The sequence below is a fragment of the Canis lupus genome, chromosome 11 (genome assembly GCF_011100685.1).
Source record: "Canis lupus familiaris isolate Mischka breed German Shepherd chromosome 11, alternate assembly UU_Cfam_GSD_1.0, whole genome shotgun sequence".
Lineage (NCBI taxonomy): Eukaryota > Metazoa > Chordata > Mammalia > Carnivora > Canidae > Canis > Canis lupus.
Genome location: NC_049232.1, coordinates 69,907,225 through 70,195,582, shown reverse-complemented (window position 1 = coordinate 70,195,582; position 288,358 = coordinate 69,907,225). Strand labels below are relative to the sequence as shown.

Sequence of the window (288,358 nt, the reverse complement as noted above, 5' to 3'; positions counted from 1 at the left end):
GTAAAGGCAGATATAAATGGCTTGTCCAGCTCTAATTAAGCTTTTTGAGAAGAACCATGAACTGTTCATCTCTTCGCTGTCACAGAGCCTATCATAGTATTTGACATGTAATGGTTTCTCTGTAAATGTATATAGATTAATTAAAACATTATCTCTCCCCAGTAGAGTATATGTCTCTACCACAGGATTTACACTCAGAGTAGATCAAGCAATGCATGTTTTATATCACCTATTGGATTTGATTTTCTCCATAAGTGGTTCATGGACCACTCATATTAGAGTATAAAAATTAAGTAGGAATAATTCCTAGATGCCATTCCAAGACCAATCATGGATGTTTTCATCAAGCTCCATGGGTGGTGCCCATGCATACAAGTTAGAAAACCACCTTCTAAACCCAGAGCTATTTGAGGGCAAGAACTAAATTCATGCATCTTTGTCTTTGAATGTCATGCACTAATATCCAGCACATAATTGGTCTTACTTATTGAATGGAAGAGTTTTCAGGGGTAGTTTTATGCATCTTTGGTTTGTTCAAGTAAAACGAACATAATACCCTGCACACAGTGGGCCTCACTTATTGAATGGAGGAGTTTTCAGGGGCAGTTTCTTACTGGCTGTGATGACTATTAAGTCACTCTGATATCTCAGACTAAGCTAATGGAGGAAATAGATGACCCTACGAGGGTAAAGCCGTATATCACAGTCATTTTTTCAATCTGCTTCTGGAAGTTAAGAGAGAGTGCTGCAACATTGGTGGAATTGCGGGTTCTAAAGACTCCCTTCAATGTGAGATTGGATTTTAGGAGTATGCTACTGCTGCCACTATTGCAATTCTTTAAAACTCAATGATATCACCTAATAAACTGATTCTGAGCAGGTTCCCTGGAAATCAACTCTGGGGCAGAGATTTGTGTGTCACAACTTTACTATGAGGCACTTTTGGGAGATATACCCATGGCGGAGTGTAGACACTAAGGGGCAGAAGAAGGAATTGAGTGGTGATGCAGTTACAACAGAGGCCCCAGCTGATCCCACAGGCAGCCCTGGAACTGGGTGGTCCTGCTGAGTTGTTCCAATGAGCCAAAAGGCCAGGCCTTTGAACCCCACAATGAAGAGTCATCGGATATGGCCTGACCTTGCAGTCTTGGCTGAGGAGACTCCTTTGTGGTGGAAGAAGACTGGTATCTAGAGGGCTGACATGATCAGCAGTCTTAACGTTGGGGCAGATAAGTCCTTTGGTGCTAATGGTGGTTATCTGGGTGGCATACCAGCATCTAACACACAAGACGTCTATAACTATTATCTCTACAGAATTTATAGTTTGAAGATAGTGCATGTTGTCGTTAACCATCGGTTTTGTGGTCAGGAATAACCAATTGGAATCATGCCTCTTCTTTTCACTATCTGTGTAGACTGTATAAGGCACTTAGTTTTTCTGAACCTCAGGCTGTCCTTTGTAAAATGGTTATTGACAAAGCCTGGCTCCCAGGAGATAATGTAGGCAAAACCTTTGCTTCCTCTCCCTTTCCCCTTGAAGGTCCTGTAACATCAGTTTAATACTCATTTACTTGTAAAACAGGTTTTGGTTGGTTTGACAAATAATATTATCTGTAAAACTAAAATGACTTGGGGGTGCCTGGAGGCTCAGTCAGGTGAGTGTCCAACTCTTAGTTTCAGCTCAGGTGTTGATCTTTGGGTTTGGGGATTGAGCCCCACATCGGGCTCCATGTTCAGTGTGGAGTCTGCTTGAGATTCTCTCTCAGTCTCCCTTTACCCCTGCACTTGTGCTCGCACTCACTCTCTAAATAAAATATATATAAAAAGAACTAAAATGCCTTGGACATACACCTATTTATTTATTTATTTATTTATTTATTTATTTATTTATTATTTCACCCTTATATTTATAGCAGCATTATCTACAAGAACCAAATTATAGAAAAATCCCAAGTGTTCATCATTAAATCAATGGATAAAGATGTGATGTGTGTGTGTGTATATATATATATACACACACACATGCATACACACATACATATATACACATATGTGTGTGTATGTGTGTGTGTATATATATACATACATATAATTCAGCCATCAAAAAGGTTGAAATCTCGTCATTTGCAACAACATGGATGGAACAAGAAAGTATAATGCTGAGTGAAAATAAGTCTGAGAAAGACAAATATATGATTTCACTCATGTGGAATTTAAGAAACCAAGGACAAAGGAAAAAGAGAGAGAGACAAAGAAACCAAGAAACAGGCTCTTAACTACAGAGAACAAACTTATGGTCACCAGAGGGGAGGGTGGTGGGGGGATTGGGGAAATAGATGATGAGGATTAAGGAGGGCACTTGTGATGAGCACCGGGTGATGTATGGAAGTGTTGAATCACTGTACTATACATCTGAAACTAATATTACACTGTATGTTAGCTGGAATTTAAGTAATAATAATAATAATAAGAAAAGAAAATGAAAATGACTTGGGTCAGGTAGAGTTACATCTCCTGAGCATGTTTTCAAAATTGGTGTCTTTTAAACCAATACTATTTTAAAGCAATATATTGACAGGTTTTGCAAACAGAATGAAAAGTCATTGAAGGAGGCAATGTGAAATAAACAATTATTTCTTTAACAAATATTTGAGTTCTTATTCCCAGTGTCAAACCCGTTCTGTGCACCTCAGTTCACCATTGAACCAAGTAGATGGAGCACATGTTTCTTTCAGCACACATCTTCTAAAAGGTATTTATATATGTTTTTAAGTTGTTTCTAATTGTATTTAAATAATTTAAATAAATACACAGATGTGTTTTATTTATTTACTTAAATAATTCACATTAATAAATACTTTGGAAAGTTATAAGTGCAATGGGAGAAAACAAGGCAATTTTTGAGGAAGGATGCAAGCTGCACTTCAAAATAGGATGGTCAGAGTGAATTTCATCAAGACAATGAAAAATGACCTTTGAATGAGAGCTGAAGAAAGTGTGGGAGCCGTCTTGGAAGAACAGAATTTCAAGTGTAGGTAACAGCCAGTGCAAAGGTCCTGAGGCAGAATCATGCCTGCCATATTTGAAGAGCAGCAAGGAGTCAGGCTGTGAGACAGAGAAGGTAACCAGGGTGTGGCACCTTGACTGTCCTAGCCTCTGTACCAACCCACAATGTAGGGCCTCAGCTACCCCTTCCCTGAGCCTCTGCTTGGATGGAGTAGCCTCATGCTATTTTAAGGCCCTCTTCACTTTCCAACTCTCCACATAAAATAGCAAACTACACATACCATAGCATTTTATCCCAGCTATCCTCTTTTTTTTTTTTTTTTTTTTTTTTTTTTTTTACCGAAACCACAATAGTAGATTCAGTCTGGAAAAAATCACCAGGATAGAATAAAAAACATATACGCACACAAAATCTAAGTTACAAACCAGTCTAGAACTGACATCTCAAACAAGCTTCCATGAGAAAGCCCAGGGCTCTCTGTCTTCCTCTTGTTTCAGCCTACCAATGGACATCACTAAGAAACCCATCTCTTACACTTCTACAACTTGAAAGGTTTGATCTAAAGTGAAATGTACAAAATGGGAAAAAACATAATATTATATTTAAAAATAATAATTAGTGATGTAAATAATGCTGCATCTCAGCCTTCTTCCCCCATGATCTAGATTCCATTTGGAATGAACATTTTGGTAGACATCTTCATACAGAGTAGATGCCACTACTTTGAATCCATACTTGCAATGCAGCTTCATCATCCTGACAGGATTCAGGGATAGATCTCAGAGTTTTGCAGAGAAAACTGGGCCAGGTTAAATCTTGACTTTCATATCTTCTAGGATCTCATTTCTGAGATCTTCCCGCGCAAGAACAGCGTAGAGAGTAGTGAGGAAAGAAAATTCTGGATCCTTTCCCTATGTCTAGGAGGATCCTATCAGTCCTGGAAAGCCCATTTCATCATCTGGATCTTTCCAGTTCTTGGAAGGACTTAATGGTGTTATAATATTTCTGGTCACGTACCCAAAGCACAGTTTTGCTCTCGTTTTTACTTGGTGTCTCTAGCAGTAGTGTTGACTCTGCTACCAAATGACTGATTTTGGCCAAGACACTTAAAAATCCCTCAAACTTGGGATGCCTGAGTGGCTCAGTTGGTTAAGCTTCCAACTCTTGATTTCAGCTCAGGTCATGATATCAAGGTCATGAGACTGGGAGCCCACATCGAGCTCCCAGGTCCAGGCTCTATGCTGGGTACTGAGCCTGCGTGTGATTTTCTCTCTCTTTCTGCCCCTCCCCTTCTTGCCCTCCATCTCTCTCTCTATAAATCAATCATCAATCAATCAATCAATCCTTCAAACTCTTTTCCTTATCTGAAAAAAAAAAAGAAAAAAAAAGGAGCCCTGTACCTAGAACATAAAGACAAAGATCTGGTTCTTGGCTCTTCTACTTTTAACTCTATGGCCCGAGGCAAAACATTTAATCTTCTGTGCATTCATCTGAATAAGCTACCTCACAAAACATTATGGCACCTGTGAACTTTGCAGACTAACTATGAAGTGATATTGAAGTGGAAGAGGCATTAATAACTGCTGTTGGTAGTCACTGAGGTCTGTTCTCTGCTGTAAAGCTCTTTGACATTTAGAAAAGTTCCTTAAATTCTCTTAACCATAAAAAAAAAAAATCAAAGTCACTCACATACACACTTCCCATTCAGCTAAAAGGATGGGTGTCTCCCCTTGTGGGGTAGCCCTTCTGAGGCCAATCTGTGGCTCTGGAACCAGCATCCCTTTCTTGACTAAGAGAATCAGTTTATGTTAATAATTAAAAACACAGCCTCCAGGGCCAGAAAGTTTCCAGACTCTTTCACTCACAGCTAAATGACCTTGGGCAAATTCCTTAGCTTCTCTAAACCCCAGTTCCGCAAAATAGAAGTAGTAATAGTACTTTCTTAATAAAATGTTGATTAGATTTAATGAAATAATGCATATATTTGTTTTAACATAGTATCTGGCACAGAACAGATGCCAGAAGATGATTATTGCCATTATTGTTGTTAATATTATTATATAACTATAAATATTATATAACTGTATCTTTAAAGTTTGCCTTTGAAAATCAGCCTGTCAAGGGAAATGGCTCTGTGGGCCATTAAGGTTGTAATTTCAATATGACTGTGATATATTTTGCTTGAGGGTCATTTTTAATTTTTTTTTTTAAAGAAAGCCATTTCAACATATTATTCTGATGTGTAAGTTAAAAAGAGGATGGGGGTAGAGGATGGCAGAGAAATGAACCATCAGGCTTAACTAAGCCTGTACATTGTAATTAAAGTGCTGAGCTAAGAATAGAACTGAGGTATTTGGCCTCTAATCAATATGTATTTAAAAGAGAGAGGACTTTCAAGTGGAAGCTAAATGAATTCTATGCCAGCAACAACTTTACCACCTTGCACCCCACTCCCTCCAATCTTGCTTAGCAAAACACAAGCAGAGAAGCCACCAGAACCCTCTGGATCCAGGTTGCTTTCACTTGCTACTCCCATATCGTCATGCCCTCAGTACAACCTGATGCTTTTTTCCCAAAAGGTTAAAAAGAGGAAAAAAAAAAAGCTTGACATTTGTACGGGCACGCTGTGACAATCCAGAACCTCATGCAATTTATAGTCTTGTAGGTTTCTGCTTGAATCTCAGCTCTGCCATTTACATTAGGTGTGTGACCTTGAGAAGATTCTTACCCTCTCTTAACATCTTTTCCTCCAATCGGATGTGATTAAATGAGACCAAGAATCCACTATCTCTTGGGTACCTGCCATGTACCTGGCAAGCTGAGAGATATAGAGAGATCTATCCATGGATTTGGACCTTAGGAGATCTGGAGGGCAAGATCCATCTCCAAGAGTAAACTGCAACACAAGAGATGCTAGCTTCAGAGCAGGGCAGGTAATTCAGACACGTCAGACTCTAAGTTGGTTCTCAGCCACTGAAAGTTACATGATCACTTTGCCTCCGTCTCAGTCTCCATATCAATAGAGTGGAGGAAATAAAACCTATCCACAGGGGAGTTGTGAGAAATAAATGAGATAGGTGTGTAAATCACACAGCATTATTTTGCCTGTAATGATTACTGAATAAGTGATAACTGTTTTTTTTTATTATTATTGTTGTAGTAGTAGTAATAGTATGATCATGGTTACCTGTTATTGAAGGGAATGTGTCAGGAACAGGTGCACAGGTTTTCTAGATAACGGGTGCAATCTGAGCGAACGTGTTTGGGCTGGAATCCAGAATGTAACTGGGGTTGAGGGTGGAGAACACAAAATACACATGGGACCTGAGAGCACTTTATAAATAGAAAGATCAGAACATAAATGTGGGGTCTGGAACCCACCCCCAGCCCCTACTCTCCACCCCACACTCCTACACCAGTAGGAACAAAAGTAAATATAGGAGAAGGTGCAGGTTTTGATTAAACTCAGGGCAGCCCTATGTCCTCCATCTGTGAGATAATCCTCTCTCTGGAGTAGAAGTTCTAGTAACAAGAAAAGGAAGCATCTGTGAATGCCTGGTGGAAGTTTCCACAGGTTTCTTTCTACTTTGGTGTGGGATCCATGGGATATAGGCTACAGCCTTCCGGTGCAACAACAGGGTAGAGAGTAATGGGATGCCAGGACATCCAAAAGGAGCTCAGCAGGTTTGCGTACTCCCTTCCTCATTTTACATTTGGGGAAGCCAAGGCTCAGGAGGGGGAAAGCTTGGGTAAAATCATGCAGCGAGAAGGCAGCAAAGACTACAGCAGAAGTGAACCATGGTGTTTGGCTCCAGACTGGTTTCCCCATATCACACGGCGTTCCCCTGCAAAGAGCATAATGATGGGGTATCACGGGAGGGTAGAACCAGAAGGGCTTAGAGATTCAAGGCTTCTCCGTTTATGGATGGGAATTCTGAGCCCCACACACGACTTCGCTTCCGAAGCAGTGAATGGATGGCCAAATTAGAATGAAAATTCAGGTCCCGGTACTTGACGTGCTTTCTAGTCCCGCTCCTGTACCCCTGCAGAAAGCCTGTGGGTGGGAGAGGTCTCTCCTTTTCAGGTTTTCCTGTGTGTAGACCAGGAGTCAGCCTGTAAAGACAGCTCACTGCTTGTGGTTGTCCATGCTCCACTTTGGCTCCATGGGTCTCTCAACTGGCAATTCCCATGAAGTATCTCACAAAATAACATAGTGGAAAGGAATGAGGTCTTTTATTAAATCTGTTTTGGGTGTGTTGCCTGTCTCAACATCTTCCTCAGTTCCTTGGCTCTCACACATAAGGTACAGATGCTGAGCTGCAGGATCTAAGGGCTCCAGAACACCAAGCCCAGGGCAAATAATCACCCAAAGGCTCTTTTCTTTTCTTTTCTTTTCTTTTCTTTGAGTGGTAGGGGAGGTAGGGGGGGGGGAGGGGGTGGTGAGGGGGGGGGGGAGGGTGCGGGGGGGGGAGGGGGGAGTGAGGGGGAGTGTTTTGTTCCTTCCTTTCATTCCTTCCTTCGAATGCCGTCCTTCCTTCCTTCCTTCCTTCCTTCCTTCCTTCCTTCCTTCCTTTTCTTTTCTTTTTTCACCACTTACAGCATATAACAGCTGAGGGTTCCTGGCCAGAGCTGCTGGGACAGACAAGCCATTCATCCCCTTGGCCAGGTAGTAGTCAAAGAACCACAACAAACAGCAGCTTCTGGAAATGTGTAATCAAAATTGGCACAATTGCAGGGGAAATGTGATGCAGTATATTAAATTATTTCTGTGACCGTGGCTCTGTCTTTGAAAGGGAAAAAAAATAATCACACACAATGTTTCATATTTCAATTTTAAATGAGAGAGGCTCTGTTTTTAACGTCAAACACATAGTTCAGAGCAAGGCACGCAGTTGGGTTTGTAATTTATTTTCATGAATTTATTTATTTATTTATGGTTAGCTGAATTCCAAAAAGAATCTGAAGCAAAGGATTTGTAACTTTTTTTCTTTTCCAAGTTTGGTCAGGCTCAACATTCTCATTAAGTGGCTTATCACTGTGCTGGAAATATGGGGGACGGGGACAGATAAAAGAAGTGTGATCCTTGGTCTTGTGTTCTCAATTGCACAGAACAAAGATGGAGGAATGATGATGATGGACGCAATGCTATGGTGTGTCAAAATGTCCCATGCTTTAACCCAATTAAATCTTTTCAGGTGACACAGTAGACACATAGAATATTCTCCAGCTTAGTCATGATTGAATTGGTACTGACAGGAAAGATGGTCCTAATCAGATTCACCTGGGTAGTAGCTCTTAGAACCAAGCCTGGAACCTCAAGATGTTTGACTCTGAAATCAAGTCCTTGACCAATCAGTGTGGGCACTAAAAAAAGAGGAGAAGAAGAAAGGCTGAGATGGTTTCAGAAGGCATTATGAATGAGCTGTTATATGGACTGGGTGTGAAACATGAATAAGGGTTTGGTTTTGGTAGAATTGAGAAAGTCACAACAGTGCAAAGGCAGACTTCCTACTCCTTCACAACCTGTACAAACCCAGTTTATACATATTCCATATCCACGTGGTGCTGAACACCACTTTCATTACTTCTTGGCTAGAAATACCCTGTTGATGGCTCAGAATAACCTTACGGTTTCAAAGCCTAGCTCTCATCTCTCCCAGGTAAGGGTCTAGCTTTGGCCATGGCCTCCATTGGGCCCACCATTGTTAGAGACACAGGAGTTTCAGGTATGGCAGGATGCATGGAGCCTTGGGCTTCCGAGATGAGCTGAGGGTTACAGCCCAGAAGTAATGCCCGGGGCGGCGGGGGGGTGGGGGGGTGGGGACTTCTGTCGATGGAAAACAGAAGCCTGCAAGGGTGCCAGGACATAAATTCCTTTCTTCATTTTCCATCCTCCCTCTGACAGGCTATTGTGGGATGCAGTGTTTTCACGTGGCACCTCCCTAAATGACCAAGGAACCAGCTGTGTTTTTCTGGAAGCTGTGGTCTGCACGTTAATGCATTATCCGGTAATGACTTTCCTTTAGAATATCTGTTTCACTTGTTTCTAGGATATCCAGTCTCCTGTTCTTGCTTTCTCTGCTTGCATTTTCCCAGTGTCCTATGACAGCTTCTCCGTATCAGACTCTCAACATTGACATGTCCAGGTTTCAGTCTTTGGGCCTTTTCTCACCTAGGCTCAGTTTTGAGGGTGAGGGTCGACATTCCTATTGCTCATGAATCTCAAATGTATTTCTCCAGCCCAGACCAGTTTCCTAGACTTCAAACTTGTATGGTCAGCCAATGCCTGATCAGTGTCTGCACATGGATGTCCAATCAGCGCCTCAAACTTACCGTGGCTAAAACCGAAATATTCCTTTCTTCCCCATGTACATATCACAAATAAATCTCTCCTGCACATTACCCATATCAGGAGATGACCATCCCAAACTGCTCGTGTGGGGCTCCCTTGGACATTCCCCAACCCCACCCCCCACTACAGCCCTATTTCTAATCCATCAGCAAACAGAGAGTCAATTTCACTTCTTTCCCTTTTGCAGCTCTCACTCTGGTCCAAGATGCCATTTCCCCGTGCTGGATTGCTGTAGGAGTTTCCTAACCAGTCTCTTTGCTGCCAATCCATCCCCCTACTTTCAGCTGAGCAGACTGAACTATTCTTTTAGAACATAAATCAGATGACATCTCTCCTTAGCTTAAAAAACATCTTAAATTTTCCATCTTACGCAGAGCAGAAGCCCGTCCTCCAAATGACCTACAAAGCTCTCTTTGATCAGCGTCCCCAAGACTTCAATAATCCTTTCTTTTCTCTCTCTACAGCAGTGTTTCTGGCCTTCTTGCCTGTCCTCAAACACGCCACGCTTGCTTTCATCTCAGGGCCTTTGCACTTGCTGTTCCTCGGCCCGGAGGGAACATTCTCTAGATATATGCCTGACTCACTTCCTCACCTCCTCAGGTCTTTGCTCAAAATACATCTTCTCAACCAGGCCTGTCCTGACCATCCTATTTAACCTTACCACCAAATCCATTGCCCTGCTTTATTTTTATGTATAACACTCTTAATTCAACATGCTAGGTATTTTACTCATTTATTTAATTATCTATATCCATGTTCCAGTAGTAAGCATCATAAGACAGGGGCCCTCCCTCACTTTCATATTCCAGCCCTTGTGACAGTGTCTGGCATATATAAGGTACTCCATAGACATTTATTAAATCAATGAGTGCTCTATTGACCCTGGATGCTCTATGATTGTCTTTCCTTTGATATCAGTGTTTCCCCACTGCTGAGGTGATGAGAAAGGTACAGCAAAATGCCTTTGTGGTCATCACTTGTGGCTTAGAGCTTGAGCAGAAACTGCATCTCTCCTGTGCAGGAAACTATAGCACATGCTTTGCAACATGACCATGACTCTCACCATTACCAAGAAGGGAGCAAGTGCATTAACATAAGCACAGCTCAGACTTACAAAAGGCTCTCAGCCCGTTCCTTCAAGAATCCTGCAGACTCACAGGGTAGGTAAGACATTCCCAACTAGCTGCTATAGTGTGCTGGCTACAATTAATTATAGAGTGCCATTTGTACACACAAAGGGAAAGGGCTAATAGTTGGAAAAAGACTTTAATATTTCATTTTATCCAAGTCTTGATGTGGTATTCAATAAGCAAGATGAGATGGAAGGGTGGCATTAGAAAGAGAGTGAGAAAGAAAGCAAGCAAGCAAGAAAGAAATTAAATGGAAGGATGGATGGATGGATGGATGGATGGATGGATGGATTTTTACCATGGAAAGATGGGACCTGGCAGGAATGGATTCTGGAAACTGTGACTGAGCACTGGGCTTTATTCAGTGTCTGAGGGGCAATGTTATAGGTGGGTCCAGGGTCAGCAGAGACCTCAGACAGCTGAGCATTGGGCAACAGGATTACAATCCAAAATTCAGCATCTATTGGCCCTGCCAGTATACCAGAAGTCTCCTTACTCTGAGCAAAAAATATAGATGTCAAAATGTGTATTTGAGGGAAGTGAACAGCTTTGTATGGCTCACATACAGGTGCCAGTTAGTGATGAAGGGAGAGAAAAAACTAATTATTATTATTATTATTATTAAAATGACAATTCATGGGTGTTTATGTTGAGCAAGGGATTCTTGTGTGATTAATAATTATCGATACACATCTGGGTATCAGATTAGTTCATAGAGAATTTCACTTATAATTTACTGATCTTGCTCCTCATTCCCTCACCCTTTAATGGTTGGGAAAGTTAATATAGTTTCAATAGGACAAGCAATTTATACTATAAAATACATTTTGTGGCCTTGTTAGTAAGTTGACGATCACTAGCAGAAGCAGTGTATACAATTCATCAAAACAGAGCCTTGACCTCAAATAGTAGATAGAAGGAGCTAGAACTAGAAGATCAGAATTTTCAATCCCAGCCCTAATTTTTAGCTATGTGAACTTGGATACCCTTCTCAAACTCAATTTCTCTTTCTGTGAAATGGAGATTGTGCTAAGATTATTACTACTAAGAGCCAAAGAGATAAGATCCAATGACGAAGAGTACTTTGCCAATTATACATTTCCTTATGCATGAGTTTTTCCCTCAGCATTCCTATAAGAGACACTGAATTTTATGTAGGCTCTGGTCTGAGCAACCTTTGTCTTCCTCCCAAGAGCTCAATGCTAGAGTGGCCACAAGCAACCTGCAGTCCCCCAAAGAAAGATGAGAGAGGTGTCTAGAACCACAAACGGGTAACTTCCTTCAGTGAAAAGATTGGGTATATGCAGGCTCATTCATTCATGGAGATTGCAAGGATATGACTCTATGCAATCAAAATGCTATTTATCATCCCTCATCATCTTCAAGGACAAAAAGTAATAACAATCTAACATGACTTTTGGAGAAAACCATATTTCCCGGGCTTGCTGCAGCTGTCTTAAAAATATTGTAAGATACTCCATAAATAAATAAAGATTTCATATCCATAATATATAAAGAATCTAAAATATCAATAAAAATAAGTCAATTAAAATGAGGAAAGGTTGTGAATAGCCAATCTCATCATTTCAGAAGAGAAAAACTTAATGCCCATAATGGCCTAAAACTTATGCAAATATGCTCCATCTCACCAGTAGTCAGGAAAAAGTTAAAAAAACAAAACAAAAAACAAAAAAAAAACCCAGAAACAAACAGCTATAATAACATCAAAGTGGGCCACTTTATATTCATCAGCTCATCAAAAATCAAAATTCTTCCATATTCCTTTGATAATTCAGTAGATTCTAATCATCCTGTATCCTGTGTATTTTAGGCACTTTAAGGAACCTCAGAATCTTTTGTGGTGAAAAGGGATCAAGGGGTCACTATGATTTTGTTTACATAAAGTTTTCCATTTGCTTGCAAAGTATTGCACATTACTTTGTAAATTATTCACTCAACAGCCAGCACGAAGCTCAAATTAAAAACTGCTATTCGCATCCTTGTTTACCAAAGGTTCTCTTTCCTCATCCTCAACCTCCTTGATCCCTCTGTATGCCAGTAGGTTGAGAAAACCAGGGTCCTCCCAGTTTCTGAGCACTCCGAGGTGCCCCTATTCTAGTCACTGAGATAAAAACCAAGCATTTCACTAATAAACAAGTGATTTTGTTCATATCACTTCAACTTTCCAGGTTCTAAGATGTTTTTTAAAGGATCATTTCCCCTGAATTCAGTGGGACATTGGGTTCAATTACTTTTTAGATTCTTCATGATTTTATGACCCTATGACTCCATAGTACTCCAAATGCTCTTTTATTTATTATTTCAAACATGATATTTCATGAAAAATCAGAGGACTGGTGGGGAGAATTGGCAGAGGGAGAAGGGCGGGGACAAAAAGGAGGTCAAGTGGTCCCAATTGTGCGTTGGAATCCTGTAAAAGGAGCTTTGGATCCCAGATGAAACCTATAGAGAGTTTAAATAGTAGCATGTGCACAAAGTTAAAGTGGGGAAGCATGTGCTTTGCCAGAGCACACAGCTGAGTCTCCACATCAGGCCAGCAGCCCTGGGAGATGGGGTCTTGTAGCCACCCTTAGATGCACACATAGCCTTTCTTCCAGAGTCCCCTGGGAATCTGCCCCCATAGGAACATCCTGTCCCAACATGGCACATCCCCTCAATGTCCTGTCTCCCCAGTGTTAGGATGGGTACCACCTGCATATCTACGCCATGGGATCCCAGCATTCCCTCCTCTTAGAAGAGGCTGCTGGGACACACATTTGGCTCCATGCACATCTGGGGATTGTGTCAGAGCCTTGGGAAAAAAGATCAAGCTCTTTGAAAATGGGATTATATTTGTGGCTGTTTCCCCAGTTTCCCAGAAAATGGGGTGGATGAGAATGTGAATAGAGAAGACATGTCCAAAGCCAAGATCATTGGATTGGAAGTCATGAGAATTTCTTATCTTAATGGAAAAAAGAAAAGAACGAAAGGACCAATTAATAAAATGATTTATTTTACTCAAATGTTTATTGAGCTCCTTCTATACGCTAGAGACAATTCTAGGCTCTGGAAACACCTCAACAAAATAAGGTAGACAGGTTATCCACTCTTAGAGATTCAGATTCTAGAGGGAATCAGGGGATGAGAGGTATTAAGGAGATAGCTTAAATCACTCATCACCATTTCCAGTACATAGTAATAGCTCAATAAATGGTAGTTATTTAAAAATAGCTAGTGGTAAATTTGAAAAGATACATGTACCCCTATGTTTATTGCAGAATTATTTGCAATAGCCAAGATAAGGAAGCACTCCAAGTGTCCATTGATGGATAAATGGATAAAGATACTGTATATATATACAATGGAATATTACTCAACCATAAAAAGGAATGAAATCTTTCCATTTGCAACAACATGGATGGGCCTAAAGGGTAGAATACTAAGTGAAATAAGAGTGTGAGAGAAAAACAAGTACCATGGATTTTCACTCATATGTGGAATTTAAGAAACAAAACAAAACAAAAAAAAGAGATTTAAAAAAAAAAAAAACAACACTCTTAAATACAGAGAATAAACTGGTAGTTAATTGCCAGAGAGGAGATGGGTAGGAGAATGGGTGAAACTGATTGTGGAGATGAAGAGTATACTTTTCTTGATGAGCCCTGAGAAATGTCTAGAATTATTGGATCACTATATTGTACACCTGTAACTAATGTAACATTAGATATTAATTATACTTTAATTTGAAAAAAAACCACCTAGGGATAGGTAAACCCATAAGGGTGGGGCTCTGTCTCACATTAGCCTCACAGTTATAGGTGTTTTATTACCAAATGGCTGAATGAATAAATGAAAGAATCTGAATTCTGGCCTTGGCTCTGACAATTAAGCAGATGCAGCACTTGGAGAAAGTCACTTTCTCTTTCTGGAGTCAGCTTCCTCCTCGATACAATAGAAAAAGGGGAAGTCATTGATCACATGGCTCCTAATTATAGTCTCATCACAATGCTCCAACCCCACCCAGTCCAGAGAATTCACTGCTGTTCCTCAGCCTCCTTTAGAGGACCTTCTACAGGGAAAATACCTACTTATATTTTCAACCTTCTCTCACTAGCCGCCTACAAGACATCTATGCTTGAGATAAATCAATATAAGCACAACCCTCTAAATTTCCCATGGGTTACTTGACCCTGGGCCTTTAGCTCACAGTACTTCCTCTAAGGGTTTTCTTCTTTCCACTTAGCTGACTTTTTCTGTTATTCAAACTTCAGAATCAATTATCATCTCCAGGGAATATTCCTTACTGTTCTCTCCACCCTATACATTCAGGGCAGGGAAGGGACCCCTCTGTTGTGCTGGCTAGACTCTCTGGGCTCGTTCCTAATTTGGCATGGGACCCAATTAATCATGATTCTCTATTTTTGTGTATTTCCTCCTTTTGAGACCAGAGACAATTTTAGTCTCCAATGTGTCTCCAAAGACTTTCTCATAATAGCTGCTCAGTAAATGTTTCTTGGACTGAACTTACATGCTGTCCTCTGTATACCACTGAGAAGAAATTGCCAACCATTATTTTATAATGGGCTCACATGAATACTCACAAGAACTTGTTATTTTTATAAAGTCTAAGTTCTCAGAAGACACTTATCTAATATACCATGCTTTATATATTATCCAGCTGAAGAAACACATAGGGGAAATTTCAAAGTCTGAATGTTAAAAATAATACATCATTCTGTGGTAAGCTGAAATAATTTTACAAAGAAAAAAATCAATGCATTACAGTGGAAAGTCAGTTATGCTCAACATAAACGGGTCTTAAACCTAAGCTCTGCCACTTAATTTAGCTCCCTGCCTTCTCTCAGAGGCAATACAAAAGAGTAGAAATAGTACTGGTTTGGGTATGACATGAATCCAGATTTAGTTGCTATCTCCATCTTTTTGTAACTCTCTGAAGAGGTAAAATTTATATTCTCTAACGCTCAGTTTGCTCATCTGTATCTTAGATTATATGTATTACAAGGGCAGGGCTGGGGGCACCTGTTTGGCTTGGTTGGTTATGTATCTACCTTTGGCTTAGTCATGATGTGGGAATCCTTGGATTGAGACCACATCAGCCTCCCTGCTCACTGGGGAGTCTGCTTCTCTCTCTCTCTCTTTCTGCTTCCACCCCCCAATCATGCTCTCTCTCACTCACTCTCTCAAATAATCTTTAAAAAAAAAAAGATTTAGAGGTATCACATGGGGTGTTTGTAATATTTTATGAAATCTAAGAATTTAGCATAGTATCTATCCATTTTGAGAGGTATAAGCAATTAGTACCTCCACTCCATTTATAAAATGAGTATCTTGGGATAGAATTCATCCAAGGCCTTAGCCATGTCTATGAAAACGGCAAAACCAATTACTGGCAATAACTGACAATAAAAACATGGGTCTGTTAAAATAATGGAAAGGATGGCATCATAACTGCCCCATGATTGACAATCAGTTCTACTTCTTGAAATGCATTTCACTCAGTTAGCACTTAAGTTTTCTGATAATGATGAAGAAAGGAGAAAAAAATTCTGTTCGTGTCTTTTGCCCATTTCATGATTGGATTGTTTGTTTCTTGGCTGTTGAGCTTATTAACTTCTTTATAGATATTGGAAACTAGCCCTTTATCTGATAGGTCATTTGCAAACATCTTCTCCCATTCTGTAGGTTGTATTTTAGTTTTGTTGACTGTTTCTTTTGCTGTGCAGCAGCTTTTTATCTTGATGAAGTCCCAGTAGTTCATTTTTTGCTTTTGTTTCCCTTGCCTTCATAGATGTATCTTGCAAGAAGTTGCTGTGGCCAAGTTCAAAAAGGGTGTTGCCTGTGTTCTCCTCTAGGATTTTGATGGATTGTTGTTTCATCTTTAGATCTTTCATCCATTTTGAGTTTATTTTTGTGTTTGGTGTAAGAGAATGGTCTAGTTTCATTCTTCTGCACGTGGCTGTCCAATTTTCCCAGCACCATTTATTGAAGAGACTGTCCTTTTTCCAGTAGATAGTTTTTCCTGCTTTGTCAAATATTAGTTGACCACAGAGTTGAGGGCCCATTTCTCAGTTCTCTATTCTGTTCCATTGATCTATGGGTCTGTTTTTGTGCCAGTACCACACTGTCTTGATAACCACAGCTTTGTAGTACAACTTGAAATCCAGCATTGTGATGCCCCCGGCTCTGGTTTTCTTTTTCAATATTCCCCTGGCTATTTAGGGTCTTTTCTGATTCCACACAAATCTTAAGATGATTTTTTCCAACTCTCTGAAGAAAGTCCATGGTATTTTGATAGGGATTGCATTGAATGTGTAAATTGCTCTGGGTAGCATAGAGATTTTCACAATATTAATTCTTCCAATTCATGACCATGGAATGTTTTTCCATCTCTTTGTGTCTTCCTCAATTTCTTTCAGAAGCATTCTGTAGTTTTTAGGGTATAGATTCTTTACCTCTTTGGTTAGGTTTATTCCTAGGTATCTTATGCTTTTCGGTGCAATTGTAAATGGGATTGACTCCTTAATTTCTCTTTTTTTCAGTCTCATTGTTAGTGTTTAGAAATGCCACTGACTTCTGGGCATTGATTTTGTATCCCGCTGCACTGCCAAATTGCTGTATGAGTTCTAGCAATCTTGGGGTGGAGTCTTTTGAGTTTTCTATGTACAGTATTATGTCATCTGCAAAGAGGGAGAGTTTGACTTCTTCGTTGCTAATATGAATGCCTTTTATTTCTTTTTGTTGTCTGATTACTGAGGCTAGGACTTCTAGTACTATGTTGAATAGAAGTGGTGAGAGTGGACATCCCTGTCAAAAAGACATGAATAGAGATTTCACCAAAGACGACATACACATGGCCAACAAGCACCTCACACCAGTGAGAATGGTTGAAAATAACAAGACAGGAAACAACAAATGTTGGAGAGGATGTGGAGAAAGGGGAACCCTCTTGAACTGTGGGTGGGAATGTGAACCGGTGCAGCCACTCTGGAAAATTGTGTGGAGGTTCCTCAAAGAGTTAAAAATAGAGCTGCCCTATGACTTAGCAATTGCACTTTTGGGGTTTTACCCCAAAGATACAGATGCAGTGAAAGACCAAGACACCTGCACCCCGATGTTTATAGCAGGCAATGTCCACAATAGCCAAACTGTTGAAGGAGCCTGGGTGTCTATCAACAAATGAATGGATAAAGAAGATGTGGTCTATATATAAAGTGGAATATTAGCCATTAGAAATGACAAATGCCCACCGTTTGCTTCAACGTGGATGGAACTGGAGGGTATCATGCTGAGTGAAGTAAGTCAATCAGAGAAGGGCAAACTCATTCAGGAACTATAAAAAAATAGTGAAAGGGATTAAAGGGGAAAGGACAGAAAATGAGTGGGAAATATCAGATTGGGAGACAGAACATGAGAGACTCCTAACTCTGGGAAACGAACAAGGGGTAGTGGAAGGAGAGGTGGGCGGGGGTTTGGGGTGACTGGGTGATGGACACTGAGCGGGGCACTTGGCGGGATGAGTACTGGGCATTATACTATATGTTGGCAAATCGAACTTCAATAAAAAAAAATATACCCCCCCCCAAAAAAAAGGAGAAAAAGGAAGAAGAAGAAAGATAAAGGAGGATGAAGAAATTAAAAACAAATTAAGAAGAAAGGAGGAGGAGGAGAATTAAATTACTATAGAGGAGAAACATTTAAATTTTCTGAAAGTAACAAACTGTGATACCTCTGTTATTGAGATGAAAGAAATTCTATCACTGGGGAAGAGTTTTTAGAGGTTTCAGCCCAGAACAGTCCTTCCTAGTGGATTTTGTCTGTACCAAAGGATACCATAAGAGGAAATGGGATGAACTGCTTTCATCCTGATTTTAAGAAAGCCCACTGCCATCTCTTAGGATACAGTGCTCTAAACTTGTGAATTTCTTGGAATTCCAAGATGGCCATGGCCTATCTTTCTGTGACCTAAGGCAGCATAATTGTGAGGGTCTGAACTGGATTTCCTGATTTAGGTTCAAAAGTCTGATTTTTTTTTTTAAATAGCTCATGGAAGTTAAAAATACCCAAGACTCGACTTCGGGGAATTATCCTTTAAAAAAATTATTATTTCTTTAGAAAGTGCCACATGTCTGTTTTTTTCCATCTCATCATTGGCATGACCATTTTTGCAGGCTTAGTAATGATACTCCTTTTAAACTTTAGTCTCAACGATGAGGCCCTTTTAGGAGAGAGCCAAAGCCTCCTTATTTAACTCGTCAACAAAACAGCAGAGAAAGAACTTGAGCTTCCCATATGCTCCAGGAACAGCTAAACTAGGCTTGAGATGCAGTCAGGTCTGTCTGTGCACTAGTTTTAGGATGGGGGTGAGGGGGAGGGAGGGAGCATGTCAACAATTGAGAACTTTGCTTTTCCTTCACTATTCGTTTTAATAATTTCATCAGCCATTTTCTTTGTTTGTTTGATCTTTTTTAATTCATTTTGTGTTTCTTTCATATGTTATGACATTAAAAACCAAAATGCCAGAATGGACTATAGATGCCTTAGGCACAAGTTTTTCTGTGTCATTTTTTTTTCCCTTGTTCCTGATTATGAAAGGAATAGAGGCTCAATGGAGGAAATGTGAAAAATAAAGAAAATGCTAGAAACCATATAAAACATCCATATGCAACCAACTAGTAGTGTGTGTGCTGGTTGTCTACACACACACATGCACACACAACAACAACTACTACTACTATAAATATGTCGGCCTATTTCTTCCTAGCTTTTAGTCTGTGCCTCTTGCTTTTGTCTTTACATACTACTTACATAATTTTATTTTCATCTTTTTTGTTGGATTGCATCGCATTGTTTTTATTTTCAACTTCAGATGAGGCATTTAATTGAGTCAATATTACTCTTTATTTCATGGTAATTATCATTGATTCTTTCAAGGCCCCACACTTGTTTTATTTTATTTTATATTTTATGTTCCATTCACTGCCTCTCCCTTCCCTCTCTTCTCTTTCTTTCCTAAAGCATCCACCCTAATGTATTTGATGTTTCCTTAGATGTATCATCAAACTTGAAAAATATTTTATATATGTATATTTTTCAATTACATAAATAAAATTATAAGTTTCCTGTTTATTTTATTTCTTTATTGATTCAATAAATACTCTGTTTTCAATGTCTAACCTTATTTTTCAAAGTACATCTATTTCTTCTGTGACTCTACTCCATCATAAATACCCTCCCCTTTTTAATTTTCCAATATTTTGGTAGTAGGCATTTCAGTTGGCTCTATTTCCCCACTACCACATATATTTTATGAATCAGTGTGTCATGCATGTGCGTTAACTGACCTGTGTATGGCTTTTTCTGGAGTAGGTACCTAAAGCAGCATTCCTGGGTTCCTGGACATTGACATATGCAATTTCACTTGGAACCATCAGATTTGCTTTGCAGGATGGCTGTACTCGTTCAGGCACTCACCTGCAGTACAGAAGGGTAGTTTCTCATATCACCATCCCCTTTATACGCAGTAACGTGCAATGCTTTCAGACTTTTAAAAATCTGCCAACCAGCTGGGTATAAAAGAGTCTATGTTCTCTCTGTCCGCAATATTCTTTCTCCAGACCGTCACGGACCTCAATCTCTCTCCTTCAGTCTTCATTTAAATGTGTTTTTTACTGAGGCCCTTTTAAGAATTGCACATTTTGTTCCCTCTTTATTATTCAGTATCACGTTGTGACCTCTCATGTTTAATTTTTTGAGAATGTTTCAAATGCCCTTGACAAAAATCTATATTCTCTGTTGGGTCTAGGATTATGTATCTATTATTGGTTTGTGCCTATTAATTGTATTTTTGCAGTATTTAAAATACTTTTGCTTATTTTTAGAAGTCCACTTGATTAGAAGAAAGTGTTAAAATCTTAACCTACAAAGTACTTGCACATTTATCTTTCCCTGTAGTTCTATGGATGTTGCTTTATTCATTTTGAGCTAAGTGCATGTATATTTATGAACATTGTACATTTTTTATCTATTGTCCATCCAATTATACTGTTCTTTTAGTCTTATGCTCACTTTTATCTCAAATCATACTTATGTCATGAAAATTGCTATATCAGCCTCCCATGGTAAACAGTGTCATAGGCATGTTTCTATATATTTTGTGTATATTATTTATATCCCTTTTATTTTTATTTGTTTTAATAAAAGAAGACAAATTAGTAGATCTTGGCATTAAAAATACAATCTGAAAACCTCTGGCTTTTGAGCAATGAATTTAAGCCATATACACTAAATGTATCACTGTACTGGTATGACGACACTGGTTTCTACAAATTTATTTTGTACTCTTTGCCATGCTTTCTCTTTCTATTTCACCTTTTCTACCATCCACTGGGTCAATTTTATTCTGCTGTGTTGAAAGTCATATGTATTTCTTTCAAATGTTCTTGAAAATTTAGAACCAATTTATTACATTTTTGTTATTAATTTTCTCATCAATTCTTTCACTGTGTATTTTTTTTTCCTCTGATTAAGACAAACGTTTGGGCCTTTTTACTTGATCTTCTCCCCTCTATTCATTCCCTCATTGTATCATATGGACTTTTAGTCTGAATTCCCATATATTTGCCTTCTCTTTCCTCTACTGTTTATGGGAGAGTTATCACTGAATGAGATAAAAACCTCTACTAACCTACTTAACTTCATTCCCTGGTTTCCTCCGGAAAAGAGATTATCTACTTGCTCTATGACTGTCTATTAAAGCATCTTCAAACACAGTATTTTTGTATTGAAACTTCAGACACTTTGTATGCCTTAGCTTATTTTACATTTGCATTGGAACTTAATATACACGTGCTTTAATAAAAAGAAAAAACACTTTGAAAGGATTTTTCCACTCACCTCTTGAATCCAGTGCTGCATACAGAATGTTGATTTTGACCTAACATCCCAGTCCTTTGTAAATCATGTGGGTTTTTTTTTTTTTTTTTTTGGTTTTTTTTTTCCCCTCCAGAATTGTATCAGGTTTTTTTCTGGCCTTTAATTTTATGCCCTATGATTGGTTGTTTATTTCTTTGTTTCTTGTTTGTTTTGATTTCTTTATCCACATTATTTAACACTTTGAGAATTTTCTACCTGAAATGCTACTTTTATTTACTTATTTTTAATTTGGGGAGATTTGCAATTGTTATTTCTTCAAATATGAGTTCCTCTCCATTGTTTTTTACTCTGTTCCAGTACGTATATTACAAGGATACTGACATTCTGCTTTTTTCCCTCCATATTTTTAATCTTTCTGACACCATCTAGGAATCTTCTTTGATCTCATTTTCTAGTCTACTACTTTACTCCTTACTGTATCCAAGCTGTCATTCACTCATGAGAACTTTATTTCAATTATCTCATTTTGTCTACTGACAACTCAATTTTTCAATTTTTTTTCTTGCTTTATATTCCTAATAGACTCTCTTAAGACTCTGGGTTTGACTTTTTATGCTTCTATCCTCCCAAGCAGATCCAAGCTTCATGGAGCCAGAAGCCCAGCCTTATTCGCCTACTTCTCCATCTTAATGCCTGATAAATATGAAGAATTTAAACAATATTTTCTAAATTGGCTGAATTACTGAATGAAAGCATAGATAAACGTATTCAGGGTGTATGTATTTTCAAATGTGTTAATGACTTCTTAGCATTTTTAAAGCACACTTTATTGATTAGAGGTGGAGGTTTGTTTTTTGTTTTTTTTTTTAAGTTTATTCTGACAGAGTTTTATGTGTTGCTGAATTGCTAGGGCCTAGAACCATGCCTCACACATAGTAGTCATGTAGCTCAAAACTACTTGCTGAGTGATACATAATGGGCAAAAGAGAACCATGTTCCTATGGTATTATAGGCTGAGTATGGGATATGCCCACCTCCTAACCCCTAGAATCTGTGAACATTACTGATATTGCAAAAGTTGTGACTAAACTAAGGATTTGGGGAGGGGGAACTTGTCCTGGATTATCTACATGGTCCCTAAATTCAGGGACAAATATCCTTCAAGAGTGAATCAGAGGAAGATTCAACATACATACATAGGAGAAGAGGCAATGTGGTCATGAGGGACCAAGTCAGAGCAACACATCCGCACATCAAGGAATGCCAGCAGCCACTAGAGGCTGGAAGAAGCAAAGAACAGGTTCTTTCCAAGATTCCATAGGAAAGGTGGCCCTGTGATAATACATTTCATTGGACTTTTACCTACCGGAATTGGAAGAGAACAATTTTCTGTGTCGTTTTAAGCCACTGAGTTTGCAGTAATTTGTTACATCAGCTACAGGACACTAAGCATGGGGAAATGCTTTGGAAGTCCTTTATACAATGATCCATCTCCCCACCATTTTGATATTTATAATACACATAAAGATATTAAAAGATCTCTAAAGTCCTGTGAACTTATTATGGTCATTGCTTCCAACACTTTTTTGAAACTGGCATTCTCCCCTTCTCTCTTTCCTTACAGCATTTACAGCCTGTGTGACTATGGTTTTACAGATTACCCTTTGAAGAATATGGAATTATATATTTTTCACCCTGAGATTAGGTGAAAAACAGTTGCAAAATCATGATATATATACATATATATATATATAAAATCATCATATATATGTATATATGACCATATATATGATTATTCTTAAAGTGATCAGTACCTTGTGATACTTTATATTATGGAATTCATGTTTCCAACAGCAAAATAGATTTTGTAAGATACCATAAATGGATTGGAACAAAATCAATGCATAATGTGAAATTTTTACATGAATGCATTATTGCTAGTTCACATTTCACTGACATTAATAACATTCTGAATAACATATAAATCAGCATATTTTTATATACTGCTCTAACAAACAAATGCTTATATTATTGTCATTTACCTAAAGACAGCAGATAATTGAGAATTGTCCTTTTAACCACACATCCATTAGAGTTCACAATGAATTAAGTAGGGGTAAGTATTTCAGTAAGAACATGGGATTCTAACCCTCTGATCTCTTGCATTTTTGCAAAGAAGACACATTGAAAGCCAGGAACATAAGGGAGGAAATGCAGCAGTGTGCTGTCCAGCATCTCTTACATCAGGACAATTGCTTATTAATTCATTTAACATGTTTTGGACAAATAACTGTTGCAATGCCCTTGTATAGAATAGGCACTGTGATAGGCACTGGTTTTATAAATAACAGTGGAAAAGAACTTAGGGAAACATTGTCTAGTTAATACTAGACATTTATGTTTGGATAAACTGAGGTCAAGAGATACAAAGAAACTTGCCAACAGTCACACAATGAGTTAATAGAATAATAGGCTTAAACTGTAATACTATTAACTGAATAAATCTATTGACGATGACTATGTAATCAGTTTATGTTAAGGATGAGAACATATCTAAAACCCTTGTTTTTCTATCCAATAATTTAAAATTTATTGATACTTTATTGTCCAGTAAATTGTTGATTTTGGTGAATGGTTTACGCACACATGAAAAGAATGTGTTTTCTGCTGTTGCTGGGTGGAGTGTTCTATAAATGCCAATTAGAATAGCTTTGTTAACAGTGCTGTTTTGGGGTCCTGCATTTGAACTCAGTTTCTGTCTACACGTTCTATCAATTACTAGCAGAGGAATGTTGAAGCCTGTAGCATGGATATGCAGGTTTCACTCTTCATTCCTATCAGGTGTTGCTCGCGCCTTTTTAACTCCACTGTTGTGTGTGTGTGCGCACATTTAGGATAGTCTTCTAGGTGAATTGACTCAACTGCTTTTATTATTACAAAATGTCCCTCTTTATTTCTAGAAATATTCATTTTTCTGATGCCTATTTGGACTGATATTAACATAGCCACCTTAGTTTCCTTACGGTTGCGGTGTCCATATTTTATCCTTTCATACCTTTTACTCTTTATATTTTTGTTTTTTGTACTCTTGTACTTTTTAGCCTGTGTTTTTAAACTTAAAGTGCGCTGCTTATAGTCAGCAACCACTTAGATCTACTTTGTTTACAGTAGGATGATTCTCTGATACTTTTTTCTAGAGTGTTTTCAACTTTCACATTCCCATTTAGTGTAACTACTGACATGGTTGCGTTTGAGTCTGCCATGTTAAAATTTGTCTAATTAGCCCTTTGTTCCTCTTCCCTCCTCTTTGCTGCCTTTCTTGGAGGAAATGACTACTTTTTTTTTTTTAATATTACTTTTTACCTCCAGTATGGCTACATCATATCACTCTATTTTCTTTACTTCTTGTGTTTCTTTACCTTAATGGAATCTACCACCCACTACTATTCTATTCAATCACAGTCTCATATCCCTTCCCCCTTTACCTGGCTAGTCCTAGTTTTCCTTAAAAATCCAGTTCAGTAACCACTGCTTCCTGTCTCCTAGGATAATGTAGGCATTTCTCTTTGCCTGATCCCCCTAAAGCTTCTGTTGTACTCATCACCCTAGTTCCTTTACTTATTGGATATAACCTTGGGTAAATACTTAACCTCTACATTCCTGATTCCTTTCACATCTTTAAAACGAGGACATATCCACTGCTTGGGGTCATTACAGTGTTAGGTTTTCCACTCAATAGACATCAGCTATTATTATTCTTTATTATTATAACCTTTTTTGGGCATAATAAAATTGTAATAAATTGTAATTCTGTTTACTACTGCTTCCTACTTGGCCTGGATGGCAGGTCCATGACTGACCTTTATTGCATCCGTCGTGCCAGATAGCTATTGAGGATTTAGTAAATTTTCACTGAATAATGCAAGGAAAGAATCTTCCTTAGGGATCAGACCCAGCTTTGTAACTGACTTGCTGTGGGATCTTAGGCAGATCACTTCCCTTTCTAGGAACCCACTGGATGGGAAAGTGGCTAAGGCCCTTTCTAATTCTGTGTTCTTAAATCTATCGAACTCTAGGGTGCTCTTAAATCTATCCAACTATAGGGTGAAATGTGTTGGTGATTTTCATCTTTTCCTTCAAATTATTTATTCCAGCTCGGGTCTGGTGCCAACCAAGTACAGGCACTCAGAAGTTCCTTGGCAAATCCATGCATCCCAACCAGTGAGTGGAGTGAAGGTTACTTGAGCTGGGAGCTCTGACCACTCAGCAGGGCAGCAGGTGGACATACACCGTCCTGCTGTTTCACCAAGATCTGAGATGCATGTTTATGATTTGGCGTCAAACAAACAGAGAAGCTGGCATCTGTGTTTCCACATAGGAAGGTGACCCTAAATTGAGATGACAGAATGAGTAAGGCCTCCTTTCTCACCTATTTTGTGTCGCATCTCCAGCAACCTTTTTTTCTTTTTTAAAGTAAGACCTTTCTTAAACTAATGCCATTAAGACCTTCACAATAGCTGGCAGGAGTGTTTTCTAGAGGCAGAGGAGAAAAGATAGGATTGTCCCGTATGGAAAATCCCAAGAACTTGCACATGGTATTTTGCATCACTGAGCTCTAACAGTAAGCGACTGGGAAATTTATGGTCGTCTCTATGCCTCTGTTTCCACATCTGTAGGTGGAGATAATATCTATCTTGTATGATTACTGGAAGAATTAGATAGATATATACAAAAGCTCTTGGTCAATTGTAAATTTTCAATAAACATAAGTTATAGTTAACTGAGAGAGTCGAACTTTGATTTCCATAGTTAGCATCTTTACAAACCACATAATTCTAGTTTTTTACTCATGGGATATAAATTATATTAAAATTAATGAAAATTTTGTTTCAAAGTTTTAGATCTTACAGGGCTTTAGGAATATTTTTGTGAAGGGAAACTTTCACTGTCCGGGAAGAAAGAGAAGCAGAGGAAATCGGGCTTATTCTGATTTTGCTCCACCATGTTTTCTAGAACGTGAAGAGGGGAGGGGGGTATTCCGTTGATTACATACACACAGAGAGAGTCCCATCCTTCCACCTTGGTTATACAGCGGGGACACTTATACCAATCCCAGATGGTTGCTGTGAGGAGTAAATGAGCTAGGCTTGTGTGACTAGGGCTTTGCAAACAGTCCCAGGACATGTGAAGGGGTGTGTCTTGGAGGCAGCTGTGGGGCATGAAGGCTCGTCAAGGGTTCTGAGGTCAAAGGCCCTGAGTTTAAGTTCAGCTTCTGTTTCTTTGCCTTGTGTTTCCTGCGCTATCTAGGACCTGGTTCTCACAATCTCACAGCCTCCATGTCCTCAGCTATAAACTGATAGCTGCACACTTGCCTCGCAGGGCTGTCAGGATGAGGAAGCGAGACCTTGACTCTGACCTGTACCTGGCAGCATGTTCTATGGATGTAAGGGAGTCCCTGGAATTTCAGAGACTACTGGAATTTCAGAAAAGCAGAGGGGCCCTTGAATTAGCTGGACAATTACTCCACCACCCTTCCCTGCTTCCATTGAAATGGTGAAGAGCCCACAGCAAGGCTCAGCCACAGGTCACAGACACAGCGCGGCCCCCACATCTCCAGAGTGCTGTTCACCTTGACCTGACCACCTCACAAGTGCAATCAGCCACGAGGAAGAAACCAGCCTTTGCTGCAGGGATGAGTTCCTTTGCAAGAGGAACCCACCACCACCATCTAGTCCAGCCTGGCTTGGGCAGGGAACACCATTCTCTCCATGAATCTCAGCTGTGTCAATTCACACCAAAGAAAGGGATTAATGATACAAAATGCCTGCTCTGGGTATTCAAACATCTCTGACTTAAGGGAGGCAAACAAAAGGAAGGATGTGACTAGCCTGGCCGCCGGGAAGGCATTTGCCTTTAATATTCACTTCGGTGACATTCATTGGCAATAAGTGAAGACACCCATTTTAATTAAGTATTGGGAACAGAATAAGAACATCCAGAAACTTGACAATACGAATGATGTGCTAAGAACTCTGTTATATGTGCTGTTTTCTGTTCCACCCATGGAAAACTACTTTAAACCTCTTGCCTTTTGTTTCCGTTCCCTGTGTTTACCAATACTTGATACCTTGGTTTTGATACCTTGGCTTTGCTCTTGGAAGACCCAGGCCATGTCTTCATCTCCTTATCGCCCTGCCGAGCACAGGAACGAGCATGAAGACATTGCATGAGGGAGCTTACGTGGGGGACCAGATGGTTCTGGCCACCACCCTTCTGTAAAGGACACCGGATAGTGGGGTGGAAGAAGGGTCTAGAAATGGTCCGGGAAGGAATCAGACAAAGAAAGAAGAGGGCTCTAAGCTAGCAGAATGGAAGGTGGGGTGGGGATGATGAGGCGGCTGGAGACTCAGTCAACAAAACTTCTTGTGGCTAGAGAGACCAAACCTAGAGCACAGTTTCAGGAGGGAAGGATTCTGAACCCAACCCTGGAAACGGATGGTGGAGTTTGGTACCCCTCTCCAACACTGGTGGTTTCCATACCATAGGGATTTTTACCTGCAGAGATTTGTAAATTGTGAGTCAGAGAGTCTGATCTACTCTTGATCATCACTCCAAGGAATTCAGGATCTCGAGTGAGGTCATTCAGCTTATATGAACAACAACAACAAAAAACTCCCCACAAAACAGTACTGAAACTTCATCTGGGTTGATGATTGTTTTTTTGTCATTCCTTCTGAGAATCACTGATTTTTCCTCTGATGGGAGAGAATTTTTCTAAAGCAGTGCGATGGCATCTCGTTTTCCCTCAAGTCCAACCTCAGAGCTTTCCAAAGAATACACATTCCAGACTCAGTCATCAGGGACCCCTCAGTGGACGGCCAATGTTTTGGTACAAAGGAACCCAAACAGAAGCAGTGGGGGAGAAGGTTCAGTCGCCACCAAGCTTCAGAAGAGGAGGGTGTTAGATGATCTAGAACTATAGGGTGTTCAGCTTCGAGGGAGTGAATTTTAGACACGAGCAACCAACCCAAAGCAAAGTGATTTTCCTCAGTTGACTCGGAGAGGGACCAACCTGAGCAGCAAGGGTGATTTCACCAGGCCCATCCACGGACTGGACTCTGCCACTGGACATCGGAGGCCATGTGGCTTCCCCAGGAGTCGGAAGCAAAGCTGGACCCTGAGTTCTGGGGAGGAGCCAAGGAGGAGGAAAAGGCTAAGGGGACAGGCATTCTGGACGTCCCTGCTCAATCTCCGTGGCCTCCTCAGGTCAAGGAGGGGGTGAGCAGTAAACCTCAGAGAGAAGGAGAGCGCCCTCAGTGACCCTCTGTCTGCCATCATCTCCACGGTACCAAACACAAGGCCAGGCTCCCAGGAGGTGCACAGCCCGGCCCCTGCACCTGGAAGGGTCTCACCTCGCACCCAATAACCATTGACCGAGTAAACATGACGTAAAGGGGGAAGGGACCTTGCCCCACGCAGTTCTAGAAATCTAGTCTGAGGTGGAACAATTCCAAAGGCACAGGGTCCCTAACACGAGTTAGGAACCATAGATCAGTAACCGTCTGTAACCCAACCTTGGGATCTTCCAGGTGGCAAGCCCAGTAGGTACAACCCCTGTCCTCCGGCATTTACGTTTCTAATCTCTCCTACCCCCTGGAATAAAGGAAACTATTCTTTAAATAAACACGTTGGCAAATGTCACATTTGCCACCCCCCCCCCCCCAGCCCACATCCCATGATGCAGGTGCCTAACAACAGGTAATGCATTTCCCTGCCCAACCCCTGGGAATTTGTGTGCAGCCCCGGGAGCTCCCGCATCAGGCTAGCCTCGTCTTTGAGCCTCGCTGTCACCAGGTGTAGAATGAGCGGCGGGGATGAGAGGCCCTGGGCGCCCAGGTAGGACTGGCCCGCCTCACCTGGGAGCGGGCAGGAGGCCTGCGGTGGTTCGCTTTAATCTGCAGCGCCACCTTGTGGCCGCGGGCGGGGAGCGCACGAGGGCCCGCGGAGGCCGAGCTGGGTCGCAGCAGCCACCAGGCCAGGGGGCCCGCGGGGGGCCGCCTCTCCCCCAGGGATCCAGGAGCTCTTTCTCCACCCACTGTCCGGAGCCCCTGGAAGCCTCCTCCCGCTCAGGAATATCAGCGACCGTGGGGGCTGCCTGGAGAGGCTTGGAGAAGGTGCCCCCGGCCCCCCCTCTGTGCTCACGGGCCCCTCCCCAAGTCTGCAGGATGCCCACCCATGCATCCATGCATCGAGGCCCTGCAGCCGGGCACACTAAGCCGAACCCCCCTGGCTCGGGCTATGGGAAGACTATGTCATTGCTTCATTGCTTCCGGGGTCCGGGAGGTCTGAACATTTACAAGCTTCTGATTCTAGTTATTTCCTTTTCCTCTTAGACCATATATATATATATTTTTTTTCCTTTTGCTCATGGATACACTGTTAACAGGAGTTGTCCTGTCCCAGAGAGGCCAGATACCAGGTCCCCGGCTGCAGGTACATACCTATCGGCCTTAAGGCTGCGCTATCCTAGTTGCCAGCACCAAGCTTGCAGCTTAGAATTCACCATATAGGGAGCCCGCCACAGAGTGACCTCAAGTGTAATTTAAGGTCTGATGCTGAAGAGAGGAGGCTTGCAGGAGGAGACAGGGCCGGTCTGAAAATACCCAGTCCGTGAAAGCATCAAGAACTCCCAACGGTCGTTACTTGGGACCGGAAGCGATGCAGCACAACAGAAGGACAACGTGACAAAGGGAGCAGCTACCACAAGCATCCCTCTGGACCAAGCAGGGAGCAACACCTTCCACATGCACTGTTGCACTTACTCCCTGTAACAACGTCACGAAGTAACTAGTTTTGTTATTCTAATTGTGATAGTAGGAAAACAACAACAGCAGCAGCAGCAACAAGCCTTAGTAAAGAGAGAGTAACTCACCCACAGTTTCCCAGCATGGAAGTGGTGTCACCAGGGTCTGAACCTGTGTGTAGCTCCAGGCCTCAAGGCAGCATCCTGAAGAGCCTGAGGCGAGGAGTCTGTGCCGACTCTCACTCAGTCACCTGGAAAGCTTGGACCAGGACTTGACATCTCCAGCTTCTGGTTCCCCCGGGTCCAGAGATGATGATCCAGCAATATAGGACTAAGAGCAGGACTCTGGCTCCAGTCGTGCTGCCAAGTTCTTCCTAAAATCTCAGAACATGTTTTCTGATACCTTGGTGGGGACTGAAGCAGAGGCCTGTAAACCAGCACCCTGTAAGGGAATTCAGGTCACCCGTTCATTCTGGTTGCTTTGAAATCTGTCAAAAATTTGAATTTAAAAGATTGACCTTGTGTATCATCCTGGCTCCCATCTTCTCTCTGGCTCCCATCTCCTCTCTGTGCTGCCTTGTGCCTGGTCGGTTGCCTGCCTGAACTTGGTGACATGGGGTCTGGGACTCTTGGTTCAAAATAAATGCAAGCCAAATCTGACACAAATCAGAGTGCAGGCCACTGTGGAGGCCAGCCTCACTGCCAAGCTGCCTCCAGGAACATTTATTATTATTATTATTATTATTATTATTATTATTTATTGTTAAAACATGAGTATCTCAAACTCTGTTTTCTGCTCTGGATAGCTTATGAGACACTCAGGTTAAGGCTATAATATTGTAGAAAATATGCTGACCTGGATTTCAAAAGACCTGAATTCTGCTCTTAGTTGTGTGATTCTGGGCAAACTTAGAAATCTCCTGAGCTTCCACTTCCCCATCCGCGAGAGGTTTAGAGTAAACCCTGCCATTTTCTGGGTCCCTGAACAACTAACCCTTCCAATTGTGATTGGTTAAGCAGTTTTTGATCCTAGCTGCACATTCGAGTTGCATTTTTACATACCTAGGTTCCACCTATAGGCATTTAATGGACTTACACATCCATATTTAAAAAAAAAAAACAACAAACAAACAAACACCTCCCCAGGAAATCCTAATGTGAAGCCAAGATCGAGAATCACTGCACTACAGGGTGAGTTTTGAAACGTTACCTTTCCCATAAAGGACACAGAAAGGTTAAAAATAAAACTGCCCTTGACGGGATGAGCAAGCACTGGGTGTTAATTCTATGTTGGCAAATTGAACACCAATAAAAAATAAATTCATAAAAAAATAAAAAATAAAAACAAATAAAACTGCCCACACTTTAAACAAAATAAATAAATGATACGTTCAAAAATCAAACCTAGGATCCTCTCACTCTGATCCCAGGCTCTTTTCCCATAGTACTCACCATGGCAGGGTACTTAACCCAGTCCCTCTTTCCTTAGGATACTCAAAATGTTTTCTAAAGTGCTCAGCAAAATAAACAGTGCATGGCTTGCACAGGTAGGCATGCTTTGGCTTTTCCCGGGTTCTCCAGTTCCCAGCAGAAAGCAGAGACGATACCCACCCCGGTGAGTGTTCCTAATCCTTAGATTAGGGCTCGTGACCCTATTTCCAACGTGCTAGTCCTCAGAGTGAAGAGAGAAGCCAGAACAAGATGGGGGGAGTGAAGGAAGAGCTCCCTGAGGTCCGCCAGCTACTTGGTCCTCGGATACCAACACTGAAGTCCAAGCGGCACTTGGTAGATTTTCAGTCAGTTAAAAAGCCCAGATCAGCACCATCCGGGAAAGAGCAATGTCCGGGAAGCTTTCCCCCGCCTCGGCTCCCAGGCCATCCCAGGTCACAGCCCCCACCTGCAAGCGCACCTGGCCTGTTCACCACGGTCCTTAAGTAAGAGACAATGAGTGATCGCCCGAGACAGTATGACAGTCATTTTCACCCGGGTGTCCCCCTGAGTCTCTTCGGCTAGAACGAGAGCCAGGAAGGGGGCCGGAGCTCTCTCTGTGCCCACAGCCGCCCTGGGAGGGAGACAGCAGCGCGGGGCGGCCCCTTCTGGAAGGTGAGCGCAGCCGCTTCAGCCAACGAAGCTTCACTGCTCCAGACTGACTTGCTGGGCGTCAGCGAGGGGTCTGGCCCCGGGCTGGGATGATGGGACTTTGGATCGATCCGGTAGGGATAGTTAAAGCAATGGGTTTGGGCCTCTTTTCCCCTGACCTGTGACATGGGCAGAAGAGCGGCAGCGCCAGCATGCCCTAAGCGACATGAGAAATACTGACGTTTTGTCAAATGTAAAACAATATTATGAGGTGTCTTTTTTTTTTTTTTTTAAATTACTCATCTTCCTCCAGAACTTTATGGTGTCATCATTTTTAGGAAGTGGACGATTTCCTATCTGCTGTCATGTCAGGTTCCTAACTCACTTGCCAGGGGACCTCAGATTTCCCCCTGCCATTCTGAGTGGTGTTTTGTTCCGTGTGGCCCTGATGGAGACAATGACATGTCTGCTCCTTGACCCAGTCCCTTGGAGGCCCTGGGCCCTGCCTCCCCTCTTCGTCTCTCTACGTGAAGTCTCAATGCAGCATCAGTGAACCTTAGGGAAGTGGTTTGTGTTCCCACGGAATTACACACTTACTCCCGGGGGACCCCTTAGAGGAACCTGGACTGATAATGGCCCCCCCACTTGGGAAGGATTTTGAGTGTTTATCGGGGAAGAGGAGCTCCAGAGAGTCCATTGCAACTATCTGCACATAATTCCAACTTTGACACGGAAGAGAGATCACGTCTATTATCCGCGATGAATGGACTGAAGACCCAGCAGCAGATTGCAGTAGTGACAATTATGACGCATTGGCGGGGGCTGTCTGGGAAATCAGAGTCCTCTGCCTCTGCAAATACTCAAGTAATAACCACATTAAATAAAGTTGGGTATGGTACACGCTGGGCTGCATTGATTCGACAGCAACTCGTAGCATTCAAAATACAGGTGTGCTGGATTTCTTCCTTCCAAAATACATGGCCTATATCCTTCTCCATCCTTCTCTGTGCCCTGAGTGTCTCATCCCTCTGGGCTTGCTTGCCCTCTAGCCCAGGTTAGATTCATCCCGTGGCAAACACTTTTAAAAGTTTAAAGGGAAGAAGCAGCATGAGGTCGGGGACCTCCGTCCACTAGCTCCATGCCTACAGGTTTGTCATGAGCTGGATGCACTTGGACGATGGCCACAGGTCCTTTCTGGAAGCCTCCCCGCTGTCTGGATATGTGTGTTCCAAGGACCCCTTAAGCGTGCCTTCCTCTCTCCCCTTCAGATCCAGGTGTGATGCAGGTGCTCTGCTGCCCTTGACCTAATGGGCTGCACTAGAGCTCAGGGTTTCCCTTATACCATATCCACGTTCACCTTTGTCAGTAGTTCCTTTATCATATTTTCCCCACATTACTCATCTTTCTCTCTACTGGGACTCTGACTGATAAAGTGGGATAAAAATAAGATGTGAGAACACAGAATTCAAGACATGAGAAGACCTCACTCAGAAGGTTTCCCCCTTGTCCAAAATTTTAAACCTTGTAGATTTCAGGTGAGACCACAAGAAGTGAAATGACACAGGAAATGAGTGGCAGGCCTTGAGAATTCATAGTTCCTGACTCGAGATCAGACACTTCAAACCTCTTCCCTGTTGCCTCTCTGAATACTACAGAAGAGCTGGTTGAAATAGAATTCTTTTCTAAACAGACAAACACTACACAGGCCGGGTCATCGAAGTTAACATCCTCTGTGATCCATCACGCTGACAGCAGGTACCCTTGATGTGATGAGGTGAGAATGGCCCTTCATCTCTGAGGTCTTCCTCCCCCAAACCCCAAGCCCCAGTTTAAACCATGAGAAAAACATCATACAAACCCACACTGAGAGAATTTTATAGAACGCCTGACTTGTATTCCTCAAAACTGTCAAGGTCATCAAAAACAAGGAAAGTCTGAGAAACTGTCACAGGATGGAGTCATCTAAAGAATCTTGCCAACTAAATGTGATGTGGCATGCTGGCTGGGAATTCTGAAACAGGAAAGGATGAAATCCAAACAAAGAGTGGGATTTAATTAGTAGTAATGTACCAATCTTAATTCCTTATTTGTGACAAATATGATAATGAAAGATGTTCATAACAAGAGAAAATGGGTAAGGAATACAGAGGAGCACTCTGTACCATCTTTGAAATTCTTAATGTAAATCTAAAATTATTCTAAAATAAAAACACTTTATTAAAAAAAAAAATCACTTGCCACTGTCCTCTGAAATAGGACCTAAGTGTGAGGCCCATGGAATACTTCCTTCCCTGCCCAATAGGTAAAAGACTATGCAGGGGACGGGGGGGAGACGGGGGAGGCAATTTCAAGGTTATAGGAAGAAAAGAAAATGCTGTAGAGCATAAATTCTGAGACAAACAAAAAAATCTGTTCCAGAAACTTTGGTGAAACACAAACTATAAAAAGACTTTCTAAAACATAGATCTTCACAAACTATGGATCTTAAAAAAATGTCACAAGTAATCAATTTCACTCTTTGGTAGTAGTTTTATCCTATTTTTTAAAATTTGAGATAAAGAGTTGGAAGGCTGGGGGGCATGGGAGAAAAATAAAATGCATTTAAATCCAGATAACAAATATGGCTGCACCTCTACTTACGAAGCCCAAATATACGTATCCATATTTAGAATTCTCAGGTTTTTGCATTTACATTTTTTTTTTTGCATTTACATTTTCTTAAACCCAAATCTATCAACTCTAACCTCCTGCTGTTTGAAAGACAGCTTTTAATGTATATATTTAAAAGAAGATCTCATATATCTGATAGAAAATGACAATTTTGTGAATTCAGTGTAAGGATTAAGTATTCCTTAAACTGTACCCAGGACTTAAAAAAATAAAGGGGAAGAGAGTTTGGCCAAATGCATTTGGGATTTTGTGGAATCTGAAATGAAATAATCCAAATTCTTCATGAGGTAGACACCGCTCTGAAACCAGTCTCATTTTTCTCCTTGCCTCTGGGCATGGGAAGGTCTGAGAAGCCCACAGTTTACCTGCTTGTCTGGGCAAGGAGGGAGGTTTCTATAAACCTGAAAGCATAGAAGAACTGGAAGAGGCAAGGGGGAAAAAATGAGGGAGGGGCGCACTAGAAAGAAGAGGAGCAGAGAGGAGATGCTTCACTGGGCAGCACATCACGCAGGTATTTTGTGAGTACCTGATTACGGTTTTGATTCTGGCTAGAGGCCCGTTAGGTAGGATGGCCACATAACCTATCACTGAAGTGAGACACTTCTGAATATGAAAGGGAGCCCAACGAACAATTACTCTTGGACCAAGATGTAAAACAAAGCAAGACCTACAGGTCCTCAAGTTATAAGAGACGACACACCAGGATCCCTCAAAACGTGAAATAAAGGAACAACATTAAGTTTAAAATCACCCTTGTGCCATGCCCATCATAGCAGTAACCTAGGGGTTTTCAGAAAATCTTTTTTGTTTTTTTTTTAATGATGAAATGCTTTTGAGAGCTCATTCGTGCTCCTAATATAAAAACTCTGATGGTTGTGCCATGATGTGTGTACCTCATCCACGGTGCCAGCATCTGCACAAGGCACTTTGCCTCAGTGGGTCTCTGTTTTCTAGTCCATAAAATGGGACTATAAATGGCTCCCTCTTCAGGTGTCTCCGAGGACTAGAAGCGTTGTTTGTAAAGCTCTCGGGAGGGCAGTAAGACACATGTAATAATTGAGAGCTCCCAAGACACATGACGTTGTCACCCAAAAGAGTCTGTCCTTTCTATCCATCCATTCAATGAGCATTTATTTAACACATGCTGTGCTTCAGGCACTGTGAAGCTGGTGACAAAAGAGTGAGTGGCACTGCCACAGTCTCCCCATTGGAACTCAGTGTGGACTTTGATAAAAGAAAAAAAATGGGTTAGTTCCTCACTTATTAGGGCTATGAAGGAAAACTTGAGCTATGAGGACTTACATCAAGGAGCCTGCCTTAGGCTTTGAGAGGCCTCGTCCAGGAGGAAGGGAAGATGAGCCAGAGATCTGAAAGGTAAGAACTTACCTAGATGAAAAGGGTGCAAAGCAAGAGGGATTTCCCTGTCTACAGAATGACCTGGATGAAGACATGGTATCCCTGTTTCCCACCTTTCAGGAGCTTGGTGTTCATCCTGTTATCTGGTCCTTTCCTTCTCTGAACCAGCTACCTGGTTATCAACCAATTTCACCTTAATGAAAAGAGGTGATTTCTGCATTCTTAGAAATTAGGAATCTTGGATTTTGGAAAGAGCATAAACTAAGTGGCCTCTAAGGTTCTGCTTAATCTTGATCGACCTAAAATGCAATAGGCAAGAAAATGCCACATGGCCATGACATTTGGGGGGATATCTGTCTAGCAGCAAAGTCTGGAATAAAGGTAAGGCAAAGACTGCAGTGGCAAGAATGGTTTGAAAGCAACTGTGAGACTGTAGGTATGAAGGGACAAAGATTTAGTTTTATGACATGGGAAAGAAGGGAACCACAATTAGAAATATCTAAGATGAAGACTCAATAAGGCTTTGGGGTTAGTTATAGAGATGAATCCAAATCTCTGGACTTGGGATCCTGAAAGTACAGTGAGGAATGATGGGGAAGAGAGTTTAAAAGAGTGGGTTTGGGGGATGCCTAGCTGGCTTAGTCAGTAGAGTATGGGACTCTTGATCTCAGGGTTGTGAGTTCAAGCCCCATATGAGGTGCAGAGAGGACGTAAAATCTTAAAAAAAAATAAAAGAGGGGGCTTGGGAAGACAAGGAGGAGCTCTAGAGGAGTGTTATGTGCTGGTGGGATAATGGTGTGTCAGTGCCCAGGTAAGTGGGCACCTGAAGCACTTCCTGCTATGGACATTTCCAACCTAAATCGGGATTTCTCAAGTGACCAATGCATTAGTTTTTAAAGATTTTATTTATTGATTTGAGAGAGACAGAGAGAGTGAGAGTATGAGCAGAGGAGAGCAGCCGAGGGAGAGGGAAAAGCAAGCTCCCCACTGAGCAGGGACCCCAATGCAGAGCTCCATCCCAGGACCCCAGGACCATGATCTGAGCTGAAGGCAGATGCTTAACCAGCTGAGCCACCCAGGGACCCCAACCAATGCATTCTTTATAAGCTTCCACATAGGAACACTTCTGTACTACTGGCAGGAGTGTAAAGTGGTGCAGCCACTGTGAAGACAGTATGGAGGGTCCTCAAAAAATTAAAAACAGAACCACTCTATGGTCCAGTAACTCCACTACTGGATATTAACCCAAATAATACAAAAACACTAATTTGAAAGGATATATGAATCTCTATGCTTATTGTAGCATTATTTTCAATAGCTCAATTGTGGAAACAGCCCAAGTATCTATTGATAGATGAATGGATAAAGAAGATGTGGTGTAGGGGCATCTGGGTGGCTCGGTTGGTTAAGTCTGTGTATGGCTCAGGTTATGATCCCGGGGTCATGGGATCAAGCCCCACATCAGGCTCCCTGCTCAGCAGAAAGTCTGTTTCTCCCTCTCCCTCTGCCTCTTCCCCTTCTCATGCTGTCTCTCTCAAATAAATAAGATTTTTTTTAAAAAGAGGATGCGGTGTATATGTGTATACATAGTGTATGTATACTCAATGGACTATTACTCAGTTGTTTTTTTTTCCTTTTTTTTAATTTATTTTTTATTGGTGTTCAATTTACTAACATACAGAATAACCCCTAGTGCCCGTCACCCATTCACTCCCACCCCCCGCCCTTCTCCCCTTCTACCACCCCTAGTTCGTTTCCCAGAGTTAGCAGTCTTTACGTTCTGTCTCCCTTTCTGATATTTCCCACACATTTCTTCTCCCTTCCCTTATATTCCCTTTCACTATTATTTATATTCCCCAAATGAATGAGAACATATAATGTTTGTCCTTCACCGACTGACTTACTTCACTCAGCATAATACCCTCCAGTTCCATCCACGTTGAAGCAAATGGTGGGTATTTGTCATTTCTAATGGCTGAGGAATATTCCATTGTATACATAAACTACAAACAGTATATTCCATTGTATACAGAAACCACATCTTCTTTATCCACTCATCTTTCGTTGGACACCGAGGCTCCTTCCACAGTTTGGCTATCGTGGCCATTGCTGCTATATACATCGGGGTGCAGGTGTCCCGGCGTTTCACTGCATCTGTATCTTTGGGGTAAATCCCCAACAGTGCAATTGCTGGGTCGTAGGGCAGGTCTATTTTTAACTCTTTGAGGAACCTCCACACAGTTTTCCAGAGTGGCTGCACCAGTTCACATTCCCACCAACAGTGTAAGAGGGTTCCCTTTTCTCCACATCCTCTCCAACATTTGTTGTTTCCTGCCTTGTTAATTTTCCCCATTCTCACTGGTGTGAGGTGGGATCTCATTGTGGTTTTGATTTGTATTTCCCTGATGGCAAGTGATGCAGAGCATTTTCTCATATGCATGTTGGCCATGTCTATGTCTTCCTCTGTGAGATTTCTGTTCATGTCTTTTGCCCATTTCATGATTGGATTGTTTGTTTCTTTGGTGTTGAGTTTAATAAGTTCTTTATAGATCTTGGAAACTAGCCCTTTATCTGATATGTCATTTGCAAATATCTTCTCCCATCCTGTAGGTTGTCTTTGAGTTTTGTTGACTGTATCCTTTGCTGTGCAAAAGCTTCTTATCTTGTTGAAGTCCCAATAGTTCATTTTTGCTTTTGTTTCTTTTGCCTTCATGGATGTATCTTGCAAGAAGTTACTATGGCCGAGTTCAAAAAGGGTGTTGCCTGTGTTCTCCTCTAGGATTTTGATTTTGAGTAAACTCAAAATGGACGAAAGATCTAAATGTGAGACAAGATTCCATCAAAATCCTATTACTCAGTTGTAAGAGAGAATGAAACGTTGCCATTTGCAACAACACAGAGGGAGCTAGAGGGTATTATGCCAAGTGAAATAAGCCACCGGGGGGTCCTTGGGTGGCTCAGTCAATTAAGTGTCTGCCTTCAGCTCAGGTCATGATCCCAGGGTCTGGGGTGGAGCCCCCCATGTCAGGTTCTCTGCTCAGTGGGGAGTCTGCTTCTCCCTCTCCCTCGGCCTGCCACTCCCCCTGCTTGTGCAATCTCAATCTCTCTCTCTCTGCCAAATAAATACAATCTTTTTAAAAAGAGAAAGACAACTACTATATGATTTCACTCACACATGGAATTTAAGAAATGAAACAAGTGAACAAAGGGGGGAGGAGATAAACCAAAAGCCATATGGTTAACTGTAGAGAATAAACAGATGGTTATCAGAGAGAAAGTAGGTGGTGGGATGGGGTAAAGGGGATTGAGAGTACACTCCTCTTGGTGGGCACTGAGCAATATATGGAATTATTGAATCACTATATTGTACATCTGAAAGTAATATAACACTTAACTGTACTGGAATTAAAGTAAATATAATTACAAAAAATAATGCTGTTAGGAACATTCATATCAAGCTGTGTGACAAATGGTTGTATTTCTTTTTGGGTATGTACCTCAGAATAGAATTGGTGGTTCATATGGTAAGATTATGTTTAAGTTTTAAAGCAAGTGCCTTATTGATTTTGCCAAAGAGACTACACTACTTTATATTCCCAAAATATAAGATTGCCATTTCTCTACATTCTCGTCAACACTTATTACTGTCTGTCTTTGATTATGGATGTCATAGTGGATGCATAATGGCGTCTCCTTAAGGTTTTCACTTGTATTCCCCTAGTCACTAACAATATTGAGCATCTCTTCATGTGCTGACTGACCAGTTATTTATCTTACTTGATAAAAAGTCTATTCAAATATTTTGCCCATTTTAATTGGATTCCCTACTGAGTTACATAAATTGTTTATATATTTTAAATAAAAGTCCTTTATCAGATATAGGATTGCTAATATCTTCTCCAACAGCGTAATTTGCATTTTCATAATCTTGATGTTTTGATATGCATATATATTGTGAAATAATCACCACAATCAAACTAATGAACATATCCATCAGTATACCTGGGTACCATGTTCTTCCTCCACCACGTGAGAACACTTAAGAACCACCTCTTCACAAATGTCAACTATACAATACAGTATTATTAATCATAGTTATCACAGCATACATTAGACCCCCAGAACTTGTCCATTTTGTAACTCAAATTTTGTAGCTCTTGACTAAAATCTCCCCATTTTCCCCACTTCCTAGCCCCTGGCAACCACCACTCCATTCTGTGCTTCTATGAGTTTAACCATTTTAGATGCCATATATGAGTGAGATCATGCAGGATTTGTCCGTCTGTATCTGGCTCGTTTCACTTTGCATGACGTTCTCAAGTTTCTTCCATGTTGTCATAAGTGTCAGGGGTTCCTGCTCCCATTTATTTTTAATATTCTTTTCTTAATGAAGGCCATAAATTTCCCCCAATCACTGCTTTAACCGTATCACGAGATTTAATAATTCATGTTGTCACTGCGGTTCAGATCTAAATATCTTAGTCTCCATTGTGTGTTAACTGATAATTTAATTAATATTCATCTCCCAAATTCATGAGAAGAATTTTGGTTATCTTTTCGTTACTGATTTTTAGTTTGCTCATAGTGTTGTCATGTAATGTGGTCTTTTGATATCAGCCTTTTGCAATTTTCTGAGAACTGTTATGAAATACTCTTTAAGGATATTTCATATGCTTATTTATCCTTTTAACTCTTTCCCCATGAGTTTCTGAGAGAAGTAAATTAAAATATCTCGCACTATAATTATATCATTTTGTCCTGATTAGGTTAACTATTACATCATATGGTTTAAAGTTATGATACTAAGGGCATAACACATTCAGGAATCTTATCCTGGGAGATTATCATTTTATTGTTAATTAAAGCACCTTTTAACCCTTAAATATACTTTTTGCCTGGAAGCTCTGTGTAAAATATAATTTTCTTATTCCAGTTGTCTTTGGGTCTGTGTCTTATGTACCTCCTTTTATCTTATCATTATTGACATTTCTTTGCTTTTTGTTTTACTTGAATCTCTTGTGTACAACCTTTAACCATTATTTTTAAATCCAAACGGAGGGTTTCTGTCTTTAATTGGGTGAGATAGAAGTTTGTCACATTAATGATGATTATTAACTTTTGGAGTTTGTCTATCATTCTACTGTGGGTTCTCTATTTAAAATGCTCTTTATTTCTTTTCCTGCCTTCATTTGGATTAACAAAATTTTGTTTATTTCCTCTACTAATCTTGAAGGTATATTTTTATATGTATATGTAGGCATATATGCACACATATACACACAGCATTTCTGTCTTTGGGTGTTCACTTTTAAAATGTTCAGATGCATGTAGAACAACAAAGTCTAAGGTTTATCAATATCTTCAAATTCCCACCAAACATTCAAACAGCCTAGAATATTCCACCTTGCTCACATTGCCACCCCAATCTTTCATGTTATTGTTTTGGAATATTTTCTTTCCACCTTATTTCTAATTACCTCAATTTGGTTATGTTCTTGTTTCTGTTTTGAGAGTTCCTAACATGTCTACTAATTTACTTACCATTATTCTTTGTGCATCTCCAATACCTTCTTGACATCATTTTCTACTCTCTCAAATACATTCTTTAGCAACACTTTGTGTGACGATCCATCAGTCTTCTTTGCTGAAAGTTAATTTGTTATCAATCTTGAATAACATTAATGTCTTATGGAATCATCAGCTCACATTTGCTATCCTTCGGCATGTTGGATATATTATTCCATTCTAGTCTCTATTGTTGTTTATAGGAAGTCTACTGAACATCTAACTTCATTTTTTATATTTTCCTTTTTTTTTTTAACTTTTTAAGATTTCTGAGTAAAATAAGTCAATCGGAGAAGGACCAACATTATATGGTCTCACTCATTTGGGGAATATAAAAAATAGTGAAAGGGAATAAAGGGGAAAAGAGAAAAAATGAGTGGGAAATATCAGAAAGGGAGACAGACTATGAAAGACTCCTAACTCTGGGAAACGAACTAGGGGTGGTGGAAGGGGAGGTGGGCGGGGAGTGGGGGTAACTGGGTGGCGGGTACTGAGGTGGGCTCTTCACGGGATGAGCACTGGGTGTTATTCTGTATGTTGGCAAATTGAACACCAATAAAAAATAAATTTATAAAAAAAGATTTTTTTTACTATGTCTATAGTTTCACTATGTTGTGTCTAAGTGCACACTTATTTTGATTTTTCCTCCTTAGGGTTTGCTATATTTCTTTAAACTGATGTTTCCTATCTCTCCAATTCTGAAAAAATCTCAGCTATTATCTCTTTAATTTTCTTTTTTTTAAGATTTTATTTATTTATTCATGAGAGACACAGAGAGGCAGAGACAAGGCAGAGGGAGAAGCAGGCTCCACGCAGGGAGCCTGATGCGGGACTCGATCCCAGGACTCCAGGATCAAGCCCTGAGCTGAAAGCAGACGCTCAACCACTGAGCCACTCAGGTGTCCCTATCTCTTTGATTTTTGCATCTTTGTCATTTCATTATCTGTTTTCTTCTTCTGGGACTTCTGTCTTCTCTTTCTTTCTCTCTCTCTCTTTCCTTCCATTGACAGATATTTTTGAGTACTGTCTATGCACCACATATTGCTGTCAGCAGTTAATAAATTCCCAACATAAAATATTGAAACTTGTAATTATCTGCTCCATGACTCTTAACCTCTTTTTTTTAAAAATTTACATCTATTTATATTTCTGTTTTGTAATCTAGAAAATGTCACTGTATCTTCCAATTCTGTACTTCTCTCTTCAGCTATAACAAGTCTACTATCTCGCCCAATTTTCTAAAAAAAAAAATTAAGAATAATATGCATTATCTCCTTTACAGTATGTGTTTTTTCCTAATTCTGATTATTCTCTTTTTTTCTTTTTGGTTAATTTCTTGTTCTTCCATTTTAATTTGTTTACTTCTCTGTTGCTTTAATCATTTAAAATATATTTATTTGATAGCCTCTTTCTTATATTCTGTAATTTCAGTTTCTTGGGGTATTAATTTTCTGCTTTCTTGTTTCTATTGATCTCCCATGTGGTAGATCATTTCCTCAAGTAATTTGTATTTTTGGATTATGTATTTATTTTCAGTGGTGGTCCTCTCCCCCACACTCTATCCTTTCTGTCAATGAGAGGACATATCCCTTGGATTTTGGAAGTGTCTCCATGGTGTGGTTTCTTACATTTGTTTCTGCCAAAACAGTGAGGTTCACAATGGCCTTACAGTGTTTTTTGCATTATTCTCCTGACTTGTGACTCTGCTCCATGTGAATATCAAATTCTGACCCAACATGCATGCATGGCACATGCTACATGTTTAATTTCTCTCTGTAAATTTGTGTATGTGTGTGTGTGGGTGCGCTTTTCTCTATGAGCAGGGGCAAAAGACAAGCTCTCTTGCTACTTTATCAGATTTATAGGAAGTTATTTTTTTCCTTATTGCCTGGATCTTGCAGGCCTGCAGGGCCTTGGATTTCTAGCACTGAAAATTCCTAGTTCTCTACAACCATAAATGGATATTTCCTGTCCCCACAGAGAGTTCAATTTTTATCTTGTCCACTACCTTTTTAAACTACTATTGCATTAATTTCAAGGCATAGGCATTTGGCTTCCATGGATCTCTTAATTCTTATCCATCAGAATTTGTTTCAATCTTAACTATGTGTTATTCTATTATTGTTGTTATAATTAATATAGCATTCAGAATAAGTGGGGGGTTCTGAAGGCTTAGCCCATGATGCCCCTAGAGGTGTGAAGACAAGCCAGAAAAAAATAAGAAGACTAATTTTTGGTCTTTAGCATGGTCTTTGGGTCTCCTGGCTTCATCCTTTTAATTCTACCATAGAGTGGTGGTTGGGTGTCCACATACCTTATTTACTTCAAACTTCTTTCCCATTGTTTCCCTTCACTGCTGTTTTCCAGCTATCCTGCCTTTGTCACCGCATTCCTTCCAAAGCTTTTTTTTTTTTTTTTTTTCCAAATAAACATTTCTTAAGCCAACCCTTTATAAAGTTGCAGTGCATGATGTTACATCTTTAAAGCAGTGGTCACACTGCTGCAGGGTGCTTGGTAATAATGCAATATTCAATAATATACACAGTACAATAACAAATCCCCTAGCTCAGTTCTGGGATGGCACTTGAATAAATCAGAAGTAACTTCCAGAAGGCATAGACTATTTGGTATATAATTTTATAACAATAAAATGGCATTGCCACTTGTAGTAGCCACTATTTGTACATTTGAAATGTAGTTACTAATGGGCTTCCTGGCAGATTGTCCCCAAACATACCACTTTGACACATTGATTATTTTGTATTAAAATAACTTAAACAGCTAGAGTAAGTAGGACTCTCTGACCCTCCTTTGTCCCCCTGAAAGCAGGAAATAAATTCCCCGTGTGAAGGGTTACCTCCCTATACCTGGAGGGTGGAAGGCATCCCTATTGTCAGAAATAGGCAATTCAGGACCCATAAACCTATATAAACAAACTATTTTTTCACTAATTTGATAGCTCAAGCCAAAACACCATTATTGAATCTTCACAAATAATTGTTTCTTTGTTTAAAAGGTATAAAAGCTGCCTGCTTTGGTCACTTCTTTGAGTCTTATATTTCTATAAGCTCCCATACATTTGTGATATTTTTCTCCTATTAACCTGTCTTATGTCAATTTAATTATAAGTCCAGCCAAAGGATCTAGGACTACTAAACTAACAAGCTACATTTACAAATTTTTAATTAATTTTAATTTATTTAAAGTTAAAATGGATGCTCAATTATTGAAAATCTTTAAGTACACTTGGAAAAATTTTAATATGTGAATCTCCTTTTCCAATTTTTGAGTTTGTTGGAATCTAAATAGATCAGCTATTTCTGATGGCAATTTACTGTTCAAATTAAGATGTGCTGTATAACTGAGCTAATCAATTGCTCCAGTTTGCCCAGTACTAAGGGGTTTTCTAGTATGAGCGTCCTCCAGGGGCTAAAAACATGGACAGCCCCAGGGACACCAGATGGGTTGGTTGATTTAAGGACAAATACACACTAGATTTCAAAGACTTTTAAAAAAGAATCCAAAATATTTAACTCATATTTTTATGTTAAAAACATTTGAAATAATACTATTTTAGATATATTGGGTAAACAATATGCATTATTAAAATTATTTCACCCATGCCTTTTTGCTTTCTTTTAATGTGGCTACTAGAAAAGTTAAGATGATATATGTAGTACACGTTATATTTCTATTGACCAGGGCTGATACAGAACAGCAGTGGCTTAGAGTGATTTTTATCTATTTATCTCCCTATTTGTAGTTTATTTATATACCTATTATACATATATATGTATATATATCATATATATGTATATATGATATATATACAAATATATAATAATATGTTCCTGCTATATAATACGTGCCAAAAAGTAGGCTAAGTCTTGAGCATACATTATTCTATCTTATCTTGACCTAAACCTTGTAAGTAAAGCTATTATTACTAGCTCCCTCTTATAGATAAGAGCATTGAGGCCCAGAGAAATTAAGCAATGTACTGAAGATTGTTCCATTTTGGGTGGAGTGAGGATATTAATCTGTTTTCATCTGCTTCCTGAGCAGATATTTTCGGCCCTCTGATACACTGAAGGTGTAGCAGACACTCTAAGGATTCTGGGTCCATTGAGACTGAATCTTCTTGAGCAGAGTTTAGTCCAACATTGTTTTCATAAATTTCATTTCCTGTGAAGATGTTGCCAATAGTTCAAGGTTCACACTGTCTTAATTTCTTTTTGATGCTGTTACAAACTACCACAAGCTCGGTGGCTTAAAACAACACACATTTATTCTTTATAGTTCTTGGGGTCAGAAGTCTGAACAGTTTCACTGGGCCAAAAGCAGGGGGTCAGAGTGATTATACTCCCTCAGGAAACTCTTGGGAGAGAATCCATTTCTTTGGTTATTCCAACTACCAGAGCTGTGTTCCTTCTTCTAAATGCAGAGCCAATAGCCTAGCATCTTCAAATGTCTCTCTTCATCACCACATCAGCTTCTCCTCTTGTATCCCTGTGGTCAAATCTTCTTCTGCCTCCCTCTTAGAAGGTTCATTATGGTTACATTTACAACTTGCCCTTGGTAATATAGATAAGCTCTCCATCTTCATCTTAATATCATCACATCTGTAAGATCCTCGTTACTGTATCACATTCATAGATTCTGAGGATTAGGACATGGAGATTTTGGGGTAGCCATTATTCAGTGCACAACACACACCTAATAACACTTCCTATTTGTGCATGTCCATGATTTCCACAGTAGTCATAAAAGTTAGCATAGATGAGTTTTTTAGAAAAGGCTGGATTCTAAGCAGCTGTACAGAAGTTCACTTATTAACATGTATAAAATATTGCTAAGCACCTATATAAAGCTAAGTTTTACAGGAGAACTAGATGTGTAGACAGAATTAATTCTCAATGTTAGTATTTTGCTTTTGTCAACTCTCCTAAAATACCTATTCAAAGATTTTGGCTTTTTCATCATAAAATATTTATAAAAATATGCTACTTCAAACAGCGCATATGATACAAACTAATAAAAATAAGAATGGATGAGACTAACATGATTTCATGTGACTGTTTCATCTGCCTGTGGTAGACACAATTACTGTGCTTTTGTTCTGGTCGCATTTCATATCTATGAACACATATAATTTAAAAGTTCTTTAATAGACAGGCTTCTATACTTACAATAGTAAACTTATAAGACACTGAAAAGATGCAGCCTCATTATAATATGTGAGATCTTGTGAGGCAAATAAAATATTATTTATGTTTATAATCTATAGAGGAAATGCACCATTTATCTTAAAACATCTTGTTTCCGTATAAGACTTGTACATGTTTCAGAGTGCAATTATGCTATACCCAAACAATCTGCATAAATACCTTTGAGATAGGTAGACTAGGTATTTTCCTGGTTTTGGAGGAAAAATAAAAAGATCATGGAGAGAAGCTCAGATTCACCCAAGGTTCCTGAGCTAATTACATCCAGAGACCATAACACAGAGATCTTGCAGCCCCTGGTCCTATCTACTCTCCTTTAAATTCTCTTTCTACTTAAGCCTTACTGATTATGACTTTTTTTTTTATTTTTATTTATTTATGATAGTCACAGAGAGAGAGAGAGAGAGAGAGAGAGAGAGAGAGAGGCAGAGACATAGGCAGAGGGAGAAGCAGGCTCCAGGCACCGGGAGCCCAATGTGGGATTAGATCCCGGGTCTCCAGGATCGCGCCCTGGGCCAAAGGCAGGCGCCAAACCGCTGCGCCACCCAGGGATCCCTAATTATGACTTTATTTATTATATATTTTTCCTGCATGCTTTGAACATTGTTTCCTTATCTTAAAGGAATGGAGAGGTGCTATTATTAAACAGATGGAGAAACAAAAGACACGAAGAATTCAATGTGTTCAACATAGCTATTCACTTGGGCTTTTAGTCCACATCTTACTATATTCAAGAAATTCAACTCAAGTCTTGGCTCAAATACTACTTTCTTAGTAAATCTTACTTTGTTCAATATTTTCTCATCAAACCTACAGTATGTACTGGGATGTGGTTTATGTGTGTATGTGTATATATAAATTATATATACAATATGTATATATACAAAGTACATGTATATACTATGCATATATACATATATTGTTTAAATACACACACTTTATTTCTTGCCTGTGCCCCTACGCAAGAATGTGAACTTCATGAAAGCAGTGATTTTTGTATCTTTCATTCAATAATTTCTGCCAAGTGCCCAGAAATGTACTCGATACATAAGAAGTACCCAGTAAAAATTTGTTGGAAAAATGAATGAACAAATTCAAATTCTTATCCAAATAAATGAGCATGCCTCTGATAGTAACAGTTATGCAAATAGTCTCTTAAATTTTAGAGCATTTTACCTTTAAATGGCAACTTTCATATAATTTATTCCCCTTGTACAAATGAGAGAAATGGCTCTTCCATGGCCACTCAATAATTTGGAGATCATACAGAATATATATATGTATGATATTCATATGATACCTACGGTATGTATCTAGATATAACATACATAACATATGTTTACATATAAATATAAATGGTCTCTCCTTCTCCAACCCTACTTGGTAGATGAATAAAAAATTCAGTTGCAAGAGAGTCTTCTACTCTTCTGCGTACAGAGCAGTAGTCATGCTTTCATTGAAATCTGACAAATTTAATTGTAGCCCAGGGGGCTGATTTTGACAGGCAGTACAGAATGCTTGTTTCTATTAATATTTACCATGGAATAATATGTACTCACAAACTTTCCCTGGACCTCCCTCACCTCTGTCACCTCATAACATTTTTGTTCTATCCTTAGCAGTCACACTCTTTTTGAGATAATTATTTGAAAAAGAACAGAGATAATTCAGCTGGCCCTCATCTCCATCCAGCTCGTACAGCTGAAATGAAGCCCAATCTTAGACACAAATTCTTATTTCTCAGGAAAAACAGAATAAAATGCTCCATTTGCCAACAGTGTCCACATTGATTCATCTGCACTCATGTTGCGGTTGGGTCTAAAGAAAAGCATGTGGCCATATTTGCATAATTGTTCGCAAACTCATTCTGCTCCCTCAGTGGGTACATATTTCTATCACAGGCTTCATTCAGCTTAGATTAATACTCTGTGGAGTCACTGCAGGATTGGACAATGGTGTTCTTCAAGGGGCAACAGTAAGACCAGCAGCTCCTGCACTGCCATGCATTCCAAGTAAAGACCATTATTGTGGCACCTTGTGGTTGAAGAGAACTGACATTTATTGAATGACCAAGGATTTAATACTCACTTAAATCCTCTGATAACTGGACAAAAATGCAAAGCAGGTATGTCTCTTATTGTACTGCCAAGAAAATTGTGGCTCAAAGAGGTAAAATAATTTGTCAGTGTCTAAGAGCTATTATGTGTTGAACCAGTACTTGAGTTCAGGTCAAACTCCCAAATATTTATACTAGGTCACAACGCCGATCTGTTTTTTGTTTTTAACACTTTTTTTTTTAATTTTTATTTTATTTTATTTATTTATGATAGTCACATAGAGAGAGAGAGAGAGAGAGGCAGAGACATAGGCAGAGGGAGAAGCAGGCTCCATGCACCGGGAGCCTGACGTGGGATTCGATCCGGGGTCTTCAGGATCGCTCCCTGGGCCAAAGGCAGGCGCCAAACCGCTGCGCCACCCAGGGATCCCTGTTTTTTGTTTTTGTTTTTGTTTGTTTTACCTATGCTTACTTTTAAAGGAAGGAAAGAGTGTCTGGAGGAATTATCAGAAGCAGTCTCTGTCTAGGAGCATGTTTGCACAATAAATATTCAGTAAACATAGCACCGAAAAGTGTTTTTAAAATGTTCAAATTTGGGGGATGGATACGTTTATTAGGGACTTGGTGCCTCTATGCGTTTGCTTTAATGCATAGCAGCGAATTGTCATCTCTCAATGTTGGGAGACTTGGGTTATTTGGGACTAGAATACAAATAAACAAAGTCAAATGAATAAGAAAAATACTCCCCCAAAAAGGTGTTTTTATTCTATCCAAGATATACCATGCAAGGGCGAGAAATTAATCAGCTGGAACTCAGCTGTTCATGCTCATGTTAATATTCTAGAAGCCTGCTAGGAATATTATTCCTTTTCAGAGAATTCTTTGTTTGGATCATACTAAAGCCAACAAAAGAGGAGGAAGAAGCTTATAAAGTTCTCATTCTCAAATCAAATCCGAAAAATGGCTTGACCCAAGTGAGCAGAAGCCAGTGAATGTGATCATGTCAGAATCAAAGATGAAAAGAGGAAGATGTCTGAGTCTGCATTCCTTTTTTAGTAATATCAATTCTTCTGATGGATCATGGAGTTACTGAATTGGCCATGAGTAGGAGCAACGAAAAACCCAGACCACAGAAAGACCACTATTGAATAACTACCTCCTGCATCACCAATCCACTGGCATCACCTATAAACCACATCAACACCTTCACCCCAAAATTCACACCAATAAGCATGGAAACACAACCAAAAAATGTAAGGTAGATTGACGTTAGTGAAACTCACTATAAAGAAAATATAATAAGGTGATAAGATAGTAACTTGAGGTGAGGTTAGGTTACTTGAGGCTGGTCTTGGGAAAAACTTCTCTCTTCTCTATATAGGTAATACGTGGACTTGAATGATTACAAGGCGCTATCCAGGAAATCTTGGAGAAGAATTCTTATCATAAAGGGTTTGGCATATGCAGGATCTTTGAGTTACGTATAAGTGTAATGTATGTGAGAAACAGAAATAAGGCCATTACAACAAAAAGGGAGAATGAGAGGAGGTCATAGTGAGGAGTTATGATTTATCCCAATCCCAATTCCACTGAGGTGTTATTGGTGAGGTTTCAAAAAGACATAGGACATTATTTACACTTTAAAAAAAAATGCTGAATGGAAAAATGGAAAATGGAAAACACCCATGACCAGTGGGTAAAACAACTCTTATTTAGGAGATTTGGACTACCGTGGTGGGAGAGTGGTAGAGATAGCAGGTTGACTGAGGGAAGAAAGGTTTACAGTGAGTGCCTCACCCCACAAGTAGAATGTGTCAAACGAGCCTTAGGATTGATGCCATTACCTTTCCTTACATGCCATGAAAGATTTGTGCCTTGACACATCTATCCCTTGAGCCGAGGAATCAATCCACATGGAATTATAATATGTACACGGTAATGTGCTTGCGGTTTCAGGATTATGCATGTGGAAAACAGGACAGTGATAGATTGAGATTGAGAGAGAGACAGAGAGAGAGAGAGAGACAGAGAGACTGTCAGCCACTTTCTTTGTTCTTGGGAGAGCTTTGGAGGAATTATATCAGGAAGGAGGGGCATAGAGAGCCACAGAAAGATCAAAAGCAACCAGGATAGAAACGTTGGGATGAAGGCATAAAAAGGAGACAAAATGAGTGGCCAGGAGGATGAGAAGAGGGATAGAAGAAAGAAAACCCAAAATGTGTGTGGTAAGGGACATGATAGAGACCCACAGCAGCAGATTTGGGAAACTTGGGAATTCCTTTTTAAATCTAGAACAACGCACTGATAACAACTACTATTTTCCATGTGCTTTATATATATATATATATATATATATATATATATATATATAACACCTTGTGTTAAGTGTTTTATGTGCCAGGTGGGGAATCTGAGACTTGGAGAGGTTATATAACTTCTCAAAGCCCCACAGCCATTAATTTGCAAATTCAAGATGCTAATCCAGACCTAATTCTGACCTATTTCTCTCACTGTAAATTAATTTTGCCTATTTTTGAACTGTATAGAAGTGGCATCATACAGCACAATATCTGTAGTGCTTGGAACATATACTCAACATTATGAAATTGTCTAGTGGTTTTGCAAGTTCCTTTTCATTGATGTGTAATATTCTATCCTATGACTACAACACATTTTAGAGTTAATGGAACTTGGGGCATCCCAAATTTTTATTATCACAAGTCATGCTGCTATGAACTCTCTTGAGTGCATCTTTTGGTGCACACTTTCAATTATTTCTGTTTGTATATACTTAGAAGAATTGCTGGATCACAGGGTACACATATAATCAACTGTAGGAGAATGTTCCAAAGAATGTTCCAAAGTGGTTGTACAAAATCCCTTCAGTTTTACAGATGGAAAAAGTGAAGTCCTTGGAAAGGAAGTAGTTACTAAAAAAAAATAAGCTCAGCCTAGACTAGAACTCATGTTGTTAACTTTCCAAAGCTTAGTGCTCTTTTCAGAACAACAGCCCACTCCTATACCCTGTTCTGAACCATTCAAATAAAAACTTATCCATTCATTTCTATCATTGGTCTTCTACCTAAAATATTTTCCTTCCTCTTCTCTAAAAATCCAGGATAAAATTCTCTAAGCAGAATTAATTTAAAATACAACAGGACAAAATAGTGTAACCATTTGTGGAGAGGCTATCTGATGGGAAAACCAGACGGTTACTGCCATAGGTCTCTGGTGTACCTTTGAGTCAGCTGAGATTCTTTAGGGAGTTTTGTTATAAAGATGAGTCATTGGCCAGGGTCCTGGGATCGAGCCCCACGTCAGTCTCCCTGCTCAGTGGGGAGTCTGCTTCTCCCTCTCCTTCTGCTCCCCCCTCAACTCATGCTCTCTAATAAATAAATAAAATCTTTAAAAATAAAAAGATGATGAGTCACTGGCTTTTGACCACACTTGAGAATAAGTATCATTGTATTAAAGAAAGAGTAGCAACATTTTCCACAAATCCTATTTCTCTCCACACTCCTTTTTGGGACACCATGATTTCTGTATTCACCCCAATGTGAGAAAAGCAGCCAATTCTACTAACCACCATAACAAGCTAAAACTTTTCTTTAAGCACGTTTTAATATAATAAGCATATATGTTTCAAAGGCTTACAAAAAGGAACAAAACATAGGAGACAATTTCTTTTCCCAGTGTTTTATTAATTATGGAGAAAACAGATGTGCAAGATTCAAAATGTGTGTGTGCTCACATGCTCACCCATTTTGGAGACTGTTCTAGGGGCTTTTCATTATTACAAATCCACATAAAGCATGATGAGCTTATGGGCCAGTAGGTAGAGAAAAAGCTTTGTAGGATTCCCACCCTACTCAATGTCTGATGTTTTCATTTTCCTTCTACTGAAAAGTCCATGCATTATTCAGCTTTTTGCTATAATCACCAAACAAAAACTTTGCTCAGTTGTTCCCTTTCTCTCTGAATTGCTGATGTTCTATCTGGTCAGTAACGTCCCTTTTATATTTGGGAAATTCTAGAAGAGCAATTGTCATTTGATAAAACTCATCTAACACTCACCACATTCATTCACTTGTGTTTGTCTTTCGTTCGGCAAACAATGGACTATCTACTACACGCCAAAGCCCTAGAAATACTGTTACACTAACACTGTACGTGAGTTTGCTTTGAAAGAGAACACTGTCTAAGAGAAGCGCATCTCTCTTTGTGATGGCACAGTGAGTAGCTCTGGAAATGTTTCCCACATGTGTCAGCTTCTGAGAGGACTGTATTAAGACGATATTTTAGATAACTTCCTGACTCCGTGAGAACAAGGGCCGCAACTGATCAGCAATATCTGTTAGGAATAAGTGAGTGGATGGAAGTATGTATTTGCATCTTTGTCTAACTAAAATCTTGCAGAGAAGAATTCAAAAGATCAGAGAGATGGAGACAGGAAAGCCACAAGTGGTTGGTTTAGCAATCAGACATCAGACTGTATGTGTACAAGAATCCAGAACAATTCTCAGCATGTGAGGATACTGGGTGGGTCTTGGAGGGATCTGGGACATGCTTACCATCTCTTTCATTCCATTCCTGTCCTATAACGCCCAAGAAGAAAACACTTCAGCAAATGCCTTACTGAGCAGCACACTGCAAAGTAGAAACATGTCAGATTAAAGAGAAAGAGGTCTGATGTTTATTTGTGAGACTTTGGGAAAATCGTTCCTCTCCTTCCTGGAATCAATTTTTACTTTTGCGAAAAGAGAAATTAAGAGCTTGATGAGCTCTAAAGATGCATCAAGAAACTCGCCTGCTTCTTTCACGGCCTACTCAATAAGTGGAACAAGGGCTTTGCCTAACACACCTTACAAGTACACACAGTTCTCTCTTTCCAAGCAATGATCTGTAGAAGTCCTTGTGGGCCTCTTTTGGGTGGGGTGGCTGGCCCTTCTCAGCAGATGGACCCAGATTGCAGTCGGGGGCTGGTGAGTCATCTGCAGCACACGTTACTCATTCAGGTGCATTTGCACTGGACTCCACAGCTGGGAACGGGCCCCAGACTCAGTTTGTTTATTTCCATGGACGATGGATGTCCCAGAGCTTGTTGTGAAATAAGAAATTTATAAATTGTTATGTTCTACTGCTGACAGCCTTCTCTCTTCTCTTGATGATCAGCAGCCTCTCAGACAGTCCCTTGTTCCATTCTAGAGGAAGGGAATTCGTTAGGTTGAACACTGACCAGGTTGTCCTGCATGGGGTTGGAGTTCTCAGTATCGATTATCTCATTTTACCTTCATAACAACCCCATGAGATTTGTTTAATTGTCCTCATCTTAGTGATGTAAGAGTAGAAGCCAAGAGAGGATAGGAGGATTGGCAAAGTTTCACAGTTAGGAAGTGTAGAGCTAAGATTGAAACCTAGAATTGTCATCTCCGAAGCCACTTTCTCTATCCTGCACCACACAGCTTTCATCCCGAAAAAGAGCATGCATTCATACATCATTTCATTGCAGTTCTCACAATTACCTTCTGAAATTGAAGGCAACATGAAGATACATCAATGAAAACTAACATTCACATTTTCTTGTCATTCTGTTCCTTTTTTTGTAGAGAAAGACCGTGGCTATTTATGTTTGTAACTTAGGGCCAAAACTAGAGTAGGGCTTAAAAAATATTTATGGAACTGAACAAAATTAATCTTGTGTCCAAAAACATTATTTTAGAGTTTCTGTTGGTGTCCATTATTGAGCTAAATTTTGAATTGTGGTAATTTACAGAAGCAAGGAGGTTCTAGATGATAATTCAAGGGGAAAGGAAATAAAGAAATACAAATAATCATATCATTGTAACATAAATGCTTTTAAAAATCAACAATCTCACATTTCCAATTATTCACAGGAAATAATTAATGAAATTCTGAGTTACAATGTGAAAATTAATTTTCTTTTTTAGAGGCAAATTTTCCTCTGGTATTACTTTCTGTTTCAAGGATATTTTTTTTTAAACCATTCCTTCTAGGGACAGTTGGGTAGCAATGAGTTCTTCTAGCCCTTTGTCTGTAAAATTCTTTATTTTGCTTTAATTTTTAAAACAGGTTTTTGAAAAAAAACAAAAACAACACAGGGTTTTGCTGGTTATACAGTTCCAGATTGAAGACTGGTCCTTTTATCACCCAATATTTTAATAATGTTGCTTTGTTAGGCTCTGAGTTCCAATTTTCCTGCTGACTCATCAGCATTATTCTTATCTTTGACCTTATGTACATAATGTGTTTTTTCTTTTCTATCAGCTCTTAAGATTTTTTTTTTTTAAGTAGGCTTTATGCCCAGTCTGGAGCTCAATGCTGGATTTGAACTTAGACACTGAGATCAAGACCTGAGCTGAGCTCAAGCAGGACACCCAACCAACCGAGCCACCCAGGTACCCCAGCTCTTAAGATTATTTTTAACATGAGATTAAGAAATGTGATTACGATATGTCTGGTGTCGCTTTCTTCATGTGTCTTCTGCTACAGGTTTGTTGTGCTTTTCAAATATGAAGGTTTATAGTTTTCATCAAATACAGTTTTTAGTCATTATTTCTTCAAATACTTTCTTCTGTTATCTTTTGTCTCTTTGGGGATTCCAATTACACATATTTAGTTTTTCTAGTTGTCTCATAGCTCACTAATTATTTGATTATGATGGCGTATGTCATGTTTATGCATGAAAAGTTACTCCATTTGTAATTAGTAAGTATTGTGCATAGATAGTTCGAAGGTATGCAAATATTCTGTTTCTCATCATCCCTAACTAAAGTATCAATTAATGCAGGAGATAGTTATTACAATGGTATATGCCAAATAGTAATATTCTATTTATATCATTCATTTTACATTGATTAAGTATAATTCTATGCAATAGGAAGAATAATGGCTTCCCCCCAAAGATGTTTCATACTAAATCCCAGAGGAGCCTGTGAATATATAATGTTTCATGGCAAGGAAGAAATAAGATTGCAGATAGAAATATGGTTGCTAATGCAACTGACTGTGAAACAAGAAGACTGTCCTGAGTTATCTAGGTGGCCCAGTGTGATCACAAAGGTGCTTTAAATTGGGAAAAAGATGGAAAACAGTCCATGTCAGAGTGCTGTGGCATGAGAAAGATCCTACTGGCCATCGGTGACTTTAATGATGGCAGTACAGTGGGCAATGAGCCTAGGAATATAGAAAGTCTCCAGAATCTGGAAAAGTAAGAAATGGATTCTCCTATAGAGCCTCTAGAAAGGGATGAACTCCTGTCAACACCTTGACTTTAGCACACTGACACTTATTTCAGGATTCTGACTTCTGGTTTTGTAAATTTTTAAATTTTGAAACAAATTTGTATCCTTTGAATCCACTAAATTGGTACCACTTTTTGGTACCACTTTTGGTAACTTGTTATAGTAACAATAGAACTATTATGTTGTACCATAAGGGCCACTCTGTCTCTCCTTTTATTTGTTTACTCATTCATTGACTTGTTCATTTATTATATCAATATGGACTTGTGGATATTTTATTTTGTGGTTTTTAATTCAATACTATCATTTTCTAATTTGTTGTTTTACTCATCCTAGATCATTCCTAGATTTGGAATTTCTTCCAATGGACTCCTACATCCTTCTAACAAGTCTCCATCATTGATGGAATGCTTTCTCCCCCTCCAGTTTTTGCATTCTTAACCCAATGTTATACGGACATTCATGAATCAGATTTTATATCTTTAATTGCTTCTCAGGTATGCTGGTGAAATTGATAATGCCAAAAACTAGCATAGTTCACAAAAAAAAAGATATTAAAAGCCATATAAATTCTCACATCTTTAAAAGCCTGATTAAAAATGTTCACAGTCTTTCATCCATCATTCTCAGAACTGACATAAAGGCAACCATATGAGTTCTTTAAAAAAAAGTTTTTATTCATGAATGGATAAAGAAGATGTGGTTTATGTATACAATCGAATATTACTCAGCCATTAGAAATGACAAATACCCACCATTTGCTTCGACATGGATGGAACTGGAAGGTATTATGCTGAGTGAAATAAGTCAATTGGAGAAGGACAAACATTATATGGTCTCATTCATTTGGGGAATATAAAAGATAGTGAAAGGGAATAAAGGGGAAAGGAGAAAAAATGGGAAATATCAGAAAGGGAGACAGAACATGAGAGACTCCTAACTCTGGGAAACGAACTAGGGGTGGGGGATGGGGAGGTGGGCGGGAAGTGGGGGTGACTGGGTGATGGGCACTGAGGGGGGCACTTGACGGGATGACCACTGGGTGTTATTCTGTATGTTGGCAAATTGAACACCAATAAAAAATAAATTTATATAAAAAGTATTTATTTATTTATATATTTATTTTTCATTTATTTACTTATATGAGAGAGAGAGAGAGCACACGTGCACATTACGTTAGCATCGAGGAGCAGAGGGAAGGACACAGAGAGAGGGAGAGGGACAAGCAGACTCTGATCTGAGCTCAGAGCCCAACATGGGGCTCAGTCCCACCACCCTGAGATTATGACCTGAGCTGAAATCAAAAGTCAGACGCTTAATTGACTGAACCACCTGAGTGCCCTACAACTGTATAAGTTCTTGAAAGGTCTTTACTTCACCATTATAGCTGACATTTTGCACCAAAATTTTCTTATAACGCCTTCATAACGTCTACTTATGCTTTTACTCTAAAAGGAAACCAGAATCCAAGTGTGCAACAGTGATTAAAACCCATCATAGCCAAAACTTGAACTTGCAAAAAGTTATAATAATTAGTATTCATAAACCTAAAGTATTTTCACTTCATTAAAAGATACCGTTAAAAAGTATAGTTAAGTATGTAATTACAGTTTATTAATGACTTGGCAAGGATCTGAAATATCAGAGGCCACTAAAACTTGAAAAAATTCATACAATTTATCTCTATGATTAAAATGTACAAAAATGAGTATATGACATTTGATTTACAAGTGAGGTCTCAGAAATAAAAGTGTTCTGCAAAATGGAGACTTATTTGCAAGTGAGAGAAAAATATATACTGATACTTCAGGGCCAGGACTTCAGCAAATGGTGACTTTTACAGGCTGTCTTCATTTGTTTTTATTCACTTCAATAATAATTTCTGGTTATTAGACTGTAATTCTTTGAATATTCCTTTAACAAAATAAGTAGCCCTCCAGGTTTTCCAAAATCCCGGCTCAAAAATTTAACTCTTGGGCACCTGGGTGCAGTCAGGCATCTGGCTCCTGGTTTCATCTCAGGTCATGATCTCAGGGTCCTGAGACTGAGCTCCATGTTGGACTCTGCACTCAGCAGGGAATTTGCTTGAGATTCTTTCTCTCCTTTTGCCTCTGCAAGCCCCCCCCCCAACATGCACACATGCTCTCTCCCACTCTCTTTCAAATGAATAAATCTTTAAAAAGATCTAACTCAGAAGTGTTTTAGGTATTTAAATAAGAGATGACATCATTGACACAGAAAAATTACAGGGCAAAGCTGGTACTTTTTCATTGATAAAAAAATGAAACGCAGAGAAAGCAGGTCCTTGGAAGGTGAGAAAGAGACAAAGCAAGCAGGGCAGTCTTAGCTATAAGTAAAGGATAGCTCTAGGAGGCAAACCCAAATTGGATGATTGCAGCTTCAGTGTTTTTTCCTTACCTACAGGTGAAGAAACAGGTGGGAAAATATAGGATTCATGAGGAGGTAGCATTTGAGGTGGGTCTTAGAGAACAGAATGGGTGTTCTATGACTGAGAAGGGCAGAATGGAAGAGAGTGCAGAGGCAGGAGCATGGCATTCTGTGCAGAAAATCATGCTGGAGCAAAAGCATAGAAATGGGAAGTTTGGGCAGTTAATTCAGTTTGGCAGGAGTAATCTAAAAAGAGGAAGGATGGGAAATTGGAGTCATAGGTTGGAGCATGACCATGACAAGCCTTGGATGATATCCTCAGGTGGGGGGTATGGTTGCCTGCTTCCCAGCATCTGCTGCAGCCCTCTACAAGGGCTCGTGTTGTCTGGCTAGAAAGATCCCTTTCACTGAGACCACTGGGGTTTTCCTAAACCAACAAACTATATACCTTCTCATAGTGTTCAACTCAGAAGTAATATCAACTCTAAGGCAATCATCTCATGACATCTCTATCAGTCCAGGGATTGCTCCAGAGGTGGGTCCGTAGCTCAGGATGAAGCCATTTAAGAAGTCTTTGATTTCCTTGTATCCCTGTATCTAGATGGTACAACATCAGAGGAATATTCAAACAATTACAATCTAATAATCCAGAAATTATTATTTAAGTGAATGAAAACAAATGCAGTAGGAGACCTCTGACTGCTTGTTCAACAGTTTCCCAGCATGAAAGAAGCCAGCTAGAAAGTAAGACTGACATTTGGAAGGAAGTCGAGAGAGTAACAGAGAGACAAAGCTGAAGTCCTAATCAAAGTGGAACCAAAGCCCAAATCAAGGATGCCTGGGTGGCTCAGTGACTGAGCATCTGCCTTCAGCTCAGGGCATGATCCTGGGGTCCTGGGATCGAGTCCCACATCAGGCTCCCCATTGGGAAAGTACTTCTTCCTCTGCCTGTGTCTCTGCCTCTCTGTGTGTCTGTCATGAATAAATAAATAAAATCTTAAAAAAAGAAAAAGCCCAAATCACCTCTGGACTTTTCAGATAGGTAAAGCAATATATTCTCACTACCTTTCATGTGATAGGAGTTTATTGTTCCTCCTTGAAATGAAAAGTGTCCTGACAGTCTTATTATTCAAAATACAGGGCATCTTGGAAGGCTTTCAAACACAGATATTATGTGATCTGTGCAGTCTCAGAGGAAAAATATTCTGATATCTCAGTGGAAGCTGGATTTGGAAGCAGAGAAAGAATATTGGTGATGATATCACACGAGTTTGGATGGGAGATGAATCCTAATTTCAAGTATGGCGGTATAAATATGTAAGTGTGGAGAAACAGAAACATTACCATAGTTGAAGAGTCTCTTCAATGTTGATGGCTAGGTAAGAGATATTATTTTACCCACAATTTATGCTCTAATCAATCCCCACCCCCATAAGTGGTGGAGCATGCTAACATGAATTCCAAGCAAGCTGTGCATAGGCATTGTTCCTAATACAGTCCTGGCATGGAAGTAATAATACCCAGGACTCCATGATCTTAGGCTATCCCTCATCCAGTTCTGGGGGTCCAGTTGTAGTGGAGTGTGAGCCACAGGAGTGAAGGTAAGGGAAAGGAGAAGAAAGATGGAGAGAGGAGAGGAGATGGGTAAAGAGAGGACCCAGGGTTAGGTGGTTTCCAGAAAGATGCTGATCTCAAATCACCTGACTTAAGGAGGCAACAAAATAAAGCAGAAAATATAAGGGCAGAGTGAGGATGAGATAAAAGATATGTAATAATAACAATGGTGATGGTAATCGTGGTACCAATAAAGGGAATAACGTGACCTAATGTTTATCAAGAGGTCACTGTGTGTCAACCAGTGTGTGAATGACTGACAAGTCCTACCTTAGTCAACCCTTGCATCCACCCTATGGACTAGATGATGGCAATCAGCCATGGAAAGGGGAAGTAACTTGCTCAAGACCAAACAGCTCTGAGGAGATGGAGCTGGTGTTGAACACAAACACGTCTGACCCTATTGTCATAGAAACCAGATTTTTAGGAAATACCACCTCGGTCCTTATCTCCCTAGATGAGGCTCTTAACCAAATGACACTCCAATGCCAGCTTAGAACATCTTTCCTTCCTGGCACTAGCCTCCTCCAGCTTTCCATCTCTTCCCTCAGCTTGAGTAGCACTTCTCCTGGCATAACATGCATGAGATCAGAACCACACAGCTCCCCATCTTGTCATATCCCTTCTGCCACCCCCATGGTGGTATTCACCGCTGAGATATCTGCTTCCTATGTCCGACTATGGCCCCTAAAAGGGCAGGCTTACCTGCTTTACTCACTGCTTGGCCCAACAGAAACATTCAATACTGTGTTGAATGAATGAATGAATGAATGAGATCAGCAGGCAGCGAGTTGAGAACAGAAGGCCATGTAATAAGGAATATGGGTGAGGTGGGGGAGGGGCTGTTTTCAGAAATAAGATCTGAAGAAGGACAAGAATGTACTTGGGCCTTTCTTTCCGGTGTCCTGGAACCTGGCTGGCAAAAGGGGAAATCTGTACTGGGCAGCAGATATGTTTATTGAGCCTTATGATCCCCCCCATACCTCTTTTCTAAAGGCTAGATTTAGCTGGGATCTCCCAGCTTCAAATGGTCTCCAAGAACATTGTGGATGATGAGGGCAAGAACTTTGTGGGTGAAAGGGAAAGAAGAAACGACCCGGGAGAGAACGGGCCAGACAACCCCAATCTCCTTCCACAGGCATTCAAGTAATTAAAATAAAAACAATTACTCATCTACATAGAACAGGTCAGCACATTTTTTTTCGGTGCAGAACAAAGGAAATGCTCCACTCCTAAGAGGCAGGGATATAAATATTTCAGCGCGTAGCACGTCCAGGACCAAAAGGTAAAATAAACTAGATTTAAACAAACAGTGTGACACAGAACTGCAACGAGGCATTGTGAAATTCTGCAAAATTGCAGATCCGATTTCCCTGGAATATACTTCGGCCGAGCAAAACCCTGACAATTATTCATGTTGGAGGGAGAGGCAGACTTGCAGACAATGGGAAAACAAACACTCAATCATCAGGTTTCAGAATGCCACAGTGCCCAGAAAATGCCGATGTTTGCCTCTTTTCCCCCTGAAGCCTGGAGCTGGCCTCCTGATCCCTCATCCCCGGGATGCATTTTGCCCTCAACAATACTTGGCGTTCACAGGAGAGAGCACCGTCTGGTTGCACGAAGCTCTTTGCCCTCCTCTGGGTAAGAACAGGGTCTGTGCATGTCAGACCTCATACTGGGTTTGCCTTCTGGTTTTCCTTGCTGAGAAATTCCTATGTGCCAGGTCCACAGCCACTCAAAGTTTGTTGCTGCTGTTGTTACTGTTAATTAAATTTTTTAAAGATTTTTTTTCGACGACACCCCGAGTTATGAAGTTGTGTCCTTCTTCACCTGCTGGCCGAACATTCAGATCATCATTCTGAAATCATAGATCGGACTCACACCACTGCTTGCCGCCCTTCTGCAACCACCTATTGTCTTCAGGACAAAGGCCAAATTTCTAAGGCTGGCACATGAGGTTCTCATGCTCCATCTCTGCTGACGTCTTCCAACTCATTTCCCAGAATTATGCGGAGATCCTCGGCTGGCTGGATTGCTGTGCACCTGCAGCATTGTTAGGGTCGACTGTTCACCGATCACACCAGCAATAATGCCTCTCTATTCCATCAGCCTTGTCCATCTGGATATTTCTATTGAACCCTTCAGTTTGGACTCAAGAGTTACCTTCTTTGGGGGACACCTCGGTGGCCCAGTTAGTTAAGTGTCTGAATCTAGATTTGGGCTCAGGTCATGATCTTCAGGGTTGTGAGATCGAGTCCCATGTCAGGCCCTGCACTCAGTGGGGAGTCTCCTTGAGATTGTCTCTCTCCCTCTGCCCCTCCCACCTCCCTCTCTAAATAAATAAATAAATAAATAAATAAATAAATAAATAAATAAATAAATAAATAAATAACCTTCCTTGTGAAACCTTTTCTCATTGTCATAAACAGACCTTGGAAATTTTTCTTCTGTATATTCCCGGCTTCAAGCTTTTCAGAGGCCACTTGATCACTTAGAAAGAATGTTCTATCACTACTTTCTACCTTCAAATTGATTTCTTCCCCAAGGCTACACCTCTTTGGGCAAAGGCTGTATAGTATTCTTCATTGTGGCCCCCGGTCCCATACTGCTTAATTCAAAAGCAACCCTTAGCAAATAATGTTAGGCTATAAATCTAATTCCACTTTTCTGATAATTGTGATTTTTTTTGTTCAGTTTTCATTTATGCACTAAGTGTTTGCTGAGTTTCTATGACGTGCCAGCGTTTATGCCAGGTACTGAGGACAAAATGGGAAGTAAAAACAAACAAGGTCCCTGTTCTTATGAAGTACACTGGCTGGAGGAAGAGTAAGACATTATTCCAAACATCCCAGTGATGAACATAAAGCTACAAATGAAGCCCTCAAAGAAATGCTGTTATTGCTGCAATGTGATCAGTGGAGCACTGTAGGCTCCATGAAGAAAATGATACAAGCAATGATTAGACATTAATGATTTGGAGGTGGGAAGATAGAGATTATTTCAGAGAAACGAGGTGGAGATTCTGAAGTTTCATGAGGAAAGGAATCATGGCTCATTTGAATAAACATGGCACCCAGAGAAGAGAGCTCCAGGGGACATTCGGCAATCTGGAGAAATTTCCGGTTGCATTAACTGGTAAGAAAGTTCTTTCTAGTGACTAGAGACCAGGGATGCTACTGAATATCCTAGGATGCCCCCAAAGAATTATCCAGCCCAAGATATCAACAGTACCTGCGCTGAGATATTGTAACATAAAGGACTCTGGTATCAAATGAGACTGGTGGACTGACACAGGTAGACCATAAAAGTAGTTGTAGCCCATGGAAAATAGTTTGTAAGAATAATGGGAAGCTATTAGAAGATGGAGGGTAGAGAGATGGCATCACCTGGTTGTCTCTTTATTAAAACCACTCAGACCATTATGGAGACATATTAGATATCGGTCTGATGTTGGATCAGAAGGGAACAAGAATGGAGAAGAGAACAGTTGGTATATTTTTGAATATCCAGGAAGGATAACATGCTTTGGATTATGTTCGCCTCCCCTACTACTCTTACCATCCACTGCAGTATCTTCCACTGTCCCTATTTCTTTTATTTATTGCTATTTCTCCTTTTTCATTAACATCTTACCCACAAGAGCGATGCCCATTCTTAAAGGTTGATGTCTAAGTGGATACTGGAGGATACCTCACACATGGAAAGAGATCTTTTACACCACATAGTCTAAATTCTATGTCCGTACGCAAATACTCTGAATGCTGACAACCATGCAGAGCTCACTATTCCCCAAGGTAGCTCTACTTCTTGGAGGAACACAACATACACTACATTCTTGCCAGCCAGTGGTGTCCAGGACGCAGAGGGAACGGCTTCATGGCATTTGCACTGTCTCATGAGCCCTCACCTAGCTGCTTCTCCATCTTTCAACAGTTATGTTTGCGTTTCAACTTCAAGCACAAGCACTGGCTTGCAGCTCTCCTAACATGTCATCCTGTTCCACTGCTCTGGTGCCTGCACATGCTTTTCCCCTGCCAAGAATGCCCTCACTCTGCTAGCCATGTCTGTGTGGTAAACCACAAAATATCCTCCACCATGATATTTCAGGCATGGCCTACCTTGAATAACTTCACCAGAAACCTCCTGTGAATTAACTCCTAACTCTGTTCCTTGCACATACTTATCAAAGTAGAATGTGATTCCTTGAAAGTAGATTTTTTTTAGTTTTTTTTTGTTTGTTTGTTTTTGTTTTATTTTGTTTTTTTCTTATTTATCTCTGGTTCTCAGTGCTGCTCACATAGGCTTGATTACCTCATAGCAACTTTCAGGGCTGGCAAGGACTAAGAAAGATATTCTCCTTTGTTCCTCCAAACTAGCAAATTTTTCTTAATGCTGCCTCTTAATCATACTTGCTTCCTTGTTTCTGACCATGAGGACCCACCTCCCACAGCTAGTGTGGCAGGATGCCTCTGCTTGTCCCATGGAACCTCATGCTCTGGATGGTCACTCTCTTCTGGAGGCCATGTCATTCAGTTCTCAGGCTTCTGCTCCCCTTTGGCTTATTACCTGCTCCCAGCTTGCACCTGCCCCTGAGCCCCCTTCAGAGCCCCAGTGCTACCCTTAGCTTGCCAGGGTTGATCCTTAGGACAAAGTATGGAGGGGGCTCTATATTATCAGTAGACACATGCAACAATCTCATTTACACTTTTTGGGAACACATAGGATTCTGTGTGTTCTCTATATCTTTAAATGCTGTGAACAACCAGAACATCAAGGGTCATGTGATAATTATAGTTCACATTCTGGAGCTCCTTGAGCAACAGACTAAGTAAATTCTGAATTTTGGAAATCTTCTTTGCCAGTCTCCCTTTCACTATTTGCCTTTCACTTTGCTACTTTCAAAGTGGAAGAGGGTGGGGTGTTTCTACATTGATTCTCAGTCAGATCTGTTCAAAAAGTTTATTTGGTGAGAGTTTCTAAGGACGTACACTTAAGCGTATCCAGATCTAGTGAACTAGAATCTTCATGGATGGGACTTAAGCATTTGTATTTGGAGAAATATCTCCAAACCATACTGGTGGTCAGTCCTGGCAGGAAGCCACCAAACAAGGATACAAGGATATCTCCAAAGTGTCTTTGATGGACACCTAAGCATAAAGTCCAAAAAGCTCTAGAGCTGATGGATGAAGCCCGGTCTCGCAGTCTCACGTTGGTTCTCTCTCTCAGAATAAAGCTTATCTGAGGCTGATTGTCAAAATCCCTACTTCTTCAAGTGCCAGATACACACCTACTCTATTCACATGGTGGGCCACTGCTGTAAAATTCTCACTGAACCTTGTCCATCCAGAGTATGCAGAAGTGTAAATGCCTTAGTCAAATACTCTGGCAGATGCTTAGATTTTTACATACGGCTTAGATTACCTGTTAAAATTTCTATAATTAATTATCATTTCTTATTTGTTTCTTGATAACCTAAATGTAGTGTTGGTTCCTGTAATATTCCCAGAGGATGAAAACATGCTAAAAAAAAAAAAAAAAGTAAAATGCTATAGCTAAGAAAATGGGCTAAGTGCCACTGAAAAATTATTGCACTCACACTCACTTCAAATTCTGAATCCTGTGGTTATTTGCTAAGTGTTTCATGGAAAATAGTTCATATCTGCAGGCTTCAATTTCCAATCTGTGAACTGGATGGATGCACATATAGTTCTTAGCTAATGATGAGGCTCATATATCCATGACTGCATGGATAATTATCCATTATCCATGATAATTTTTTTTTTTTTACATAATTTTACAAGTAGTGATGTGTGTGCTTGCCTCATTTCTATCCTCACTTAAGGAGAAGGTCCATTGGTAAAACTAATTAAAATTAGGGTCTCAATTGGAGAGATGGTGACTAATGATAAATCAAACAGCAATAAATGAGTTACAAGGTTCTGTTATTCTGTTATATTCTATAGTGACATTGACCTTCCTGACTGCTAATTCAGAAAAACCTAGTACTTTAGATTTGGTACCCATTACAGCTATGCAGTGCACAGTGATAGGAAGATTTCAAAACTGCATGAGCATAGTCATTTTGAGATATTACGTCATACAACTCAGCACAAACGTCATCTTTCACGTCTAAAATATTCTGTATTTTTGTTCCTATTAATTTGTGTCACACCAACTACACTCCTGTCAAGTTCCAATAGCATTTAGTAATGTGATGATCATAGACCAGTGTCATCTCAATAACAGAATAGAGAATTAAAAAAAAAAAAAGAAAAAAAAACCCTTCCTTTTGAAGATCATGCCACGTTAAGAAAGGAACAGTCTAAATTCTTAGAACCACCTTAAAGATAGAGAGGTTTATAAAGTATTACCTCTTTGTAGAATGAAGGAATGCCACTCTCAGCATCCTTCCCCATCAGGACTAGTAACGTCACTCAGAGAGGAAAAATGTAACCTGTCTCTCCAGAGATGAGCAAGCCCCTCATTTCTGGTCTGCTCCTATCATCGGACTCTTGGAAAATCTAGTTCTCTCTTGTCTATATGAATGCCTCTCTTCCTAAATGAAGGATATTGAACCTCTCTGAAGTTCAGTTTTTCTACTTATACATGGGGAATTCGCCATAGCTACCTCATACGGTGTCAGAAAGTTCATTTAGGGCAAAATCAAGTCCTTCTGCAGATCTATCTCCAGCAGTGAGTGGGACACCTCACACAGAGCACACGGTGAATAAATGTTCTTTTCTGACTACTTCCTTTGCCCATCCTCACCGACCAGTTACCTGCGGGAGTCAATATTACCTCCAAAATGCCATAGGGCATCAAAAGAGAGAACATGTACTCACACAATTTGAAAATTCCATCCCCAAGTTGCTTTTCTCTCCCAATTCTCTCAATTATGTTATTCTCCTAGACAACTGCCTCTCCCCACAGCCATTTCAACCCCTCGGTCTCACGTTCTCTTAGTACTTCCAGCTGTGTTTCCTCATTTCCTATCTGGCTTTCACGTTCTCCACTGGACCTGAAGGAGTCTCCAATTCACTGGTCATAGAATCTATCAGATCATTAGTCTCAGTCTGTGAAGGATTTCCCACCTAATCTGGCTTTTGAGAACCTGCAGTTACCTGGGATGAGCCCAAGTAGCTCCCATTAGACTCAGAAAGCTAGTGGGGGATAGAGGGGAAACACTTGGATTTCTTGGCTCTCCCAGGCCTGACCCCGGTGACTATCCAAAGCACTTTCTAACCACATCATTGGAAACACTGTGAGTCACTCTCTCCCTAGGTATCGATAGATGCATGCTTGGAGTTGATCAATATTAAAACCATCATAGCATATTTATACTTTTAATAGAGGGAATCATAATGGAGGAGTAACAGTGAGCAAAAGGTCTCCTGTACCTTTCCAAGAAGCTGAAAAAAAATTCCTCTGCTCCAGAATACCAGAAACACTTGCTTTTTCTTTTTCTACCTTAGTTGAACTTGACCCATTTTAAAAATTTTAATCCATTCTTTTTATGTTTTAAAAAATTACTGTTCATTTGTTTGTCCATTAAAAAAAAAATGAGGGAAAAGGAGCCATCCATTTAAGCACACAGTACACCAGGCTACAGGCTCTTGTAAATAAATAAGTTTCTGCCCCCAAGGAAGACAGTGAATAAAAACAGATATACACTCAAATAAATATCAGCACAATGAAATAAGTGTAACGAGGATGTGTGTGCCTTATATGAAGATGGCATTGTGGAGTGAATGCCTATTTCTTACAGAAGACTATAAGGAGGGGATTCTTGGGGATTCCTGGGTGGCTCAGCAGTTTAGCGCCTGCCTTTGGCCCAGGGCGCGATCCTGAAGCCCCGGGATCGAGTCCCACGGCGGGCTCTCAGCATGGAGCCTGCTTCTCCCTCTGCCTGTGTCTCTGCCTCTCTCTCTCTCTCTCTATCATAAATAAATAAATATTTTTTTTAAAAAGGAGGGGATTCTTATTTGGGGGATTTGATCTGGTTTTCAAAAATGCAATAATCAACAGAAAAATTGTCCTGGAGAAGCCACCATGAAATTGGGTACATTATAGGAATTTAGACTTGATCTTCTAGTGAATGGGGAGCTACTAGAAAAATTTGTTTTTTTGAAAGATTTTATTTAGTTATTCATGATTGACACATAGAGGCAGAGACATAGGCAGAGACTGAAGCAGGCTCCCTGAGGGAAGCCCGATGCAGGACTCGATCCCGGGACCCCGGGGATCACTTCCTGGGCCGAAGGCAGATGCTCAACCACTGAGCCACCTAGGTGCCCCTATTGGAAAAATTTAATCAGGAAAAAAAGCCACTTACAATGTTCACTCTGCTAACCAGTGGTGGACAGATTGGTGGGAAGGATCCTTCACTATTTTTGTCACTTCCTCAGTGACAAAAATAGTGAAGGAGTGGTAACAATAGTTCGGGTCAGAGATGACAAGTGTCTGAACCAGGGGAGCGACAATAGAAATGAAGAGAAGAAGGTGATGCACTTTCAAAGCATTTAGAGGCTGAAACTGATAGGATATGTGGACTAAAATACACAAGAGATGACGAAAGGGAAAAAAAGAATCTGGTCCTATACCCATGAGTGAAAGATGGTTCTTAGGGACAAGCCTGGCTCAGAAGGTCAGATTAAGCCGTTTTTGATTCTCTGACGACATTCCCCAGTGAACAAGGAAGCCTCGTTCCTGCACCATCGCTTGCATCTCGACCTGCTTTGGCCATAAGTGATCTTCCCAAAATTAAAACAAAATCCCCGCAGGCCGGTTTCCTCCCACGTGTAAATCATTCACTTGCCATGCCTTCCCGAGAAGGAAGGCCACGCTTCTTAACACGATCACACGTGGCATGATCTGGTCTCCGCCTGACTTCCCGGACTCCAATCCTTCCCACCGATCTGTCTACCACTGGTTTATGGACTATTTCCCCTTTCCCAGTCCCCTGTACTGTAAGATCACAAGGAACTTCCCTTTCCTGGTCCTGCTGCGTCACTGAAAATGCAGTTTCCAGGCGTCCCGGGGGGCTCAGCTGGTGAGCGCAGCCTTGAGCCCAGGGTGTGACCCTGGGGTCCCAGGATTGAGGCCCACATCAGGCTCCCTGCATGGGGCCAGCTTCCTCCCTCTGCCTGTGTCTCTGCCTCTCTCTCTCTCTCTCTGTGTCTCTCATGAAAAAATAAATACAATTTTTAAAAAAGAACCGTTAAAATCCTTGTAAGCCCTCATGCCCAAGTATGCTTTATTTCATGTCAAGGAGGTGGCTCTGGGAAAGGCCTCAGGTGGCCTGCGGCTGGGAGCTGGCTGCAGGAGAGCCCGGTGATGCGGGTTGGAGCTTGCAGCCCCTGACGCCGGAGCAGAGAGAGCCTGGAGTTCGAATCAATCTCCCACCACGACCAATGATTTAATCAACACGCTTATGTCATGAAGCCTCTATTAAAAAAAAAAAAAAAAAAGGCACGTTCCAAGAGTTTCCAGATTGGCGAACGCATCTATCTACACTGGGAGGGTGACATGCCCCAATGTCACTGGGGCAGGGGCACCTGCGTTCAGGACCCTCTCAGACCTCACCTACGGTTCTCCATCTGGCTATTCATCTCTATCCTTTATCCTCGTCTTTAATAAGCTTGGAAACAAGTTTATTAAACAAATAAGTAAGAGTTTACCTGAGAGGCGCCTGGGTGGCCCAGTCGGTGAAGCGTCTGCCTCCTGCTCAGGTCGTGATCCCAGGGTCCTGGGATCGAGTCCCTCATGGGATTCCTGCTCAGCGGGGAGCCTGCTTCTCCCTCTGCTTCCCCCACTGCTTGTGGGTCAGTGCTCAGTCTCTCTCTCCCGTTCTCTCCAATAAATAAATAAAATCTTAAAAAAAAAAAAACATAAAAGTTTCCCTGAGTTCTACGAGTCACTCGAGCAAATTATTCAAACCCAAGGAGGGGTTCGCTGCAACTTCTGATCTATGGCCAGTTGGTCAGAGGCACAGGTGGAAATAACCTAGGCTCACCACTGGCACCTGAGGAGTATAAAGGTGTGTGTGGAGGGGGGGCAGTCTTGCGGGACTGTGCCCCTAACCTGTAGCATCTGATACCATCTCCAGGTGTGAAGGGTCAGAATTGAATTGGTGTCACAGACAATTGCTTGGTGTGGGGAAAAGCCTCCACATACTTGGTGACTAGAAGTGTCAGAAGTGTTTTATCTGTATAATAAGGGAGGACCCCCCCCCCACCTCCCCCACCCCCGGGAAGAAAGAAGTGGGGTTTTAGCTTGCATAGAAGAAAAATTCTGAGATTTCCCTTTAGAGAGCCTGAAAAGCTAGGTCAAAATTTCTGGGCTGATTGACGTTTGACTCAAGGAAACAGAATTTTCCTCCAAGCCTGGCCTGACTGGCATCTAGAAGCTGCTGTAAATTTGGTTTCTAGGTATGTACTTAGGATCTGAGTCGCATGTGTAGTGCATTCACAGGTGGGGGGCTGGGAAAGGGAAAGCCAAAGTGACTGAAACTTTGAGAAGGAATCATGGATGTATTGCCAATCTCTGCGTGTGGCTCTAGCAAAGGAGAAGCTTGCATGAAGATCATGTGTATGTGTGCGTGTATATTTTAAATGAATACACAAATGATCAAGTAATCGAGAGTCATAAATGAGTTAATAACTGATGTAATAAAATATGAGGAAGTTGATATGTGAATACTGGAATGCATATGGGTGATGAAGGGGAAGAGAATAGAAGGTAACTGAATATGCAATTGATTCAATGAATATATATATAAGAAACTTACTAAAATCTATTTCTCCAGAAAGAAAAAAAAAAAAGCAAATGCTGTGATTTGTAGGAATGAGTGTAAGGGTTAGACTTTTCTGTCTCTATCAAAGTCATAAATTCTCAAGTGTGCTCCCGCCTGGGGAAGAATTTAGTTTGGTGAATGTCCGAGGTTTGATTGTCCTATAGATGTCGAGACAGGCATTTTGGGGGCTTCAACAAGAAGGCCTCAATTTACTGGAAAGATTTCTTCACCAGCTTTACCAAAATGAGAAAAGTGGCAGGAACGGTGGGCTGGGGTGTCAGCAGGACAGATCAGATGGGCTGCCTCCCATGAGGTATTGGTTTAGGGACATTACATTACAAATGTACCAAGGTTGTTTTTTGTTTTGTTTTGTTTTAGCCTAGGAACCTGTATTTTGCAATGTGAAGCAGAATATCTTATTTAAATGAATGATTTTAACTCAAACTCTCCTCAAACTCTCCCAGAGATCGAGATATAAACTGCCTTGGTATTTCTCTGTGTTTAAAGATAGAAGGCCAAGGGCACTATGATATTCTCATGCAGGATTAGCACCTCTCAAACCAGGGGTCTTCAGGCCAGCCACTTCCCTACCTTTGGGATATGCCCTTCGGGGGTGCCGGGGCGGCACAGTCGGTGAAGCATCCAACACTTGGTTTCAGCCCAGGTCATGACCTCGGAATCCTGGGATAAAGCCACGTGTTAGGCTCCGTGCTAAGCATGGAATCTGCTTAAGACTCTCTCCTCTGCCCCTCCACCCTGTCTCTCTCTGTCTCTGTCTCTCAAATAGATCAATCTTTAAAAAAAAAAAAATGCCCTTACTGAGTCAATGTATTTGGAAATGGAATCTGGAGTCCTACCTTTGAGAACTACGGATGCAGGCCAATCTCTAAGGCTAGCTAAATTTTCACTGGAAGATTGACACTGACTGTATATTCTCAAGAATGAGTCTTCAGCAAAGAGAGCTTGGGGGCCTCCTTGTACTGAATCCTTTCAAGGGGGGTCTGACGGCCCAACGTGTGATCTCCCTTGAACGGCTCTCCAGCGGATACATTCCTCTCTCCGGGATTTGCTGGATAACCTGACTCGCTTTTTGCCTGACCCACCTTTGCTCTGGCCTGAGAACTTCACTCTCCCGTTCTGGTAGACTTCGTTGTTTGCTTGTTTGCTTTGTTTTGGGGGGATTTAAACATATGTGCTCTAATTTAATCTCCTCTTTTTAGTGTTTTTAGTGGTTATGCTAAAAATTACAGACAGAATTAACAATGTCCTCAGTTAACAGATATTTTTATTCCCATGCTGAACAATACAAGGACTTTATTCTTCTCACTCTTCTCCAGCGCATGTGTTATTGTCCTCTAGTATGTAAGTTGCAGCTTGAGCGGCTTTTATTTTTTAACCTCAAATTAAACACTATTATTGTTTTTCAGATGGTGTTTGTTTGGATTTGCCCAAATGTTTGCTGTTTCTTTGCATCATAGATCTCATTACTGGGATTATTTCTTTTTCCACGAGTACATCCTCTATAAATTTATTTCATGAGAATCTATTCATAATCTATTCATTGTTTATGTATACAAACATGTCTTTATTTCAGCCTTATTCTTAAAAGATAGTTTTGTTGGCAGTACAGTCCAACCATTTTTTTTTTTTCAGTACTTTGAAAATATTTTGCCGTCTTCTTCAATTACTCTTGCCCTACTTGCTTCCCAGGCCTTTGGAGGTTCCTCAAAAATATCATATTTACTAGTAACAGAGAATCTTGCATATTTCACTGTGATCATTTCATGGTGTCTCCGAGAGGGATAAGCTTGTACAAGGTGTTCAATAAATGCTCAATGATTTAATATGCAAGTGATCCCAAGGTAGTACAAAAATATAAGCGATTTCAACTCTGAAGTGGCTGGACATTCCAGATGCGCTGATACAGAGCAAGAGGACAGGCAAGCATGATCCATGTGATGCTCATAGCGCTGTAGAACCTGGCCTTTATGAGTAAGGACATCTGTCAGCTGCTGGCTAACCTCTGGCATGGAAAATTACCCAGGAGTCCTCTTAGAAACACGACACGAATACATTAGGTTGTGTTACAAATATTAGATAAAATAAACAAGCTGGTATTTTTCGGAGGCCTTTTATTTTTTTGGACTTTCATAAATCACAACATGCCTCTATTGTTTTTGAATTTAACAAGTGTAACTCCCCTTGGCTTTGGAGGACAGTGATGCAATGGTAGTGATTAATACTATAATTATAGCTTAAATTTCTACAATTTCTTATCCCCTAAAGGTTTCCAAAATCTTGGCTTGCTATCGTCTACAGATATTCTGACTGCAACATACTTGAAAGGACTGTAACGGTAGAAACCAGCTGCTAATAACTGTGCTTTACTGGGGGCCAGAAACGGAAGAGTCAACTTGACTCAAATGGAACTAGAGGCCAGAATTTTGGAGACAATATATAATCACCTATGGACTTCTGGTCCAGCACTCATGTTTCAGGAAAGATAATTCTCTGTGCTTGTAAAACATAGAGCCGTGCATATTTAAGACTTGGAAAGGGCCCACGGAGGTAATGCCATTGTAATTCCTCCTCTGACAAATGGAGGAACCAAGACTTAGGGGAGAAGATGGGCTTTTCAAAGCTTTACAGTAAATTAGTGGGACAGCTAGGAGGTGACGTCTTAGATAGTCCTACTGTCCTCCTGTTTAGAGTCCTTGATTACTCTGGACTCCACAGAGAGAACGCTTCTTACTGAGCCATGTTCTTTGAAGGTTGGTGCAGAAGGTTAGCAAAGTCATTTATTCAGCTCATAGTACCTGGTGTTTGTAAAATGCATCAGAAACAGCACATATACTGGGATCAGAGATGATCCGAATACACATCTGCCCTGTAGGATTGGAGTAATAATAGCTAAAATGTGCTGAGTGTTTATGGTAGGCTAAACAGCATTTCGAGTGCTTTATACACACACAAGAGTATACGTCTATGTGCCCAATGGATTATTACAACTACCCTGAAAAGGTGATGCACGTAAAGAGACTTCAATGCACGTTTCCAGAATTAAGAACCAATTCTGGGACGCCTGGGTGACTCAGTGGTTGAGTGTCTGCCTTTGGCTCAGGTCATGATCCTGGGCTCCTGGAATCGAGTCCCGCATCGGGCTTCCTGCATGGAGCCTGCTTCTCCCTCTGCCTGTGTCTCTACCTCTCTCTCTCTCTCTCTGTGTCTCTCATGAATAAATAAAAAATCTTTAAAAAAATAAATAATACACCATTTCAATTCAAGTTTTTATCTGGAGACAACTGTAGACTCACATGCACTTGTAAGAAATAGTGCAGACAGATCTCATGTGCTATTGACCTAATCTCGATGAGAGCATCTTGCAATATCACAGTCAGGAACCTATTACAGTCCATCTAGATCTAGTTTAGATTTCCAAAATTATATACGTTCTCATTTGTGTGTGTGTGATTCTCTGTAATGTTAGTACATATATTGGTTTGTGTGTCCACCACCATGATCAAGAAACAACAAGGTCCTCACAAGGGTCCTCACCAGAGTCCCTCATATTGTCCCTCAGTAAACACATCCACCTCCCTTCCTCCACCACGATCTCCAACCCGAGGCCCTAGAAATCAGCAATCAGTTCTCCATCTCTTTAGCTTGGGCATTATAGAATATTATATAAATGGAATCATACAGCATACAGCCTTTTGGGATTGTTTTTTTTTTTTTTTTCCCACTTGGAGAGTCCTCCAAGTATCACAGTTGATTTTTTTTCTATTGCTGAGTAATATTCCATGGTATGGATGTACCATAGTTTGTTTAACCGTTCCCCATGAAAGGACATCTGGATTGTTTTGAGTTTGGGGTGATTACAAATAAAGCTGTTATGAATATTCGTGCACGGTTTTTTAAGAGAACATAAGTTTTCATTCTCAGGGATAAATGCCCCAAGCTACAACTGCTGGGTCACATGGTAATTGCATGTGTAGTTTAATGAGAAACTGCCAAACTGTTCTCCAGAGTGGCTGTGTCATTTCAGATTTTCACCAGCCACGCAGAGTGATCATTTTCTTCACATACTCACCAGCATTTGATTTTTATTATACCACGTCTGATAATGTTACTGAGACACAGGAACTCCAATTATTCATTCAGTAAATATGTGCTGAGACACCTACCACTCTGTGTGCGAAGGATACGGCAGCAAATAAAACAAAAATCTCTGGTCTTGTGGAGCAGATATCCCAGTGAGAAGAACGATTTGTTTTTTACAAGCAATGCAAAGAGGCAAAAACCACAGTACATTACATAGTGAGGAACTCAAAAGGCAACAAGCAAGTAGGGCAAGGGGAGTGGGATGTTTGGGGATAGGATTTAAATTTCAGAAAGGCTTGGCTATGAAGGTTGGTTTTTTAGTAAAAACCAGAAGAGGTGAGGGAACGAGCCTTCTGGACATCTGAAGAGAGCAGGTGTGAGGCAGAGGTCCACACGTACACGGCCCTGATGCTGGAGTACCCCTTGGAGCCTAGAGTGAGGCGATGGGGTATGGGAGGCGACAGGCGGATAGATCCCCGACGGCCATGCGGGAATGACTTTGGGTGTGACTCTGATTGGGACAGACCCACTCACAGGTTTTGGGCACAGAAATGACTTCATATAATTGTGTTTTTCCAGGATCGTGGTGCGGTCTTTACTCCAGATTCCATAACTAAGCAGAAGCACCTGGAAGGCCTCAGGCTTTAGCAGAGAAGAGACAAGTAGCTATAAACAACAATACCACTTGGTGAGCGACACTGTGGAAATTTTATGACCAAGCTTAAGGAGAGAGGAGGAGGATGGGACCATCTCAGCCTGGAAGGCCAGGAGGCTTCCTTCTGCCTCCCATCTGCCTGCCCATCAGCTGTTGGGTGGGGACCCAAAGCAGCCAGAGGTCCTCACTCCTCCTCTCTCCTCCATCCTCCATCTGCATTCCACCTCTCTCTGCCTCTCCTCATCTCTTCTCTTCTTCCTCAGGTCTTCTTTAAGGAAACAAGGTGAAGGGCAACCTGTAAATCTATAAAGGAGCTTCACTCCTGCTTTTCTCCTTCTGCTAACATTTAGTTAACGTGAACACAGCGATAAGGTATGAGCCCTTGACTTCGCTCACTGCCTACGCTGGAGGCTTGGACTACACTTCCTTCAGCTCCAATTTTCTCATTAGTGGTTCACTCCAAAGACCCCTTTGCAACCTACTGAAACAGAGACTGCTGGATGGTGAAACGAATCAATTAATGCACACCTCACCTACCTCTCTGGAGTGTGGTCAAGATTATAGGAGACAACATGGGTGAAAATGTTACTAGATGATCACATGTGAAATGATAATTGATCGCTACTTTAAAATAACTTATTTTGCAGGGTGCTGGGGTGGCTCAGTTGGTTAAATATCCAACCTTGATTTGTTCATGATCTCAGGGGTCATGAGATCGAGGCTCGCATCGAGCTCCGTGCTGGGCATACAGCCTGCTTAGGACTCTCTCTCTCCTTCTCCCTCTGCCCCTCCTCTGCTCACATGTACATGACCTCTCTCTCTGATAATAAGAATTCTTTTTGCAGGGGATCCCTGGGTGGCTCAGCGGTTCAGCGCCTGCCTTTGGCCCAGGGTGTGATCCTGGAGTCCCGGGATCGAGTCCCACATCGGGCTCCCGGGATGGAGCCTGCTTCTTCCTCTGCCTGGGTCTCTGCCTCCTCTCTCTCTCTCTATGTCTATCATGAATGAATAAATAAATAAAATATTTTTTAAAAAAGAATTCTTTTTGCAATTATTTCAAATGTACAGAATTCTTGCAAAAGTAATATGAAGAACTTCTGCATCCTTTTCAATGGAGTAGGAAATTCGCTAGGGATGGTGTAACAAAGCGCCACAGCCTGGGCGTCTTAAACAACAGAAATGTATTGTTTCACAGTCCTGGGAAGATGGAAATAAAATCTGAAATCAGAGGCCAAGGTGAATGCAGGGTTGATTCCTTGGGAGGGCTCTGAGTGAGGGATGTGCCCCAGGCCTCCGTCTGACTTCTAGATGGCAGTCTTTTCCCTGTGCCTCTTCACGTTGCCTTCTCTCTATGTGTGTCTCTGTGGCAACATCTCTTCTTGTGAGGATGCCAGTTTTATTGGATTGGGTCCACACTAATGACCTCACTTTACCTTGATTACTTCTGGAAAGACCAAGTATGGTTTCACCTTGAGTTACTGGGATTTATGATTTCAACATATGAATCTGGAGAGGGAGAACCTAATTCAACTCATAACATGTGGATTCCCCTCATTTACTCTCTCTCTTCACTCCTCTCTTGTTCCCCTCATGCATTGTCATTACTCTTTTTTTTTTCTGAACCATTCGGAAGCCTCAGCAGATAGGATGCCTGCATGACGCCTTGATTCTCCAGGGTATATTTCCAACAGGCAGACACTCTCACATGTGCATCAAGCAAACCTCCCAATCAGAAAATCAACATTGATAGAGCACTACCCCCAATCTACGTGCCCCGTGCACATTTCTCTAGTGGTCTCACCAGTGTTCAGTTTGATTACCTGGATGAGGAACAAGTTCAGGATTCAGGAATATGTTGTTCAGCTCATAGATCTCCTTACTCTCCTTCAGTCTGGAACAGTTGCCTGGCCTTTGTCGGTCCTTCGTTTTCCTTATAGTATTTAGGAGTACAGTCCCTTCATTTTGTAGGACAACCTTCAACTAGAGTCGGCCTAATGTTCCCTGAAGACTGAGGCAGTCCACGCCATCTCGACAGGAACGCCATAGGCATTACCCTCTCTTACTCTCAATGACCCACGTCGGGAGACACGATGCTGATTAGTCTAACCGCTGGTCATGTCAACCTCGATCGCCCGGTCTTGATGCTAACTGCCAGATTTCCCCACACTGAAGTCACCACTTTTCCTTTGTAGCTGACGAATATTTTGGGGACAAAGATTCAGAGATTATGCTGACATCTGGTTTTTCCCAGAATCCTACCCACCGCCGTAACATCCATTGATAACATCTGCCTAAATCAATCCCGACTATGATCATTGCCATGTGGTGACTTCTATTTCCCTCATTCCTTCTACATTTATTAGTTGGCATATTGCTACAAGGAAGAAATATCCTTTCACCCCACTGATTTATATGCTTGTTTGCTTTTTAGTTTATATCAGTGTGGACTCATGGAGTATAATTAATTTAATGGGTTTTTCCATATGACTACCACTATCTTATTTTGATGTTTAAATTGTCCATATCTGGTTATTGGGGAGCACCTCCTCATGGGCTTGCGTCTTTTTGACATATTTCATTTTCTTCTGAAGTTTTCCTTATTTTACGACAAAACAACATAGCCCATGCTCATCTCATAATTCCTATTTTTTGGACCTGGAATCAGCTATTTCTCCAAGGACTCTATTCCTTTTGGTGGAGGAAGATATTTAGAAAGTCAAGACTGTCTGGGTGTTCAGTGTTCCCACTGCTATTGTTCTAGAGCAACTATTCATTGTTCTAGAGCAACTATTCATTGTTCTAGAAACTCTCAAGGGACAGAGGAAAAACATACATGGATGTATGTATTTGCACATGTATGTATACACGTACACACATATATGCTTATATATGTATATTTACATATACGAATGTTCATGACAATCTCTCCATTTTTAAATGTCCACAAATTTATTGCCACTCCTCCCAATGGATAAGTTTATGTCCCGTTCCCTTAAATGTAAACTTGTGCCTCGTGTGTCACCAGATGAATAGGGTAGAAATGATGTTACATGATTTCTGAGGCTGGGTCAGAAAACGCTTTACAGACTTCACCTTTATTCACCAGAACACTTCCACAGGAGTCCTGAGATAGCACATAGGCTTTGCCTACCCTGGGGATTCCAGATGATTCCAGCCCCTGTGGTCAGGTCATCCCCAACAATCAAGTCATCTTAGCTGAGTCCACAGACATCACGGAGCAGAGTCTGTGTGTTGCCATCTGGTGTTTGCCTGGACTCCTGACCCACAGTATATATGCAAACAGAAAAAGTGATTGTTTTACGCAACAGTTTTGGGATGGTTTGTCACACAGCACTAAATAACTGGAACAACTTCCAATTCCAAAATTCAGGGCTTTTTCTAGACGTGTCCCTTTTTATTTTTATAAATCACGTTTCCAACGTTGAGAAAACTGGCTTTCATTATTCTCAAAATATTTACTCGTTTGCTCAATCGTTGGACTTATTTGCTTAATATAAGCAATCTCCTAACCACACAGCATATGTCATCTGCCTCCTTCTCTCCCCAGGTCTCTGAGCACACCACTGCCCTCGTGTACTCCTCTCTGCACACTCCTCAGCACCTCTGGGCAGCCAGGTACACGGATCCCCTTGACCCCGCACCTCCAGCCCCACTCCACTTCCTTGGCTGTAGGACATGCTGATGCTTCTGAAGGAAAGGGAAGGGAAGGAGGGACAGGGAAGGGAAATTCTGTTGTTATTTATTTTATTTTGTTTTATTTTATTTTATTTATTTTATTTTTTTTATATTATATTATTTTATTATAGCTGCAAGGAATCTCCAGGTCCAGATTTTGACCACAGTGGGCAAATGACTGCTACACTAACACGGATATGGTGTCTGCTCTGATCCACTTTTGATAAAAGGACATTTCACCATAAACCTTATCACACGTGGGTTTCACTGTGCATCTCTCTAGCTGGGCCTCCACCCCGTGACCTTTAGTTCCTTGCTTATCCATGAGTCTGCTTCTCATTTCACTTACATGCAGCCCTCTCTGCCTCCCCGGGGTTTTCAGTTTGCTCAGTTGGTTTCGAACTGAGGCAGAGAAGGCTGATCTGGCGATCTGCTTGGTTCACCCCTTGAGTACCTGGACTGGGCTCTGGAGGGATTGCAATTGCATAACAGTGGGTGGGTGAGAGCCAGAGGAATTCTCTTCATTACGCACAAAATGACCCTGTTTTTACAACCTTGTAAGTGCCCATGTAATGCATACGCACTTTGGAAAGGAGAGTTTTGTTGATCAGAGGTGTGGTCTTTCTTTTTCACGTCATAGAACTGCATTTGAATCCTGGTTTGCATTTTACTAGCTCTGCAGTCTCAGTGGAATCATTTTCCTCTCTTGATCTCAGGGATTATTTCTGACAAAATAAGGATTCTCATTCTTACCTTAGGGAGTTGGCACCTAGGAAATTACGGAAGCATTCATAGGCTTTCCAGTGAGTTTCTTTTACTAAGAAAGGATCTTCATTAAACCAGGTTTTCTCATTTGATCCCTGTAAGCTCCATGTTGTGTAGACACTTGTTTGTGGTCATGAGTATTTCCCACAGGTTGTTGAGACTAGAAGTATAGGTTCTATCCTTGATTCGAGCATAAAGCCAAAAACTCAGTGTTTGTGTATAAGACTCTTCCCAACTGAGGCCCTCAGCTTCCCACATTTATACAAAGAGACTGGATTATCCTAGGCTCCTAAATCTAAATACCCACTAGAAACATCTGGGGAAACTTTCAAAAGGACAGATTTCCTTGGTGTCATCTAGACTTAATAAACCAGAGTATACACAGTTGGGGCCTGCTTATCTGTTTTGACCAAAAGCTCTGATGTGAATTCTGATTTAGCCAGCCCAGCTGATCCCACTGGATATTCTGGGAAATAGTCTGGGTGAGAAAACAAGGCATGGTAACCAAAGGCTTTGTTTCTGGGGACATATGGACATAGCTGCAAATATTGGTCTCTCCCCCACCCCATACTTAGCTGGGTGACCTTGGACAAGTCATTTTAAACATCTTCTAGCTTTGTCTGGAAAATGGTGATAATAATACACCATTTCATGTATAACCTCTGAATAGTTCAGTGTCCCCACCACACACACACACATACATGCAGACAATTCATCAAATTGCTTCACATCCTAGATTGGCCTGGGGATGTCCGAAGTCCCACCCCAGGTCTATGGGAATCCCTGGAAGATTTTTAGTTTCCCTTATGATCTGATACTCTACCTACCACCCCTCACACCCTCACTGCATTGACTTAGGCACTATATTCTCCAGTTTACGTAGCGGCAGCAACAGGTTTGGTAGATTTTACTGGAGAATTTTGAGGGCTTTCCTGAAAGGCTAGCCATAAACCTCCCTGCTTCTGTCTTTCTCTTTTCTTTTTCTTCCATGCACCCTCTCCATCCTGGAAAGTCGTGGGTACCCGAAAAGCAGGGCGTTGCCCCTTTGCTCAGGTTTTATTTATTTTTTATTTATTTTTTTAATAATAAATTTATTTTTTATTGGTGTTCAATTTTTGCTCAGGTTTTAATATCAAACATATCCAAAGCCGTTCGAGTTTTCAAAAGGACAAAGCTCGTTCTAGCTGACAGGCTTCCCCTCCTTTGACGGCAGTTGTGCTTTAGGGGTAGCAAGCAGACACTCTGGTTTGCTGTCTCTCTTTGTTTTCGTTCTCCATCCACACGTACAGCACTCAGCCCTGCCCTGGCACCTGTGGCTTTCTGATCGTGTGTGACACAGCTCCACAGATGCAGCCCAGCCTTGCTGTCCTCCCCAGGATGCTACGCCTCCTGTACCCACTCGGGCAGCTCACGTGTCTTCTTAGGGGAAACCAGCTTGTAGCAAACACCTGCCTCAAATCCAATTTAGTACGTAAACACCGCATAGACAGAAGATGGTATCCGAGCGCCAGAGCTTCCAAGGCCTGAAGTCTGACTCCAGAGCAACAACGATTGCTAGCATCCAGTGCCAACCACGGACTTCGGGCGCAATTTCTTTTGACCTTACTAGCATCTCGGTGCTTGTTTGTTTGTTCTCCACAGAAGGAAACTGAGGTTCGGCAGATTAAGTGATTGACTTGGGATTTGAATTCAGGGCATGTCTCTACAAAACCTTGGCCTGTTAGACCACATCACATTCTTTTATATATAATTACAGGAGGTCTAGCCTTTGTTTCATTGCGAAGGCATTAACTGATCCGTTAAGAGGCGTCCATACACAGAGACCTAATAATGAAATAACTAATTTTAAAAATAGTTTCTTTGCGAGGCACCTGTGCTCAGTGGTTGAGTGTCTGCCTTTGGCTCGTCATGATCCTGGGGTCCTGGGATCGAGTCCTGCATCAGGCTACCCACAGGGAGCCTGCTTCTCCCATTGCCTGTGTCTCTGCCTCTTTCTGTGCCTCTCATGAATAAATAAATAATATCTTTTAAAAAAACAAAAGATAAATAAAAATAGTTTCCTTATTCTTCAATAAAACCTAACTGATCTTTATAAGTTCTTGTCAAAAACTCAGGCTACTTAGAAAAAAAAAAAAAGATGATTCAATGTTTCCCTGTATCTTAATGATTATATAATAGAACTGATCAACTCTGCGTAGATTTATCAGAAAATTGATGAGGAATATAGTATCTTGGGTGAAAGCATCACATAATTGATGCTTTGTAACTTAAGGAGATAGACATAAATATTTGTGGCAATTTCTATTTTAATAATTCATAATATACACACAGGAAGATTCCTATTTTACTTAAATTTCTCACTTATTAATTCAATTTGGTAAAAGGACTGGTATAGAGGGGAATCAAGTGGATGCAATACATGGAAATATCTGTCAGAAAGACTCTGGTCATAGACACAACTGACATTTACATACTCTATAATCTACAAAATACACATATATTGACTCATTCCCTCCTCATAACATGAGGAAAGTCTTACTATCATTTCATCGGTGATAGAACTTAGGCTCAGAGAGCTATGCAAGGTTGCTCAAAATGATAGGGAAGGACAGAACCAAGAATTGAACTGGAGTCTGTTGCTGAATTTCATGTTCTTACCAATCTATCCTAGAAGGAAGCAGATCAATAAAGTAAGTATAAAGGCTGCCTATAACCTATATAATTTTTAGAAACTCAAACCCCAGGTTAATCAATAGCAAAAAAAAAAAAAAAAAAAAAAAAAAAAAAGGCAAAGGAAAGGAAAGAACAGAAATCAGTAGGAATCATAGTTTAATCATTAGTTCAATAACTATTTATTAGGTCCCATAATGTGCCAGGAAAATGGCAGTGGGGATCCAAGAATGAATAAGATACAAGCTTGTGGACAAACAGGGAAGGTAGCAATTAAGTAAATATAATTTTGCCCAGCTTGAGATCCATTAGGAAGAGTAGGCAACAATGTTTAGATCTATGTTGATGTGAGTTTCCCACTGTTTTTATCAACAAATTCCAGGGTGAGAGGCAAGTACAACCAGGGGCTGCTCTGTGCAAGAGCCTGTAGCAATAGAATCCGTGAAATGCAGCGTTCTCTCAACCAGTGGCTTCTACGGTCCTTGCTTCTGACAACGGCACCTTCTCTTCAAACCCAGCAAACATGATTTACCTGGGAGGGTCAACCAGAGACTTGGGTACTATAGACCCTTGTCATTTAGCTATTTTATTTATTTATTTTCCAGTCAAAGAGAAAGCAGCTTACTGCAGAGTCTGTAGCCAGTGGTCTCTAGAGACTTGGGGAAATCTATTTTCCCATTTCCCAAAACTTCAACATTTAACACATTTAACAGGGTGAGGTCTCCTGTTTTGAAGTCTTTCCCCTAGTCTGTCTTTCGTTTTCCTTAACACGTGTTTCTGCATACATGTGGTATATGTAAGCTTTATGTGTGTACAAAGTATAAGAATATAATCAGCACTTTTGAATTCAGCTCTCAATTCAAGGGCAAGAACATGGTCTTGGAGTCACAACTACCAGCGTTTCCTCCTCATTCGGTCCCCCTGCTTCGTTGTTTTATGGAGCTATTTTAAAAAGTCAAACAATAGTATGAGACTTTTAGCAAAATAGCAATCCTTCACCACTCCTCACCACTGAGTCCTACTTCCCTGAGGCTCACAGTTTCAACACATTCAAAATATTTATCTGGGTACCTGCTTCCATTTTTCTAAATTATGCAATATATATTTTTAGTCTTAATTCTGGACATTATCCAATGACCGTTAACCGTGTATGATGAAGATTTGGCTGCTGTCTTATAATGTGCCCCGCGGCCTAGTCCTCGTACCAACACATAAGCACACACATTTTCTTTTCCTTAACTTCTCAAGATAGTTCTATCACATTTTAAATTAAATCAAGGTTTAGTGTTTATATTATTAGACTATGTAAATATTTTCAGAGCTGAGCCATGAAATACAGCATAATTATTTCCTTTCTTTGTATAAATTTCCTTTCCCTTGGGTTTAGAATTGCCTCAACAATCCATTTGTTCAGGGATATTTTTAAATCTCTAAATATCCACTAGAACAATACAACTTTTGTTATTTTGGTTAAAAACAAAAGAAATACAACTGCATATATGTACATATCATCTATTTTTTACCCTTAGAGACCCTGTCCTGGAAGCCACCATCCTTGGGCTCCAGCTCACTACTAACTATTCTCCAGATTTTGCAGCAAGCTCTTAACTTGGATTTCCCTTCATCATCATCCTTTTTGTCTGCTCTCCAGTAGACAAACTTCTATTTCCTAATACCATCCTTCTCTTATTTACATTTTCGTTCCTTATTTTATTGGAACAAATGAGCTTCCTGGGTAAACTTAATTTTTTGAGTTCTTGCATATCTCAACCTGTCTTTTGCTTTTGTGTTTTGCTTTTATATTTGACTAAGAATCTAGATACTAAATGTTAGGAATTCTTTACAATTTTAAGGCCTTGCTCCATTTTCTTCTAGTGTCTGGTATTGTGTTGAGAACTGTGATGGCATTCTGATTTCCAATATTTTTTGTACATGAACGGTTTTCATATGCTTTCTGAAAATTCTTATCACCTTCCCAACATCATCAATGTTCAGAATTTTCACTATGGTGAGCCTTGATTTCTACTTGTATATAATTATTTCACATATGCTCACACATGGATGTTCAGACACACACACACACATTCCCTCTCTTCTATTATCTCTGGTCTTTTTAAAAAATATTTTATTTATTTATTCATGAAAGACACACAGAGAGAGGCAGAGACACAGGCAGAGGGAGAAGCAGGCTCCCTGTGGGGAGCTTAATGCAGGACTGGATCCCAAGAGCCCGGGATCATGACCTGAGCCAAAGGCAGATGCTCAACTGCTGAGCCACCCAGGCACCCTCTCTGGTCTTTCTTTATGGAGCCTCTATTAGTTATTTCCTGGACTTTCTGGTCCATTCCTCAAATGTTGCAACAGTTTCTTCCCCTATTTTCTCTGTTTTCTGGGATATTTTCTCAATATTATTTTCAAATCAATTTGAAACTATTTTTGAGGGGAAATCATGGTTTTAATTTCTAATAACTTCTTTCTTTGTTCTCAGATCCTTCCTTTTCACAGCATTGCATTCTTGGTTGGAGGATGTAACAATTTATTTTATAATTATTATAAACTTGTGAGTGTAGTTTTACATTTTGAGTTTTGTCTTTAATGTTAGGGCCTATCCTCAGCTGTTGATATTTAGGAATAAAGAATAAAAACTTGCCACATCATTGGGGTTTGTGGATTATGGAGTTATCCTCTCTGCATGTTGATCTAATAGTACCCAGTTGTTTCACTGGGATCCTCAAAAGTCATTTCTGTTTCTTCTTCTGGGCCAACCAGCATCTCCCCCCTCCCCCATTTCTTGTCTGTATGGTAGTTGGACAGAGAGAGTAGGGAATATGTGGTCACCCTTCAGAATATTTATTTAATTTCCTTCTTTTCAAAATGGTATCTCAGGGCAGCCCTGGTGGCCCAACGGTTTGGCACCACCTTCGGCCCAGGGTGTGATCCTGGAGTCCCGGGATCGAGCCCCATGTCGGGCTCCCTGCATGGAGCCTGCTTCTCCCTCTGCCTGTGTCTCTGCCTCTCTCTCTCTCTCTCTCTCTCTGTGTTTCTCATTAATAAATAAAAGCTTTTTTTAAAATGGTATCTCATCCTCTGCTTGACTAGTCTTTCTAACTTAAAGCACCCCTCATTCTACATCCCCATATAACAAAATGCTTGCTTGCCTTTTGCTACGATCATGAAGTAACAGTTACCTGGCAGCACAGGGCATAGAAGAATTTATGAGGGTCTAACTCCTTGTTCAGATTCTTGATCAGTCTGCTTTCAGCCTTATACCTTTCAAGATATCTAGCTACTCTACTTTTTGAGATTTTCTGGGGTTCTATAATGCAAATAAACTTTTTTTTTTTTTGAAAGACACTTGGATTTCAGGACTTTCCTGCTAGGTCAGTTACAACTTACTCATCTGCTTTCCATCTTACAAAAATTTGGTAATGCCCCCTTTCCAGGTCTTTTTTTCTCTGGTTCTCTTCATCCTCATGAATTTATACATTTTAGTTTCATTACCATCATTTTCATGGTGATTCAAAAGGAAACATAGAAAAATACATACGCTAGATTACCATTTTAACTGAAATTCTTCTTTCCTGTATTCACATAATATGAATTTGTATAATGCAAATTATATGAATACAGGCAATTTGCATAATATGATTATACACTAAGGTAATATAAACGTGCTATCTCCAAGATTGCAAAATGTAATAGAAATCCTGGAACCCATTCTTTTGCTATTATTTCTCATGGGAACTGTTCTATATAGGAATTTTTAGGTCTTGTGCATTTTTTCAAAAACACGTAACTCAAACATACTGAAGAAGTAGCCTGTGATTTTACAAAAATCCTTGTGAATACCATGCCAGTGGAAGTTCAGGGATATATGAGAATCCATGGAAAGGAAACCTTAGGAATTGGAGGAGGGGAGGCTTCCTGAGGAAATGACTTTTAGATGAGACATGGAGGATGAGTAAGAATTGGTCACGACAACTGAAGTGTGCATGAGTGTGTGTGCGCATGTGTTTACTAGAGGTGTAGTGCACAGAGGATTGGGGAATAAAAATGCTCCAGGCAAAAGCTTACATACTTTGAATAACTTTAGATGTTAAGAATGAATGGAGAGCAAAGAGACACCATGGGAGGATCTTTAAAATGAAGACTGAAAAAAATCAGACATTAACTCTATTTAGAAATGTATTTCTTGATTTAGAATAAAGAATGGCCTACAGGGACAAGAGTAGAAGTTGGCAGTTCAGATAGGAGGATGCTGTTGATACCCAAGCAGGAAAAGATTGGATCATAGCATGCTTACAGTGTGTTAGAGAGAAATCAGTGTATCATAAAAACATTATGTAGATGAAATCTAGCGACTTGATGATGGATTAAGTTTGAGGTAAGACAGAGTGAGGAAAGTTGAAGATTACTATTCATTCATCCATCCATCCACTCATTTGGCTTAGGAATCTGAGTGAAATTTACTCTCAAGGGGAAACATGGCTGGTCAAGTATATTGAGAGTAGGAGATTGTTAGCAATTCTTTTGAGCTACAACAGGTCATTCAAGGTGAAATTTCATATAGAAAATTGACTATGCTTTGAAGTCAAGGATTCTTCTCGGCTGCATGTAGATGTGGAATAATGAGCATAAAGGTTTTAAGTGAATCCAAGAGAGTAGAAGAGATCTCTCAAGAAAAGCATGCCCACTGAGAAGAAATATGAGCCTGGAATTTATTTTAGAGGACAGGCTGAAGAAAAGAAGCCTCCATAGGAATTTGAGACAAAGTCACTAAAGAAGTGGAGGGAAAAGAAGTCAAATGAGTTATCAATGAAGCAAAGGGAACAGCATGTCTCAGGATAAAAGGCATGCTTAATTAAATTAAGAATTGAAAAATGCTCCAACATGCAGCTAAAAGGAGGTCACTGATGATCTGGCTGAAAGACCTTTGGTGGCAGCATAGGAGAAGCCTACTTGGAGAGGTCTGAAAGGTGGCTAAGAAGTGAAAATATGTAGACAGCTAGTGTAGACAAGATTTTCAAAATATTTGGCTAAAAAAGAGAGGGAAGAGAGAATTGGAAGAGAAATGGGGAGGAAAAGGGAAGAGGAAGGATTATTATAGATTGCTAGTTTAAAGGGTGAGAAATAAAGATGCTAAAAATGGAGTAATCCAGTGGGAGGGAAGAAGCAGGGAAGGAAACAGGAGTATGGATAAAGGAGGAATGTGACAAGTCAAGAAGGGACTTGGGTATGTAGCACAGATGTAGAGACGTTTTTCTTTTCGTTCTTTTTTTTAAAGATTTATTTATTTATTTATTTATTTATTTATTTATTTATTTATTTATTTATTTATTTATTTATTTATTTGAGAGAATATGGTGGGGTGCAAAGGAAGAAGGGGAGAGAAACTCAAGCAGACTCCACACTGAGTACTGAGCCTGAGAGTCCCAATACCCCAACTTTGAGATCATGATCTGAACCAAAACCAAGAGTCGGATGCTTACCTATTGAACCACCCAGGTGCCTCCCACCCCTTGCCCCATCCCCTGTTTGAGATAAACAGGGAAGATGTGAGGATGGGTCACAAAAAAACTAAATTTATAGGTCAGGTTGTAGGCAGTTGAGAATGTTGATTTCTAGTGTTTTTATACAGTTGGTTAAAAGGAAGTGAAATAATTATCTGTGAGTGGGATGACAGAGAAAATGTAGAAATTTGAAATAGTTGTTGAAATAGTGGAAAAAGATAAAGTGAAATAATATAACTGGGATGCCTGGCTCATTCAGTGGAGCATGTGACTCTCAATCTGAAGGTCATGCTGATCCCCCACACTGGGTGTAGAGATTACCTAAAAATCATATATATAAAATATACATGTTATATATATATATATATATATATATATATATATATATATATCATAAATTGCTTTGAAGGGTAAAGAGGGTTTTTTTTTTAGATTTTATTAATTTTTTTGGAGAAAGAGAAAGAATGAGCAGTGGGGAAGGGCAGAGGGAGAGCAGGAAGAGCTGAGCAGGAAGCCTTTTGCAGGGCTCAATTCCAGAACTTGGAGAGCCAAAGGCTCAACACACTGAGCCACCCAGGTGCCCCTGAAGAGTGAAGGGTTAAGACTGATGATCATCATTTTATAATGACATCACATGTCTATTGTTGTAGAAGAATACTAGGCTGGGGACAGAAAGATCTGGATTTGCATTCTGCTCAACAGTGTTAGAGGAAGGAAATGAATTCAAATTTTCTGAATCTCCATTTTGTCATCTGTACAATGGGGTAATCTTATCTACTTTGCAGAATGGGGCACTGGCAGCCCTTGACACATGGTAGCTATTGTTTTTATTAATACATTTTTTTTGTTTTGATGAATATCCAAGATATATTGTAAAATTGTTCCCAGTTAAATATATATATATATATATATATATATATATATATATATATATATATATTCTCCAAAAATACCAAAGACAATTAATCCTTTCTTTAAAAAAATAATATTTACTTGAGAGAGAGAGAGAATGAAGCAGGGGGAAGAGGGAGAAGGAGAAGCAGACTCCCTGCTGAGCAGGGAGCCCAATGAGAATGATTGTAATGATGACAACTCAGGGCTCAATCTGATCCCAAGACCCTGGGATCATGACCTGAGCCGAAGGCAGACACTTAACTGACTGAGCACCCAGGCCCCCATGCTCCTTTATATATAGTTAAAAAAATATATTTCTGTCAGTTTATTTCATTGTGTGTTCTTCAGAGACATTAATTCTTCATGATGTTGCTAGTTGCCCAGTCAAACCGGTTTTAGTAGTCAAATATATTTAAGAAATATTTCTTTAAAGAATTGTGTTTCTTTACCGTAAGACTTATCAGGGTCTTTAATATACCCATGTGCATTTTGAATTTTCACAAAAAAATCATGTAACATGTGACAGTACCCCAGATTTTCTTTTTCTTGGGATAACCAAGGGACCAATATTCTGTAGAAATCGTCAATAAATATTCCTACTGATCCAGAGACCTCTTTCAGGAGTATAACAAAGATTACTGCCAAACGCAATAAACTAGAGACAAGATATCTATACCCCATGTTCATTGCAGCATTATTTACCATGGCCAAGCTACAGAAACATCTAAAGTGTCTGTGGATAAATGAATGGATAAAGTAAATGTAGTATATGTACAATGGAACATAATGCAGCCATAAAAAGAAGGAACACCTAATATTTATGACAATATGTATGAAGCTAGAGGACATTAAATTAAGTTAAATAAGCCAGACACAGAAAGACAAATACTTTATGATCTCACTTATATGTAGAATCTAAAAAAAAAGGAACTCCTAGAAACAGAGAGTAGAACGGTAGCTGCCAGGGGTTCAGTGTTGTGAGAAAGGAGAGATACTGGTCAAAAGGTATAGACTTTCACTTATATAATCGATCCATTCTGGGGATCTAATTTACAGCATGGTGACTATGGTTGATAACACTGAGTTATGTACTTGAAATTTGCCAAGACGGTAGATCTTAAATGTTCTTGCCATACCAATAAACAAACAAATAAATAAAACTAACTACATGAGGAGATGGATATGTTAGTTAGCTTGATTGTGATAATCATTTCAGAATGTACAGGTATATCAAAACATTATATTCTCCTTAAATATATGTAGTTTTTATTTGTTAATTATATCTCAATACAGCTGGGAAAAAATAAATAGTAGCATGCTATGGCTCTCTAACCATTGAGAATCCCTGGTGTGAATCATTAATTCTCCATTTGTTTATACACATGCTTATTCTTTCACATTTCTTTAGTACATACATTCAGTGGTGTACCAAAGGTGGCTTGTATTGCCCCACAAGAGACCATTGTTAAGTTTTCAGGAATTTTGCGAGTCAGTTGACGTCATGTTAATAGCTTGAAAACGACCATGGTGGGAGCATTCACGCCACAAAAATTGGCAAACATTACAAATCTGAGCTTCCTTTTTTGGGGGAGCCAGTTGTTGAACATTTACCAGCACACCACTGAAACGGAGTTGAAACAGTACGATATTAAGGTGACTCTGATCAGTTTTCTGCACTCGAGGGGCTTGCTTTCTGTTGAGGAAGAAATAAGAAATGGACCCAAATAAATATCAAACACAATGGAAAGGAATTCTTAATAATTATAGCAAATATTACGTAATGAAGACTTGCTGTGTGTTGGGCATCATTCTTGGTGTCCTTTACGTGCTACCTACCAATGCTTAAAAACAACGCTGTAGAGCAGATGATCCCCTTGTGTATGTAACAAAGAAGGAGAAAGAGCGTAGATATTTATTATACAAGTTATGTGGTTAGTAGGTGGCAGTGTCAGAATTGTAACTCAGGGTGTCAGACTGGCAGCCAAGCTGTGGGCATATGTTTTGTCACATCCCCCATGCATTAAGAGATGGTCTTCGGGGGGCTGGGGGGCTCAGTGGTTGAGCATCTGCCTTTGGCTCAGGGCATAATCCTGGGGTCCTGGGATCAATTCCCGCATCTGGGTCCCGACAGGGAGCCTGCTTCTCCCTCTGCCTGTGTCTCTGCATCTCTCTGTGTCTCTTAATGAAAATTAAATAGTCTTTAAAAAAAGATAGAGCTGGTCAGCTACGGTTGTATGGGTGTTCTGATACGGGAAAAAGAGAGGATAGGGCTGAAGAAAATGGTAGACTTTTGCACATATTTCATTTATGCTTCCAATGAGTAGACACGGCCCTTTCTCCCCACCTGCACACCCCACGCAAGCACAAAGGAGTGAGCTGGGGTGAGCCATGTCATTAGAGACCTCAACTCCAATTGTCCTTCTCTCTGGCATGGAGCCAGATCCCCTGCTTTAGTCCGTGTCGTTTTTCTCTGAGGTATGCACAAAGTAGAGGTTACTCATGTCACATCTGTTCCTGCTTTGTGGGTCCATTGGAAAAAAAAAAAAATCACTGACTTTATTTTCCAAGAGAGACCCTTTAAGAAAGGCCGGATGCAGAGTGGCCAGGAAGGAAACCTGTGTACGTCCTTAAAAGTGATTCTTTCAGCTTTAGCATTCATAAAGCATACCTTGGCATATGTGTTCAGCCTCTAATGACTCCCTCCGACCCCTGTTCAGGTTTAGGATTTCAGAGACGTCACAATGCTACATTCCTTCTCTGCAAAGGAAATCGGACCTCTATGTCTATATTACACACCCATATGCAAAATCTTCACAGATAGGATTGGCTTTTCTATGGTTTTTTCACCAGAACAGCTTCCAGCTTCAAAGCAGCCCTCTATTTTGAGTCCTGGTTTTTCTAACCCAAAGGCTTTCTTCTGCCAAGAGCCTTTGTTTGAAATGAATAGTGTTTTTAGGGAGCCTGATTTCTATGATCCTTCCATATCTTATGTATTCTCTATTTAAAATATGGTACACAGCTGGATATGGTTATAGGCAAACTCTAGATCTATTGCCACTCTACATGGCAATTCATATTTGAAAGTAAACTGAAGAAATGTGGACAATTTTCAGGGCAACGAGCACGTGACATCTTGAAATGGGACACACACTGTCTGGCTATAGGGTTGATTCTAGAAAGCCTGGATATTCTTTTACTCTTCTCTTAGAGCAATTAGTAATTTGGCTAGTGAGTAGATATGCAAAAACCTCATAGTTAAAAAAAAAAAAATTCGTAGTTGTGTAGAGCCAGGTCCTTTATCCTCAGGGGACAGAGAGCCACTGCATGGCTAAGCTACAGCGGGTCATGCTGGGGACTGTTTTCAGGAGGCTCCCTCTGGTAATTGTAGAGAATACATTAGATGGGGAGACCCTGGAAGGAGAGACCAGAGAAAGGCTGAGAAAACAGGACTTTATTGACATTCATCACCAGATTAGTTAGGAGTGAGAAGAGGTTTTCCTTCCAGTCAATTTTGACTACTCTATTTGAAACAAGCTCTTGACTCTGAATATATGGTGCAGGGCTTGTAATATTCCTGCCCACTGCCCTGGGTAGCTAATTCTTTTTTTGTCTTGTGTCCCCAACCAATTGTATACCTGAAGTTCTTTGTGGGTTAGGAAATATACTTTACAATTATACATGTCACCCAGTTTAGGCCAATGCTTTCTACTCAATAAGTAGTTTTTAAAAATTCTTGTGTATTTTTGACTAATAGAAATTATATATATTTCAGATGGACAGTGTGATGTTTTAATATATGTATACATGATGAAATGATAACTACAATCAAATGAACATAACTGGTCACTCCCCAAAGTTACCATTTTATTTTTGGGGTGAGAACATTTGAGATTTACTATCTCCAGCAAATTTCAAGTATATGTTGTTATTAACTACTGTCCCCATGCTATTCATTAGGTCTAGAGAATTGAATCATTCATCTTATGGCTGGAAATTCATACCCTGTTCAATATCTCCCCTTTCTTTTACCTCTCAGCCTCTGGTTGCCACCATTCTACTCTCTGTTATTATGATTCAACTTTTTTTTTTCCTATTTTTGATTTTTAGATTGAACATATAAGTGAGATAGGTATTATTTGATTACACTATTAGAGGTAATTCTCTCTCTCTTTCTCCCTCACTCCCCCTACCCTTCTTGCCCTTTGACCAATCTACACATGCCATTCTTGACGCTTTGATATGCTGGATACATCACAGTTCTACATGTCCACTTATTTGTTTAGACAGATCAGCACATTGGAGACAAAATACCTGAGTTTCTATTTCTACCTCTGCAAACACTCTTGTAGGACTCATGGCAAATCACAGACCAACCTGTGCCTCCGCTTTCTTGTCTGTTAAATATAATTATTAAATTAAATATATGGTAAGGGCTTAGGATAGTGCCTGACAGGTATTAGGCATTTAATACATATAACTTCATTTTCCTTCCCAATTTTTCTACCATCTTTTGGTCTGTCTAGCTACCCCATTGCCCTTTGTCTTTTGGCAGATCTCATCTTGCTTTCCTATAAGGAAACAAAATAAATTAATACAAAGCAACTCTAATTTCATTTTAAAAAAAGACATGCTTGGTTGGAAAAGAATGATGTTTTGTTGCTTTGTACCACCTGACTATGACAGGTGATTAAAATGCAGTGCCTGTCTTCATTTAATGGGCCAGTTACTTGGACATGTTTATGTCCTGCAGCAATTCATTTGAAAACAAATGGATCTTCACTAAGTGGGATACAGTTTACCAAAAGAAGAGGACAATAGAAAAGAGGGTTATGGAGTGCCATTCATTATGTATTCCTCACTCAAAGGGACCCGGAGAGTGTCTGTATGGCTTTATTTATTGAACACCCATTTATCGAATACCTTCAAGGCTCCAGACCCAGCAGGAGGTGCTGTAGGTGACTTTAAATGAGAGACAGTGTCTTTGATCCAAAGGCATCCATCAAGTAGGGAAAACAGACATGCTAAAGCTAAATGACATTGCACTTGGAAGGGTTTTCTGCGGTGAATGCAGGATGCTTTGGGAACATGGAGAAGGAAACAAGATGCGGAGGTGGCTTCCTAGTGGGTGTGATGAGAAGAATATGAATGGAAGCAATGAAAACTTGTGCAGAGTCAGCACTGCAAGAACCAATAGAGGTTGCCTAGCCCAAGACTCCCACTATAAGCCAGTACACTGAAGGCTAGAGAAACACCTGAGCTTAGGTAGTACACTCCAAGAAGCTGACATGAGAATCTTTCAATTTACTTATGGGTTTGTGGGATATGGGCCGATGTTGCAGGATGGATTCTCTGGGAGCAGACACTGAGATGCAGTTAAGAATGCAAGATGTTTATTAGGGATCAATATACATGAGAGGAAGAGAGAAGGTGTGGGATTGATAGAGGGAGAAGCACAGCCACGCAGGACTGACCAAGGCTCAGTCCGTCTGGAGAAGGGCTTGTCGGAGTGTCCCTCATTAGATCCAAATGGCTGAGGGTTTATACCTCTCTCAGTCTCTGGACGTAGACTTTCCCAGCAGAGTATGAGCTCCAGGAGCCAGTTCTCAGCAGCTGGGTTGGGACCTGAGTTACTGGAGTTGGAGGCTCTCTGGTGACTGCATTCCCAGTACCTGGGTAGCATCCTCTTCCTTATAGGGGATCTGAGTGGCATTTGTCTGTGCCTATCAGAACAGAAATAGATTCAACTAATATTTATTGAAAACTTACTATATGTCAGACAATTTTATATACATTATCTCATTTGATTCCCCCAGCCAATGTTTGAAGGAAGTGCTCCTATGCCAGAAGTTAACAAACAAACTACCTTTCAGGTGCGCCTCCCAAGGGCGCTGAGAGCATTTACTAGCATCGTTTGTATCTGAGATCAGTAGCAGACACTGCAACAACTATTTATCTCAGGAGGGTGCACAGACAGAACCAGGCTATGCATCAGGTTTCTTTAAGGCAAACTGTGAAATCCCAGTCAAAAGGGCCACTTCCTCCAGAGGATTTTACAGAGATCACTTTTTATCATGCAAATGCAGGCTCCAACTTTGGGAAGAGACTCCTTAACTTGGGCACCCCAATACCTCCATCCGAATCCGGAATCTCATCCATAATCCCCTAGACAGATTCCTTGAATATTTCTAATGATGAGACACTCTCAACCTCACAAGGAAGCGCTCCCTGATTGTGGTCCCCCTCCCTTCTGGAGTCTCATGGGAAAAAAAAGCAACCTCCCTTCCCTTTGGCTGTCTTTTCAGGGAAGTGAGAGCAGCTTTCATGCAAATTGCTCTTCTTTCCCACAATTGCTAACCCTGGCTATGGCACTGTGAGCTTGGTTGGCTCACCCACCCTCTCAGGTTTCCTTCCTCATTCATGCAGTGGAGGTAAGTACACCCAACTAGTGCGACTGTGAAGCTTAAGTGAAACACAGCGTTTACGTGGTAAGCACTCAGTAAACAGTAGGCGTTATGGTCCATGCCATTGGTCTTACATTTATTCTCATGGTAATTCTCATAGTGAATGTACTGAGCACACTTTAATTTATATGGACACAATATTCCAGTTAAAAGGATCATGAATATGATCCCATGAATGTGAATAAATTTATTTTGTTTATGCCCCCCCCCCCCAGAATGGAATGTGTGGTGGATCCAGTTATGGTGCTCCCCTCCCGGGTACATCAGATTGTTTATGGCGTGTAGGGCTTTCTACTGGGCATGTTTAAATATGCCAGATAATTTGAATTCATATCCCCATATTATGTGGAAATAAAACTTGGAGTGATAGCCTCATCCCAAATTACACACATAGACAGAGCCAATACTTGAATTTAAGCATGCTCTTTCTTATGTCCCAGAGGCACTGCATTATGTACGGGTTGTGGCCTTCTTGGAAAATCTCATGGATTCTCTCCCTGGAGGAAGGGAGACTTCTAATAAACACACACGCGCGCGCGCGCGTGCACACACACACACACACACACATTTTTATTTAATTTCAGGAGGCATATACACCCTAGAACTCCTCACTTAAAGACACTATGGTTAATAGTTTCAGTAATTCAGAAATCAAGCTGGCAGGGAATGATTCCTGTGATCTCCTGAGTAGAGAGAATAGAATTGACTGAGAAAATACTAAATGGGTAGTGGATCCATTGTGAGAGAATCAGTGAAACTTGTATGAAAATTTCACATCCCTTCTATATTAGGAGAGGCTAATATTCTTGGAATAAAGAATGAAATCATAGGCACTCAGAACAGAGCTCCTAATTTTAAAGCTAATGCATGTTCTATTAGCTGCATATGTCAGAACGCTCTGATTCATAATTCCATGAGGCCCAGAGCTATCTGTCCCAGGGGACAACAGAAATAGAAAGGAGAAAAAAAAAAAAAATCAGATGTTTGTTATGTCTTTGGCCAGGCCCAGACAGATGGTAATGTTTGTTTGTTTCAAACAACTCTGTTCTTTTAGTCATCTCCTCTCCATACAAACCTGCTGTTAATACCTAGACTTGAGGCATCTCTTTTCCCTCTGTCTTCAACTATTAGGAAAACTTCGCAATTCTAAGTGTCTCTGCCTCCCCATTTTCTTATATATTCCTAGATCTCCCCATTTTCTTATATATTCCTCATATAAATCTTGCCCAAACTCAGGGTTTCTGACACAGGTTGCACCTGTAGAATAGGTTAAAAGTACAGAGCACTGAGCCACACCATCAAAACCCAACATTAGCATAAGGTTTGACTTTGAGCTCAGGCAGCTGCATTTATAATTAATGACCTCATTGATTCTGTGGTTCATTCATGTTTGAGAACTTTCTCTAAGACACAGCAATCACCCTTCTACATTTCTCCAACCTAGAATATGCTGTGCTAGTTGTTCATGGTAGCTCTCTAGCACCAATAGATCCTCAACACAACCATCTAGTCTTCCACGACCTTCCACAAGAAGTACTACCACAGCCAGTACGTTGCATTTCTTAGGTATTTCACTGAAGATTTATGACTTCCTGAGGGAGAGCAATGTAGCATAGCAACAACATTGCACTTGAAAGAAGCCCATCAGATGGACCTCCTTTCCCAGGGATCTCCTCTTCATCTCAGCCTGTCTAGGTCACTCTTTCTCCGTGGTGCCAGCCTTTGCTCTGGTCTTCTTCTCACTTTAATTATGCAGAGGAGACTCTTTCTTCCTTATGATACCTGGCCAGGAACCAGGGCTGACTTCTGCTATAAAGAATATCTTTTAAGAAGAAAGATATCCTTTCTAAAGAGATTCATAGATCAATTGCCAAGAGGGTACAACTCTTTCCAATCTATTACAAGACTATTACCTTGTATAGAACTATTACTAGCTCTATCCTTCACCTGCCTCCCACCTTCCATGGCCCCATCATAACCTAAAGGATTGATTCTCACCTGTAGCTGCATGTGACATTTGTCTGTGGAGTTAAAAAGAAAATAGAGGGGTGCCTGGGTGTCTCAGTCAGTTGACTCTTGGTTTCAGCTCAGGTCATGATCGTGGGGTCCTGGGATTGAGCCCCACATCTGGCTTTCCACTTAGCATGGGAGTCTGGTTGGGATTTTCTCCCTTCCTCTGCCCCTGACCCTCTCACCACTCTCCTCATGTATGTGTGTGTGTTTGCCCTTTCTCTCTCTCTCTCTCTCTCTCTCTCTCTCTCTCTCTCTCTCTATATATATATATATATATATATATATATATATATATATATATCAACCTGGGCTCTGATGCAGACCATGAAATATGTTTCTGAGGAAGGATGCACAACACAAATATTTTTAAATGTTCCCCAGGTGATTCCAGTGTACAGCCAGGGTTCATAGCTACTAATTTTAAAACATTCCAGACTCCTACACCTAGCCCTGGTTCCCTTTCATGATTCAGACTTAACCTTCATTTCCAATTTTATGCCCCTCTCATAGTCATCACACTTTATGTATCAGTCATAACTCTTGGAGGCCTTCAATGTGAAAAACAACACGGATCCTTCAAGAATGGATGAAAATGCCACCTCTTCCATCAATCAACCAACTCCCCTTCTGAACTCCCCAGCCCTTTCCTTTAATCTATGCCACACTCATCACAACACGGCCGTTCTCTCTCACATTAGAGTTTTCATATCCCTGTACCTTCCTCTCCATTAGCCCATCAACATTCTTTATTATAAGGCATTAAAATTAGCATTTGTTCTATTTTAGTTGCTATATTAATACAACCTGTATTTGATGAATAGTCTTATTAATGGAAAATTTAAACATCCATCACACTACATTTATAACACTTAAGCTTCCCATGCCTTACAGGAGACAGCAAAATTAGGTGTAAAAATGGTAAAACCAAAAATAGGTGATTTCAAAATTGACAGAAATCTTTACATTTTAGAGCTGAAAGGCCCTCAGAGGTCACTTCTACCACTTTATCATACAGATCAATACAACAAAGACCAATGATAGAAAGGAATTGACTAAGCTCATACAGGCAGTTCATAGGGAGCTGGGATGAGGACCCAGATGACCTTGGTAAGCACTCCGGTTGCTCTCTCTACTCTGACAGGCCAAATAACCCATTTAAAGCATCCATAGACAGAGTTATTCTATTGCCCAAGAAAGTTTACTCTGAAAGAATGCCATTATACTGTGCCATATGTGGCTGTGGAAAAAGTAGATTTTGAGGAAAGAGGTATGGTTTTGTTGTCCTGTTAGAACCATTACCAAGCATCCCAATGAACTTTGCATGAAATCCTGCCATGGATAAAGCTTGATTCATCACAAATACATCTGAATGCATCAGATAAACATGATTCAAAGCTCCAACTTAATCTGAGGCTTTGAAACTCTTCCTTAGAATCCAGATGGGTTTTCATGTGTTGTGATCCAAGAACATGATAAAGGAAATAAGACTAATTAGGGCCTTCTACGTTCCAAGCATGACACTAGGTGCTTTAAGGAAAACTGAGATGTCTATGTCATGGTGAGTGCCATCTTGGAACTTCAATCTAGTTTGGGGAAGATCAATACAAATATCTAATTTCCTTAAACTAAAACCAATAGATAAGCATAAGAGTAAATAAACTATGTATGAGTGTTTGGTAAAGAAACACTTTTACTGTTTAAAGCCAGATTGCCTTCTCAGGAAAGTAGGGCCTACTAAATGAGAGACAGTTTAGTTGTTCAGAGCATTGTACTGGGTTTAATTATCCTAAGAAAGTCTGGAACTGAGTCCAGGATTGGCAATTATAAACACTTAATTCACTTCATTTTCCTTGAGAGTGACATTCTTATCCAAAGCTCTTTACTTCACAATTCCCCCTTTTTAGGAGTCTTATCAGAAGTCATATAACCTGCTTTTTTTCCCTCCTTCAAGTATTTAATTGTCATATGAACCAAGAAGTGCAAAATGGAAGCATTAATTCAGTCTTTAAACAAACAGTAACATTTGGGATGGGGTTGGCTGTATATTATAGATTCCATGCACTAAGTTATTGCTTGATTTGCCCTTTACCTTGAGGATTTTCCAGGTATACTAACGAAGTCTCTTACCATAGAAGGACTTTCTTCTTGACATGCTATTTGTCCTTTTTGATGCTTGTTGTGTTTATGATGCATTATCTGTTATGATCTCTCCATAAAAGCTTCTGCCTCATACACTGGGTTTTAGTCATAGCTGAAAGCACGATGGAAATTGTGTTTTTTTTCTCCTATTATCATTTATCTTTTCCTTTACTGCCCTAAAGAGGTGCTAACGTGACTCTTAGCAATGAAGGGCAGTTTTTCTTATCGTGGCCTGGGTTTCAGCATGCTAATGTAAGATATCAGGGTGATGCTAAATTATTCCATTTATTTAAAAACTGACACATAAAAGGTATTTCACATGGCAGCACCAACCAAATCATATCTGACCTGCCCCACTAGTGACATTTATGGAGAAACAGGGCTATTGTTGGCTAGTTGCAGAGAGGAAAGTGTCTTTGTCATATAATTGATATTCCCAAATCCTATAAACATCATGCTCTCTTGAGAGCTATATTTTAGAGTCTGGTGAGCTCATGTTTTGTTCACAAATTTTAGGGACTTTGCAGGAGGATTTGGAGTTTTGGATGTGAGGCAGGCTTCTGAATACCAAATATTCAGGACTGGATGCTTATTTCTGTGTCTTTGTGAATGTAAGCTCAAACATCAAGATTTGAATCAGATGTATCAGAAGGGTAGTTTTGAGGGGCATCTGGGTGGCTCAGTTGACTAAGTGTCCAACTCTTGGTTTCAGCATAGGTTATGATCTCAGGGTCGTGGGATCAAGCCCCATGTCAGCTCCATGCTCAGCGGGCAGTCTGCTTGGGATTCTCTCCTTCCTCTCCCTGTGCCTCTCCCTTTGTTGTGCTGGCTCTCTCTCTCTGTCTTTCTCTCTCTCTGTCTCTCTCTCTCTCAAATAAATAAATTAATAAGATCTTTAAAAAAAAAAAAAAAGAAGGGTAGTTTTGACTCCTGAAATGATATGGAATAGTGATTGTCAATGTCTAGTGTCCATAAAAATCACCCAAAGAGCTTACTGAAACAGATTCTTAGACCTTCCTACCATTAAGATTCTGATTCAGTGGGCCTGCGGTGAGGCCTGAGAATTGGTATTTCTCACAAGTCTCTAGGTGATGCAAGTTTGTTGATCCACATATTCAAATAAGGGCATAAGCGAAGTTAGGTGAAAAAATATAAGATAACCCTTCTTTCAGATGCACAGTGTTTATTTTTATAATTTCCACCACAGTTAAAACCCTTTTGCAAGGGTTGCCTTTTCTCGGTTGCTCAAACTCATCAGGTATACTGAAGCGTCTAGTGTTTCACATCTGTTTCACCTGTCCAGAACTTCTTTCATTATCTGTCAGTGAGGCTTATTTTTCAAGTCTCAGTCTGAAGGACATTTCTTATGAGAAGGCCTTCCTCACTTCTTTGTATTGATGAGTCCCCTCTACTCCTGTGTTTCCACAGCATCCCGTACTTTCTCTATTATTTGCCACCCTTTCATATTGTTTATTTAATTGTATGTCTAACAACCTAGATTGTAATCTTCATGAAGCTCTAGACTTTTTCAAATAAGATCACTATGAATGTCCTCAAAAATAACCAATTGGATTATCAGATACAGTTGTATCACTTTGTTAATTGCACATAAGGGCTCAAACTCCCATTTAAGGGACAGGAGAAGAATTGATGAAGTTCTGGAAAGAAATAGAACACTGCTGGATAGAGCCAAATAATGCTTCAGAAATTATCTAATTTGATTGATCCTTTGTATCGGTAGGGGACTGAATCCCAGAAAGGAAAATAGGATGGGTCTAATATGTTCAAACTACTGCTCATTCTATTCTTATCTCTTCTCCCTAGCCCCAACTTTATGAAATTTGAACATCCCTAAAGAGAGGACAAGAATTCTATGTCTAAATAGAAACTGAGTTAAATCCAGGTGACATAGAGGCTACTTAACACCTGTTTTCTCCAGACTTTTCCACCTCAAGAGACTATGAAGTGAGGGCACGTTGCTATTATTACCTGAAATTGGCTAGCTCATTGTTCCTTCTGACATTGCTGCAAGACCTCAGTTCACCTCCCTCCCGCAAATCCCAATGTTATTTCTGAGTGCCCTAGTTTGAGTGCTCTGAAAAGCAGACTCTCATTCAAGATTTGCATGCAGGTGGTTTATTGGAAAGTGCTCTCAGGAACACCTGTAAAGGAGTGAGAGGAGTAGGATTAGATAGAGAAAAGTCAAACTGTAATTTGGTAATATATAAGGAAGAACTAGAACTCAATTCTCTACAAGTGGTCAGAAACAGAAGGTCAAATAATTTCTTATCTAACCAAATGTTCACAAGGTAGATCCAAAGGATGCTGCTTCACAATAGATTCCTATAGATTAGTGAGATTCTGGGAATGAAGATGCCAGGAACCAAAATATATCAAATATTATGTTATAGACCATGCATGCATTCTCATTTATTTATCATCATAGCTTTATGGGGTTGATTTTACAAGCTAGATGAGACATAAATACCTCTTACCAGCTGAGTAAAAAAAATTGAGATTAACAAAGACCATGCATTTTTCAAGAATCTCACACATCTACCAAGTGGAGTAGTTAAAATTTGAACCTAGATTTGTCTAATTGGATAGAAGCTCATGATTGTAACTGGAATCAGTGGCTAGAATTATGAAGAGACTTGAAACTAATGCTATGTGAGAAGCAGTAAAAGAACTGATGAATGTTTAACAAGGAGAGGTTCTAGCTTATGAGAGAAAGGGAGAAATGATTAGCATTTTCAAGTCTTTGTAAGGCTAACATCTTTATAGAGAAAAGAAAGGGAACAGAAGGGAAGGGAGAAGAAATGGGTAGGAAATATCAGAAAGGGAGACAGAACACAAAGACTCCTAACTCTGGGAAACGAACTAGGGGTGGTGGAAGGGGAGGAAGGCGGGGGGGTGGGGGTGACTGGGTGGCGGGCACTGAGGGGGGCACTTGACGGGATGAGCACTGGGTGTTATTCTGTATGTTGGCAAATTGAACACCAATAAAAAATAAATTTATTATTAAAAAAAAATAGAATGTAAAAAAAAAAAAAAAGATTGGTATTCAGAGGGACCGGGACCGCATAGAAAAAATTGGAGCCGAATACCTCAGAGATACTGCAAGTTCAGTTGCAGCAGTAAAGCAAATATCATAAAAAATGTACATACCTTTAACTAAAAAATACTTTATGGCTCAAAAATTCTATCATCTGAGGTTTCAGCAAGTCATAGTCATTGATAACAGATCACCAGAAAAAATAGTAATGTAAAAGTTGAGGGAATTACTGACCTATGACAGAGACACAAAGTGAGCAAATGTTGGAAAAATTGTGCCAATGGACTTACTTGATTCAGGGTTGCCACAAATCTTCAATTTGTAAAAAACAAAACAAAACAAAACAAACAAAAAAAAACCCCAGAAAAACAGTATCTGTAGAGTGCAATAAAGCAAAGTGTAGTAAAATGAGGTATGCTTGAATTAGGATTGACATCCTGATTGTTGGAATTGTTGAAAAATATGACAGGGATGTCTATGGTAGTAATAATCACATAATTATTATATATGATGATAATAACTCAAAGAACTTAACAGTTTGATATGCTAAGTGGTACAGGCAATCAGGTAAGTGCCTCAGTCTACAGAAGCTGGACATTTATATGGTGGCCCTGTTAGTGGAGAAACCAAGTATCCAGTGAGAATGGTCAAACCCAGCATTTCCAAACTATATTCTGCAAAGTCTGTGTTTCCCAGCATGCTGATGGGTGGCCATAAGGAAAACAGTTCTGCAGTCGAATGGGTTTGGGAAACAATTAAAATCAAAGGAGGGTCTTTTCTGCTAGATTTCACAGAGCTTTGAACATGGGTATTGTGGGTCTCCAAAGAATGAATATTGGGGGATCCCTGGGTGGCGCAGCGGTTTGGCGCCTGCCTTTGGCCCAGGGCACGATCCTGGAGACCCGGGATCGAATCCCACATCGGGCTCCCGGTGCATGGAGCCTGCTTCTCTCTCTGCCTGTGTCTCTGCCTCTCTCTCTCTCTCTCTGTGACTATCATAAATAAATAAAAAAAATTAAAAAAAAAAAGAATGAATATTGGAGGCACTTACACTTACTTGATTAGGAAATCCTCTTTCCATGAAAACTTAATAATAACTAGTTGGGGGAATGCTGTTGAGGTGGTGATCTCTGAGTCTCTGACTTATTCTGAAATTCTCTAATTCCTGAAACACCGAATGAGTCAGGAAATTTAGAATTTAGTACTACTCTTGGAATGGAGTCACTGTGTTTTCTTCAACAATTTCCTTCCCTCTCTTGAGTCTTGCTTTAGGGTCCCTGACTAAAAAATAATAATAATAAAAATAATTAATAAATAAATAAATAAAAGGGACTCCTGAGACTTTTCATCTCCAATATTTTCTGGTTTTATGGGGGTTTCAGAGCATTAAAGAGGAATTTCACCTACTTGACAGATCTCAGGGGCCTGCCTTCTTGTAATTGTCGCAAGTTTCCAACCTGGTGGCTTTGAGTGAATGCATATTGTTTTCTGATTCCTATTCTGTTGGATAGCAGCTTGAGAATGGGAAGCCAAAAAGACCTCCCATTCTGAAGGCTTCCAAATTAGTTTTGCAGACCTCAGCAATTCAGAGTGTTTGAAGACACTGTAGAGATGTACAGCTCTGTGGTTGACCCCTCTCAAACAGTACATAATTCTGAAAAACTTGGAGCTCCTCCATAAAGCCATATTTCAGTTGCACATTTTAGGCATGAGATTTCAGCCAAGAGCCATAATATAACACTGCCGAGGATTTTTTTTTTAACTTGCAAAAATATGCATTTGGACAACCTAGCAACTTAAAATTACAGGAATTGAATGTACCTTCTATGTTAACCAAAGTGCTACAGGTCAAATGATAAATCATAGAAACATAGAGTTTGATGCCTTCCTAGAGATTTCCCAGTCCACAGTCCCATACAAGGTTTCAATCTTTCTTATATCTCTGTGAAGTCATTGCTTAACTCCTTGATTACACTTACTGTAAAATGCATGCAATTTGAGGCAGACCAATAAAAATCACACATCTCTTATCATAAGGATGGGTTCTCTTCTCTTAAGTACGTTTTCTGTTATACCCATTTGTATTTCCTGCTCGGCATTCTGAGGATACAAAGGAAAAAATATCTGGTCTCTCCTCTATGTAGTGATTTGAGTTTTGAAAGACAAAAAGATGTGTATCCCCCTCCACCATCTTTATTTTTTTTAAGATTTTATTTATTTATTCATGAGAGACACAGAGAGAGAGAGAGAGAGAGAGAGGCAGAGACAAAGGCAGAGGGAGAAGCAAGCTCCATGCAGGGAGCCTGATGTGGGACTTGATTCTGGGACTCCAGGATCATGCCCTGTGCCAAAGGCAGGCACTAAATCACTGAACCACCCAGGGATCCCCCCACCCCACCATCTTTAAACAAAGTTTTAATTTTTCAACATAATCATGCCCTTCGCCTTCACTGGAAGTATTATAAGCAACCAAAATAAAGCACAGTCTTTGAATTCAAAGAGTCCCAGGGTCCAAAAACCTAGTGACACTAATGACTTGCACACTAATGACCTTGAACTCTCTACTTCATAACAGGGAGCCCCAGCTTCCTCATTTTAAAATAATAGAGAATCACGATTATATCACAGGATTGTTATAAAGAATAAATGAGGCAAAATACGCAAAGCCTTCTCCATGGCACATTCTACTTCTTCCCACCCTGCACTGGCTTTCTTCTCTCTTTCTACAAACCTAATATGATATGACATGACATCATATTCTTTTATCATGCAGTGCTCCTGCTTGTCTCTCAGAAAGCCTGAGGTCTGGAGATAAACATAATTCCAGGTAAATGGCAGGGCTGGAGTCTCACCCCCATGATTTTGGTCTTTACACTTCAATTAAATGAAACTACTCTGTAGTATTAAAATGTCTCATTTCTTTTCAGACATTGTAATGCAGACCAAAGAAAGAAGACCTTGGATACTTTTTAATACAATATTAATATTGGTGAGAGGGCATTTGAAAAAGTCAAAGCAGCCAGTATGCTTGGACACTAACTAATTTCCTTAAGGATTATTTTATTATGCACTCAGTGTTCTGAAATGCCAGTATCTGCGGAGGCGGTGTGATTACTTTGCCTTTTTCATTCAGTGATTCTTTAAGAGTGATCATTTTTCATTATGGAAGAAAAACTTATATGCTCTGGACTAACATAATAGAACAAACAACAAAACATCATCTCTCTGTGAAATCTGACGTCAGATTTAATCATGCAGGAGGCCTCAGGAGGCAATGCAAGTCACTGGACTGGGAAGCGGGGGCCTGGGTCCGGCCCCATCTCTGCATCAAATTGGCATGTGGCTTTCAGAAGCCAAAGCTTTTTGGCCTGTTGTGATCCTGTCTCTCATCTGTTCATTAAAGGGTAGGACTAGATGATGTTTAAGGACAATCTTACCTGTTTATTTCTAGTGTTTACAATAGGAAAGGACCTAATCAGGGGAGCTACACCCAATGGTCAGCCCAAAAAGCTTCCCACCTAAGGGAGCTGAAAACATTCACTCAATTCTAGAGAAGCAACTTGCCCAAGATCTTTCCAAAACAAATTACCTGCCAGTCAAGGACCAAACTGTATGCTTCTTGCTTCCCAGGAAAACTGCCTTTCTGTTCATCCCTCTGCCCCTCAGATATGGGCTTCCTGATTTCTCTGGTTTCACCTGTCTACACTTCTGCATCAATAAGAAATAAAGATGCAGAAAATGTTGGTATGGCATTCACAACATGTCATTTTAAGGTGCTATGCTGAAACAGGGAATGATGCCTTGAGTTTAGATGTTGCTTTAGATAACTTTTATATTCAAAAGCTTTTTTCTTCTCTTAAAATTATTCTGTAACACCACGAAAATTCTCTCCCAAAACAAAGTTTTCTGATTCGTGTGGCATAAACTGCAAATCTATACTTTGAATTTCTCTTGCAAGGCCTGTTCAATTTTTTAATTTTTTATTTAAATTCAATTAGGCGACATGGAATACCTCATTTGTTTCAGATGGAGTGTTCAATAATTTACCAGTTGCGTATAACACCCTGCGCTTACCACAAAGCCTGTTTGATGAAAACTATGGAATGGTGTTATATAATGGAAAGAAAAAGATAGAAGTAAGGGGGGATTCAGAGTGTGTTGACTCTGAAGGTTAAAATTTCACCAGAATAAGCCTGTGTCCTTACATAGTAAGCATATAAAAAGTCTCAGTTTCCTTATATAAAAAGATAAAGTTTCCATCTCACAGAGTTGTTGTAAGTCTTAAATTAGATAGGATATTAAAATCCCTTGCATGGTGCCTGGCATACAAAGGATCTCAATAAGTACACAATAGGTATTGTGAGATGTGGACCAAAGCTAAATTTCATAAACACTACGTCCCATGCCCTTCAGTGAGGTTTACCTGAACTATCTCTAAGTAGAGCACCTAATTCTAAAGATGCATCTTAAAAAAATATTTTTCAATGACTTGGATTTATATTTGGAGATCTGAACCATCACCAGCCTACAAGTGAGGTTCATCTATCCGCCTATAATATAGTTCAGGTATGTGTCGATTTCATATTACCCTTTTTCTACTCATTAACATAAAATTCTAAAAACTCTACATTTTAATGATAGTATATATAAATATTCTCTAAATTTGCAAAATAGACATCGACAGGAAGAATTGGTAAGGGGATTGTAATATCCGATTCATATCACTTCAGTCCTTGGGCTAAAAGAGAAGAGGGAAGAAAAAAGTTCCCTGATATCAGGTCACGAGTATAAATGAGTCAAGTGCTTCATTGAGGACTTGATCATGCACCTGTGATAATGCAGTTAGACAGGTGAACGGTGGCTTGCAGGTTTCAGAAACATCTGCACAATGTAATGGGTGATTCAAAGGAAAACAATCACTGTTTCTTTCCCCTTTAGTGCCAGAAAGTTCAAAAGGGTGAAACAAAAACAAAAACGAAAAACTCCAACTCTGTGTCAAGCTCCATGTCAGGTACTTGACAATCATCATCTCATGAGATCATGACAAGAACTCAGTGAGTGAGATATTCCGATGCCCATTTTACAGATGAGAAAACTGGAGTCCAGAGAGAAAAAGTCACTTTTTTTCTCAAATTCTCATAGCTTGGAAATTTAAATCTATCTTAAAATTGAAACATTCCTAGTAAGATTTGAAATCACAGTTCTTGGTTTTCTTGACTGGAATTCCATGATTTAAATGTTAGGACTACAGAAACCTAGAATTTACAGATTGATTTTATTGTTCATGTGCTATTTTGTTGTCTCGTGTGCCACTATTTCCATGTCCATGCGATATCAAACCTTGACCTTTTGACAAGTCTTTGTTTAAATGCCACCTTTTCAACAAGGCTCACATTTTCCACTATATTGAAACTTGTAATACCCCTGCCATCTTGCACAACCCATTTACCCCATCTACATCGTCTTACCATAGATCTTTTTAATGTCTAACAAGCTACACAGTTTTATATTTTATATTTATTGTCCCTTGTATCTTCCTCTAGAATATAAACAACAGAAAGGCAGGGATTATGTCTGCTTTTGCTCACCATGTTTTCCACTTATTTATAACAACACCTGGAACCTTTACAGAGCTCAATTGTACTTGTTGTATGAATTCCTAATGGAGCATGCCATTCTATCCATTGTTAACAACTGTGGCTTCTGGATCCTTCTCAACATGCCCTTATGGTTAGCCACTGTCGTTGGATTGGACTTGTCATTTTAACTGAAATTCAAATATCATGCTTCTGTTTCCTTTTTTATAAAATAAATATGTAGGTGGTACCATCTACCATAGGCTGAGGAGAACTAAGTGAGTTAATGTCTATACAGTGCTTAGCAGAGTGTATGATCTGCAGTAGGCACAACATGTATTTTCTTTCCTCTTATTTATTGGCTTTCATTTATCTGGCTGACAGCCTACTTATCTAAATAGTCCTAGTTAAAGCACAAGTAAGAATCTGTATAATCAAGAGATTCATATCAATTTTCCATGTAATTCTGATATGGGAAACTTTATTACAACCCCACAGAAGACTTCCTCAACCCTTTAAGGCAAAACCATTTGTTTACTCACTCTTATTCCCATAGTGCCTAGTATCTATCAGTCTTCATAGACTGTTTCATGTTTATTAGCTGCCTTAGCTACGAAGATGATAATTCTTCCAGGGCAGTGTCTATGTCTCATTACTTTCTTCACTCTGTTTTCTCGAATGGTATCTGGCTTATGGTATACATTTAGTACATATTTATTGTATGATTAACATCACTACAGCGCACCGGTGCAAGACATGAACACAGAAATTTCTAGATTTCATTTCTATAGCACTCATGGGGATACTGAGGCTACAGAATAAAAATAAATCAAAGAAATTATACATCTAGTTATTATCCAAGTAAAGCCTAGAACCCCAATTTTACAAACTAAGTCTTTCCTGATATAATATTTCCACTTCTCAATTAGATATGCCTTAATATAATTCATTAACTTGCTTTTTCTCTCTTTAATTTCTTGGTTAACCTTGAAGATGCGACTCCATTAAAGTCGAACTTTTAGAAACAAACTCCTACTGGATGATTCTATATAAAAGGATCCACACAGAGTTGACAATTTATAATATCTAGTCTGTGATTGAACTGACTAACCCTTTGGGAAAGCTGAGTCACCAAGTCTGTCCTAGAATCAGAGAATGTAGATTTGGCCGTGTGCTTAAGAGGAGAGACACTTTTCCTTTTAATCTGTTTGTCTCCCAGATTAAAGTCAGAGACTTAAAATAAATAAATAAATAAATAAATAAATAAATAAATAAATAAATAAATAAAGTCAGAGACTTATATATAACAGACCCTCTTACCCATTTCCTATCTTGAATTGCACCTAGTAGGACCTCCCACCTAGTGTGGGAATCTCTACTCATTGCTTAATTGTCCAGTGTTCCCCCAACCTCAGCTTTTATACATCAGGAACAGAGCACTTACTACTTCCAAAGAGTCATTGTGGGGCTATTAGCTGCAGTAATTTAACTGAGAAATGTCTCATGGTAGCTTTGACCTATTAGCCAGAGTTCTCTTGTCTGGACCACAAAGCACATCATCCCCCCTACTCCCAGAAGACCATCTGATATTTGGAAATAGTAACCACTGCCTTTCCCCCACCCTCAACATACCAATCCAAGTCATCTCTCCTCCAGGCAAAATGTCCTTCTGGCTCAAGCTATTTTCATTGGGTAGTAAACCAAAAATGTTTGGTCCCTTTCTTTTCTTTGATGGCAAAATCTCTTTGATTTACCATAAAAGATTGTTTTTGGACTCCCAAAATGAAAGGGTGAGTTGACCAATAACAAGCATATCATTCATTGGTGTCTTTCAGGGACAGTCTCATTCCACATCATTTAAGTGGTATGTGGGAAAGGAAAAAGGAAAAGGAAATAGCATTTATCAAATGCCTACTATGTTTTGGTCACAGCACATCGATTAAGTTCTGGGATCCTCCCAACATCCTTTGAAGTACATAGTACCACATTTTATAGGTGAGAAAACTGAAATTCAGCAGTTTTAAGGAACTTGCTCCAAGCCAAACATCTAGAAAGTGGTAGAGTTGGAATTTGAACCCAAGTCTGTAGAATCCCTTAGGTTGTCATCCTGGCATTCCGCCAAGATGTCTCCTGTCTCAGGGTACAAAATTGTGGTCAAAATTCTACTTCTTTTATATATCTGTGAATACCTCCCATGAACCATAAACAATATGATCTTCCAGTGAATCTGACATAAATATACTACAAGGGCCACAACTGGCCAATTGAATGATGCATCTTCCCCACAGGTGTGTGTCTGAACATGGTCCCGAAGAGCAAAGCCATGTGATCACTGATATTCTGTGTAGGAGTACAAGAGAAAATTCAAAACTAAATGCATTGCTTAACATTTTGGGGACGCCTGGGTGGCTCAGCGGTTAAGAATCTGCCTTCGGCCCAGGGTGTGATTCTGGGGTCCTGAGATCGAGTCCCACATCAGGCTCCCTTCATGGAGCTTGCTTCTCCCTCTGCCTGTGTCTCAGCCTCTCTCTCTCTCTCTCTCTTTCTCTCTCTCTTTGTGTGTGTGTCTCTCATGTGTAAATAAATAAAATCTTTAAAAAAATTTTTAATTGATTTCTCTTGTGCATTTTTCTTCTCTATGAATGACATAACCATTGCATCTTTGTCTATATTTCCTCCACACATCTAAACTCTCACTACCAATTCTGCCTACTAAAGACTCTTCATATTTGGACTCTTCTCTTCATCTCTTAATTAAGACTAACCTCCTCATTCATTTGTCCTCATTACTCTAATCCCTCCCAGTAGTCAACCTAACTGTAGTCATATTTACTCTAGTTCCTCCTGTAAAGTGCATTAAGAGAGATGTTTCAGAAATAGCTCAGAGTATATCATCTCCCTCTCAAAAATCTTCAGTGCCATTAGGGGGAAATAGTCATCGCATTTCCCTTTTCAGAAGACTCCACTAAAGTAACACTTTGCCACTTAGACTAATTTCACTCTCTCCTTCCCAGAGAGGAGGAATAAACCAATTTCTGGGTGAGAGATTTTGGCCTACATTTCTTGACTGGGTGGAGCTAATCTATTGAAAGACTATGAACATTAAGAATTCGCTTTCTTGCTTTTCTGCGAGGCACTAATGTGATACAGGGCACTGTGACTTGGGACATTCTAAGGTCAGAATGGGCACTTCGCAGACTAGAGTTTTCCCTTATCCTTATTCAGTCAGCATGGGTAGGTTTTGCCACAGTAACAGAAGACCCTCATATCTAGTGACCTAAAACCATGAGTATTTCTTTCCCACTTATGCTCTATGTCCATGAAGGGTAAGCAATAATATAGCTTCATGTCATCTTCACCCCACGACTCAGGCTAATGGATTAACAACAATGAACCCCTGATGGTCATCAGGGCAGAGGGAAATAAAATACAGATACAGTGAACCTTTCAAAGCTTCTGCTCAGACACACGTCACTTCTGCTTATATCCCACTGGACAAAAAAGGGTTGTTTTGTCACATCTGAGTTAAAAAGAGTGGGGTATAATATCCTGTCACAGGTTGGGTAACACAGAGAAGGGCACCAGATATGAGGGACTAGTAATGTATAATACCCTACCTGCAGCTCTCGAAAAAGTCTAGCCTGGAGGGTGAAAGAGAGAGCATTGGCAAGCCCAGTTAGTCCTATAAATTCGCTAAATCATCTAACTTAGTATTTAGTCACTAAAAAGAAAAGGCTGACATTTTGAACTGATGCTCAGAAAGGGGAAGTTATTTGTCTCACTCTGCAAAGGTTGTGAGCCTCACAGCAAGAACTAGAAGCTAAAGCTCTTTCCACTAAATCAGATTGTTTCTCAAGCTTCATTACCCACGTCTGGCACAAAGTAGGTGTCTAGCACACGCCTGTAGAGCTGAATCAAATTTATATGACCCACTGGTCAATCCTCCCTGAAATGTGTTTTTTCTATTCAATAAACATAGCTTCCACCTGTGTTCTATGGGCTAGGAAACTCCACCACATTCTTAACACAGAACTTCCACAGTAAATAAATCCCCTATCCTTCATCCAGCCTGTCCAGACACACATTTTGATTTCCTATATTGGTGTCATATCACCAGACCCCCAAAACAATAAATGAAAAACAGACAGATGTCTTAGGAACAGGAAAAGTCTCCACGTGCCACCCCTCATTCTTGGTTTAATGTTAATCCCATTTCCCTGCTTCTAGGCCAACAATCTTCTCCCTCAAGCCCCAATCCCTTCCTCTCTGGAAGAAAGACTAGGTATTTCTTGAATTCATTTATTGTGTTTTTCCTTCTCTTCAGTCATCTTCCCTAGTAACGTCTTCCATATGTCTGTGAGCCATTGTGCTAAAGAGCTCTGCCCAAAGTCCTTATTTATTCTGAGTGGATTGGAATGGCAGCCTTAAGTCTGGTATTTCCTCACGTTTGACAGCTTGAATTACAGACTTTGGGTACATTTAACGTAATCCATTCATGTGGAATGGCTGTTGTTCCTCTCATAGTAGTTTGAAAATATAAATATTTACAAACCCCTAAGACAAAAGCTCTTACTGACAAGGTCTCTAAAGCAACAGCTCCATGGACAGGAACCTTTTCACTTAGAGTTTTCCACTGACAGAGTCTAAATTCTCCTGGGTCATGTGCACTCCATTTAATGTTAATGGAATCTTAGTGAACTCACTGGAACTTATCTCTCTACATGTCCAAAGAGGGAAGGGAGTAGAGCAAGAGTATGGGGGATGGATTTTCTCATCAGGACACAGTCAGCTAGCTCCTTTAAGGCCAGAAATGAAGTTCTTGGAATTGAAGACAGTGTCTGACCCTGTAGGAATTTCTACTACACTGTGCCTTCTCTGATCTAGGAACTATGATAAATGCTTTTCATGTCATGATGTATTGATAACTCATAATCCATTTTATTGATGTAGAAATAAGGCTTTGAGATATAATGAGTTCATATAATGTCAAATACCTACCAAGTAGAGATTCCAGGGATTAAAAAAAAAAAAAAAAAGATTTTACTTATTCATGAGAGACACAGAGAGAGAGGCAGAGACATAGGCAGAGGGAGAAGCAGGCTCCATGCAGGGAGCCCAATGTGGGACTCAAACCCAGGACTCTGGGATCACACTCTGAACTGAAGGCAGGTGTTCAACCACTGAGCCATCCAATCATCCCCTACTCCAGGCATTTTATTACAGACCTAGTTTTTTCAGATAGAATTGGAAGGACTAGGATAGTATTATATGTAAATTGTCTGAATGCAGATCGTAAGGGAACACTGGAAGGAGCTATATTTCTGAACAAATGTGTGAGCTACACATGACCTACAATAGCCACATTAGATCTCCCCTATTTATGTCCATTTCCTTTACCCTATCAATATCTATAACTCTCACTATTCATCCTTTTAAAATAGCTATTCACCTATATTACTTGGGATCAATTTCAGCTCTATATTATATATTTTGCTTGTAGCAAAATAAATAATAATATTCTAAAATAAGATAAAAGATTTACTTTCCTTCATTTTAAGCACATTGTGGGGAAGGAGGTCTGAATTCGGTACAGTGGTTTTAGTTACATCTGTGACACAGGATCCTTTTACCTCTATTCCACCATCCTTTCAGTGTGTATCTCATCCTCATTGGACCAAACTGGCTGCTATAGTGGCACCCATAGGACCTTGCTCCAAGCATCAGGAAGGAGAAAAAGGAGAAAAAAAGGATACGTGGATTCTCTTTTAAGAAGACTTCCCAGAACTACTTTCTACATACTACTTCAGCTTAGATATCTTTAACTGGAACTTTGTTGCATGATGGCATCTAATTGCACAAGGGAAAAGAGGATGGGAAACTTAATCTTGTGGGTGAGTGGTAATATGCTCAGCTAAAAACTGTGGCTCAGTGTTACTGGGAATGGGGCAATGAAAATTAACCCAGTTGACAGACAGTGGGACCAAAAGTAGAAATCTTAACTATTGCTCTAGAAGTTTTGTCTTGGCTAAAGAGAACTTTAGCAGAATGAATATTGGGAAGCAACTAGAAGTCTTTGACTCACCACATTTCAAATTCCAACTTAAGTACCACCACAAGGATTTAGAAAGAGTTCTGGCTTCAGCATCAAACAGACATGGGTTCTACCCTATTTCCCTCTAGATAGATGGCTATGGTTTAGACAGGCATACAGACATAACTGAACTACTTGAAGAGTGGAGCCAGATATGAAACCCCTCTCTCAAACAAGCCCTATCACAATGCACAGGGGATAGGAAGAGAGTAGTTTTTTGGTTTTGTGTTTGTTTTTTGTAATCTAAGTGAGTCAAAGAATATAACTGGTACAATATGCTAGACAGAGCTCAGGGGCTTAGAGAACCAAAATTTTAGGGCACGAGACACCACACAAAGTGAAAATGATAGAGCAAAGCTGAGTCAGTGTTTACCCTGCTCTAGACCCAAGATTTTATTGAGGCAGAAAAAGAGGAAGAGCTTGCAGATAAGCCCTGCATCTGGGGAAGGTAGGAGTGAACATAGAGTCTTGGAGAAGGTGAAAGGACCTTGTATTTTCAAAGCGTTCACATAAAAACGGGGTGCAAAAGTGACCTCAGCTGGGACATGGCCTAGGTGTCCAACATCTATGTATGAGGCCAAGGCCAATCAAGACCAGTCCTGAGCCCTGGCAATAGAAGGTCCTGAGGGGCGCTGGACAGGATGAGGATGGATGGCAAACAATTGAGGAAACGAAGTTTGGCCACATCCTGGAGAATCTGTGGTCAGTGATACATTAACCAGCCTCAGCCTCACAAAGTTTTAATTGGAGTCATTTCCCATGAATGTGGCCAAGAAAACTGTAAAAGGAAAGAAAAGGGACAAAAACAAAGAAAAACCAAAACCATTCAGTGGGGGCCCACTAGCTTCCAGGACCAGCCAGACAGAATTAAAGCCCATGGGATTTTAACCCTTTCTCTACTTGGATTCTGGAGTCAGGAATGGATTCCCAACCCACCCCACTACTTACTAACCGTAGACCCTTATGGAATTCTATCATGTTTCTCTCCTCGTTTTGGGGGTATTTTAAAAAGAATACTTGCTTCACAGGGTGGTTGCATGTATTATATGAGATGAGAGAGTTGAAATATCTTTGCAAACTGCGAAAACACAATATTCATGTGAGTGCTTAAGAGGAGATTCATAACAACATTCCTTCCAGTTCTGATGATTCTGTAACCAATCACTTTCTATAGCTTGTCCTCATTCTACTATGGTTTATATTTTGCATTTTTGGTGGTCTCGTAACACTAACAAATTCTTTTGAGCGAGTAATGTCTTCTAGCTTAACACTTTGCCTATTGAACAGCTTACGGGAATAGGGTTGTGACAGTTGGTCAAGGTGACAGCCATTGAGACAAAACCCAAAATCCTAACATTCTATACCTTCTGTGTTAGAGAAAAAGGAGCTCAGGAGACTCTACCAAACTTGACTATAAATTACAACAGTTGTTCTGCATATGACTGTATACCCTACCAATAATAAAGAGTACAGACTCAGAAATCCTTATCCTGATTAAAATTTAAGTTTGGAATCATTAAGCATTCCCTAAATTAGGAGAACATGATAATGTATTAATGATGTGAAGACATTAATTTGGTCACGGATGTGGTAGAAAAAAATTCAAAAGCAAATAAGTCAAAATAACATGTGTTTATATGAAGTTCTTCCAACAATTTCCTTAAAAGTATTATGGATTTGGGTACCTAGGTGGCTCCGCAGTTGAGCGTCTGCCTCTGGCTCAGGATGTGATCCTGGGGTCCTGGGATCGAGTCTCACATCGGGCTCCCCGCAGGGAGCCTGCTTCTCCCTCTGCCTGTGTCTCTGCCTCTCTCTCTATGTCTCTCATGAGTAAATAAATTTTAAAAATCTTTTTTAAAAAAAGTAACATGCTATATCTAGTGACCTATGACATATCTAATATTCGACTTCTCTCGCATGTCACTTTATTCTTGCTCAGAAGGAGAATGGTGAAAATGTAATGTGAAGAAAGTAAGGAATGAAAAGCCTTGAAATAGAGAGTAGGTACATGGGGAAAATACTATGGGAATGAAAAGAAAAATAACACTGGAGTTAAGTTTTAAGACTTGGCTCTTTTGTTAATTAAATGAGTGACCTCTAGAAGGTTACATATACTCTGCAAGCGGTAATTTTCTCCTCTGAAAAATGGCATTCACAATCCGCAGATCTTGGTGCTCATTAGGAAAGGTAAAAGTAATAGGGACCAGGAAGAGCACATGGAGTCCCTTTGATTTTCTACTTTGCCAAATGTGACCTTGTTCAAATCTTCTGTATTTCTATCCCTCATTTTTTTTCACCTGTAAAATGGTGAAAATAGTAGCCACTATATTTTTTGGATGGTGTGAGTACTAAGCATGTTGGTATCTTATTACACATAATTTCTTAGTGCCTTGTACATATTAAGAGCTAAATGAATGAATGGCCACTGATGTCCATGATACAGCACCTGGCATATACTAAGAGCATAGAAATTGCAAATATTACTATATTTATTCAACAATATTTTCCCTCTATACTCACAGCAAAATGGAAAAAAAATTAAACCCATTTTGTAGGGATCCCTGGGTGGCGCAGCGGTTTGGCGCCTGCCTTTGGCCCAGGGCGCGATCCTGGAGACCCGGGATCGAATCCCACGTCGGGCTCCCGGTGTATGGAGCCTGCTTCTCCCTCTGCCTGTGTCTCTGCCTCTCTCTCTCTGTGTGACTATCATAAATAAATAAATAAATTTAAAAAAAAAACCCATTTTGTAGATGAAAAGACCAAGGTTCAGCCTCTGGGATCTATTGGAATCCCACAAATACCTGAGACCATAATCTAAGATTTTTAAATTCCAAAAGTAAGTATCATTCCACGTAAAGTATTTCGGAACTCAGGCAGACCCTTTGGTTTCTCTGGAAACATGCTATTTCCATTAGAGCTTTCTCACCCCAAATTTCAACCCCAAAATGAAAAGGAAAGTTAGTGCTTTAAACTGACAGTTCAGAATTCATTCCGCTTGTCTGAGTTCTTAAGTTTCATATATATATGTATATGGGCATTAAATACATTTTCTTGAATGTGATTTATGAGGACTTTCTGACAAGGTTCAAGAGGATCACTATAATATACCCCTGGACTACATGCTATAATCTAAACACTGGAAAGAAAGTTTAGAAAAGCAATTCCCCAGTTTCACCATTGGTGAAATCACAGTATCTTATACTTGAAGCATGGGCCTCAATGATTCAACTTGCCTTAGAATCAAAATTGACTAACGTTATTATAAGTTTGTGGCTTATCTGGTTTACATTAAATACCCAAAGAGAAATGAATATATCTATGGTGTCAGTGGAAGAGAGAGAAATGGTGTCAGGCTCCAAGCCCAAGGGAGGTGGCTCTTCTCAAGGAAAGACTTAAATAGAATTACTTCCTTTCCTCTTCTGGGAGACCGAGACACAGCTAAATGGCTAGGCAAAGAATGAGCAAAATAAGACTAATTCAACTTAAAGGGCTGGCTGACTTTCTCTGTCTCTGTTTTGGACTACCTTGATTTAACGGTGTTTTGCATCGTCCATGAACATGACTGGTTACTTTCCAGATTATGGCACTCGTGAGGCCACAAATTTCAGTAGATCCCTATTGCCAACCAAAGTCTTAGTGTGCTTCTAAGGATTCTGTATCAAGATGCTTTGAATGGCAAGTAATAGCAAACTCAAGTCAAACTGATTTAAACCATAAAGGGGATTTATTGGCTCAAGTAATAGAAAAGTCCAGAAATAGCACTACTCTCATAGGAGGCTTAATCCATTGGCTCAAAAGAAAACGTTAGAACACAGTTTTTGTCCCTCTTCATTTTTCAGCCTTGCTTTCTCAGTGTCAGTTTTATTATTATTATTTTTTAGACTCACTTTCCCTTTGGTCCCAAGATAACTCGCAGAGCTTCGGGTTTCCTTATCCGCATCCAGTGGGAAAAAAGACAGAAGGATCCTATGGTATACCTTGGAAATGAAGAGGTTTTCTTAAATGAAACCAAAAGAAGAGTATCTTTATTTACTCCTGTCATTTTGAGTAAAAGAAAAGGATATACTGATATGTCTAATCTAATCAGGACTTGTCAACCCCACCCCCCTCATAAACTGGGAGTGTAGCTAATCCCATCAGATATTCAAGCTCAGAAGTGCAGATTGGTGGATTGGAACATGGAGAAGCAACCAACAAGTCTCTTCAACTTATGGAGTAAAAATGTTTTTCCATCCCTACCCTCCACTTTGGATTTTACTTTGCACGCATATGTAACTACTTCTAGTTGAGCAAGCACACCTTGGTCTTTCGTTCTATTCTACTGTCCTCCTTTTCTTTCCATGTTTTCTAAAGGCCCAATTCAAACAAGCTCTCCTCCATGAAGCCCTTCCACTTTATTCTCTGCTGGAAATTCCCTCTCTGTCATCTTATTTCCAACAACAGTTGGTATGTCCTGACTTTCATAGTCTCCTTTTTTTAAAAAAAATTATTTATTTATTTATTTATTTATTTATTTATTTATTTATTTATTTATTTATGAGAGAGAGAGAGAGAGAGGCACAGACACAGGCAGAGGGAGAAGCAGGCTCCACGCAGGAAGCCAGACGCGGGACTCGATCCCGGGACCCCAGGGCCACACCCTGGGCTGAAGGAAGCACTAAACAGCTGAGACACCCAGGACTACCCAGAGTCTGAGAGTTTCCAAAAGTGTATTCATCTATTATACTCCGTGTGTCTCTTCTACATGCTGCAAGTTCTCTGAGAAAGAAGATTGTGCTTCCATTATCATTGATTCCTCTTAGAGTACCAAGTACTTGCTCTGAATATTGTAGGGAAATCAGTCACTGGGTTTTGGAGGTCATTTTCTTGAAGACACAGAGTCTGTGTATTCCCATCACTATCAATAGCCCCACTCCTACTTCTGTGCTAAGGTGTAAGAATTTAGCATGGTGGCAGTTTGTTTATCTAGTAGCCAATTCCTCACCCCCAGGTAGTTAGTGAGGTGAACTTGTCAGCTGAAAAGCAAAAATCCAGAGGCTTAGAGGTTTTTTTTTTTTTTTCCTTTAAAAAATTATCTCTAATACAACAGCCTTGGGCTTAAGTCAATGATTCATGGAGCAGAACAAAGCAACATTTCCTTTCCCACTCTCTTCTTTCTCATAATATCACTGTTTAGATGACGTGTACCTGAGAGGGGGAAAAAAAGAGTCTTGTGTGTTTTCAGAAATGAATACTTTGTAAGCAATGGGACTGTGTGCAGTATTGGAACATAGGATAAGTAAAGGTAGTAGCAGGGGATGTAACACAGAGAGCCCTAAACCCCATGCTAAGAACCAAGGCTCTTATCCAGGAGGTGAAGTGGGGCCATACACAGGCTTAATCTAACGAGTGACCTGATCACATTTTTGTTCACCTTGTTGAGAGTCCCAGCAATTTTCTTATTATAGGGAAAAGGGTTCTTTTTCACTCTCAAATTTTGCTGTTCTTATCTTTGACTGTATCACTCACAGATATCTCAAACGTACACATTTAAAATAAAACTGAATCTTCCTCCAGAAATGTGACTCTCCCTCATGTCCTCTTCATCTCAGCAAATGGCTCCACCATTTACCCTGTTTCCCAAACAAAAAACCTGGGGAGACATCCCTGATTCTACCCTTCTCTGGCTCTAGATTCTGACCTACAAATGAACCCTGTCCATTTTACCTCCTCATACATCACTGAATCCATCCCTACGTCTCTTTCCCATTAATGGCCAATATCTCAGTCCAGAAGATATGGACTGGATGGCTATGATAGTCGTCCCATCGTGATTCCCAGGGTCCCTTCTTATCCACCTTTAATCCATTCTCCATATAGATTATTATCTGGTTTCTGACCCATTCTCTCACTTCAGTACCATCCACTCTTTTCTCTTACCTAGCTCCTTAAGCTTGTCCAGCTTTCCCTCCCTCAGAGCCTTTGGATATGCCATTAACTTTGCTTGAAATATTCTTTCTTTATCCTCTTCATAAGGCTGCACTTTTTCAGCCTCAGCTAAAATAGTATCTACTAAGAATGGCCTCCCCTTACTACCCTATTTAAATGGCGAGTCCCTGTTAGTCTCTATTCTAATTCCTTGTTCATAGTATTTATCATGTACTTGATATGTGTGCTGGTTTATTGTCTTTATTTTTACTTTTTGTGTGTTTCTCCCATAAGAATGTAAATTCACAGGGGCCCATGGGTGGCTCAATGGTTGAGTGTCTGCCTTTGGGTCAAATCATGATCCCAGGGTCCTGGGATTGAGTCCTGTATCAGGCTACCCTCAGGGAGCCTGCTTCTCCCTCTGCCTATGTCTCTGCCTCTCCCTCTGTCTCTCATGAATAAATAAAATTAAAAATATTTAAAAAATGTAAATTCACAAGGTAAGGGTTGTGTCAGCTTTGTTCCCCATTCTACCCCAGCTCTGAATCCTGTCACATGGCCAGGCCTGGATTAAATACCTACTGAATGGAAGGAATTTCTCTAAATTTCTGCCTGTTTATTATATTTCATTGGATATTTGTTGAGTCTAAGCTCCCTCTGAATATGAAACAGTGGGTAATTTAAACTCCTTTACTATCTAAATAATCAGTGTCTTTTCTTTTTAAAAAGAGCATTCTTAAGACTGTGGGATTCACGTTTCCATCACCACCAGGAAACATCCTTGATGAAATTGATGAATGCACTTGAGCCGTATCTTGAGCAACAGAATGGTGGAATCTGTGAAAATGGCAATTTGTGCCCTTATATGGCAAACCAGACTTTGCCAAACAAAGATTCTCAAATCCACAGAGTCCTTGTGGTCTGAGATATGCCACTGTGAATCACTCAAGGACACTGAATGGTGTTCTCCCGGGGACTAGTGCATAGACTTACAGCTCCTTTTCTGGGTCTTTCATTCTTAATCTTTTTCCCTAAGTGGCGGTTTGCCAAGGTCTAAGCTTATACACCCCTTACTTCTATTCTAATTCCATGCTCTATTTCCATGAGAGGAATTGCCCCATCTCATGCTTCCCAGGTCAATAACTTTCTTTTAACAAATCTTAAACCCAAATTTCTAATTTCAATCTCACTTTCCAACCAGGTCTATTTTTCCATCAGTCTACATCATGGATTCCTAATACTGTTCTATAGATAGGATTCAAATCTGAGCCTGACTAATATAAACCTATCATTCCCACCTCTCAGCCTCAGCTACACAATTTGATACTTTCATCAATGCTCTTTTTGTACACAGCTTTGTATTTTCACGTTATGAATTCCTGCTGTTAATATATAAACACAGTGGGGAATGCTTCCCAATCTCATTTTACCCACTTGTAAAGATTGTGCACTGCTCAACTCTAGAGGGTATCATTTATCCTGCAGTCTCCGTGAATGGTGCCCTCAGGAGTTGTGTCTGAAAGTATCTCTGACTCTTTTCTACTTTTTCCATCTTCTGTGCCAAACACAAGCCTCTCTGCATTGTGGCCACTGAGAAAATACTGTTGCCAGACTATTTTGACCAACGGTGGTGAGAAGTAAAGTGTCAGAGAATGTCAGATCCATACCCTAAATCTTCTCTACTGGATTCTGTAAAACACTTGCCATGTCTCTTTCCTCATGTAGGTTTGCTGTAATCTGAAAAGAATGTGTTTTTGTTCAGTGTTGTCAATTTATCTCTTGCTTCTTTGTATAATCCTCCCATTGTGATGGCATCAAGCTCAAGAAAGAAATGTGATGCGGAATAGCAATTATTTCCTGAAATCTCTGCAGAGATTGGTCACAGTGGTTACTCAATCAAAAAACTGGAACATGGTTGCCTACGCTGAGCACTTAGATAATATATTTATAGTAGGATTTGGCAGAGGGTACTTACCCAGAGTCATTCAAGGAGAAAACAGAAACAAGCTCTGTGTCCTGTTGTCCTAGCCCAGGACCTGGTACTTGGTAGGGACCCTCTAAACATACACTGAATGAATGAGTTGGAGTTACCTTTGCAATGGTGGGAATGCCCTTGGGTAATTATTCTGTATCTAATGTGATTCAGTAGAAGAGGTCTGGTTGGGAGACTAGATACATGGCAATGGATGACTCAGAATTTTTAAAGACTTCAGGACAACTTAGACTCACTTAGATTTTATGCAAATAAATAAATAAATAAATAAATAAATGATTTTATGCACATAGATATATGCCTTTTCATAATTGGATTTGTGAATCTATAGTTACATAACATTAAAGGCTATCTGAGATAAAAATGATATGCATATGTACATCATTTATTATCAATAGATGCATGTTAAATAAATTATCTAACGAATGAATACAGAAAGTCTTTTTTTTTTTTTTTTAATTTTTTACATCTTATCTTCTTTAGTGCTCCTGGTAAAGATTCTGGCACGTGATAGATAGTCAATAACTTCATGAGTTAATGAATGAATCAACAGTAAACACTGCATCTCCCATTACTGGTCAGAGTTCCCTGAGGCATTTACATAAAACCCTCAGGGAGACTGAGATAGTCTTTGAGATGCTATAGCTGCTCTGGATGTCAAAGAGGGGAAGATAGGGATACAACTGGTTTCTGATAGGTAACAGCTACTGCAATTGCATGTTAAATTAAGCTCTGAACTTCCTAAAAGGTCAAAGCAAAAGGGGCTGCACAATGGATTAAGTAGGTCTTATTATGTAAAAAACATTAAAAAGTGAGTGCGGGAGGTATATTGATAGATCAAGGAAAGGAGAAGTTCATAGTAGAACAGACCTCCTCTAGCTCTGTAGACTATCTGACTCTATGGTGTAGAGTGTGTCCATATCTAAAATGAGAGCAACTTGAAGCTGCTCTGTGATTTAGGATATTTCACTTTAACTGTGACCTTCAGTTTTCCCAGAAGGAATCACCCCTATTCCCTTAGAAACTCTCAGGATTTTTCAGTACTGGTCAACCACCTGTCTACATTCTAGTTATGCTCCCAGACTAGTCTCTTACTATCCCATTTTCTCTACCACCTCAAATCTTTTCCTCTCTACCTACCTTGGCTCCTACAATCAACATTTCTGAATGTCAACCATCAGCTTCCGCATTAGGCAACGTGTAGGGCATTAGTGTGTAAAAGTCAGTAAGACCTTCTCCTTCCTCCAAGGTGTATTCCAGTCTTTCACACCTGCTGCTAAAATGCCCCTGCTTGTAGACTACACCTCCTAGACATGAGCCGCATGAGAAAAGGACAGTGGCTATGTGTTAACCACTGTACCTCTATTACTCAGCACAAATGCTTAGCACATCAAAAGTTATTCATTCCTATTTGCTGAACGAATATATCTAAGCTAATATCTTAACCCAGGGCATCCCCAATTATTCTACAGAACACTAGTTTGGGAATATAGTCTTAAAAGAATCCATTGGTCTACTGTATTTGGGCAATTCAACACACTATCTCCTGCTGAGAGTCACAAAGCCATTACAAACTTACTAAAGGTTCTGAGAAGTCCTGTAAGAATGAAATATGTTTAACCTGACTTCTGCCAATTTTTCCAAATTTGACCACAGAAATTTGTTTTTAATATAGCATCACATAGAACTAGCAATCTGTGGAAAATGCTCTAAGAGTTACTTCCTTTTCAGAAGTGAAGAAAATGATGGGAAGCTGATGGTGCACAGATTTGAGGAAAGATAGCACTAAACCAGAACAAAGTTGTTCAAGGAGCATAAGATCCAGCTTTTTATGTTTTGTTTCCCTGTGTTCCAGTCACTTCCTAAGGACCAGACCCACATCCCTGTTCATTCCTTTGTCACTGCTATTTTCTCCCAAAACAGCCACTTTCTCTCTCCTTCATCTTGCTCCCAGCTTTGTCTTGCTGCCTCCTTTCATCACACACACACACACACACACAAAAATCCTGTTCCTGAAGCCTCATAATATATCTCTACATTTTAAACCCCATCCCCAGTAGTTTACCCACCCCCCACCTGCCCTGTGTCCCCAAGAGGAAATTGTTTCACTTTTAGCAGATGAATTGGCAATTTTTTTACCAATATATCAATATATTTTTAGTATTCCAATGGCACATATCAGCTTACCTCTTTGTAGAGAGATTTGAAAATAGAAACTTGTCAATAAATGTGGATTTTGGATTGAAATCAAGATTCTATTTTTCCTAGATCCCCATCACCTTGTATTCTCCACATGTCCTAAGACAGTTCCCTTCTTATAGTATTACTAAAAATTGAGGAGTTGTACCAAAGTATGACCATAAGTCAATTTGGAAAATGACTTAAACCACTTCCCAAGTTGTTGCTAAACATGCATATTCAGTCAATGTGATGTTTTTAAGTATACTATTAATCTGTTCTTATTCAGTACTTTGCAAATGGCAGGAATAGCATGGGTCACCCATCCATTTCATTTAGTACCAATGTGCTTCCAAAATAAAAGGGCACTTGTCAAATAAAATTTAAAAAAAAAAAAAAAAGGGATCCCTGGGTGGCGCAGCGGTTTGGCGCCTGCCTTTGGCCCAGGGCGCGATCCTGGAGACCCAGGATCGAATCCCACATCGGGCTCCCGGTGCATGGAGCCTGCTTCTCCCTCTGCCTGTGTCTCTGCCTCTCTCTCTCTGTGTGACTATCATAATTAAATAAAATTAAAAAAAAAAAAAAAGGGCACTTGCCATTACTGACCTCTGAATTTATGGCTTAAAGTTATTATTTGAATGTATAACTTACAGGGAGAAGCTAACTGTGGAGAGTTACAAGTTAAAGATCTTTGTAGATTAAAAATAGCTTTTGTACCTTGTAATTTCCTGGTGTTTGTTTATTCTAATTGTTTTCCTAATTTTGGAAGGAGGGGATATTTAAAATAATGTATTCAAAACCCCAGGTCTGCAAATCCATCATTCCAACAAAAGACATTTTGAAGAAAGTTTACTATAAATTTAACTTTGAAAATGTTTTAGAGAGAAAGAAAAAATTATGTCCCATAAATAGTATGAATAGTTCTTTGGGTTTTTTAGCTTATGATCCCAGAAGGATTTTGGAACAAGAGGGCACATTTTTCCCCCCAGTTTTAGAGGGAAAAAAAAGCATACTAATTCTACTAAGCCTTTATTTTCCATCAGTACTTTAAAGTTTACAAACTGTTCTCATTTATCCTCCCAGGAGCCTGAGTGGTTGGCACAGAAGTAAAAATAGCTACCATTTACAAGAGGCACTATTCTGAGAGATTCGCCTCACAGATCCTCAAGCAGTTCAATGAAATAAATACTATGATTACCATTCTGCAGATGGGAAGAGCGAGGCATGAGGAAGGTAAGCAACTTTCCCAGGGCCACACAGTTAGTTTGGGGGTGGAGCTGAGGTACAAACCCAGGCCGTCTGGCCCCATACATTGTGTTCTTAACCAATGCGTTAGGCTGCCCCCTGAGACCACAGCAATGCTCATTCTTCATGACTCGCATGAAGAAAGATATGTTGACCACAAACACGACCGAGTGGCCTCTTGACAGGCAAAGAGCAATGGAGAGGATCAAATCTCTAACAGTTCAGACACTTCTGGGACCTCTTATCCTAGCTGAATGAGGCTTCCACTGTGGACACAGCACACCAAATCATGCGTCCTAAGGAGTTGCTTTTTGAGCGCAGGAGGCCCTAGAAATTTCAGCTGTGTATCTATAAACAGGAAAGCCTAGAAAACCAAACAACCTACCCAAGACCACTGAGTTCCTAGATGAGAGGGCTGGGACTGGAAAGTAGCCTGCAGATTTCCAAGTCTGTTGTACCCCCCACTACTCCTTCTCAATGGCTGTCTCTTCTGGCTTCCTGACTCTGAATAAGTCCTCACTGCCTCTGGCTAGGCTTGATCCCTGTCCAACTCTCAGTTTTCTCATCAGAAAAATGGGGAGAGCCAAACCCCCTCTGCTGAGTGGGTTTGGAGAATTAATGATGCAGAAAAGATGTTGTAAGATAACACTATGAACCATATACAAAGCAGCATATCTTTCCAGAATTGTGCTGACATACTATGTTCCATAGAAGTAGATTTTCTGTATTACTGAACTATTCATCATATATATAATTTATATATTATTTCCTATAATCTTCCACTTACATTCTTCTGCAACTTTACATGTACATATCTAAGAAGAATAGTAAAACACACACCCTACTTTTGAGAGTTTTCCAGGCAAGGAATGGAGACTCTTATTGCTCACAAAAATAATCTGAGACAGGTTGCTAGGAGAACAACTGAAAAAGTACAATGTGAAGAGAAAAGGATGATGAATTTTCACCTACAAATTTGGGGATGGTTTCAAGAAAGAGACAGCACTTTCAGGGACATGGGAGGTAGAACTTCAGCAGGCTGAGACAGATGAGGGCCAAGGACGTTCATTCCAGGTGGAAAAGGATCTGTGGACAAAGGGCAGTGAGAACTGTCAGGCATGTGCAGTGAATAAATATTAACTTAATGAAAAGGCACTCAGGCCTGCTGTAGTGTCCAGTGAAATTGGAGTCAGAAGACCAACCTTGGAAGGCCTCTCGCTACAGATTAAGACATCAGGACTATTGTTCGTAGACAGACACTGAGGACAGAGCAGACATGTTCTGTTGAGCAGAGCAAGTCAAATTAGAGCAGGAAAAGCTCTCACAGGCCACGGTAGTTCAGGTGGACTTGGGCAGGGAGACCAGGGATGTAAGATCACATGCAAATAAATGCAGGCAAGACTAAAGGCCAAGACAGTGGGCTTGCAAAAGAGCAAGAAAGTGAATGAGTCTGACTTTCAGGACACTCCGAATAGATGAATAATACGGTAAGTCTCTTACCTGTAAGAAGGGCTTAATATAGAGAGGATCATAGGGGAAGAGAGGAAAAAAAAAAAAAGAAAAGAAAAGAAAAAAACAAGATGAAATCAGAAAGGGAAACAAACCCTAAGAGACTCTGAAGCCTAGGAAACAAACAGGTTTGCTGGAGGGGAAGGGGGTGGGGGGACGAGGTAACTGGGTGATGGGCATTAAGGAGGGCATGTGATGTAATGAGTACTGACCTCTGAAACCAATGATACATTATATGTTCATTAATTGAATTTAAATAATTTTTTAAAGGAGGGCTTAATAAACAGACTCCGTTTGTGTGTGCGCATAAGAGACAAAAAGAGGGTGATAACTTGCAATTCATTTTGGCCTAACAACCATTTCACCATTTCATGGGAAAGATCTGGATGCTTCAAAGCATCATCAATTATTCACCTGGTTTCTGGCAACCGTTCGAAACAGCTTTTAAGTTAGTATATTATTTACTCCTTTGCCCAAACGCATGTCTCCTGCATTATCCCTACCTCAACCCTAAAATGAAACAAAACTAATTAATTTTATAGCATGTAGAAAAATAAAGTCCAGAGGAACGTTCTTCATTTCCTGGAGGGCAATGACTCTCAAATGCCTGAAGAAATGGAAAATGATTTTTACCATCTTAGGGAGAAGAAAAACAGCAATTTCCAATTACGCTGTTTGCTCTCTGTGTTCAAAAGGAGGAATGAACTGGTTTGGACCTCTTTCTATAAAACAGAATTAAAATGACAGTACAAGGAAGAGGACATGAAAAGAATGAGGCAAAATTATGAGTAACACAGGACATAAATAAGGTGGACCGCATTGTGCTTGGCACTGTGTGTTGGGGTTTTGCTGTTTTTGTCACCTCAAGATTCTAAATGTAAATTTGCTAGTTCTGTGATTTTAAGGAAATCAGATAGATCATCACATTGAATTATCGGGACAGCAAAATACTTCCTCAGGATTTTGGCAAAAGCTCTTATGACCACTTTTTTTCTAACTTCTGGGACCTAGTTGCATGAATGAAGCATCTATTCTTTTTTTTTTTTTTTTGAAAAAAAAATTAGGCTTACAAAAAAGTTGAAAAAATAGTACAAAATGTTCCTGTATACCTTTTACCAGACTTTTCCAGAAGCTAACATCTTACATAACCTTGGAACAATTATTAAAACTATGAAATTAACATGACTGTAATTCTATTAACTGACCTGTAGGCCATTTATGATGTTTTCCAATTGTCCCACAGATGTCCAGTCCTGTATTACATGTTATTTTTGGTTGTAATGTCGCCTTAGTGTCCCCCAATCCAGGACAAGTCCTCAGTTTTCTGTTTGTTTGTTTTTTCCCATTTATGACTTTGGAATACTACAGGTCAGTTGTTCAATAGCATGTTCATCATCTGCTGTTCCTTCAGACTTAAACTTAAATGCATTTTTGACAAAAACATCATAAAAGTGATGCTGTGTCCATCTCATTGTGTTAGGAAGTAAATGGTTTCTACACATTTCATTGCTAGCCATTTGAATTTGATCTTTGGTTGGTCATTTCTGCTGGTTTACCAATGTAAAGCCACTCTTTTCTCCCATGAATTTGGTGAGTATCTTGTGGGAAGATACTCTGAGACCATATAAACATCCTGTTTCTCATAATACCTTCTCTCATAGTTTGTAGTTCATATTGATTAATCTTGCCTGCAACAATTATTGTTGTGGTATTCACCAAGTGATTGTTTGCATCTATGCTTCCTCATTCATTAATTGGAATTCTACTAAAGAAAGAGCTTCTTCTCTTCCATTCAGTAATTTATTCAATCACTTGTTTATATCTCCATAGAAATATCTCCATAGAACAACAAACATTTTCTTTATTTTGTGGGTTACAATCCATTAGCATTACTTTTAAATTTTATCGTTTGTCATAAAATGAGCCATTGGAAGTTCCTTCCATTTGCCTCTTCTATCCTTCTTACATGCCCCTATCATTTCTAAAGCATTCTCTTATTTTCTGGGACCATAAGTTTTCTGAGGCCCATATTGCATACTCCATATCCAATTTCTGGAAACATCCATTTTCCCAAGGAGTCTGTGTTCATTTTATTAAAGAATGGCATTCAGAAATCATTTTTGGGCTCCAGGTATGCTCATTTTGAGTTTGGTATCACTGCTTCCAGGACTTCTCAGCAGATAGAGCTGGAAAAAATAAGTATGTATATATATATATACACACATACAGTAATGGTATATACACACACACACATTTATTTCTACATCTACATATGCACATATATACACGCATACATATATGTGTATATGTGTATATTACTAAGTCTGCGGAAACAACCTCACCAACTAGAGTACAGTATTGTGCATAGTACTTTTTGTCATTTGCTTTACATTTTACAGTGAAAATGTTGCTTTTGTAAAATTACTTAGGTTAGTCTGTATTTCCTCAACTCCTTTGGTGGTGATTCTATCATCTATCTATCTATCTATCTATCTATCTATCTATCTATCTATTATTGTTAAGCAGGCTCCACATGCAATGTGGGACATGCTCTGCTGACTGAGCCAGCCAGACACCAATATTATTTATTTATTTTCTTAAAAGATTTTTATTTATTTGAAAAAGACAGAGAGCATGTGAGCAAGGAAGGGCAGAGGGAGAGGGAGAAAGAATGTAAAGCAGACTCCCCACTGAGCACAGATCACAACGTGGGGCTCCATCCCACAACTATGTGATCATGACCTGAGCTGAAACCAAGAGTCAGGTGTTTAACTTTTCGAGCCACCCAGGGGCTTCTGACATTATTTATTTTTAATGCATTATTTATTTTTAATTTGTTGCTATTTGTATTCCACTTGATTTAACCTCCCTCCTACATCCTGGTTGTTATATATGCAAGTATTTGGTATGTGATTCACCATCATTGCTCTAAAAGTAAGAACTTTACAAACAGGTAGACTCAGAAAAGGTCACTTGCCCTTCATTCCTTCCAGCCCATTCCCATTCTCACATTCTTCCTTATCCACCCTCTAGCCAGTTAGTCTCATTAGTGTCTGGTTTATTTTCCTGTATTTCTTTTCTTTTCCTTTTATTAATTTCTTTTCTTAACAAGTGTGTAGATATATGTGTTAACTTAAGCCACCTTCTCCGTTACATGAAGGATTATGCACTAGAAATGTTGAGAAAACAAACAGAAGAATAAAACCCCTATCTTTAATGTTTCCAAGTACTGAATAATCTGGAAATATAGAAACTGGAGAATAGGAGTAGACGGTTATTGAAGCTACATAAACATAGGGTTCTGAGAATAAAGGGCAATAGCTAAAAAATACAAATACTCAAATTTTAGCCTACACCCCTCCTAACAGCATAGTCAGCAAAGTTTCTGTATGTTCTTCAATGATCAATAATCCAGAAAAGTTGGAATACAGAGCTAACTTCTGCAAAATTTTAACCATTAACTTGCATACAAATGATACTTTATGAGTTATAAGGCATTTTTTGGATGCATGATTTTACAGGATATAGCACTCCCATTATCCTGTGAGGCAGCTGAAAGAGGTTTTCTCAGCTCCATTTTACATATGCAGATAAGGTCAGTTACTTACAGATTTGTGCACCAGCCTCACCAGGTGAGGCTCCTGGAAATCCATGTATCGTGTCTTACTCACCCCTCGGGTGCCCAGCAGAGCTCCCTGGTGCATATGCAGTGACAAGGAAACACTGATTGGACAAGATTAAATGGTAAATCTAAGACAAATACCCAGTCAGTGGTCAGAAATTCTAAAATATTTAGTGAGACAACAAGCACTGGGCATTCAACAAGCAATCAACACTTACTAGATGCTTGGTACTAGGCATACATCAAGGAATTCACCATCAGTAAAGACAGGTGGACAAACAGGTATTTAGAATGTGCTGAGCATGCTGTGGCACAGATAATTGTTACAGTAATCAGAAAGTACTTTTTGAGTAAATGTGGTCCTTTGGGATCTTGGAGTAATGAAGAGTGTCAGAAAGACACCTTTAGAGATAAGCCCTTTACTTGGGGCCTGGAATGTTCCCCTGTCCCTCTTCTCTCACTGCATTTCCCTCATTCTCCCCTCTATAGCTCATTCTTTGTTTCCTCCTTGAAGATGCACCTAGTTCTGTCAGGTTGGGGCATCCTGATTTGGAGTTTGCTATTATCCTGTATTTTCCACATGCAAGTATTTTTTTACACTGCATAAATGCTGGAGGTAAAAGGTTTCACTAATCTCTGCCCTCTTGGAACATTCTCTGGTTGGAGAATACATAGACTATGTTACTAACATCTCAGTTTTCCTGCGAAAGCAGAATGGAGTAGTCATTAGGAGATCCAAGGTCAATTGTCTTGTTTGGAATCTGACCTCTGCTCCTCCCAGCCATGTGATTGTGGACAACTTGTTTTAACCTTTTTAAGCATTATTTTATTTTTCTGGAATTTAAGAATTAAGACGATACTCCAAGGTTTGTGATTAAAATTAAGTTGATTGTGATTGTGGGCACCTGGGTGGCTTAGCAGTTGAGCGTTGGCCTTTGGGTCCTGGGATGGAGTCCTGCATCAGGCTCCCTGAAGGGAGCCTGCTTCTCCCTCTGCCTGTGTCTCTGCCTCTCTCTGTGTCTCTCACGAATATACAAATAAAAATATTTAAAGAAAAAATTAAATTGTTATAATAAATGTAAAGTACTCATGAATATCTCACTTAATCAGTTAAGACGGTATCTATTATTATTCTATCATTCACCAAAGTACTAGATTACAACTCACTGTGATGTCTCCTCTGTCCCAACCATCCTGGTGTGAACCATTAGGCAAGACAAGAACTCTAAGAACTGCCACTTTTGACCCATGAGTCTTTTTACCTGATGGCCCCCAATTTCACTTCTAGATTTAGTGTTTCAGTGTCTACTATCTCTCCCCAGAAAGTCTGATCTCAATATTCTGCTTAAATCATTTCTATTCCATTATCTTGGTCATGAGGTCAATGAAAGCATAGACTCAATGAGCTTGGAGCATCCTCTGCTATTTGTTAGCAAATGTCTATGCCAAAGGAACACAAATGCCAATCCATACATCTCGGATCCCTCGAATATCAGAGTGAGAAGGAATGTAAGGAGAAGACCTCATTTTACAGACAGATGGAAAAAGCTGAGGTCATAAAGTAATTCAGTAATATTACCAAGATTAGAACTCAATCTGCTCTCTCCAAAGATTGAATTCTTTCCGACCCATAAATAGGCACATGAAAAGAACAAATCGGGTCACTAAATTTACCCTTTTCAGACAAATTAGTCCAAATTCTCTCCTAGTATATAGATATGGAAATCCTTGGGAAATCTAAGCCAAATATGATTACTCTTTGGGGACATATCTCTGAGGATTGGGAAATTAAGTAAAGGAAATTTTGGAAATTTCAGTGCTATGGACTGAACTGTGTGTCCCTCCAACCTGCCCAAATTTATGTGTTAAAGCCCTATCTTCCAATGTGATTGTATCTGGAGATATGGCCTTTTAGGATGTAACCAAGGCTAAATAAGGCCATAAAGGTGGAACTCTAGTCCAATAGGACTGTGGCCTTTTAAGAAGAGACAGAGAACCTTCTCTCTGTCTTTCCCTCCCTATCATGTGAGAATACAATGAGAAGGTGGCTATCAGCGAGCCAGGAAGAGAGCTCTTACCATGCAAACTTGACCACAGTGGCACCCTGCTCTTGGACTTCCACATCCAGAAATGTGATAAAACTGATTTATGTTATGTATGTATGCTATTATGTTATTCAAGTCACCCAATTTGTGGTATTTTGTTATGGCAGCCCGAGCTAACATACTCCAAATGACATCCTATCTGTGATATGTATACATTTTCAGTCTTTAACAGATGTAACTTAGAGTTGACTCCTAGGGAAGGGTTGTGAATTTGCCATGACATTTTTCCCCTCGGAAGTGCTCTCTAATTTTGCTAGAATTAACACCAGTGAATCTGGAATGCTAATACTAGGTGAGAGGGAAGGAGAGACTCAAAATAATATTGTGCTCACACTGGAAGGGTCAATGCTTGAAATGACAATCATCAGATTTGGGGAGATATGAGGCAACGATGGAGAGCCCTTCTTATATTTCAGCAGCAAACAGGCACGTCGCCGCTCCTGGGCTCCCACCGGTACAGAATTGCTCCCAGCGGGGCCCTGGGATTCCTCACTCTGGTCTAATTTTAAGTGAATCCAATGAGGTGGCTCTCTGCCACATCCCTCTGGAAACTATTCGAAAATCGAGCAGATCTCATCTTTTGAAAATGTTCCCTGAGTAATGGAAACATGAGGAAGGGGAATATACTACAGACCCCGGATGCATTTTTCAATGACAGTGGAATGCAGTATGCCAGACACACTTGTAGAGTGGTCGGGATGGACATGGGAAAGACGGAGGGCAACAGAACAATAAGCCATGCCGTCGCCTTCAATCACCTTCACCCCTAGATGCTCTCGAGGATTAAATGGCACAGTGCTAGGCGTGTCAGGAGGGGCTCAATCCCATCTCAATCCAAGACATAATGTTACATGGCAGCTCCCAACTAGGCAACTGACTAGGGTTTTCTGCTTTTTGTAGAGATACTACAGGGTGAGGAGAGATGAGTTGGGTTAGTAGTCATTCTACCCACTGGCTCGAGTGGCATTGTAGCTGAGATGTCCCGCAGGGCCTCTCTGAATCTTGAGATTGTGGTTGTATTTATTTCCATCCTCTGGATTTATACTCCAATCCAAAGCCAATGCCAAGATCTGGGTGACTTCCTACCAAGATTTTGTTCTCAATATTGTCTCTTGTCTCCTGGCTTCAGTGTCTATGGGTGCTTCTTTGTTCTACGTCTCGTTCACTCAATTCTTTTTATTTAGCCCCGAGCCCCATTATGTAAGTACCTCTCAAGTTTGGTACTTAACAATCTGGGGGAAAGACAAAGACCGTAATTGAAAGGTAACAAAGTCTCTCTCTCTCTCTCTCTCTCTCTCTCTCTCTCTCAAATAAATAAATAAATCTTAATAGAAAATGGGGCACCTAGGTGGCACAGTCAGTTAAGTGACCAACTCTCAGTTTCGTCTCAGATCATGATCTCAGGGTCGTGATCTCAGGGTTCTGAGATCAAGCTCTACCTGCGTTCAGCTCTGAGTATAGAGCAGAGTCTGCTTAAGACTCTCACTCTCTGCCCCTGCCCCACCTTCAAATAAATAAATCTTAAAAAAAATAAATAAAAAGTAGCAAATCATTTCCAAAGTAATACTACTGTGCAGTTTGCTAAAAAATATTCTTAGATGTTTTAACATCTAAGGTGTTTTAACATCCACCACTAGATGTTTTAACTAACCCTTTACTGTGTAGCCTTGACCAATTTTGATTTTTTCTTCCTCCTGTCTCCAACTCCAGCCCCATAAGTCCACCCCTAGCTCTTCTTTTCAGAGGGAAATAAAATTTATCCCAATTTAGTGCAGTATACTGAGGGATCATCTGTTGATAGGACTCTGAAGCTAGAACAAAAGTCCTGAGCTGGGAAGTGGGCAGGGCAGGTTCCTTATAGCCTAAGCAAATGACTCACAGCTTCATGAAGGCTCTCAGGTTGGAAGACATCAGAAATGTCATCTTATCTACCTCACACAGAGGGTAGTAATGTCCAGCTTCACAATCATTCAGAAATTGCCAGCCATTTTCATGAGGACCCAACATATACTAAAACCAACATTTCAATGTTACTAATTCCAGAAACCACCCCAGTAGGCAATTTTTATTATCTATACCTTACAGGTAAGAAAATTGATCCAAAGAGAGAGGAGGAGATACATTGCCCAAAGTGCAGAACAAATTAGTTGTAAAACTGCTATCCAATCCTGACATGTTTGTCTCTAGTCAGCCTATAGTTTAGTAGGTAGGAGCGCAGATTTTGGTTTCAAGTTGGAATTGTATTTGGATCCTGAGTCTTCACTTTTTAACTGTATAGCCCTTGCCCCACAGCTTGTTTCTTCACTGAAATAAATAAAATAAAATAGAATAAAATTAAATTAAAATAGTATCAAACTCTGAAACTCAGGATAATTGAGTTTGTCTTTGTGAAATGCTTTCCATGGTACCTGACATATTAAGTGCTCAGTAAATGATATATGTTAAAAATATTATACCAATTTATTTGTCTGGGCTGCGGTTTGCCCATTAGTGAATGACCGTATCTGGACTAGACATCTCCACTCTTTCCAGCTCTGATAGTCTATGGCTGTATGCTTAGCACTCAATATCTGCCATGTATACATTTTTTTTTGTGGGGGGGGGGCATCTACACCCTTCATTCACTTGGGAAACTCATGGTAGGAGCAGCTCTTTTCTTCTCTCGCTTTCTTTTTAATACTTCCCATGGCAATACAGACAAAATCCATTATTACATTGCCTCAAAGACAGCCCAGGCTTTAAGAAAACAAACAGAGGCTTTAGAGTGTTCAACTAATCAATATTTCTTGCACTCCTGTCTTGCATGGGATAGGTGTTCCTAATCACAGTGACTGACAGCCACATCCGTTCAGTGGGTGAGAAAGAAAGCTCCATCTGGTGCATTTCATCTATTCACCACCAAGGAGAGAATCCTAGTCAAAAGAAAAACAGTTCTGCCTCTAGTTGTGACTAATTATCCAGCAGCAGAAAGGCACATGATGGAGGTGCCTGCCTAGTGTCCGAAAGCAGAGCAGATGTTTTCAATTGTTCCCTCCTTTGTAATTCTACCCTGGAAATAAGAATTCAAAACCTGGAAAATAATAAGAATACATGAACCTCACAAAGGGACATACCATAGCAGAAGAAGACAAACAGCATGGATAAGAGAGTGAATGTATTTAGAGTCATCACATGGGAATATTTAGGAATTATTTTTCCAATCAGATCATAACCCAGGGACACAATAGCACCTCTTAATATGTTTTAATTGACAGGAAAATATGGCAGGTTTTGCCAAATATGTTTTCTTTTAATAACAGAAAATAGCAGGATTCCTTGATGACTCCAGGATTGAGCACTGAGCTGTTATTTATCTGAGAAGCTCTGGCATTCTAACACATTTAGTGTGCAAGCAGAAGATATTGATAAATCCAAGGTGATAGAGGAGATTGATAGGATATTTATCAATAGTGCCATATATTAACCTGTAGTAGAATTCTAAAAGATTTCTGAAGAGAATGAGGAATCAGTGTCACCAAAGGTAAAAGCTAGAAAGAACCTGAAAATCTAAGTGATCAAGTAAATCCAACATATCCATTTTACAGATTGGGAGACTGAGAGATGGAGAAGATAGCCTGCTTCAGATCAGGGAATGAGTCAAAGACAAAATAGAACCACACCAGGGAAACTTGAACTATATGGGTATATAATCATATTTACTAGTCTCCCAGATACCTGAATGTGTTGCTTTGAAGAGTGTTTAAAACAATTCCAGTCGCAAGTTTCAAGCTTGTATAGCGAATGATTGGTACGCCAAAGAAAGAAAGTGCTAATTCAAGACAAATATGTCATCTTTTACTTTCTTCAGCCTTGTCCTGGCATAATATTGAGAAAACAATCAGCCTAAAATGAGTCTTATGTCAGATAGGAATCAGCACCTTTAAAAAAAAATGCCAAAAGGGAAAAAGTAAAACGCTAACTAAATGAACTGTTTACATTTATGTCTTGAAAGTAATCTGTAGCTTCACAAGAGGAAGTGTCTCACAATTTAGTAAACTGTAATTAGAAAATTGCTGTAAATGATTCAGAATATCTACTTGATATCATAGAATCCCATCGTTTAAGAGGGCCTGGGATGCTCCCTCGAGCTGCCCCACCTGACACAGCATCCCATCCCCCTGTAGAGTTCCTGAGTTTAGGAGCTCAGCTTTATTCTGAAGGCCTCCACTGAAACAAAACAACTAGGATTCATCCAAAGATGAATGGATAAAGAAGATGTGGTCTATGTATACAATGGAATATTACTCAGCCATTAGAAACGACAAATACCCACCATTTGCTTCGAGGTGGATGGAACTGGAGGGTATTATGCTGAGTGAAGTAAGTCAATCGGAGAAGGACAAACATTATATGGTCTCATTCATTTGGGGAATATAAATAATAGTGAAAGGGAATAGAAGGGAAGGGAGAAGAAATGGGTGGGAAATATCAGAAAGGGAGACAGAACTCTGGGAAATGAACTAGGGGTGGTGGAAGGGGAGGAGGGCAGGGGTTGGGAGTGAATGGGTGACGGGCACTGAGGGGGGCACTTGACGGGATGAGCACTGGGTGTTATTCTGCATATTGGCAAATTGAACACCAATAAAAAATAAAGTTATTATTTAAAAAAAAAACAACAACTAGGATCCAACGCATGTCAACTGATAGAATGTTCTTCCTTAATTTTAAGCCAGAGTTGGCCTCTCCAGAGTAGCATTCCTTAGGTCATTGTTGGTCCTTTAGTGACCTCTAAAAGCAAGTTTAGCTCAACAATTGCCCTTTAGATGTTGGAGACCAGAGATCATGTGCTCCCTAAGTCTTTGTGTTTCCAAACCACCACCTAGTCCTTCCCATTTGGAAATCTTCTATAGTCTTTGGTGCTATCATGGTTAATTTTACATGTCAAGTTGGCTAGGCCACGGTACCTATTTGTTCGGTTAACACCAGTTTGGATATGTGTACCTATGAAGGTAATTTTAGATGTAGTTAACATTTAAATCACTAGACTTTCAATAAAGTAAATTATTCTCTATAACATAGGTGGGTGTCATCCAATCAATTGAAGGCCTTAAGAACAAAGACTGAGATTTTCCAAAAAAGGGAATTATCCTCAAGATTGCAACATAGAAATCCTGCCTCAGTTTCCATCTTACTGTTCTGCAAAATTTGGACTCAAGGCAGTAACATCAACATCAACTCTTAGCTGAACGTCCAGTCTACCAGCTTGCTCTATGGGGTTCATACCGCAGGGTTCTCATAATCACACAAGCTAATTCCTTAGAATAAGTCTTGTCCTTTCCCCTATGTCTCTCTCTCTCTCTCTCTCTCTGCAACAAAAGACATTTTTATAGTCTTTCCCCCCCCCCAGTCTGCTGCCCATATTGTGAATAAGACAATGTCAGAGATGACAGTAGCTTGAAAGAAGGAAGAAGGGTGTTTCATTTCCCTCTAGTGATGGAGATGTGGCAAAAACCAGAAGCCTCCTAGCTGGATAGGCATTTAACATTTATAAATACAAATGTTTCTCAGGGGATCCTAACTTCAATCCCATAAGCTAGACATTAACTCCATTTTATAGATGAGAAATGAAGGCCTGGGGATATAAAAATGATGTCCCCAAGATCTCTAGGCTCATAGGTAGTAGACCCCAAGGCTGATATTCTTCCTACCACCACTTTCCATGGCTTCTTCTCAATAAGTGGACATGGAAGCTGTGGACGAGGGTCTTCTGTGGCTACGCTGCTCACAACATGGGACTCTGACCCCCCATTTCGACCAGAGAAGGAAGGCAGAAGGAAAGACCTCTGCAAAGGTCAGAACAGGCATTGCCTGAAACTATTGTTCTCCATTCCAGCCTCAAGAACTCTAAGAGATCAATGAAAGCATACATTGGGAAATAACAGAGGCATGAGAAAATTTTACAAATTGGCTAGCTTTCGCTTCCTGTTGGCTTTTCCAGCACATTCTTGGCACCAGATGAGAGTAATGTGGTAATGTGGTAAAAAGTTTCTCTGAGATGTTACCCATTTAGAGACAGGGGGCAGTGAGATACCCTAGCCCTTGATGCCCTAAGGGCTTATCTGGACATCCTGAGGTTTTCATAGTAACCAATGTGGTTGACTTTTTTTCATATCAAGTAGGTTTGCATTTCAGAGAATCTCAAGGCATCAACATTATGGCACTATCTATATTTCCGCTGCTGGCTCTGTTTTGGAAATGCCAATAAAGGAGGTTTGCTTCATGCTTACTTGATGTCTAAAGAAAATGTGCAAGCTCAATCTTGTCTTGTCCTAACTGGCATAATTACCCATTGTGGTATGTGTTTCACAGGATTAGAGCCAGTAACAAGAAGTCACATTGTGCCCTATCTTAAAGAAAACAAGTTTCTAGGCCCTGAACTTGGAAAACAGATTCACTAAGGGAGTTAACTCTCATAGTTGAAAGGATTCTCATGGCATGATGTAATAGCAGCAGTTATGATTTATTGAGCACCTACTACAGGGCAGGTATTTTATAGACATTATTTACAATTCTCAATTCTCCTAACAACTGTAGAAGGCATGTAGGAGAAAATTGATACTTGGTAAAAGGATATAACTTGCTGAAGGTCACATAGCTTGAAAATATCTACCTGAGGCCGGTTTGTCTAGCAGACGTTTCTGCTACTACGCTGTAGGATTTGTCTTCAGATAATATATAAAACACGTTAACTATTTACATGGGAGACATCTTTTCTTTCCCTCCCTCCCTCCCTCCCTTTCTCCATCCCCTCAACACACACACACACACACACACACACACACACACACACAGAAATTCTTCTACTGAAATGGAATTTAAATGACATCCTGACAAAAACAGCTATTCCATCAGGCAAAGTATTCTTATCTTTTAGGACATAGAAAGTGGCTACAGTTATATTAGGTGTTCAATTAATACTTGTGAAATAAAATATGTATCATTTATTCCAATTGATCCAAAGCATTTCACCTACAACCTTCTCTTCCTACCATCCCATCAGATATATTTCTAAGAAGAAAGTCACTAATTGTTTCTGTAAGAATGCACAGAGCACATAGTGTGGCGGGAGATGTACTTCTAGGAACTGGGATACAGTTTTAGAGAAGATAGCTTGCTGGCTTCTAGAGAGGCAACAGTCATCCAGGGCAGATGGACCTAAAAACTGATATATCAGACAGAGAGATTAGTCCTAGGTCTGTGTACATGGAGCCCTAGACAGCACAGTGGAGGACTACAGAGGTAGCCACAGAAAGAGATGAAAACTCGAAGTGTCCCAGTGTTTGTCCAAAAGTAGGGTCCCCTGTTCTCTTATGCTTATTCTCAAGGATGCCTTTACATGTGACTCTAGGATTTTCTCTTAGAACCATAGGATCATGAGATTTGGCAAATGTGTAGATCATTTTTAAAGCAAAAAAAAAAAAAAAATTTTTTGGCCGGAGGGTAGGCTAGAGAATTGAAAAGCTCCACGGCAACACAACACTTAGAAATCCTAGATATAATTAATATGAGGGTTACTCTTAAATGCACAGTTGGAGTCACAAGAAAGAGAAGTACATAAGAACCAAACACACACACACACACACACACACACACACACACAAAATACAAAGAAGGAATGGAGATCTAGAAGATGATCGTATACGTTGATGCTGCAGCTGCCCGAGGAGGGTCGGGGAGGCTGGTGTTGGGGTCTTGGTAGTGTATAGTTGGGATTAAATGCTCCCAAAGGATCTAGAGATAAGATTTTGGGCCTGCTCATGGAAACTTATTTGTAGACTGAAATGTAGACATTTCAGTTTCAGTTGGAAACTGAAATGTAGACTTCTGCATCAAGTCAGAGCTCTCAAAATTCTATGCTTCTGTTAAAGGTGGACTAAACTTGCACCTGCCCTCAGGGTATCATTCCTGCCAGTCTGTCCCTGCAGAACCTGGGAAGTGACAACCCGGTCCAAAGTACGCTATCACGGCCTTTTTATGTAAATGCCTTTACATGTTCTGTGTCATTTTCCATTAAAGAAAGCCTATCTCTCTTGTCCTTGGCTCGTGGTCAGAAAAAAAAAATCTAATAAGAGATTTCATAATGATATGAGATGCTTTTTGATAAACTTGTCCAAATATTCATTAGAAGCATTTGTTCTAATTTACATTCTCTGGGATCCCTGGGTGGTGCAGCAGTTTGGCGCCTGCCTTTGGCCCAGGGCGCGATACTGGAGACCCAGGATCGAATCCCACGTCGGGCTCCCGGTGCATGGAGCCTGCTTCTCCCTCTGCCTGTGTCTCTGCCTCTCTCTCTGTGTGACTATCATAAATAAAAAAATTAAAAAAATAATAATTTACATTCTCTCCAACTGTGTGTGTGGGGGGTGAAGCCTGTTGCCATACCGCCTTACCAACCTCAGTACTCTACGAAAAATATTTTAATCTTTGCTAATCTTACAAAATAAAATAGCACATACTTTATTTTTTTATTTTTTTAATAATAAATTTATTTTTTATTGGTGTTCAATTTGCCAACATACAGAATAACACCCAGGATAGCACATATTTTAAAATTGAAGGTGTACATCATTGTTTTCCTGTAAAGTCAAACATCCTTCCACATAGTGTTCCAACCATGTTTATGTCACTTGTGAATTATTACATGATTATGTGTCAATTTCCACTTTTCAGTGCAAGCATTTTAGTTTTTGTTGTTGTCGACAATTACACTTAATATTTGTTATCTATTTATTACCTATTACCAATATTTAACACCTATACATCATGCTTATACATCATATTTCTGTGTTAGGCACTATTTTCAATGATTGGGATGCTAATATTCATTTAATTCTTACGATACATCCTAAAGGGTAGGGACTGTCATTGTTGCCATTGACACACAGGTCAAAATAGCATTATTGAGAGATATTTTATATGCCATAAAGCATACCTATTTAAGGCATACAAATAAATGATTTTTAGTATATTTACAGAGTTGTGCAACCATCATCATAATCTAATTTTAGAACATGTTCATCATACCCAAAAGAAATCTTGTATCCATTCACTCTCCATTCCTCCCCAACCCACCAATCTACTTTTTGTCTCTGCAGATTTGCCTACTTGAAATATTTTATAAAAATGGTATCATACAGTATGTGTTTTTTGCAACTATCTTCTTTTGCTTAGGTAAATACTTGTGTATTACTTCCTCAGCCTAAGGTTTAATGGATAATGCTACTTATATAAATGAGAATCTACAAAGCCACATGATGCTCAGGTCCATATCTATGGCATCTAGGTTGTTAACAATTCTAGTTTCTTATGCCCAGTAAGGGGGTCATTGCTTAGCCAAGTCTCCAAGGTGACTGGAAGGCACTTAGGACATAAGACCGCATAAAAATGGAAAAGGAGACCTATACCCGTGTAATCTTCATTCTAAGCGGTGGTATCATTCATAGCATTGTGATTCTGTGGGGAGCTCGGGCACTGGGAAGTTATATCCTGGACTAGGGTAAACACTGTGTTATCTCCTTTAAGTAAATATCTCCATGTGTTTCAGTGTCATTTTTCATTGAAGTAACTTTGCAGTCTCTGGATCCATTGGTGTCTTTCCAATGGTTACAGATCATGATATGTGCAATAAGCATATTGAGAGAATATGGATTATTTCAATGATATAATTGGCAGGTTAATGTGACAGTCATGAATACAACCCTTATCCAGCAATTAGTATTCACTAATCTCTTCACCATCCTTCCACCTTTGTTAGAAATTCATTGAGATCCATCTACAGCTTAGTCAATCTTGTAGGAATAGGAATTATGTTACTGAATAAAATGAAGATCTCTGGCCCAAGAATCTTAAGTTCTAATGAAAGAAAATTAACCCCCCCTTTTTTACACGTGGATCAATCATACAAATTGAAATCATAGAATCTAGCTGACCAATTTAAAGACAGTGCAATAAAATAGAAAAATAAGATGTCGTACCCAGAATTTCAGAGTGCCCACCCAGATCTTCTCAAGTCTACCTTTCCTCTGGCCACCACCAAGCACAAGCAAAGAGCTAGGAGTAGTGGGAGTTCATCTGCTTCCCAAGTGGTTCTTACCAATAAGCGATGGACGCAGCAGTGCAAAAACCCAGTTGCCCTGCCTTGAGCCAGCACAAACTGATGCTCTGGAAATCCCTATGGCATCAGGCTGAGATGGGGACTTCACGTGAAATCACAACCTTGCTTGTTTCATCCCATCCCTCTCCTGCTTCTCCCTTATTGGTGCCTTCAGGGAGCATTTCCTTAATAAATAACATATGCATAAATCCTCATTCCAGACATTGCTTTTGGGAAAGCTAACCTAAGACGTAGCATTAGTGAGTGATGGAGTCAGAATTTTTGCCTATGATCTCTATATCCAAATGTCATACATTCCCTTTTATACCACAGGGGGGAAGAAAATAAAATTCTGAGAAGTTCATGTTTTTTCTTAAGGCCTTGCATTTTGCAAGGGACTCAAATCTACTATTCTAAAATTCCGTGATGTGAGCTGTACCACATTGCCTTTTAAAACTCATCACGGGGATATAAATCTATATCTATTAGCAAAGATTTCTTACAATCTCCCAATCAGAATTGAATTTATAACCTAAGTCTCAGTTTCTCCATCTGTGGAATTAGGACATTGCTGATTTCTTCAATACTTTTTCTTTTCTTTTCTTTCTTTTTTTTTTTTAATTATTAAATGGAATAGCACAGGGGAAATGCTTGGCATAACACAACGCACAGCTACATGCTTAGCATAGGTTGCCCTTCATTAAAAAGCCAGGGTAAAGAAAATGTAACCAAATAAGGACTCCAGTGATCAAAACAGTTTTTGGCCAACCACAGGATTTTCTTGAAGCAAAACCTCCATTTCCGGAAAAATACTGAAAAATAACAAATAATTCCATCAGTCCCCCACACAAAAATGGCCTGCATCAACGTCTCCATGGACCTGGTGGATAAATAAGGGAGCTCACATGTTCAGAAGGTTTCTTAATAAAGTCCAGCCCCTTCCCAAAGAAGAAAAGCCACTGAAAACACGCATGCCACATTAAAACTGCAGTGACCTAGCCAGCCCTTCCTAACTGCTAACTAGGCAATTCTCGGGAGCCCAGGGAGGAAATCTAGAAGGATATAAACATGAAATGAACCAAGCGTGCAATTGATTTTCTGTTCTCTCTCTTTCTTCCCTTCTGTTTTGTTTTGATGTGTGTGTGTGTGTATGTGTGTGTGTGATATTTATTTATTTTTATCATCATCAGGACATTAGTACTCAGAGGGAGGAAAATGCCTCTTGAATGAGATGTTTGTAGGCAAAATTACAAGGCAGAGGATGCTGACTTTGACCGAGCAATGCCCTCTGAGGATTGGGGTGGATCAGAATGGCTTCTCATGTTTTTTCTGCTCCCCTAATGGAAGTAAAATAACAACATGAAATAGAGGGGATGGAACAGCCAGCAGGAGGATAAATACCAAGGAAGCGATGTAAACACAGCCCCCAATTTCCCCAGCGAGTAAGAGAATGAGGAATGTGTTATTTATCTCTTGGTAATCTGCAAGGCAGAGTATGGAGCTGCCCTCCTTTGGGAATAACTTCTATAAATAATCAAAGAATTGCAAGAGGGGGGTTTGAACGAAGTGAAGGAACCCAGGGGACAGAATTTCTCCAAATTCCAGGTCTTCAGACATCTCTTCCAGGAAGCCTCTCTTGATCCTTCAAGGCAGGAAAACAACAGGAAGAGGGGGCCCTTTGAAAGAGACAAACTTCAGAAGTTGTCCATTGTCCCCACTCCTCTTGCTATCTTAGGTTAGAAAAATTGGGGCACCTGGGGTGGGAGGATCAGTCCATTGAGCATCCAACTCTTGATTTTGGCTCAGGTCATGATCTCAGGGTCATGCTTTGGACTCCACACTCAGTGGGGAGTCTGCTAGAAAGATTATCTCTCCCTTTTCCCATTCCCCCGCCTCAAATAAATGGATGAATTAATTAAATCTTTAAAAAAAAGGAAAGAATAATTGATGCAAATTATAGCTAAAGGACTTCTTAAGATTGCCCTGCACTTGAGATGAGTATGTAGTGTGGGTTCTGGAATTAAACCACCCAGCTTGAACGCTGCATTCATTAGCCATTGAGTATGTCACCTTGGGAAAGTTGTTTACCTTCCCCAAGCCTCAGTTTTTTTGTCTGCAAAACTGGAGTAAAACTCATAATAATTGCCATTTAATAGGATTGCTAGAAGACAAAGACATGGGAAGGCACACGAAGCTCTTATTAGCACAACACCTAAAATATATGAAAAGCTCCATAAAGCCTACCCCGTTACATTCTTTTTGTAATTGTTCTTAGTCATTAACAAGTAGAAGGTAAAATCTAAATGTACTGTCTTCCATTTTCAAACCCATCCTTCTTTTCTCTCCACTCTGTCATTTCTAATCTCTTGATTAAAATTTCACATTTTCAGCAAAGTTTATTGTTCCCATATGTAATACCTGGTGACATACATATCTGATGCAATTAGGCGATAGGTTGCTCTTGGAACTTCTCAGACCAGACCTCAGCTCATACAAATCCAATATACTTCAATAAATGTTAGCCAGATAAACATGGTCCTATTTCATCAGATATAAAGAATACTGATGGATTTGCCTTGGCAAATGAAGTCCCACCATCTCTGGTAAAGAGGATTCAGTGTTTGCTGAATATGAATTGAAATGATTGAGATCTATCCTTGGAGGGAAACCTGGATCTTTTTTAGAAAGAGAAGGGCTTAAATGTCCTTGTCCTGGGACTTAGAGAACATGAGGGCCTTACATGAAGGAAGGAGAACAGAGGGCACTCCAGGTGGGCCAACCACATAAGCAGTGGTGCTAAGGACTAGTAGAACTTACTTGTAAGAATAGTCTTTAATCTTTAGACTTTTTCTTTAAAGTCACTCCATGGGGGCGCCTAGGTGGCTCAGCGGTTGAGCATCTGCCTTCAGCTCAGGGCATGATCCTGGGGTCCTGGGATCGAGTCCCATATCGGGCTCCCTGCAGGGAGCCTCCTTCTCCCTCTGCTGTGTCTCTGCCTCTCTCTCTGTGTCTCTCATGAATAAATAAATAAAATCTTAAAAAATAAAAATAAACAAAAAATAGTCCATGAAAGATGCTTTCTTCAGTGTCCCCATTTAATAGTTTCTACTTTGTTTCCCTCTTTCATAGCATCCTACAGTTTCCCTTTGAAGCATATTATGATTTTTGGAAACAATATCTATGTATGCATGTTGTTGAGAGTGGAGTGGGGCAGACGTATTTTCAGTAAACAGCAGACCCCTCTAGTAGGCTCTAAGTTTGCTCAAGAAAGGTAAAAATCTGGCCTGTTTTTACCCATAGTTGTCCTCAGGGTCTAGTGCCATGACTACCTGAAACATTATACGTGTTAATAAACATTTCTTCGTGCAATGAATGGGTATATGCGTGCAGCAATCATGAGACTCACCTGCATAGAAGGAGGTGTGACCTAGAGAGAGATGGATGAGGGGTTCCTATAAGGACCATGGGTGAATCTCCACTCTTCTTCGAGCCTTCATTGCCTTTCCTATCAAGCCAGAGGTATACTGGAGGCCACTGCGTGGGTTATTCTAGGTTTATGTGACTCTCTGACTATTTACTTGGAATTTTGCATTTTACTAGCTTGTGCCCATTGGTAAGAACAGATAACATAGTGCTTTCTAATAGGCAGAGAAAGGATATGAGAGGGGTTTATTTCTTTCTTCATTCCTTAAATATCCATTTTGTACCTGCTGTTTTCAAGGTCTTAGGAAAGCCAGAGTTGACTAAAAAACAACTCCTGACTTTGAGTAGCAGAGACAGAGAATGAAAGGAGAAGGATGGAGATTAAAAGGACAAAGAGAAAGAGGAGGTGGAAGAGAAGGAGAAGACAAAAGAGAAGGAGGCAGAGGAGAAAAAGCATTTTGTCGAGCATGGTGCCAAGTATTTTACTTATCTTATCCCATTTAACAAATGTTGAAATGGGGGTTCAAAGCCATCAGTGGGCCTGCATTTTTACCAAGTCTGACTGCTCCGGGGTCTTGACCCTGGGGTCGGGTCCCCCCCTACTACCTGGTGAAGACACAAATAGGTAAGGAGGTGGTTACAGGGATGTGGTGAGAACCTTGCCCAGGAGTGGAACTGTCAGAATTATCAGTCCAGGACCAAGCCCTAAACTCTTATTCCTGTGGGGTCTCCCCTCAGAGCCTCAGCATGCTCTTCCCTTGCACTTGCCAGAAGAAAAGAGGAGAGAAGAAGAGAAAAGAAAAGGTTCCCAGAGCCAAACTGCAGAGACAAAGACTATTTTCCTTGACAGGTACAAAAAGAAAGGAAGCTTGCAGAGGCACGGGCCCAAGACGGGGTGGGGAGACGGCAGGACAAGATCCTCCGAAGCCCGAGGCACTTTGGCTCCCCTCCTCAGCTCTCCCTTCTCTTCTCCTGCAGCTTTTAAGTTCCATTCCCTATTTCTGTGGGACTTGGGGATTGCACTGAAGTTGCAGTAATTAGAGGTGCCAGAGGCAAACTGATTTTTTCGCTTCCAAGGAAAACAATTATCCTAATCTGGTCCGCCTTCCCTGCTTCTCCCCCAGCAGTGGAAATTCACTAGGTTCAGAGAGCATCGCGTAGAGGAGGCACATCACTTTGTGGGACTACACTGTGCCCAAACTTCTCTTGTTTTCCCTTCCCATTTTATTTCCTACTGGTGTACCAAGCATCTACCCATGCTTCAGGTAACTGGTACTCACAGAGCCCTTACTGGGAGCCGGCGCTTACTCGAGAGCATTAGATGCATTATTTCATTGAATCTGCACAATGACCCACAAGATATGTATGATCATAATCATACTCTTGGCTTATCCTGGAGATTTAAGTGACCTGCTCAAAGTTACAGCTATTAAGAAGAGGAGCCGGGCAGCCCAGGTGGCTCAGCGGTTCAGCGCCTGCCTTCAGCCCAGGGCATGATCCTGGAGACCTGGGATCGAGTCCCACGTCAGGCTCCCCGCATGGAGCCTGCTTCTCCCTCTGCCTGTGTCTCTGCCTCTCTCTCTCTCTCTCTCTCTCTCATGAATAAATAAATAAAATCTTAAAAAAAAAAAAAAAAAAAAAAAGAAGAGGAGCCAATATTTGAACTCCGTTGTCCGACTTCAGAGCCTGTGCTCTGAACATGTTATTATGTAGTCTCTCAACCAGAATCCTGTGTGTTCATTTACCATTCTGTCCTTTTTATAAATCTTAAGACCAAGGCACAGAGAGCTGAATGATTTGCCCCAGGTAACACAGTTGGAAGGTGGTAGAGGCATTATTTGGATTCTAGCCCATCTGATCCCAGTGACCATGTTGTTCTCATTATGCCAAGGTCTGTATGGACTCTGCTATGCCAGGGTTGAAGGTGACCATATAATACTTGTCTTTCTTCTTTCTTTCTCTCTTCTCTCTTTCTTTCTTTCTTTCTTTCTTTCTTTCTTTCTTTCTTTCTTTCTTTCTTTCTTTCTTTTTCTTTCTTCTTTCTTTCTTTTTTCTTTTCTTTTCTTTTCTTTTTTTTCTTTTTCTTTTTCTTTCCTTATTTTAGAGAGAGAATGCACGCCCATGCCCAAGGTGGAGGGGCAAGAGGGAGAGAAAGTCCCAAGCAGACTCCATGCTGAGTGAGGGCTCCAACTCATCGCCCAAGATCACGACCTGAGCCAAAACCAAGAGTTGGAGGCTTAGCTGACTGTGGCACCTAGGTGCCCCCAAAATGTCTGCATTTCAAAGAGACCATCTTGGTTGGCATGTGGAGCACTGCCCAAGGCAAGCAGTGTGGACAGTGTAAGTGAGTCCTTCTCATCTACACCAGGGCAGGGTTGCAAGTTTCTCCTTTCTATTTCTTTCTTCTTCCAGGATGCTCCCCACATATTCGTTTTAGTCTGATTTCCATCGTCAGAATGAGGCAGGTAGAATGGTAACTGTAGGAGGGGGAAGGACAAGGAATAAACCTGACACCTGCCAGGGTGGTTGTGACAATTGAGTAAACCCTGTAACAGTGCTGTGGTTTCTCACGGACACAGGTATCATGATGTTGCTCAAACCCAGGGCACACGTGAGCATCAAGGCCCAGTTAGCCTGCACATGACTGAGAAGGAATGACTCCTCCACTGGGGGCACGAAGCCACTCTGAGTAGATAGTGACTGCATATGGAGTATGCTTGAGAGAAATCAGACTGCACCTGAGCTAAGTAATGCATAATGGCTAGCAGGAGCATGTGCTACAGTATGTGGTATTCTGGAAGTCCCCACTCTTCCCAGCAACTCTACATGAATATTCCACCCCTTGATTCTAACTGCCAGCAAAGACCAAAGCCCCACATCTACCCTGCACAACTCAGATCCTCTGAGTGCCCTGCACTCCCTCCTTGAGTGTGCACTTTTGCTTGCAGGAAAGCTTCTGCCCTGACTCCTTGAATTCTTTCTCAGGGTAAAGTCAAGAACCTGGAGCTGGCTGGTGGTTGAGGTCAGGTGCTGAGAACACCCCAGTATCCAGTGTTGCGATAAAAAGGGGGAAAGGTACCATTTGCCTCAAACACTGCATTTCCTAGGGAACACGCAAGCACTTTAGAAGACTCTCATATTTCAGTGATATCAAGAACTTACTTTTTAGGGGCTCTGAAGTATAAATCAGATGACTAGGCGTGGACCTTTCCTCCTCAGAATTGCTATTAAGTCAACATTTGGCTTTTGGGGAGGTCACTTTCTCTTCCTGGATTTCAGTTTCTTAGAACCATTAGGTAAGGGAATTAGACCAGATTTGAGCAACATTTCTTAGAGCAGGTACCAGAATCGCCTAGGGGTTTGAGTGCATGTGCATGGATATGTGTGTTTTCAATCCAGACTCTTACAGCCCTAATCTAGCTCTATTGATCAGAATTTCTAGGGTTGATTTTTCCCACTCATTTTCTCTCCTTTCCCCTATAATCCTTTTCACTATTTCTTTTAATATTTTATATTGAGTGAAAAAGTCTGCCTTTGAAATAAGCAGTCCCAGCGATGCCCACTGAAACTGAATCATCGAAGGACTTAAAATTCATTGGCCCTCATTAAAATAAACAAGAAGGAAGGAAAAAAAGAAGAGATCAGGGAAGGGAGGGAGGAGGAGGGAAGGAGAAGAGTGGGAAGAGAAAGTAAGTTAAACCCCCAGAAAACCTTTCTTTCCTTCCTATTGTAGCTATGGAGAAATGAATAGTGAGGTAGGTGGAGGGTGGGAAGAAGCAAGGAGGTGGCCATGGATTGGTGAAATGTTAAGTGTATGCGTATATACTGATATACAAACCAGGTTTATACATACAGGCATATGCATATATAGCACGTGGCATGACATCCAAAGTACAAGTGATGCAGAATAAACCCTGTTGATCTGGTGTTTCAATAGCATTTCTCATTGACTACATATTTGGAGCCTCCATTTCCAATTGGCTTCCACCCTCAAACCCCTCCTCAGTCTTGGTTACACAATATGTGGGGCCCAGTGCGAAATGAAAATACTGGGTCCCTTGTTCAGAAATGATTTAGAGTTTCAAGTCCTTAATGGCAGATCGCTAAGCTAAGCACTGGGTCCTACTAAGTTCAGGCACATCTCTGATACTGGCCCTGGTCCTAATAGGGGCCTAATGTTCTCCTTTGTTTTCCCATAGCATTTGATTACACCAGTAACAAAAATTCCATTTAGACCATCGTCCTTTCTTTTGTGGTCTAGAACCACGGCCCTTCCTTTAGGTGATTAACTGCTTGACATCAAGGGATGGTTTGCTGCTGGAGTTGTACACCCAACAACACACAATGAGAGTTTCACACCGCTGCTGCCAAACAGTGTTTTTGCTGAACTGATTCACAGGCACAAGGGGATGGAAAGAATTACAGATGTGGAGGGTGATTTTGAGATAATTCATAGAAAGTCTTAAATGCTAGGTCTGGGTGTTTTAGACTGTACCCAATGGTCAGTGAAGCTTCCTTAAGGATTATTGTCTTGGCTTTGTTTATGTGGCTTGAATGGTGTAAGCACTTCTGTTCTTCTCCAATGACTGATGGTATAGTGATTTGTAATAAATATGCATTTGTTTTCTGTCCCCAGTTTCAGGCACCTAATTTCTAAAACCCTTGGAATTTCTTAGGTGGTCAGAGCAATAGTGGTGTCTTTTGTTATGTTTATTAGGCAACTTTGGAACCACACCTAAGAATAGGGGCTGGTTGCCAGGATACCAAACAGGAGATTAAAGGGTTGAAACTTTAAGTCTGACCCCTCTGACCTTGGGGGAAGGGAGATAGGCTGGACCTTGAGTTTAATTGCCAAGGGCCAATTATTTAACCCATCATGCCTCTGTAATGAGATTTCATAAAAAAAACTCCTGAGGACTGGGTTAGGAGACTTCCAGGTTGATGCACACGTGGAGATTGGGTGAGAGTGGCGTTCTCTGAGAGGGTATAGAAGCTCTGTGCCCTTTTCCCACACCTTGCCTTGTGCACCTCTTTCGACAGTTCCTGACTTATATCCTTTTAAAATAAATCAGTGATCCAGTAAGTATAATATTTCTCTGATTTCTGTGAGCTGCTCTAGCATATTGATCAAATCAGAGGCGGGGGTCCTACAAACCTCCAATCTATACAGCCAGTCAGTTGAAATAACAGGTAATAACCTGGGCTTGTAGATGAGCTCTGAGGGGTTAGGGGTTCAGGGCAGTTCTGTGGGACTAAACCCTCAACCTGTAGAGTCTGATGCTGTCTCCAGGTGGATAGTGTCAGAATTGAACAGAGTTGCAGGATGCCCAGCTGGTGTCAAAGCACTGCTTGGATGTGCCAAAGAGCCCTCTCCTCCACTCATTAGAAATTAAGTCCAGGAACCAAAAAGCCTCTAATCTCATATATATATATATGGCATGCATTATTTTTTCTCTGATTATAACTAGTATATAGGCTAATCAAAGAAAATTTTAGGACATAGAACAAGTGTAAAGAAAAATATAAAAATCACCCATAAACATTCATGAGAACTGTTAAATGCTAGAATATTTTCTTTAAAAATACCAAACACATATACTATTGTATCAGACCCACTCCAGAGATTGAGTAACATCCATTAAGTTAATAAGCCCCTGCTGCTATTAATCCTAGACTATGTAACACAGTGTCAGCCAAATAAGAAGCAGCTGGACCCCAAGTCTACTTTGCAGTGTAGTGTCTTCCCTGGTGACTTCTTAAAAAAACTCATGTTGCACTTACCATGCGCCAGCATTATTCTCAGTATTTTGAAAATAAGAACTCATCTAGCACTAATAACACTTGTATGAAGCAGATAGTATTATCATCTTTATTTTAGAGATGAAGAAACCGAGGGCTGAGGGAGAACAAGTGATTTGTCCAGGCTCACACTTGATAGTGCTCGTATTGGCTACCATCTTCCATATTCTCTATCTATGGTATGGTAGGTGGAGATGTCCTAATCCCTAGTATCTGTGAATACATTACCTCACGTATCAAAAGGGATTTCTCATATGTGATTAATAAAGATCTTGAGGTGTCACGTTTACTCTGAATTCTCTAAGTCCCAGGAAATCACATGAGTCCATATAAGAGTCAGGAGTATCAAGGTCAGAGGAAAGATGTAATGACAAAAGCAGAGACTGGAGTAAAACTATAAAAGGTAAGGAGACAGCTTTTCTGCTAGAGAGCCTCCAGAAGGAACCATAGCTCTACTGACACCCTGATTTTAGACCTATAGGACCCTTTTATTGAATTTCTGACCTCCAGAATATTAATAAACCTGTGCTGTTTTAAGTCACCATGTTGCTGGTAATTTGTTATAGCAGCAGCAAGAAACTCATATAAATAGCACCTAGAATTTATTTCCTATGTCTCAGGGCCTGTAAGTGAACTTCACAGGTGCCTTGCAAACCAAATTTAAATAAGAAGATCTCAAACATCCCCTACTTCATGTTATTTGGCGCTAAAACCACACACACAACACACATACTATAAACATGTGTATATTCAACTTTATGTGTTTATCTGCTTCTCTATTTATTATTACTTAAGAATTTACCTATGTCATTAAACATTATGCACCAGGACATTTCTTGATTACTTGGAGTCTCAGCAGATTTTCAGTTACCAGCTATTAATGTAGGGTAAGGTAAGAGATATGGAATTGGTTTCGCCATGTGGCTTATCTTGCATGTGGGTAGAGAGGAGACGCTAGAGTTCATTCAGATGAAGAAGGCTTCAGAGAATCATATATACACTCTGGACTTTGGTGAATATGGAAACAGGAACTAGACTAATGCTTGAGAAGGCCTAACACTTGCTAAAGGAGTCTCTGGCAGCTAGAAGGGGGCATGGTTGTTGGAATCCCACTTTCTGCCATGATGAGGGAAAGGCCCATGTGTCCTCTGGGGAAGACAAGGCAGTAAGTAAGCCCTCAGGTGTCTTCTCTGCTCAAAAACTGCCTGCAGGGTGAGGAAACCCAAAAGAGACGATCTGTGTGGGGTTGAGGGATAGATTGCACAGCTGAGGGATAGTCAGAAATGTTCAGCCAGTGGGGCATTGGAATCCCAGAAATTGTTAAATGGGAGGGTCCCGGTGATGCTGGGGCTAGAGTGGGAGAATGGCTGGTCACTTCCGAAGCATCCTACAAAGGAAAAAGCCAGGCTTTGAACATGTGCTATGTTCAGTACAATGTCAGCTTCAAATCGTACTAGTCAACAGGTTGCCTCTATCCCTAGACTGCTGTGTGAACATTTAATAAAAGACATGCTCTTGTTTTGGAGGCAGTACAAAACTAGTTGATAAAGCAATTAGGTGATAATTTATAAAAATGCTCCCTTCCCTCAAATAGAAGCAGCCCCATACCAGAGTACATAGCTTCCCCAGTGAGCTAGATTCCTTGCTCCCCTGGCTGGGTACCCTTATGTAGTCTGTAACCTACACAACTGTATGTGGCAGTCCTGGTGGGCACCTCTATCACCTCACCCGGACCACTCCATAATGGGGGGGGGGGGGGAGAATGAAAGAATATGGCAGAAAAATGGCGAAGGGGCTGCTAATAAGTCCCTTACTTCTTTTCTAGGTTTTCCAGTTATGTAGACCAAAGCTTGGGAAAGGGAACATTTTTAGTTGGCCGAGATTGGCTTTGGATTCTACACGAAGCTGGGAAACAAGATTATGTATTAATGTCTAAGAAGGATCAGAGAAAGTATGAGATTTCCCCCAAGATACAAACCAGGAGTACAGAAAAAATCAGTCTACAGAGTAAGTTAAAGAGGTAATGATGAAAAGAAAAAAGTTACTTTCTACTTGGACCTACGGATCGGTACTTTCAATAAGCCAGTGATGAATATTGTAAAGAAGTTGCCTTTAAACATATTATGAATAGCTCTGTGAGAAACTACAGTGTGTTGGTGAGAGAGTGAGGGGAGAGGTGCTTAGTGGCCTGGTCTCTGGTCTCTTGTTCCCACTTCAGCCACAGCAAGTCCCCTATGATCAGTTTTATTTACTGGACTTCGTGAAATTTCACTTAAATGAAAACTTTCACAGTTGGAAATATTTGAATATCACTAGTTTAAGACATAATTTTCTTAACAGCTGCATATAATTAAATAGGCCTTTTATTGTAGTTGACTGCATACACATTTAACTGTCCCTACTGGACTATAAGATTCTTTTAAGAGACGAGACTTTATCTTATTTATCTTTGCATTTCCAAGAGGGCCTAGAACGTAGGAGGTCTATATATGCTCATCAGATGAATGAACGATTCTATTCGGACCTGCCCTGTTGGGAGTTACAAACTCAATGACAATCTTTTTTTTTTTTTTTTTTTTTTTGTCTTCAGATGGTTATAAGATTCCAGCTTAATAGAAAGAAGGGCTACATTTTAAACTTTATACTTAATTACGTGAAAATAGAACTATGATCCATATTTTTTTCTCTAAGTAGAGAACTTGGTCAAGTGAAGGCAAGCAGCCTACACGATGAGATCTTGTAACGATTCCAAGTGCTTCCCTGTACTAAGTGTCACTTGTAGCAGGAAATTGGTGATTTTCAGTTGACATGAAGTGGAAAATTATTTCATGTGAATTGATGCTGGATGGCTCTATTTTTTACTAAGCGAATACAGAATGGCTCAGCGTGCAGGAAGCATTTAGTGCAAAGTGAGCTGACATCGATTGGGCTGTAGGGCAGAGGTTCATAACTGAAAATGCCAGAGGAAGACCAAAGGCGTCATGTCAGATGAAGCCAGCATGCCTGCCTTTTAGCCTCCAATTCCTGTGGGACACCCTGTTGGAAAGGAATCAAGAGGCTTCGCTCCTCAGGCTGGCTGTGGAATGTTGTAGAAAGCAGGTGTGGAGTTTTGTTCTCATAATTGCTGTCCCTCCAAATCCTCATGCCATTGTATGATCTGGCCTGTGGTTTGCCACTAACCCACTGTATGACCTCGTGCCAATTGTTCCTCTTCTCTGAGCCTCTTTTTGTCCATGCAACAGAAGAACTCAAATTGGCCCTTTTAGTGATCTTTAAAAAATACAACCTCTATGCTAAGTGCTCAAGACATACCTTATTAGGTTACTCATCAAACCTCTGTAACATGGGTCCTATCCTTTTCATTTTATAGATGAGAAAATTGTGGCTCAGAGAGACAAACTGACTTGCTCGATGTCAAGCGGCTAGTGTGTGAAGGGACAAGCTTCTGAATCTATGTGTCTCTAATCACAGAGATTGTACTAGTCCCAACACATCATTCTACTCTCCGGAGAGACATGAATTCATACTTGAGCTGCATGCATTCTTTTTTTTTTTTTTTTTTTTCTGTAGTGGGAAAAATCTGAAGTTAGAAATCTTACATATAGATTATCCTAGATTATCTGGGTGGGCCCAAACCAATCACAAGACTCTTTAAGAGCAAGAGAGGATGGGATCCCTGGGTGGCACAGCGGTTTAGCGCCTGCCTTTGGCCCAGGGCGCAATCCTGGAGACCCGGGATCGAATCCCACGTCGGGCTCCCAGTGCATGGAGCCTGCTTCTCCCTCTGCCTGTGTCTCTGCCTCTCTCTCTCTCTCTCTCTGTGACTATCATAAATAAATAAAAATTAAAAAAAAAAAAAGAGCAAGAGAGGAAAGTGGAAGTCTGGGGAAGAGAGAGATGCAACGTGAGCAAAATTTGGTACCTGTTGCTGGTTCTGAGACGTAGAGGCTCTAAGGGAAGTCCCCAGCAGGTAACCAGAGATCTAAGTACTACCAGCACAGAGGACCAAATTGGATTGTCCTCTAGACTGCCCAGAAAGAGAAGAGGAGAGTCATGAGAACAGCCTGGGAAGCTAAAATAAGGTAACACCGGCCTAAAAGATTCCTTGAAGCTGTGTTGTAAGAATACTTTCTGCTGGGCAGAGTCTAAAAGAAGGATATCCTGCCTTATTTTTGGAACTGATTTAAAAGGAAAAAGTTCAGAAATAAATTCAAAATCCCTGGCCAAAGACAAATTAAGTACAACAAGGAATCTCTAAATTGCTTATAATCTATCCTGGTCTCTTGGGTAGTGACACTGAAGTCTGAACTGAATTGCGCTCGATGAGGTTGCCAGACTTGGGAAATGACAAACACTAATGAATTCAATATTAGTCAGGAAAAAAATTAAAAAAAAAAAAAAAAAAGGAAGGAAATTTTCTCTATTTTGAGGAAAAAAAGAAAGAGTCTGTTGGCTCTATTACTCTCCTGAAGCAAACTGCTCTTAGCTATAATCCTTCATTGGCTTTGAACCCAAGTGTCCAGGGATCTCAGATGGCGACTGAATGTTTCTAGAGTGAAGGTGGTGTTGCTATTTCAGAAAGTGCTGTGCGGTGGTCTGAGCTCAGGCCCTGGGAGCCCAATGGACCTTGGCCTGACCCCTTCAGCTCTCTGCCTTTTGCCTTTTCTCACTCAGTCCTCTTTGCATGGACTCCCCTTGCCCACACTCTTTTTTTTTTTTTTTTTTTTTTTAGATTTTATATATTTATTCATGAGACAGAGAGAGAGAGAGAGAGGCAGAGACACAGGCAGAGGGAGAAGCAGGCTCCTTGTGGGGAGCCCGATGTGGGACTCGATCCCGGTACTCCAGGATCACACCCCAAAGGCAGATGTGCTTAACCACTGAGCCACCCAGGAGTCCCCCTTGCCCACATTCTTAATCATTGGTAAAACCTGACTCACCCTTTAAGCTCCATTTCATATGGTACCTCTCTCTGAAGCTTATCAAGTATCACCTAAATGCTTATCATTCCGATTTTATCTCTAGTGCAAAATTCTCTGGGAGCCAAATTCGTATAGTCAATATTCTGCTTGATATCTGCACTGGCAAGGTGCAAATTGTACATGTCTAAAATGCTGACTCCCATTCTACTTCCAACATATTCTACTCCCAATCTCTGCCATCTCAGAAAATGGAAACAAAATCAACTCAATTGTTAAAGCCAAACTCCTTGACTCTTTATTTCATCTTCCCCACCCCCACTAGCCACAAGTAATCCAAGTCTTAAAAATTCCCCATTCAATATCTACTCTAAATTGCCTGCATTTCTCCCCCCCCACACACACACAATTTTATTGAGATATAATTGACATAAATCAACCGTATGATTTTCAGGTTAGGTTAAAGGTTTGACTTATAGATACTGTGAAATGATTACCACAGTAAGTTTAGTTAATATCCATAATTTCACATGGATACAATAAAGAGATAGAAAAAAATAATTCTCCTTGTAATGAGAACTCTTAGAATTTACTCACTTGACAACTTTCCTATGTATCATACAGCAGTATTAGCTGCAGTCATCATGTCATATGTCCCATCCCTAGTACTTACTTACCTTTGGACCACTTTCCTCCAATTTCCCTTCTCTACATTCCCCACCTCTGGTAACCACCAATCTGATCTTTTCCTGTAAGTTTTTTCTTTTTTTTTTTTTTTTTTTTAAAGATTCCACATCTTTAAGTGAGATCAGATCGTAATTGCCTTCCTCTGTCTGACTTATCACTTAGCATAATGCCCTTGAGTTTCATCCACATCATTGCAAATGGCAAGATTTCCTTTTTTTTTTTTTTTTTTTAATGACTGGATAATATTGTGTTACGCGCGCACACACACACACACACACACACACACCACAATTTCTTTATCCATTCATCTGTCAATAGACACTTAGGTTGTTTCCATGTCTTCATTATTGTAAATAATGCTCTATGAACATGAGGAGCAGGTATCTTTTTGAGTTAGTGTTTCTGTTTCCTTTGGAAATATTCCCAGAAGTGGAATCGCTAGATCATAAGGTAGACCTATTTTTTAACTTCTTGAGGATCCTATTATTTTCCATAGTGGCTGCACCAATTTACATTCCCACCTGCAGTGCACGAGTGTTCCCTTTTCCCCATATCCTCTCCAGCATTTGTTATCTCTTGTCTTTTTCATGATGGCCATCCTAATACGCATAAGGTGATATCTCATTGTTGGTTTTTTTTTAAATTTCAATTCAATTGACCAACATATAGTATAACACCCAGTGCTCATCCCATCAAATGCCCTCCTTAGTGCCTGTCACCCAGTTACCCCATCCCCCCACCCACCTCCTCTTCTACAACCCTCAGTTTGTTTCCCAGAGTTAGGAATCTCTCATGGTTTGTCTCCCTCTCTAATTTTCCCCACTCAGTTCCCCTCCTTTCTAACGCTGTCATCAAAGCCCAATCTACCATCATTTCTTGCCTGCACTATTGGATTAGCCTCCTAAGGGTCTCGTCACCCCTTCTTCTAATGTCCTCTAGCATCAATGTCTACGCAGGTGCTAGAGAGATCATTTAAAATATAAATCAGCTGCTTTCACTCTTCTGCACAAATCGTTTCTCAAGTGAATGGACCCACCAAGCAGAATTAAATGATTCTACCTGCTTTGTTTTGTTTTCTCTCCACAAAACTCTCCTTTTATAGACCACTTAGGATTTGTGTAGAAAGCTGACTCTTTGCAATTCCTTGTAAGTTCCATCCCGGTTGCATATCCTTTAACTCCTAACACTAAGGCATTCGAAGTTGAGAGTTCTAGCACAGTGAAAACAAGACTCAGGTGGGAAGGACCTACAGTATGGATGAGGTACCCAACAAGCCCGAGGGCCAGTGGTACACACACCTAGTCAGAGAGGTAGCAGCTACACCAGGACTGGAATCTGGGCCTCCTGACTCCCAGTCCAGTGTTCTCTCCACCACACCTCACCAATCCTCAGTCATACAGGCATCAGGCAAGAGAATATTCACCTTAGCGAATGACATCACCTTTGAGTTCTAAGAGGGCCACATGTCATTTCCTTCACCAAACACTCAGTTCTGTGCTAGTTTCCATTCCAATTAGACACTGTCTGGAAAACATGAAAGAATGGAATGTTTTCCTACAAGGCCAGAACTCCAAGTTGGTCAAAGAGAATACATCCAAAGCACTTAGGTTGTCTGGAAAACACACATAGGTGCTCAAAAGTGTGTGTTTTCACGGAGAAGGATGGATGTTTTGGAGGTTGGTTTAGTACAATGGAGGTTTTTCCAAAAAGTGTGTGGAAGGCAATGATCTATGGAGTATCCAAAAGGAGCTCCAAGAAGAAATCTGTCTTAAAAGACCTGTGGTAATAAAAGAGTACTAGTTTCACGTATTTCTTAGTGACCCCATGATGATGTTTCCAGCCATGAGGAAACCTGTTACTAAAGTTCTGATCCACCAACGCTTGATATATGTATGCTAGCTCCACAGGAGTCTACCTTTCTGCTGTCCCACAGATGTGGAATCCTATAGAATGGATTGAGTGTGGAAAAGGTGATCAAAGACAGGACTCAAGAACTTAAAGTAGTTAGAAAAATTGGTTTCTATGGTACGTATTGTTAAAAGACACACTAAGGCACATTAAAAATTTTAAAGGTGAGGAAAGTCAATTGAAATGAGGCGTTGCTGAACTGGAAGTGGTTAGGAGCACTCCACCAATAGGAGCTAGTGAAAAACTTTATCATAAAGAAAAGATACAAGCAAAGTAAGGCAAATATGAATTGGCTCTAGCTTACAGCCTACTTGATGGTGACTGGTTGTCTTTAGCGTTTTGATTCCTTATCAGTTCTCCCAGGATCCCACCCACAGGCTCCAGGGTGGGTTGACGTCCAGCAGGTCTCAGCCAGGGGCACCACAAATTGTAAAGGACAAAAATCGTTTTCCCTCCACCCTCCCCAGCAAGTGCCTGTCTGAGGTACTAGCAGGCTAGATTTTGGTTTGCTTATATAGGCCACCATAGCTTTAGAGCCACATCAATCTAATGACCTCCTTGTTGAATTAGTGTAACAGTTCCCTTGTCTTGGTCATCCTCACCCATGTGAGGGATTGACCAAAAATGTACTATTAACATCGACTTAAGTTACCATCAAACTTAAGTTGCTCTTGTCTCATTGTGATACTCATAGGTTATGACATCAGATTCTTGGAAGAACTGTCTTTGTTGTTCACCTCATTGTTTAGCTTATTTCTGTTCCTTCAAGTGCAGTGAGAACATCTGTTGGCTGTGATCATGAATTTAAGACCTTTGAGAAAACACAGCACATCAAGGATACTCTCATAATAACTATTTGTGGATAATAGCAAAATACTGAGGTACTCATGAGGTAGCCAGAGCTCCCATCGACCAGACCAGCTGGTGTCAAATAAATTATAGATGGTACCCCAAGGGGCATCAGCCTGTTTTAGCCAAGTAGCTTGTTTGTTAATCTCCTGTATTTGCAATAGTAAGAGGTGTGGATCCAGGTACAGCAGGAGTATCCGCTACAGCCCAGACTCTTTCTTGCTCAGCCAGTAAGTAACATAAAGCCATTCTATTATGTAAAATCACCTTAGCAAGAAAACCTAGGGACTTTTGTTGTGCAGCTATGTCCTTAGACGTAGATGCAGAAGTAGTTGTCGGAGTTAAGGAATACTGTCTGTAAATGAAGAGTAAAGGAAGTAGCAAAATGGCAAAAGGAATAAAGGTTTCTTTTTTTCTTTTTAAAGATTCTATTTATTTATTCATGAGAGACACACACAGAGAGAGAGGCAGAGACACAGGCAGAGGAAGAAGCAGGCTCCATGCAGGGAGCCTGACATGGGATTCAATCCTGGATCTCTAGGATCAGGCCCTGGGCTGAAGGCGGCGCTAAACCGTTGAGCCACCCGGGCTGCCCTAAAGGTTTCTTATTAGAGATGAGATCTTGATCCGTAATCCTGGGAGAGCTGTCCACCACGAGACACTTTCTGCTTCTGGGGAAGAACCACCCTAGTCAATTTTAATTTTAGATTTCCAGCTGGTGTGTAGCTCCAAAAGTCTGGATAAGCCCTTTTAAACTGGGGCATGTGGACCCAAGACTCAAGTCCCCCAAGTTTGGCTGCCAAACCCTTCCAAGGAGGTTCAAAGGCAGCCTTTGTTCTTAGTGATTCCAAATCAGAAGGGTGGGGGGAAAATTGGAAACTTTAGTTTGGAGACTTGTAATCAGATATTTGAGAAGACTAGAAGAATTCTGGGTCTAGTTTGGTTTACAGATATATAGCAAAACCTCAAAGACAATGAACAGGACTAGAATCTCATATCCACGAGGTTGTGTTATAATTTTCTACTGAAACATAATTTTTTCCTCAACAATCACCCTCATTTCTATCAAAGATAATCACAGTTAAAACTACTTTGTTTGCAAAATAAGTCTAGTCTCATTAAACTTGGCCTTATTATTTATATAAGTGCTGCAAGAGTAGTGACTGATCATACAGGCTCTCTTTAAATCTGCTTTACTGGAATTTTTCATAAGGAATCTTAGATTGGACTTTAAAAAGCCTCTCCAGGCTAAGAAATCAAACCAAGAACTCACCATCAGACTGCATGAAATACCCTTGATTCGGGTGAATTTCTCTCTTCCTGAGGTCCCCAAATATCCTGAGGTCCTGAGCCTATCAGGAAGTGATCTTCCTTATTCATTTGGTAAGGTTCCTAAGAAGAACTCTGTAGGCAACAAACCAGGCCAGGTTTTCCAAGGGGCTTTTTAAAATTAGCTCCATCAAATCAAACCTAGTTCCTGAGGACTGTCTGGTCATATTTTATTTTATGCATATTCTCAAATATGACATTCCAGTCAAAGCCTTGGTTATACAACCAATGTTTCCAATTGTGTCCTGTAACAGGGGGAACAGGTTCTTATTGAACGGAAGCAAATAATTATATTACCACGAAAATAAGAATACTCAATAAGTTTCTGAGTTCTAGAGGGATTAAGTAGAGAGAAAAGGTAAATGTTTCAGTTCTGTTTACAGAGATGTACTTTACAAAATTACTGTAAGTCATAGATCGCTTAAAGGAAAAGAGAAAAAGGTTTCTTTAAATCTGGAAAAATATAGCACTAAGGAACCAGCACAATTTCAAAGAAAAAATTGTGAAAAAAATTATAATCATCCTTATCGGTTCACTCAATCCCATATTTCAAATTCCTATTCTGTTTGAATCCAGGTTTTCTGTTAGTTCTGGAAATTCTTACCAAGTTCAATTTCTATGATCTTAAAGTTTTCAGAAACCTAAATTCCAGAATACTCAGCGTCCTTCCCATGAACCTCTCTGAAGATGAGGCACCTTTGCAAGTGCATCAGCATAAATGCACTTTATTTATGCTGATATTAGTTTATTAGCATAAACTGATAACTGTTGGTAAATGACGAAAAGACTTTTTTAAAAAAAATAGCTACAGTTAAAGATCTGATGAGAGTTCATTTGATAAGGAGATGTAATTTTTTCCATGGCATACGATAATTTAAGATATTAATTAAACAAGGAGAATATTGGCATATTTCTACAAACTTTAAATAATCTTTGGAATGTCTGTATCAGTCACATGTACCATACACATGTGACCCACAGAGGTTTCTCATCATTCCTTATAATGCCCCGCATGTGCTGTAAATGCCCTTATAATGCCCAAAGAAGGGAAGACTTGGGTGATAGTGCTGAGAGCTGGCAATGATGGCCAGGACCCCAGCTGCAAAGGGAACGCACCCACCTTTCCATCCAGCTCTATCTAGCCACCAGGATGGTACAAGCCACACATCTCCCCCCATATTTTGGGGACACTAACCTGACAGATGCCCGCCAAGTTCTCAGGACCCAACACGAGACAGGAAGGCTGTAGCTGTCCCTGGGAAAGGATCAATCATCACCAATGTTTCTTCCCATCGATCTGAATTTGGAAAGGCATATGGCTTGGTAGGAAGGCTCACTCCGCGGCCCCCCAGGCCGCCCCATCCCACCCGCAGGCTGGGGGTGGCGGCGCAGCTCTCAGCCGGGGCAGCGCAGCCTGCGAAGCACCAAAATCCTTTTCCCTCCACCCTCCCCCGCGAGCGCCCGCGCCAGGCCCCAGGCCCTTCGCACCTCCAGGCGTCCCGAAGGGAGGAGCTTACCTGCCCTGCTCAGGGGCCCGGAGGTTGGCCCTTTGCTCCGCCTTCCAGCAAGACCCTACCCGGGCCCCGCGCTGCACCCGGCCCGGCTGACGGCCGGTCCAGTCGGGCTCCGAGTCAGAACCACCTGCCCGGCCCGGGTCGGGCTCCAAGTCAGAACCACCTGCCCCGCCCGGGTCGGCTCCGAGTCAGAACCACCTGCCCCGCCCGGGTCAGGCTCCGAATCAGAACCACCTGCCCCGCCCGGGTCGGGTCCCGAGTCAGAACCACCTGCCCCGCCCGGGTCAGGTCCGGAGTCAGAACCACCTACCCCGCCCGGGTCGGGTCCCGAGTCAGAACCACCTGCCCCGCCCGGGTCGGATCCCGAGTCAGAACCACCTGCCCCTCCCGGGTCAGGTCCGGAGTCAGAACCACCTGCCCGGCCCGGGTCGGTCCCGAGTCAGAAACACCTGCCCCTCCTGGCCGGGCTCTGAGTCAGAACCACCTGCCCCGCCCGGGTCGGGTCCCGAGTCAGAACCACCTGCCCCGCCGGCACCGGGCCGCGGGGTGGGGCGGGGGGGCGGCTCCCAGGGCCGGGACCGAGGCCCGAGCTCGGCAGGTGCGCCCCGCGCCGCCCTCCCCCAGCCCGGGGCCTCCGCAGGCCCGCCCGCCTCTCCCCTGTCGCCGCGGCTGCTAGAGGGAAACTGAGGCACATCCAGAACTTTAAGAGTTTGAGCGAAATCGATTGGAATCGCCAGTAAAGGCTGCAGCAGTAAAGGCTGCAGCAACAGGAGCTGGACAGAGCCTCGTGCGAGAAGCAAGGATTCCCTGGCTGTGGCTCAGGCCTGGTCGTCCTTAGCATTTTAATTCTTAACCCGGAGGCATGTGCGGGCTTCGGTTTTGGTTCTGTGTAGGCCGCCGGGGTGCAAGAACCTCATCAGTGCAATGGCCTCTTTGTTTAGTGAATTTAACCTTGTCTACACCTAAGCCCGCCGGAGAATAATAGAACTTTGAACTGGGGACTCAGAGACAGCTGCAAGCTCTGCTCCTACTTAGCTCAAGCAAGGGACTCGAACCCTCTGAGCCTTTGATCCCCTACTTGTAAAGTGAGGAGCTCGACTACACTAGAATTCCACAGACCTGTGGTAAAAGGAGTTGGGTAGAAGTTAGGACACGTGTAGCACTTTATGATTCATGATGCTAGTAGCTATCAAAGGCCCTAATGAGTCCTTTAGCAGGGGAACTCATTTTCCCATGGAATCCTTTAAAAGCGTTGTTCCTGTAGAAACAAGGTTCTGCAGAACTCTTTGGGAAAGACCGAATGAGGTGCTTTCAAACATTTCTTTGGGATTTCATCTATGATCCCATGGAGAGCACACCGTTCCTTGTAACTTGAAGTTCCAGGTAATTAACTCCCATTCAGCAGCTGTACTTTTCTAGGACTTTTTTTTTTTTTTCCTCCTTTTTTAACCTCACTTTCTACTCTTAGCCAGCTGTTCCATATATTCACTTCTTTTATATGTATTAGGACTCCTTTAGTCTGTGCTTGCGGAAACCTAATTAAAAGAAAACCAAACCCAACCAAAAAGGGAATGGCCTGAGAGTGGACCTTTTGGCCTCTCATACCTGCTAAGTTCAAGGATCCGATAGCACAGCGGGTTGTCTGCGAAGATGGGCATTCTCATTTCGGCACCCTCATAATGCTCGGCACAGTCAGGGAGTGGGTTCTGTTTCTTCTCTTCATTCTGGCCTGAACCCATGGGTTGCTTTAGCCAATAAAATGTGGCAGAAATGACGCTGTTCCAGGAGAGTTTTGATTGCTTCCTCTTCTGCTTTTTTTGTTTTGTTTTGTTTTTTGTTTTTTGAAATATGTATTTTAAATCCAATTAATTAACATATACTGTATTACTAGCTTCAGAGGTAGGATTCAAAAGGTGTTGGATACAACACCCAGTGCTCATTACATCACGTGCCCTCCTTCATGCCCATCCCCCAGTGACCCTATTTCCCCAACCCCCTCCCCTCCAGCAACCTTCAGTTTGTTTCCTATGATTAAGAGTCTCTTTTTCCTCCCTCTCTGTTTTCATCTTCTTTTATTTTTCCTTCCTTTCCCAGATGTCCATCTTTTTTTTTTTCCCAGATGTCCATCTGTTTTGCTTCTTTACTTCCACCTAGCAGTGAAACCATATGGTAATTTACTTTCCTGACTTATTTCAATTAACATAATACCCTCTAGTTCTATCCATGTCATTGCAAATGGCAAGATCTCATTCTTTTTGACAGCTGAGTTACATATCACATATTCTCTATCCATTCATCTTTCCAAGGACATTGTGGTTCTTCCACAGTTTGGGTGTTGTGGACACTTCTGCTGTGAACATCGGGGTTCAGGTGTCCTGGCGTTTCACTGCATCTGTATCTTTGGGGTAAACACTCTTCTGCTCTTTTGGAATGCAGCCACCATGTACACAAGGTGGGGCTAGACCACTGAATCCTAAGAGAGCACTGAGCGAGGGAGTAAGAGGGAGAGAGAGAGATGAGGGCGAGACCCACCGCAGGGATGAGAGCTGAGCATAAAAGCAGGTGAGGGCCCTGGGCTGTTGTTGCCCTAGCCAAGCTACAGAGTGAATGAAGCTCCTTTACCGACCTGAATCCATGTGGAGCAAAAGAACCAACTCATTCAAAAATTTAAGAAATTAAAACAAAAAAAGAAAATCATCATTATTTCAAGCCACTGTGCGTCAGCAGGTATGTTAGGTAGCACTAGATGATTGACAAAAATAAAATAATGCTACCGTAACAAAAATATAAAATACATGGCAGTCGCTTTGGGAACAGGCTGTAGGCAGAGGCTAGAAGAATGATGAAGACCCTGTTAATGGAAGAGGTTCAGGAATTCTGGAAATTGCTGTTGGAGACCGGGAGAAGGGTCACCTGTGTTCTGAGTGGAACTATGATCCTCTATAGGAAAGTATAAGATTTAAGGCAAAAAAAGAACCTAATGAACTTGAGAATCTTGCCAGGGAGGTTTTCCAGAAGATTATTTGACAGCAGTCATTGGCTTCTTTTATCTGCTAAATTAAAGGGATGTAGAAATAAATTAAGAAAGACCTGTTTAGTTTCCAGGCCAAATTTAGAGAAAATATTTCCAACCTAGGTCTAATGGCTTGGGGTATAAAACGCTCTCTCACCTCCATTACTCCAGCTGGTCTACGATTAGACAAATAAGAAACTCGAGGGAAAATACTGAATCCTGGGTTTCACCAGTGAAATGTGAGGATGGGACCAAGATAAAATCAAAGGTGTTGTTATAAGACCCACTATCGGGACATCAGAAATTCTTAAATGATTACCTTGAAACCTTTCTCTGTCCCTTGTTCTAAGAACTTAGAGTATCGTGTCACAGCACTCAGATTCAGAACTCCAAGTAGAGAGAGAGCTCCAATTTGCAGAGACGTACAGGTGTGGGACTGTCTAATGGGGCAGATTATAATTTGGTTCATAGAGTGCCCACAGATTTGTTAGTTTTAGTCTTACTGTCCTAATCACTTAAAAACTAATTTCATTGGTGTAAAATTCACATATAATAAGCATCACGCATTTTAGGTTTATTGATATTTGACACATAGATACAACCAGGCTTTTATGTTTAGTTCTGTGGTGGCTTTCAGGTTAATTTTTGTATATGATGTGAGTAGCGATCAGTCTTTTTTTCCTTTTTATTGTGGATCTTCTGTTTCTCCAACACTGTTGAAAAGACACTCATTTGCCTATTTTATTACCTTGATACTTTTTCCAAAAATACATTGACCACATATGTTTGGGTTTATTTCTGGACTTTCAACTCTGTTCCACTGACTTATATATTTAATGATGCCAATACCAAATGGTCTTATGTTTTTATAGTAAGTCTTGAAAATAAGTAGGGAAGGTCCTCTATGTTGTTTTTTTCCAGTAACATTTGGCTCTTGGAGGTCATTTGCATTTCCAGATATAGTTTATGATTAACCTATATATCTACAACAAATCCTGCTGGGATTTTGACTGGGATTGTTTCATATATATTATCTTCCCAACATGAACATGGTATATCTAATTACTTAAGTTTTCTTTCAGTTTCTCTTAGCATTATTTTGTAGATTTCAGCCCTTGCCTATATTGTGTTAAATGTATCCCTAAGTATTTCATAATTTTGATGTTGCTGTAAATAGTACCTTAAAAATTTTAAATTTTTAGTTGTTTATTATTAATATATAACAAATAAGTTATTTTTCAAAAAAGGTCACGTAAGATTAATCATCTTAAAGTGAAGCAATGTGATAGCATGTAGTATATTCACAGTGTTGTGCAATAATCATTTCTATCAGATTTCAAAACATTTCCATCATTCCAAAGTAAAATCTCTTGCCCATTAACTAATTTCTTCCCACTCCCTCCTTTCCCTAGCACTGATGACCATCAATCTTTGTTTATTTGTCTTTGTGGATTTATCTAATCTGAATATTTCATAGAAATGGAATCATACAGTATGTGACTTTTTTGGTCTGACTGTTAAAATTTAGAATAAAGTATTCAAGACTTACATTGTAGCATGTATCAGTACTTCATTTTTTTTTATAGCTAATGTTCCATTTCATATATGTACCACAGTCTGTCTATCCACTCATCTATTGATGGACATTTGAGCAGATATTCGGACCTCTGGCTATTAGGGTTAGTGCTGCTCTAAACATGTGTACACATGACCTTGAGTACTGCTTTTTGGTCCTTTCGGATATACCTCCAGGAGTGGAATTAGAAGATTACATAATAATATATTTAATTTTTTGAGGAGCTGCCAAACTACAGAGGCTGAACCCTTTACATTTCTATATGTACTAGTGTTCCAATTTCTCCAGTCCTTTCTAGCACGTGTCATTTTTCCTCTTGTTCTCATTCTCTTTTGCTCTCTCTCATTGTAGCTATCCTAGCGAGATAAAAAGTGGTACCTCATTTTGGTTATGGTTTGTATTTCCCTAATGACTAATGATGTTTAGCATTTTTTCATGATCTTACTATCTTTTGGTATTGCTTTCATTCTTCTTTTTTTTTTGATATGCTATATGTATTTGCTTTCAAATAAAGAGAGAGTTAGGGAAGATGCAGATTGAAAATCCAAGTGAGATTATACTCTGCTGTCTGTGTGATGTGAGCTCAAAGGTAGAATAATATATAAATTTCTGGGCAGCCTAATACACAAATTGTGCCAGAGGTGAAAAATACTTCAAATAGGTCTTACAGCCTGGACATCCATTCATTCGTCCATTTGGTCATTTGTAAAATATCTATGGAGCAGAATGTAAATAAATGCCTTTTGTATTTAGAATGACTTGCATTCAAACTTCCAGCTCAGAGATATATAAACTATTTGAGTTTGAGTAAATCAGTTGTTTTCTCTGATCTCAACATTATTATCCTGGAAACAAGAATAATCACTCCTACTTTATAGGGATAAAGATAAAATGAGATTATTTTTATAAGGTATTAGTTCAAGGATAGAAACATGTGACATATTTTGAACTTATATAAGGTAATTTGGATGTAAAGATGGAAAAGATTTGTTTTGTTTTGTTTTGATTCTTGAGTACCATATACAGCTAGGGTAAGAGAGAACTCAAATCACTAGGATGCTCAGTAGAGAGAGCTGGATAAGTGGAAAGCTGGACTGTAGCCATGATCTGGTGCAGCTGACTTCACTTTATTGTGAGGAAGAGAAATCTGTGCTCTTAGAGGTAGGGACTGCCTTGTAAATTGCAACCTGCTTTACCTATGAAGAGATGGTCAATAGTGAGCCATGTAAAAGGTAGTCCCTCAAATGTGGCACAGTGATTAAAATATTGGGAACCATAGAACTGAGATAGAGTCAGCAAATGGACCTGATGTATGTCACTATTATTCCCTCTGTGCTTTGGAAGAGATCTCGATCAAATTGTAGTTTTCTTTGAACCAGGATGTAGCCTAAAGATCATCAATGACTTCAGGGTCAAATGGATGGGATACTTTAGAAGAAATATACTTCTCCTTTTGTTTTAGGTATAGAGGGAGATGGTAAGTAAAGTTTCCACTTTTTAGCAACTTCAGTTAATTGGTAGTGGCTGCATCATGGTATAGAGGAGGATTCTGGAATTTTGTTTCTCAGCTTTCAAGAAAGAGAACCATTAATGACACCTGTTCTGGTATATTTTCAGAGGTCCTAGGAAAACATTTTTGTCCCTAGTTTTCTCTCTCACAAAGTCTAACATCATAATTTCATTATTCAAATTATAGGCATAGTGCTAAGTCTATAAATGACAATTCTATTTTATTTAGTAAGAGTAACCATAGGAATAAGCACAGTATGCTATGAGAAACAGTGAAATCATAACTGGTTTATAGAAAGAGGGCATATCACAGGATGCTTCAAAGGAGTAACAGATAAACTCAGCCTTAGAGAAGGAGAAGAAGGAGTTTATGAGATAAAGGAGAAAAAAAAAAGGCATAGTGGTCGAGATGGAAGGGTTGTCTGAGCAAAGAGTGAAAGCCATAAATACCACAATGTGTGCGAGATGGCAGGGAAAGCCAGTGGTAGTGGCCTACATAAAGGGAAAAGCAAAGGATGGTAGGGATGAATCTCAACAAGTCAGCTCAGACCTGTATCAAATGGATCTTGATCTTCATGCTAAAGTGTTTGTACCATTCCATAAAGATGAAAATCCTGAAAATAATTAAGGTCACAAGTGACATGATCAGAATTCTGTTACGAAAAAGGTCTCACTAGATGCAACACCTACCAAAGCACTGATTAGAAGGAATAATGGATTTGGAAGCAGCCACCTGGGCTTCTAGTTCCTATTTTAGGACTGACTCATTACATGGCATTGGGAAGACAGTTTCCTCTTTCTGGATCTCAGTTTCCTCAAATGGGAAAGGATGGAGTTGGACAAGGTGATTCAGCTAGACCCTTATAGATCTAATCCTTCCCCCTAGCCACACCCCCCATATCTTTTAGTAACTGGTTTATTTAATTATCTGTTCCTTGGGGGAATCTCAAGTGGCCCCAGTTGGTTAAACATGCAACTCTTGGTTTCGGCTCAGGTCATGATCTCAAGGTTTTGCAATCAAGCTCTATATCAGGCTCCATGCTCAGTGGGAAGTCCGCTTGAGATTTTCTCTTCCTCTCCCTCTTCCCCTTCCCCTAAGTGTTCCCCCCCTTCTACAATAAATAAATAAAATATTTATTTTTAAAATTTTTAATAAAATATTTTAAAAATTATCTGTTCCTTAACTGCATCATTTTAAAAATAGAGTGACCTCTGGGTTTCCATGTACCATGTACAAAGAAAGTGCCTAGTGTAAATGAGATTAAAGATCATTTGGGAGAATAAGAAAATACTCAAGCAAAGATGACAAATCACCATTTTTTTAAAATAAATAGCTCATAGAAAATGAGGAAACTGCAGGTGTAATTTGACAGAGAGAGTGAGGAAAGAACCATGTCACTCTTTTCTCAATTTAGAGATCTTGCCCCTCAGAACTATAGGAGATTTTGTAGATCTTTAGTCCCATGGATTTTCGTTTCTATTCCTCACACCTTAGGTGTTCTGTGGAGGTGCCTGAGGGACTGTCTGTGGAAAGGATGGGTCTGTCTTCTGCTACAACTAGAGTGATTCCAGTTTTATTTATTCTTTAGTACTGAGCATCTTTCCTTCCATCCTTTCTTCTTCTTGTCTTCCCTGTGGAATATTCCCTTTTCTACTCCATGTTATTCTGATAAACTGGCAAGCACACAGACTTGATTCCTTAACAGTGGAGGTATGCCATCTCAGTGGTCTTTCTCAGAGTATAAGAGGCAGAGAGTAGGGGGTGGAGTGGGGGAACTGTCCTCCTTTCCCTTTTCTTGTGGCTCCATTTCGTAGTCACACTTTGAGGGTCTGGCTGAGAATGCAGCCAAGTACATGGGAGGTGACGAGATGGATCTCTGACAGATTCTGATCCCTAAACTAGCCATGTCTGACATGTTTTTCTTTTTTCCCTTCCTGTTTTACTTTTAAGCTTGTTTGAATTCTGTTTCTGCCACTTGTCATGTACAGTTTTGAGAAGTATTTATATATGAGGATTTCATGTATGACTTTATTTAAGGAAAGATTTTTTCCACTGTTTTTCTCTGACAAAATATAAATTTGGGAACCACTGATCTCATCCAATGTAATTGTTTACAGAGGAGGTAACCGAAGGAAAATACACGATCACTCCCAATGTTACACAGCAAACACATGGCAGAGGTGGTACCAGAATGCAAGTTCTATATTTGTTTTATCCCCACATGGCATTTGGAGCTCCTTGTCTCACTCTGATATATCTGCCATATGCATAATGCTACCACCCACTTCAACACAACATCACTGTGACTTACCAAATATGGAGAAAGAATATTTCTACTGTCCAGTAGGGAAATATTTGAGGAAGAAGGCTTACCCATCTCAACAAAGACCCAGCAAAGACTTCCCACATTAGCCACACACAGAGTTGTGTTTAGCAATAGAGAGGGAAAATGTGCCCAATCAACAAGACAGAGTAGAAATGACCCTGTGGGATTCTTGGAAGCCCATACCCCCAACAGGGGCAGTACTGCTTGGATGCTGGTAGTGGTTGTGTCATCATGGTACTGGAGCACCACCTCCTGGTTATCTTGAAAGTTTAGTTTGCCTTTCTAGTCAAAGAAGGTCCAATATTTACTGGCAATTTAGAACCTCAGAGCTAGATGAAGAACATGTAAGAATGATCTAGTCCATCAATTCTATTTTATGATTGAGGAAATAGGCTCAGAGAGGAAAAATATCCTTTCAATGACCTTCGTAGCCAACTAAGAAAAATAATAGAATGAGAACTTACATGTATTGACCCTTTATCTGTTACCTAATTCTGTGTTTGTGGAAGTTGAGGATTTTTGAGTATAAGAAACTAAAACTAGTCCTGAGGTAGGGGGGAATGGAAGTATGTGGGACAACTGGAAAGGTCAATTGAACAACTGGATCAGAAACAAGAAACAGTTGGGGACCTAGGTAGAAGGAGTTATAGGCATTTTCTTTAGGACACTGTCCCAATTCAATATGAATCAGCTTGAAATGTTTCTCATCCTCCTACTGCTTCACTCAAGATTCAAATCCCAAGGAGATGAAGACTGATTGGCCTACCTTAAGACACTTGCCAACACGTGACAAGAAAGTTATAAGAGCCCCTGACTGATAGTTCCATGGAGACTTTATAGGAAATACCCCCAGAGGGTGAAGTATTTTCCCAAAGGAAAACTGAATGCAATTCCCAAAAGAAAAGAAAAGGGATGCTAGGGAGACAAAAACAGCAGATGTCTACTGCAGGAACAAAGCCAAGGATATGACTCAGACATTTCCAAAGTAGGGTCATGAAGCATCTACTCATAAACCAGAGCATGTATTCACATTCAGAGAGCTTCCTATGCATTGCAGATGCCTTAGCTCCAGAGCATGGAAAAATCATTAATTAAGCACCTCTAACTATCTGATGTCCCTCTTTCCTCAGCATTGTTTGTTCCACTGTTTGTTGATCTCCAAATAAGGGTTCTTCCATTTTCAACCATTTCAGGGCCTATCACCAGGTGTTATATATAAGACCATTTAATTAATACCTGGGCTTTGATGCTAGTGGGACATATGAAGGGTTCAATGGAAGCACTACAAAATGGCAGCATTTTTTTAGTCTCCTCCTCCATACGTAGTCCTTACTATGTATAATACCTCTTTTAGGTTGGGGTTTTTCTACTTTGGCATTGTTGACAGTTTAAACTGGATGATTTTTTGTTGCAAGGCACTGTTTAGTCCATTCCAGGGTATTTAGCAGCATATCTGGCCTCTATCCACTAGATGCCAGTAGTAACCCCTCAATTTTAACAGTCAAAAAACATCTCTGGACTTTGCCAGTTGTCACCTAAGGGCAGAGGTCCTAGTTGATAACTACTAATCAGTGTTTGGAGATGACTCTGGGGATTGAGGAAATCAATTTAATTTTTTACCTTAGAGGGAGCATTTCATTAGTTCATAGCATTCTGCAATGGGAGAATCCGTTCTAGAAAGGAGGGGTTCATTCTATATCCAGGGATATGAAACAGTGACTGGGTAAATACTGGTTAGTGAAGCTGTAGGTAGAAGAGGGACATCAGATAGGTGGAGGTTTGGTGGGTTGGTTTTATTTTATTCTTATAAATGGAAAAACTCAGATGTAGTCACTAGGTAATTTTGTTTGTTCAATAAATATGTGTTTTTATTCAGGTTTTTGTTGTTGCTTTTATAAAGGGCCCAGTGAGACTAATTTTAACTCAAAGAAAGGAGTATGTGTATACATGAAATGGAAAAGAGAAGTCATAAAATATTAAGGTGTTTTACAGGACCCAATACTCCCTTTCTTTCCTTCCCTCAGGAAGCTCATAGTCTTTTGATGTGTTTTTGACCTTTTGATCTATTGTCCTCTTTCCACCAGCTGGCCAGCTTTGCTTATTTACAGTTATTACTTCCTCATGACTTCAGTTTTTCAGTGACTCATTAAGGCAACTCCAAACTTATTCTCTAATTAGTAACCTTAAGGATTTAGCTCCTAACCTAAAATTTTCTTTCAGTAGTTCCAAGTTCTAATTTCTAGAAAAATAAAATCTGAAAGGCTAGTTCATGCTTTTGCACTAGGCAGCGAGATGGGTAATTAGCCTGTAAATGGATTGGCTCTGTATTTGTTACTGTGTCTGTTTACAAATAACAGAAAACCCTGGTTCAGTTGACTTAAACAATAAGGAAAATCTATCATCTAGCAATATGAAGTCATGAAGTAGGGTCTCTCCCGGGTCATTGAATGGATATCTCTTTGATAACTGGAGGATCTGGGACCTGGGTTCTTCACATCAGTCTACTTTGGTGTCCTCAGTACATTGATTGTGTTCCAAGGCCAGTTCCCCTCATGATCTCTGTTGTAGCCAATCTAAACATCTCAACCAAACTGTAACACCCTGTATAAGAAAAAAACTTACTAAGTTTTCTTTTTAAGAGTCAAAATCCTTTTTCCAGAAGTTCATCAGGAGACTCTTCGATGTCAACCTCATATTTTATTAACCATTATGATACATGCCATGCATAAAGCAAATGCTGGCAAAAGGAATAAGGTTACAATGATTGGCTTAGGTTCTACTTTTGAGCAGGAGAGCCAACTTTCCTAAATGATTGATAACCTGTACAAACATCAGCTTGTGCTATCAAGGAAAAGATAGAATTAGATGTTGGTGGTAATTGTGTTTGATTCAGTCAGTTGTGGATTGGGCAGCCGCTTTTTATCCTTTCTTCTGTAGCCAGAGACAGTGAGATCCCAGGGCACAAGCTTGCTATCTAGCTAACCTATGGATATGCCTGCCCTTGGGTTCAGAATCCAATAGATTGTGCTCGGAAGCTCACACGGCAGAAATGGTAGCTTCCTATGTGGCAGAGTCTGTGAGTAGGATGTTTTTCTTCAGATGGGGCTTGAGCTGTTAGTATCATGATCATGTGCCCGATACAAAACTTTACCTCCCATTAATCTTCTATGTGTTCTCATCTTCCTAATTTCTTTAAGTATGTGTTTATCAAGTCTGTGTTGAATGCCTGCTATGTGCCAAGCCCTTGAGACACAGGGATGAATAAGACAAAGGGCAGAAATCAAGGAGTCCATGGTGTTGGTGTGGACACAGAAGTACAATGGGAAAATCTACAAGGCATTTTAGGGTGCTTACATAGAAGTATGTCAAAGAACATATGCGGTAATTAGAGAGGGCCAGTTTCACACGGAAGAAGAAATTAGGTAGTGGAGTGGGAATAAGGCAGAGGCACTTAGACTCCTTAATTAAAGGAAATTCCAGTGGAAGTTGCAATGATTAGTAATAGCTTAATGCACCTAAATACCCCAAGAAATGTGTAATTCTAGCTAGGAGTCTCAGTTAGCAAAAAAGTACCAAACAGTGGCATTTCTGGAAAAAAAAAAAAAAAACGAGTTGGCTGATAAAGTCTTTTTTTTTTTTTTTGCTTCAGTTTTGAGTCTTTGATAATGCTAAAAGTTGTGATAGAATTATTTGCATTCTGATACTGCCAGAGAGTGTATAATGCACCTTCATATCTTTTAGTAAAATTCATCTTTGTATCAGTGCTATGAGTCCTTCAGCAGGGCTATCTTTATCCCCATTTGAGATGGTTCTAGAGAGGAGATTAATCCGTATGTAACGTAACATAACTAATAAACACAAGAACATGGACTTGAACCCAAGATCTCTGGTTCCATATGTGCTCTTCATCCTATACCTTGTGCTGCTGAATGCTATGTTTCTTTCTTGCTAGAAGTAAAGTTATAGGTTATTAATTATGACACCCAAGACCTAAGTTAGTATCAATATTTTAAAAGTTTGATAATCATAAAATAAATGCAAATAGACTTCTCTCAGAAACACATACATTGGGTCAAGTTAAGCTAAGTGTCCTAGGTAGAAATCATCAGGACTTGCTATAATAGATAAGAATAATCTGTAACTAGCGTGTCATCTCTGTAGGTATAAATTGTGTTTTAAAGATATTGGGAGAAAGTTTGCTCTTTTAAAGAGCTTAAATATTGCTGCCTGCCATCCTGTTTACACTGTTAATTTGGTTTCCAAATCCTTTTAGCCAGATAAAGCAAAGGTAAACTTCAGAATAGGCCCTGTACAAATTATCACCAATTCTAAATTAATGAGCTTTTTGCTTTATCTGAGTTGCAGAAAGACTAAACAAATGTGCTGGGATCATATGTTTTCTTTCCATCTGAAGGGCTATCTTCCCCTTTTAGCACTATTCCCTCCATCAGGAAATTTAAGAGGTCCACTAGTTTAAAAAGTCCAGTGTTTCAGTGTGAAATGGATGGCTTAGGACCACCCCTTATTTTCTTTCTTCCACCTCTGACTTTCTTTGTCCCCACTCAGTAGGTGACTAAGCCTCACTTACTGGTTTAATCTAATTTTTCCATTTCCAAATTCACATTCACCATCATCAAACACTAAAGTAATTCTGCGAGGGATTCGAAGCTGCTGCATGATACTGACATTTTGTTGATGTAGTGTGATTATTCCTATACGTCTTGTATTTACTGATGAGGATCCTACTTCTTTAGTATCATCTTTTCTCTACAATTGTATGATGAGAAGAAAAGCTCCTGACAGTGGCAGTAGCACCCTGTCTGGTTTAGCTAGAATAGCAGTGATTTCTTGTGCTCCCTATCCTAGCAAGTAGCCTAGTTGAGGCCAACCATTCTTTACCCTCATTTATGCTAGGACTTTGGACCCACTCTTCCCAGTTCAGGAACTTTGTAATGGAAAACAGTGGATCCAAAGGAATCCTGCTTTGATTCCAGCTCTGCACCCTCAGGCACATTGCTTCCCCTCATTAAACTCAATTTCCCCATATGTAAAATGAGAGTATCTGATGTGATTAAGATCTCTTCAAAATGTTTTACTTTCACTTTGCTAAATTTTTGTCAAAGCAGTATTTTTTAATTGCCCACATCATCGCTACTACTCAAATATTATTCTAGCATTCCCAGAGAACTTTGGAAAATCCTAGCAGCAATGGTTATCTGCTAAATCCAATGCCACAGGCATAGGAGCCAGGTTATGGTATTCTTTTGCAAAATCCCTAATGGTATCCACAGTATGGAAAGCAAACATCGTTTTTTATGGCAAAAGCAAAAAACAAAACAAAAACAAAAACAAAACAGAACAAGCTCTTCTACTGGGAAATATTTGCCCAGAGGACAAATGTTGATTTTTAAAAATTTATCATTACCTACACTATAAATGGTTTGAATCTATATGTTCATCCCTCAGACACTTTCCCTGCTCTAAAGAATTCACTTTTTTGCCATTTACCATTCCATCTGTGTCACATGATGATTATTTCAAAACCTAATTAAACTTTCATATAAGTTTAAATTGTCTTCCTCTCTCCAAAGAAAACAAAAGCAACAAAAAAAAAATAAACAATAATAAAACCAACCAACCAAACATAAGCAAATTCTTAAAGTCAACCAACCAACCAGCACCACAACCAACAAAAAACATAGGGCTTCAATCACCATCTATTGCAAAGTACTTTTAAGTCCATAGACCCAGATCCCTGTCTCTCCTTCTGGGCTTCAGTCTTGTGAAATGCTTAAAACTGAACCAATTTCTACCCAAACTTGCTCTATTACTCAAGTTACCTTATCTCAGTGAATGGTAAAACCAAGACAAATAGATGGGGCATTATTCTTAATTCATTTTTCTGCTGCACCTTTCACAACAAATCATTTTCCAAATCTTTATGACCCTAATATCTAGTAGTTCTCAAACCTTTCTACTTTCATCTCTAGAAATATTATATTGGCTTCTTAATGGTGCCAATTATACTGGCTTCTTAATGGTGCCAATACTTGGTGATCAGAGTTCTCCATTTGGTAGCTTCAGATGGGAATGGGATTCTGTTACTTCTCTGCTTAAAACTCAGTGGTTCCAACTGCCTTTCCGATAAAGTTCAACTCATTTTCATGGTTTTCAGGTCTTGATGAAATCCCACTTCATTCTCACTTTGCTCACTGCCCTCCCTGGAAGCTCAGTATTTGGTGTTTTCAAACCTGACTGCACCTTACAATTGCCTGGAGATGTTTTTTGGGGAAAATTAGATGCATGTATTCCCTCCTGTGCACAGAAATGATTTAGTTTGTGTGGGATAAAGATATGCATCATATCACAAAAATCTCTCCGGGTGATATAACTGTGCAGTCTTTTCACAGTTATTCCAGCTTCCACACATGCTAAGTGTTGCCCTGTCTCTGTAAATTCTCCTCTCAAAAACCCTCTTTTTATTAGACTTATTTCTCTTTGTGTCTGGGTCACAGGTGGAGATATGACTCAGTGCACATTTCCTGGATAAATGCACACAGACTGGCAGGTAGGCAGGTTGGGAGGTATGGAGAGGAATAGGGAATTGTGTTGAAAGAGAATAAAAAGATCCGGGTGTGAAGCCTTGTGCCATCAAATAGTAGGAGTGTTAGCAACAGAGTTTCGGTGGTAATTAAAATTGATAGAATATGTATGTACTTTTCACAAAATGAGGACTGGAAAGCAATGTAGGTAAAGAGCATTGGCTTTAGAATCTTCCAATATACACAGCCAAGTCTAAAGTCCTATGCCTGAGAGCAGTAGCACCTGCTAAGCAAATTGTTTAAACTCTCTCAGCCTCAGTATTTGTAGCTTCAAATTAGGGATAATTATTCAAACTTAATGTTCATAATAAGGATTCAAATATTCATGGAAAACATTTATAATACATAAAGTGCTCTCTATATATAGTCTTTGGTACGTGCATTATTCTTCATTTAAAAAGTTGAAAAGAATATATGTTTTAGGCATTATAATGATTATAGTAGAATCCATTATTATCATTATTATATACTTTATTTGCATAATTTACCCACACTCTTTTAATAGCCTCTGTCATTCCACCACAAGTATCTATAAAATATCAGTTACTTATTTTATGTGAAGCTTCTCACCATAAAAGGAAGTATTTATCCAGCATCTAGTGTTCTAACTTGGTATTAACAGAAGCTCCAAGCAACCCTTCTGATGGTCAGTACTGGGCCCTCCTTCTGATGTGTCAGCCTCTTTTCATCTGACTACTCAGGCTAGCTACTGGAGACTCTTGTAGCAGCAAACTGATTTTATTAAAACCATCTAGAGATCCTGTTGGTTTATAAAATACAAGCCATTCTTTAAACTGGTCTATGTCAAAAATGCTTCTCTACTGGTTCTGATATCATATGTTGTGAAATCATCTGGTTACATTTTCCGGATGTGAAGTAATGCATTGACAATGCCCTTGACACATAACAAGTGGTCTTATTTCTCTGGACTTACAAACTATAATTACACTCAGTATTTGTGCCTTTTTATCAGAATATGTGAGGAAAATTTAGATGTTTCCACATTTATTACGAGGTGGTGCTTCAGGATGGAGAGTTACACTTCAGGTGGAAGGCATGCTTCACCAGTTTGTAGGTGATGGTTTTGTTCTGAAGGTAGAAAGGAAATGGTTAGCCATCAGAATTGAGAGAAATAGGAGTGGAGTGGGGCAAGGATAAATTGTTTCTAGCCAGATAATACTTTGCCAAAATAATTTGAATCCCTGGTGTCATGTTCAAACAACGGATACCGCCAGCACTCTTGAGGAGCTCTCTCTGAGCAGGAGCACTGGTGGAGAGGGCTGTGGTTAGTGGACATAAGCTGAGCAAATCAGTTGTACACTGTGCCAACAAAAGGATGCTCTGTTGGATTATCACCACCACTTCATTTAGTCCTCACAACAACTGAGACAAGTTTTATTTTCTCCATCTTACACTTGGACCACTGAGCTGTGGAAAGGAGAAAGAATTTATACATGTTTAGAGGATAAGTGGAAAAATCAGAAATAAAATCCAAGCAAATCTGATCTCTAAGTCCTCTCATTCTGTTTGGTTTCCTTCTCCTGAAAGTCTCTATGAGCATCACTTCCAGCCAAGATGGAAGAACAGAGACAACGTGCCTTTCCACTGAAAACAATAGTAGCAAACAAAGTACATGAAATAATAGTTTTCAAGACACTGGATATTTGGCAAAAAAGGACAGTGATCCCTGAGAGATGACACAAAAATTAGATGAGCCTTACAATTGCCTCAGCTTATTGCCTTGAGAAGTTTTCTGGATCAGAGCACAAAGAGGGGATATACAAAGTCACTGGGCTCACTGAACTGAAGTAATAGATTAGTGAATCCAGGGAGAACAAAGTGGCTAGTGTTCATGGGACAGGATATTGGTGAGGAGCAATACACAGACAGAAATTCGCAGATATGCAGAGGATTCTTCCTAGCATTCAGTTGACTACTAAACAGTGCTTGCATGTAAGGAAACTACTGGAAGCTGGGGGAAAACAACCCCAAAAAAAGGGGGGGGAAACAGTACCCAATATTCATTCAGGACCAGAAATAGTGCATTTTCCCATCAGCCAGACTAGAAAATCCTGTGATTCATAGAGCATTGTGTAGAAAACACAGAAGGGTCTTTTCATAGTCATGGGGAATAATTAGCCCTAGAAAGAAAATTGTTTTTGTCCCAACTAACAAATCTTAGAAACAAGACATAGAAGGACTAAAAATACTTCCCAACTAACTTAACCATGTCTCAGGAAAAAAAAAAAAGCTGGTTAATATTTATAAGCATGTAAATATATCCAGCCCCCAGTAAGGTAATATTTAGTGTTCAGTATGCAATATAAGATTACCAGGCATGCAATGAAAAAGGGAAATATGGCCCCTAATGAGGAAGAAAAATCAATCACCTGAAACCAGTCAAAATTGACCCAAATAATAGAAGTAGCAGGCAAAGACATAAGACCACCAAACAGGGAGACAGTGAATGTCTGTTCAAAGGCCAGCAGGCAGTCAGAATTCTCTCTTCCTGGGGGAAGGTCAACTTTCTTTTTGTTCTATTCAGGCCTTCAACTGACTGGATGAAGCCCATCCACATTAGGGAGAGCAATCTGCTTTCCTCAGTTTATTGGTTTGAATGTCAATCTCATCCAAAAATGCTATCAGAATACTACTTAAGAAAATATCTAGGCGCCCCATGGCCCAGTCAAGCATACCCATAAAATTAATCACCACGGTACTATTAAAACTCAAAAGAGATTGGCAGTGACATGGTAGTGCCAGGGTGCTCTTAAACTGTCATATGTACTGTGGAATGGGCCAAGAGACTTTCATGGAAAGAGCCTTCTATTCAGTTAGAAATGGAACAACAATTCCAATGATCAGGAGTTAGAGTTCCTGACATGCTCTAGAAATAGCAAGAAGACTGGAGTTGCTTGTATGGGGGTGAGTGTTAGAAGCAGTGAAAAAAGAAGAGATAAGAGCCAGGGGTCAAATCATGAAGGGCCTTATAGGACATCAAAAGGCACTGGATTATATTTGTGACAAGTAAGCCCTGGAATAATATGAGCAAGAGAGTGGTACAGAGAACATTGAGAAAAAACATTAGGATGAGGGAAAGAATGAAAACAGATCCACTGAGAGCATGTTTCTATAATCATTTCCAATTCCTTGAAAGGATGATAAAGAGTATGCTCTTGGTGGGTTGCAGTAAGTGTCCCGATTTGAATGGTCTCATCATATGGATAGCCTAATGTCCTCCATTCACCTTCCTTTCGGTTTCTGGCCTGAAATGTGGAAATTGGTATATGTCAGGGTCATTGGCTATTCTGGTCTCAGAGGGCAGATGCTAACTACCCTCAGGATTTCTTTGCAACATCAGAAGCTGTAGGCTCATTAGACTCGAAACATGCGAGCCACCACCACAAGTCAACTTTGATTTAGAGCAACGGAGCTGGCATTGCTTGAAGGTGAGGTCACTGGAATCAGAGCCTTGATGAAGTTTCTCAGAAAGAAGACATTGTGCTGTATTTGTGTCTTCCTCACATTCCTCCTTCGCTCTTGCCTTGCTTCCCACCACATGTGGGTTGGCTGTTTCTAGGGCCCTGGGGATTGAAGGAAAGTTGTTGAGTTTGAAGTATATCAAAGAGTCTACACAAAACCAGGGAAAAGTCCCTCAACCTGGGCAAAGTTTTCCAAAGAAAAATATTCTATGGCAAATGGAAGAAGGAAAATGAGAGAAGAGGGTTACTTTAGCCTGTTCCAGAAAACAGCACTTGGTGTATATGCATGAAATTCACTGCATAATACAGAGGCTGATTCTCCAGCTATGAGTCAGAGTCTAGCTGATGTGAAATGATGGAGGGCAAAGCTCCTGGAGGTTTAGACACAGGGAGAGGCTCCAGGACTTTTTGTCTCAATGGCGAAGGCTGGACAGGAAAGTCAGGATCCCTGCATTTTAGGATCAACTCATCCAGAGGAATCATGCATAAGCTGGTCCCTCTTTTCCATTGGTCTTAATTTTCTCTTCCATAAAATAAGGGTAGTAATATTATTTCTTCTGCAGGGTTAATGTGGGGATCAGGGGTTATATGGATGGAAAAGTGCCTTGTAAACTCCGAAGTCATTACCTGTGTACGTTTGTCTTACTCTCACGCTATTCAACTAATATTTATTTATGATCCTATTCTGAGTCTGGGAACTGAACCACAGTGAGGTACCCAGTGGAGACAGAAGCTTAATTTTGTGTGTGTGTGCATGTAAAAGTGAAAATATTGGTGTTAGTCAAGCTATAAACACTTTCTCTGGTTCCTTTAAGGTGAAGTTCATTATCTATTCCAAATTCCCTCCTTGTCCAGTCTTCCTACCTCAGAAGATGTTTTCACATGATACCTGCCCAGTTGTTCAAGTTGTTTTTTTTTTTTTTTTTTTTTAAGCTTTTATTTATTTATTCATGAGAATACACAGAGAGGAGAGAGAGGCAGAGACACAGGCAGAGTGAAAAGCAGACTCCATGCAGGGAGCCTGACATGGGACTCGATCCAGGGTCTCCAGGATCACGCCCTGAGCTGAAGGTGGCGCTAAACTGCTGAGCCACCAGGGCTGCCCCCAGTTGTTCAAGCTGTGGCACAGGAGTCTTCTTCAATTCCTCTTTCCTTCTTCCCTTCTGCATCTAATCTACCAGTGAGCCCTACTTCTTCCACCTGTAGAAAATATCTGGAAATCTCTCTTTCCCCATATTTCTCTGCTGCTGCCATCCAGACACAAGGCATACTTGTTTCCCACACTGCCTCTCACAATGATTTACTGGCTACTTTCTGTATTTCCACTATGACCATTTACCCTGACTTTTCTCCAAAGTAGTCAAAGCATCTTTGAAAAACACCATACCATTGCCTTGCTTAAAGGCATATGATTGTCTGAATTTCAAATTCCTTATCATGGCCACCATGTCCAATGTGATTTGTCATCTGTCCCCATTCAGAGCATGGTTCATACCTCTCTCTGTTTCACTCTGCTCTCATTACATGAACAGTCATGCTAGTCCTCAAGAACAGATCATTCCCATGTCAGGGAATTCCTCTCTTTCCTTGGCCTCAAAGTTTTGATCCTAGATCTTTGCATGGTGGTCCCCTTCTTCTGAGTCAGATATCTTAACCTCAGAGACATTTTTCTGATCCAACCTAAGGGCCACCAGCCTGGTCACTTTCTCACTATGCTGCCTTTGATTTTACCAACATTTATCATTATCTGAAACTTTCTTATTCATTTGTTTACATCTCTGTTGTCTGTTTTCACCTGTACTAGAGACTCCATAAAAACCAGAATCTTCCTTACCTACCAAGTTCAGTACTGTGTCTGGCTGCCAATCTCACCATAATACACATATAGAATAGCATCTAGTACGTAAGAAATCTATAATCGGTATCTTGGTAGTAAACAAAATCTTACAGTGATTTTAAGAAAATCACTTTATCATGTTTTTTTGGTATAAATGTAAATAAGATGAAACTCCAAAAGTCACCCCTAGTTGCTCAGATATATCTGAGCTGAACAACACCAAAATTAAATTACTTAATTTGAATAAGTTGATGAGTGCTGTCTTCAATGATATATATATATATATATATATATATATATATATATATATATACCATGTGTACACACGCACATGCACACATGTATTTTTAAATAAAATCAGGCTTCAGAAAATTGCTTCCCAGGAAAAAATATTTTTCCTAAATTATGGCATGCTCTTGTGGAATTACGAGCAGCTGCATACAGGAGGAGAGTAGATGCGAAGGAATTATAAGTAGGGGATGTGTAGATCCAATATGTTCTTCATCTCAATCTAGTGGAAAGCTTGTTAGAAAGAGAGAGGGGACTGAACATAGCTCAGCAGTAGAAAGAACTTATTTGGTATTATTGACCAATGCACAGAAATGTACCAAACAATAGAGGTTGTCTACTCTACCTCAAGGAGCCACAATATCCCCTTGTGGGTGAGTGTGAGGTTTTCCCTGAAGGGAATGTATACTCCCCATTGTCAGTCATCTGGGAAGGCTCCCAATCCTTTTGCAGAAGATAAGGATTGGGGCAAAAAAAGCTTTAGAAGTGGGAGGGAGAAGCTCTCCCTTTTCTGGGAGACAGACTTCCTTAAATTTGACTGTGATAGGAGGTGCTGGGAGAACCATAGGCAGTGGGGTGTGGGGACCAGGGCAGCACCAGACGCTGGTTCCTGCATACAGAAAAAGGCTGAGAGCTCGGAGATGTGGCTGAAGAGGGGATCATCAATCCACTGTTGACCAGTGGATTCTGAATGAAGCCCATTCTTGGAGCAACTCTAAGTTACTCTCTATGTTGTATGTCCATTTGATTATACTCCAACTGTAAGGGTGTCACCTCACCCTTGGTCAGAGCAGGAGCCCTTTATGTCCTTCATCCAGAATGATAATGAGGTAGTGTTGGCCCATGTTCTATTGTTGCCCTTCACTTCCTGTGGGGACATGAGTATAGGACAGAGAGTTCAGGAATAGGAAACATGATCTATGGTTTCTCAGGGAGGGGCAACAGCATTTCCTTTCCCTCTAGGTTGGTGGCACCTCAGTGCATTCTGCAGGTGAGTCAGTGATTAAGGCAAGCCTTTTACCCACTCCTGATCCAAATACCAAGTACATCCTAGGATGAAGATTGTACTCCTTTTAGTAGTCACCTGTCCCAGTGGGTTGTAACAGGAAACCCTGGGAAGGGAAGATTGAATCTCAGCCCCAGGCCAGGGCATGCCACATCAGTCAGGAGGCTCCCACCAGCAGACAGGTAAATACAAAACTTCATGAGGTGGGGCGTTGGTCATGTGGGAAGATCTGCACGCTCAGAGTATCCTCTTGACAGAGGTAGTACAGCATTAAATAGCAAGCATAAAACACCATGACAGCTTGGGAGAGAGAGTAGAGAAGAAAGGAAGCTATTATATTTTGGCACCCTTAGTGGTACTTTTGTCCCACTTTTTTTTTGCACAGGGAGCCCCAAGAATTATATAGCTAGTCCTGGTTGCATGCACAGTTTCGTGGCCGTCCAGATAATCTCAGCATTCCTGCCCTTAGCCTTTATCTGCCCTAGAAAGCAGCAGGGAACATTTTTCAAAGGCAGCACCAGGTCTTCGAAGAGCAGTAAGAGAACATTGGTGTTTGGGGGTGTGAGATCTCAGTTGAAAGTCTGAAAGGATAAAACTTGTCTCCAAAGTTATACATATTTTCTTTAAAACAAGATTTTACTGATTCATTTATTGATTCATTGTGCAAACTGGAGGAGGGGCAGAGGGAAAGGGAGAGAGAGCATCTCAAGCAGACTCCCTGCTGAGCACAGAACCCAATGCAGGGCTTAATCTCATGACTCTGAGATCATGACCTGAGCCAAAACCAAGAATCAAATGCTCAACTGAGCCACCCACACACCCGCCACAAAGTTATATTTCAGCCAGCACAAATCTTTCTATCTGTGTTAAGTATAAAACAGTGCCTAAGTATTTTCTTTCTTGTTGGACTTTCAGGAGTTTTGGGGTGTTTTTCACCAAATTGCTCACAGGACAATCTTTAATGGTAAACTTTCAAAACTCCAGATTGTCAAAGGAGAAGAAATCAAAGGTTATCTAGTTCAATCTATACAATTTACAAATGGAGAGAGTAAGATCTGTACTCAAGTGGGGCAAGAGGACTGTTCAAAAGTATTAGAATAAATCCAGTAGTGGCATAATTTGGTAAATAATTTCTGAGACCCAGTCCTGAGTGGTTTCCACTAAATCTGAGTATTTCTTCCTTTCGGTTGACTTTCATTTTCATGAATATGAAACGTGCCAAAGCCATAATTTACTTTAAAAAAGTAAGTGTATTGAGTGCCTACTGCATGATAGGCACTCACTGTTTATGATCTGTTTTAAGGTCATGATAATCTTGTAAAGATATTATCATAGCCCCATTTTACAAGTGAGGATGTGAAGGCACGAAGCATACAAATTGAGTAGTTAGTATATCAATTAGGATTCCATTCCACATTAGTATAACTCTGAGCCTATTGTAGTGGGTGGAGTGGAAATTGAAGGATAAGTCCACGTGGAACCTATGAATGTGGCCTTATTTGCAAAGAGTGTTGGCAGTTATAATTACTTAAGATCAAGATCTTGAGATGATCCTGGATTACCAGTGGGTCCTAAAGCCAATGACAAATGTTCTTATAAGACACAGACACACAGAAGAGAAGGTGATGTGAAGACAAAGGTAGACATTGACGTGATTTGTATAGGCCAAGGAATGCCAAGGATTGCTGGCAGCTGCTAGAAGCTAGGAGAAAAGCGTGGGATGGATATCGCCTCAGAACCTCAAGAAGGATCCAGTACTTCCAACACATTGATTTCAGACTTCTGGCCTCCAGATCTGTAAAAAATAAATTTCTGTTGGTTTAAGCCACAAAGTTTGTGATAATTTCAGCAGTTCTAAGAAATAAATACACTGTGTTTTTTGTTACATCTTCTAGCTTCTTATATATACTTTTCTGCCTTTAGTTTACCTACTAGTCTCAAGGTATGTCTCAAGAAGGAAATTTCTAGATAGTGGATAGAAAAGGAATTAAAAGAAAGTGGCTCATATCTGATTGCTATTTTGCAGGCCATTTCTGGATCAGTTGATTCCATTACACAAGCAAGAGTTCTTAAAATAAATTTCCTTGGAAAAATAAGGGGAAGCACCCACAGTGAATTGCAAACCATTGTTCCAGTTGCTTTTTGTAACAATAACAACAAAAAAAGACACAGGCCACTTAAATGATTCACAGATCATGTGATTTTAATATGGATGATACCGTGCAGAACTTCTTTGTTTTCTAGGACCTTTCTTTCACATGCATGATCTCATTTTGTTCCCATGTCAAGCCCATATTTTTTTGTGTTATTTTATTCATGAGAAGATAGCAGTTCAGCCAGTTATCTGCCCAGGGTACCATAGCTAATATGTGTCAGAACAGGGAACTAAGCCCAGCTTACTTGCTAAAATGCTTTTACCACTATGAAATAAAGGAATCACTGGCTTTTTTTTTGTACAACCCCCTTGTTTTTAGTGGTAGAAAAGTGACTTGTGCATTGAACTCTTAGTAGAAACAGAAGAGAGATCAAAAGACAGTTGAAAGGATTATACTCCAGGCTCTTACTTTTCTTATCTGGTCTGATTCAAAGCATTTTGTGGATAAAGGAAAATTATTGTGTGAGGTATTGTGGAATTTTAAATTGGGATCAAAGTCATAAAACAGCCAGATGTTTTGGAGCAAAGCCTCCAAACAAGCTAGAGAATGTACAGTGATGACCACAGCTCAGCCAATTTAAGACAGATTTGGAAGAGGACCTTCACATTTCTAGTTTGTTCCAATGGCCAAATTCAGGGTAATAGCTAAAATAAGAGTAGGGGGGTACACTTTAAAAGCTTATCACATTTGTAACATCTTTTCTTTCTTTTATATGTTTGAATCATTATGATCATTACAATGAATCATTATAATCACTATAATGAATCACCCTGAGACATAAAAGTATTACCACCATTTTATAGATGAGGAAACCAAGGCTTACAGGGGCCCAGCAACTTACCCAAGATGACACAGCAAAAATGCCTCAGTGGGACTGGGATTCAAACCCAGATTTACATACCCCCCTTTTTCATCAGACTTCATGATTTAATCACACAGTGGAGGTGAAGTCGATTCCTGTCAATGGGACCAGAAGTTCTACAAAGTGTCATATATAGTGCTGGACACTGGGTGACAGAAATTAATCTGCCCAAGGAGCTCGCATTAGGCTGGAGAAGGGAAGAAAAAAGCCTTAACAGAATACCTAAATTACAACTACTATTCTGAATACGTAATTTTAAAAGCCCGTACTTAAGTCTGTGCCATGAGCTCTCCACAGTTAGGCCCTCTTCCTTACCATTGAGGATGCCAATTGGAGATAAGTGAATTATGACCAATAGTAGTTAAAACAATACAGATATTTACCAACTGATTCACCAATAAGGCCGGTCTGGTTCTGTGGCTCATTGATATCATCAAGGATCCAGGTTTTCATCTATGTGTTTATTTTCTCATGGTTTTATTTACTTTTTTAAAAGATTTTATTTATTTATTCATGAGAGACACAGAGAGAGAGGCAGAGACACAGGCAGAGGGAGAGGCAGGTTCCATGCAGGGAGCCTGATGTGGGACTTGATCCTGGGACTCCAGGATCATGCCCTGAGTTGAAGGCCAACACTCAACTGCTGAGCCACCTAGGCGTCCCTTTCTCATGGTTTTAAAATGGCTTCTCAAACTAGTGTTCTAAGGCAGGGGCAAAGTGTTCTTTTTATCACCCCCTTTGTCAGGCATTGTGTCTATCTCATTTAATTTTTACACACACAAATAACGTTGGAAAACTTATGTCTATGCCTCACAGGTGAGGCAATTGAAGGATTATTTAATTTGTCAGGATATGGGTCCAGAATTAAAACTCAGGTCAAGAAATGAGCAGAAGGGGCAGCCCCAGTGGCACAGCGGTTTAGCGCCGCCTGCAGCCCAGGGCATGATCCTGGAGACCCTGGATCGAGTCCCACATCAGGCTCTCTGCGTGGAGCCTGCTTCTCCCTCTGCCTGTGTCTCTGCCTCTCTCTCTCTCTCTGTGTGTCTCTCTCATGAATAAATAAATAAAATCTTAAAAAAAAAAAGAAATGAGCAGAAGACATGAACAGACATTTCTCCAAAGAAGACATACAAATGGCTGACAGATGCTTTAAAAAAATGCTCTACATCACTTAGCATCAGGAAAATATAAATCAAAACCACACTGAATGAAACTAGACCACTCTCTTGCACCATACACAAAGATAAACTCAAAATGGATGAAAGATCTAAATGTGAGACAAGATTCCATCAAAATCCTAGAGAACACAGGCAACGCCCTTTTTGAACTCGGCCACAGTAACTTCTTGCAAGATACATCCATGAAGGCAAAAGAAACAAAAGCAAAAATGAACTATTGGGATTTCATCAAGATAAGAAGCTTTTGCACAGCAAAGGATACAGTCAGCAAAACTAAAAGACAACCTACAGGATGGGAGAAGGTATTTGCAAAAGACGTATCAGATAAAGGGCTAGTTTCCCAGATCTATAAAGAACTTATTAAACTCAACAGCAAAGAGACAAACAATCCAATCATGTAATGGGCAAAAGACATGAACAGAAATCTCACAGAGGAAGACACAGACATGGCCAACATGCACATGAGAAAATGCTCCGCATCAGTGGCCATAGGGGAAATACAAATCAAAACCACAATGAAAAAAAAAAAAAAAACACAATGAGATACCACCTCACACCAGTGAGAATGGGGAAAATTAACAAGGCAGGAAGCCACAAATGTTGGAGAGGATGCGGAGAAAAGGGAACCCTCTTACACTGTTGGTGGGAATGTGACCTGGTGCAGCCACTCTGGAAAACTGTGTGGAGGTTCCTCAAAGAGTTAAAAATAGACCTGCCCTACCACCCAGCAATTGCACTGCTGGGGATTTACCCCAAAGATTCAGATGCAATGAGACGCCGGGACACCTGCCCCCCGATGTTTATAGCAGCAATGTCCACAATAGCCACACTGTGGAAGGAGCCTCGGTGTCCATCGAAAGATGAATGGATAAAGAAGATGTGGTTTAGGACAGCCCCGGTGGCACAGCGGTTTAGCGCCGCCTGCAGCCCAGGGCGTGATCCTGGGGACCCTGGATCGAGTCTCACGTCGGGCTCCCTGCGTGGAGCCTGCTTCTCCCTCTGCCTGGGTCTCTGACTCTCTCTCTCTCTCTCTCTCTCTGTCTCTATGAATAAATGAATAAAATCTTAAAAAAAAGATGTGGTTTATGTATACAATGGAATATTACTCAGCCATTATAAATGACAAATACCCACCATTTGCTTCGATGTGGATGGAACTGGAGGGTATTATGCTGAGTGAAATAAGTCAATCAGAGAAGAACAAACATGGTCTCATTCATTTGGGGAATATAAATAATAGTGAAAGGGAATAGAAGGGAAGGGAGAATAAATGGGTAGAAAATATCAGAAAGGGAGACAGAACATGAAGACTCCTAACTCTGGGAAATGAATTAGGGGAGGGTGGGGGGGGTGGGGGGGACTGGGTGGCGGGCACTGAGGGGGGCATTTGATGGGATGAGCACTGGGTATTATTCTGTATGTTGGCAGATTGAACACCAATAAAAAATAAATTATTAAAAAAAGCACACTGAGATCCCACTTCACACCAGTCAGAATGGCTAAAATTAACAAGTCAGGAAATGAATGTTGGTGAGGATGTGGAGAAAGGGGAGCCCTTTTACATCGTTGGTGGGAATGCAAGCTGGTATAGATACTCTAGAAAACAATATGGAGGTTCCTCAAAAGTTAAATATAGAGCTACCTTAAGACCCAGCAATTGCTCTACTAGGTATTTACCCAAAGGATACAAACATAGTGATATGAAGGACCTGCACTCTAATGTCTATGGCAGAAAAGTCCACAATAGCCAAAGCCAAACTATGGAAAGAGCCCCCAGATGTCCATCAACAGATGAATGGATAACTAAGATGTGATTTGGATATAGATATATAGATATAGATATCTCCAATGGAATATTACTTAGCCAGCAAAGGGGAAAAAATGAAATCTTATCATTTGCAACAACACGGATGGAACTAGAAGGTATTATGCTAAGGAAAATAAGTTAATAAGAAAGACAATTATCATATGATTTCACTCATATATAGAATTTAGGAAATAAAACAGGATCAGAGGGGAAGGGAGGGAAAAAATAAGATGAAATCAGAGAAAGAGACAAACTGTAAAAGACTCTTAATTATAGGAAACAAACTGAGGGGTGCTGTGGGGGGAGGCAGGTGGGGAAATGGGGTAATTTGAGTGATGGGCATTAAGGAGGGCACATGATATAATGAGCTCTGAGTGTTTTATGCAACTGATGAATCACTGAACTCTTTCTGAAACTAACGATACACTATGTGTTAATTAATTGAATTTAAATAAAATAAAAAAAAAAACCCCTCAGAGGTCTTAAAATACTCCAAAGGGTAGGCTTTTAACTATGAGAGTGCTATAAAACCTGCGTTGCTGAAAGCTGGAGTCCTCCCCCCAGTGAAATACAGACAGCAGTCAGCTATTTGTAACCTAGTGCTATTACAAAGCAGTTCAAACGTTTTTACCGCATTCTTAAGCAGATAAGGATTCTACAGCCTAGAAGGACTTAACAGTCCATACCACTGTTTTGTGGTGAGCCAGACTCTAACTCAGGGATCCTGCTCTGCTGTATGGAAACCTTTCTGCTTTTCTCCCCTCAACTTTATTCTATTTCAGTTTAGGAGAGGACAGGTTCAAGATGAGCATATGCTTTAAATATTTCAGTGAGCAGGTGGGGCGATGGGGGTGGAATGGGTTATGCATTGCTGTCATATCTCAGGGAAGGCTAAAATACCAAGAATTTTTTCTCCCTTTCCCATAAGAAAATGCCAAGAAAGAAACCACTTCAAGATGCTATTGTCTTGCTATGCATGGGGTGGAGTGGGGGGAGCTGTGGGATGAGGGCTGGGAGGGAAGAAAAAAGAGAAGGAAAAGTAAAATCCTAGAATGTCTTTCAATCTACATTAGCAAGAAAACTCCACTATTCCCTCTCTTTTAACCACTACTGTATCAGATGAGAGACTTCATCATTCATCTTTATCTTGTTTCATAAAGACCTTCACTCCTTGAGGTGTCAGACGGGACTGACTGGACACGGGCAAATGAGCTGGGGCAGCGTGTTTAAGTCTTTCCTGTCTCTAATGTGCCTTCCATTCCTTTTCATTTTTTTCTCATTCTTGGCCATGCTGGTGTCCCTTTCTCTGCACCAGATTTTAATGCCTTTAAGATTCAAGATTCCTTTGTTTTGATAGCAATAGTCAATTAGCGTAGCCCCTTAGTGCCCTCTCCAGAGTCCTGTCTTCCTTGGTGTCCTAGCAAATGTAATTTAGGAATTAGAGTAAAGATGGAGTAGAATCTAATAAAGAATCATACCCTCCGTAATGGAAAACTTAAGCCAGTAGTATTTTCACGTAAGTTCTGAAAATTTTAAACTTTAGAGAGAATATGGCAGGCATATTGGGGTCTTAAATCAACCTAATTTGCCAGATGAATTAGATAATTAACAAAGATCTTCTTTAAGGATCATTAGCAAACCTAGATCTGTACACGTGACAATTACAATACATGTTTTTCTCATAAAACAGCCAACATGATGACTAGTAATTAACCTAGTAACTGACAGAGCATTATTCCTTCTGTTCCTTTCCCAAGCAGAATCGTGCCACAATGACAAGGAAAGCCCAAGAGATTTTTGATTTGTTCAGTGTATATTAATTTTGTGTATTTATTATTTATACCATACATTTGCCCAAACAAAATCTATCTGATACTTCAATGGTAATAATGTCAGTATCAGGAACTCTTACTTATTTCTGATCATCTGTGGTGAGATGATTCTAAGAAATGTGCTTTACTTTATAGAGCTAACATGTCTAGATTTTTTTTTCATAGAACAGGAGGTATAGATAATGCATTGTTTCTATTGAACAGAAGGTTATTAGTGTCATAGGGCACATGCACTGTGCCTAGCACAGGATTAGGTGAGTTTTATTTACCTCATTTAATTATTCCAACAACCTCATTAGGTAGCTTTTATTAGGCCAATTTTATGGATCAGAACTCCAAGGCTTATAGAAGTAAACTGGTTTGAATGAGATCCATCTGATTCTCAACCCCATGCTCTTCCTTTGTACCACAGTGCATATGTGCACGCACATGTATCCGCTGAAATTCTGATTTGACATAAGATGGAACATGAAAAATGGTCCATTTAGACTGAGTCCTTCCAGGGCCACACATCCAGATGTCACCACACATAAACCACACATTTTAATTTGTGATATTTCCAAAATATCTAAATGTGTTTGTGAGACACATAAGTCCTCTCTTCTTGTTCTCTAAAAAATGTCAGTTTTATTTAGCCAAGTTTATAGAACTTTACACAGAGGAGGCCACATAGTGTAAGATCTAATGAAGCATGTCTCAGTAGGGCTTTGTTCTAATGAAACAGAGTTCATGGAACATTACTTAGTTCAGATATGGGCCCGTCAGAGTTGAGATTAACAAACCATTGTTACACAACAAAATTTTTATATTTGAGGTTTATATTTCCATTTTGAAATACCAAACACTACCAAATGTACTTTCCTTTTGAAGAAATTGACAAAAGTTGTGTGTATTTAAGGCGTACAGTGTTATGATTTAATATACATAGTGAAATGATTACGACAGTCAAACTAATATATCATCTCCTCACATAAGTATTACCTCCTCCTCCCACTGCCATGGATATAGAGCACCTAAAATATACTCTCATAGAAATCTCTAGAATTCAATACTAGAATTGTGTTAACTCTGGTCATCAACCTGTAAGTCAAATCTTTAGACTTATTCATCTTACTGCAAAAAACTGCAGCTTTGTGTACTTTGACTAACATCTCCCTATTTCCCTGACCTCTCTGCCCCCGGTGACCACTCTTCTACTCTCTGCTTCTATGTGTTTGACATTTTTAGATTCTACATATAAGTGAGATCAGACAAGTTTTTCTTTGTCTGACCTATTTCAATTAGGATAATACCCTCCATATTCATTCTTATTGTCACAAATGCAAAATTTCCTTCTTTTTACAGATTGCATAATATTCTATTCTAGCTATTGTGAATAATGCTGCAATGAACATGAGAGTGCAGATGTCTCTTTGATATAGTGATAGTGATTTTATTTCCTATGGCTATATATCCAGAAGTAAGATAGTTCTATTTTTTATTTTTTGGGGGAAACTCCATACTTTTTTTTTTCTATAATGGTTTTACCAAATTACATTTCTACCAACAGTGTTCAGGTGTTCCCTTTTCTCCACATCCTTACCAACACTTGTTATTCTTTATTTTTTTAAGATTTTATTTATTTATTCATGAGAGACAGACAGACAGACAGAGAGGCAGACACCCAGGCAGAGGGAGAAGCAGGCTCCATGCAGGGAGCCCGATGTGGGACTTGATCCCAAGTCTCCAGGATCAGGCCCTGGGCTGAAGGCGGTGCTAAACTGCTGAGCCAGCCAGGCTGCCCTGTTATTCTTTATGTTTTTTATAATAGCCTAATAAGTGTGTGGTGATGTTGCACTGTGGTTTTGATTTGCATTTCTCTGGTGATTATTGATGTGAGCATCTTCTCATATACCTATCAGCCATTTGTGTGTGTTCTTTGGGAAAATAATTTATTCAGGTTCCTTGTCCATTTTTTAAAATTGGGTTTTTATGTTGCTTTTTTTTGCTATTGAGTTATATGCATTTTTACATATTTTAGGTATTAACCCCTTATCAGTTACATGATTTGCAAATATTTTCTACAAATAATAGCTGCCTTTTCACTTTATTGATTGCTGCTTTTTCTGTGCAGAAGATTTTCAGTTTGATATAGTCCCCCTTATTTAGTTTTGCTTTTGTTTCCTTAGATTTTGGTGAATATCCAGAACTATATTGCCAAGGCAAATATCAAGAAGATTTTACTCCATGCTTTCTTTTAATAAATTTCTGGTTTCAGGTCTTACCTTTAAGTCTTTAATGCATTTTGGATGGGTTTTTGGGGTATATGAGATAAGGTCCACTTTCATTATTTTGCATGTGGATACCCACTTCTTCCAACAATCTTTATTGAAAAGACTGTCCTTTTCTCATTGTATATTCTTTGTACCCTTGTTGAATATTAATGTATAAAAATAGGCTTATTTCAAAAAATATAGGCTTATTTCTAAACTCTTGATTCTGTTTCATTGGTCTATGTTTCTGTTTCTATGCCAGTTCCATATTGTTTTGATTACTATAAGTTTGTGATATAATTTAAAATCAGAAAATGTGATGCCTCCAACTCTGTTCCTCTTTCTCAAGATTAATTTGGCTGTTTGGTGTTTTTCGTGGTTCCTTGTGAATTTTAGATTTTTTTTTCTATTTTTTTTGAAAAAAGCAATTGAAATTTTGGTAGAGATTACATTGAATCTATATATCTTTGAGAGATATGGACATTTTAACAATATTGATTCTTTCAATCCATGAACATGGGATGTCTTTCCATTTATTTATGTCCTCTTTAATTTCTTTCCTCAGTATTTGTATTTTTCAGTGTATACATATTTCACCCCCTTAGTTAAATTTATTCTAAATTATATTGTTCATTTTGATGCTATTGCTTTTCTTAAATTTTTTTTCTGATCGATTGTTGTTGGTGTAAAGAAACACAACTGAAACTGTTGATTTTATAGTCAGCAACTTTACTATATTTATTAGTTTTTACAGGGTTTTTAAATATATGGGATCTTTAAGGGTTTCTAGAAATAGTATTATGTCATCTGCAGACAGAGATGATTTTACTTATTCTGTTCTGATATAGATGCCTTTTATTTTTCTTGTCTTATTACTTTAGCTAGCACTTTCTATACTATGTTGAATAGAAGTGGTGTTTGGCATTTTTGCTTTGAATTGGATATAAGAGAAAGTTTCAGTTTTCTCCACTGATTAATTGTAGGATTTTTATAAATGGCATTTATTGTGTTGAGGAAATTTCCTTTTATGTCTATTTTATTGAGAGCTTTTATCAAGTTCATTGATGTTGAACTTTGTCAAATGATTTTTCTGCATCTATTAAGATTATCATGTGGTTTTATCTTTCATTCTGTTAATGTGATGCATCACTTAATTGATTTGAGTATGTTAGATCAAACTTGCATCCCCTGGGTAAATACCACATTGTCATCGCATATAATCTTTTTGATGTGTTGTTAAATATAGTTTGTTAATATTTAGTTGAGGATTTTTGTATCTGTGTTTATCAGAGATATTGTCCTGCAGTTTTCTTTTCTTGTGGTATCCTTGTCTGGCTTTAATATCTGGGAATAAAACAATTTTGAAAGTATCCTGTTTGTTTCTCTTTTTCAGAAGAGTTTAAGGAGAATTGGTATTACATCTTCTTTGAATGTTTAGTATAGTTCATCTGTGAAGCCATCTGGTCCTGGGATTTTCTTTGTTGGGACGGTTTTGGTTACTACTTCAATTTTCATGTTTGTTATTGTCCATTCAAGCTTGCCATTTCTTCTTGATTCAGTCTTACTAAGTTGTGCATTTCTAGGAAGTTATCTGTTTTCTCTAGGTTTTCCCATTTGTTCTTGTATAATTGTCCATAAAAATAGTCCCTTATGATTTTTAAAAAAATTTCTGAGGCATTTCTGAAGATGTAAAATCTTCTCTTTCATTTCTGATTTTAACTTCTATCTTGGTGGCCTTAATTGTATGGGGTAGCTGTGAACCCCTCTGAAGAATACTGAGAAAAATAAAAAGGTACACAAAGCAGGACCTGGATCCTATCCATCTTTTTAGCTTGTCTTCATGATTCTTCTAGGCATCCTTCTACCTGCAACTGGATGTAATTTCTCTTCCCTCTAAATTTCCTTTTTATTTTTTATAACTGTGTTGTTCCAATGTTCATGGGCATATGAGTCAGCTCAGAAGTGTGTTAAAATGCTGTAGGGGTTCTGGGGTAGAACCTGTATTCTTGTGGTGTTCAAGCTCCCAGGTGATGCTGACGCTGCCAGTCCACTAACCACCCACTGAGTATTGCAAGGATTTTGAAGCACTGGCCACTACTTGCCTTCTATTAAAATTACTTGTTTGAGGGCACCTGGGTGGACCAGTTGGTTAAGCAGCTGCCTTTAGCTCAGGTCATGATCTCAGGGTCCTGAGATCCAGCCCTCCTTTAGGCTCCCTGCTCAGTGGGGAGTCTGCTTCTCCTTCTCCCTCTGCCCCTCCTCCCTGCTGTGCTCTTTTTCTCTCAAATAAATAAATAAGATCTTTTAAAAAATTGTTTGTGTGGTTGACTTCCTCATTTGGACTTTAGTAATTTTCTTAATAATCCAATTGTGGTTTATAAAGTTCTTTCTCAAAAACTTCTCTGACCAATCTAAACAGACACTCAGTGATTCTCCATAGCATAAGCTTGTTTTAATGTCTGTGCAGGATTTTTCCTCTTTGTTTGTATATCCCCTCTATTATGAGATAAGAGCATGAACCTTTCAGCTGCGCCACAAGCATCAAAATATTACCTGGTATGAAGTAGATACTTGGCAAATGTTTATGGAAGCAACAAGCAAACTTTATTTCTTATTTCTTATTCATTTTCTTTATACTTAATGGCAAATATAACCATAGTAATGATGATATAACTGTGATGGTGAATGTTCTGTGTTAAAGTTCATAATTTTCCATAGTTCATAGATACTATAGAAAGGTAGTTAGACTGAATTAGGGATTACTAACAAAGGAGCACTTCAAACCAAAAGCTTTTGTTTATCAGTACAAGTGTGCATAGGTGTAAACTATAAAAATATAAAAGAAATAATATATGTTTTCCTTTTTCTACTTGGATCCTTATCCAACCTGTACTGTTTTTTGGTTTGGATTTTTCTGTTTTGTTTTGTTTTGTTTTGATCTTTGATGAGAATCAGGTCAAGCACAATCTCTTTCCTGGGCAGCAAAAACCCAGTATTGATTTTTCTTTATTGACCAATCATACATTGCAATATAAATATTTATGATGGCTGCACATAATAAAAAAATAAGTTAAATACCACAGAGGAAAATGAAATGTAAATGGAAAGGGATTTCTCATGGGCAATACATCACTTTATAATCTTACGTTACTCTGAGAAGCACCCAACGGCTTTCTAGGATCAATGCTCAGATTACAAGACCTCCATCATCACAAACAGACATTTGCAATTTGGTCTTGTGTCCTCTTGGGGATCATTCGCGTCAGGTTTATTTGGCGATTTAGCAAGTGAAATACAATATATATGCAAAGCCCTTCTAAAGTGGCCAGGTGTTTAAATGGAACTCTTCTAATATCTTGGAACATTTTTTGTAGATCTCCCAAATGTCAGAGTTGAAAGGAGCCATGGAGATCATTATTCCAAGGCTCTCATTTTATGGTGGGAGGCACTGAAGTACAGAGAGGAGAAGTGCTAGCCTGAGGTCACACAGCATGTTGTTAGCTGAGCAAGAATCTTCTGCAGCTCCTGGTTCAGTGGTATCTCCTGAACATGTCTTTATTAATTCTGGAGATGTAAGGGGAGTCTGGAGACCGTGGGCAGGGATGTGGTAGGAATAGAGTATAGGTCATGATACTATAAAAGGTGTTTTTCCAAAGGACACAGTAAGCAGCAGCTCTTTTTTTTTTTTTTCTGGACTTACTATTGACTTGGTTAGCATATATAGAGACAGCCATTTGGTTTGACATCAGTTCCTCTTTTTTTTTATCTCAGAAGGATGTTGACTGAAACTAAAATGTTTTGAGGTTGAAAAGGTTCTTAGGTGTTAGTGACAAAGATCTTTAAGGAATAATGTGTCTTCCCTGCCACCCTCTTCCCCATCTTTCAGCATTCCTGGGGCAAGTAGCTTCTACATTCTATAAAACAGACTGTTTTTTGACAATTCAAGATGGTGGAAGATGGGAAACCCCCCAATAAATCACATCTACAGAGTTAGATACTAAACATGCAATGCGTTTGTGTTTCAGTATGAACAGTACTAGTAAAATAACATTTATACCACTAAAAATAAACCTTGCATTTATGTTCTGTACCACCATTTATGAGGAAGAGAAAGTGAACATAGGATTTTCAGTTTGTATTGCTGCCCTTCTCATTATGTTTTAGTCTCCTCACCATCGTTGTAGCAGGAGGTATACAATGCCTCTCTTCTCTGTCCTCAACCTCCCCAAACACACTTAGTGAACACAATTTCCAAACTGCAAATGGTCATGAAAAGACTCATGAGAGAACATCAGGGATTAAACATACATATAGCCTGGGGTAGATTTCAACCCCTATGTAAGACCACCATGTTTACCCTCAGCAAGAAATACTCTTTCAGCGAAGGAAGTGTGTGTGTGTGTGTGTGTGTGTGTGTGTGTGTGTACAGTCGTGTATATGCGTGTGTGCGTGTACGTGTGTGTATGGCTTTCTCTTAAGGAAAGGGCAGAAGAAAGTAACAGCTGCTTTCATGCATTGAAAATGCATCTATTCAGAGTAACCTGAGTATTCATGCCAGGTCAGCAATCCAGTGCAGTTTGAAATTTGTCAGAATTCCCTCAGTAGCTCTAAAACCGGAGTCCAGATGAGGAGAGGGATACTTGATGTTTGAATTGCCTTTGCAGCCACATTTTTTTAGGGCTTTCAAATTTCTGCTTGCTAACATTTACAGTTCTCTGCAGCCATAATATACCACCCCGGGATTTGGGAGGAGATCAAAGAAGCAGGAAAGAAATAGCTATTCCCAAATTCTTACCAGTAAAAGATCGGTGCGTGTCAAACAGCTTTTAATGTCCACAGACCCAGGTCGGTATCCACACAAGGCCATTTCCATTTGTAAAACCTACACTTTCTTCGTCCAAATCTGTACAGCTCCAAAGAGGAAAGAAACTCGGCTATGAATCCTAATAATTACAGATGTTAGCCCTCGAAGGAACTTTGTTAACTTTTCAAGTCCTTTCCTTATTGGCTATAGAATATAAATGTGCCTTTTGTTAAGAAAACTTGCTCTATATAAACTTCTACTTTTACCAAAATAATTGGGACAGGTATAGGAAAGGAGAATATTTCAAAGGAAGGATTCTTTATTTTGAAAGAAAGCTTGCTAAGGTGCAGAATAGCATGTATAGCACATGTTACCTCTTATCTAAGATCCATATATGCAAATCTATGAAAATAGAAGAATAAGCAAAAAATAAATGTATTAAAGCAGTTATCTATAAAGAAAAGCAAGGGCACAGGTAGAGGTGTCAGTAAAATCTAGCTTTGTCTGAATAGATCTCATTTTGTAGATATTACTTAGGGGCCATTTAATTATTTTACATAATTAGAAATAAATCAAAGGTAAAAATGACCATCCATAAAAACCAAAACCAAAATGTAGCAAATAGAGCAAACTGTTTATTAAGTTGATAACTTGCCAAGCATGGAAGGCTTATTTTAGTTAACTATAAAATATGATAATGTCAGGGTGCCTGCCTGGCTCAGTCGCTGGAGTGCATGACCCTTAATCTTGGGTTTGTGGGTTTGAGCCCCATGTTGGATGTGGAGTTTACTTAAAAATAAAAATCTTTTAAGAAATATGACAATGAGGTAATACATCCCAAAGGACAAAATGAACTGCAAAAAAAAAATCTTCATTTACTTTCAATGATTATATTGATAATAGTAAATTGGGTTTCTCATTCTGATACTATTATCTATTATAGTTGTATAAAGCAAATAAGTACTTAGGAATCAGCTTTTTTTTCAGCAGGTGAGATAAAAATGTAAAATCAGGATGTTAAGCAAATTGCCTAAATTTGACTGCAAATAGGAAAATATTTTCTCTTAAAGAGATACATACCTTCTAGCTATGTCTACTGAAAAGTCTGAAAAACAATGTCTGACCAGTACTGACCACTAGCAGTGAGCACCCTCAGTTTCCAGATGATTGTGGTCTCAAAATACCATTCCCCCCTAAAAAGAAAATGTTAAACATGGGGAAGGAGTCAAACACTAAGTTGTCTTTTCCATAAGAACTGTACCTTGTGCTTCCAAAAAATGTGGAAGGGAAATCCTTCTTTATACAACAGTTGCAGCTATTAAAGGTGGAAGTAAAAGGATATCACCATTTTGGCACCTCTAATGAAATAATGAATGATCATCATTGGATTCTCAAACCTTAAGTAAAAAGCTGGTAAGGAACTTGAAAATAAATGGATCATACTGAAAACATCTAAATAGACTGATCACTCTTTTTTTCCTTCTCAAAATTTTTGATCAAATTCCAGTTAACATACAATGTAATATTAGTTTCAAGTGTACGATATTGTGACTCAACACAGCAAACACCCGGTGTGTATCACAAGTACCTTCCTTAATCCCCATCACCATTTAACCTATCCTCCTACCCACCTCCCATATAGTAACGATAAGTTTTTTCTCTATGGTTAAGGTCTGTTTCTTGGTTTGCCTCTCTTCCCCCCCCCCCCCATGTTCATCTGTTTTGTCTCTTAAGTTCTACATATGAATGAAATCGTATGGTATTTCTCTTTCTCTGATTCACTTCTATCTCTTAGCACACTACTCTCTAGCTACAACCATGTTGTTGCAAATGGCAAGATTTCTTTATTTTTTATGGCTGAGTAATATTCCTCTGTGTGTGTGTGTGTGTGTGTGTGTGTGTACACAATATACATCACATCTTTATTCATCAGCCAATGGACATTTGTTTTTTTTTTTTCCATAGTTTGGCTATTGTTGATAATGCTGCTGTAAACATCCAGGTACATGTATCCCTTTGAATAAGTATTTTTGTATTCTTTGGGTAAATACGTAGTAGTGCCATTGCTGGATCATAGGGTATTTCTATTTTCAGCTTTCTGGGGGAAACCCTGTAGTGTTTTCCAGAGTGACTGGCCACTTTTAACATCACAGAAGAAGACATAATCAGACATTAATTTTTTCTGATGTGATGCAACAGGAACCATAGAATACCTATTGTATTCTTGCCAAAGAATTGAAATAGATCTTATTAGTTCATAGGACATATAGGACCAGAGTAAGATAGGAAGCAAGAGTTAAATTACAAAAAAATCCAGAATAAGGAAAATTCTGTAGGAGCAAACTGTTTAGTTTCTTCGACAAATAAATTACACACAGGTTCATGTATATGTGCCCACAGGCACATGTGTGCACACACAGGCAGGGAACCTATAAATTAAAATCAATATAAGAGACATATTCCCTAGATTAATTATTTTAGATATTATTCGGATCCTGATTTGAAAAAAAATGTAGTGAAATTATATTCATTAAATAATCAGGGAGATCTGAATATTGTCTATTTTGGTAATTTTAAGAGGAATTTTCTTTTTGGTGTTATCTTGCTATTGTAGTCATATTCTTAAAAAGACTTCTTTAGAGATATAGATTGAAGTATTTCTATTTCAAGTGGTAAAATTTCTGCAAAATGATCCAAAAATGTGTGTGTGTGTGTGTGTGTGTGTGTGTGTGTGTGGCAGATGGGGAGAGAAGGCTGGTGAAGTGAAGAAAATTAGAGTCGTTATATACTAAAACTTCCTAAAACTTCAATACTAAATCCTTCTAATTCTGTATTTGTTTGAATATTTCCATGACAAAAAGTATTTTAAATGCCAAAATCAAGTTCTTTATGCTAAGGCAGATTCTTTAAAATGTTAGGTGACATTAGGGTATTACCACTTTTTGGAGAGCAAATGACAGAACCCCATTTAAATTAGTTTAAAGGGGACAAAATGGGAGGGAAATGTATTCATTTATATTACTAAAAAATTCAGGAGATGGAGCTGGTTCAGACACTCTAAAGAATCAAATGTCTGCATGTGTCCTTTCTCTTTCTTCCTTCCTCTTCCCCTCCTGCTGTATCTCTTTCTTGCCTGTTTCCCCCATCTCCTCACTTCTAGGCTTCACTTCCCTCTGTTCCCATCTCACCTCTCCTTTGGCTCCACTTCCCTCTGTTCCCATCTCACCTCTCCTTTCTACAGCCAAGATTACTCCATGAGAAGGGGGTTAGAGACAACACTAATAAGACACAGTGCCAGTTTAGCCACCAGTGGAAAAAAGAGAGATTCTCCCAATGAAGATATTATCAGTCTCAGGTACAAAAAGTGAGTTGAAGTGATCACACTCTCCAGTCATGGTTTAATCAACTTATGTCCAGTTATGGGCCTGCTCTAATTGTCTTTATCATAATTTCTATCTCTTTCATCCCTAATCCCCACTACCATTTGCTTCCTATGAGTTTCACCAAAAATATTGGTTGAGTTTTTTATATCCTTTTATGCATTAGTATCTTTGTAAAATATAGGTTATAGTTTTGAATGCATATATAGAGGCCTGTATATCTCATCTGAAATGACTCTTTTTCCCTTTAAAACTGTGTGTGTTTAAATAACTTTCTATTAGGGTGTATTTACATACAGTAAAATACACAGATCATAAGCATACAGTTAAACGAGTTTGACAAATGTATATTCCCATGTAATGGACACCCTAATCAAAACACAGAACATTTTCATCACTCCAGAAAGTTTCCCCTCTGTCTTTTAACAGTAAATTGCCCAATTAGATGCAACCACTGTTCTGATTTCTATTACCATAGGTTAGTTTGCATGTTCAATGACTTAATAAACATGGAATTGTACAATATGTGCTCTTTTATGTCTGTTTTTAACTATCTGTGAGATTCATCCAAGTTTTGCATGTATTAATATTTTAAATCTATTATTATTGAGTAAAATTCCACAGCAAGAATATAATGCTGTGTTTTTAAGATAGGTATGTGTGCATCTCTTCATTTATTTCTGATTGCTTCACAGTATTCTATAATAGCATCTTTGCTATTTAATTCATCCAGTCTCCTGACCACAAACATTTGATTTTCTCTTATAGCCTATTAGTGAAAATAATTGTAGCAAGCATCCTTCAATGCATTCCCTTTGAGAGCTGTGTGAAAATTCTCTGGAGCATATAAACATCCTTAATTTCTTTGATAATGCTCACATCACTTTATATTCCCTTCAGCAGTACTTGTAGATATTATTTCCCAATGTGATGGCCATAAATAACATTACAATAAGGTAAATAATATTAACCAGTATCCAATACTTTTTACAGCATGCCTTTCCAAGAGAAATTTTTGTGATGAAGGAAATATTCTATACCTTTATAGCCCAAAATGGTAGCTACTAGCTACACATAATTAATGAGCACTTGAAATGTGGCAGTTGTGATTAAGAACTTAATTTTAAATTTTGTGTAATTAATTTAAATGCAAATTAAATAGCCACATGTGGTTCGTGGGTACCATATTGGACAGGGATCAGGGTGTTGAGATTTGACTTAGTTCCTAAAAACATTGGAGAGATACTGGAAAGGGATTCAAGAGAATGACATGATATACTTTTGTCTTAGAAAGATCATTCCAACTGGGGTGAGGCAAGAGTGGAGTGGGATTCAAGAGAAGTCAAGAGATATTAGTCAAGAAGTATTTATTGAGATGATGCTATAGAAATCCAAAAAATCAAAAAAAAAAAAAAGATGGCAGCTGTGGAGGAACAGTAGAAATTAAGAGAAGAATCAAGGGTGTAAGTGGAAACACTGATAGAATCTGTAGAAAGATTTGAAATGGTGGACCAGAAAAGGACCAACAATAAATTTCAAGTTTCTAATATGGACCACAAGATGAATGGAGGTACCTAGTTTCTAATGAAGGTCCCAGCAACTCATATGGAAAATCACCTATTAACCAGGAGTGGTGATGGAAACTTAGTCAAGGTCTTTTGAATCATGGAAAGACTGTGTGTGGAGCCAGATTGTGTTAGGGTCTGGAACCCCATCTGTTACTGCTCTGGTTTCACCAAGGCTTATGCCAAAGGTCACCTTCATCTGTCTTACACCATCTTTTGCTCAGTCATAGCCTGACAGAGTTTAGCACGAGAAGAATGAAGTAACCTGGAGAAACTTCTAAATATCTGGAAGTTCTGAGGTTGACACAGAAGGAAAAGTCTGGGAACTGATATGCATCCATTGTTTAATGTTGCAGGCAATTAGTGATCAGGAGCAGCTGGTATGGTTAAACTGTTAAAAATGCCAAAGTAAGTGAAACAGAACATATGGGATAGGTTTTATCTCCAAAATACTGCTTTGAGGATAATATTGACATAATTTGCCTATCATATTTTCCCCCTTTGAAATGATTTGCATAACATTTCCTAGAAATAGGCTCCATATGTGTGTTAGTAATTTGGTGGAAGAAGTGTAAACTCAAGCTCATTGAAGGGGAGCCAGCTACAAGAGGAATCATGAATCTACAACTGAGCCAGGCAACATCGCTCTTCATGGGAAAAGTAGGTTGTCAACGGAAAGTCAACAAAAGGAGCTACGAAACAGACAGTTAGTGAGTCTTTTCTATATGACAACCACTGAACTAGGCATGTATGTTGTCATTAGTCAACTTTCTAAGTATGTTAGTAGCTCCATTTTGTAGATTTGAAAAGTAAGATTTAAATAGAGATGGTAATCAGCTCAAGTCACACAGACAGAAAATGCCAGAGCCAGGATACAAACCAGTTTTACTTGACTGAAAAATGGCTCTTCTTAGCCCAAAAAAAAAAAAAAATCAATCCATCTCTGGATTTGGACAAGTGTAGTGATTCTCAAAGTGTGGTCTCTGGACTTGTAGCATAGACCTCACCTGGGACTATTTTATGAATATGAATCACCTCAGACCTACTGAATCAGGAATTCTGGTGGTGAGGCCCAGAAATATGTGTTTTAACAAGCCCTCCAGGTAATTCTGATGCATGCTACTGTTTTGGAACCACTGGATAAGTGAGATTTAATTAATCGTGTAAGAAGTAGTTACCCAGGAAAGGTGCAGTGATAGGATATCACTGGGAGAAAGCAAAGAAATAGAATACATGTTTTCTACACAAAGAGTAATTGCAGAATATTTGGGGGGATATGCATAACTGGAGCATCAACAACTCTGTTTTAGTAGAAATACTAGGTAAATGATTTTGAAAACTTTTTCTAGTCCCAGATCTGATACTAATGTGCTAGTTGGCTTTGGAAAGATCATTTAACTTCTATACCTTTTCTTTTAATCCAATGAAAATGACAGTGGTGGTAGCCATAATATCTAGTACATTTTCATGGCCCTTTAGAGTTTCCAGTGTCTTTACTATATTTTATAGGTAGGTGGACAGCGATTAGCCAAAAATTAAAAACTGCTTACTTAGAAAATCCCCAACATGTCTTCAAAATTGACATTCCAGTAGAGTTTTTTCAATGTATAAATTATTTTTACTGAGTGTCGAGTTTTTTTTAAGCCAGTATAATTATTTTTAATTGCTTAAAATAAAAAATAAATAAATTCTAGTAGAGTTTTTATAAGTAAGATATAAATATACAAAATTATAGATGGCCAAGTTAATGGTTCTCAAGCTTGATTACACGTCAGAATCACCCAGGAGCCTAATGGAAAGTAAAAAACATCCAAACCTTTCTCCAGAGCAATATACTGTGCTCACATCCCATACACACACACACACACACACACACACACACCATATATATATGACAGGTGATTATAATCACTTTCAGGTGATTATAATATGCTTCTAACATTAAGAATTGTGGCTCTAATATTAAGTGAATCTGAATGAAGGAGAAACGACAGTGGCCAGCAGTAGTTTGAGGAAGAACAGTAGTATTCTAGCCATCTTTGTGACTCTCCATCATCTATCTATGGAGGAATCTAGTTTACTTAGTTTGGAATTTAAAGTCTTCCATGCTTTACTTCCTGAGTACATTTCCTGCTTCCTGTTCCGTTAATCACTTCCATAAGCCCAGGCTTTGGCCACATTAGACTCCTTGCTTTTCTTCAGCTATGTCCAGATCTATATATGTTCTCTGTAATTTTAATAGTCCTATCTCCTTTTACTGGTTTTGTAAAGCATATCCTCCCTCCACACAGTTCAAGTGTTAGATTCTTCATGAAGCCTTCCTTGGCACCATCATATGGTGAGTATCCTTCCTCTGATGGCATATCACATTTGGGTATTAATCCACTAGGATATTATTGACTGCATAATAGAACACCTTGTCTCAAATAGCTTCAATAATAAAGACAATGTATTGTCTCAGAAGTCATGAGGCGGGATGACTTATAGGGTCAATTAATTTAATAGCTCAACAGTGTCATGAAAGACTCAGGCCTTTTTCACTTTTTCCATCCTCCAGCCTAGCTTTGGTTCTCTTGGTGAATCTAAAACAGCCACCACAGTTCGAAGTGTCACTTACAAATATAACTATGCCCAGTGGGTGAAAAGAGCTTTTGTTGATGTTGGTTTCTTTTGAAGAAAAAGGAAACCTTTCCAAGAATCTGACCATCAGAGACTTCTTATGTTCCATTGGCTAAAATTATGTCACATGCTTGTTTCTAAACCTTTCACTGGTAAGGGGAATACAGTTTTTGTGACTGGTTCATTGAAGCACATGATTAATAGAAGGATTTCCTGAACAAAATTGGAGTGTACTTAGAAAGGTGGAGTGATGGTAATTGGTGAATGCTGCTTGGCTAAGCTGTTAACTCCTCTCAAGCAAGTAGGCCCTTTCAAGTTAAATGATAGTTGTCTGTTCCATTATTTTAATTCTCCTGTTAAACTCAAGTCTCCTTGAGGATAGGTTTTTGTTTAAAGGCATGACCTTTGGAGTCAGGCTTGAAATTAAGGTGATAAACCCCTCCCAGTTTGCTTAAGGCTTTCCTGATTTTAGCACCCAAAGTCATATATTCACAGAAACCCCTTAGTCCTAGACAAATAAGGACAGTTTGTCTCCTTCCCTGAAATCTCATCTCTGCCATATATTGGATGCATGATTAGGAGGTCAAGTCATTTACTCCCTCAGTGTTTCATTCAAGAACCACTTCTTGAATGTCCACTATCTGCCAAGCACTGTTTCAGAAAGTTCTCCTTGTTTTCCTGACCACTCTGGCACCAGCTCTCTAATTTCCCGCAATCATGCTAAAGCTGTCCCGGGACTGCCTTGTGTGTGACCCCCTCTCTGCACCCCATCACTCAGAGATGATGTCAGAGGAAGCCTGGCCGCCTGACGAATGGGGCTTGGGAAATCCCCAGGAGTTTTCAGACACTGTTTCTGGCCTGAAAAACAAAAACACCCGTGAAACAGCCAAGGGTCCCAATCTGCTCAGGGAACATGCCGTCCTCTCCTGTTTGCAGGGCCATTTCTTGGACAAGCAGTGGCTCTGTTTGCTGGACTTTTGGCCCTGTGCAGTCACTGTGAGGCAAGGCACATATTGCACAGACGGGCCAGTGAAATGAGGTAATTGCGGCTTTCGATGAATGCTATTTCTGTCTCCTGGGCAATGTTGGCTGGGATATGAAGAACGAGAGCTAGTGTATCTGACACATTATGGCTTTCTCCACAAAGTGGAGATAGATAACACAGGAGGGGGAAAGCCCCATCCTGTTTGCTCCTCCTAATAACTCCATGCACATACCATTTTCAGACAAGCCTACTCCATGTTGGAAAACTCTTCCAAATGCCACAACTTTTCCGTTTGGACACCCAAGCTGTCTTTCAGTGTAATTTAATATAGTTGTATTGAACATAATCTATGAGCCAAGCATGTTAGATGTGTCATCAGTTTCCTCTTCCCAAGGACCCCCAGAAATAGATACAAATAGTATAATATGTAGAGAGGAGCAACATGACACAGGATGGTGAGGTCCCAAGACAGAAGAACCCTTAAGTCTCTCTCTCTCTGTAGTAGAGTTGTTTCATCACACACTGTTATTTTAGCCATTTGTGTTGGATTACTGTCCCCAGAAATACATTTTATTCTTTCATGTTACTTCAAAATGGGAACTATAGTAACATGATTTCTTTTTAACACTTCCCAGCAACATTGTGTACCAGAGTACAATGAGGACTCCAACTGCTTGCCTGAAAGTTCAGTTTTCTCACATGGATTGTTTCTGTTTGGGTTGTGTTTTTTGTTTGTTTGTTTGGTTGGTTGGTTGGTTGGTTTCTGTTCTTTTTGTCCTCACACTTGGTGCTTATTTCCCAACACTAGTTTAGGTTGTCAGTGAATCCACCTCTCAGACTCCCTCACTACTATTCCTCACTGACTTTTTAGTTTGGAATGTTTTAATGAATCAGCTAGATAGCAACACATCATTAAACTCTTATATAATGTAAGAGTAAATAAGCTCTACTCTGGAACCCAAGGGGCTATTTTATTGTTAAAAGACAAAGACTTGGTTTAGGAGGCACTTTTAGTTATCCATAGGAAGATGCATTTCATTAAGAATATTTGGTGAAGAATAGGGTTTTTGGAATCACAGTTCAAGTACAAGCACTATCATATTCTTGCTCAGAGGGCTTGGTATCCATTTAGCCTTCCAAGATTCTGTTTCCTTATCAGAAATATGGGAAGAATGCATGCAATTTTTGCAAATATTAGAAGATGTATCGTATAAAGAGAAACTTCTTGCAAAATTCCAGATGCCTTGTGCAAGCTCTATCAGTACTAGAGATGCATTAGTATCAGGGGTTGCTCTGTGTTGTGTGTGTGTGTGTGTGTGTGTGTTAAATATTTATTATTTATTTATTTATTTATTTGGGAGAGAGAGGGTGTGTGTGCCGGGTGAGGGACAGAGGGAGAGAATCTCCAAGCTTGATCTCACAACCCAAGAGATCATGCCCTAAGATGAAACCAAGAATAAGATGCTTAACTGACTGAGCCCCCAGGTACCTCTATATAATTTTTATGTCAGTTTCTCAGAAGTCTTTCCCTGAATATCCCTAGGTTATATGGACTATGTTAGAGATAGTTATCTTTGGGTGAGTGAGCTATTGCACTTATACCTGTGTCTTCATGTTCATGTTGCCATTTCCAAAAGACTTCTCACGGCCTTTCTTGTTCAGGGAGAGGTAGGATACTGTAATTGTGTCATCACAATTACTGTTTTTTGTTTGTTTGTTTGTTTGTTTGTTTTCTGTTTTTTTTAACAATTACTGGTATTAAGGTGACCTGAATTCACTCTTCGAATGTGCCCAGGATTCAGTCTTCAGTCCCTTGCCATGTTGCCCATTTCCTCTGACTTCTCCTCTCTTCTACCCCTCAACTTCACTGACTTTTTCAATACTGAACAACCATGCATCACTTGTATTTCCTGACTCCTTCTGACCATGCCCCTTGAGCCTTATTTTCCACCCCAAGATGTTAATCAGGTACTTTAATAGACATTTAATAAAACATTTCCCACTCCAGGAGAAATTATTGTGCTGGCCATTAGATTAATGTATATATATATTTTTCCCTCTAAAATTATAAGTATATATATAATCCAGGAGGTTCCTAACTGACTTAGATACATTTAGAGGTAGGTAGGGAAGTTAGAGACGGCTTCACTAAGCATATACTATTTCAGCTATTTGAGCTGAATCTTGAAGGATGAGATAACCAGGTGTCAGCCCTTGGTCGCTGCTCTCCCCAGTGCTATTTCTGGTCACAATGAAGTAGACCCAATTAGGTGAGCTCCCAGCATGCTCAGAGGGAACATTCACCACCAGCAAGAACCATTAGAGTTAATAGAAGTTGCAGAATTGGTGAAGGGCTTATGAATGGTGAGGATGGGTGGGATGTGTTACTGGACGTTTGCTCTGAGTTGGAAAATAGTATTGTGTGTTCATTAGAACAACATCAAAACAAAAGACCCTCTAGGAAGTCCTGGTAACCAAGGTCATCAGTATTAAGAAAGCAGAATGCCTAATCCCTGGGCAGACGTTATGTCGTGTAAAAGCCTCATTTAGAAATATTGATGAATTGATCTATACCTTTAAAAAAATGCTTAAAACACTGGTGGTTGTGCTTATGTAATTGGAAGGAGGAGGCAGGAAATGTAAGGCAAGCCATATTACTCATTCAAAAAGCACTGTTGGGATGAGCAATACAAGGGCAAATCCATGGCAGAGAGGGTCCCAAGAGTTTTGTTCATAAAAGCACCAGACTGGGAGAAGCAGGTTTTGTACTTGAAGGAGATATAAAAGTGAAGCTCAAAAGGTATAGCAGCTAAGGATTGCCATATTCCTCTAAGTCTGGCATTGTATTCATGTCAGTGAAAGCAGCAGATGTTATGGATACTTCAGGTCCAGATTCTCTTTACATATTCCATCACTTACACTATAAACTTCTGGACCATGTTTGAGTCCCCTTGTCACTCATCACTCTTAATTAATTTAGTCTTAAAACTTATCTCTCCTAAATGTGTCTCAGTTCATTGAATTCACTCTTGCCCTAATGCTACAACCCTGGCACAAGCCCCATTTGTATTTTTGCCTGATTGTCCTGGCTTATTCCTTAAACTGTGATTTGCATTCATATACCTGAGGATCCTGTTAAATTGCAGATTCTGGTTCAGTAGGTCTGGGATGAGGCTTGAGATTTTTTTTTTTTTTTTTTTTGAGAAAGAGAGAGAAGTGAAGGGAGGGGCAAGGAGGCTCAGTCTCATAACCCTGAGATCACGACCTGAGCCAAAATTAATAGTCAGATGTTTAAATGACTGAGCCACCCGGGCGCCACTAGATTCTACATTTTTAACAAGTTCCCAGGTGATGTCTCTGCTGCTAATAGGAGAACCACACTTAGGGTAGTGAGGCCCAAAGGGCAGAACCTGGCCTTGCGCACTCCATAGTCCATATTCCCACCTACCTCAGAGAGCCTCTAAAGGGTTTGGGGATTAGACTTTCTCTGTGAGCCCCTGAAGATGAAACAAAGACTACTGAATGGAAGCAGAGTGAAATCTGGATATCTGGAAAGCAATTCTGACACCAAAAACTGATAAACAATAATATAGACTCTCTTATGAGATGAGCACCCCATCACCATAGATATTCAAGTAGAGTCCAAGCAGTGTTTTTCCTAACATTTTACTCTGAACATTTCAAACACAAAGGAATGTTATACAAACTTTATGGTAAATACCATATGCCTGTGTTCTAGATTCTACAATTAGTATCTTAGTACACTTGCTTTATAATATATCCATTCATCCCTCTGACAACATAGTGTTTTTTCTACGCATTTCAAATTAAGTTGCAAACATCAGTACATTCCTTTCCAAATCTTTAGTCAATTTATCATGTATTGGAGTTCAGTATTTGTTTGTTTATGAGGTGAAACTCACATGCAATGGATGCACAAAACCAAAGTGTGCCATTTGATGAGGTATGACAAAGGCAAACCCCTATTAAGATATGAAACATTACCGTCACACCAGAAAGTTTTCTCATGATACTCCACAGTCAATTCCCACCCCTCTCACCCTAGAAGCCACCACTCTTCTGAATTGTTTCCACCATAGTTTAAGTTTGCCTTTTCCAGACTTTCATATCAACAGAATAAAGTATCTACTCTTTTGTGTACAGCTGCTTTCATGCTGCATAAATATTTAAGATTTACCAATGTTGTTATATGTACCTGTAATATGTTTTTTTGCTGTTTCTTGAGACATCTTTGATACAGTATAAATTCACTTTTTCAAATTGTACAAATCAGTGTGTTTTAGTGTACTCACAAGGTTATGTACCCATCACCACCTGTCTAATTCCAGAACATTTTAACTCTACCAAAAGAAATCCTGTATGTGTAGAGTCACTCCTCACTCCTCTTCCCTTTTTCCCCCAGCTGCTGGCAACTACTATTCTATTCTGCTTTATTTCTATGGATTTGCCTATCCTGGACATTCCATATAGTGGCCTGTGGTATGAACTTGTCACAGTTTATTCTTCTCTTCTTCTGTTAATGTAAACCTGGGCTATTCCCAGTTTTTAGTTATTTTGAATAAAACTTCTGTGAATATTCATGTAAATGCATGTTGTTATATGTACCTGTAATATGTTTTTTTGTGGACATGCATTTCAATTTTTCTTGGGTCAATGCCAAAGTATACAATTACTGGTTCACAATATACACATGTTTAGTTCTATTAGAAATTGCCAAAAATATTTCCAAAGTGATTATACCATTTAAAAAATATATTTATTTATTTATTTATTCATTTATTCATTCATTCATTCATTCATTCTGAAGGATGGGGCAGAGGGAGATGGAATCTCCAACAGGCTCCTCGCTGAGTGTGGAGCCCAGCTCAGGGCTCGATCCCAGGACCCTGAGATCATGACCTGAGCCAAAACCAAGAGTTGGATGCTCAACCAACTGACCCACCCAGGCACCCCAGTTGTACCATTTTATATTCCCATGAACAGTGTATGAGAGTTCAAGCTACTCCACATGCTCACCAACATGTAGTATTGTCAATTTTATCTTTAAATTTGGGCTACCCTTAGTGAGCCCAACCAATATTTAACAGGAATATGGTAGCATAGAATCCTGTACAATAAGGAGCTTGAAAGAGAATGAGTCCGCAGAACTCAGAGCTCCTGTGGATTCAATGCAAGTTACATGTACCCCTGTATTAGTTTTTATATTGTTGCCATGAAAAACTACCACATAGATTAAAACAACATACATTTATTATCTCATGGTTCTCTAGGTCAGACATCTCTGTAGACTCAGCTTTTTCTCTATTCCACATCTTAGAAGACTGAAATCAAGGTGATGGCTGGTTTGGCCCATTATAAGGAGGCTGTAAGGAAGAATTGGTTCAGATGTCAGCCACTTTTGGTTCCTAGAGGCCTCTTTATAGCCCTTGCACATGGCTGGACCACAGATCGAGCAAGTGTTTTTGGACAATTCTTGTGCTTGGAATATCTTTGACTTACCCTTCTGCCACAAGTCTTCTGCTTCTAGCTGGAGAAGGTTCTCGGCTTTTAAGGGCTCATGTCATTAAAAAGTCAGCTGGATAAACCGGGATAATCTTCCAATAATTATAACCACATCTGCAATGTCTCTTTTGCCACGTAATGTAACACAGTCACATGATCCAGGGATTAGGACACATATCTTTGGGGAACCCTTTTTCTGTCTACTACAGCTCCATTAGGTGACTAATGCCCAGCCCTCTCGCAGATGAGGAGGTTTGGAATTTTGGATCTCCTCCACTCTACTCCAGTTCTTCCTCCTCTATCAACATTTCATGAGCTCTGATTAAATGGTTTTGGCATTTCATGTAACTGGATCAAGAACAACTTAATGTGGAATATTTCAGTTTCACTTGGGGGCTATGAGTGCTACTTCATAGATTGATGTAAGAATTTAGTCAGTTAATTAATGCAAGTAAAAACATGTGGATAGTGCCTGCCACAAAGTAACTGCTTTGTAGATGCATAATTGTCATCTCAGCTCTGCTAATGAGCCTTCATGTGGGCAAGTCACTCTTCTTCCCCGAGCTTAAATTTTCTCTCCGTTATGATGTGTCTGTTGACTGTTCTTTGTGTGCTCTACTGTCCTTTTCCCTTCTCCTTTCTGCTCTCTGACCTAACATCCTGACCTCTATGTGCTGTATCAGTGAGGTCCCTTGCCCACAGGTGGTCAGTTGGGTTTCACCGAAAGAGACCAAAAAAAGGGAGATGGTAGGGATTGGGATTTTCATTCTTCTGCTCCCTGTCAGGGCCACATGTGAACAGTGGCTAGTCTTTCATCTGAAGACTGCAATTCCTGTCAGTTGTTATCTCCTACAACTGTTGTCTGCTTTCCCAAGACTCCAATAACCCAATCCTTCTTCTCATTCCCTCAGGCCTAAGGGTGCTATTGCCAGCATTATGGTGGTACATCAGTTCTTTTTGGTTTCTCTGACCCTGGTCATACCTTTATAAGTCATCTCTTCATTGACCTCTCCTAAATTATCCTTTCTAAGTCTGGCACATTGGTCCTGTCTGAAAAAGTGGTGATGTACTGGACCATTTCTATGGGCCCTTGTCTACTTAAAATATTGGAATTCCTGGGCACCTGGGTGGCTCAGTCAGTTAAGCATCTGCTTTCAGCTCGGGTCATGATCCCAGGGTCCTGGGATCAAGCCCCTTGTTGGGTTTCCCGCTCAGTGGGGAGTCTGCTTGTTCTTCTCCCCTAATTGTGCTCCCTCTCTCTTGCTCTAATGCTCTCTCTCAAATAAATAAAATGCTTTAAAAATATATTGTAATTCCTTGGTTCTCAGAATTCATGAATTCTCCATAATTCAACACTTACTCAGTGCTTTTGTAGATGTGCTGAAGAAGACAAAGAAGAAAAGACACAGTAAGAGCCTTGGAGACATTCACTCTTTCAATCATTCATTCAAAAATTATTGTGCACATACCAAATGAGAGATTAATACCTTAGCTCTTTAGACTTTTTATCACCTCCTGTAATACAACCACTTTTCCTCTGAAATATTATGTCAAGGAAAAGGAGACATGTGATGAATATTTATTATCTGCTGGGAGCATTATACACATCTCTCAGTAGTTCTTCCAGGAGCCCTTAAAAGAAGAGATCACCTCTTTTTACCAGACGAGGAAATTGATGCTCTAAAGATACTATGAGAATTCAGAATCAGATCTTTCACTCAGATCTGCAACATTTTCTTTAACCAGGTTGTCTTCAGAGCCTTAGCTGTTAGGATGAGAATTCAGTGACCCTCGCCTTAAATTCATCATTGATGTACAAAATCAGCATGGAACCAGGCATGTGGGAGCAGTCAAGATGGTTTGGATAAATCAATGATTAACACAATGGATGAAGGGATAGATTTTTGCAGCTGGGTTTCACTTTTGTAAAGAAGTCAGAAGCAGACACAGGTTGATACAAAAGACAGCCAGAAAAGGGCTAGAATGTTGTCTGGAACTTCTGGTGAGAGTGTCTCCAAAAAGATGAGGCACTTGGTGCAAGCTGGGGTTTGACAAGCTTCCACTGCCACTCTGTAAGCCCTCTCTTGCTGCCAGGCGCAGGACGTTCCCATGAGGAGGTTAACCACATCTCAGCATTCTTTAGGACTACGTCTCTTATGATGTGGATTGTCAGGGACTATGCATATCCTTATATAGCTCTGGAGAGAATGCCAGGACAAGGCACAGTTCTCAACTAGAACAATAGTACAGCAGAACAGAATCTGCCTTCACCTCGGAAATGCAAGGAGGTTTTCGAAGATGATGTTTCTTCCTTCTGTAGTAATGGCCATATTATTAACATGCATTATGTTTTCTGTAGGTTATTATATCTCAGCTTTGTAACTACTGCATGAGGCAGGTATTGTTAACTCCACTTACACACTGCAGAACTGAGACTCCGAGTTCACATGAGTCAGGGTGGCAGCATGGATAAGTAGCCGAGCTGGTACTGAAGGGCAGGCATGTCTGACCTCACGTGGCTTCTTGTCCTCTATCAGAATACTACAAACAGTACACATTAGCATCCAGCTAGTGTTTTAGGAACTATTATGTTCTGCCAATTACTTGGGAAATTTATATATGAACCCAATTGCCTTTCTAGACCATTAACACTTTGATAACTGATTCATCTAACATACTGTAATTCCTCACCATTTTCTTATTATTTTAGTTTAAATTTATGTGTTTTTCCCCCTTGAATTTCTACAGTGCATCTAACTTGCATAGTGTATTAGCTAGAGCTCTACATTTCAAGTTGAGAAATAGGGACCATAGTCTGAATCCACAATTTTACCCATATAGCCTTGGGTGAATAATTTCAATGATCTGAGTATCAGTTTAACCCTTTATTGAATGGGGGTAATTATCCCTGTCCAAGTTAGTTCAAGAGACTTTGCAAGATCAAATTAGATAATAGACATAAAAGTTGTATTTAAACTGTAAAGTACAATAAAAATGTAGGTTAATTTTGTGATTTTTACCATTCAATATAATGTGTGTGTGTTTTTCTCTCTCAATCTGTAATCAATCCTATGAATTAAGAAAAATGTGCTTATCATAGATTTGCAGATTATTTTCTTCATTCTTTCTTTCCTCCTTTTCTTCCTTTGCATTTTCCTTAGCTTCTTCAACAAACTCCTTTTTAGGTCTCACCATGGACTTTTGCACTGTGATACAGCATACAAGGCCAAATAAGCCACAGTGCCAGCCATAAAGAAGCCTATCACGCAGCATAAGAAGTAAACAGATGACATTTTCCTCAAGAGAGGAAAAGTGGATTAACTGAGCTCCATGGCAAGGTGACCAGAGACAAGCTGGACACTCAGTTCCATCTGCCAAGACAGTATTTCTACCCTTTTACAAGCTTCCTCTGGGGGAGAAAATACCACTTCTTTTTTTTTTTTAAAGAATTGTATATATATATATATATATATATATATATATATATAGAGAGAGAGAGAGAGAGAGAGAGAGATGAGAGAGAGAGAGAGAGAGAGAGAGGCAGGCAGAGAGACACAGGCAGAGGGAGAAGCAGGCTCCATGCCGGGAGGAGCCTGATGCGGGACTTGATCCAGGACTCCAGAACTGTGCCCTGGGCCAAAGGCAGGCTAAACCAGTATCTCCAAGGATAGAATCTGGTTTAAAGGAAAAGGAAGCCAATGAGTGTTCATTAAACGTGTTTACATCCTGCTCTCTCTTCATGTTCCCACAAGTACCTTTATTCCATAGGAAAGGACAGAAAGTCCAGAAAGATGAGGTACTTTGTCTCAGGTCATAGAACTAGAAAATGGTGAAGCTCTGTTCCTACTCTAGGCCAGTTGAACTTTAAGTATGTTAAGTCAGAGGCATGTTGAAACAATACAGAATTAAGTGAAAGCAACAGGCTAGATTTTACAGGCCAGTAGGGTCTGTCCTTCATAGTCTTCGGGCCTCAAGCACTCTACGCCTGCTCCTTTAATACCACCATAGATGACTGTGAATATGGCCATGTTAGCCAATGTTTCCTTTCTTGAGAGCTATTCCATTTGGTGCCTGTCTGGAGATACAATTACATAAACCTGTTGATGGCCTTTGAAATTGTCTAAAGTCTTCTCTTCAAGTTGAACAGAAACCCACTCCAGCTCAAGGGAGCAGCCTATGGAAAATTCCTGACACTGTATGTTCTCGTAATTTTTGGAACACTGTAAATATTTGAGTCAGTAGATCTTAATCCATAAACACAGCTGTACTTAAAAAACCCTGATGGGGAGTTATTATAATTTAAACAATTGGGTAACAAAACAAATCAATGTTAATCATTTTCGTTTTCTAAGGACAATGGACTCAGACTTCTCATAAAACTGACATGATGAGCTTTGCAATTGCATCCACAAATAAACTTACAAATGCTAAGATAAACCATTCTCAACTTTTTAAGAACATTGTAAAAAGAAAGTGAGGTGGGGGAGGGCCAGGAAAAAGAAGAAAAACAAAACAATTTTGAGCAAGACCAAGACTCTCATAGCCATAATGCGCATGAGGCCTCCAAAGATAAACATTAAGGGAGAAAACCCTCTCTGGGTTTCTCGTTTCTCTGTCTAAATTATGTTATGAATTACCATTATTTGGGGATTATTCTTGTATCTGTCAGAACTAACTCCGGCTCTCTTCATAGGCTTTCTCTTTATTGCAATTTACAGAAAGGATTCAGAATAACCAATTCATTCCCACAAGGGACATTGAACTCTTGTGCGTCAAGCACCATGCTAGGCACTGGGGATAATGTGAGGAATGAGATGTAGCTTCTGTCCTGTAGGGGATCATAGTATAAAATCTGAAACGAATTGTCACAGATGATGTTTTTTTAATAAATGAATAACCCAACACTGCATATGAGAAAGAAAAAGACTTTGGAGGACATTTCCAACTAGAAAGTTGAGGGTAGTATTTGGGAGTAAGGTTGGACAGTCCTTAGAGTCTTCATGGAAGAAGAGACATTTGAGCTAATGATGTAAAGGAGCTGAATTTGAGGCAAGGACCAGGGAGGAATCCAGGCAGAGGGAGCTGTTTGAACAAAAGAACAGATTTAGGAAATAAAGGCAATAGTTTGGTTAAAGTTTAGGTTCATTTCTGAATTTTCTATTTTGTTCTATCGACCTATGTGTCTATTTTTTTCAGCTGAAGTTTAGGGAAAGGAAAGAAGCCCAGCACCTGGTAATGTTGGGAGGGCAAAACATAAACAGTTGTGAAGGGCCTGGGATTTTAGGCCTGAGAGGCTTTATAACCTCTTCTAGACTAATTTTGGTAAAGACTTGACTGAAGTGGGTTACGGAAAGATTCACCTGGCAAAGTAGAGCAATGGATTGAGAGGAAAAACAAGTGGAGAGACCTGGGGAAAGGCCATGAGACCCTGAATTGTAACAACAGCAAACAGATGGAAAGCAGAACAAGTGGTATGAGAGGGATTGAGAAGATAAAATCGGAATGACTTGCCAAGGGGTTGAATACGAGGAAAACCAGATTTTACAGACCTAATGAAGACAAAATATTTCAACTGGAAGGAGCCATTAGGATTAGAGCATTTAGTGTTGGAATTCAGTCCAAAGCATTATTGGGTTCCAAATTATTCTTTTTCTACATATAAAGGACAAGACATTATCTTCCCCTGGGCTTTTAATGAGTGCCCCTTCACTTTCTCCCATTCCCCTCCTTTGTGTATAAATTATATATATATATATATATATATATATATATATATATATATAGTTGTTATAGTTATAGTTATATATAGCTTAGTTATATATAGTTATATATAGTTATAGTTATATATGATCATATGTATAATTATTAGTAATATTGTTATTTAATTTTGACATTCTGTTTGGGGAATCTTCTGATGTGATTATCTTATCTCTTAAAATTTATGAAACTCTTATATGAGATGACACAATCAATGATTATCTAAATCTAAGAGTATGGGAGGGAGACAAAGGTTACAGCATTTTCTCAATACCGACTAGGAGCCAGGTGCTTTTCATGTATTGTCTCTTGGGATTGTCATAATACCCCATTTGACAGATTAGAAAACTGAGATGCAGGTACGTTCCTTTTCACTGTAAGACCTCTGTTACAGCAGAGGAATCTTTCAAGGCCAAAACGAAGAGCAGCACTTCAGTTGGATTCTTCTTGGTCTACTGATGCCTCTGACAGCTTAGCTAACTTTACTTTTATTAAGAAGCTATTATGTGCAAGGATATACTAAGCACAGAACCCGTAAACATGACTATAGCACCAGATTAGGGTCTAAAATTCTTACCTAGTCTGTATGTCCTATGTGTCCTACACCTTGCCTAGCTGTCCTCAAACCCTGATTGTTCTACAACCACAGCTGAAGTTCCCCCAATTTTCTCTTCATTTGCTAGGCTTACTCATTGCTTTTTGGCTCTTCCTAGAATGCATATTTATCTTTTCGTATGTGGCTAAAATCTACTCGTCCTTCATTTCTCAGTCTAAATATGACAGAAAAAGCCATTCTGCTCTCCCAATCAGGTTAGCTCTCCACATAAAAATTTGTCAGTGTTTCTATTTCACGATGCTTGAGACACTTTGAATTTTTGTAGTTCTTTATTATTATTTGATTTCCTCTTCCTACCATAATCTCATTGAAAACAGCTAACCATGTCTGGCTGGCTTGCCTTTCTCCCTCCTTCTCTCCCTTCATACCTCCCCTCCTCCTTTCCTGTACTGGTGATATAATAGAGTCACAGAAATACTCATTGACTATCTTAATGACAGACTCAGTACAAAGTTTAGACTATGGTCAAAATACTGAGGCAGAGTTTTGGTGGGTGATAGCAAAATGAAGAACCAGTTAAGTTTCCTGGAAAAAAATGTTAAAGTTAGATGGAGAAATACAGACAAGAAAACTATAAGCACAGCCTATTGAGTTATTAATAACTGTAACATTGAATAAGACTCAAAATCAATATGAGACTTTGTATGTAGATTCTTGTTTCCCTCATTCCGTGTATGCTTTAAAGCCAAGTCCAAGCCTTATGTGTCTACTTTTGGTGTACCCTCTACTATCTTCTATAATCATTAATATTCTATCAGGAGGATAGAAGGAGCACTACATGGTAGATCAAGTTTTTATGGTTAATTAGAGTCAGCAATTAAGTCTTAACTTTGGTCTCAGTTGAGACTTCATGTTCTAAAGGAATAGGCACATTAGAAAGATTGGGTGAAAAGTGTGTGTGGGGGGTCATGCATGGCCTAGAATTTACAAAAGGAGGAGGGTTGGGTGTTGTCAGAATTTCATAACCTGCCCAGCAGAATGTCTCAAAAACCTAATTACGAGATCTGTGGCCAATCACATTCCCTATTTAATTCCTAGAAGCCCCAGTTCTAAACTCATTTTAATTTGTGTCAGCTTTGCGCCCTCCTCCCATAGACCCAGCTGTGCCTCACCTAAGGAAGAAAACCATTCAGAAGCTACAAACCATTCATCCCTCAGATATACAACTAATCCATGTCATTCAAGCCCAAACCTTTTCTCACCACTGAGAGTAAAAGGACTCTCTAAATCTACCTCTGCCCTCTGGTGCTACCATCTTTCATTTTACTGCTTCATTGCTTTTCCATCTGTGCCAATCGTATTGGAAGATGTTACCCTTTCTTCTTAGTCATGGAGAATCATAATTATTTTTTGGCTGCTGAGCTACAGTCTGGGGGACTAAGTGATGCCTCCATGTTCATTCTGAGACAGCACATTAAATTCACACACTGTAAATGGGATGGATTCAAATGAATAAAAATAAAAAATCATTTATTGTCAAGTTTAGTTTTGGGGTTTGGAGAAGAACAATCGTTCTTACTACCCTTTAAGTCTTTTTCTGGGGTTCTGTGCTCATTTTGTTCTATTATTGGGTGAATACATGCCTGTATTAGATGCTAAAAAACAAACAAAAAACCTCTGTGCAATAAGAAAAATCTAAAGACACTATGAGAGTCCAGAGGGGAAAATGGATCTATGTAGCACAGTGAATATAATTTTAGTTTAAGAGTAAGGGCAAGATTTGAGCCATTCTCTATCTCTTCAGTTTTCTTTATTTTCCGACTTGTATAATAAGAGAGTTGAATTTAAATTGACTCAGTACTTGTATCCAACATTTCTATCCTTTCCAGCATTTAACAATCCAATAATCTTATTTTTTTTACCAATCAGATAATCTTGAATAAATTAATTTCTTCATGTTGAGATATCTTCCTATAAAAATTATATATATATATGTATATGATATACATATGTGTGAGATATATATGTGCATGTATATATATATATATATATATGATAAGTTTGTTAACACACGGGAGATATTAGTGCTCATGCTAATCAGGAAAGGCTAGTTCTTGCTGGTTTAGTGGTGTGGTTAATGGTGCTAATGGTGATGGTAGGGGCAAGATAATGGTAGCTTAGTTTTGCTGTCGGGTTTGATAAGGGCAGCAGTCGTAGTGTTAGTACAAATTTTATTGATGACAGTGATCACAGTAGCATTGAGCTTTTGGTGATGAGGCAATGATAGTGATGATGTCATTCCATTAAAGGAGGTCTCAACACACAAAAGATGAATTTTACCTCCACCACAGTCCACAATTCTGCTTGCTCTGCCACAAGATTGAAACTCAAATAGAATATTTAAAAATATTCCACAAAACCCATTTTCACTCCTCCAGAAGATGTAAATTAGATGTCCAGGAAGTTGTGAAAACAGTTGAGGGTCCTTTGCATAAATGGATATCTATTGAGTGAGGAATTCTGGCATTGGTTCCATAAAATGCACACCAGCTCAGAGCTGAGGTATTAAGACATCTGTGAGATTAATAGAGAACTAATGAGAGTAAACTCCTCTATTATCTGCTCTTCAAGATTAAGAACGTTCTAAACAAAATCAAGAGCATGTGCAACAGCGCAGAAAGATGAAATAGTGTGCTCTATTATGGGAAAGATGAGGAACTCAGAGTTGGGATCACTAAACAGACGGAGAACTAGTAGATGAGAATGAAAAAGTTGACTGTGGCCAAATCATGCATGGTCTTGCAAGTCAAGCTAAGGAGCACCAGTTCTGTCCTGCAAGCAGGAGCCTTTGTAGGGGAGTGACCTGATCATTATCAGAACGTTATTTCATCTGCCAAGCGGAGAAGAGTTTGGTTGGGGGGAGGGGCTGTTGGGAGGGGACTGGAAAGAACAAGACCAAAATGTCATAGTGGTTTAAATGAGAAGAGAGGGATCCCAAACCAGGTTGAGGCTGTGAGGAGAGACTTAAGACATTTTGGAGCTGAGACTTTTCAGACTTTGGAAACAGGATAAAGGTGGAATAGAGTATAAAAAAAATAAGAGAAAATGAGGAACTGAGAAATAATTTCTATTTCTATTTTAGGCAGCTGCTTCAATTAGTGAAAAGAATGTTAAGCACTGTGATGTAAGATATCTAGCAGCGAACCTACAAGGGCTCCTCATGGCCAAAACTGAACATTTTGGGCAACAAAATAGAAAATAGTAGTAGTGGATTAGAATCCACAGAATAAAATAAATATCCACGAGTTCATGAAGATATAAAAAATATTTGATTCTTTAGATAGATGGGACTGAATGGAAGTCCTTACGATGGGATTCACATTAATACAAATGGAAGGGAAGAAATTGAAATTGAACAGTAATCAAACAGCACAGGGATACTTGCTACATACAAGTTTTACTAATGGATGCTGAGGGATCCCTGGGTGGCGCAGCGGTTTAGCGCCTGCCTTTGGCCCAGGGCACGATCCTGGAGACCCGGGATCGAATCCCATGTCGGGCTCCCGGTGCATGGAGCCTGCTTCTCCCTCTGCCTGTGTCCCTGCCTCTCTCTCTCTCTCTCTCTCTCTCTCTCTGTGACTATCATAAATAAATGAATAAATAAAATACCTTTACTAATGGATGCTGAAATCAGTGAGTGAGAGATTGGAGAGAAACAGGAAAGAGTCTCAGAGATACCATTTCTGAGATACTTGCCAACTACGGAGGCAGAGGGGAGAGCAAGTTTATTGTGGAGCAACCTTCTCCATGTGATCAAGGGTAACTTCACGTCACCAGCAAAAAAGACACACACAGAGCATAACCCAGTGATATGATGCCCTGAGGATATAGCATCACTTCTGTGACATTCATGCCCCAAATGTATTACCCTCACTCTGATCATGTGAAAACACCAAACACAAACTGAGGGGCCTCCACAAAATACCAGTACCCTTCAAAGATGTCAAAGTCGTGAAGGACAAAGGAAGACTAAGACTAAAGAACTGTTGCATTCTGTAGGAGCTAAAAAGAAATAATGACTAACTGTAATGTGGGATCTTCATAGAATTCTGGAACAGGAAAAGAACATGAGTGGAAAAACTGGTGGCATTTCAGTAAGGCCTTGAGTATAGTTAATGGTTGTTGTACCAAAGTTAATTTTCTCAATCTGATGGTTGTACTACAGTTATGTAGGATGTTTATACTGGGGGAATTTGGCTAGAGGATATATGGTAACTGTGCTCTATTTTTGCGACTTTTTTAGTAAGCTTAAAAGTAATTCAAAATAAGAAGTTTTGGGTTTTTTTAATTGTTGTGTTTTGCTTTTAATGTCTGATGGCAAAGTGGCTGTTCATTCTGGGTCATTTTCTTGGTGATAGGCATCCTGGTTCCAGTACTTGCTCTTCTGCTCCCTTCTTGTGAGATTTAGGGCAAACCACTGATCTTTGGTCCTCCTTTTCTCTCTCTCTGTAATGGGCTGATGGTATTTTATTTTATTTTTATGTTTATTTAGTTAGAGAAACAGCACATCAGCAGGGAGAGGGGCAGAGGGAGAGAACCTCAAGCAAACTCCATGCTGAGCATGGAGTCAGATGTGAGTCTCAATCTCACGACCCTGATATTATGACCCAAGCTGAAATCAAGAGTCAGATGCTTAACTGAATGAGCCACCCAGGTGCCCCCCTTTCTTCTTATGATATTTTATTTTACCTCTCCACAAGTAGCAGGCTGGTGCACCTGGTCTGTGCAGATACTTCCCTGCACTGAGGAATCTGTGCAGTACCATTTGGGTTGAGATAATATTGAATTCAGGTCTAGACTTTTTACTGGCTAGCTGTGAGGTCTTAGGCAAATTATTTAGTCACCATAAGGTTTTTTTCCCCAATCTTTATTAATAAGTTAATAATAGTATCTAATTCATAGGGTTGCTGTGAGGATTAAGCAAGATAACAAATAGAGAATGCTTAGCCCTGTGCCTTCTACATGGGGAATGCTTAAAATAGCAATTATTAATATTTTCCAAATTTTATGCCCCTAAAAGAACTTAAGGAAAGCAGCACTGAATCACACTTATGCACAGAGGTTCTGACATGGTAATTTTGTCAAAATCTGTTTGAAGAAGGTGGCTTGCCTGACTGAGTGAGGTTTTGGGGTGGAGTGTCCAGTTGGGAGTGTAGGCGCTAATCAGATTGGCTATAGGGGCTGCTCGTATTTTCTTCTCCTAGGCCCGCTGTCGTCACTGCCCGCATCCCTCCCTGGCACACCCTGACATTATACATTTGGGGTAGAAAACAACCTCAGACAAGGTACTGTGCCCAAACGTGGTTAAGGAGTTAAATTTAGAACAGACGGACAGCCTGACTTCATTTGGCTGCTGTGCTCCACGTCTCACATCCAAACCACAGTGGTTCTCTATGCATTCCCGAAATCAAGGGGTGGAGGAGGAAGAGTGTTTGAGAAACTCCTACCTGGCAGGCCTGTTCTCCTTCTGCAAGCACTGATCCCCAGGGGCCCAGGAGCTGAGCTCATTGTCCTTTGTGTTGTGCTGGGCCTCAGGTCCACAGAGCAGCTCCTGGGGTAGGCAAAGTCTCAGCGATCAGGTTTCTGAACCAAAGGGTGACATCCAAACTGACAGCCAAGCTAGAGAGAGGCTGCCCTTCCAACCTCACAGTAGGCTGAGACTTGTCCCTCCACATGCCCATGGCCACTGTGCGAGTCCAGCTCACAGCATCCCTCCACAGATAACCGCAGGAGCCTCTTTGCAAGCCTCCCAAAGTCCAGATTCCCTCTCTTCCCTCCAAATCCCACCATGGCAGTGCCAAGAAGTGGTTTGGGAGAACCCCCAGGACACCTCATCACTCATTCAGGCCTAACCTCCCAAATCATTCCCAAAATCAACATGCGATCTAAATAAAACCAGCTCTTATTAGCTGAGCAAGTGCTCTGTAGACATATGCATGTCACTGCCTTTCTTCACTTTACCATGCTAACTTCATCTTGACACTACTGTGCCCCCCACCATTTGAGAGTGCAGCCTTTCCTCTGTCACCTGCTGTCTAGGGTGCTCGATGACTCTCCCTTGCCTATTTTCCCAGTCTCTCTTCTCACTGAGCTTCCATCCCACGGTATATACACATGACCAGTGCTCCAACTGTATGGAGCTGTTTGTGCTTCCCAGCATGAGTTTCTCTCTTGCTTCTATCCTTCCTCCAAGAATGCCCTTCCCCCAGTTATGACTAGGCTCAGAGATCAGGATTCAAAATCTGTGCTCAGATTCTACTCTTAAATGGTATTAGAGTTCTTTGAGCTCAACTGTTCTGCCCATGTTACACTTTCCTCAAAACGATACCAGTAATAATTTGTACTGCACCAGGCATCATGCTACTTTTTTTGCACACATTAGCTAGCTTAACACTCACAAGAAACCTATAGGAAACAAACTAATATTATTCCCACTTTATCCTAGAATAACTGCATCTGAGTGAGGTTAAGTAAGTTGCAAAAGGGTATTAGAAAAGCGGATTAGAATTTAACCTAAATACCAAAGCTTCAGTGTGCTCTTATCCAATGCATTATCCACATCCATGCCAGGATTCCCCTCTCTCCCTCCTTGGCAGTTGGAACAACTGAATCCAAGAGAAAGAAATGTTTTTCCTTAAGGATAAACAGAGACTTAAAGGGAGAAAGAGAAAATCTATATTTCCTACTTCCCAGCCTATGGACTTCCCTCTTGCCAGTTTCTCCAAGGAAAGGAAATCAGCAAATGTGTCATTGCTATAATTGATGTGGCAGGGTGTTCCTTACAGTGCCTACCATGCAGTAGGAAACTTGAAAGAAAGAAAGGCAGCCAGCTAGTATCTATATAGAGTCCATGCTTGTCAAGATCCTATCGAGGCATTCCTTCAACTAGGGCCATGTCAAGAGTTACAATAAAGGAACATGATCAAAACTTTATTTCTCTGAGATTCTGGCCCTCATCTATAAAATTGAAGAGCAATTCCCTTTTGCAGAGTTGATGTGAGGATTAAATGAGATATTGCACATAAAGCCCTTTGCACGAACCCTCACAACACACTTAGTAAACAGTAGCTACCAGCCCATATAGGCACCTCATCTTCAAGGCCAAAGTAGTCATGGAAAGAAGACAACAGAAGATGTCGAAACAGAAGAAACCTTAAAGAATTTTTATTTAGGATTCTTCCCACAAGAGTAAAACTGAAGTTGTAAGAAAAAAGATCCAGGTCAAGTAAGTGGTGCCAAAACTCAAAGGACTGGAAGCCCAGTCTCCTGAGCCTAGGTCCATGTGCTTTCTAGCACAGATTCTGCCTCTAAGCACCCAAAGGATAGACAGCCCTTACTAAATGGGCAGGGAGAAAAACAACAGGTTTTAGTTCTGGTCTTTTCACCAAACTATGAACCTTGAGGGTGTATATGAAGAGAAAAAAGCAGGAAGCTGATGTGCACCCTGTATAAGATCGGCATGAATTCATAGTGAGGCCTGAAAATAGAAGTCTTGTCACATACTCCGCTGAGCTTGCTACAAACACCTCTATTGTTAATTCAGAAAATTCCGACCCTTTGTCTTGTTTCTTTATAAGCCAAGCCTCATTTATGTTACCACTCCTTGTATGCACTATTCATAAGACAGGATTTAGGAGCATAAATCTTTTCTTTCTTTTCTTATCTTTTCTTTTCTTATCTTATCTTATCTTTTCTTTTCTTTTCTTTTCTTTTCTTTTCTTTCCTTTTCTTTCCTTTTCTTTTCTTTTCTTTTCTTTTCTTTTTTTTCTTTTCTTTCTTTCTTCTTTCTTTCTTTCTCTTTCTTTCTTTCTTTCTTTCTTTCTTTCTTTCTTTCTTTCTTTCTTTCTTCGTTCTTTCTTCTCATCCTCTTTCTCCATCTTTTCCCCACATATTCCTCATTTTCCTTCTGTATCTACCTATTCCCTCCTCTTCCCTTCTTTTCTTTTTTTTTTTTAAATGATTTTATTTATTCATGAGGGACACATGGGGTGGGGGGGGGGGAGGTGGAGACACAGGCAGAGAGAGAAGCAGGTTCCCTCCAAGGAGCCCGATGTGGGACTCAATCCCAGATCCCAGGATCATGCCCTGAGCCAAAGGCAGACACTCAACCACTGAGCCACCCAGGCATCCCCCTTCTTTCTTTTCTTATGGTCTAAATCTAGCTCTGGTCTTATGGTCTAAATCTATGGTCTAAATCTAGCTCTCTCCCTTTCTCTTTGCGATTACCCAAGGGCATGCCTTGCAGTCAGCAAATGAAGTGGTGGCTCCTTGAGGCTTTCTTCTTCTCCTTCTTCTTTTTTAAGATTTTCAAATAGTAGCTATAATTCATTTATTGAGTCACACACAACAAGCATTTATTGAGTCTTACTATGCCCTAGGCACAGCACATGTTGCTTGGAATGTAAGAATGAAGAAAACTGTGTCTCACCATTAACATTTAACATATAGTTGGGAAAATCATCCATGCTGTATTTGTGGATATTTGAGTTGGTTTTGTTTTTTTCACAGTTTAAGCTTTTATCATTGCCCATTCAAAGATTATGACAAGTGTCAGGCACTGCATACGGATAAATAATGTGTGCTCTCGAGCTCACAATGCAGGAGAGAGAAATCAAACCATTTCCACCAGTGGATTCAATTTGTTAAAATCCCACAGTGAGAAAAGTCATAAGAATACCATAACCCAAGATGGGAAAATCATCTGTGGTACCCTAAAAATACTACTTTTTTCTATTGCAAAAGCAGTAGGATTTCTGAGTAAACAACCCTGTTAGGCTGTGAAGAAAGTTCTGGATGATTTGAGCCAGCTTTAACATTTTTCTTTTGTTTCTTCTTGTATAAAATGGAGACAGTAAAGCAAACATGCTCCCTTTAACCCCTGAATAAAAATCAGTAGAGGGACCCACCTGGGGTCCTGAGAGGGAAGCAAGCTTGAAGTCAGAGGGCCTAGAATGCAGACTCTCCCATTGGGTGATCATGACTTCATTCTCCTGAAACAGAGCTCCCTGAACTACAATGACAACAGCAGCATTCACACCATTAACAAAGCCATCCCCTGGTATTCAGTGTGGGACTGGACACTGCATATGCATTATCTTTTTTTTTTTTTTTTTTTTTTACTTTTAATCCACATGACAAACCACAAAGATATTTACAAAATATCTCCACTTAGCAGATGAAGGTCTTGGGTCTTTGGTGAAACTGAATAAAATTACCCCAACTATCCAGTCAGCAAGTGGCGGAGCTAAGATTCAATATGCAAATATATAGGCTGATCCTATATGAACTCTTAAATAAGAGTTTTTTTTATCAGCAAGATCTTATTCTTACTAATCCATGTGGCATGAGATGCATCGAATAAAAAAGCCAAGAAAAGCCAACTTACATGTTCTCCTTATGAAAAAAATATAAAAACATTTTTAAAGTTTCTTTTTCCCATTTCAAAATGAAAACTTACTGTATTACCATAAGGAGTATATACTCAAAAGTATATGAAAAAAAATACTCTTCCTCTACCCCCTCACTCCTCCATCCTTCCTTGCCATCCTTAACGTAAGCGGCATTAACAGCCTGGTGTTTGTCTTTATTTTTAACATTTAGCATTCCTTGCTCACATAACTCACCACTTAAGAACTCCTAAAAGTCACAACCTGTCAGGGAAGATTCAAGTTACAGTCTGTGAATGACCTGGGCATTAGCCAGGAAAGTGGGAGGTAAATCATTCATGAAAAACAAGAGATGACCTACAAAACCAAGACCTAATTTGTCTGCACTGGAGCCTGCTAAGAATCCTTACTCTTTCCAGCAGGAAATGTAATGTGGCCATTACCAGATGGAGTGGCCTGGCTGGAGGGCAGTCCACAAGGACTGTGTCCAGGGAGGTCTTGTGTCTAGGGCTACTGAGGAGCCCTTCCTTGCTTGCTTCACACTTGCTTCCTTGAATTAAGAGCACGAAGCTCCATAGAGCTGCCTCCCTAAACCCGATCTCTGCCACCAGTGTATCATGATTTATTACAATAACTATTTTCCACTCCAACTCCCTTCCCGTCAGCTTTCTGTCTTTTCCTAAGCTGTTTGTTAATGTCAAGCTAAATGTTGCTGTTTTTTACTGTGCTGATTGATTCCCAGGTAGGCCCCAGGAGCTATCATAACTTCTGGAAATAGATTATAAACGTGTTAGCATCACCAAGCCTGAGAAAGTGCCTTCACTTGCGGTCGGTTTCCCACCAGAGTGGTAGACAGCTCTCAAAGAGTTAATGGGCCCCATCGCTAATGGGGCAATCAGGGGCTTGTTTGATCCCAGTTCTAATCGCATCCTAAATCTCTATCCCATCACCTAGACAGATGAGTGAGCTGGGGCCTGAAGTGTGCTGTGGAGGGCAAGTGAGTCATAGACAAACTTCCTCTCTGAAAGGTTCATTGAGAGAGCCAATTAGCCAGGAAGGAGGTGCTGTTCTGCATGCTCTAATTACCCGGGGATGCGAGGGGTCAGATCAGAAGCCTGACCCCCACAAGTAACCACACAAATCGCCTCAATAGAGTTTTCGAGGCGGGAAAACTTGAAAGCCGGCCTTGTGTCTGCCTTAGCAGCCCTTTCTCAAGAATCCAACAAAGGTTGGAGCCTGGGACAATGGCCTGGGTCCTCCCCTGGACCACCTCAGGGACAAAGGGGGAACGCAACTGCCAAGATCCAAAAAGCCCAAGCTGCCGCCTGTTTGGAGGGAGGGTGGAGAAAGTGTGGCAATTTCTATAACCTGATTTGTCCCTTGGTCCAAAAGAGGAGCTTTTGATCTCCAAAGAGGGGGTGGGGTGAAGAACACCACCAACGAAAACACAGAGATTTCCAAATGGAATACATGAATTCATTAGCTTTTTTTTTTTTTTTTTAATATAACTTCTCCAAAGCACTTGATCCTGGTACTTCAAAACTATAAAAAACAAGTAAAAAGGAATGATTATAATTATTCAAAACTTGGGTTGGAGCTCCCTAAAATGTACCTCAACTTGGTTGTATATTTGATAAGCCAACGTGATAGGTTGGCAAAAAAGATCACTTGGAAATACAGCAACCAGCTCAGAGACAGCCTGGACTTCTAATGTATGATGAAAACTCAGAGTAATCTAACAAAACCCTCTTATCCTAATGGGCTTAAAGTCTGAGAGAAAAAATGCAGTCCTGCTTGTACAATGTTCAAAAGCAAGTCAGTTGATTTTGCATAAGTACACACACAGATGTATGTTGGGGAATAACACACACACACACACACACACACACGTATGTGCACCTAAAGGTATATGTACATATATAAGTTGTATAAGTCTGGAGAATATTTGTTTTCATTAACTTCCCTGTTTGAGTTGTTATTGGACAATGTTCTAGGATTGAAATTCAGGATCGGAAAAAGAGAGTAACCTGTTTTGGGAAGTTTGATGATTTCCAAGTGGATGAAGACAGTAAGATTGATGAATATCTCTTGGGGCTCCCACATCAGCAACCAGGGGATAGAGTGGACAGAGACAAAAGTGACATTTGAAAATCCCTGCAGTTGCTATGATGTATGTATCTCCTAACAGAAGATAATATAGGGACTGAGGCACCAGACTGTGTGAAGAGAAGACTGACAGCCAGGATAGTCTTTGCCTTCACTCCCTGGTGCTCAGAGTCCCTTGCCTTGTGCCTTGGTCATCTTGTCTCTCCTCTGGCCAGTTCAATCCATCCCCCTGACCACTCCTTTTCTGCCTCTCCAGCCCACATCTCTCAAGATGAATGCTTCAGAGATAAGAGAGGACAAAGAGGCTTCATACAATTAGATAGGAGCCCGAAGTTAGAAGTAGGGAGGAGAGAATGCAATTGGAAGGTAGATAAAAGAAAAATGGAGAGATTTTGTTCATGAATGTTGACCCCTTCATCCTGACTATGGTCCGAGAAGCACATGGTGAAGTCCTGAAGTGTCACCTTTGTGACCACAAAATCAAAATGCATACGAGAATACAATTCAGGTTGAAAATAGCATTATATTTCTTCTTCCCTTCTTCCTCCTTTGCCTTAGCACTATTCTACTTTTGTGTATGTATCTAATTAAAGGAGCAGCATGATGCAATAATGATATTTTGGTGACCTTAATGATTACAGTTTTTAATGTGCTCATGTATTGCTAGAGACTGTTCACTCTGAGTAACAGCATCAAAAGCATTCTCTCTCTCTCTCTCTCTCTCTCTCTCTCTCTAATAGATGAGGAAGTGGAGTTTCTGCTACATTAAGTAACTCATCCAAGGTAACTTAACAAGTAAGCAGCAGAGCCAGGAACATTGAAGAGAGTTTGAATTCTAGGTCACAAAAGACCTTTTGGAGACACTGGTTCTCTGTCACTTGCTAGCTATGTGAATTTGGGCATGTTATTTAAACTCTTGCAGCCCCACTTAATTTCCTCACTTGGAAAGCGGAGTTAATAAGTAGCTCCCTCTCAGGACTGAAACCAGTAGATACAGGTAAGGTCCCATATAATGCCTGGCACAGAGCCTATGTTGCTAAATCTGAGCTCCCCCTTTCTCTTTGCCCATCACTCTTTAAAGTCTGATTTTAAAATGATTGGCTCTATTACATTTTTGATTCTGCAATTCTATAATCAGAGCACTTTCCTGGTGCTGAATCCACACCCAAGAAGCCTCATTTTCCCCAAGCCTGTGCCTCTACAGACACTAAACTCAGACAATACACACTCTTTCCAGTCGTTGAAAGGGATATGGCTTTGGAGTAATAGGGGGAAAATATATCATGAGTAATATTAACAAGAAACCTCCATAAAAGTTGGCCCATAGCTTCTAAAATTCTTGTGGTTTATCATTGAAATGGAAACTTGGTCTCCCAATGGTAGATGGCAGCATTTTAGGGGCCATCTTCTTACAAGTCACTAAGGATTATTGATGGAAAAAAATTATAAGATACCATTTCAGCTGAGGATAGAGACACTTAAAGAAATTTACCCAAGGAACATCAAGAAACAATATAATATCAGCAGGACGTCAAAGACCTCGTAATTCCTATTTGTGAGTCGGGACTATGGAACTGAGAAAGGTTTCCAAGTATCTATTAATTCAGTACATTCTGAACTGAGTGGCAAGGCGGCATGAATTGCCACCATCCGTCTGAATCTTTTTTACCTCGGCTGGCTTTTGAGAGAAATACATCCTGTCCTGAAAAAGTGAGTAACAGATTAGAACCCTCCGTAGACATCACTGTTTCATTTTCTAACAACTGTTTTTTTTTTTTTTTAATTTTCCTGCTGCTGTTAGAAAATGAAGAAAAGTAATTGATAGTTTGGTTTCTGGTTATGAGATGCTTGATGTTTTGGAACTGAAGGCTTTGCTTGCACTCTATGAAACTAATGCCTAGAATTTCTGACCTGGAAGAGAAATGGTGACCATTTGGTCTGATCCCAGCCAACTTCTCTTTTTGTAGATAGATGGTTAGATAAAGACACAAAGAAATTAGCTATAAAGGCAGTATTAGAACTCAGGTTTTCTGACTCCCAGCTCAATGACTTTTATATATACAATTGTGCTCTCCTTGATACTAAATAATTTAGCTTAGGATTTGAGAGCATACAGCCAATTTATAAGAAAGTTACTCTCCCCGTTCATAGCTTATAGATTCAGTCCACAGAGCCGTAACACATTTCCTGTGGGCAACTTGTTATGCCTTATTCCATACAAATGGGGGAAAGTCAGTCGACCAATACAGGCAGTTGGAGGGATCTAATTAATATGACTCATGACGTATTTTATTTATCAAAATGTTCAAGTCCATATCCGTATTGATGACCTGAAATCATGTGAAAAAGGAAAAGTGGTTCTGGTTGAAATCTTCCCCCCTTCTATATTACTATTACTTTAGATCTGACTCAGGTTAATAAAAGTTTAGACTTGTTCTAGAATGCTATGCCTCTGACCCTGGTCATTTTTTTTTTTTCAAGAAAGAGAGAGAGAGCATGAGTGAGAGAGATGGGCAGAGAGAGAGAGAGAGTCTCAAGAAGACTCCACAGAGTGTGGAATCCACCACAGGGCTCAATTTCATGACCCTAAGGTCATGACCTGAGCTAAAATCACTTAACCAACTAAACCACTCAGGGTCCTCTGTCCCCATCATTCATATAATTATTCATTAATGAATGTTATGAGTTCAAGAGGTATGTATGTTGGTATCCAAATTCTCCCCTCTTTCTTCCAAGGCTCCCTGATAAATGGAGCACTCAGAAGGAACATTAATCCAATCATAAGGGAAGTGCTTCTTTGGTAATGATTCACCATGTGGTCTGCTGGAGTTCCATGGGTACAGAATTTGATTCAGGGCAAGAAGTAACTTTAACTATATAGGTCTTCAGGATTGGAAAAGGAGGCTACCTTGTGAAGTAGAGGAATCCGAGCAAATGGAAAGCACTTGTGTAGGAACTGGGTAATCACCATTCTAGTGAGGTGGAGATGTAGTTGTTAGTGTTAAGAACGTATTCTTTGAAGTTTGGCAGAAGAAGCTTTAACTATTCTATATCTTTCCCTTGAGACTTTGTGGTATTTACCTAGGCTGTACTACTATCACTGGGAGCCTGTTAGAAATGCAGAAACTTGGGTTTTACCCCATATCTACTGAGTCAGGATCTAGATTTTAACAAGATCCCTCAGCCATTTCTATGCACATTGGAGTTTGAGAAGAACTGACCTAGGCTTTTTAACCCTTGGTTTGGTTATTTATTTTAAAAATTGGTAATAGTGGCTACCTCTTAGTGTGTGTTAGTGATCAATAAGATGATGTTAATAAAGGTTTTAGCAGAATGCCTAACAATTAATACTCAGTAAATTATGAGTGCTATGATTAGCCTATCTGTAGATGAATCCAGCATTGGGTTGGAAGTTGAACTAAATTACTTCTACAGTCTTTTTATGACTCTAAGACTATACAATTCTATAGTTTTATTTCACACGTTTTGACATTTTGGGGTCAAATCATTACTCCAACTCCCACACCAAGAATATAAATATATTTGGAAAAATCGTGTTATATTATGATATGTCTGTTAGGCAGATGTTCTTTTACCCCCCTCCCCACACCCATATTATAAGGAAACTGAATTGAACATGCTTGACAGCAAGCATTTCACTTCACCCATCCATAAATATGGGCTTGGTGGGGAGTGGAGGAATGTTGGAGCTGCATTCCATCAATTTTACTTAGTCTGGGAACCAGAGATCCTCCTTTCTTGCTGCTACTGAGAGATCTTATACTGTCTACAGTCTATTGCTCTTCAGTTGAAATTTACATTTGTCATGTTTAATGCAAAGAAATTTGTTCTGTTCCATGTAAGAAAGAGAAGTTTAAGAGCAGAGTTGATCTCAAAGAGTCCACAGGAACATAAACCTGATGATAGCATTCTCCTGCTTAAGTACCATTAATGATTCACTATTGTTGTAAAAGTTCCAAAATCTTAACAGGCTCTACAAATCCCTCTGTGATTTGACCCATGTCTGCTTCCCCAGTCCTAGTGCATATTCCCTCTTCTCTTGTATCAGTTGTCTATTGCTGTGTAACAAATTGCCCCAAAATTGCATGCCTTAGAAATGCCTTATACCTCACACACTTTCCATGGGTAAGGAGCAGCTCAGCTGGGGAGTTCTGGTTCAGGATTTTCATGAAGTCACAGTCAAGATGTCATCTGAGCTCTGCCTCTCTCTCTCTCTCTCTCTCTCTGTGTGACTACCATAAATAAAAAAAAAAAAATTTAAAAAAAGATGTCATCTGAGGTTGAGTTGTCTAAAAGCTTGACAGGGACTGGAGGATCTTATTCCAATGTAACTGACTCATATGTCTGGCAAGTGAATGCTCATTGTTGGCAGGAGACCTCAGTTCTTCTCTGTGTTGTCTCCACAGGACTATTTGAGTGTCCCCATGACATGGCAGCTGGCATGCCCTCAGACTGAGTGATCCAAGAAAGGGCACAGTATAATCTATAAGGTCCTTTTGCCATGGCCTTGGAAGTCATACATGATCATTTCCAAAATATTTTAGTGATTACACAGATTCACCCTATTTAATGCAGGAGGAAACTACATAAGAGTGTAAATAAATGCCAGGGGACTAAAATCATCAGGGATCATCTTGGACACTGATTGTCACACCTCTCATGCTCTAAGCATTTCAGTTAGTCAGTTCACATTGAGGTCTCAAAAACAGAGCTCTCTCTCACCTTCCAGACATTATGCATGGTTTCCTCTCCATGGATCTAGGTTAACCTCTTCTTATCCTCCATTCTGTACACTGGATGTCATCTTTCCTGAGGAGTTTTTTCTAAATCTTTACCTAGACAATGCAAGGGCCCCTTCTGTAGGCACCCAGTATCCCCTACATCCCAGCACTTTTCACAGGAGATTGTAATTTTATGGTCTTGACTGCTTTCCCTGCTAGATTTAAATAGCATTAAGATGTCAGTCTAGTCCCAGGAACTCACCCTGTACCTAGAATTTAGTAGAAGTTCAATAACTTCTGAGTATCTCATAAATGGAAGCATGGATGAAAAACAGAAGTGCTAAAATTAGGCTTATCTTGAACAAAGGTAAGACTTGGATTGGGGGGTGGGGAATAGAAAGGATACACAGTATGGGCAGTGGGGTGGAATTGCTTTGAGCAGAAGTATGGCACCCTCTTCACTAGAGACAGACCTTGTCCAAGCTCCTAAATTTAGTTTTCAAGACCCTCTAAAAGAGAGGAGAGAGAGAGAGAGAGAGAGAGGCAAACCAAGAAACAGACTCTTAACTGTGGTGGGTGGGGTGGGTGAATGGGTTAAATAGGTGGTGGGAATTAAGGACAACACTTGTTATGGTGAGCACCGGGTGATATATGGAGATGCTAAATCACTACATTGTACACCTGAACCTAATATTATACTATCTGTTAATTTGAATTTAAATAAAAACTTTAAAAGAGAGAGAGAGAGAGAGACCCTCTAAAATCTATCCTCAATCTTCCCCTTTGGTTTTTCTTAGTTTTGGCAAGTGATGGTGAGGATGGATCCATGCATCTTTAATCACTAAGATTAAGAGTTTTTAATTATGGAAATAAGAAAATAGAGAAGTGAGAGGTGGATAATGAGAGAACAACAGGATAGCTGAACTGAAAGGGAAAAGGGTCAATATACAGTTGATATATTTTGGAAAAGCATAGGATTCAAATAGAAGAATGATTTCTCAGGGCCTCTTTTTAAATTATGGGCTCTGGCATTCTCCATTTGGGATATGCAGAAGCTTCTAATTATAGTTGACACATACATCTGCTTGAGAGAGTTATCTGAGCTAGTTTTTCCTGATCCTTCCGTCACCTCTTCTCCTGACACCTGACTGCCTGGGCTTTCCCCAGGTGTGAGGACCAGCATGCTGCATGGTTTCTGATACCACTGATCCATGGATGCTCAGATTGCTGTGGTGACTCTGCAAGGTTGGAGAGTGTTAACTGGAAATGTTGCAGAATTAACTTATTTGAAGAATATTATGACCAATTAGATATAGCAGAAGCCAAAAATTTAACAGATAAATTGCTTTCCCTTTCTCTGGGCTCAATCCTGGGTAACTGTTATAATATATAGTAATTCCCTACTGCCTCTCTGGAGATATCCTCCATTAGCTAGCCATCAGCTGAATGTTATTGTGAAGTGGATAGCTCAGTAATTTGTCATCTTGTATTTGCTTTTCCTTTATACCCACCTCACTTCCCTTCCCCTCACCCCTGCTTTGGAATGGAAGTTCCAAGAAAGTATTAAAATGTAAGCACTGCCTCAGTCTCTTGTTTGAAGGAAAGAGGCTTTCAGTGACCCAACTAAGTGCAGCTCTGTAAGAAAGTCCAAGGTAGTTGGGGGAGGTTACCCTCACTGTGAGGAGAGAGTGAAGAGCAGACTCTGGAAGAGTAGCAGAGTGGGCCCTGGGAAGGGTCACTATCCATAAAACTGAGAACCTACCACAAAAGGCCTTGTAGATTACACTTTGGCAGGGAAAACAATGACAGAGAAAGGACCAAGCCCTGTTCTGTCCACAGACCCTCTGCAACCAGCCACAGTAGCTTTCAATGACTGAAAGGCTCATGTCATTAGTAGAACTTAGCTAGGAAACGGATATCCATCCTTGATTTGTTGGTCACTCACTGTATGACCTTGGGTCATGCTATTTCCCTACTCTGCCTTTTAATTTTCTTCCCACCTCCCTTTCTCTCTTTCTCTCTCTCTCTCTCTCTCTCTCCCTCTCTATCTCCCCCTTCCTTTTTAAAGGAGATTGGTCTAAATTAGTGGTAAGATAGGATATAAGGCTTATTAGGCTATAAGGATGGCCTAATTTTCTTTCCTGATATGCTTTAAAGCCTCCAAATGCCCATCTGCATGGCCAGGCTTTAGGTGTGTTTCAATTAAAGAGGCAGTGAGTAATTTCTTCTTCAGAGCATAATGGGCTCTCAGTAGGGTCAAACACACAGTACTGCTTTCCATCCTCGTGTGCCATGCAGGAACACCCAAGGAAATAAAAGTATGAGAGGTCCTATGTGGAGACCTAATTTCACTCCCATTTAAAATTCAACAGGAACACTCTTCAGAGGCAGGGCCCAGGGAACCTGAGCCAGCAGCTGACAAATTTAAACCAGCCCATCCATTCCACCACAGGGAAACACAGGCATGGAGTCACCCTGCCGCCTCTCCTCCCCCCTTGCTTTCTTTATTTTTCTCTTCCCTAAGAGGGAGAGATTATGAATGTAATGGAAAATAGTGGACATTCAGGGTTGGCTCTGAAAAAATTGGTCAAATGAAGGCATATTATTGGTTTCCATGATTAATGGAACATCCCATCCCTCAAAGTGCAGTCAAATTTCCAAACCCCTCAAAAGCATACTGGGATGCTAACTACCTCTGGATCCAGAGTAAATGGAATTCATTTTTCTGGCTTTTCAGCCTTGGGTATCCTCAGAGTTGTTAGAAAAGCTGAAAAGAGCATGAATAGGGAACCCGCAGACCTGCATTCCAGTTCTGTGGCTCTCTTACTGAGTGGCCTTAGGCACATTCTCTCTCCCTCTAGCCTCAGTATTCTTCTTAAGGAAATGGGCAACTTCTTCACAACAGTCTTCAAATTTAATACCAAGTTTTTTGACAGTGATGTTCCTTTTGGGACTCTGCAGTCCTCCCTGAGGTGACGAAAACTGTTTTAGTTATATTACAATTTCTAGCTAAGTAAACACTGGTGGAATTATATGATGAGAGAGAATAGTACCAAGTCTTTGGTTTTACGTAAACCAAATTTATTTGGTTTTGCTGACACCAAAGCCCTAGTTTACTTGCATTTCCCTTTGTGAGGGTGAGGTAGGTGGCTTGATGAGGGCTTGGTGACAGTGAGCCTGGTTAGTGGGACCTGCACTTCCTTTACTTCTCAAGGGAAAACAAAAAGCAGGAACCACAGCACTTCTTGGTAACTTCTTTCTCTTCTCCCAAGAGAGTCAAAGACCATGCAGGATGCAGACAGAATGAGTCCTCAAGAGAACAGTGAGAGAAGAGGGTGGAGACAAGATGAGAGCCAGGAAAGCTTTCTTCATAGGTAGTCCATTGTATGTCACTATTTAGAAATTAAGTGCTATATCCTATCCATTAACAGAGAAGAATGGATTCTCATCATTCCTACAGTGTGGCCAACTCGTGGTTTTGTGTTTGTTTGTAGTCGTTATTGTCTCCCTCTGTGCAGTACTTGACTTGGAGAAACGAGATTTAGGTTTGAGTAGCAGCTCCTTCACTCTGAGTGGAGGATCTCAGACAGGTTACTGCACCTCTCAGGTATACATCAAAGGTCTGCAGTGTCCGAGACTGTTGCTAGCCTTTGGAGCTAAAGTTGAATAAGGCACAGACTCTGCACTCAAAAAGAATACAAAGAAAACAAAAAGTAAAACAAACACCAAAAGCACTTTAATGGAATGAGTGCCATAGTATAGGGAAGTACAAAATAGTATGAAAACCAAGAGGAGACAACCCGGAAAGGTACTCAAGGAAGACTTTTTGGAAGAGGCAGTATGACACCTAAAAGCACGCAGGTGATCACCCAGGTAAGTGGAGAGCACAGATGAGTGAGGCGTGGGTTCAAGTAGGAGAAATTTCATCTGGTTAAAACACAAGAGGGCTCATGGTATAGGTTGGAGTGTAAATGGGATAGCGTGGAAATACAAGAGCAATGAGACTAGAATAGAATAACTACTATAATACTCAAATCACAAAACCCAGTGGTAGTCAAAACACAAATAATAAAATACATGGATTTACCCCTACAGACCGATGAAATCACTGAAAGTTTTAACTTACAGGATGGGAAAGGTGATATGATCAGACTTTCATGTTAGAAAGAACACTCAGTCTGTTATATAAAGAATGATCTGGGTGGGACCAAACTCAATATACAGAGGGTGGTCAGGAGGCTGCTGCTGCTGATTGCTTGGACTGGGATGGAAGCGATGGAGGTAGATTTACAAGATTATAAAAAGGGAGAGAATCTGTAAGAGATGCTAACTGGATGTGGGTCTGCAGAGGGAAGGAAAGATGTCTCTCTTGGATGATTGGATGAAGAGTAGAGGCTTTCAGTTGAACCAGAAGACCAAGGAAAAACCAGAGGGAGAAAGAGGGAAGGATGAGAAGTGATGAGGTCAGTTACACATATGCTGAATTTGAAGGGTCTGTGGATTATCACAGTACTGATGGCAAGTAGGTAGATGGGTATATCTCAAACTAAAACTCAGAGCAGTACAAAATAAGAAGCACCCAAACTTATAGCTGCTCTTAGATCTCAGCTTTGGTAAAATGGGGATAATACTATTCATCTGCTTACCTCACAAAATTGAAGTACAGAATGAATGATATAGGGAAACTGAGGATACTTGGGGAAATGTATGGTGCTATATAGTTGCAAGGTGTTTCTTTTTAACTGGAGAGCCCAGGGGCATAAGTAATTTGATTAGATTCATTATATCATCTGTATCGACTGCACTGTTCTCAAAGAACTTAATCTGGACTTGCAAATAGAATCAGAGGAGATGACCTAGATAAGAAGGAAAGGAGGGAATACAAAGGTAGGCAAGGGGCACCTAGGCGGCTCCATTGGTTGAGCATCTGACTCTTGGCTTTGACTCAGGTCATGATCTCAGGGTTCTAGGATCCAGCCCCATATCAGGCCTCACACCCAGCATGGAGTCCACTTGGGATTCTCTATCTCTCTGTGCCCCTCCTGTGTGTGCTCTCTCTCTCTCTTTCTCTCTCAAATAAATAAAGTCTTTAAAAAATAAAAATTAAAAAATAAATCTTAAAAAAAGGAAGACAAAACCAGAAGGCACGCACATGAAGATATGGAGTACTTGGTACCCCAAGTATTTGCTGGGTACCTGTATAGGTATTTGCTTAACTTTCATAGAGACCCTGACCAATGGAAGCAACATTATTGTCTTATTTGCTGCCCAAATGGATTTAGCCCTCCCACCCTCACCAAAAGAAAGCCTAAGTCATCTACATCTGTTATGTACAGACTGATATTTTTCTTACTCAGTTGCTAAGTACAGGACTCTTCTGGAATTCCCTTGGGGAGAACAGCCATAACCCCCTACATCACTACTACCCTAAAATGGACTGAGACTGTTCAATAAACACCTTTCCTCTGCATACTCATAACATTTTGATGAGAAGGAGGGGGTGACTCAGTCATAGACTAAAAAGATGAATAAGTATCGCCAGCCCCACTCAATTATGGGGCCAGAGGGAAAGGCAGTGTCTGCAAAAGTCAAAACAGATTTTCGAAACAGTTTCTCTTCCAGTCTCTGAAAAACCTGCTCATTTAATTCCCTTTCTGTTGATGACTTTGGCTTCTGAGATAGGGCCTTTCTCTGGCAGCCCAAAGCACTGACAATCCCCCAAATGTCAGGGGCTTGGAGAGCTCATTGGGGTAAGGTGTCCAAAAGGACAAGGCTCCCAGCCCTCAGAATCTTTGCTGAGTTCTGGAGTTTCCAAAGTTCCAGTCTCCTGTGGAGACACTGAGTTGCAAATGTCAGTTGTTGGAACCCTGCAACCACAGCCTCCTGGGTGTTCTAACAGCCTGGGCTCCTTCTCTGCTGCCTTGCAGTGATTAATTACAACCAGCCAGCCAGGTTTCATGGGTCGCCACTTCCATAGCAGCCATGATTGAATTATCTTTGCTCTTTGGAACAAAAGACCCAGCTCAGACCCTGAGCATCCTTCACTAGTACCCCACAAAAGAGGGTTTATTATGGTAAAGATATTCTCATCCTTTCCCTTCAGTCCAGAGTAGATGAGAACAGATGCATTAGGCAGGAATTGTGATGGATGGGGCCATTTGGTCTAAGCCATAGTTGTAATCCTGGCTCTGACCCCTATTGCCCGTGTGACTCTGGTCAGGTGACCTCCCTTTCCTGAACTTTCGAAATCTTCCAGACATTATGAGGAGGGAGGGATCTGTGCTCTAGCTCAGATCTAGCACATGTGCTCTAGCACATGTGCTCTAGCACATGCTAGACAGGAGACAACATACTTGACAATGTACTCTTGACTTCCCCTTTTCCAAAGCTGTGCATAACATTGTAAGTCAACAGTAGTTAATCATAGGACCTTTTGTCTGGCATCCCTGTTAGAACAGTGGTAGTTTCCTACACATGTATGTATTACCCACCGTGTGCTTTTTGCATGAGCAAAAAAATAAATAAATAAATCCTCTAGCATTTACAAAGCACATTTACCTACATCTCCACATGTGAGCCAAACAGCCCCTCTATCAAGCAGATAGTATTGGCCCCATTTATAGGCACAGATACCAAGCTTCTTAATTAAACTCAATAACAAGTTCATGACAGAATGGAAATACAAACACAAGCATGCCTGGCTTTAGCTGTAGAGACCTTCCTTCAAAGTATGTTCAGGAAATAATCCTAGAGGGCATGTGGTTGCAGCAAGCAAAAGTTTACCGAGTGTCTGCTATACACCTGTTAGGTGTGGAGGAGCATAGGTAAGCCTGGGCTCTCTGTCCACAAGGAACTCCTGGATGAGTGAATAAAATCAATAAAAACAGAACGCATTCACCTATTCAGCTCAAGTCTCCTGAGGACCTACAATGTTCCAGGCAGCAGGCTATGTACCCATTAAAAGAGTTTACACTGTTGGGAGGGAATGAGAATTAGATACTAGTGCAATCTGAGGTAGAGCATATTGATTCTGCATTGGTTGAAGTTTGAATTTTATATAAATTCAGTAAAAAAAAAAACAAATGAACACATACTCATTTGTAATGAGGGAACAGGGGGAACTGTAATCAGTTACAAGGGAAAAAAGAATAAGGTAGGACACATTGCTCATCTCCATCTCATCTTTACATACTTGTCTATTGCCATATCTTCTTTAAGCTATAAGCCATAAGAGCAATGAAGTTAAAGCAACGTAGGATTTCAGAAGAGAGAAAGTATACATATATCTGCACAATCAGTGAAATCCTCATTTTATTTGAAGTTTATGATGATAACCCTTTGGATTGTCCTTGGCATGGAGATTCCTAAGATATTCTCTAGAAAACCATAGTTCCAAAGGATGTGAATAGATGTTTCCAGAGTTGGGAGGGGGTGGGAAGAGAAGGAGACACTTAAAAATTTAAATAGGAAAAAGGACAGACTGATCAAACAAAAGTAAATGTTTCTTTGTGTTTTGTTTTCTTTCTGCTTTATTTGCTTCTTTTTTTTTCTATAGGACATCTCAGAATCTTCAAGTACATGTTTCTTGAAGTAATGAGTGGAGATAGGGAAGGGGAGAATATTTAGGATTTTTTCAGAAAGTGTTATTCTGAAAGCAAACACTGAGACTAGTGTTCCCAAGAACACGTATTTATAAGTGTTACCCTTCTGGAGGCATCTGGATGGCTCTTCTGTTGAGTGTCTGGCTTCTTAATTTCAGCTCAGGTCGTGATCTCAGGGTCTTGGGATTGAGCTCCAGGTGAGGCACCAGATTCAGTGGAAAAGAATTTCTCTCCCTCTGCCCCTTCTCCTACTTGTCTCTCTTTCAAATAAATAAATCTTTAAAAAATATAAGTGTAGCACTCCTGGACTCAGTATCTCTTTAGCCTCAGCTATGGAATGTTGATGATTGCTCAGGTAAGGTGAGACAAGGAAGAGAAAAAAGAGGAGTAGTTTGGCAACAGAAGGTACTTTGGCAACACAACAGTTAAAGGTTAAGTCAACGCCATGAACATTGCCTCCTCGGTGGACATCCATAACATCCCTACTTGATAAAAACAAAACAATACAATACAATACAGTTCCATCTTGTCTGGAGCTAGGAAACCTTCTCTGGAAGGTTGATGTATAAGCTGGCATCTGAGAGCCATAAGTTGGCTCTCAATGAGAGGTACAACAACGGAGAGATACAATGATAGTGCCTTCCTGGACACAAATCACTTTGAAGAATTACAGATCTCCCTCTGTTTTGAACCATGGGGAGCCACCTATTGTACTTAAAATAGCATGGTGTTTGGAATCAGTTTCCCCATCCAGCAAATGGGGATGATAATGTGTCTTGCAGGGTGTGGATTATGGGAGCTAATTCATAAAGAGACTTTAATAACACTAGGCACCTTGTAGGCACTCAGTAACGGAAGCCAATATTAGCTGCTACTTCCACAAGAAGTTGAGACTCCTTTACCATTTTGTAAGATGAAGCACCACCTTCTAACCTGACAGAGCAATACGATTTAAAAGCCCCTGCTGAGAATGAAGGTCCAGCATTCATCTTCAGTAATTAATACGTGCCCTGGGGGATACTTGGGATTGAAGATGGGAGGGTGGGGGACTGTTTTTCCTTTTTGATTGAGTGTCTTTTTTATCCCAAGCTATTCTGAATGTCATGGAGAGTTAATGAAGACATGTTGTACACCCACTGCAAATGCAATAAAATAGAAAGTACAACCAATTCTACCACTGTCTGAGGAGATTAAATCCTCAGTCACCCTGGAAGTGCAGGGGAAGAAATGAGAGCTATGCTAGGAGATAGATGGGGGTGATGCTGGTTACAAAGGCAGAAAGGACAGAGGGGGACGCTCTTCTGTCTTTCCACATTTCTCCTACTTTTTCTTCCTTCTTCAACTCCCTTCTCCCCCACTGGCTAGGAACAGAGAGTGAGCACAAGGTGCCAACACCCACTCAAGCACCAGATCATAAAATCAGCATAATTCAGTCTAAATAATGTGTACAGAGTGATAATCTCTGTGCCTTTCTTATTCCTACCTAGAAGACTTACTTGAATAATCTAAAAAAGCCTCCCAAAAAACAAAAGCCCAAGCCCCCAAATCCAAACCCAAAGCAATACCTGTTCCATCAGTAGGTCTTGCTGCTCAAGAACTGGGCTCAAGTAACAGATGTGAAGTTCCTCAGGTTAGCAGCCATTCACAACTCTTGAGATCTCCAACTGGGAACAACTTCCCAGTGTTGGAATAAACCAGATGATCTAATGCCTGAAGATCCCCCACTCCCGCCCATCTCTACATATATGATACATCTGAGAAATAGTTGAATGTGTTCTCCCCAAAAGCCTGGGTAGGGCACTCCTTCTTTAATGAGACAGCAATTTGGAGAGACCCCAAGGGGGTGGCTAAGGAGGTTAAGAAACACTGCAAAATTGTTTAGAATCCTCTAGAGAAAAGTTTCCTGAATAAATCTTAGCAATTATGACTCTTTCTCTTAAAGAAAGAAACAAAGAAGAAGAAAAAAAAAGTTAAACAAACCCTAGAGTAATTTCTACAGTATGGCTATAAAGTAAGCTTTTCTTCAGAGGAACAAAGTGATCTCCATTTTAAGAGAATTTTTAGTTCCTCTCTGCTCTTTCTAAAAGGGATCTGGTGTATTTTAGACCATAGTAGATTGAATTGTTAAAAATGATGGCTCTGCTTCATACTCAAAGCAGTCCCCAAACAGAGCACTACAGTTACTTTAGCAAAGCAGTTCCCCCCCAAAAGAAGAAAGGCACATGATTATAATCTAGTGCTTTCTGCACAGGTTCAGGAGTTAGAGAGCTGAGTTCAAATACTGCCTCCTCCCTCATGCAACTTACTTAAACTCTCTGAGCCTCAGTTCCCTCCTTTGTCAAGTGGCAATGATAATAATCATAGTCCTCCTTGAGATTCATTTGTGTGAAATTTTAAAGGGTACTGTAATCATTATTTACTACCTCCACTCAAACATTGTGGTTCAATGTTCCAGTCCTACATCATAACAAAAGCATTGAGTATTATCTCAATGTCAGTTATTCTGCATGAGTTGTTGCACTGAACTCTGTCCCTCACTTCAAGATGCATTTGACCATCCTATAAATATGAGAGCCCATAAAAACCACCTCTCATACTTAAGATCCCAGTCAGTAAACTCTGTAAGCTCAGTAAGAGTCAAACCCAGTTCTATGTAAATCTAAACTACCATTTCCACTTTGTAGTGCTACATTGAGCTGGGAATGTACATATCTGCTCATCCATTTATTCAATCACATAAAAAGTATTTATTAAACAAATTTAAGGGTGCAGATTAAATATGTAAAAGCTCTTTAAAAGATAAAGTCCTGTGTGAATGTAAGGTATTACAACAAGGGGCAAAAAGCCTCTCTGCTTTCCCTGGTAGTGTGAGTGGGAAATGCAAACAGCATGCACAATCCCTGATTCCTTATCCTGTTGGAAAGGAAAAAAAAAATCATTACAGACCTACTAATATAATCCATCTCAAAACCATTGGCTATTCAATGGATTCAAAGTGTACCCTCTTGGGTTAATTGTATTACCACAAAAGAGACAATGGAAAAAAAACTGTCAGGAAAGTCATAAAACCTCTTTACTTACATGCCCCAGAAATTACCCCTAGTGACCAGACTGCCATAGAATCCTGGCCTAAGATCACATATCCCAGTCATCTAGGATAGTTTGATAGAGAAGCAATGTTCAAATAGAGTCCAGATAGAGAAGGGAAGGTAGGTTCTAAAAGATACTGTTGTAGCTGAGCCAGATAATCAAGATCAACACCAATAGCAATATGGCATGTTGACCCTATCTATCCTTAATGGGATGTGACAAGAATGGCATTTTACTTCCTCAAAACCCATACTCCAGTCTAGTCATGAGAAAAGCATCAGGCAAATCCCAGTTTAGGGACATTCTACAAGATACTTGACCAGTTCTCATTAAAATTGTCAAGGTTATCAAAAATGAGGAAAGTCTGAGAAATGGTCACAGCCTAGAAGAACCTAAGAAGACATGATGATGAAATGTATATAGTATCCTGGATGAGATACTATAACAGAATAAAGACATTAGGTAAAAACTAAGGCAATGTGAATAAAGTATGGGCTTTATTTAATAATAATGTATCAATATAGGTTCATTATTTACAGCAAAATACCACACTAAGTGTAAGTAGTTAATAATAGGGGACACTGGTTATGGGTATACAGGAACTCTCTGTTCTGTCTTTGTATCGTTTTGTTGTAAATCTGAAATTGTTTTTAAAGATGAAGTTTATTTCTTTAAAAAAAGAAAAGGTGCCTTTATCATGCACAAGGAAAAAGGAAGCCAAGAAAGATTGTTTTAAGGGTAACCAATTCTTCCATTATCCCATTAGGCAGTGTTGTGCCTTGTTGTCTCAGGAAACCAAAATAGTTTACCTCATTTTGACTTGGTGTTTGTCTTGATCCATAAAATACTTCATATGACTTACAAGAATATATAAAAATTAAAACTCAAGAAACTGGTATGGGGCAGGAGTCAGGTAGGAAGCAGTTTGGCTTGGAGTGTATAAATAAACTGGTGTCAGGTGGACCCGTGTTTATGCCTGGCTCCTTAGTGAGGTGAAGTTAATTACCTTTTTGTAGCTCTATTTTCACATTGATGAAGTGTTTTTAATAAACAGTGAAGATGCCATATTTAATGCTGTAAGCATCTTAACAGATAAATGTACCATACTTTTATAGTTTGGGCGCAGTTACTTTTCAGTGCCCAAACATCTCAGAGATATTCCAGGACCCCACCAAGGGATCCAGACTGAAGTAAATGTTGTTTTAGCCAATAAATTTTATGGAATATTTGGAGTCCCACCAAAATATCTTCATAGTGGAAGACATTTTCTACACACAAAAGCTTTTTAATCCATTTTAACATAAATTTCTTGATTTTATAGATCAGAAAACAGGCCAATGGAGAGAGGTGATTTGCTCAAGATCATACAGGGGATTCTGGGCAGAATAGGGATTTGAATACAAGTGTCCCACTGGTAGTTTGACTTTTTTTTTTCCTACATAGCAAATTGAATTTTTATTCCTTCCAAAAATACTTCCTGTATAATCTTTAAAATAAAGAAAGGATAAGGGATGTGCAACTTAATATTATCCAGTGTTAGGGATTAAAAATTTCTTCAAGCATGGAAGTGCTGATTGGCTGAGGAATAAAAACCAGTCTTTGTAGATCTGCATTAATCAAAAAAGACTCCTTTATGACAAATTCTTGCAATAAATTTGAAGTAATAAAGAAACATTCCCTAGGTTTGTTTTGTTTCTCTTTAATCCTAGCAACAATGAACACAATAGTTAAGAGAATAGACTTTGGAGCCAGACAGATAAGGATTAAATTCTGGCTCCTCCACTTATTAGCTATGTGACCTTCCTTGCTCACGTTAGTAAACATTTCTGAGCTTCACTTTTGTCATCTTTAAAATAGAGATGATTAAGATACAAAATTCATAAAGTTTATGGAAATGTAAAATTAAATACCATATAGACTTCATAACAAAGAGCTTTGCCCATAATAAACACTTATTGAACTATAATTGTTGTTGTTGACATTCTGTTGTATTTGTTTCCCAGGAAATCAATAATTTGTGGTTCTCAGGGAGGTACTCAGCATAGCAATAATGCGATGGTTAGTCCTTTTGACTGGGCACCAGGAGATCTGGTTTCTTTTATGTCATATTTGCAACTTGTTAACTGTGTGATTGGGTCAACATATTCCTTCTCTGGCCACAAGTTGTCCCACATTTCAGATACATGGGACATTTTGTGTTACATGGGACAAAAACCTGGTCTCAAATCATCTTAGGTTAAATGTGGAAGTTACAGGTTCAGGCCATTGAAACCTCCATAGGTAATCTCTCTCTTAGGCTCAGCTTGATCCAGGCAGGACTCAAATACATTAAAAAATCTGTTTTTCTCCATTGCTGAAATCTGTTCTTCTCAATGTTGGCTTCATTCCCAAACTCCACATGGTGGCAATATGGTTGACATCAGCTCCAGAGCTAAATGCCCTCAGCTTCAATTTCAGTGAAAAAAGAGCACTTTTGTTTCCTAAACAAAGCCAACCAAAGCCGTAAGCCTGATTCTCATAGGCACAATTTGGCTCACATGCCTATCTTGAGCCAATCACTGTGGACTGGAGGATGGAACACAGTACTTAGCGTAAGCCTGGGACACATGCCATTCCTGAAGATGCAGGTGAGATGGTCCTATTCATATAACCAACAGGAAGGAAATGGACCCTGTATTAGTGTCTATTGCTACATAGCCAATCACCACAAATCTAACAGCTAAGCCAACATAATTTATTATTTCATAGTTTGTATATGTCAGAAGTCTAGGCATGGCCTAACTACCTTCTCTGCCCAGGGCCTCAGCCCGCTGAAATCAAGGTGTCAGCCAGGACTGTGATGTCACCTGAGGCCCACAGTCCTCTTCCAAGATTATGTGGTTGTTGGCAGAATTCAGTTCCCTCCGGTTGTACGACCAAAGTCCCTATTGGCTTGCTGGATCCTAGCCAGGGATCTCTCTCACCTCTCAGAGGCCATTTGCAGCCCTTGCCACATGGTCCTATCCTCTCACATATGGCAGGTGTCTTTATCCTCAAGGTCAGCGGGAGGGTCTCTCTGACACTTTACATTCTGGCACATGGCCCACCTGGTTAGACCAGGCATACCCAGGATAATCTCCATTTTGATCAACTCAAAGTTGACTGATGCTAATCTGATTATAAGAGTGATATACCGTTATATTCCACTGGTTCTCTACCCGGGGAATGTATGCGAGAGCAGGAGTCTTAGGGGACATCTTCCAATTCTGTCTACTATAGACCCTCCAGAGGAAAATAGAACCTGGTTAACAAGAGGACATTAAATGTTGGGAAGCCAGGAAAACAAAATCCCCTACTTTCCTTTGGAAAAACAAAGCTCTGGGATTGGCCCAGATTATCTCTAATATCCCTTCCAATTCAAATCATGCTTAATTTTTTTGAAATCAAATATAGAATCTAAGTATTTCCAATGCAGTTGGGAGAATCAGCAATAACTTTGTATGAAAGTCACTAGAAGTAGAGGGCAAATTTTTAGAAATATCATCCCTCTGAATGTTTTCTCAGCAATTTCTGCAATCCTCCCCCTTTGGGGGGCATCTCTTGCCCACCTCATTAATATTTTCTGACTTGCTGTTGACAGCCCATTTTTTATAAGACTGGAAGGACGCAGTCTAATCTAAGGCCCAAGGGAGTTGAAGGAGCCTTCCTAAAATATGGCCCTGACCCAGCAAGCGAGTCACCTTCCCTGAAGTCTTGGAGCTTGAGCTATGGTTTATCTCTAGCTCCTTTTTTTTTTTTTTTTTTTTGGCAGTAGAAAAAGAGGATGTGGTCAGGATCGCAAAGGCATTACTCAGAGCCAGTTTGGTTCAGAGGAAAGAAATAAGGCTGAGATCTATTCCTGCATGGCTCCATTCCTGTCTGCAAAAGATTCCCAGAGGACTGCCTTCAGGACATTGGCCTCAGTTAGGAACTGACTAACCAACAGAATTTGAACTCAGATCTCCCAGTTATGGCCTTCCCCTATGGGTAAGCATAAGAGAAGCTATGAAAGAGCACAGAACTTCTTCCTAGGGAACAAAACTCACTACAGTATCTCAGGTTCACTGGGCTGAAGTTGTATAAATGATTGTGCATCTACTATGGGTCAAAGTAACATCATGTTTTTCTCAGTCCTAGCTGCACATCGGGATAACCTTAGGAACACTGTTGCTTATGCAAAGTAATCTGATTGAATTGTTTTGGAGCATAACCTGGGCATCAGGTGGTTTAAAAATCTTCAGGTGATTATAATATAGAGCCAGGCCTGAGAATCATGAAGCCATGTTGCAAAACAAGAAGCAAACGATCTTCTCTGCTGAATTCCAACCCTGATCCTATCTTTCTTCTCCTGCCTTCAGTAGTCTGATTCTCATATGAACATAAGAGCATCCTTCCCAGCATGGCCCTCCCCCTGCCGCAGCATCCCGCTGCTGGTGGTCCCATGTCCTTGGCACAGATGGATCTGCTACCTAATTGCCTGCTTATTTGTCAAGTGGTTGTCCCCAACAGATGTTCCCATGTGGGATCTGGAGGCCAGCATCTGTACACAAACAGCTGATTGCAACACTTTTGATCTAGTCCTGATGGGGCACCGCCCAGGCCATGGATGACCTTCCAAAACTGACCTGAGGATAAATTTTCTGATCCCCCTTTTTCACCCCAAATCCTTTTCTTTTGGTCATCTTTTGTAACCTTAGAAGATATGCATGTGTATTCTCTGATTTCTTTCTCCCTCTGCTTTCTTACTGTTGCTGTTGATCTCAGAATAGCAGAGCACGCGAAGAGCGTCAGTATCTTCATGGTGCAAACATGTTAACTGGGACCCAGACAGGAAAAGGAACTTGGTCAAGATCAGTATACAGGATTTAGGGACCTGGCTGAGTTTTAATTCTACCTCTTATCTTCATTCTCAAACTCCCAGAAATATCCATGAGGTCTTTGGCTGGTTCTAAAACCTTCTAGGTGTGTAGCTTTCAACAAATTACTTCACCTCATCTTGCAGGACAGTGGTCATCTCTGCCTCTTGGCATCATTGTGAAGTTTTGAAATATTGTGCATGAAACAAATAGTAGCATCGTATTAAGAGATTGTGCTGGAAAAGGTACACAAGCATGATGGAAACTTGATGATGTTTAGCCAGATGATTAAGTGCACAGGCATGTGAGTTAGACATTTTCAAATGTGAATCCCTGTAATGGCTACTCATTAGCAGAGTTTCCTCAATTAAGTTTTCTCACTTATTTTAGTCTCCATTCTTCATTTTTAAAATGAGAATAAAAGTAGCATTAACCTCACATGGTTGTAATAACATTGAGCGCTTATAACACAGCCTGGCACACAGCATCAGGAATAATGATGAATATTGTTGGGAAGGTGATGAGAAAAAGAAGGAAAAGAGAATAAAAAGAACATAGTAATGTTTTCTATTATTCAGAGAGAGCACTGCATGAAGAGTCAGAGCACTGAATGTTTAATGTTTGCTCCGAAACTAACTTGCTGTGTGATCTCTGATAAACTCCTTTTTTTGTCACCATGTTGCAGGGCTTTGGTCAGGAGGACCAGATGGTCTGTAAACATCCTTCCACACTGTGATCTACTGTATCTCAGCAAAGTTCTCTGCCATCCCTCAATTCCCTCAGCAGCCAAGGGACGTGGCCTGCCAGGGTCCTTCTGGATCATGAAATCATCTGCCTGTGATATCTCCTTCCCTGTCCTCCTAGCCTTTGTGGCGTGGCCTCCTTCCCACTGCCTTTGAGTTTTTGCATAAGAAGGCAGTCCCATCCTCTCCTAAGACCCTTTCCTTAGATGTGGAAAGAAGGACCTGGGAACCCAGCCTCGGAAATGGACCACTGAGTACTTTCAGAGATAAGCCATGAGCTCCTCCTGGGAAGGCAGAGCTGTCAAGTGGAAATCCTGACAGCAGCCTTAGTTCCAGCCATGTAAATAGTATTACTGCAAAGGCATATATTTAGCATCTATGACATCAGCTTGATTTACCTTGATTAACGGAGCAATTTGCTGTACATTTTTCCAAATGCTGTAATCAATTAGAACTCAAAATAGATTAGAAAGCCCTCTATGGTGTGGCCACAGTCCAAAAAGGCTAATCCATCATAAGACATATATATATATATATATATATATATATATATATATATATATATATACACACACACACACACACATACACACACACACACACACACATCCTTTTCCAGCCATGCAGTGGATAAAGATTTGTGTCTTAAAGAAACTCAGAGTGAAGTGGTTCAGGTTTGTTCATTACACTTTTGCCATCAGCTGTTACTAAAGGCAAATCAGGGGGAAAGTACCTTTGTAAATGGTACTCCAGTTTCATGAAGCTTTCCAACATCTTTCTACTTAGACGCTCTTCCCTGCCTATCCCCACAATATGTTTATAAAAGACCCAAATGGTTATAAGCTGCCTGTAGCAAAAGAATAGATCCTAAACCCTTAGAATGGCTTTAATAGCTCTTTAAGATATGGTCCCATATTACTCTTTCAACTTCATCCCTCCCTATGATACTTCATCCTCCTCAAAGCCCCCCCCCCACACACACACACAAATATTACGCTATGCCTTGTATTTGTGCCTACAGTTCTCATTAGAGTGATGAACTAGCATTTATTATCTATTGTAGACAAGGCGCACTGTGCTAAATGCTCACTGTATATTATTGCCCTTAATCCTCCTAACCACCCATAAGACCTGACAGCTAAAATGCTTGTCTGAAACAAGTGACAATGCTAAGATTCAACCCAGGTTGATCTAACCCCAAAACCTTTGGTCTTTCTGTAAAATTCCTTCATCTTTCCCTGTTTCCTCTCTACTCACTCTTGCCCCCTATCTCAGCCTCTTGTGGAACTCTGTCTACAAGGAAAGCTGTGTCTTAAACTTTATGACAGTTAGATGTTAGGAGGTGAGTGTGTTACCCCTTCATAGGTGAAATTAATCCATGTCTAATCTATTTATTCTATGATGACTGATTGAGTTGCTACTCTAGGTAAAGCACTTTCCTAGCCTCTATATATGGCACAGTAGGATGAAGTATTGTTTAAGGAATGGATATAAGAAAGTGCTGGTTGACAAATTATTTAGGATTAAATTCTACATTTTCTATTAACCTCGTGTATAACTTTAGGTCTCTCAGAATCTACACTTCATTGCCAGTGAGTAGGAATAATGTTATAAACATCGCTGCCAATATCAATTGAATTGATATGAAGATATGACAATCCTTTATCGGGTGTTGTTTATCCTACCTGGCACTTGACCAAAAGGAGCTTAATGGTTTAGCAGCCTTTTTTTTTTTTAATTATTTATTTAATTTCTATTTAGTTAACATATAGTGTATGATTAGTTTCATGGATAGAATTTAGTCATTCATCCGTTGCATATAATACCCGGTGCTCATTCCATCAAGTGCCCTCCTTAATGCCCATCTCCCAGTTACCCCATCCCTCTGCCCCTCTCCCCTCCAGCAACCCTCAGTTTGTTTCTTAGAATTAAGTGTCTCTTATGGCTTCCCTCCCTCTCTGTTTTCATCTTACTAGGCTGTACTTTAAATGGCATGTAAAATTACACTATAAGCTACAAAGCAGTATGAGTTCCTGTTAATTTTGAGCAAGAATTAGAGGAAAACCAATTGTAAAATTGTTGAGATTACTGGCTGGTTCTTCATGACTTCCCCAGGCTTTGCCAAATGCCTGGGCCATAACTGGCCCTCGAAGGACTCATACCAAATGAATAAATACTGTTGTTATTTGAGAAGCACCAGAATAGGAGGTCAGAGACCTAGGCTCTGGCCCCTGCTCTATTGAGAGACCTTTTATAAATAAATTCAACCACTTGAAGCCTCAGTTTCTTTATCTTTAAAAAAAGGATGTTAAACCCGTGACTTCATAAGATTGTTATGTGGAGCAAATAAAACTGTCCACATGGAAGTGCCTTGTAAAATATAAAGAAATGTATATGTACAAGGGGATGAACAGGATTGACTTGCTTTCTTAAAGGAACACATAGGGACGTTAGTGCTGTGCTTTGAGGCTCTCAGGGGATTCCCATCCAAACGTCTGCAATTCAAAGTCCAGTGGTTTATTCCATTTTTACAAGTGACCATTCATCTTCTTGACTTGACACTTAGCAAATGAACCACAAAATCTTCCAGTCCACCGCTTAGCATATCCTTGGCAGAAAGGACATTGTAGACCAAAGAATCCACCACCCTTCCTCACCCAAACACACACCGCTGTACCGATGAGGAGCCTGACCCCAGAGGGCAGGGACTGTATCTTCCCCCCTTCTCCAGCACCTAGCAAAATGCCTCATCTATTATATAATCATTAACTGCTTGTTGAATAAGTAAATGAATAAATGGATTCAGTGAGTGTTCAATGTATCCTCAGTACCTGATCCATAGTAAGTACCTGTTATTTATTTTATTTTTTTATCAAATGAATGAAAGAATAAACAGCCATCCAGCATGTTGGTAGCATCCCTGGGACCCAGACATCTTACCTTGCAATCAATTTCCCAATGTATCGCAAGGTAGTATTCATCCTGGCTTGCATTTGTTACCAATCGATTTGAATTTGTGCATTTTGCCTCTATACCTACGATTCCAAATCAGCAAAAGAAGCAAGGGACCATGTCTTCTGCCACTGTGTTTCTTGGAAAAACATGTGGCTTGGGACTAGTTACCCAGTAGGTAATTAATAAATACCTTGTTTGAACCTGGATGAATTAAAGAGACTATTTTGAGTGTGACTTCTGAGGAAGAGACAGGGTAGGAAGTGCTTTGTGTGGTCTGATAATGTATTTATTTATGAGACTAAATGTTTATCTAAGCCTCCAGAAGATCTTTGGCTTCATTTTGGTGTCTGTGCATTTGTGTTACTTTCCATGATCACAACAGCCCCATCCTTCTGGGGTCCAGCTGGGCTGCAGAGTAATAAACAGACATAAAAATTGGCTCATTCCATGACAAGAAGTGGGAGCAACCCAAAGCCTTTAAGAAATTCTCTGAGTAGTGAATGCACCAGCATCCAGCTAGTTCAAGTAGGGTTCAAGTAAGCACTCTAACTTTGTGAAAGCTATTTATGACCAACACAATGAAACCTCTCTACCCATTCAGTCACTGGGCGTTTGAGATATAGTTGTTTTTCTTTCAGTCTGTTCTCTGACAGCATTCAACAACATTGGGTACTTTGACAGCTTCAATTCAGGATATGAGCAAGCCTCTCCTTTTGTTTCCTTAGTATATCCCTCTGCCATTTAAGTATCAACAGGAACTAATACAAATCAATAGTTGTACTTTACTCTGAATGACTGAACTGAGTGAGTTCAAAACCACTGTCTAAAATATCTTACTGGATGTTTCAAAGGGGCCAAATCACTTTTCACAGCCCACCACATCTCATTGCCCGTGACACTTCATTTGCAAAGAATCCCACATAGTCCCCAAAATCACTACACTGAGACATAGGAGTTGCAACTGATAAACCATTCATTCAGCAGTCTTTATTTCCTGAGCACTGAATAAATCAACCTGGGCCAAGAGATAGGGCGAAAGATAATAGCTATGGTCTGTGCCTTCTAGAAGCTCATGTCCTCGCATGAAAAATGAACCCTGAGTATACATTTTTATGGCACCAGTTATATAGTGCTCAGTGACACAGAAAAGGGCACAGGGCTCTGGCAGCTTAGAGAAATGGGTGGCCACTTGCAGAGGTAGACAGGAAGAAGAAGATGGAATTGGAAGGCTTCTCAGAGCAGGCAACACTTGAGCTGGGCCAAAGTATAAATGCAATACCGATTAGTTATAAGTGAGCGAGGGAGGTGGAGCACAGACCAGTCAGGAGCAAGGGTGGTCACCACCAGTCCACTGTCCCTGCTCGATTCACTGAAGTCCCATGGCACTTATACCTTCTCGGGGCCACTCTTGGAACAATACTAGTAACCAAGTTCACTATGTACCAGTGAGTACATATCACTTCCATTTGAAGTGCTTCATGCTCACTGGCTGCTCGCCACAAAGCTGTATGAGGTAGGTATTGTCCCCATTTTTGTGGATGTGGAAACTGGAGCTCAGGTAAAATTTGCCTAACATCACAGAAAGGCGGTAAAGAGAGAATGGGATTTGTGGAAGCACCTAGGGAAATGTTCCCTTGGAATTCCCCTAGGGCTATGCATATCCTCCATAAATAGGCTTATGTGGGACAGAAATCCAAGTCCTCACCCTCCGAACCCAGGGTCAAAGGAGATTGTGGAAACTCCCATTTGTCAGGTGCTCATTCCAACCCAGGTTGCAATGTGGTGTTTTAGTTCACCATCTCAGGTTATCTTACAAGAAGCCCTTGGACAATTGATCATTTCCTCCAATTTGTAGATGAGTATCTAAGTCTTGTGCAGTTTCAGGATTTGCTCACTTTCTCACAGCTATCCCCTACCAAGGCCAGGGTTCACAAGTAAGTCCATTTTCTTTTAACTCCCTGTCTCCGTAGACTATAAAGTTTCCTAGAGCATATGGCATCATGATCATGATGGAAAAGGAAAATAAATAGGGGCAGGGAGGAAGAAGACACAGAAGGAGAAGGAGGAGGAAGAGGGGGAGGAGGAAGCAGAGGAGAAAGAGAAAATGTGCCTACACAGAAGTTATTTATATACTTTAAAGGAGCTCTGGATATTGAGAGATACTCACTGAGATAGGACATAGATATAAGCATTCAGTGGACATGTTCTGACCTGGATTTTGAGCAAGAGAAAGTGTAGCATAGGAGTGAGTGGGATTTTTAGTGTTTTGAGGATGCCAGATTGGACACAGGAGGGAAAGCTGCATGACTCACCTGGAGTAGCGATGGAGCTGGTTATAGCATCGCAATTTGATGTAATATCCTCAGCATGACTACCCAGTCCTCTTACCCTGAATGTCCATCCCCTTCCCTTATTAAATGATGAGTACATAAGAGTTTCCATCTTTTTTTTTTCTATCAGTCTAGGGGACTTTATTAGCCAAATAATGATTGCCCTCACCTCAAGGTATGTTTTCACTGTATTTGTTACCTGTCTTCTGGGCTCTGGGTTCATTGGGATGAAGTTTGCATCTCTGTGAGATCTGTTAAATCCCTCTACTTTGCTGACTGTGAGCAGCTCAGAAACAAACAACAACACAACCCCCCTTGAATCTATAACACATTTCCCTGCCTCTTCCCTTTCTTTTCCACTGCTCTCTAACCCCTCCCCTAGAGAACGCAAGAGAAATAAAAATAAAGTCATAATTAAGAAAAGGACTAAGAATAAATTCCATGCATTTAACCAAAGTTCCATCTCTGAGCCCAGGAGGATTGGTGCATAGCTGTGGTTGTGTGAGAGGAAGCACTCAGGGGACTCACGCTGTGCTTTCGACACAAATACAGCTCATAAGGAATAGTTTATCACTTAAACCATCGCTTTAATTCTGCAGAGCAAAGGCAAGACCTCAAAAAGGGCTCAGATACCACCACCACCACCACCACTGGGGTCTCCCATTTCTGGAGTCCCTCTGGCCCAAATAGCTCAGAGCAATTCACAAACATTTATTGATGGAACCCCATGACCCTTCCCCCAAGTGAATACTTTAATATCCCATTCTGCAAAGGGCAAAATGGCAACATGGAGAAGTTCAAGGCTCTTGGCTGCTTGCCATGCACAGAAATCAAAATAGTGGCTGGATTCTGAAAGAAAAGCATCGCCAGGTGCACAGTGGATTTTTCAAGAAATGTGGTGAAAAGAGCACTAGGCTGAAAGTCAAGGAGACTGGGCTCTGATTCTGACTGTCACTCATCTACTGGGGGACTGTGGCCAAGTCACCTCCCCTCTCTGGGCCTTAGTCTCTGTAACTGTTAAATGGAAGATTGAAACAGAAGACCTTAAAGCCCTTTCTCCCTCTGAAAATGGTGGAGATCTATGTTCACTGAGCACTAGGCTAGCTTTCATGTCACTGTGGCTCCTACAGCACACAGCACTTGCTCCTGCAGGAAGTGTCACTGTGCCTCTCCAAATCCAGCCCTCCATTCAAAGCCTGGCTCTACCCATCTTCTTACAGGTGGTGTTTCCTGATCCGTTGTTGCTCATAGGAATTCTACAGTCTTTAGATCTCTGGATTACTTACTTTCCACATAGCAGGAGCTCAATAAATATTTACTAAATTACCAGGCACTGTGTAGCTTAATCTTTAATGCATCTGCCTTCATCTGACCAGTGAGACAGTAAGGAGTTTGGGGACAGACTAAAGAGTGTGCTTGTTAAATCTTAAATGTCCCAATGAATCTTAAACCTTAAATATCTATGAATAGATGTCTTTTCTATGTCCATCTGGATTTTCAAATCCTGATGGTATAAGTCCAAGGAGGTGGTTTGTAATGTGTAGGTCCAGTTCAATGCAATGTAATTCTATTCCTCGATTAATTATCGATTATCTACTCTTTGCCAAAAAACTATACTAGTATCTGAAGTTACAGAGATTTAGTTCTTGTCCTCAAGGATATTCTGCTCCAAGGGAGAATGAGGCAAGGAGAAAGGCAAACGTGATACATTGAAAATCGCTCGATAACAGAACTGTGTACAAGACAAAGGGTATGAGACAAGTAAGAAATAAAAAGGCCAATGACAGCTCAGCTTTCTGGTGGACTTGCTTTAATTTAGACCCTAACGTAAGAAAGTGATGACATCAAGATCTCAACTCTGGTGAGATCTCACAGTACAAAGTTTATTTGGTTATTGTTCATGCGTGTGTGGAAAGGCAGCTGCATTAGTGGAAATTTAACATTTTAGAAACTATTTTAAAGGATAATGCAGTTGTCATGAGCATAGTTTCCAAACGAATGGATACCAAGGTGTAGACCAGCTTTAATGAAAAAGTAGGTCATTTGAGATAATCCCATGGCATCATATATAGGAATATTTCTCCTCCGTCCTGGCTTGGTTTCCTTACATATAAAGGGGGTGGTTAGATGAGATAATCCCAATGATCCCTTCCAGCTCTGGTGTTCTGTACATGGAACTCAGACAGTGCCTTCTCTGTTGCCTACCACAACATTTACTGTTGGTCTGGGCGCTAGAATGGAAGATGGGAGGGGGCCAGGGAGGGAGGGAACAAAGGAGAAAGGGAGAGAGGGAGGGTTGTTTTCTCCGTCCAGGGACACTGGATACAGGGGAGAGGTGAAATTCAGAGACAGAAAAGAAAAAGGAATAGCAGTAAAGGAACTGTCATTATAAATCTGTTGTTTAGAATGTACCACAGGTTTTTATCTCATGTTGTGACAGGAGTATGACACTTACGGACAGAAATCTCAGGTTCAAGTTCTAGCATTTTTGGTTAAATAGCTTGTAGATTCTTAGAAACTCACTCTCTTGAGCTCAGTTTCTCTTCTGTAAAATGGAGTAAATAAACCGAGCCTGTTAATTCAGGTGTGCTAAATAGGATCATCGAGCGAGGCATGCTTTGCAAATGCTGTGAGACTATACAGAGGTCGTTTGGCGTTGCTGTTGTGGTTGTTATAATAATAAAGGGGGTACAAGGCCCTAATCCAATGATGGTATTATAGACATTTGTGGGAGGCTATGAGGGGAAGAAATTGGGATGAGAAAGTCATCAAATCTTCTAAATCTTCTAGGACATCCTGTTCTTACACTCGTATCAGTTGTGAGCTAAGCCTGTACTGTGTCTCCTTTCAGAGAGGAATAAGCAGAAGCCATGGAGTACTGGTGGGCTCCCACAGACCCATCAATCTATACATGCAGAGAGAAAGCTGCTAATCATTTCCAGGTCACCCTGGAGCAGAGACACACATAGCACTGAGATTGCTCATGACCATAGCGGGGCCTCAGCTGGTGAATTTATAGAGGGCTGGTCTGCATTTTTAAACATGATAACTAAACCTCCAGAGTTCACCCTGAATATATATATATATATATATATATATAAACATCTTTACAAGTATATGCATCCCACAAGCTGGTATTTATGTAGAGATTTAAGTCTGATGATGTCGAAGGTAAATTTTTAATTCTCACAGATGATGGAAACCGAAATAAGGCAAAGCTAGGGTATTGGCACCATCTAGTGGGTGTATGTGGCCAGTGCACACACTGGAGGGGAAAGGGTTGGGCAAAGGGGGTGAAATGTGTCCTGTCTAGGCTTTGGAGGACTGCAGAGGCAACAGCACCTACACAAAAAACGCTGGTTCTCTGCTAGTCCGCAGGGGTCAACACAGTCATGTATTGCTAATGGCATCCTGAGACTTTAATTAATAATTAATTAATGAGACATCAAGGAAACCTGTCAGGAACTGGACACGGCCTCCTTCCAAGCTCTCTGCCTCTATAACAGGTCCCTTGGACCCTCAGTTTCTTGGCCTGCAAACTAGGGATGACAATGCCTGTTTACTTTTTTACAGATTTTATTTATTTATTCTTGAGAGACACAGAGAGAGGCAGAGACACAGGCAGAGGGAGACACAGCCTCCTCGCAGGGAGCCTGATGTGAGACTCGATCCCAGGACCCTGGGCTCATGACCTGAGCCGAAGGAGAGGCACTCAACCGCTGAGGCACCCCGGCGTCCCAATAATGCCTGCTTTAGAAGGCTGGTGATGAGCCGGTATTATGCTATTCACCTGTAGGCATTTGGAAAAAAGCCTGATACGGAAAGTAATCATCAATTCAGTATCTACCAATTTGATGCCAGCTTCTTCACCTCCCTTGTCATCACCTTTAGATTTCACCGAAAGCAGCAAAGTACCTTTGCTTCCCAAATCAGAAACCGAGGTTCCATGCAGCTTAGTGACCCAGGGTCACGCAGGGGCTGGCATAACTGGGGTTTCAACATGTTTGAGATGCTCCAGGGCCCTCGTTTACTCGATTGTGCCAGGTAGCAAACACACACGGTTGGCTTTTTTCTTCCTCCTTTTTCTTAAGATGAAAGTATTCTATAAAATAACTACCGCAGTACATACCTCACTTTATTCAACTTTGCAATTTAGATATCATCACTTTCTTTGTACAGACGAAGAAGCTGTAGCTTGTCGAGGGTAAATGGCCTACCAAACATGAACTATTAGTGAGAGATCTGGGATTCGGACTTCCTGACTGCAGACCTCCTGCTTTAATCCACCGTCTACTGACTCACACACTCATCACTCATCTCTAATTGTGAAGTATGCTTCTGTTTATATTTATATCCCAAGAATTACTTGTTTATTTAAATAAAGACATCTGCATTTATTAAGGTCCCTGGCTCATCTAATTGTGACTGGTTTGTCTACACATACTGGGAGGTGGGGTGGGTGGTTGACAGCTTTTGTGTACAAAATTGTCTCGAAGGTCCCCTATACCATCTGTCTCAGGAGGACGGGAAGATGAGCTGGCTGGATGGAGAGGTCAGCTGTGAGCCTGTGCAGGATCTGTTGTTCCATGGTGAGGTTTAAAAATGGAGACTGTAGGACTTCACAGAGACAGCTACTGACAAGGTTAGGAAAAGAAACACAGAGACCACTCATGTTTTCTTTAGGCAACGCACTGTGTGCCTAGGGGGATCCTGAGACACAGAGAGCCCCAAAGCAGTTTGCTCAAAGTCGATGGAAAAAAAAAAAAAAGCTTGAAAAATATCAGCTTCCTTGACTCCAAAATCCCTGATAGAACTGGACATTTTTGCTCAAACCTTTAGAATCTGACCCAGAGAGATTAACTTATCTGTTGTAAAGAAATTGCTGTCTGGCAGCTGCTTCCCCCTAGTGGTCATACTGCCCTCAAGCAAGAAGATACTTAACCATCACATTATGGAATTGAAAATCCAGACATAAAAATAGGATGCTGTTTGACCAGGTTATGTCTGGTGGTCACTCAGATGGTCTCAGAGAAGTACAGTGACAACGGCAAAGACAATGCAAAATACTGGGAGTTTCTCGTAATCTGGTCTTTGCAAAAGTGCGTTGTCTGAAATATATGTTAGAAAAACAGTTTTTTGTTGTTGTTGTAGTTTTAAGAGAGGGAGTATAAAGGAGATGAAGGGGCAAAAGGGGAGGGAGAGAGAAAATCTTTCTTTAAAAAAAAAGATTTATGGGATCCCTGGGTGGCGCAGCGGTTTGGCGCCTGCCTTTGGCCCAGGGCGCGATCCTGGAGACCCGGGATCGAATCCCACGTCGGGCTCCCAGGTGCATGGAGCCTGCTTATCCCTCTGCCTGTGTCTCTGCCTCTCTCTCTCTCTCTGTGACTATCATAAATAAATAAAAATTAAAAAAATTTAAAAAAAGATTTATTTATTTATTCATGATAGACACAGAGAGAGGGAGAGACACAGGCAGAGGGAGAAGCAGGCTCCATGCAGGGAGCCTGATGTGGGACTCGATCCTGGGACTCCAGGATCACACCTTGGGCCAAAGGCAGGCGCCAAACCGCTGAGCCACCCAGGGATCCCCGGGAGAGGGAGAACCTTAAGCAGACTCCACACTCACAACCCTGAGATCATGACCTCAGCTGAAATCAAGAGTTGACTCCTTAACAGACTGAGCCACCCAGGGCACCCCCAGAGGAAAAACATTTTTTAATTAAAATTTCTAATTCAATATATGAACATACACACATGCATGCACACGCACACACACATACACACATATTCCTTGGAAAACAAATGCTCAATAATATTAATTCCCTGCATAACATCAATCCCCAGTTTAATGATGGGACAATCACAGCTCAAAGAAGGATGCTCATCATGCAGTGGTCCAATGCGGTGATTATACCATGACAATGTCTCCTAGAAGTGTATATCAAGATAGAGCCTCTGTAAGCCTGTGTGCCAGCATCACTGTGATGAGCAGAAACCCTTGCCAACCCGTAATTAAGGGTCATGAGAATAAGGAACTCTAAGTCATTGGGATCTTTTGGTTGTTCGTTACTGCAGCATAACCTTACCCACACTGAATATACCACATCTTTCATTAACTGGCTTCTGGTTTGCTCCCCTCTGGGCTAAAAGGTGGTGGGGACAAGGAGCTTGGCCATGTCTCATTATTTTTTCACTTCTTTTATTGATGACCATAGCCGGTTTCCAGTTTGGTGCTCTTAGGAGCAGGGCTTCTATGGACATTCTTGGACATGTCTTTGAGTTTAAAATACTTCCCCAGGTCTGGTATGCATAGATGTTCAGGTTTGTTTAGATAATACTGAAGTGGATGTACCAATTCACATTTCTACCAGCCGTGCATATGGTTCTCCAGGGGTGGGGGGTGTGATCTTGCTCTCCTCCAAGGGAATTTGGCAATATCTGGAAGCATTTTGGGGTGTCATAAATTTGAGTGTGGGGAAGGAGGGGTGAGTGCTACCAGGATGTAGCACAACATCCTACAGGACGGCCCCCTACAATTAATAACTGCATGACCCAAAACTTCAAGAGTGCTGAGGTTGAGAAACCCTATTTCACGCCAACTTTGTTAGTGTGTCTTCTTTTATTTTGACAACATGGAATAACTTCCATACCCATCTGGTGAGAATGTAAAATGGTACATACACTGTGGGAAACAGCTTGGCAATTTCTTAAAAATTTAGACATACCCCACCTATCATATGACTGATCCATTTCACTCCTAGGTATTATCTAAGAGAAATGAAAACGTATGCACACACACAGTCTTGCACACGATTTTCTTCATAGCTGTATTTGTAATAGTCAAAAAATAGAAACCGCAAATATTCATCAAAGGGTGAATGGATAAACAGATTATATTACAGAATATTACTTAAAACTCTTGGCATATGCTGATTCATGGATAAATCTTAAAATAATTATGCTGAATGAAATAAGTATGACAAAAAGCCCCAATATATTGGTTATGTGGAGCTATCTCATGGTTTTGATTTACATTTCTCTAAGGATTAGTGAAATTGCACCCCTTTTCACATGTACATTTTGGTCTTTGCTCTATTGCTTTATATATCTTTTCCTTAGTGATTTGTAGAAGTCCTTTATAAAGTCTGTTCATAAGTCTCCATGTGCAGAAGACTGTTCAATGAATCTGTAGATAAACTTAGGGAAAATTAGCATCTGAACACTATTAAGCCTTCCAATTTATGAATACAGTGTTCTCTCCATTAGATTCAATTTACTTTCTCTCAGATGTATTTTATTTACATTTTGATGCACTAGACATCTGTTATATTTATTTCTTGTTTGTTCTAAGCAAATTTATTGATATATATTTTTTAATAACTTTGTTGAGTTGGAATTAAACTATAATAAATTGCACATACTTAAGGAATACTATTTCACAAGTTATGACACGTGTATACAACTGCAAAACCATCACCACAGTCAAGACCATGAATATAGATGTCATCTCCCTGAAGTTTTCTAGCATCCCGTTGTCATCCCTCCTTCTTGCCCGTTCCCTTCCTATTCCTGTCCCTCATACCACCCATCTCTCCTCTACCACTATATGTTAGCTTGTGTTGTCTTCAGAATTATATAAGTGGATTCCTACAGTAGGTGATATTTTTTGTCATATTTATTTCACTCAGCATATTTTTTTAAGATTTACTCATGTTTCAGTGTATGTCAAGAGTTCATTCCTTTATATTGCTGAGTAACAGTCTGTCACACAAATACACTACAGTTTGCCTATCCGTTCACGCTTTGATGAATATTTGCATTGTTTCTATTTTTTAACTATTACAAATTCAGTTGTGGAAAAAAATTGTATACAAGCCTTTGTATATGCATATACTTTCATTTCTCTTGGATAATACCTAGAAGTGAAATGGGTCGTTCACATGATAGGTGGTGTATGTCTAAATCTTTAAGAAATTGCCAAACTGTTTCCCAAAGTGTATGTACCATTTTTTATTCTCACCAGAAAGGTATGGATGTTATTCCATGTCATTGTCAACACTTGATATAATCATTCATTTTAATTTAAGCCATTGTAATAGGTATAGAGATACATCAAAGTGGTTTTAATTTCATTTCTTTAAGGACTAATAATGCCAAGCATCTTCCTCCGTACTTGTTTACCAGATATATACATTCTTTCATGAAGTATTTTCCAAAACTTTTGTATTTTTTAACTGGGTAGCTTGTTTTCTTATTGAGTTTTGAAAGGTTGTTAAACATTATGGATAAGATTCTTTATCATATATGTAATTTGAAATTATTTTCTGGAAGTCAACATTGTGTCTTTTCATTCTCTTAACAACACTATTTATATTTTTTAAGATTTTATTTATTTATTAGAGAGCACGAGCAAGGGGTATGGATAAGGGGAGGAGCAAACTCCCCACTCAGCAGGGAGCATGATGTTGGACTCGATCCCATAACACTGGGATCATGACCTGAGCTGAAGGCAAATACTTATATGACAGCCACCCATGCACCCCTTGACAACACTTTTTCAAGAGCAGAACTTAATAACTTTGATGAAATTCAGTTTATCCATTTTTTAAATTCTGTTGTACCTAAGAAATATTTGCATAACACAAGAACACAAAGATTTTCTTCTATATTTTCTACTAGAAATGTTATACTTTCACATTTTACACGTAGGTCTGTGATATGTTTTGAGTTAATTTTGGTATATTATGTGATGTGTGGATCAAAGTTATTTTTTTCTACATACACACATCTAATTTTTCTTTTTTAAAGAACGATTTTATTAATTTGAGAGGAAGAGAGAGAGCATGTGCAGGAGCAGGGGGGAGGAGTAGAGGGAGAAGCAGATTCCCTGCTGAGCAAGAAGCCTGATACTGGGCTTGATCCTAGGGTCCTAGGATCATCACCTGAACTGAAGGCAGATGCTTAACCATGTGCCTGACACCCTGCGTGTGCACATCTAATTTTTCTAGACCTTTGTTGAAAAAATTAGCCTTCTCCGATCAGTTACTTTTGCAATTTTGTTGAACATCTATTCACCTTATGTGTGAATCTATTTGGGGTCTCTCTGTTCTGTTGCATTTATCTATTGGTTTATCTTGATGGCCATATCACATTGTCTTGGTTAATGTAGCTTTATAATAAATCATGAGGTCAGATGGCATAAGTCTTCCAAATGTGTTCTCTTTCAATGTTGCTTTGGCTATTCTCAGTCCTCAGCATTTTGTTGTAAATTTCAGAATTAGCTTGTCAATTTTAGTAAAGAAAAGACATGTTGAGATTTTGACTGGAGTTGCTTTGACTATAGATCAATATGAGGATCCTTGATACTTTAACCTATGGATATCATTCAATCAATAAACATGAAATATATCTACATTTATTTAGATCGTTTTAAATTTTTCTCAACAATGTTTTATAGTTTTCAGTGTACTTGGTGTTACACATATTTTGTCAAATTTATCACAAAGTGTCTATTTTTAATGCTATTATAAATGGAAATTTTAATTGAAGTTTCTAATTGTTTGGTGCTAGTATTCAGAAGTACAATTAATTTTTGTACTTTGTATGCTTCAATCTTGCTAAACTCAATTATTATTCATAATAGATATTTTTTGTAGATTACAGTTGGTTTTACAAAGATAATTATGTTTACAATTTTAGGTCTTCCTTTCCAATCTGAGTCCCCTTTATTTACTTATTTTTCTTTCGTCATTATACTGGCTCCACCACCACCAGTACAGTCTTGAAGAGCTGAAAACAGACAGCCTTTTCTTGCTTTTGATCTTAGGAGGAAAGCGTTTATTTTGTGACTAAGTATGATGTTAGATTTTTGGTGGATATCCTTCATTAGATTGGTAAAATTCCCCTCTATTTATACTTTGCTAAGAGATATTTATAAGGATGAAGTTTGTCAAGTGCTTGTTCTCCATTTATAGAGATACCGACGTTTTTTTTTTTTTTTTTAAATTGTAATCTATTGATATGGTAAATTTTTTGAGTGATTTTTTTAAATGCAGAACTGGCCTTGAATTCCTGGTAAACCCCAATAGATCATGATACGTTATTATTTTCATTTTTCATGGATTTGATTAGCAACAATTTTGTTAAGAATTTTGCATCTATTTAATGAGATATTTTTCTGTAGTTTTGGTTCATTGTGATGTCTTCATCTGATTTTGCAATCTGACCTCATGGAATGAATTGGGAAGTGCTCCTTTTCAAATTTCTGGAGTATTATGGTAAGAATTCCCCCTTGAAGCAATCTAGGCCTAGAATTTTCTTTGTGGAAAGGTTTTTAAGTATCTGTCCAATCACTTTAATAGATATGAGACTATCAGATACTCTATTTCTTATTGAGGAAGTTTGACATTTTCCATCTTTTTTTTATTTAAATTTATTTTTTATTGGTGTTCAATTTGCCAACATACAGAATAACACCCAGTGGTCATCCTGTCAAGTGCCCCCCTTAGAGCCCATCACCCAGTCACCCCCACTCCCTGACCTCCTCCCCTTCCACCACCCCTAGTTTGTTTCCCAGAGTTAGGAGTCTTTCACGTTCTGTCTCCCTCTCTGATATTTCCCACTCATTTTTTCTCCTTTCCCCTTTATTCCCTTTCACTATTTTTTATATTCCCCAAAGGCATGAGACCATATAATGTTTGTCCTTCTCCGATTGACTCTTGCGAGAATTTTTCTAATTCATGCAAATTGTTAAATTTTTGACACAATATTATTCATAATGTATCTTTTAAAGTTTTAATATCTGTAAACTCTGTAAAGATAGTTACCTCTCTTATTTCTGATACTGGTAATGTGTCTCTACCTCTTCTGTATCATTCTGACTACAGGTTTACATATTTCATTATCTCAAAAAATAGCTTTTCATATTACTGTTTTGTTTCTATTGCTTTTTTATTTCATTATGTTTCCCTAAGATAATTACTATTTTCCAGAGGTGTTTATTGCTACAGAATTTTCCCTATGTACTGTTTTAGTTTCATCCCATAAATTTTGATGTTATATTTTTATTAATCCCAAAATAATTTCTAACCTCCATTTTGATTTCTTTTTTGAGCTATTTGTTATTTATTTGAATGTTATTTAGTTTCCTAATATTTGGAGGATTTTTTCAGATATATTCCTGTTAATGAAAGCAAATATAATTCCATTGTGATCAAAGAACATATCTGGTTTAACTTGAATCCATTTAAAGTTAATTTAAATATTTAATTTAAATTGAATTTCATTTTTAGTCCAGAATATAGTCTGACTTTTTGACACTTCTTTGTGCATTTGGAAAGAAAATGTATTTGGAAAGAGGATGCTGGGTGGAATGCTTCATGATTATCAATTAGTTCAAATTAGATGACAGAGTTGTTCAAGTTTTATCCTCCTTTATTTATTTATCTTAAAGTATTTATTCTGACTGATTTTATGTCTACTTGTTCTATCGATTATTGAGGGTGGAATAATAAAATTTACAATTACTATTGTGAATCAGGGATCCCTGGGTGGCGCAGCGGTTTGGCGCCTGCCTTTGGCCCAGGGCGCGATCCTGGAGACCCGGGATCGAATCCCACGTCGGGCTCCCGGTGCATGGAGCCTGCTTCTCCCTCTGCCTATGTCTCTGCCTCTCTCTCTCTCTCTCTCTGTGACTGTCATAAATAAATAAATAAATAAATAAATAAATAAATAAATAAATAAATAAATAAATAAATAAAATACTATTGTGAATCAAGTTTTGCATCATGTATGTTATGTGGTGCTATTTTTTTTTTTTTTTAGAATTTTATGTCTTCTTAATGAATTCAAATTTTTATTATTATGAAGTAAGCTTCTTCATCTCAGGGAATATTCCTTGCTCTGAAATATGTTTAGGTTAGCATTAATTTTAGTACCCCACATTTATTTTAATTAGTGTTAGCATGGTATATAAATCTTTATGTTCTGAACTTTAACCTATTTGTCTCTTTATATTTGAAGTAATTTTCTTGTAAGTAACATATACCTGGGTCCTGTTTTTTTTCTAACCAATCTGATCATCCCTGACTTTCAATTAGGGTACTTAGACCACTTATACTTCACATAGCTATTGACATCATTGAATTTAAATCTGCTGGTTCTTGACATTTATCTTCTATTTTTTTATATTCAATCTATTTTTCACTGTTCCCTTGTCCTCCAAATTAGCTCTCTTTTGAATGTGATTCCATTTTTGTCTCCTTTCTGCTTATTAGTTATAACTATTGCATTATTGTAGTGGTTACTTTAGGGTTTATAGTATATAACTCTAATTTATCACAGTCTACCTGTAAGTGTTATTATAGTACCTCATGCAGAGCATTAGAATCCTAAAACAGCATACTTCAGCTTCTCCCTGCTGGCCTTTGTGCTATTGTTGTCACACATTTTTAATATTCATATATATATATATATATATATATATATAATAATTACCACAATGTTCTCTATGCTTTACAGAGTTGATTATTTTATGAACTAATTTAAATCATAATGAAAGTGCTTTATATTTACCCATGAAGTTACTATTTCCAGGGATTGCCATTCCTTTGTGTAGATTCAATTTTAATTTAATATAATTTTCCTTTGGCCTGAAGGACTTCCTGCAGCATTTCTTGTGGCATGGATCTGATGGTGACTCATTATTTCAGTTTTTTTTTTAAGGTCTGAGAAATATTTTATTTTCAAATTTAAAAGATCTTCCTTGAGTAAAGAAATCTAGACTGAAAGTTTTCTCTTTGATACTTTCAAGTTATTGATTTACTGTTTTCTGTCTTGCATTATTTCCAGTGAGAAATCACCAGACATCCTTGTCTTTAATTCTTTCTGCGTATTACATTTTTTAAAAAAACATCTGGTTTTTAATATTTTCTCCTTATCGCATGTCTTAAGCAATTTGATTAGAATGTGCTCTATTTACTTCATGTTTTTTTTACTTGAGGTTATGAGATTCTTGGATCTCTTCATTGATAATTTATCATATTTAGAAAAATGTTGGCCTTTATCTTTTTCAAATATTTCATCCCCATTCTCTCAGCTTTTGAGACTCCAGTTACATGCACATTAAGCCACTTGAAGATTTCCTAAAGCTCACTGATGCTCTTGTTATCTTTTTATTCTTTTTTTTACCCTGTTTTATTTTGAATGTTTCCATTTCTATATCTTCATATTTACTTACTTTTCTTCTGCATTGTTTAATTTGGTGTTAATTCCATTCAGTGTGTTTTTTCAATCTGACATTATGATTTTCATGTATAGATATTGATATGGAGCCCTTAAAAAAATCTCTTCCAAGTGTGAAAAAATGAGCCAAAGACTAGTAGAAAACATTTGCAAAACACATATCTGATAAAGTATTGGTATCCAAAATATCCAAAGAACTATTGAGATTCAACAATTAGAAAATATAACAACCCGATTAAAAAATGGGTAAATGTCAAAATTTCTCAAATTTGACAGTAGACATAAACATAGGATTCAAGAAGCCAAGTTGAAGGTGTAATTTGTATGGCAATAATAGTGCAAAATATTTTGATAAGTGTACTGTGGTTATATGCATGGTCTTCCTTGTTCTGAAGGAATACACTGAAATAGGAGCATGGTATCTTCAACTTAAATGGTTCAGAGATAACATAACTGAGTCTCACATTTAGGAGCCCCTTGTGGTAACCTTGCAACTTTTCTATAAGATTGAGATTTTATTTAAAAAAACGTTATAAAAAACTCAAAAGAAAAAAAAAAGAAAGCAATCAACCAAAAATCCTAAGTCATGACAAAAGTTTACACAGTATATCTTTTCTATGTAATCAGAATGCAACCTCTCATGTAGTTCCATATTCTTAATTCTCAAAAAGAAACCTTGAGACCTCAAGTATGTAAGAGGCCCAAAATGTATAAAGGACTTGTCCAAAATGGGACAGCCAGTCAGTGGCGGAACCAGCTCTGACAAATAGACCTCCTCATTCACTTCTCTCCCCAGTTGGTTCTTTTCTATCCTCACATGCTGTTATTACAGAGCCAACTCTCTTTTTGTTCTCTTTTGGTATTCTCCATTCTGCATCATTTCAAATATTCAACTCTGGAACAAAACTTGGCATTTAAAAAAATACATGAAAAGTTTATCTTCCAATAGAAGTTAACTTTCTAGGGGTGCCTGGGGGGGTTCAGTTGGCTAAGTGTCCCACTCTTGGTTTTGGCTCAGGTCATAACCTCATGGTTGTGGGATCCAGCCCTACATCCAGTTCCATGCTGAGCACAGAGTCTGCTTCAGATTCTCTCTCCTTCTGACCCTCCCTAACTCTCACTCTCTCCCTCCCTCTCTCTCTGAAATAAATAAATTCTTTTTCAATATTAATTTTCTAAATGTATTCGTCCTTATGCACATTTAGAACCCAGCAAGACCCACTAACTTTAACTGGAATCAGTATTTGACTCCTGCATAAGATATTAGCTGTTGTTCATTTCTGATGAGGGTAACTTCCCAGAGATTCAGAGGCTGAGGAACTGTTAAGGAGATGTGAAAGTTAAGGACAGGAGAAACCAAAACTGTCAGTAATACCCACTGCTTTTTAAGCAGTGTTTATGTTTAAGATGACTATTGTATGACATAGCGTGTTGTATGCTTTCTCCCTTAGAAATTACTCGGTATGTGAGTAAGAGATCATTTGCTGAATGCGCTTGGAATGTTTTATGTACTTTGGAACCAATGTAGAGGCTCAAGAAGGGAGACCTGGCCAGTCAGGATGGTTTTGTTTGTTTTTAGCTAATTGTTGAAATATGAAGAAGCAAAACAAAGGGTAAGGTTTGGAATATTGGGCTTCTCAGTTTGAAACCCAGTGTTCATGAGTGTCTAAAATGAATGACTTCCATAATATTTTGCAAAAGAAAGCAGGTATTTATCTACAATTTTCACTCTGACCAAAACTTTCTATACTCAAATCCAGTTTCATTATTCCTATAAGGTATTAAACCAGATATCATTTTTAAAAATGATTCAGGGCCTGAACAGAGTAAGCACTCACCCCAAACTGACAAAAGCGTACTGATTCACATTTTTTTGGACCAACTAAAAATCTACTGAGCACTTAACTGCTGCTCCATATTGCTCCTTTCCATGCCTATTTAAAATTAATAAATGTTTTGAGTCTTCACTAGGGTCAAAGTATTGCTAGGTTTTCTCTACTATTCCAGTCTTCTTTATTTTGTCACCCTGTTCATTTCCTTCAGAGCACTAATTACAAGGTGTGATCACTTATTTTTTAAATTGGATTATTGTATTCTACATTACAGAGTATATTTATGAGATCAAGCTTCCATGATATAATTGCTGTTCTATGCCCAACATCTACTACCAGGTATATTCTAGGAGCATGGTGAGCCTTTGTTCTAGAAACAACTTCATCAAGCTTCTGTGATAAGCCAGGCACTGCCTATTTGTGAAGCTGTTTGATGAAATGGTTAGAAATACTGTGTGGAACTTCATCTGGGGCCAGATTTCTGGCTGCACCACTGACTAGCTTTGTAAACTTGAGTTTTTGTTGAGGACTTTTCAGTGCCTAACTTTATCTCTTTACATTGGTAATAATGATAGTACCTGTCTCTTTTTATTTCCAGAATTTTGAGATATAACTGACATATAGCATTATGTAAGTTTAAGATGTATAACATGTTCTATATGGCAGGGTAATTATCATTTAATTCATGCCTCCATCATGTTACATCATTACCATTTCTTTTTGTGTGTGTGTGTGGCGAGAACATTTAAAATCTACTCACCTACTCACCTAGAAAAATATATATATGGAGAAAAGGGAACCCTTGCACACGTTGGTGGGAATGTAAATTGGCTCAGCCACTGTGGAAAACATTATGGAAGTTCCTCAAAAGATTAAAGACAGAACCATCCATATGATCCAACAATTCTCCTTCTGGATATATATTCAAAAGAAATGAAAATAGGATCTCAAAAAGCTACTAGCTCTCCTGTGTTCATTGCAGCATTATTCACAGTAGACAAGGTATGGAAACAATTAAGTGTCCATTAACAAATGAACGGATAAAGATGAGGTATGTAAATGCAATGGAGTATTATTCAGCCATAGGAAAGAAGGAGTACTTGCCATTTGCAACCATCTAAATGCAATGTGAGGGCATCATGCTAAGTGAAATAAGCCAGACAGAGAAAGACAAATACTGTATGATACCCCTTATGTGTGGAGTCTAAAAAAGTCAAACTCATGAAAACAGAGCAGTGATTTACCAGGGCCGGGGGATAAAGGAAATGTGAAGATGTTGGCAGAAGGGTACAGATTTCCTGTTCTAATATTGTATTATGTACTTGATAGCACCTTTCTCATGGAATGACATAATTCTGTCAACACTGACCTCTAGCAGTTCACAGTCTAGGGGGGTGTCATGCACACACATAAAGGACCCTATCAAAGGGCAAACTGACATCCTGCTAAGCAGGAGCTCACAGGGCTCCTGGTTTGTAAGGTAGTAAGGGAATAACCCCATTTCTGGGGCTCTGGGAGCTTCCTGGGAAGGGAGATACTTGCACTGGGCCAGAGAAGAACCCTGTCAGATGCCTTTCTAAAATCAAGGCTCTCTGCTTCTCACCAGTCCTTCAGTCCAGTAGCCCTATCCAAAAGGAAATAAGACTATCTGGATAACAATTTCCACATGTTCTCTTTTTATATGGTTGTAGGTTTCAAACTACATGTATAGGTAAACAAAGAATGAGGCCATTACCATTTTTGTCTGCTCCTTTTTGTGCTTGCAGCTGGGCTCTGTGTCCATTCTGTCCACAGTGGCCCAGGATGAGTAGATAATAGTTGCTGCCAGTATTTATTAAGCCCCTACTATGTTCCAAGCATGGTTATAAGGTCTTTATACGTAGTAATTCATTTAATCCTCATAACCCCATTTCAAAAATGAGTAAACTGAGGCATAGAGATCATATATTTTGCTAAGATCATACACCTATACAGAGAAGAATCAAGGACATGAACTCATGTAGTTGGATGTCAGAGCCTGAATGCTAAATCCCCAAGCTCTCTCTACTGCCTCTGTGAACTCTGGAATCTTCAGGATACTGACAAATACTCCCTGAGCTCGATATGGGGCAGAATGAAGGAAAGTTAAGTTCCCTTGATAGTTTCTCATGGACAACACAACACTTCTTCCTTTGGACTCTCTTTCCCTGACCCAAGTGTCCTAAACAACAGTAAGTTGATAATTCATTAGGAGTGCATTCGAAAGAGATCGCCTTGTGTATTATACCAACTATTGTGTCTCGTATAGCACTAGAATTTGTCTTAATTATCATTAGAATTTGTCCCTATTCTCTCCTGTGTGTCACACAGGAATCCTGTGAGGACCGACCTACCTGTCTTACCCAATTTTAACCCTCTCTATTCCATCTTCTCCTCTTCAGTTGGGTTCCAACAGGGAAGAGTCAGCACACTCAAAAATGAGTTAAAGAGAACTGAATGAAACCAGTGTTTAGGGCGAGAAGCCATTACATTCCAAAACCTGATGGCAAAGAGGAACAAAGCATAGTTACCAGAACCTGCAAGAGTTGTGGTTGTGAGAGAGAGATGGCCAAGGTATGGTCATAGCAGGGAAACAATGCTTATCAAGACCAGTACTTGCATGAAGCCAGGGCAAGGTAAGGGATCAATACCTGATCCTCTCTCTCCTTGCATCTTCTGATGCCTATCAGAAACCAGGAAGACATAGACATGGCCAACATGCACATGAGAAAATGCTCTGCATCACTTGCCATCAGGGAAATACAAATCAAAACCACAATGAGATCCCACCTCACACCAGTGAGAATGGGGAAAATTAACAAGGCAGGAAACCACCCATGTTGGAGAGGATGCGGAGAAAAGGGAACCCTCCTGCACTGTTGGTGGGAATGTGAACTGGTGCAGCCACTCTGGAAACTGTGTGGAGGTTCCTCAAAGAGTTAAAAATAGACCTGCCCTACGACCCAGCAATTGCACTGCTGGGGATTTACCCCAAAGATTCAGATGCAATGAAATGCCGGGACACCTGCACCCGATGTTTCTAGCAGCAATGTCCACAATAGCCAAACTGTGGAAGGAGCCTCGGTGTCCATCGAAAGATGAATGGATAAAGAAGATGTGGTCTATGTATACAATGGAATATTCCTCAGCCATTAGAAACGACAAATACCCACCATTTGCTTCAACGTGGAAGGAACTGGAGGGTATTATGCTGAATGAAGTAAGTCAATCGGAGAAGAACAAACAGTGTATGTTCTCATTCATTTGGGGAATATAAATAATAGTGAAAGGGAATATAAGGGAAGGGAGAAGAAATGTGTGGGAAATATCAGAAAGGGAGACAGAACGTAAAGACTCCTAACTCTGGGAAACGAACTAGGGGTGGTGGAAGGGGAGGAGGGCAGGGCGGTGGGGGTGAATGGGTGACAGGCACTGGGGGGCTACTTGACAGGAGGAGCACTGGGTGTTATTCTGTATGTTGGTAAATTGAACACAAATAAAAAATAAATTTATTATTTAAAAAAAAAAGAAAGAAAGAAAGAAACCAGAGGGCCAGGAACCATTGTGATGTAAAGGCCGAGAACAGATCTGGAAAGGTAAAAGACTAACCAACACAGCTATTCCTTTCTAAGTTTCTCTTCTTGTTTGGCTTTCTATAAGCAGTGCTATAATAAGCAGCATATGTACATTTTTTCATGCTGGGCTTTTAATTCTGTTAAATAGATGGCCTGTTGTAGGACTGCCAACTCAAAGTATTTGAGAAGTTTTAAATGTTTACAGATGTTACCAAATAAACTGCTTAAAAATTGTAGCAATTTTGCCAACACTATGTACACACCTTCATTAGGAGTAGATGTTATTTATGTCTTAAAATGTATTGATCAGCTTGGCACAAATTATTATGTTCTTTTTTTTTATTTTGCATTTCCTAACTGATGAGCGAGATTAAGCATGATTCCTAAGTATATGAGGTCACTCCTGTGAATTTCCTGTTCCTATTAGGAGTATTTAGTACCTTTATTGCCAATCTTTATTTCACTTGCTGTTTGTCTTTGTTTTTTTTTTTTAAGGTATTTATTTATTTATGATAGTCACAGAGAGAGAGAGAGAGGCAGAGACACAGGCAGAGGGAGAAGCAGGCTCCATGCAGGGAGCCCGACGTGGGATTCGATCCCAGGTCTCCAGGATCGCGCCCTGGGCCAAAGGCAGGCGCTAAACCGCTGCGCCACCCAGGGATCCCTGTTTGTCTTTATGTATTCTTTGCTGTATACAAGCTTTAGATCTATTTTGTTTTGTTTAGAGTCAGATTTCAAAAATATAAATCTGACCTTCATCTTGACCTTCATCTTAAAATGCTTCAATGACTGCCCTTTGCCTTCAGGGTAAAGTCTAAATTCCCTTGTTGACTTAAAGGGTTCCTTCATGACACAGTTCCAGGGAGCTCCTCAGCACTGTCTCTTGGTCCTCCCCTGCTCACCACCCAATCTCAGGTACAGGTACAAATTGCCATGCTCTTGCTGGCATCCTTGGTGCGTTTTCATGTGTTTTCTCTTCCTGAGATGACTGTCTTCACTTCCTTTTGTGCCCCCTTAACTAACTGCTCTCCTCTCTCAAAGATTAATTCTGACATTATCTTCTCTGCAAAGGGTGAAAGTGTTGCTGTCTCCCTTGTCTTCCCAGATTGAGTCTCAGATGGCTTCCAGGCATGGTGATCTGGATTAAAGGCAAATGGCATACAATATGTGGGGAGTGGGACATACGCAGATGAATAAGCTCCAGTACATGTGTCCCAAGGACACACAGTGTAGTGGTTGAGTTGCATTGCCCATATTGAACAGAACAAGCATCAGCAAATTATTAACAATCGTCACTTTGATTTTTCCTACCAGCAGTTTTCCCAGAAAAGAATCAAGGGGGTGATTGTTCCTAGAAAAGCCACATACCATTTGTCAAAGTCCCTTCACTGTGACCTCAATAAGCCAGCTGTAACATTCTAAGGTTACTCCAGAAAATCGTACAATTGCGGTGAAAAGTCCTCCAGTCACCATTACCAAATATTGAGTTTTGATGTCCTGTGGCCCTGAGGATCCCCCATGACAGAACAAATGAGGCTTTGCTGCATGAAAAAGCATTGTTCTAATGTGTCACTTTCTCAGCAGGTCTATTCCTCATAGTGTGATGTATAAATATACATCAGATATTTAGCCTTTTTCATCCCTATTGAGACAACCTCTAATAACCCAGTCTACTCACTTCTTGCCACCCCCACTTTAAACAAACCTAAGCATGAATATTCAGACTTACAGAGCAATGTGGTGTTCTAATTCCAAACTAATTCAAACAAAAATTAATTTGCAAAAATTTAGATAGAACTATCTAATAAGAATTTTTAATTTTTTTTTTGTGATGTTTGTATCCAAGTCTCTACAATAAGAGCTTCAGCAAAGTCCACATTGTTCACTAAAGATTTTCAGTCAGAGAAATCTTTGGGGAACTCTGTACCGTGTACTCAATCTGGCTTGGTATGGGGCTAAGATAGACACTGCCAGTATAGATGCAATAGCTCAATGAGTAGTGGACAGCGGATATGTAAGTTATGTACATTCAGTAAAACTTGAATGAAAACATGCAGGGTCTCTGGTAGTGTATTTGGGGATTACAATGATAAATCATGTAAGGTGCTATCAGATAGGAAGGAAAGATGTGCATCCTAAGAATATCTAGATGAAGGAGTAATTTATTGTAAGTGATGATGGCATAGGGAAATGTAGGGGCATTTTAGTAAGACCTTAAAAATGAGTAAGAACTTGCCTAAGGTGATAAGGTAGAAAAAGACAAGCCTGGTGGAGTTAACAGCTAGAGCAAAAACAGAGGGGCTCACAAGTGGGGAAAGAAAGAGAATAGATTCTCTCATGTGTCTAAAGCCATGGGAAAGGAGGGAAGCTAGAGGGGGAGTCCAGGGCTGGATTTTAAAGGGTTATTCCCTGTTTCTTATTATGGTTCAGTAGGTCTTGAAGCACCAACATTCTTTTGAAGTTTGTCCCTTATTCTAACTCCTTTCAATGAATAGAGCCACATTCTGATGAATAACACTTGCAAAATGTCCCATGAGATTGAGTCATACAAAGCCTGCTGAGTCCAAGGATCAATTTCTATGTTCCCTTCAGGCATTTAAGATGGATTCAGTTGCCCCATGGTCTTGGTTTCTATGCTGAGATATTCTTACACTGAGACTTTTTACACTACCCATCATTAATCTCATGAGTGGCTTAATTCCTACCATCTTCAAGACACCAATCCTTCGGTGAAGAAGAAGGATGAGGGTTGAAGAGAGAAGGGACTTCCTCAGGTCTTATTGGACTGACTGTCTAATAGAGCTCCATGCCAATAGTTCATCATAAATATAAGGGAATGAGTGGCCATAAACCATAGAACAAAAAGGATTGTAGATGTGTCTCAGTCCTTGGGAAGCAAAGAGCAAGATGACAGTGTCCATTGGGTTCATTCTTGTGTAGGACAAGCAAATTCACTGATACGTAACTGCAATCACCTCCTCTTTCCATATTGAAAGAAAGAACTGGAGGTGATGGGTGAAAGGAACTTGGGTAAGGTGGTTAAATAGAAAGCATGTGGGATTACGACTCTAAAAGTCCATGTTAAATATCTCCACTTAGACACATACTGGAGGGGAGGGTTTCAACAACTTTTTAAAGTATCCTGATCTTCATTTCATTTATCTACAAAATGGGGATAGTAGTGTATGCCCTGAAAAGATGTGAAGATTAAAAATAATAATGAATAAATCATCTAGTTCATGGTGGACATTTAGTAAAAGGCCATTACTATTATATGGCGTCTTCTCTTCACCATGTCCTAGGACCCATCTTCTGAATGTAAATATAGAATCACTAAGGATATATGCTCAAAACACAGGGGTCCTTTTAATTTTGTTTGAACCATCTGAAGTCCCTGCATATGCTCTGTGTCACTTGGACTAAAAAGGTCATGTCCTCCACCACTGACATGTTTCTCAGTTTCCATCTCCATTATGGGACAAGCACTTGGACTTTTTCATCTTTTATAGCTTAGACATCTTTTTAACCTTCTATAAAACCTAAAATCAAAGATAGGCACTGGGATGGATTTCTATGATGTCACTTCTCTTCTTGATTTGTAAATATTGCACTTAGGGAAATTCAATTAGAAATAAAATAATTAAGTTAATAATTTCTTTGTTGCATGCTTCAGTGATAAGAGACCTAAGAGATCTAAACAACACTGTTCTAAGCAAAATTTGTCTAATTAGCACTATTATTAGCTTGTGTTTTTCTAAAACTTTACATTTCACATATCTTCATAAATACATCTTACGAAAAATAAATAGATTAAGGAAATTCATTTGGACTTGTTCAAAAACTATAGAGCTGCATTATTTTTCTTGTACATTTGAAAAACCTTGGTGTGAAATTTATTGTTTGGGTATTAAATGGAAAAACTACAGATTGACATCAAACAAAACTGTACTTTCCATTTATGGGCGCTTATAAGTTGGGCAAGTTATTTAACTTCTGAGTCTCGGTTTCCTCATATAAAATGAAAATAATGTTCTTTATCTCCTAGGATAATTGTAGTTATAAAGCACTTCACACAGCACTGCATTCTTAGACAGGCTTTCCAAAGCTTTGTTCTTTCCACCCCTTATTCTTTATTTGCGTCTTTCAATAGCTCTTTTTTGTTGTTGTGAACTAAAGTCTCAGATCCTTACATGGGCTTCGAGATGCTTTCTGTATTCTAGCGTTGGCCTGCCTTTTCGCAAAGTTCTTATTTTATGTGCCCTACATACACCCAGATGAACTACTCAGTATTTGCTTCACATATCTCAAAAAGTTTTAACTCATGTCTTTGCTTTGCTGTTTTCTCTGACAATCATGCTCTGTCTTCAGCATATCAAAATTTTGCCAAGGCTTCAAGATTTAAGTTCAAATGTTTCTACCTCCCTGACATTTTGAAATTTCCCCTGACATCCTGAGCGTGGAAATGCCTCCCCTTCTCTCAGTCCTCACAGAATTCAAGTCAACATTCATTTATCATATGCCATCTCTATGTCCAGCTCTGTGCTAACCACCACATATATAAAGACAAGTAAAACACAATTCTTCCTTAATAATGAATGAGATATGATTTAATAAAGAAAAACTTAATAGAAAATTTTTACAGTAACAGTATATCACATTCTCTCTTTTCTTATTATAAATAACTGCTATTTACTCCCTGGCCTGAGATAGACCGATTATGAGAGTTAACCCCCCTCCATGATTAGTATTATTCTCATCTTAACAATGACGATGGCAAAGATCTGAATTTCCAGAGGTTGGAAAATTTGTCAACCTCTGCTTTTTCTGAGATCTGATTTATGACATAACTACATTAATGTCTAAGATTTCATATTAAATATGAAGAAGGCATTTCTTATGGATTTAGGGAAGGCTCTATTTCTTTGTAAAGAAGGAACTGTGAATTTGTGAGGTGCAGGGGCCACATTTGATTTATCTATATTCACCTCCATAGCGCTCAGAACATATCTGGTACTGGATTAGTCAGCAGAAGTGAATTTGGGATATGGCCACTGTGTCAGTTAAGATGAGTTAAGTTTGGGCAGCCTAGGTGGCTCAGTGGTTTAGCGCCGCCTTCAGCCCAGGGTGTGACCCTGGAGACCCAGGATCGAGTCCCACATTGGGATCCCTGCATGAAGCCTGCTTCTCCCTCTGCCTCTCTCTCTCTCTCTCTCTCTTTCTCTGTCTCTCATGAATAAATAAATAAAATCTTAAAACAAAAAAGATGAGTTAAGTTGTGATGCTATGACAAGCAACTCCCAAATCTTAACAGCTTACAGCGACACAGGGTTAATTTTGCTTCCATGGTATGCCTGCCCATTGCAGGTTCCATCTAACCAGTGTCATGGCTTACAGAATAGCTGCAAGTTGTAGTTTAGGTAAGAGAAGAAAAAACTCTGGAAAGCCCTGCAACTGAAAATAATTGCTTTCTCAAGACATAACTCATTCTTTGTTGTTCTTGTTGTTACATAAGAATCTCTTGATCATTCAGTGTGTACCAAGGGACATGGTGACCACTGGTGATAAAGCAAAGACTAAAAGAAACAAGATACGTATACCCTAGCAGATGAGTTCAATGTTAGACAAATAATTACCCCTCCAATTCTCAATTGTAATTGTGATAAATGTTATGAGGAGTTTATGTGGTGCTATGAAAGTATATACAGAGATACCTCATAGTCTGAGAGTTTAGAAAAGATGTCTCCAGGGAACCCTGGGTGGCGCAGCGGTTTGGCGCCTACCTTTGGCCTAGGGCGTGATCCTGGAGACCCGGGATCGAGTCCCACATCGGGCTCCCTGCATGGAGCCTGCTTCTTCCTCTGCCTGTGTCTCTGCCTCTCTCTCTCTCTCTGTGTGACTATCATAAAAAATTAAAAAATATATATATTAAAGAAAAGATGTCTCCAAAAATATGATATTTGATCTGAGACTTAAAAGAGATGGAAATAAGCCAGGTGAAGATGGGGGTGATGGGAGGGGAAATATAAGGAGAATGGAGAAGAATTTTAGATTCTTGCAGAATATACTTCTCCAGAACTGGGTTAGCTGCCACTTATAATCATTCCCCAAAACCTATGTTTCAGTGTTCTAGTTTTTGTGTATTAGCATTTGTCATATCCTATTACTGTTATTAGTATAGATGTCTGTCCCTCTACTCTACATTTCTTGAGTAGAATTTTGTTTTCATCTGTGTATTTTAAAGAATTTGGACTCAATTCATTTTCAGAATTCCTTGTTGAAATGATAGAACATTACAGCCTGCTAGACCTGTAAAGTAGGCAGGTGTTGAATGAAATTCCAGTTTTCAGAATATTATTACATAATATTATGCGAAATACATAAAGTTATATAATATTTAATATAAATCAACATCAGAGGTTATTTACTTCTCCATCTTGTCCCATTTTCCAATATTTTTAATATTTCATAAAGTCAAGATAATATTGCTCCCATTGTATATCTATCCACTTGTGAGCACCAAGAGATGATTCCTGGTGCATTTTTCTGTTGAGCAATGTTAAGATAAAAAGACAGTTAAGACAGTTATTAAGTTTTGAAAATTTATTAGAGGGAAAATATAAACTAAACATATCTCTTGAATTTCCACAAAAAGGGAGATTTATATTCAGAAATGCACAGCTCCACCAATGAAAGACTAAACACATGAAAACAGTTAACACTGTTGAAAAGCTGGGGTGTTGAGCTATAGGGAAATTAATGTTCCACTCATTCATTTCCGAAAAAATGTTTGGTAGGGCTTATCCCATTTATAACAAGAGGAAGAGAATTTACACATTTCTGGCAAGGAAAGGGCTTCCCAAGTTGCAGATAAATATTGATATTGGCCTTAAGACAGCAAAAATCGCACACAAAATCAAACACAATAGACATATGGAAGACTGGGGGAACTTTACAACATTGCATTTAGTACCTTTCCATTTAGGGTAGACTTTAATCAACATTTTTGCTGTTGAAGGTCAACCAAGCCGGCAATATGGCTGTCAGATCAAAGATACATATAGATTTTTTTTTAAAAGATAAAATTAAATTCTAGAAGATGCACAACTTTAAGTTACAATTCCATTAGATTTGACAAATGCATCCACCCATGCAACCCACATATCTATCTATAGAATAAAACTGTCAACCTAGAATTTTCCCCTCCCTTCTCAGTGAAAGTATTCCCCAGAGGCATGAGTATTCTGATTTTTTTTATCATAGATCAGTTTTGCTTATACCAGGAATTCATATAAATGGAATCACACAGTTTATTCTCTTGTGTCTGGCTTCTTGGGCTCAGCATAATGTCTATGCAATATGACCGTGTTGCTGAATGTATAAGAAATTTGTTATTTTTATTTCTTAATATTATTCCATGATGTGAATATATCACAGCTTGCTTATCCATTCTAGTTTTAGGCTATTATAAATAAGGTTTCTGTGAACATTTCTTCCCAGTCATTTTGTAAGCATAGATTCTCATTTCCTTTGGCTAAACACCTAGATATGAGAGGTCACATAGCAGAGGCATCTTTAAATTTTTTAAGAAAATACTAAAACTTTTTCCCAAAGTAGTTGTGCCATTTTATACTTCCACCAGAAATGTATTAGAGTCTGGTTACTCCCCTACTTCATCAATATTTGGTGTTACCATTCTTTCAGTAGTACGTTGCTGTGATTCAAGTGTGCAATTCCCTGATGATTAATGGTGCAGAAAACTTTAAATATCATTATCAGCTATTCATGGTTCATCCATTGTTAGTATTGCTATAGTAGATGCTTTTATCATATTGATGAAAGTTCCTTTCCTATTTTTAGTTTGTTAAAAGTTTTAATCATGGATAGATATTGAACTTTTTCAAATGACTTTTTGGTATTTATTAAGATATAATTATGTTGTTTCTCTTTTATTCTCTTAGCATAATTATGTTGCTTGATTTTTTAAAAAATGAAAATAACCGTTTTCTTAATGGGTCAGAGGTCACTTAATCCCTTTTATATATTGTTAGGTTTATTTTTATTTATTTGTTTGTGTGTTTATTTATTGAAAGATAGAGAGTGTGTATGGGGGAGGAAGGGGACAAGGGAGAAAGAGAATCTTAAGCAGACTCCAGCCCAGCATGGAGCCTAATGTGGGGCTCAATCTCATGACCTTAAGATCATGAGCCGAACCAAAATCAAGAGTTGGATGCTTAACCTCCCGAACCACCTGCTACTCCTGTATTATTTGATTTAATTTGTTAATATTTTGTTTAGGACTTTTTCTCCTAAGTTAATGAGAGATACTGATCTGTCATTTTACTAGAATATCTTTTTTTCCGGTTTTTCTCTTAGGGCACTGGTCTCGTAAAAGCAATGATGAAGTATGCTCTGGTCCCCTGCTTTCTGAATGTTTGTGATTATTATTATTGATTCCCTCTTTGATAGCATTTGCCAGTAATAGCAGCTGTGTTTCAAGACTTGTGTAAATATTTTTGACAGTAAATTCAATTTCTTTAAAAGAGTAGTTGTCAAAGATTGGTTTGCATCAGAATTGCCTAGTGGGCTTTCAAACACAAATAGTCGAACATTGCTTTCAGAATTTCTGGTTCGGTAGTTTTGAAATGAGGCTTAAAATTTTCATTTTAATAAGGTATTGCATGATGTTGATAGTCTTGTCTTGAGGACCAGACTTTGAAAAACATATTTTTAAAAGATACAGAACTAAATACATTTTAGACCGCTTCTTGTATCTTTTTTTTTAGGTTGTGTTTTTTTTCAACAATTCTTTTTCACATTTCACCTAAGTAGTTGAGTTTACTGGTATGAAGTTACTAATAGTATTATCTTACTCTGTTTGTAATATAGGCAGGAAATTTAATGATGTCTTCTCTATGCTGTGATAAAGAGAATTCATGTTTTAATTAAACTTTTTTTCTCTAAGTACTACTTTAGATGCATTCCAGCAATTTTGATGCGTGTTCTTTCAATATCATTTAGTTGATACTTTCTAGTTTTACTCATTATTTTTCCATTAACTCATAAGTTACGTAGAATTGTGCTGTTTTGTTTCTATATATAAGATAATTGATGTCTTACTTTTATGATACTCAAATTTAACTTTGTTGAGGTCAGTGAATAAAGTCTGTAAGGAAACAATTTTTTCTAGGTCATTGAGGCTTTATATGACTCGATATATTGGCTATCGTGGCGAACATTACAAATGAAGTTGAAGAGAATATGTATTATGCAGTTGTTCGATGTGGTTTTCTATAAATGTAAGCTAGACCAGTGGCAATTGACAACATTTACATTTTTTATGGATTTATTGATTTTTTGGGTCTAGTTTTTTTTTTTTTTTTTGCTTTTTTTAATGCTATAAGAATTAAAATTTCCAAATCTGGGTGTGGATTTGTTTATTGCTTACTTTAATTTGGAGCATACGCATATGAGGGTTTATATTTTTCTAATTAATTGACCCATATATCATTATAAAATGTCTCTATATTCCTGTGGCAATACTCTTTGTATTGAATGTTATTTTAAATAATATTTATATGACCACTCCAGCTTTCGTGTAAATAATGTGGTTAGGTTGCATATTTTCCCATTGCTTTTCTTTTTATTATATTATTAGGCAATAGTGTAACCTTCATTCTATATTTAGGTGTAGATATGTGAGTAAAACCATAGGTACTTTTTGACATCTATAGACATGGACAGTATCTCCTATAGAACAGAATACTCATACAATTTATTTTAAAAAGAATCATAATGGTTTCATTTGAATATATTACCGTCTATCATAAGTCCTACTATAAAGGCAATTCTTGATCATTATGGTATTCTTAGGACTGGTCCTATCAGTTAAAATCTATTGAGTATTACCTATGATATTAGGTGCTATTGAAGAATTTTATGGATAGTGACTTAATTTAGTCTCTGTATCCACCCTATGAGGTAAGAACTATATTTTTTCCTAATTTTCATTTAAGAAAACTGAGGCACAGAAATGCTTAAGAGAAACTTGACCAAGGTCACACAGTTTGAAAGTGGCATGGCAGTCTTTGAACCCAGACATTCTGGCCCCAGAAACTCCAATCTGCATAACTTATTTTATGAATAGGGAAGCATAGAGATATATAAGTTTAAAAAGGAAGGGAAGAAGAAGGGGAAGGAGGGAGGAAACTGTATGCAGCAGCAAATGCAATTGAGAAGCGAATCAAACAGTAACAAAATATAATCACAGTCTGGCAGTGGCAAAGTGACTCTCATTAGAAGGTGTCAGCTGAGCACAAGAGGCAGATGTACATAACAAAGAATGAGACTGCACACTTTTGATGAGTTGGTATGGAAGTATTGGAGGGTGCATGGAGGTGGGAAAGGGCATGGTTGTTATCTTTCTGTTTGGGGGTGAAGTCTCTGTTTTGTGTTTTAGAATGAGAGAAATGCAAATATGTTTATGGGCAGAAAAAAAGGAGCCAGCAGAGAGGGAAGGATTTGTGCACAAGCCTGGTTACAAAATAATTGCGAAGACCATTAGAGGCAGATGGGAGACAGGACAGAGGGGTGTGCATATTGGGGTGGGAGGAGCGAAAGCACTTCACCTGCTCTTCTGCATGCTTCTTACAAGCCACCCTGCCTTGGCATTCCAGACAGACCCCGATTCCACGGCAAAACACTACAGGCGCATCGGAATCTGTTTCTGTGACAGAGACGTCTGCTGATGAATTAAGTGTCAATGAATCAGATACAGATGGGCTGAATTTCACTGAAAATAAACATGAATTACAAAACTGGAAAAGGAAAAATGCCTAAGGAAAAATCACTTTGTCCCAACTGAAAATTATTTGGAACGTTAATTTTCCAGCCAGGCTCCCTATTCACATCCATTCCTTTGCCCTCTTTTAACCCACCCCCAACTTGCGTA

At 39.7% G+C, this 288,358-nt stretch overlaps 2 long non-coding RNA genes across 3 annotated transcripts; one reads left to right on the top strand and one right to left on the bottom strand.

The window, feature by feature from the left end:
• The first annotated feature begins 48,993 nt into the window (after window positions 1-48,993).
• Window positions 48,994-75,988, top strand: LOC119873987. Its single transcript, XR_005367224.1, has 3 exons — window positions 48,994-49,205; window positions 55,449-55,552; window positions 75,876-75,988. It is a non-coding gene; the product is annotated as an uncharacterized LOC119873987 (long non-coding RNA).
• Window positions 75,989-94,859: 18,871 nt separating this feature from the next.
• On the bottom strand, window positions 94,860-246,543 carry LOC119873986. Of its 2 annotated transcripts, XR_005367222.1 has the most exons (3): window positions 246,317-246,543; window positions 200,463-200,570; window positions 186,285-187,375 (listed from the first exon to the last, which is right to left on the bottom strand). It is a non-coding gene; the product is annotated as an uncharacterized LOC119873986 (long non-coding RNA). The 2 variants fall into 2 exon arrangements; XR_005367223.1 differs by lacking the exons at window positions 186,285-187,375; window positions 200,463-200,570 and adding an exon at window positions 94,860-95,206.
• Window positions 246,544-288,358: the final 41,815 nt, after the last annotated feature.